The sequence below is a fragment of the Ammodytes marinus genome, assembly GCF_949987685.1.
Source record: "Ammodytes marinus genome assembly, chromosome: 7".
Classification (NCBI taxonomy): domain Eukaryota; kingdom Metazoa; phylum Chordata; class Actinopteri; order Uranoscopiformes; family Ammodytidae; genus Ammodytes; species Ammodytes marinus.
Window position 1 is genome coordinate 8454615 of NC_137211.1, and position 213146 is coordinate 8667760.

Sequence of the window (213146 nt, forward strand, 5' to 3'; positions counted from 1 at the left end):
CTGTGCTGTAATATGGTAGGTTTAAATAGGTATTTGGACTGGAAAAGATGTGATAAGACAGGCAATGGAAAACATTGGCTAATGTGAATGTGCCATCTCTGCTTACAGTTATGACACCAGCTTTCATACCCAACTCCTTCTGTATGAAGGATATTGAAGGTGGTTTCAATTTAGCCTGCCATGCTTAACGATATTCTAATTTAATTTATTTGAATCACAGTTTTTTAGAAGGCATTTCTCTCAAAGTGAAACAAGAAAGGAGGAAGATGTATTTATAAGATATATCTAGCAGCGGCAAAAAAAACATTGACAGTAAGATGACTGAGTCGAAAAAAAGTGATTTTGAGAAATAATCACACTATGCAAAAAGATTCCATATACGTTGAGACTAATGTAAGTAATGGGGAACCAATGGGACTAACACTAAATATATCTGCCATGTGAACTTGTATACAATCTATTTTTAGTAATAAAATACTATTTATATTGGTTATTTTCAATTATGTTATTTCATTTTTCCAATTCCTCTGATATTTTTTTGCCAAATAAGTAAAACAAAAATGCAAATGACCATAATTAAATATGATAATAAAAACCTACTAGCTAGCTGTAGATAATTATAAATTCTTTTTGTGAATGTTTGCGCTTAAAATAAATGCATGTTTGACTTATCTTATCCCTATGACAAAGGTTGTTAGATAGTTTTGCCACCAAACAGCTGTTGATGTGCCCTTGAGCATGGCGCTTCTAATCAGGAGCCATCGCAGAAAAACACTTCTGGTCTTCAAGGTAAAGACACTATGTCGGAAATGTGCATTTGAGGGCAGCACATTACTTTGAAGGGAAAGCAACTTTGTTAACTTGTTTAGGTAAACAAGCAGGTAGGTATAGTGATGCTGTGGTGAAACGTTGGCCCTTGTGACATGGGACTGCTGTATAATGACACACAGACATGAGGCAGACAGACAGAGCAGACTTTGGCAGTGACATCCAGGAAGAGGAGGAGGAGGAGAAGGAGGAGGAGAAGGAGGGGGTGACTGGTGGGAATACACAACCCTTACTTCTCTTTCACCTTTCCCTGCCTGCTTGGCCCAGACGTTTTGGGCCATGATGGCGGTCCCTGGCCTGCCCTGTCTCCCAAGAACCCTTTGCTCTGGGCGCATCTAATTGAAAGCGATCTCGGGGCTGAGAGAGTTCCGTTTCTTCTCTAATCCCTCCACTGGGGGAGGCTCACATGGTCTCAATTACCCCCCCCACCCCACCCCAGAACACTGGTCTCTCCCTCTCCCTCTTCGTCTCTCTCCCGCTATCCTTCCCTCTCTCTCTCTAGCCGTCTCACCGGCCTGCTCCTCTGCCAATGCACCGGCCCGGGACCTCTTTTTCAGCAGTTTATGTTATTAAGCACACACTGCAGAGTTCCTGTCCTTCACAGGGGCCTGGAGATGTTATCTTCCCCTGCCGCCGTATACAGTTACCTCCAAAATATTCCATAAATTAGATTGGGATTGGCAAATTCAGGAATCCAGAGGTGGAAGCTGAGGTGATCAGGGATTGGCTGGTGGGATGGTAGCGTGTAGAGGATCAGGGAAGCGTGCTGTAAGTAATAGCACAGGAGGATCTCCTTGTGTTTACACTGGATGGAGAACCACGGGGGAGGTATGTCACTGGCAAAGTGAAGGTGAACAGAGGATAAGTGCAGAGAGAGAGAGAGAGAGAGAGAGAGAGAGAGTGCTTAAGGGGCTTTGGGATAAGGAGGAGAGGAGACCCAAAAATCCAGTTCCTATTTGGATAGAGATTGTTTTGGAGGTGGGGTTGAATATCTAGTCTGAAAAGAGTTAGACTGGGCATTTACTGGGCTTGGGGTGGGGTGGGGTGGGGGGGTTGTGTGTGGTGATATGCATGCATCCCCCTCCTGTAATTAAACAAGGCTGTATTTGGACAAGTGACTGTTCAAGCCCCAAACAGCTCTGTCAATCCCCAGAGCATGGAGAAAGGTCCTGAGCCAGGACATCCGTGGCCAATTAGATTAGGAGGAACCTGTGAGGTCTCCAAACAATGGGCTCTCAGAGGATCTGCAATAACACAAACATGGCCCCTGACACACAGCCCCAGCACTTCAAAAGTAACCATTACGGCTCTAAGCTGAGGCAGTTAAAGACACATATTAACAATCACAAATGAATTACACTGGCGCCCCTAACTGCAAAGGTTCAAGGCCACTTTGACCCCAGAAATTAATTGTAGATTTTTTAAGGCGACATGAAGGGAATTCAAAATCATTGGTTTATTGTAAAAGGCATACCAGGTAACTATGGAGAATGTTTGTTGACAAATCGCTTTTCGTCAAAATCAGTGAATATCTCCTGGCAAAATGCTACCTGTCCGTTTTTTCAACATACAAATATGGTGTTAATACCGAGCCTATGCTCTGTAAACTGATATGTAAACAAAGGGAATGTAAACAAAGGGCCCAGTCCCTTTAATTACATAACAGTTTACAGAGCCTAGGCTGTGTATTAGCACAGAATTTTATTTCAGTGCACACAGAGTACAGACAGGTAGCAGATTGTGAGGGGATATTCACTGATTTGGACAAAAAGTGATTTGTCAAACAAACATTGTAGGTTTTGAGAAAGAGAACAACAAAACGAGACATTGTTAGGTCCCTGTTCAGATGGGTATATGCAGGCAGGCTTTGAGTTAAGCCGAATATGGTATGAGCAAGCAAAAGAAGGAAGAGGGAAATGGGGGGCACTGGGGTCTAGGTCAAGGGTTCAGCCCTAACCTTAGGGGCTGAATTACCTCAATTCTGTTACCGGTTTGACTCCTCGCATGGCTAATGTGGCACACTGTCCCTTTAATTAGGGCTGACCTCCTACAGAGCATTTTGGGCGTAGGATCTCAGGGGGTAGTGCAGTCGCCAACTGAATCGGTAGGGGGTTCGATCTACCGCCTGCTACAAGTATCGCTGAAGCCCAAACTGTCGTCGTATAAATGGGTATATGAATGTGTGTGTGAATGGGTGAATGAGCGCTATATAAATGCTGTCCGTATTTCAAGATAAGAGCCCCTGATGATCTGAGAAGAAGAGTGCGGAAACAAAATGAAGTCCTGCCAGCGTGCTAGTTATCACAGTGCATATTCAGTAAGAGCTCAGTGAGGGACTTGTTAAACTTTATAGGACGAGGGGAAGAATGGAAACACAACGCTGAACAACAGAGGTGAATCAGCAGCTCCAGCCTGCAAATCAGTTTTATGAAGGAAAAAAACCCTCCACAACTGACAAGTTTCCCAATCCTTTAGACAGCCACCGTAACGCAAACACAGTAGCTCTGGTAACAATTTTCCACCTAAAAGATGCAAAGACGAAAAAAAAAACCTCTCCCCCTTTGCTTGAAACTACAATTCACTGCAATTCAGGATTCAAGACATTTATTTGCCATAATGCACAACAGTTACAGTTGAAATGTTCAATGATTTTAGTAACGCTAACTTAACTCTCTTTAGGTAGTGTCTTAAAAGGTGTAAGGGTTCATCCTGGAGTGAATTCGGTATGCCCGGAAATAAATAATCCTTTGGAATCAATTTGGAACTGTCCTCCTCACCTCTTTGCTGTAAAGCATATAGTCAAATGTTTTGGCCCAGAAATTTAAAAAAGGCCTAAGAGTTGTTTTTTATGTTGTCTCATTGGTGGCTCACGCTAATGGTGTCCTTGACGCAGTAGGTTAATCCACGTGTTTTTTGTCATGTTCTGGAAGTATCTGTGAAACATGGGCCATTGGCAAAGAGACGCATTTTCATGTTCAACATCATTTCGGTAGTTAGAATCAAAAGGTCTGGTCAGTTTGACCTGAAGTGTGTCAAAGCCAAATGTGTTCCTTTGTTCTCATCCCTCAGTCGCCAGTATCAATCATCCAACATTTTTAGGGACAATCTGTTCCTGATTTGGGTTTTTTCCTGATACATATAAAATGCACGATGTTGAACGGGCGTGTTGCACTGGAGTCAAAAAGGAGCCCCTGAGCCCCTGATGATAGGGCACCAGCTCCTGCTGCAGAGGCTGCCTGCCTGTGTGTGTCTGTCCTCCACTCATGAACATGTGGTTTTAGTTACAGAATGTTTTACAGCTCAACAATGTTTCTGCCTTGGAGCTCGGCACACTGCATAAAGACTACTTTGTCCCCTGATGCCCACACGGGAAGAGTCTGCCTCATTGTACACACACACACACACACACACACACACACACACACACACATACACACAGGGTGATGATGACATCAGCAAGGTCATTGAGCCCACGTCGATAAAGGCAGCATTTCCCCCCCTAGACCTGAATAGTGCATTGCACCACTGTAACCCTTCATAAGCAGCAAAACTAAAAGTCAAAACTAATATTTTCACTACTGTCCATTTCCAAGGTTCTGATATTAAAGTATGATTCTGCCTGCCCGCTTATCCACTGCATCACCAATTCATGCTAACACTACATATGGCAACCACCACATCCCAGGACTACGACAGATGGATCACTGGATAAAAGCAAAAACAGACATGCAGCCATGCCTTGCGCACAGCGCTGAAACTAATAAAGTTCAGATATGGCCGTGCATTTAATAAAAAATAACAGTGAAACAAGAGCCCGGAAAAAGTGGAATTACACATGTGCATATGAAAGCAAATAAAACTTCAATATTGAACTGTAAATTACCGAATTGAAACAATGGCAAATCATCAGGCCATAATCCTGTTTGGAAAAGTTTACAAAGTTAAGGGGGCTGACAAGTGAACACAGTTCATGTCACTGACACGACATCACACCTGCAGCTCCTTTCATTCACAGTGTTCCTTTCACAACAAGAACATGTGATTGTGATCTCATGGCTCTATTCAGAGGTGGTGATAAGCACACCCAGGAGTGCAAAGAGTGGAAGGCAATGGGCGAGTCGGAGGATGTCTGGCATGAAGTCGCTGCGGTTGTCACTTGGCACACTTAAACCATGTCCTTCAGAACCAAAGTGGTGCTAAACAATGGTCATATGCATTGACAGAGTTGGTGCAGAGGGGCCACTTAACAGCTTGTGCCCTGTACTGTGCTATGTTTAAACTCCATTTCCCAGCAGCAAAACCTAACCCTGGCCAACAAGTCCTGACTAATACAGTGGTGGTGGCATAGACTAATAAGAGTCTTTTTCCTTTTTCATTGCTGAACTGAGATGTCGGCCGTCGCTTTATTTTAGAAACTGTTATTACCTGAGGAATTAATGGATCAATTCAAATATATAAGCGATTTTTAAATTGTAGTTGTAAAGAGTGCAGGCTATATAATATGAAATGACTGCATCAGGTACATACTGAACTACAAAAGCTCAAGTATAGGCCTATAGCGTCTATACCCTCGCACTACATCCCAGCAGCTAGCTTTCACCCAAAGTATTTTTGGCCAACACCCTGAGGCAAACAACATGTGAAGCGTTCAGTGGCCTTTCAACCCCTGGACATGGTAGCAGATGGGCGAGGGTCAAAGCTGAGTCAGAGAGAGCCCAATCCAGAGAGTCAAAAACATCTCATCGCTGTACACCAGAGAGGCTGAGAGGTTTTTGTTTTGTTCAACATTACTGCTTGTTGGGTTCAGTGCATGGACTGGAAACATCACACCTGCCCATGGTTGAGGCTCAGCCAGCCAATGATGCCACACAAGGCCTTTCATGTAAAAAGACAATCTATTCAACAATGACGCCAAATTTTTTTGCATTTGCGTTGAAAAAAAAATATATTGATTTGGGTGAATCTTAAATGAATATCTGACCCTTAATCTGACAACATATGACTTAAAAGCATGTCACAAAAAAATATGTGTGAAACCAGAGCGGAGGAGTCTTCAAATCCAGCCATACTAAACTGTTACAAATTAAAACCACAACCGATTTTAGATTCAAGTCCTGACATTATTTATATAAATAAGAAAAAAAATAAGAAAAAAGCCTCAGTGGCATTTTCACACAGTACTACCAACAATGAATCCCTAGCTTAAGAGAGTCATTTTGGTTAAAAGAAAATATTCTACATTTTCTACCTGCTAGATAATTCTACTGTAAAATATGCTGTGTGTGGCTCATTGACTGTGTTTTCACTTTACCTTAAAGTTGTTAGGTAAACTATATAAGAGCTGAGAAGATTCTCTTCATTAATGCAAATAATGCCTTTTAAAGGGTAACATGGGTACAATAATTTTAAGTAATACGCAGTGGTGCACAATATACAGAATACATTGTTACTCATTGTGTTTTGTGTCAATGTGGTCCAGTTTCTAACACACAGGTCAATTGTATGAAGTACCTCCTTTTTGGACGAGGGCTCCAAAACAGTGATCTGTCGCCATCTTGTGGCAAGAGAAAACCATCTTCAAACACCAAAAATATACCATTGAACCATTTTTCAGTAAAACGGCTCATTTGTAATGTTCCTTATTTAAAAAGGAAAGAAACTTAAATATGTACTGAATAATATGCCAAATAAATCATATATACATTTTATTATATTAAATGTCAACAACAAGCAAGTGTTAGGCCTACCTGTAGAACTCCCATTTGCACCTGCCCAGCGGAGAGAAGTGTTCCTTCATAGAAATCCCCTCAGTGTAACCTGGAAATAACATGAAAGCAGATGTTTAACTTTAATCTGAAGCTCTTTATATTATTTTTTATTATAAGTCATTTGCTTTCTGTGATTTAAATGTGGCATTGCCTTTAATATAAAAGTCCACTGTGCAGACTTTTCTCTCTCTGAGATGATCAAAAATTTAATGTAGAACATTTACATTTTTTTCTCCAAAATATACTCCCGGCTCCTTTTTTAAAAATATTGTCCCATAGTTGCCATAATACACCATCTCAATAAATAGCTCTCCATGACAAATCAATTTAAAAAAAATTAAAAGCACCAACAGCATTTTGGGAAACATGGTATGCCTGGAACGTGGTTAGTTATGTTAGGCTTTTTATGACCCATCTCTCATTCATTTTTAACTGCAAAAAATCACCATGTAGATAACATTATACTAATGTTATATTAATATGTCTCCCTTCCATCACCACATCTGTAACGGAGAAATTGATTTATACTGTGACTGACATATCTATTTTACTATTCAGATCCTGCCGAAAAGAATACTGTCACTTAAATAACAACATCTATTCTATTACAATAGAGGTTGTGGGCAAAGAGTGTACAACCAAGGTGAATTCTTAGAAGAAGAAAAAAACACAATAATGTCATCTGAAAACTTCATAGGAATGGTGGAGTTAAAAATGGTGAGGAGGATTAAGTTCCTTTTTCTCCTGCCATGACTTGTGTTCCTGCGTTGCTAATGATAATTAACATGCAAATGAGCCCTGGGAGCAAAATAGGAGGTTCATAATTACTCTTTCAATAATTACTGTGGAACATCATGGTGATAAATGAGATCTTTCCACCTACGAGACAGGACAGTAATTGGGGTTGTGTGACTAAAGCACCTGTTACATAGAAAGATAATATAAGAAAGTGGGTATGATAATGGTTTCTGTTCATTTCATGTGTGCCCGGGGTGGTCCATATTAGGTATATATGATTTGATCATAATTATAAATATAAGAGGATGCTAAAAGATTCAGCTCAGAACAGTATAGGCTACTGCAGGCTTTTGTGTGTAAGTTATTGAAAAGGAAAACAATCAAAATGCAGCTAGTGCGTTTTACTTTGAACTATATTTTCACTAATATAGTGTAGGCTAAGCAACATCTAATGTGTTACATTGTATACTAAGGTGTATTTTATCGTATGCAATATAAAAAAAAACATATGAGTTGGGGATTGATTGTTACGCACTTTGGCCTAATGTAGGCTATTGCGTAAAGACGTGTGCTCGTTATTATGGTGGCCTACAGTAGACTAGCCATGAATGCAAAATATTCGAAACAAAGTGTTATTATGACACAGTAAAATTGATTACGACGTTGTTCAAAACTAATCACCTTACAATAGAAATTTTAAAAAAAACGTGTAGAAAACGTCTGAATACAGAAGCTATCACACCACGAAAATGAACAACTATTTCCACCAATCATGCACTGGTCAAAAACTGATTAAGCTGTGAAGTGGAATCATTAGAGACGGTTGGATCCCAAGTGGTCATTTGAAACAGGTGAGAATGGCTCTGACCCACTCATTCTTAATTTGGTGGGACATTTTGCTTTTTAAGACACGTTGGCAAAAGATGAAACCTACAAAGCAGGTAAAAAGTGAAATTATAAAACTTTTTTTTTGGGGGGGGGGGGGGGAAGCAGGCTTATAGCTGAGATGCCTTTTTGATAGCTTGCATTCATGGTGCCAGTATTTAGGCTAACTAGTTTAACCTGAGTAGTTGCTATATAAAAAAAGCGATGCACTGAAAAGACATTGGCCTATTTGGCGATAGCAAAGTTGCTTACAATAAATAAAGGAACGTACCAAACTTTTACAAGACATTGCCTCAAAGCCAGGTGTGTAAACAGATTCCTCTGGTGGAGGTGGAGCACAGCCACAGCCGCAGGTGAACTACATATATTTCAAGATGGCCACTGACTTCTTCTTCACTCGCCATCCGACCTCCGACAGAAGAGCTATCCCTGACCTGCGACAGGTTGTGCGCCAATTTTTGCATAGTGGACAAAGTCAAAATTACAAGTCGTATTTATCCCACTAACTGTTCCTCTCAGAGCCCTACTACAATGATGTGTAAAAGAAACAGAAAACAAAATAAGATCATTTTATGAGTGTCTAAAATTCAGAAATAATAATTTGTGTTTAGACAACATTTGTGTGAAAATAGCTTACAATGATAATTGGGACGTAATGTATGGCACGCAAGTTGCATAAAAGTGAAAAATTTCAAAGTTATGTCCGTGTTTTATTTATTGATCAGATGCAAAACAAATACAGGCGCAATCGTTGCCATGAAATTCTTATGTAGGTCTAGGCTATATCCAGCTCCCACCAACAATGCAGTGTACAAAATACAATAGCAGAAAAATGTCAGGGGGGACAGGAGGCTTTCCCCCTGCTATGATGGACAAATTTAGGGATAACTGGACTTACATAAGTCAACAATATAAGCATGACATATGTGTGAGCTTGCTTTCATATGGAACCCAGGGGGGATGGTATGAAATATTGGCAACTATCAAAATGTGTTCCCCCTGCTATAAATGACTAATTTAAAAAATGTATATACTGATATTAAGAAATAACAGAAGACAGAATACACTGCATAAGCCACTACATTCTTTATTTGATGTTCAGGTTCAACAACAAACAATGACTCAACCAATCCAAATCTTAGTTGCTGATCATGGCCTGGAAAAGAAAGAAAGCATAGAGAGGACATATAAAAAATAATCCACTAGAGGGTAGTAGATCACATGTGCTTCTTTATCACAACATTGCCACTCAACCTCTCTAAGCTTTACTTTGTAGGTCACATTTAAACTGAGATGACGATAACTGTGATTTTCATCATTTTTATAATTCATGTATTATTGACACTATGTATATGGTTTTCTACCTTTTTGAATACAATTTTCAGTCTTAGTTATACACAAACAAATGGCTACCAATTAGTAGTTTTTATGTCATTCTGTGTCTTGACTGATGAGAGAGTGGCAGAGAGGAAAAAATGTTTTTACTACTGTCTGGTACTGTCTGGTTGAGCCAAAAAAAAAAAGTGTATCATGAAATACTTCAGTAAATATATTTGACCATCCAATCTTTTTATTTTTGTTCACTTACGTTGTTGATCCAGGAGCTGTAGGCACTGACCCTGGTGAAGACAGAGGGCTTCTTGCGGTAGTTGCAGCCCATGCTGGAGCCGAAGCTCACCACACCGTGCACCTCCCAGGAGCCATCAGGGTTCTGACAGTTCAGGGGGCCGCCAGAGTCTCCCTACAGGGCAACACAGTCAAATGTCATATTCAGTTTAAAGGTGCACTATGTCATTTTTGGATGTGTCAGAGAAGTGAACATTTGCTAAGGTATATTTTCATAATTAAATAAACAAACTTTCATCCGAGGAAAATTGGATCCTTGGAACACTGTTTGAAGTTAGAAAGCTATACCTGAAAATGTGCTGTTGCATTGTTGTTGCAGCAGCAGGGCCCACAGTTTTGTTTACACACATATTCCCAGTCTTACTTTTGGTTCTAGGTGCCTCTAAATAATTTAGTTTTGATTGATGATGATATAATTATTTAATACATAGAAATGTCATTCCGAGAAAACTTTTTTTTTTGTAAACTAACTGCAAGCTCTTCACATGTAAACAAACCCCCCTCCCTTGAAACTGCACAGTGCACCTTTAAAAAACTTAAACAAAAAAACGTGACAGGATATTATTTCAATTTGGTCAGACTTACGTTGCAGCTAGCCAGCTGTCCGTCTCCTCCAGCACAGACCATGCTGCGGGTGACCAGGCTTCCCCACCAGTCACTCTTGGAGCAGGTGTTGTGGTCGACCACGGGCAGGAGAGCCTGCTGCAGGATGTCAGCAATGGGACCTCCGGCTTTACAAGAGAACAGGGTGTTAAGATTTAGGAGGACTGCCGTCAAGACCTGATTCAAGTGCAAGTTCATTCAAAACTAGTTTCCATTCAAAGCTCTCTCAAAGATCAAAAAGGTTTTGTAAAAATTAACCAATACAGTATTATCTGTTTATATGAGCTTATTTAGACTGTATACTTAAGAAGCACGTCAAATAAGGACTTCTGAATGCAAAATGTTACCCTTTCAGATCCAGATTATGATTTAGGTTCATAGGGGAAAAAGTCAACATATACATTTGGCTGAGACCAGACAAGTTGTAGATCAGAGGCAAAACCAAGAAATTATTCAAAATTAGACTCAAACCCATCGTAGCCACTGATGATAAATAATTGTTAGAGTCCCGATGTGTATAACATTTAAGCTATAACAACAGGACATTGATGTTGGGCAGAGATGGTTTATTTTTTCCCCTCTTTTTTTCTTTTCTTTAGCTGATAGAACTTACTCCAGAGACGGCCCCATCCGGTGACGTAGCAGGGAGCGCCATTGGCCAGGATGTCGTCAGCGTTGGGCATACAGGCGGGCATGATGGCATCGGAGAAGGTGACGGGTTTGGACAGCTTGATCAGGGCGATGTCGTTGCTGCAGAATCATATTTCAAAATGCCACGCGTAGAAACACAATGTTAATGAGTTAATCAAGTCAAACACACATGTTGTCTTAACTCTACAACATGATAGGGATAATGAAGAAGACTTGAACCCCACCGGATTCTGCGGGAGTCCCAGTCCTCGTGGACAATGATCTTGGCGGGGCTGAGGGCGACGGAATCAGCCTCGTCGTTCTTCAGATTGTGTTTGCCCAGGAGCACTTGGTAGGTGCGGCTGCTGCTCAGACACAACAACAACAAAAACACAGAGACAAGGTTTGGAGTTGTTTGGATGATCGGGGATATTTTGAAGAACACTTTATTAGAACACCCAACGTTGTTATAACAGGAACACATAACATAAACAGAAACTAAAGGACCACTTGCTGGTAATGTAGAGTGTTCATACTGTAGTTTCACTGCCAGCGTGAACAAAAGTGGGATAACCAGTTAGTTTTATTCTGATCTCTAGAAAATGGATACATTAATTCATTACATCTAACAATCAGTGACCACAGCTCATAATGGTGAATTCTTCAGTTTATATATTAAGCTGCATTGTTATGCCAACTCTGTGCTTTCCAGTATATAAGAATAGGTTCTAATAAAGGCTACATTTTTAAACGAAACAATTCAAACTTGTTTATACTCCTCCCGTACTGTCTATCACCCAGCTTGAAAAGTAGGCGCTACACTTTCTAGTTCTACCATACCATTTCTACCATTTTGATTTTCAGATTTTTCAGAAAATAGTGTATAGCCAAACCTGATGCAGTGAGCAGCAGTGAGGACCCACTGGCTGGCGATCAGGGTGGCGCCACAGGTGTGGTAGAACTTGCTGCCACTCTTGTACTGCAGGGACGCCTGAGAAAGAACAAACGGTGATGGAACGTAAACGTTTTATGAGTTGAGGAATTTGACAGAAGACAGAAAGAATAGGTCATATAGAAGTCGTCTCAAAGTGGCACATACCTGCCAGGGCCAGCTGTTCTCACGGACATCATCTCCTCCAACCACCCTGGTGATGACGGGAGGGAAGGTGGGCAGACCGCACCCGTAGGCTAAGAAACAACAGCACAGAGTATGGAGATGTATGATGCTGCAGTAGCTATCGTAAAATTACATCCTTCAACTATTGAAAAAAATAATTCAATGCACTTTGTAGAATAACGATCAAATGTGAACCTGTTAAACCCAATCAACTCAAAGCTCTAATACAATATGTAAAGCACTTCATGTCAAATCAATGTTAACAGTTGTATATAGCAACTCCTTTATACGGTAAGAATAGAGAGAGAGAGAGCTTACCACCAGCAACAAACAAAGCTAGGATCACAAACTTCATTATGACTTGTCTTCATGCAGTCGTGCTCCTGCATTATATACTGTAAATGTGTGTGTGTGTGTGTGTGTGTGTGTGTGTGTGTGTGTGTGTGTGTGTGTGTGTGTGTGTGTGTGTGTGTGTGTGTGTGTGTGTGTGTGTGTGTGTGTGTGTGTGTGTGTGTGTGTGTGTGTGTGTGTGTGTGTGTGTGTGTGTGTGTGTGTGTGATGTGCTTCAAAAGCAGACAGGTAGAGTTGGTGTGGAAAATAAATCAACCTTGGAGATAAGTAACTATAGATATCCCCAAATACACCTTATCTCCCCAACTCAACCTGTGTGAACCAGACAGATGTCTTACAGTGACCTAACATGGTCTGTGTTTTGTTGTCCTGTTTTGTTTTTTACATTTTAAATAAGAGATTATGTTTGCATTCTGTAGCTATACACTCATTGGAACTGGTCACTGGTTACAATTGGAATATATACAACAAAGACAATTCATTTGAATAGTCCAACATAGTGTTTGTATGTGATTATACAGTATGTAGTTTAGGCACCTTAAAAAACAGATGATGAATCAGGATTGTACTGCAGATGTTTTTACTAGAATTACATCTATTTTATTGAAAAATAATTGTAAGCACGGATAAAACATGATATACACAAATTGTGCAATAATATGTTAGCTGTAATATTTCATGAACATGTATAACAGTATTTGTGGAGCATACATCATCTTGGTTTTTGAGGCAGCTGTGTTTGAACTGATACCACAAGAACTGTCTATGTTGTACATTTTGCACCGTTCCAACTTAATAATAAATAAATCAAGTTGTGTCATTGATGTAAACATGTATAGTAAAGTAAATATATGAGAAGAGCGAGAGGTAATGGATCAGTGCAGAGGGATTAATGTTTTCACCACTGTCTTTAAGAGCGAAACTGCAATCAAAACTCATGAACAAACCTATTGCCCTTTGTGTCAACTCCAGCTCTTAACGATCACAGCTAAACATCCTTAATTCTACTGACTTGTTCAACAAAAAAGCTGAAGATTATACATAACTCAGGGACACTGGCCTTGGCCTAGTATTCCTGGTCATTTTTGTCTGTTTTGACTTTCACTTAGCTCCACCCCTTTGATAAGGTTTGTCGAATGGAACATTTCAAATAATCTGAGGTCGTTTGTGTGGGTTGCGTAACATCGTGAATGGTATAAATATGTCAGATGTTTGCCTTATAACTGTAGAGATACAGACATGATGAAGTTTGTGGTTTTCGCTCTCTTTGTCGCTGGTGGTAAGGATCTTTCACACACACACACACACACACACACCACTGTTACAGTCATCCGTCATCCCCACACATTTCAGCTTTATCTGCAGACTGAATGCAAATGAACAGCTTTGTACACCTATTTACATAGGTCTGTCTCTGTCTGTCTCCACAGCCTACGGGTGTGGCCTGCCCACCTACTCCCCTGTGGTGAGCAGGGTGGTTGGAGGAGAGGATGTCAGACCTCACAGCTGGCCCTGGCAGGTAAAACATGCTGAGTGAGGCCTTTTACTCAGGAAACAAGAGATCCACTCTCTAAAAAAAGACGTATTCTAAGACTGCAGACTTCAAGAGGGTAAAGTTAATTATAGGCCTATAGATAAGATATTCAGTGCCGTTACAAGTACACCAGAAATTTTAACTTTTGCCAAATTTAGCAACGGGAGTATAGCTGGATGAACTCCCATCTGGACATAAACACTGCAAACAGCATAAAAAAACAGCATCCATACAAAGCTAGGCCGGTGAAAGAAAAAAAGAGTGGAAAAAGAAAACTTATAAATGCCGATTGTGTCCATATGTGTTTTTTTTAGATTTCCCTGCAGTACAACAGGGAGGGTGAGTGGAGACACACATGTGGAGGTACTCTGATCTCTAACCAGTGGGTCCTCACTGCTGCTCACTGCATCAGGTGTGTGTAACAATTCATGATAGGATATCAATGCAGCAAACATTACAACACATATCAATATTAGCAATCAGTGACATGGGCTGTGATAAATGGAATTACCCATTGAGTAATAAATGCGAGGAAGTTTTCTTTCCCATAAATGATTACTTTAATTGGATACATTGCCAATACCAGGTGAATAGAAGGTACAGTAGATTCAGTGCATGTCAGTAAGACCATATTTACATATAGAATCCACAAAACATAGTGAAAAGGAGCTCTGAGCTAATTCATCACAGCCTCAATGGTATTCTCTATGTCAACTACTCACAGCACTGGCAAGGAGTACAGAGTGGCCATGGGAAAGCACAACCTGAAAGAGACCGAGGAGGGCGTTGTGTTCATGAGCCCCGCCGACATCCTTGTGCATGAGAAGTGGAGCTCCGTTTTCATCCGGTAAACTTCTAAAAAAGTACACAATAGACCTGGCTATGTCTAAAAAATCATCAAATAAATAAAATAAAATTGCAGGTCTATAGTGATACTCATGAATATTTGCGTATTCTCTCCAGTAACGACATTGCCCTGATCAAGCTGGAGTCTGCGGTCACCTTCTCTGACACCATCATGGCAGCTTGTCTCCCTGACGCGGGCTCACTCCTGCCCCATAACGAGTCCTGCTACGTCACTGGATGGGGTCGCCTCTTCAGTGAGTGTCCAGTCCCCCTCCTTCTCTCTGATGCAAAATATGTGTTATTTAATTGGTCACTTATCACATAATATAATAGTTCCAAAGTGGTGTGCACAAATCCTGTGTGAAACCTAATGTTATTGCTGCAGTCCCAATAAGAAGGCATTCTTTACTGCAGTTTAAATGAAATATGTCTTAATATTTAGGTAAGTATACAGTCTTATCTCGGTATTTGAGCTTTTATTTTGTATTCTACAGCTCTTAAGGTGTTTGTAATTGACTAAAAAGGTAAATATAAATAAATAAATATTCCTAATGTGCAGCCATTCCAGCCTAGTTTACTATGCAGCATGAGTGTAATAATGTCATTTGTCATTTAATGTCAGATTGCTTAATGAGCTTTTTTTGACAGTTAAGTTAATTGACTGTTTTTTTTCTCACTGCAGTGTGGGCTTTTATTCTGAAAAAAATTGGTGCTATTGCACTTTGTAACTTTTGTCAATAAGTGTAACAGGATGGGGAGATATTTTTATTTTATTTTTTTAAGATATGTTTTTGGCATTTTTATGCTTTTATTGATAGAGTAGAGACAGAGTTGAAATGGGGCAGAGGGGAGTGACATGCAGAGATCGACCGCGGGCTGGAATCAAACCTGGGTCCGCTGCTGGCCGAGGCCCATGGGGGGGACGCCCTACCAACTGAGCTAAGGGCGCCCCCTTTGGAGACAGTATTTGTTAGGATAATCCTTGAAACTAGACAGTTTCCCTCAAAGCTTCAGTTTTTTCTCACAGTTTATTTTGACCACACATCTCCTCTCTCCTCCCCACAGCCGGAGGTCCCATTGCTGACAACCTGCAGCAGGCTCTCCTGCCCGTGGTGGACCATGCTACCTGCACCAAGTCAGACTGGTGGGGTCCTATGGTGAGGCCCACCATGGTCTGTGCTGGTGGAGATGGAGTCGTGTCTGGCTGCAATGTGAGTCTAAAATAATGAATTATTAATCATTACATATTACTGCATATTGCACATATTGTAAATAATGTTCCTCATATTACACATTTCAATTTATTTACTCCAACTTATCTTATGTTATAAACATAATTTCGATTCCTCTGTATGTCGCGACTTTGACATTGACATGAGGAATTTGGAAGTTTGCACGCTGCTCATGTTTTCTCTGGTGTGGTGACTCAGGGAGACTCAGGCGGCCCTCTGAACTGTCAGAACACTGCTGGTGCCTGGGAGGTTCACGGCATTGTCAGCTTCGGCCTGGGGCTCAGCTGCAACTACCCCAAGAAGCCCACCGTGTTTACCCAAGTCAGCTCCTACAGCGACTGGATCAGCTCCGTAAGGCTCCTTAAACCTCTTCACTAACCACTTGTTAAAGTCATTCCAAATATCAGTGTTTTATTTAATTTGTTTCATAAAGATTTTACAATCTGGATCTATACAAATATTGCTGAAAACATGATACCGCATCAAATCTCTAACGTGTTTTTTTCGTCATCTCTTCCACAGAAAATGGTGGCCTATTGAGTGGACCCGTTTTTGGAATCAAAATCACTTTTAGCACATATACGATCAATAAAATGTGAAGACTTGTGTTATTTCTTGTGTTGTACTATTTCTGTCTCTATTATCGTGTACATAGTCTCCCAAGAATATGAAAAGTACTAAAGAACTGAATCTTCAGAATAATGAGCCAGTCTGAAAGAATTGATCATCCCTTTAAGTTCCATGTTACTTAAATAGCTTAAAGAAAAGGATCCAATATCCCCCCGTGGGGAGTAGTGATGTGAAAAACCTATCACCAACCACATGTTGTATCCTCAGCCTCAAGCACTTGTTTGACTTTCAGCATGTGTCAGCCAAGTTTCCCAAAATAGTCCATACGCTGGTTAGAAGTTGCCATCAAACAGTATAAATACAAGCCTGTTCTTAACCCGAAATCTACATTCTACAGACTTTACAGTCATGAGGAGCCTGGTGGTTCTCACTTTAGTGGTAGCTACCGGTAAGACAGTTTCAATCTTCTCGCATAAATTACTTCAGACTCATTCATTGTAGTACAATCTAAATGAATAGTCCCTTATCAGTCTTGTAAAGTGTATACTGATAATGATGATGATTGAATGATGATTTTAATTGATGTTGTAAATAATGCTTAGATGTTCGTTCACCTTAAGAGAAAATGCCAAAGTTAAATCATTCCCTATAGTGTTATGTCTAGTCTGCTGTGAAAATCTCACTATACTTCATTAACGTTGTCCCAGCCTATGGATGCGGCCTTCCCACTTTCCCTCCTGTGCTGAGCAGGGTGGTGGCAGGAGACGACGCCACGCCTCACAGCTGGCCCTGGCAGGTAAGCTCTGCTATTTAAACCAGTCAAAACATTGTCACTCTGACAACCACTACACTACATTTTCATTTTTACCATTAAAGATAAAAATAAAATAAAAATCACATTCACTCTCTTCTATATTCTTAGTAATGTTGAACGTTTTGATTATGAATTATCCTACAGAGTTGATGTAAAGGGGTGAGAGATTAAATGTGTAGTAAACACAGTGTCCCCTCTGCTCAGATCTCGCTCCAGTCGGACAGCAGTGGGAGCTGGAGGCACGTCTGTGGAGGCAGCCTCATCTCTGCTGACTGGGTCCTCACTGCTGCACACTGCATCAAGTTTGTCTCACTCAACTCAAGGCTAAGGCTGTCAATATATTTAAAATGACAACACAGTATGCTCTTTAAAACTGTAACAACATCCCTAAATTATTTGGTAAATATAGTTTATGGATACAAGTTTCTTCCACTAAAGGAGCAAACCTTTGCTAATGTTCATCATTGATTTATATTCAATAATGATTCAATATTCCCAGCATTTATGAAAGCATTTATGAAAGCATTCATATTCGTGTTGCCAAGGGGAAAGGTCTGTGCCAGGAAAAAGAGCTCCACTGTTCAACTGAAATGACGCATTTTGCTTTTCTGCGACTGTAAGAGCTGTTTTGGAAGGATAGTACGTCAGGCCCAAATGGCTGGCATGCCTGAACAGTGAGAGAAAGAACTGGCATGTAGACAACTCGTAGACAAAAATGAAGAAAAAAAAACACAGTTTACTAAAAAGTGGGCGATCTCAAAAGAATACTAGTTAAAAATTGTTTGGTCACCCAAACAACCATTCATTGCCTAAACAGGACTACCAAGCATTTGCAATCCACAACCAGCTTAAACACAGTTTTGTACACACATAAAAGAAAAGTTAACACTAAGTTTCCTTCTCCCCCACGGAAACACCATGTCATCTGCTATCCCACAGTGACCGCTACAACTACAGGGTGGAGCTGGGTAAACACAGCCTGAAGACGAGTGAGGAGGGCGCGACAGCTCGGAGGGCAACCACAATCATTACCCATGAGGACTACAACACTTTGCTCAGCCGGTAACAGCCCACACAGCTCATTATCACCTCATGAGCCCAAGTGAAGATAATCAGCAGGTCACCACGTGTAAGCAGAGTATCAGGGATCACTTAACTATAGAAATAAGGAAGTCGATTCAGCAACACATTAAAGCTATAGTGCGTAACTTCTGTTACCCCCCCATGAGGAATTCTGAGTAATGACAACAACACTGTCGTCGCATCTGCGCGAGGTAAAGCCTTCTGTGATCGCGCATGGATTTGTATAACTTCTGCTGTACGTCATGGTTTTTTCTTAGCAGTAGAAATCAACAACTGTAACATTACTTGGGATTCTTCTGAGTTCCTGCGCCAGTGTCGGAGAGGCTGACACCAGTTTGTAAAGGCTGCCATGCTGAGAAATACAGAGAAGGTTTTGTGGAGCTGATAGGCTTAAATCAACTTTGTGTCAACTTGTTTGGCAAAAGCTTGAATGTAGACAGCATTCGTTTATATGAAAAAGTTACGCGCTGTGGCTTTAAGACAACATAAACCAGGTCTTGTAAGTAATTTTTTTCCATCTGTTTGTTTGCAGTAACGACATTGCCCTGATCAAGCTGTCATCCCCTGTCATCTTCTCTGACACAATCATGGCCGCCTGCATCCCAGACCGGAGCGTGGTCCTGCCCCATGGCGCTCCCTGCTACGTCACCGGATGGGGTCGACTCTCCAGTGAGTGAAGCACACCTTCAGCAGAATGAATCACTGTCAATATAAATGTCCACCTTGGACTTTGACTTCCTGATTAATGGTGTCTAGACAGTGTCCCTCCATTCAGCAGTCCAGGATGAATCCTGTTTTGTTTTTTTTATTAGGTTTAGACGTTAGGTTTGACTTCATTGAAAATTAACAGATGCAGTAAAATATGATAGAAAGCGTGGTTTTGCAAGGCTCTTATCAGTCACATGGGTCACTGTTGTGTGAGCTTCCGGTATTTTACTAGAATTTGAGAGCCTACAATTACAAAGGAGTTGCACAATTGCACTATGTTAAGCTCAGTTGCAAAAGAGTTTGTTGGCACTAAAGCTATCTGTGAAATTGTGCAATACACAATTGTAAATGGTAGATAGGATATAACATTTTTGAAGGATTCGTGTTGAAAAACAGTTAAATCCAGTCAAATCAATGCAACTTAAAGGCGCATTGTGTAAAAGGAATTGTTTTTTTTTCAGAACAGACTCAGTAGATTTGGAATATAATATTCTTAAAGTGTAACTGCACCCTTTTACTTGTTTTTTGAGATATAAGCTGAATTAAATCACTATGTTGGTAAGGAACACATATATGCTGGTGTTAATATTGAAAAAAAATTCGATATGTTAAATATCGGCAATTCAAGAAATGTTTTGTATTGTAAATCATTTTAGAACTTTATTAAGATTTGAAAAAAACTTTTTCCTTCGGATTCGAAAAATGACGTACATGGGACTTTTTTGACCCCATGTACGTCATCACGTCGCCGCAAAGCCAGGCACGCTCTTCACAGGTCCATGGCTGGTCCATGAGCTACTACTGTTATACTGTCCCTCCAAGGATGTTATTTCGGGGGTTAACACCCTTCACTTCTACCGACAGTGTGTCTGCACTATCTCGCTTGCGCGAACACACACACAGACACACACAGACCCGGACTCGTTCATTGTTTCACTTTATTGACACACGCTACCGCTCGCTCTCCTCGCTCACCTCGCTCACACACACACACACACACACACACACACTGCCGCTCGTTCACTTGCGCTACTCGGTCTACGATAGAAACACCCGCCAACAATTTAGAATAAGAAAAGTCCTCCACCTCAGACGACCTATCTGTGTGGCATATGAGCTCACTGTGTAGCGATAGTGCCGTTAGACTTTGTGTCACTCGATATTTCAATGAAGTTATGTCATTCAGATCTTCCTGAGTGATAGATAGCCCCCTCCTTCACAGACACCGCGCCCCCCCCCCTTCCCGAAAGTCGGCCGGCTGATGTCGGAATGTTTAAAAACAATGGTTCTCAAACGGAATTCAGAATCCATGGTCTGAAAGCATTTTTCAAAATCGTGCAGCAGCTCAAACAGGGGGTGCAGTTACCCTTTAAGTATGTTCTTATTAGTGTATAATCTTTTATAACCCTAGAATGACCGTTTCACTGTGACAAACGAGCCGCCATGTTTCACCGCCATCTTCTTACAGTAGCACAGAACGGAAAAACTTACAGCGGCCTTACACAATTTATTAGTTAGTTATAGTTGGTGTCTGTCAACCGGAAATGCACCCGCTGGAATAGTACTGCAGAATAAATCCCTAACCAAACACATCTTCACCTCATCACTTGATATTGTGGAAGGGATATTACCTGAGCTAAGTGCATTTCTTCCCCACAGCCAGTGGTCCTGCGGCTGACATCCTGCAGCAGGTTTTACTCCCAGTGGTCGGCCGTGAGACCTGCACACTGCCCGACTGGTGGAGCGTCCTAGCCACAGACAAGATGGTCTGTGCTGGAGGTGATGGCATCACCGCCGGATGTAATGTAAGTACATGCAAGGAAGAGCAACAGTCATTTATTGGTCAGTTTGCATCAATCAGTTATGGCATTTGTAAAAGTTCCCTTTTAAGGTATAGATTTAAATACTGTGCAGCTTTAAAAGAAGATTAAAGCAATAGTGCGTAACATTTCCATAACAATGAATTTCGTGAATTTCAAGCCATCGCCAAACAAGCTGCCACAAAGTTGATTAAGCCCATCAGCTCCACAAAACTATCTCTGTATTTCACATTATGGCAGAGTTTAAAAACTGGCTACAGAAGTTACGCACTATAGCTTTAAGCAGGACACCTAGTAAGTTACATTGGCTGCTAGCCAACAGTGTTTGTGCTGCTGACCTACAGGGAGACTCTGGCGGCCCTCTGAATTGTCAGAACCCTGATGGCTCTTGGGATGTCCACGGTGTGGTGAGCTTCGGTTCCGGTCAGGGCTGCAATGTCTTCCAGAAGCCCACTGTCTTCACTAAAGTCAACTCCTACGTGGACTGGATGAACAAAGTGAGGAACACTCTCATTCTGTTAAAAGCCTTGCCAGCATAAACAGCCATGACCTCACGCAAACAAAAGCCTCAGCTCCCAAAAACAGGAAGTGTAATATAATAGTGCTTTCTGTCTTTTGCTTTGCAGGTTATGACCATCTACTGAAGGGGATATTCAACTGCTTTTGTCAACAATAAGAACAACCTTGATTTGTTATGTGTCGTCTTGTTTTTTTTATTAACTTAAAAGTGAAATTAAGGTAGATGCCATTTATCAGAGGGAACAAGTGGAATGCAGAGCCATTGTATGTTAATGTAAAGCTAAAGTGCTGCAAATTTCCTGAACGCTTACAAACAAAAATCCCATTCTAAACTTAGCCATTAACAAGCAGAGAACTTCCATATGTTTCTGCTACTTTCGAGCTTTCAATACAGAAGGTGCACACGGACAAAGCATTTGTGAAAAGCAACACATTTAGAAAGAATGTGCATTCGGCGGATTAATCGCAGCTAAATACACTTTTACACAACATGAGGTTATTAACAAATACTTATTTTTATTTCTCATCCAAAGCTCATGGAGATACAAATGTTTTTCATTCCTTAGAAAAAAAAATATTAATAATTTTCCACATACAAATTAGAGTCATTATTGAAAACCCTATTTTCACAGTACATATTAAAGAAATATAGATTTATAATACAAATAAAACACTTATAAATGACACTACAAACAGCATTTGTTTTCCAGGCACTTGTCCAAGTGAAACAGAAGGCGACTGCTAATCAAAATACTTAAATGTTTCATCGGTGTAAAACATTTTGACTAGAGTAATACAAATCAAGTAGTTAACTGGTCCTTTGGAAAGTGAGGTACAATGACTGTGTCGGCAGTACTGAACATGACAAAAAAAATGTATTAATGAATACACTGTGTGGTAAGATCCAACTTGCTTAAAGAACTCAATGACCTTTTTGCCTTTAGCTTCAGAAATAGAAAATACAGCCAGCTGAGATTTACTCCAAAACTGTGCACAAGTGGGTGTTGAATTAACAAAATGAAAAGATGAATTTTGTCCAAAGAAACACATCGTAAAATGTGCAACAAGATTCGTAGCCTTTCACAGAATGTCTGATAAATCTTTCCATTGCATTTCCCAGGACACAGTTTTGAGCAGTCTTTTTTTTCTCTTCTCATTCTCTGCATATTTCTGAGTGAGAGTCAAAGTCAAGCGCTCTGGTTGGACGAATGGTGATGAGCAAGCCAGTGAGCAACGGTCTTGGCTATTACGGCGCAGCTGCACAGTCAAAGGAGCTTTCTGTTAGTCATTTGGAAGTGAGGACAAAAACAAACCCAGAGAGAAGTCTAGTCTACACTGCTGCATTCACAGCTCTACAGTGTTCACCATGGCTACAGGGCAGAGGCTGTTGAACTATTCACACGCTCCCTCCATCACGTCTCCTACTCTACCCGGCCCGCTAAGCAACAAGGGCGTCAATAGAGATCAGATTCAGTCATATACTGTCATGTTGTTTGAAATGTTTTCAGTTTTCAGTGTTCTGACAACACAAAGGCACTTAACTTTACTAAACTGTACTGTTCAGTAAAGTTAGCTTCAGTCAGTTAGCATTAGCACTCCTTATAGACCCCAATACACGAGGCATTCAACTATCTGGAAAATGGTTCCTTCTTCGAGAAAGTAATTTCTCTTGAAAAGTGACCCAGTGATTGCCTTAAAGGTCACCATTGGTGTGTCATCAGTATGTGTGTACATATTAATTCCAGTCATTGTTCTCTATTAGACGGTTTGGGGCCGAGTCTCATAAGACACATGCTGCTGCCCCCCCCCCCCCCCCCAAGCACAAAGCATACAGCCGGAGAAAACACAACTGCAATGGCATGCTCATCTTAATCTGCACTGTAGCTGCCCGCTGTGGCTAAACATCTGTTTGCTAACTCATGTGAAATGAACAAGCTAATGACATGTGAGGGATGTGTTTCTGAGAGTCTGTTTGGGCGACTCTGTAGCCTCTGAAACAATGGAAACTCAATGCCGATTTTTGGAGCTTGTCTTGCTATTATCATGTAGGCTACTGCAACTCACAGGCTTTCTCTTCCCTGTCGTTCTGAAGAGCAACATAAAACACAGCTGTTTCTCTCACAGTATAAATATCCTGCTGTTGTGGATGGTAACATTCAAGTGCCTTGATATTTTAACCAAGACTAAACAAGTGAGACTTTTTTAGCGTTGTTTACTACATTTCCCATAAAGCTCTGGTAAAGTGCTTATGACCAAGAGTCATGGGAGATGTAGCCTATAAAAGCAAACAAAGCTTGGATTTATTTCGGTTGGAAATAGATCATTCTTAAATGGTTATTTCCAGGAGATAGTTACCCCATCTCAAAATATGTAGAGAAACTCACAGCACCATGTTTTAGCTCTTTTAAAAAGGAGAAGGAAAAGGAAAAACCCCCTGATTTCAGAACAGATGCTTGCACAGAAGTGGGGAGGAACATGGTGTCTGCTGTGTTCTATACATAGCAACATACACCAGTTGTGTCTCATTTGCTGCAAAGCTCTGAAAAGGACCAGTAGAGACAATCTGGTTGACAATGAAGGAAAGTTTCTGTGCAGCACAGGTCAAGCCAGTTGAGAAGATACTCAGCATACACTCAATCACTAACCGTGGAGATTACCGTGTGGTAAACTGCTGGCAGGATTGATCTTTCCATCTTTCACAAAATGACTGCCCTGCATATCTATTTAAGTGTGCACGCAAGTTGCTAATTGACGTCCTGGTATCTTCTTACGTCAACTCACATATACAGTCAGTGCACGTGGGTTACATAAATAAAAAACAGATTTGTCATGAGTAAAAAAACAACATTTGGAGTGTGCTTTTGAGCCAATACGTCACAGTGTGACAGAGTCCATCACAGCAAAGAAGGATCCAGCAACTATGGCAACGACGTGTGTATCCGTATCAGAGATCCACTGAGATGAAAATAAAATAAAAATAGAAAAACTGTTTCAATGTTCAGCACATCGGAGTGACTTGATATTAACGATGAAGTTGAACAGACAATGTATTTTGCAAACAAGTGCCACAGACTTAAAAAAAGTCAGATCCAGATCCACGTACAAAGGCGACCGTGGAAGATTCCATGAGTTTCAGTAGATTGTTTTGTTTTTTTTAAACGCGTCTGGCTCGATCTTAAAGCGGCGGCACTTTATCCTCGTACTGCGGCGGTGGGGTGAGCGGTTCTATACTGAATCCACTCGCCGGCTGAGAGTTATCAAGGTTTTTCATGTGCAGCTTCTCCGATTTAATCCTGCGGATCTTGATGGGGAGGAGCTTGCGGGTATTTTTCCCCGCTTTACGATTGGATGTGGAAGCGGCAGCAGCAGCAGCGGCAGCGGCAGCAGCAGGGGCAGAGGAAGGCGGTGCATGCTGGGAGCCGCTAGTCGTGACCTCTGACCCTTCGTTTTCATACTGCACACCATCAACCTGCACCAGATCATCGTAGGAAGGCAGGGAGGCGCTCGGCCGAAGGTTGCTCTGGCTGACAGGGTACTGGCCACTGCATACTGCTTCTTCATAGGAGGGGACAGCGTAACGTTGGGCCTGCTCCTCAGCACTGCAGACATGTATAGAAAAAACATACACATCAATCATTATGTGTACACCCTGGTCCTCTACTAGAAATAATAAGTTGTTCGGAAATATGCAATCAATACATTATTCTGAAGTGTCACAAGTGTTGCAAGTGTATTGCATGTTTCATCACATATCGTTTTCTGCAATTACCGTCAAATATGCACTAGGTAGAGTAGTTGGAAATATTCAAGAGCATGGATTTGAATATATAAGCTATTTCGATTAAGGAGGTTGCTGTTTGGCAGCCAAGGTGTTCAAATAAGTATATGACCTTTCAAATCAATCTGCTGCATTCAACTGTTTTACCCAGACGGCGTCAGTGCCGTAACTTTGACAATGGACATGGTTTTCAGTATCATGGACAATCTCTCTAATCAAAACATAATTTGATGTTATTTTGTCCTTCATTGACCCATAAAATACAAAGAAACTGGGGGGAACTTAATAAAACATTAATAAAAGAAATCCGCCAGCACTGTTTATCTTAAATGCAAAAGATTGGCATTTTAAGCTGTCAAATCAATTTCCTGGGAGGATTACATATAGGGTCAAAATGTTGTTTTCATGTAGCCCAAAAAAATCATTCATTGCACTATACTCACGTTTCTCTCTGCTCCTGCTCGCTGGCTGCTGCTCCTCCCTGGTTCTGGGCCTGCTGAAGACGGAAGAGTGTCTCCCGCTGTTTGTTCCTCATGCCCAGACAGAGAGACAGCAGCAGCATGGCCACCCCAGACCCCACCAGGATGAAGGCCACGGAAGACGCTTTGTTTTTCCTGCCGTCCGTATCGCCACCGGGTCCCCCTGTGTTACTGCTGCTGTTATTACCCCCCACGTCTGCAGGTACCACGCTCCACACGATCATCACAATGCCCAGGGCAACCAGCCCCACCCCTAGAGCACACAATGCATACTGGGAACCGGAGTTTCCACTGTTTGCATTGCTAATGTTGTTGTTGTTATTATTGCTGCTGCTGCCGGTGCCTCCTCTGCCAAGGACGCTTGGTGGTCCGTCCACACTAGAACGCATCCTGTCCGTCTGGGCCCCTAGACTTCAGTCAGACCAGCTCCAGTCAGCTCAGAAACTGTGGAGGAAAAAGAGGGAGAGGTTTGGACTGAGAACCCCACGTGACATATCAAAACAGTGTAGAAACAAAACAATAGATAAAGCAAAAACAACAAAAATTGGAATATTCAACATAGTCGGTCCATGAAGTTATTACTTACTACCGCTTAAAAGTTATTTACGAGAGTCAGAGCCCATTTTTCAGGGAAAGCACCAGATCATAAAGTTGGCTGACGTAAAAATACCTTGTATGGGTGTGTGCAGCAGGGTCAAGGTTTACAGCAGACTTGCCCTTCAAAGTCACAAGTTAGCCATTGTCAACACAATCCATAGATAAAAACAGCTATGGCTATTGGCTACTGTAAAACAACGAGGACCCCCCCTGTATATTAGTTTCCCTGGAATGCAATAAGCATGACCGGCATGAGTGTGAACTAGGCCTAACTGTCCTTAGAACATGTCATCAATCACAAGGCAACCCTGCAGTAAAACATTTTTTTGGCATTGGTTAGATCAGTAGGCTGTTGGGAACTATGAATAACTTAACATGTCCAACAAATGAACTATTTTACCAGAGCCTGAGATGTTTCCTTAAATAACTTAACCAAGGTATGTTATCAGTGTGTAGCCTTACTACATGCCTCGACCTGTGGGGACTGAGGGGGATAGTGTTAACCCAGGAAAACACACTCCCTAAATAATGCATGGCATGGCACTGAATTATCCTCCCCCATGACAGCTGGACACATACAAACTGGCCTATATACACATACACACACACACACACACGCGCGCGCGCACACGCACACACGTATAACAGTTGATGTCCCTCTATGTTGATGTCACATATTATGGACTTGTGTTGGGGCTGTTACAGTTCAGCCTATAAAGGTAATATTTGACCACGGGACAGGTTTTATAGTAACGTCTGTAATACATTGACATTCCTGCGCAAATTAAACACATCATATCACAAAGCTCTGTGCAACATGCTAGTGTGCGTGTGTGTGTGTGTGTGTGTGTGTGAAGTGGAATTTCACCTCAATCGGAAATAGTTCTAGCATCCGCAGCCAGCTGTTTTACAAACGCCTCTAGAATGTCTCTTTTAACTCTTTGTGTAGCTTTGGTCAAATGCTGGTCTTCTTGACAGAGACAGAAAGACGATACGTGGGTGTGTAAGTGCAATGAGTTAGTTCTGGTAGTTTTTCCGTTGTTTTTCCGAGCACATACCGTTTTAGTAAAACCACAGCAGGGCGGGCTTCTCGAGTTGGCCGTAGGCAGGAGAAAAACCTAGTAGGCTACCGAGCGACAACACTTTCCTTGGCTTGAACCTTTTCAAAACTTCGGCTATTAAGTCACTTTTTGTAAGCATTTCGCGATACGAATGACTGGCCTATAGTTCAGCGAGCGAGTAGCCACGTCGGGGTTGTGTAGCCTACTCACCTTGGCATCGTTTGACAATAAAACACTCTTCAGTCGTTCTCTTCAGACACAGAGCAGCTAGGAGGCGTGTTCTTTTGTTTTCAGACCGTGCCGTGTCGTCACTGACTGCAGCTAATGTTGCACAATTTGATGACAAATAGTGTTTTAATGGTCACTAAACTTTCTTCTTGAGACACGGATGGGCCCAGACACAGAAAGGGAGGGAGAGAGAAGAGAAGGAGGAAGGGAGGGAGGGAGGGGGCTCAGTGCGCCACTTCCACTTTCATTAACCCCTTCACTCTAGCCTATAGACAGGCGGAGCGAAAGAATGTGCTGGAAATATTTTTGGTATTTTTGCCTCCAGATTTCCCCCCTCCTCTCAGCATATGTGGACGGTAACACAAGTGTGTGCTAATCTGCAACCATGCTAGATGACTTGCAGGGTGTTGAACTTTCTTCAACTGGTCCCTTTGTTTGTAAACTGCCAGACATGTTATTCTAACAGTCAAGATTTGCAACATCTTATTAGGCCTGTCTGATGGGTGACCAATAGACAATTACCTAAACATATCCCAAATAACTCTCTTGGAGAGAAAAACATTTGATGTAAGTTGGCACTAATTATGTGTCTATCAGACTGTGTTTAGTAAACTTTGCAAACATAAATAATCCATAAAAAAGCAGGTCAGCTGGCCATTCAATCTGTATCAATGTATTTAATGAACAACGTGAAGTAAAATGATTTAAATTATAAATGATCACTATGTATTTATATTTTCTTGAGAAGAAAATGAAGGTGGGCCTACAACACGGTCTGTCCACACCACCATAGTTCACACATTCAAGTCATTATAACAGGGATGTGTAACTGGTCAAATTAACAATCTACTCTGTACTCTGTACTTTTCAAGCACCATACCAGCTGCCATTCATTTTTATTATATTTATCTTATTAAATGTTTTCAAAAGTCTTCTGTGAGTGTGAACAGGGTCTATTGTGAGTCATGGTGTAAACGCAACAAAGATGATTAAATGGTATGCAGTTGGGAGACTTTTCTATTAGTTCCATAACGTTCTGTCAAAATCAATTGGTGTGTAATTACCTACTATCTATGGTAATTACTAGAGAGTTGTTGACACATGATTCAGTCATCAAAGAACTGGAGGATCAGCTTTGGTGATTGGATTTGTATATGGTCATGAATCATGAATAGAGTTATGTAATAAATTGGACTGAAAATCCCAGAGTGGAATATATATTGTTGATGTGCACTAAAATATTGAAGGAATATATATATATATTTTTAAATTTGTTGCCAGACTTCATTCTCCCTGACAGCATCCCTGTTTATCCAAAACTGACCCATGCAGGACACACTGTCAAGCCAATCATGATTATAGTGTGCCTTCTTATCTGATGTCATGAATTACTTCCCCTTTGTAAATTTACCACCTTCTGACTCACTGGTTTCGAGGCCTTTGCACAGAACCAACCTACTTCCTTGTCCCAGTGTCCTCTTATGTATAGACCAACTTAAAATGAGGACTAGATTTTTTTTTTACAATAATGACAAAACCTGGCCACTCACTGTTTTGTTGCCTTAGTAGAGAGGTGATACTATTGTTCCGGACTCTGGGGAGGTGTCTTACTCCTAAACTTTTTGTTTAGTTCCTCTGTTTTACCACACACACACACACACACGCACACACACACACACACACACACACACACACACACACACACACACACACACACACACACACACACACACACACACACACACACACACACACACACACACACACACACACACACACACACACACACACACACACACACACACACACACACACACACACACACACACACACACACACACACACACACACACACACACACACACACACACACACACACACACACACACACACACACACACACACACACACACAGGGCTAGTCTAGCACTCCATGGGTTTAAGGTATTCAACTTGAAGAAGTGCTAAGTTCCACAGTCATTCTGTGATGTTGATAAGAGAGTTAGATGGCATCTACAACCACAGCTTGTAACCCAGCAGAGCTAAAAGTGTATTTAAAGCAATTGGGACTGGTCTCACCGAGTCGAATCGATTACTTCCTGGGTCACTTCACTGTGTCGAGAGTCCGGTGGAGGTCAGAGAACAGATGGGGGGGGGGGGGGGTTAGGGGGGGGGTCAGTGTTAGAGGTCAGGGGTCAAACCAAAGCAGAACATTATTGACACCATGTGCTGACACATACGTATGAGTTCTGTTCCAGTGACCTGACATGGCTTCCTTTCCCCTTCTCTCTTATTTTCTGATTTAAAAAATGACCCATATCAAAAGAAGAAGAGGGAAGAAATGCTTTTCAGAGTGGATGAGGTAAAGATAGACAGAGAATCACAGTAAACGAGGAGCCATGATTACATCTGAGAGTCTGGCTTTTACTCGTATCACTGTCAGCCTGTAATCAAGTCAGGGAATATACATCAGCAGCTACAAAGGAAAAATATGGATACACTTCCAAGTCCTCGTAGCTTTAAGTGTAGCAAATTAACTAAGGGTACAAATATGATTTGGGGCATTATATTCTCTGTCAATTTTCTGTGCCTTTCACCACAAATAAAACTATACGCCATAACCCCAATAAAATGACTGCCTTGAATTGTTTTTTTTTCCAAAATCAAATTTGCAAACTCATTCCCACATCATCCACTGACGTGTAATCTATTGATCTTTGTTATACGGCTGCTACAGGAGCATGACTGAATGTTTCCCCCCCCCCCCCAACAAGTATAGCTCAACCCTCCCTGACACACCTCTGTTAATCTCAAAGTTCAGCGGGGTATCACTCACATGAGGAATTGCACGTTTTATTTTTCCCGGCACGGGTGGTAGCGTATGGTGCCGTGGGGCATGTTGTCTCATTGGGTGCTGTGTCATCCTCTGCTTGCCACAATGAGCGGACCACTGTTATGAGTAAGAGGAGGAAGTTGCCCCACGTTGCCTGGAGGCCTGAACACACGCTTGAGTGAACACGTTCAACCAGGAGAATTTGGAGTCACTCATTAATATGCTGTTGATCAATCACTCACATGCACTTGAGTCAGTGTCAGCACTCAGCACACAATTGTAATCAATGAGTTTTTGGTGTGGACTTTTTATGCATTACAATGGACCCAACACATGCAAACTAGTTCAATAAGAATAGGGGAGAGAAACAAAGCCCAAAACAACCACGCAGACACAGAACCCTTACAAAATGATTACCTATTTAAAATTGCTATGGCTGACATGCAAGTAAATTGTTTCCTATTCAAACATCCAGCTGGGACATGCTTGTCATTTGGTGCTGGACAGGTAGCCCACAGGTTTACTGACTCCAAAGTCTTTTCTGAAAACAGGGGTCTTGAGAACTGTTGCACTAAACAGTAGAGTCAATTTGTATCCATAAAACCAAAGCGACAAAGTGTTGCACAGCCCTTTTGATCCATGTCATCATCACTGTCATCATTTCAAGTTATCTTTGCACATTCAGTTTCGGGAGGTTACATCAACCAACTGCACTGTCCTCACTGTGATGGCTGTATATATATATATATATATATATATATATATATATATATATATATATATATATATATATATATATATATATATATATATATAAACCTTACTCAGTGGTTATCTCAGTTTGTAATGAATACTCAATTGATTCTTTTGAAATTATATTTTTATTGAACTTTCCCCTGAAGATTGATGCAACAGGACTGTGAAATTTGAGATATAATTTTTTTCCTTCTTTTTACTCTTTCATTTAAACATATGTCCATCTTCACACCTTTTAGCCCTAAGGCTTCCATGGGCATACTGTACAGCTCTGCAGTAGTCATCTTTCGTTAGCATATTTCAAGATATTTTTAGTATTAGTAAACTGCACGGTATAAAACATCAGAGGAGGATGCTACATTTCTTTAGACACACCTTTGTAAATGTGCAAGATGAAAAATGACAATCAAACATAAACTCTACAGTTAGAAATTCATCAAAAGTGTTTTCTTTTCTTTGTCTTCTTTTCATCCGTTGTTAGCTACATTGACAAGGCGTCAACAAACAGCAGAATTGAATGAAATACAGAACAATTTACACTGATATGAAACACTTTTAATTTTCTCATCCAGTACCCTGTATTTGACTCTCAGTTTCTCTTTTTTATTAAAAAATCTCATTCCCCCTCAGGGACAGAGACTGTCTGTCCACGGCAACTCGTTAACTGAAGCAAATTGCCAATTCACATCCGGGGTTCACAAAGAACCATTTACACACAAACAAATAGAAAAATAATCATTTAGTCCTTCATCTCTTCATTCTGGTATTGGGTAGCCTATTCTTTTGATTAAAAAACATCAAAACACCACCTGCCCAAGAAAAGTCATATAAAGTTTGAATCAGGAAAGTTGTTCAATAGAATCCCGCTCCATTTTAAAAAGTGCAATCTGTCCTGTAAAGGCTCATCTTAAGAAAAAAAAAAAAATCCATATCCAGGTGCACATGGAAGATCAAATGTCCATGGTGTGGATGTAGCTGGGATGATGCTGCTGTGTGGTGTCTGTGGCGCACAATGATGACCTCACACGTTGGTGACCTCGATGCTGGTGTAAGCGCGGATGGGGCTTCCCTCACCTCTGGGCGGAGTCTGCTCTCCAGTCTCCCGAGGCAGGGAGCCATAGCTGCCGTGGCAACTCAAGTCCCTCCCACTGCGTGCTTTAGGGCTGAACCCTGATGGAGGCTGGAACAGGGAGCACACATTTAATACAAATACACAACATTACGTAACATTAGTCTTATGTCTTGTAATGTCTATGCACTAAGCTCCCCTATTTTCTATGCATAGTAAGAGAGGTGGAGCCTGATTTGGATCCTTCAGATCAATACCTAAAAAGCTCCTTATTTACATTTTACACTAATTCATTCATATAGCCCCTTCACTGTTACAAAGGACAAATAAAGCAGAACCCATTTAAAGTAAGAAGATAGGCAAAAAGAGTTTAGCACAGAAACATTAGAATATCATAAGAAAGAACAAAGATAAAACAGATATAAAAACAGAATTAATAAAAGCACTGAAACAGTCAATATAAAAAAATAAGATCAGGAGAAAACATAGGTTAAAGACGGAGGAAATATAACCACAAGTCAAAAGCTTTCACACACACACAAAAAAAAAAGTTTTAAGAAACAATTTTAAAAGGTAGATTCTGTATTGGCTGATGTCCCACCTTGACAGCCCTCCTTCTAAGCGAGCCTTCATCATCAGTGTGTCGGCCACTAGAGCTGGGAGGTCTGCCCAGGGAGTTGTTGTGGTGACGCAGCGTCGGGGGCGTTCCCAGGCCAAGACGCTCGTAGTCCTGCTTGGCATCCGTCCTGCAATGGAACATGGGAACAGGCGGAGTGTTGGGGAACAGCTGCAAAAAGCATTTCAAAAGAAACTAGACTACACACTTTTGTTCAAGATTTACAGGCAAAGACTACAGCATGTGTGCACAGAGATTCAGTCCCATTCAGGTTAAGTCATAGCGAATCTAGTCTATTTAAAGGTGCACTACGCAGTTTCAGAATAGGGGGATCTGTTTACATTTGCAGAGCCTGCAGTTACTTTACAACACATATTTTCTCTACATGTAATTCTTAGTATTGAATAATTCTAATATCATAAATCAAAACTTATTAAAATTGAATTATAAATTATTTTGAGGCACCTGGAACCAAACATAAGGCTAGAATATGTTTGTAAACCAAACTGTGGGCCCTGCCGCTGTAAACAACAACAACAGTGAAACCTTTCATGAAGCTTCCTTACTTCAAACAGTGTTCCAGGGATCCAATTTTACTATGAGGAACGTTTTCTTTAATTAGTTGTGAGAATAAACCTTTCAAAAATATTCACTTCTCTGACACACCCAAAAGTTACATATAGTGCACCTTTAAGTGATAGCGAATCTAGTCTACAGTATTTAAGTGGAATTTCGGTGCGTCCTTGTTCTCTGTGTCTCCCTGGGAAATGTCTCCCTCTCTCACCTGGCCGGGCCAATCAGGGTTTTCATCTCCTCGACAAGGTGGCGGCGGACCATGTGCTTGCTGCTAGGGATCCCCAGCGCTGTGGCCATGGCGTCAGTGTTAAAGGTGGGATCGAGCACCATGACGGCGCCGTGCACTCCGCTGTTTAGAAGACCTTCAGCAAACTCCTGCACAGGTGGGATGGAGACAGACGGCCAAAAGGAGTGACTGACTTCCTTCATTCGTAACATCAACTTTAAGAATAAATCTCATGTAACAATGTGGACACACACACACACACAATTAATGATGCCAAATTTGTGCCCCAGACAAAGAGCACACTGATTCGTTTTACGACGTTAGTATTAAAATCCACAGTCCCCGAGGATATGAACAGGATGTCAGCCCCATGCAGACGGCCCTTATCTATGCACACCCTGAACGTGGTCATGCCTCATATTGGAAACATGTTGTCCAGTGCCAAGACAGGAGGCACTGTTTACTGGGGATAATTTAATACTGCATCATGGAGGCTGTAATGTGAAAGGTTTTGTAATCAACCAGTAGCAGTTTGGCAGGACAATAACAAAGGCCCTCTATTGCTCTGTTCAGATAGGGCGGGTTGAATAAACACAAGTATAATACAACTTGATACAATACATCAGTATCACTTGAATATTAATATGTAATCAAAATATTTTATTTTGTAGCAATGGTACTGTACGGCAGTAGGTAAACGTTAGCTTGACAATTTGTCAGCTTCGGTTTTTGTTTGAAGATTTAATTTATAAAAAAGGAAATATATATTGTTTACATAGAAGTAAGATCTTAATAAGTGTGGTCAGCCTTAAATGTGTATTCTCTCTCTCTTTCTCTCTGTTCCCACCTTCAGATCAATATCTCTGATCCATTTGACGATCCGATGAGAGGTCCACACTAGCGGATCCGTGTTCTGGTGCTCACACTGTATCCTACGGGCCTGCAGTGCCTGAACAAAAAAAGAACACCTTTTATTTAACTGACAGCTTGGATTTCCACCTGCCTCTAGACAGAGCACAACCAGGTACATTGGCCTGCAGTCCTCCTGCTTGGGGGAACGTGGTGCGGATTCTTACTTACCTCCTTGTCGAAATTGAGTAAGTGCAGCAGTTCAATGCCCAGCAGCAAGCTGACCTGGTGGAACTTCTTGGTGATGTTGAGGTGACGCTCAAGGTCACGACGGGTCAGGGAGTTCAGCATGCGTCCGTCTACCAAGTGTGTGTGGAAGGCCTGGGAGTACTGAGGCAGGCCCACGTCGCTTAACCACGCCTTGGCCACCCAGTGGTGGTCCATATCTGCAGCCTTAGACAGCCTACAGACAAACAGTGCATTAAAGGGTCACTTCAAATACTTCACACAAAAAATTGTTTTCCAGTGGTGGGGCATAATTATTGCAAACGCAAAATATTCACTGGCTCCAGCCTATTGAACAGAGATGTTATTGTTGTTATTTTGTTATCTAAAAAACTGATATAGATCATTTTGAATTTGGGAATAGTTGGTCGGACAAAATAACTATGTTTATAATACACATTCATATTTCAACATGAATTATGAGAGGAATTGTTCACATTTCTCGATGAATCGATGAATGGATAGAAAGAGAGTCATAACTGGTAGTTGCAGCCCTTAAATATTCCATCTGAGAAATAACCTATTCACTCGAAATAATTTGACATGTTAAGTTATATTACATTACATTTGTTTTAACCATCATCATCTTCTCAGCCAAAGCGCCATCAGAAGGGTTGTGTTAGCTCACATATACATTTAGTATAGAAGACTGGGGATATTAACACCATACATCACCAACAGATGGCCCTCTTTCACCACATAAAGTACAGTCAATACAAGAAATCACTGTTTCCCTTTCTCACCCTCTACCGTTCTCAGCATCTCTGTAATCCTCAACGGCCAGGCGGAGTTTCCGGCGATGCATTAAGCTGCTCACACCTAAACCAAGCTCCAGGTCTTCATCTGTAAGCCCCAGTAAAACCTGCAAAATGTCAAAGTAACCTGAGATACAGTTTACTGGTACACAATCCACTCAGACTTAAGTGCCCCCTTAAACAAAAGCCAGGTGGGTTTAAAATAGTGGATTACCACAAAGCAGCTGGGAAATCTACAATCCTTTTGCAACTGTGCACAATAATGTATGTAAAATTCTAAATGGTGCCATGTATGCAACGTATGTATCCTACCTTTCCACTCTTGACATTTTCCGAGCAGGTGCGGATGTACATGGGCATGGCCATGACCACCTCCAGCCAGGCCTGCACAGTGCCCGCCCTCCACTGGGACATGGGTGTGCTCCTGGCCAGCTCCACCTGCTGCAAGCGGTCCAGCTGGTCCTCCGAGCCGTCTGATAGGCTGAGGCTGAGGCGTGTGGGGCTGGAGAGGCTGTCTGAGTCTGGGTGGGTGAGTGAGGGGACATAATGGGTGATGTGGTTTGAGGAGGGTGTGAGTGTATAGCAGTGAGTGGGTATATAGTGAGCAATGAGAAAACAAATGTTAATTCCAACATACTGCGACCAATTCAAATTAGTTTAACATCAAATCAGCCCAGTGGGGGGTGGGATGATAAGAAGACTGAGAGTCATTTCTTCAAAGCAAACAACAAGCTTGTTAACGACATCCATAGGTTTTGGCTGCGCGACAACAAGCACAAGTGTTTTGCCAGTGATGCTGTAAACAAGGCTGCAGCGTTTTAAACCTAAGCCCCCTCACTTAAGAAGTCCATTAAATGGACAGCTGTATGGACTGTTGAATTAGCATGGCTCATCCGTATAAATTAGCCTGCGGCAACAGTTTGATTGGAGTAAAAAGCATGCAATTTGTAAAAATGTTATATGATATCGATGCATTAAAATGACATGAAATCAGCTTCACATTATCATTATCTACTGTTGGTTAACTCTCATTGATCCTTAAAATGCTGCTTAATTTATTCCCTTCAGCCGTGTATTTCTTACCTGTGAGGTTAATAGGTTGGGCCAAATGTTTCATGTTTACATTTCTCTCAAGGCTTTTATACCTGGAGGAATCGGGCCAAGAAAATAATGGCCAACAACGCAGTTTGTTTCACTTAGAACCAATTCACTGCGTTCACCAGCGGGTGGCAACTTGGTACCACTTTTGGGCCCAGCAGATGGTATCACATCATATATTGCTTTTTGATATTTAACAAATGATCACAGTTCTGATCTCAACACTTCCCACCTTAGACAGAGGATCCTCAACTTTTAAGAAGGGAATTGTTGTTGTTGTGGCAGACAGACATAATGCCCAAACTACAAACAATGCCTGTGCAGCTACAACCTTTCTATTGAATAATGAAAATGATTTCAATTTCGTCAAAGTCACCTGCTACTACTCTAGTCGCTTTCAGAAAAATCTTTACATAAGCACAAATACTGCACCTATCTCAGTGCAGTCCTCAGAATATAGCAGTACTATGGCTCAGCTAGTGACTGTACATGGGCCACATATAGTAAGGACTCCTTGGAAGGTAATGAGCCTTGGACAAAAGCATCCACCCGTTGAGTTCAGTCATGAAGGACGGCCACAGAACCTTTATCATACGTTTGGAACCTTCACACTCGCCAAGACATCCATTTTGTTGCCTGGGGCTGCCATCCTTTTTTACGCAGGCCAAAAAATAAATCCACATGTTCCCTGGTTCTCTTTGTGGTTGTGTCTCTCTGTGTCTTCTTGTTCTCCAGCAAAGATAGCAAATGGAAACCCTGTGTTTTGGCAGGCTTTATTATACCACTGTGTGTTTACTCAGAAAAGAGATTGCTGATGGAATGAATGTAGGGTTCCAAACAAACAGACCGTTATTAAACTCAACTTCAGCAAGTAATCTCAAGCCGGATGTTTTTATGTGCCTAAAGAGCAATGCATAAACCCAAGGTGCACCTGAGTGCAATTCAATACATACATTTGTATACCTTTGTACAGGAATGCACTTCTATTAAAAACACAAGGTCTGGTTTTTACCACGCAGAGAGGCATGTCACATTGAACTCTGCTTCACTGACTATCTGACATCCAGTCCAAGGCCAGACCGCTGGGACACTGGACTCTCTGTGACCTGAGAGTTGGGTCCTCCAGTAGTGGGGCTGACCCTCTTATGCCTCTTTAAAACACACTGAAAGCAGATCGGGTCAGACCAACATCCAACGGCTATGTGGTCGAATTACTGTGAAGAGTTTTCTGTCCTTCTATCCAACACAGAGGGTACGAGTGTTAAGTTTGTTTTGTAAACACGGGCAGATTGTTAACCCTTTTGTTCAGAGAGAATAGCAGTGTGTACACTTCACGTATGGGAGACTGTTTTGTTTAAGCAATCAATCCTTAAAAGTGACCTTAGGTGATGTGATGGATTTTACTGCTACAGCGCGGCAGTGTTTCTGATGAGATCTCACGCTCAAGATGGACAACGGAGAAGCAGGTAGTGTTGTTGACCCAGATGCAAACAATACATTTGTTATAAGAGATCAATTGTTGCAGCAACTGTGGCTAACCAGTGCTGTAGCTAGCGCACCGCACCTAGTATGCACTTATTAGCGTCCTTGAAGGGAGTTAAGATGAGAAGACTGATGCCACTACAGCCAGTCTGTTTCCAGCAAATGTTTCCTAATATGTAAAACTGTTCCTTTAACTGCTGAATTCAAGTGTTCATTGTTGTCCAGATATACAGACATATAAAGTGTGAGAATCTGAAGTCTGAACTGAGCTAATATTAGTATTTTATAGACAGTTCCAGACTTCAGATATTTTGTAGGACACGCACGCACGCACACACACACACACACACACACACACACACACACACACACACACACACACACACACACACACACACACACACACACACACACACACACACACACACACACACACACACACACACACACACACACACACACACACAGGGCTAGTCTAGCACTCCATGGGTTTAAGATGTTTCACAATTGTATTCAACTTGAAGAAGTGCTAAGTTCCATAGTCATTCTGTGATGTTGATAAGAGAGTTAGATGGCATCTACAACCACAGCTTGTAACCCAGCAGAGCTAAAAGTGTATTTAAAGCAATTGGGACTGGTCTCACCGAGTCGAATCGATTACTTCCTGGGTCACTTCACTGTGTTGAGAGTCCGATGGAAGTCAGAGAACAGGTGGGAGGGTGAGGGGTGGGGGGTCAGTGTTAGAGGTCAGGGGTCAAACCAAAGCAGAACATTATTGACACCATGTGCTGACACATACGTATGAGTTCTGTTCCAGCGACCTGACATGGCTTCCTTTCCCCTTCTCTCTTATTTTCTGATTTAAAAAATGTCCCATATCAAAAGAAGAAGAGGGAAGAAATGCTTTTCAGAGTGAAACAATAAATTGGTATAGAGAGGAAAGGAGGCCATTTGGAAGCTTTAGGGATGCAGTCCTATCACAGATGGACTTGCAGGGCTGAGAGAGGCTAACACATATGTTAAAAATGGCAGCCCCCCCGCCGCCCCACATCATAATGGGAGCAATTAGGATTAGAGCCATACCAATAAGAAATGAACACATACACACACAAACGTTAACACAGGGAAAGAGAGGACAGCCACGAGGCAATTCAAACGGTATTTATTTTATTTTAAAATAATCTTACTTTTCTCATTTAGATCTTTTGAGCGTAATTGTGTTGCCATGCCTTTGAAAAGGTTTGCTACTGCCCACTTCTAAACATCTCAGGACCTCACAATAGAAGTCCTCCACCAAGGCCTACATCTTTCACCTTAAATAAAACTCTTTAATAATAATATTATTTTTTCCATTTCTGCAATGTTATCTCATTTACAAAAAGTAAGTTATTTGTGGGGGAAAAAAAACAAGCAGACCGTGGTGGCTCAAAAAATAAAAAGCACACAATGTTTTTCTTTTGATATGTTTTTGCCCTATCAGCAGAGGGTCATAAAGGTTGGTTCAAATGAAATCATAAAAAATAGCCTAGATTTTCATACATTTCATTACTTGTTTAATGAAATAAACTGGTTGAGCTGTTCTTCTTCTTCTTACACATACATTTTAATACATGATGACTTATCTTTGAATAAGATAACCTTATCTGATTAAGCTCTTAAAATCAAATATCTACGAATCCATGTGTATGTAGGCTGAGCTAAGGGTTACACGGTAATCCCCCTTCACTGTTTACAAGTGCGTTCTTTTGACAAGCACACGTGGGTTAAATACAGGCGGCCCAATGTAATCTGTGACTCTACAGTGTTTCAGATGAGACGGACAAATACCCAGTGTGTTAGTCTTAATATCAGGGAGAGAGAAAAGATTTCCTGGGAATGGCAGTGCAGACTCCGGCTTCCAGTGAAAGGATGAAAATAATCCAATGTCAGTAGTCATTCTTTTGCTTGAAGAAATGCTATTAACCTTTGGCACAAAGTTAATTGCTTTCTTCAGCCATGGGCCTGAAATCTGCATCTGGGATATTTTTTTTCGTGGTGAGTTCAAGGGGGTCATAGGGGAAGGTGTGCATTTGCTTCAGTTAGATTAGCCTGCTCAAATCACCTGGCACTTGTTCTTGTTATAACAGTTCATTGAATGCTCAGGCCTCCAAATTTACGCTATGATATTCTCGTTAAAATGACCATCAGTCTAATATCTACTGTTACTACAATTGATGTTTATGCTATCACTTTATTTTGTGATAATAGCTTCTTTTTTTTAAGACTAACTTTTCCCAAAATAATTCTACTGCAAGCTTTTCTAAGCATTAACGAACTGATAGCTAAGATCCTACAGCAAGGAAATAGTACAAAGCCTCATGAATATGTAGAATATTCTTTCATTATTCTAGCGCTGTTTTTTCATTGTGACTGTTGACTTTTCTGACCTTTAATATTTCAAATGTAGTTTAGCATAAGTAGGTGCAGATTAAAACGTTTGAGTGTGTTTGAGATGTTAAGCTTTTGAACAATAATCAGAATATCTGAAAATCTCTGAATAATAAAATGTAAAAACTTCATTTGAAATGGAGGAAATCATGAGTAGACATCATGAAATCAGTAACTGACCTCTCTCTTGTTTTGCTCTTTCAAACAGACACCTCCTTGTCAAAATAAGACATTTCTGTTAAATAGGGTTTTTGTTCAACATGCATTTAAGGGGACTGGGACTTATGTGCATGCATGTCACACACATGTACCTTCTATCTCGACAGATAGAAAACACATTTCTTGCATTTCCTGTTTGGCTTCATGTGGCCGTGGAACAAACTGTTCTGCATAGAAAAGCTCATTCCTCGTTTAGCACAGTCTTTGAAGTCTCATACGTGCAAACAGCAAAGGAGTGCACAGTTATTTTCTGAGGGACACGTCGTACAACCAATTCAGAGGTGGATTTGAGGAGTCTGCATGTTGCCGACAGGAAACTGTTCTCGTCATGGCAGTGGGGGGTGGTGGGGGGGGGGGGGGGTGTTGGACCAAGCAGGACAATAAACAAGTAGGAGTTAAAGGGGAGTGAGGGGAGGGGGGGGGGGGTACATGTCAAAAACAACAAAAGGCATTCGGGACAAGGAGACATTTACACGCACAAAGTGCACATCAACTGTTGTTATTTACAAGTACAGCAGTCCTTCAAGTTTCCAGTTGAGTGAAAACAAAAAGTCAAAATTCAAAGAACAATTAAAAGATCCAATAACACAGCCGTTTTTTGGAGGGGCAGATACAATAGAACATATCCACTTGGGTCGCCTTGGTGTCACACTGTCCACTCTATTTACAGGACTGTACATACATACAGGTGCAATTTGCCCGTTAAGGTTTACACTTCAGCCAAGCAAGACGCCACTCCGACTTCCGACATTGGCCTCTGACCGTGGATGGCACACACACACTCTCACACACACACATACACACCTGAGTATGCGTGCACGTGAGACCGCACAGGGCACACACTTTACCATATCTGTACACACTCACGTCAAACACACACACACCAATCCTTCTCGCACACGCGCCTCAACACAGTGCTGTCCTCTGATACATTTGCTATAAAGGATCTCCAGGTGGTTTTTCGTTTTGGGAGATGTGTGCTTTACCAGTCTGCGTCTTCCTCTATGTAATAATCAGGTGTTGAAGTACCATCAAACAAACCGGGGTCGAGGGATTTGCGCTGCTTTCCGCGGGCGAAGACGCGCGACAGAGAGCCCAGCCCCATCTTCTCTTTCTTCTTCTTACGCTTCGCCTCCTCCAGATCTTCTAGGGACTGAAGAGAGAGAGAGAGAGAGAGAGAGAGAGAGAGAGAGAGAGAGAGAGAAAGAGAGAGAGAAAGAGAGGAAGAGAGGGAAGAACAGGATGATGAAAAGATGGGCAAAGGAGCAGAGAGACGCAATAGAGTGCATATAGCTGGCGATAGGGACAGGGAATGGGGTAAAGATCACAACACAGAGCGGCAGTGGGACTCGGCATGCTGCCAGACGTGCACTTATTAGACAACCACAACTGCTCGAAACTAATATACAAGTCACAGCTGCAGAGTGAGAGTACACTATAGACTGTGCAAGGCAAACATGAACTCAGCCAGAATGATGGCGGAAAGGAAACGATAGCGACCAGGAACAATCTGCATTTACTACGAGGGTGGTTGGCGGTGATGACTGCTTGGGGAGGAGGGTGCTGTGGCTCTTACATTGCAGAGGGAGTGAGTCCGATGGCGTGGTGAGTTGATGTCACTGGGTGTGGATGAGCGGTCTCCCTCCAAGGCTGAGGCGTCGGAGATGATGGAGGGCTGACGCGAGTGGCACGGGCTCACCCGCACAGCAGCCACTAAACAGGAACCAGGGGGGAAAAGAGAAGAGGCTTGTTTTTCTTAAGGGGGGTGTGTGTTTGTGTGAGTGTGTGTGTGTCTTTGGACCTAATGTGTGAACAGGGACAGTTGGATTGTTATCAGCACGACACCCTTAAATAAACAATATTCAAAAAAGTCCCTGTCCAGAAAGCCTGAAACTATTTGCAATCATCTGCAGTTGCTAAGCAACAGTGAAAACAGCTTCAAAGAGGTTTAGAGTGTGTGTGTGTGTGTGTGTGTGTGTGTGTGTGTTTCAGTGAGACTTATACAGTACAACCAATTGCATAGCAATTTGGGGGTCCGTGACTGTTCACACGTCTTCCTGTCTTTTTTCTTGTCCTTGTCTGCCTCTTCCTCCTGATGTCCCCAATTAGGCAGCAACCCGTTTGAACCTACAGCTGCCCTTTAAAACAAGCTCTGGGAGGATTGAGAGTGGACTCCTGCCCTGGTGGAAGTGAGGCTATTTAGAGTGGGAACTTTTTACTTAAATAATAAATAAAAGAAACTGGCTGTTTTAAGTCAGCAGGAGCCATTGCTGCATTGCAACACAAGAAAAAGAAAGGCCTAAGGGGTAACAAAAGTCAAAAGCGGCTGAGCTTGGCAAGGGAAAGCTGCACATTAAATTCAGCCGCCAATGTCTGCCTGTAGGGCGAGCTGTCACATACTGTATGTAGTTTCAGATAAAGCTGTTTCCTCTTCCACGGCGTATGTCTGCACAAGTGAGTTAATGTTAGTGTTGTGAAACAGTACTGATTCTCAGGTTCCACCATTCTCGACTACAGTGGAAACATTTCTAAGCAGCGGAAGGCAAATGGAAGCTGTAAAAAGCAAAACATTTGGTTCACTCAAACTGCTACACGAAGCGCATGAAATGTCACGATCGGAGCATCATCAGCGGCCGACGGTGGTGGTCGCACGGAGCCGACGGGGACAGTGAAGGTGGGCATGCAAAGGGTGGATGACGGTTAAAAAAAAGACTTTGTGTGCGTCCATAAGTTCATGTATGGGATGAGGGGGGGATGCTCATGAGGGCCTACCCTGTCTGTCGGTGGGATGTCCCGTGTGCACATAGAGGGTCTGCTGACTCTGTCTGATGGCAGCAGTCAAGGGAAGGTCGGCATGCATCACCCACTCCTGGTTGTTGCCGTTGACGAGCGTTTCCGCGGGCATGGCCAGAGAGTGACGCTTGGGCACGTCCTTGGTCAGCGTGGAGAGTGACTGTTTGGCCTGATGAGGGTTAAAAACACACCAAGGCAGTTAGACAGAAAGCAAACTTACAACAATGAATAATCCTGGGGGAAAGTTTTTGAATTTTTTGTTTGTGTGTTTTATGATTTGTATTTGTGTGTTTTTCTTCCATTGCGCTTTGTATTTCTGCACACACCACATGTATGCGCACATGTTCAGCTATTCTCCAGGATCCCATTTGAGTGAATGCCGACATTTGAGTTTTTTTCCCCCCTGAGCTCCTCATGTGGTTGTTGCCTCATGAAAAATGCAGCTGTATTCATGTTCGTCTTTTGTTGTGTGAATTCTCTTATTACCACTCCGGAGAGTGTGGAGAAAGAGGGAGAGAGAGAAAGAGAGCGGGAGAGAGAGAGAGAGAAAGAGAGTGAGAGAGAGAGAGAATCTTTATTCATTGTTTGCTTCCTTTTCTGCGGGTGGAAGTTGGGGAAATTGGTTGAGTGTAAAAATGGAGAAACTGAAAATAATGACTCTTTTCTATAAGTTTGCTGAACACATTTGCTCTGTAGAGAGCCTTGTCACAAAAAGCACAATTCCCCACCTTTTAGCAGGAACAACAATGAGCTGCTGGAGCCTGGGGGAATGCGTTTGTGTGTGTGTGTGTGTGTGTGTGTGTGTGTGTTTTTTCTGTCCGTCAAAAGTTTGTGTGCCTGTTTTCCTGACATGTGGGTGTTTTACAAATGCTTATAAATCTTTGTGATGGTGCCAATCTTATCATCATCATGCCAAGCGGCGGCAGGCTGCAAATCAACAGGGGCACACAATCAACCTCATTGCAATCATGTACTAACTACCAGCGGTCAAACCATTAGAAATCACAGTCTTTGACATGCAAAAACACAACACAATCACAAAACCTCTGGTGTAATCATTAGTTGTCAGAAAAATTGATGTATCCCCCCCCCCCACCCAAGCATTTTTCCCCCGCTCAATTAGACCGAAAACACATTCATTGTCAATCACAGTGGGAGGGGGAACCCATGGTATATTGCTGATGTTAGGATCACTGGGATCAGTCAGGGGTCGGCTGAAGAGGTTAGTGAGAAACGTGCAGCTGAGGGAGGGAGGGGCTTTTCCCAAAACCATAATTAGGTCACCACAAGTATAGGAGACATTTTTTCGAGGGGAGCGTGAGGGAGAAAAGAGGTCAAGACTTTTTTTAAAGCTGGGGCCTCAATCTTACCGCTGTGACCCTAGAAGAAGAGAGGTCCCTTTCCGGAACCCGCTCAAACACCCGGAACTCCATTCTCTGATTGACACAGTTACTCATCTGGGGAGTTGGGGGAGACAATGGCTATACTGTACATTAAAAAAAAATAGTTTGTGGATTGATTTATGCAGTATAACCCAAAATAGTGTAAAGTGACAGACAGAAGTGATTTAGTCATTTTTTTCTTTTGCTATTTTTCCTATATGCCAGTAGTTTTAATACATTTGGTGAGCTGACTTTTCGGGTTTTTTTCAGGCCACTTCATAATACACCAGAATTGCACATTAAACATGGAGAAAAGGAAATACATTGCAATAGCAAAAGAAAGAGATGAAAAATGTATTTATAGCATGGGAGATTCTGTGTCTCTTGGCCTGCCAGTCTGTCAGTTCTAGTCTGTGTCTGTCTGTCTGTCTGTCTGTCTCTGTCTGTCTGTCTCTCCGTCTGTCTTTACCATGGCCAGCTCAGCCTCCAGCTCCTTGATGCGGTTGTCCTTGAGGTCTAGCTGTGAGCGCAGCATGCCCGTGTGCTCCGTGGCCTCCTTGGTCTGCCGCCGCAGGTCCCACTTCTCTCTCTCCAGCAGGTCCTTCTCTTTGGCCAGGGCCTTCACCGCATCCTCGCTCTCCTGGTGGACACACACACATCCTGATGGATTGGTTCACATAGCAACAGTCCTGGAGCAAAATCTTCATGCTTTTTATGAACACACACACACATCAAAACACACTGAAAAAAGGAATACAAAAATAAGATAGAAAGTAAAATAAACAACAAACATGGCGTACCCAACTATACAGGTTTCTATGTCAAATGTCAAACTGAAAATAAAAGTTATTTGAGAGCTGTCAAGTAGGTCCCTTCAGTACTATGATATAGCCAATGAAAAGCTGGCAAATTTGTTTAAACTTCTTTGCTTTCCCTGAAATCTCATATAGAATCTCCATGTATAACTCCATGCATGCATTTTGTGTGTAACTGTTCTATGGTCTGTGCACCCGGCCGGGCTTCATACTTTTCTGTGCTGCTCATAGTTGCGTATGAAGTCGCGGAGCTGCTCCTCCCGGCTCTCCAGGGTGGCGTAAAGCTGCTGCATCTGGTTGACCAGGTCGGCTTTCTCTGCCTTCAGACGCTTTCGGTCCGACTTCATGGCTGAGGGAGAGACAGAGAGAGAGACAGAGAGAGATTGAGAGAGAGAGAAAGAGAGAGGTGTCATTAAGTTAGCATCAGATACCCAGCAACATAAGGTTTTGCAGTGAAGCGACTGTGTGCATGTAATGCCGGCAACAGTGGTGTGCTGAAAAAACATCTTTACACGTAAAGGAGAAAATGACAATGGCTTACGTGACTTATTGTTGCTGGTGGTCACCTTGTAAGAATAGTACCATTGTGTTTAGAGCAGAGTTTTTAACAGCACAATATAGAGAAAGATAAACATGTTTTGTGTGTCTGTTCCCACTGAGCCAATAAAGCACAATGATAAATGCAGCCGCCCACAGGTTATTAAGGGGGTGGTTTTAGTGTGAGAAATTAATTCATGACAATGGCTGAGCCTTTACCTTAAAACAATGTTTTTTTCCCAAAGCTGTCGCATAAAGACATATTTACTGCACGGAATGTAAAGACAAGGGGTAATTGGTATACAGAACTAGTGTTGGCCTAATACTGTGATGTGATTCATGTGCAGCAGCATTGCTTTTTTTTTTAAAGTCAGTATGTGTTGTCCACAAGCCCATGTAGTCACAGTTTCTTCATGAGGATGCGCTTTTTTTTTAATTAAGCGCTTTCAGATACGAAACGCTTTAAGTAAGAACATTAAACAAACCTGCTGCTGCTCTAATGTGGTGTGTGTATGTGTTGATAAAGGGGTTAACCCTCCCTGTCACTCTCCTCTTTGCTGCTGATTTGGTGAAGGGCTGGCTCTCTCTCTCTCTTTTTTCCATCTATCTCCCCACCACACACTCTCTCTAATCCCCTGGCACCTCACCCACACATCGCGATAAACCGTAGTTCAGCGTAGTTATTCACAGAAGCTCTAATTTTCTCAAAGACAACATATTTTTTTTCTCCTCTGCATCTGCCTACTCTCTTGCTTTCTTTTGATTTTCACTCTCTTTCTCTCTCTCCCTCTCTCTTCAAGCAAAGCTGTCTTCCAAACATATGCTTGCTTAAAGCAGAGTTTCCCTCCAGCTATCTCTCCAAACTGCATAAACATATGCTTTATTTACATGTTATGTATTCTCGCTGTGTCTCTCCTCCACCTTTGTCACTCTGACATATATTGCTTTGAAGCACAGCGACTATGCTATAACTGTTGGATATAGAAAAGCTATAGTGCGTAACTTCTGTTGCCCCATAAGGAATTCTGAATAATTACAACAACACTATCGGCGCATCAACATGAGGTAAGCCTTTCGATGATCGTGCATGGATTTTTTTAACCTTCTACTGTACATTTCTTTGGAATTATTCAGAGCTCCTGCGCCAGTGTCCGGGGGTGACACTAGTAGTTTGTAAATGCTGCAATACTGAAAATACAAATAGAGTTTGTGGAGCTGTGATACACTTCATCAAGTTCGTGTTAACCCGTTTGTCGTTGGCTTCAATGCAATTCATTCATATGAAAAAGTTACGCACTCTAGCTTTAATACTATCTCTAACAGTTTCCCGTCTTGAAGCGTATTATCATCACATGTTCACCTTTCTTTCTCTCCCCTCATTCTTCCCCCTCTGAGCCAGCTGTGTGTCATTAATTAACTTATATCCGAGCCTGGTTAATTGCTTGACATTCACAAGTTGCGTCTGGGGTGCATTGCTCAGGCAAGCGGAATGGAAGTGAAGTTTACAAGGACAGACCCTCTTCTCCCCCCCTCTACTCCTCTCGTTTCCTCTTCTTCATTTTTCTCCTGTCACCCTTTCATACGTCTCCCTTTCAGCCATTATTTAGCGGTGGAATCCCAGAGCGCAAAAAAGAAGAAAAAAATGGATACTCAAGCCAAACTAGCCAGCGAACGAAAGAACAAGAAAGGTCCCTCATTGGCTAAGAGAAACAGGAAACCTCCCAGCACCTGCCTGGGTAAGGGAAATCAAAGCCGTCTTTGAGATGAGCCAAAGAAATGCTTCTGCTGCCTGCTGCCGCTGCCTCACATCCTGCACCTGTGAGCGTTTGGCAACATCAACCCTCCTGGTGTCTGATACAAGAAAGAACTCACTGTGACTCAGTAAAAAAGAAAAAAAGGAAAGGGGGCTATTTACATTTACAAATCTTTTTAAGCGCTGTTACTTAGCATTTCTAACCTCTGTATGAACAGTTTTAATGAAGAAAGATGTCTCTCCTTCTCATTTTTCCTCTCTCTCTCTTTCCGCTGTTATCTTGGGTGAGATGTGGAAGCACTAGAATGTCTCCATCTGCTGAAAGCCATTTTAAATGACTAGTATAATACTGTACTTTGTGGTTATGCCCAAGCCCCCAAAGAAATATTACCGGATGAAACAAGAGCGAAGCACCTGGGAAGCATACAGAGATGAAGCTAATGTGTGTTGAAGTGGAGGAGGAGAAAGAGAAAGACATGGTGAGGAGGCAATTCAAGAGGCGCCGGTTTAATAGTTTTTTCATTGAGGGATGAAATCTTTCGAAATATCTTTTTTTTTCTTACTGTGCATTGTGGGAATATATTAGGCCTATGTGTAGTTGTTTCCTTTTCCCATTATATCTAGTTTTGCTCGGTGTGTCTAAAAGAGGAATGAGTGGTGGTAGTCCTTGTGCTTAATGGTATGTGCCCTTTATGCAAATTCAGATACTAAAAGCTGCTTCGTGTCAACAGAAAAAAGAGAGGGTCAGGACTCACGTTAAACAAACATTCACCATCCAAAGTCCAGCCACTGATCCTACCAAATGTTGAAAAACACAAGAACACCTGCCTTTTGGTAGGCTCTGCTTTGCCAAAGCCCTTGTGCTTTTAAGGAGCTTAATCTGAACATCTATACTTCTGTACTACCCAAAGTAGTCTGCTGGCTATGATGCTTTGCCAACTGGAGAGCTTAGAATGCCCGGGATGAGCGCGCCAACTCTTTAACTATACTGAACAGGAACACTACTCTTTTATGAAATAAGTTAGTAGTAGGAGGAATAGCTTGACATTTTGGAATATATGTTAATCTGCTCTCTTTTCCGAGAGCCAGATGAAAAGCTTGATACCACACTGTCATGTCTGTATGATAAATATGAAGCTGGAGAAAGACAGCATAGCTTGTTTAGTTTAGTTTGGTAGAGAACATTGGAAGCACTCTTAACACATTTATTGGCTGGCTACCTCACAGTAACATCATAACTCCTGGAAGTGACTGTAGCCGATTCTTGTGCATAATCACTGTAAAAAAAAAGCAAGACGTGCTGTAAACTAGTGATCTTTAGAGCTGGTGGTGGTAGGCAGATGTTTTTTTATAACTTCATACACAGCAAGATATAGCTTTTTCTCTCCACTTTCCCTGCTTGCAGTGCTATGCTATCGGTTGCTAGCTCCAGATTCCTATTTAGTATACAGATATTAGAAACGTACCAATAGGATGGGAAGAGATTGGCAACGAGGGAAGATGGTGAGCTGCTTACCATTATGAGCAGATGTATACTTTAATTCATTTTTTTTAATAAGTCATATTTATGTTGAATATTTGTCTGATTTTTGTATTATTTGTTGTTCCGTTTCCTCTTTAGTCACTGTAAGTGGTGAGGAATGAGGATATGTTCCAGTCACTGTTTTGCGGTTGTGCCCTCTCTGCTCCCTGAACATGTGTGGAAAGCAGAGGAGTGGATTAAACTGCAGGAGGAGAAATTCCTTCTCTAACATCTTGATACCTTTTTCTGTTTACTTCTGTGAAAACATGTCACCACGGGAATCTCTTTTTAAAGCAACAGGGAATTCAAGCTGACCAGAGCTGTTGTTGTTGTTGTTGTTATTTGTGAAAAAGCACACTACAAAACTTTGTACAGCGACCTTTAAAGCCTACAGGGGGATCACAGCTGGATACTCAAAGGACAGATTTTTGGCAAACACGATGTGAATAATATATAGCCATAGCCTATAACATGAGACCAAAAGACTCGTAATTGCGTAATTGTCAGACGTCTTTCAGCTCCATGATGATCCTTTGTTGTAAAGAAAGAAAATCAACCTCTGCAAATCTCGCTATCTACCGATCACCACTGTGGTTACGCGCTTTATTACAACCCACTCGCTGCTATTCTCTGGTTAAATAACAACCCTTATTATCTGGAGTGTTCCAATCTATGATGGTACAAAAAAATATAACAAGATCCCAACCATGATTTCAGCTAAATAACATGGATTTCTACATGGCTGAATAAAGAGACAAGAGACAATGGCAACGAGGCAGTGGGCTTTGAAGAAGTATGGTCTGGGGCATATTCAAATTCAAGGCATTTCAATTAATTTAATAAAAGACCATATCCATATGCAAGTTCATTTTACCTGCCTGGCACGCCGGACAACAGAATCACGAGGATGGACTTGCTTATCAACACCCCCCTCACAAAATGATGCTCTCCACATTAATGAATGGAACCACTCCACACTGACACCACTCCACGTATAACTTCGGAGCTGAAGAGGAGGGACGGGCTTTCAGTCGACTCTTATCATAATTATTCGGCGAGAGAGAACAAAAGAGACATCGGCTCATTGGACTGAGTCCAGTGTTCACGGTGTGGGATTGTTAAATCTGCCAGCTGTATAATGAAGTAGGAGCCTTCAGAGCCAGTGGAGTGAGTGAGCTGCACCTCCTCACTTCCACAGTAAAAAACTAACTCATTGGTTTAAGTATGAGGTTGATATAGAGATGCTGTGCTACTATTTAGCAGTCCTCACTGTAGAGCAGGTCATTTCTGTTTCGGAATTCTCTTTTCGTCCTAATGGTATTCAAACACGTTCATTAGAAGTTAATTTATTTTTTATCATGAATCTACGGGGATCAGATTTGACATTTGACTCTTTTGACACCCCATGAGCCATTAAAAATAGATCAAACATGGCCCACTAATAGGTGATCTGAGGGTGTGTGTGTGTGCGTGTGTGTGCGCCTGTGACCACACTCTCTCACACACACACACACACACACACACGCACACGCACACACACACACACACAACCCTGTACACGCTATTTAAACAGCAGATCTGACACATCAGGGAATCAAGGGGAGAATCATGCTTTGATCCCATAACAGCACCTCATTACTCACCTCTGTGTCTTAACTACATCAAAGCGTAATTAACCGGCGCTGTAAAAGGCTGAGCCTAATTGCTGGAGTTCAAGCCGTGTCACACCACTGTAAAGGGCGAGTGCAAAGAGTAAATCAGCTGCGACGACGTAGACGCTGATAAAAGTGGTGGAATATCCTTCTGTCTAACTGAGGTACATTTGCTTGCCACTAGGGGCCACTGTGATCCAAACACATGTGCTCACTGGAGACCATACAAGAGAGGGCCACATTTAATAGAAAATCATCATCCTCATTAACTGTTATGAAGAAGCTGCTGCCAGTGTTGAGGGTGAAAAATCTTGCAAACACACCAGGCAATGATTATCCCTGATTTCTTGGTTTGTTTCTGTTTTAAAGCCTTATTTTCCTTTAAAAAAAAATCCCCTAAAGCTGCAGCAATTACTTTAATGTTATTAGTTTATTAGCCTTACAAGATTTAGAAGCACCAATGTGTGTGTGTGTGTGTGTGTGTGTGTGTGTGTGTGTGTGTGTGTGTGTGTGTGTGTTTGTTTTCAACACCTAGTGAAGGAAGAGGCCTTGCAGTCAAGGACAGGACTGCTTTCTGAGCAGGGTGTTGTGTTAAATGACACTAAGCAGAGCAGGCAGACTGTGCTTTGATGATACGTAGCCGTCTGTTGCTTTTTATTTGAGCTGTGGATTGACTGGGAGTCTCTCAGTGACAGTAATTAGCCAAAGCGCAAATAGCTCATTAAAAAAACAGCGGAGAGAGGGCCAGTTATACTTTGAAAATTCATTAAACACAACCTTGATGAGAAGAAAGTATCAACATAAATTGGCTAAACTAAAAAAAAAACACACTGAACGTTCCAAATGTGTTGTGGTTTATTTCTCTCCCTTTACCTTCGCTTTAGGGTTTGGACATCGCTAACTTCACTTCATTGTGATTTGTGGGAAAAAATGACTCAAAGCAGCAAAGCAGAGAGCATATAGCGTCATAAGAAAAACATGCAATCGTTAGAGGTCGGCAATTACCCACGATTACAATTATACAGCTCTCTGGCTAATGCCTGGCATACAGTGGGAGTGAGCTGAGGCCTTAACATTGAAACGGTGAGGGCATCACACCGAACAAAGGCAGTGGGGGAGACACAGGAGGAGACTATAGTTGGGTGAAATAATGAATAACTCGTTATGCTGCTATGCTAAAACTGCCTGGTGAGAAACTCATGTCTAAGGTTTATAGCCAACCCAAAACTTTGTGCATCTCCCTGTACTACGTGAACAGCGCGACCTAGACATACCTGGGTGAGTGCAATCGTATACCTATTCAAGGTGGGTGTTTGGTTGACTCAATGCTCATAGGGAAAAAGAGAAAAAAAGATTGAAAGGTAGTTTCCTCCTCTGCGTTCTCCACTTGGTATTCATTGGCAGCAAGAGAAAATCTGCATGTAATTTAGCCACAACCCTGTCTGAACCGAGTCAAGAGCGGCAACGCGGTTTCTGTGAACCCTTCCCCAAAGTAAACAGGTATTATCTAGAGTGGCAGAGAGCAAAGGAGGGGATGATTCATACGGTTCAACTTCACACACACAATACTTCATCACTCCTGCCTTTTTCTTCTTTTTGTTTGCCTTTACACCTAAAAGCAGAACCGCGGGAAAATAAATAAGACAGGAACAACAACACAGAAAGCCACTCTGCTTCACAATAATGCTTGGTAGCACTTTAATGGAAAAAAAAAGAATGAAAAAAGAAGAAGAAAACGGGCGCTTAAGTTCTCCAAACATTGCTCTCATTCCTCTAGGAAAATACTTTGCCCATAGCATCTGGAGAGACGTTCACAATATGCCAGCTCTGTGTAAACTGTGGGAAATCAAATAGAGTCAACATCCCTCCTTCAGTCAACTGGCAGCATACGGAAATTGCGGTAGTTAATGAGGTATTCGCAAGAACATTTGGCCCATGCTTTTGTTTTGTTTTCTTCCATCATGAGCCACGATCAAAGCAAACAAGCTGCAACTCCAACAAGTAATGAGTATATTAAATGTATTAGAAACCCTTGAAGCACAATAGGTAACCAAACTAAGGATATTAAAGGTGAAGTGAGCGATACATTTATGTTAATATACGTGTTAAATCGTTCTATATTCATTCAGTGATCACTTATATAGTGTGCGCGTTTCATACCTCCGATCTCTCAGTCAACCGCTCTGCATGTAATCGGCAAATTACATTTTTCGGAGATCCCGAAAGTGGTATCCAATAAGATGAGAGAACGCTACAAACCGGCACCCGTCTCACTGCCGGTGCACCCGCAGAGCGACAGATGAGTGAATGTTTATGCACCTACTATGGCGGAGCAGGTAAAAATCCTTCCCAATGTCTGTTTTGATTGTTTTTATCATGTTGTTTTATCACACTTATGGATCTGAGATGATGCTAGATAACTCGCTGCTTGAAGACCTCAGTGCATTAATGTGGTGACGTAGGGACGAGGAAGGGGACTGCTAACTGCACTCACTGACAGGAAGTTAGCTAAAAGAACCATTCTTCTTACAGCACCTTTAAGGGCTTTAGAAATATACATCACCATGTACAGTATATGATTCTTTAGAACTGATCTAGAATATGAACACACATTGGAATTCAATTGGGTAAGGAAAGACACCTGATGTGGTCCTGATGTGAACAAGCCCACCATTAAAAAAATCGACATTCAACCTTACCTTATACTACGAATACAACCCTGTCTGTGGATGGAATCTAAGGCTATGCAATATAGATATGCTACCACAATGTAATGCAAAACATTTGAAAACACAGTGAATTTTATAATATATAATATTGCAATATGCAATTGCGGCGGAACAATTTATTTGATAAACAAATCAAAATAACTAGTAAATAAGATATAAAAGTTGTTGGTTTTAATGCCGGTTGAAAAATGATAAACAGCAGTGCTTCCTTTACTTGTGTACAACTGCAGTCAGTACCATAAAAGCCATAGAGGAAAGTGAAAGTGTGTGCTGTAATCCCCATTTGTACAATTCATTCTGCCTCGCCTCCCAGTAAGACAGCAGGCTTTTCGCCCTTCCCTCCAGAGTGGCCATCTGTAACAGGTACAAACACTTCTAACCTTTAGATGTGGGCGGATGTGGGAAGTCTGGGGGATGTTTACCGCCATTTATCAGTCACAGTTATGACGTGTTCTATCCCAGAAACATGCTGAAAACTGTTTGAACTGTCTTTATGTATCTGGCTCACATTGAATCATAACAGCTTGTTAGTATTTCATATGTTCTGCTCCCTTACATTTACCTTAAATGTCTTTAATTGCTGATTGTTTGCTTTGCATGAAACATTTGGTTATTGCCTAATTATCTATTTCATTTTCTCTTCATTGTCACTCGTGGCTGGCTTGCCTGTGAAAGCTCATCAACATATTAATAATATAGGGGAAGGTGGGGTGATTTGTGCATTTTGGAAGTTGCAAAACCCCTTGTTTCTAGAAAACCGTGGAAGAAATTGGAAATGTGACCACATATTTAAGAAGAGCCATCCATTTGACTCATCCTGTAAAGAAGGGAGACACAAGGAATAAGATATAAGCACATTTAAGCTCAAAAAACTGTGTTTTGCCTTTCAAAGTAAAATTTCCATGATCAAGGTTTTTTGATTATTGTGTCTGAACAATTATAGACACGTTTGAAAACATTTGACACATGTTTTAGTGCTTTGGTATGCTATACTTTGAGTCTATATAGTTAGCACAATGTCAACCCTAAATTGCTGCATCATGCCTATTATCCAAAATTCTGGGGATGGGGTGATTTGTGCGCAAGGGCCTGGGTGAGTTATAAGTAAGTAAGTAAGTAAAATGTATTTATAAAAGCACATTTATGACAGTTTGCACTGTCCAAAGTGCTGTACATAGTGCATTCAGTAGGTAAACAATGAAGGTAAAATAACAATAACCAAAATAAAAGACGTAAAGCCCATACATCCACATAAACACAGATAGTAGTGCAGAGGTAAGTAAGTAGTGCAGAGGTTAATGGGGAGGAAACACCAGGGTGTACATATGGGTTTTGAGCCTTGATTTAAAGGCAGAAATGTAGGGGGAATCACATTTGTCAGGTGGCAGTTGGTTCCACAAGCACGGAGCAACTAGTGCAAAGTACATTTCTGAGAGTTGTGCCAGTGGCATGGCTGTATACGCTGGTCACCAAAAGAAAGTGATTGTCTACAGTAGCTCAGAAGAGGGTGACATCTCAATTCCACTTAACGACACCACTGATGAGAGTTCAGATGGCCAGAAAGATGATGATGGTGACTTTGTCATTGTGACACAATGACGCACAAATCACCCCACTACGTGGGGTGATTTGTGCGACAAGACAACTTTTTTTCCGAAAGCTATATTTCTTAAACAGTTTATTCCAGATCCAAAGTTTTTATTGCCAGGGATGCACAACATCCTGAAATATATGTACATATTTGAGTTGGAGACATAACTGTCAAGGCCTGACTTTAAAATCACTTTGAGTAAAAAGTTGCACAAATCACCCCACCTTCCCCTACACAAAATAATTGTCTCTTGTTTTTTTTGTTTATTTTACTTTAACGCTGTCTGAATATCAATCCGCATGCTGTCATAGAAATAAATAATAAATTACACTCTGTAATTATCCCCAGTACTGTCCAGTTCCATGGCCATGGTCTGCATCACAGCACATAATGCTTGCTGATGGAAGCAGCTGGAGAAGCCACACAAACAAGACAATTACACAAAATGGAATGACACTTTCTGCTTGTAAATCACTGTAAATATTTCTGGGGACAAAGCCAGAATTCACTGGCTGCCGCATGCCAACGAGCAAAGTACGAGCTTACACTGTTGTTGGCCTTTCATAGCGGTCTTCAAAAAGAGTTTATTTGGAGTCCAAGCAGGCCCCACTAGTGCAGAGTGAATGAAGAAGGATTGTGGCAACACCGGACTGAAAAATAGCTGGGAACTGCCAACTCTTGCGCAGACCAGGTCATGTGGAAAATAAGAATAGAAAATATAAATAATTCAGATATCTTGCAGCGTTCACCACTGAATGCAAATATGTGCTTTTTTTTCACGGGTCACTCTCTGGCCAAACGGTCTACTTTAACCTCAAGGTCTGCTCTATTGCTCATATAAAACGGGTCAAATATAGTGAAAACAATTACAAGTAGCAACAGGAATGTCTCCCGAACTCGAGACCACGGCCGCTTCAATCCACCTCTCTGAAGGCAACCAACAGAACCAATCTCTGATACGACAACAGCCAATTTCCTGTTGTCCTCCCACACACCCCAGTTTTTAATTGCGGACCAGATCCACCCTGCTTAGGGTTTCTGGACACCGTAAGCCAACCAAAGTCTCCCTTTATAAAGCTTTCATGAGCCACTGATTGCTGTCAGTGCCTGCTGGGCTTGTAGGCTTTGGCCTTCATTAACAGGCCTGAGTCATACAAATGAATGTGTGTGTGTGTGTGTGTGTGTGTGTGTGTGTGTGTGTGTGTGTGTGTGTGTGTGTGTGTGTGTGTGTGTGTGTGTGTGTGTGTGTGTTTGTGTGTGTGTGTGTGTGTGTGTGTGTGTGCAGCCTGTTCAGACAGCCAATCATCCAGCTGAAGACGAGATAAGTATTTATTTGAAGCTCTGTTGTACACAGACCCGGTCCGTTCTGTATATATTTTTTTCTCTAAAAGAGTGCAGCCTGCGAGTGTCTGTCAAGTGACATGTCGCAGCAAAAAAAAAAATCCTGTTGACACCACACCATGCGTTTGTCTCATACCAAATGGTGCTTTTGTGCTTTGCGTCAATCCACTGCCGATAATTCTTGGATGAGTCACTGCCACGCTGATGTCATCCCCGCTTGACACCCTGCAATCCTCGACTACGCAATTACTAGCAGAACTTATTCATGACTTTCAGTGGTACTTTGTCAGTTCTCAAAGGATAAGTGTTTAATGTTACTGCACTCTCAAAGGTCCACTCTTTTGCTAATGCAATTCTTGTGGTAACCCGTAGCCAGAGGGTTAACGTTGATATTATTACATTCAACCTGTATTTATCAAAACAATATCCAAGAGCAGCTAAGACTGTAACTATATCTGTGCCAAAATAATACAACATCCATATTTCACACTAATCCACACTGCAGGCAGCAAAGCAAAGTACCTACTAAATCACTGCGCTGTCTTTTAAATTCTATTGGGGCAAGTACAGGTCAAGACTTAAACCGTTAGAGATCAAGCTCTGGTGATTTATAAGAGGAGCTTTTAGGGTTAGAAACTTCAATTGAAATTCTGATAGTCCTAAAAACGTTTTTTTTAGGGATAAATTGTAAAATGACTGCATTTCTACAGCGGGTTTATACAAGGTTTGGATTGAACCACCAACCCTGCGATCAGTGGACAGCTGCTTTACTTGCTTGGGAAACAAATAAAAATATGTGTATATCATTTTTCTTCTTTCATATTTAAATTGAGGATCACAGTGCATGGTGCAGCTGTTTGTACATCACCAGGCTATGTGGGTGGTGTTGAGTGGGAACAGAGTGCTGTAATTTGCCAACAGACTGTAAAAAGACAGAGCACCAGAGTCCTCTCTCCCCCCCCCAAGATACCACTCCATCTGAAGAGTGGAACACGTGTTAATGGACTATAATGCAGCTAATGGGCAGCAACACGAACCACAGTGTTACAGACACTCATGTTAACATTATTGTGAAACGAAAATAAATGCACAGGGTTCAAGGCCCTACAGGGGAAAATGGAGTTTTTTCTTTCATCATGAGTGCAGAGTGGAAAACAGAAAAACCTAAAGCCTCTGGGAGCAAAATGATGTCAGAATGTTTTGAGCAGGAAGTGACAACTGCTGAAAGTGCACTCTGCTTGGCAAATTTCCGAATTTAACATTTTAACAAGGTAAACTCACCTACACCTGCTTGTGTTGTGTTCATTAATCGATCAAATGAGGGGCTTTCTTCATTTAAAAGACCAGTTTAAATGTACAGTAGGGAGATATCAATTGTCCTTGCTCATTGCTAGTTGTAGCAAACTCCTACGTGATTTGCTAACAAATTGCTTCTTGGTGTGTGTGTGTGTGTGTGTGTGTGTGTGTGTGTGTGTGTGTGTGTGTGTGTGTGTGTGTGTGTGTGTGTGTGTACTAAAGTATCTTGTGCATGTTTGTCAATAAGCTCATTTGCACCTGCATGCTACTTTTTTTGCAAAGTACTGACAAGTAAAACTGTCATTATGATCAGCTAACATATATCCCTTGCAGCAAAATCTTCCATATTTCCTAATAATAATGATTTTCGTGTTTTATTTTAACACACACACACACAGCGTCTTGTGTAGTACATGGTAAAATGGACTCCACTTATATAGCACTTTTCCCTGGTTTTTCACACACCCAAAGCGCTTTACTTTGTTTTGTACACATTCACCCATTCCCACGCACATTCATATACTGATAGCAGCAGCTACCACTCAGGGTGTAAGCTATCTATCGGAAGCAATTTAGGGTCCAGTGTCTTGCCCAGGGACACTACAACATGTGGCGGGGAGACGGGGGATCGAACCACCGACCCTGCAACCCAGTGGACGACCGCCCTACCCACTTCGCCACATCCGCCCTTGGTGGGAAGTTGCTCACCTTGGAGGGCCTCCTTGGCTCGGTCCAGGTCCTGTTCCTTCTGGGCCAGCTGCACACGGAGCTCTGTGGCAGAGAGCAGGTCAGCAGAGCAGCCGCCCTGGGTCTCCTCCAGGTCTTTACTCAACATGTCCTTCATCTGACGCAGCAACTGCACCTCCTCCTGGAGCTGGGCCACCTCCTCACGCAGGAGCACTACAGCAGAGAGAGAGAGAGAGAGAGAGAAGGGAGAGAGAGAGAGAGAGAGAGAGAGAGAAGGGAGAGTTAGTGATCTGATACCAAACCACATGGCCCAATATATCCTTAGTAGGAATGTACCGTGTGTGGTTTTGATTTAGCCAAACAGCGACAAAGTCTGTCAGCCAAATTTAAAACTCTGAATCATTTTCTCAATGATTTTGTTTGTGTTCATTTTTGCGTTCCGGTAAATTAAGAAGAGCAAATAAAAAGACCTGAAAATAAAATATTAATACATACACATATATACAAACAACTGAATTCTATATGCATACAGGAATCAGACCCAATAGACCTAGGTTAGCTTTAGAATCTCTCCACGACTGCACGAATGCTCTTGTCGGAAATGCAAAAAAAAAAAAACTATTTAACATCACCGTTGGAGGTTATGATTTCATTTGTAATTGAGGTGAGTGCAGCGCCATATAACTTGTTGGTAATAAGCATCACAGGGGTAGGTGGGGTCCTGTAAATGAGTAAAGCCAAGGAAGGCATTGATATTATTATAATGACATTTGTCTTTGCAGCTGCCTGTTAAACCTCCTCTGTGTGGGCAGGAACTAGGAGGAAATATCCATTTAATATTCAGTGGCTGGTGCTCTTCCCCCGCTTCCCCCGGCGTTGTTACAAAGAAGCAAACAATAAAATGAGAACAGCAGCAGAGAAAGAAACAAATGACTTTTCCCCACAATTTGACTCACTGAAAATGTTTCAAAGTGCTTTCAAAGTTTCAGTGGTGTAGAGAGAGAGAGAGAGAGAGAGAGAGAGAGAGAGAGAGAGAGAGAGAGAGAGAGAGAGAGAGCACGTTTGTTATTATTTGTAATATATGTGATGCTTTGGAAATAGAGTTTTCCCGCAATAGTCATGCCAATAAAGCTTTCTGAATTGAATTGAATTGAGACAGAGAGAGAGAGAGATTCAGAGTGAGAGTGAGAGAGAGAGGACTTAATTCGCTTTTATAAAACAAGCCACAACAGACAAAATGTCAAATTAAAATTTTCTGACATCAAACCGCAAAAGAAAGAAAGAAGTAATCTAAAAAATATGACTTCTCTGCACACTTGATGTGCGTGTCTAGGTGGAGCATACAGTATGGAGAGTCATTTATATAAGGATGTGTGGAGCCCGTTCTGCTCAATTTCATGTATCCCCTGGGCAAGGGTGGTGGAGAGGGGTGTTGGGAGAATCTGCGTGGCTCTTTCTCTCTCTCACACATCATGGCTCCGCGATCGAGTGCCTCGCATAAATCACACTTCATACTCTCATATTCCAGCCACAGATATTACTTTCTAAAAAATATCATCAATCAGAGATGAATAGGAGAAGTGAGAATAAGAGGACTGAATATGACAGTCAAAGAAAATCATTTTCTTTGATGAAGTATACTTCATGAAAGCAAAGTATACTTCAGCGTTTGAAAAGGGTTGGATGACTATTTTGAAGTGTAAAAAAAAATGTTAAGTTAGGATCAATTTTTTTTTAAGTGAATTGTTAGCCAATTCAGCAAAACAGCGAATAATATTGTGTAATATTACACAATAAGTGTGCTCATATTGTAAACTTTGGTGTCATTCACCAATAGCTAACAGCCGATAGCTTCAGTTAGATGATGAAATCTAAACAGTAGTAGGCTATACATTTTGGACAGGTGCCACAGCAGGACACAAGCTATTCACAGTAACTGAACAGTAATTCAAAAAGCTGTTTCTGCCCATTCATTATTTTTCTTTGTAAAATAATCAATCCTCTTTTGTGAAAACTAGTGAGTTTTTCAGTCAAACGGATTATTGTAGGTCATCCACAAGAAAGGTAACAGCTGTTTGTTATTCAGACCAGACACTTTCAAGTACAGAATATTCCCCAAAATAAACTGCTCCCCGCTGACAACTACACCACAAACAAGGACTTAAGACGTCCCCATAACACTGGTAACACAGCATCTGAAATGAACCGGATAAGCTTCACAAAGGCAGTGTTTTGTTGCAGGGATATTGCACTTGAATTCAATATGGTGTACAGTACGTGTTTTCATGTTGTTCTGTCTATTCCCTGATTGTGTGTCACCAGTGACCCATTCATTGTGCTTGTAGATTTTTTTAGCTGACACCTGCAGTTCTGCCATGACAGATATTGGCCGCGTTTCCCAGATGCGATCGTTCTTTGGGGCCAAAGAAGGGTCGAAAGAAGGGTTCGCCAAAGAAAGAAGGGTTCGCCAAAGAAGGAGCGTTAAGATACGGGTGTTTCCCAGATGGCTTCTTAAGTCCCTTCTTTGGAGAGCCGTAAGATGAAGCGAAAGAAGCATCGAAAGAAGTACTTTGGTGGGAGCTGTCCACCGCGGTCGTGCTGAAACTGAATAAATCGATGCCAGGCGAATCGATCACCCACCTCTTTATCAGCGCATAAGTCACACACAGCGCCCCGTGGTCTCCCCCACACAGGTGGAATTAGGCTACGCATGTAGGCTAACGTGTTTGTGGGTGCGGGTGTGTGTGGCAACAAGTGTATCAAAGTAGTAATCAAGCCCATTAGCGCATATATACCCCGTGGATATAGGCACACACATGTGATGTGAGAATGGAAGAAAGCGGCAGCAAAATAAACAAGCGGGCACCGTCGTTTACCGCGGAGGAGTTGGGCGTCTTAGTGGACGAGGTCTGGCAGCACCGGGCAGTTTTATTCGGGGGAACAAGGGGCAAAAAGAACATCACGGTGAAGAACCGTGTTAGGCAGGCCATAGCCGAAAATATGTCCCCCTCCAGCCCATGTGGCCTGCGTGACAGGCGTGCTGTGAGGAAGAAGTGGCAGGAGTTCCAGAACCAAACAAAAAGGAAGAGTGAGAAGGTTTCACTAATCAATCTCCCTTCGTTGCAGGTGATGCAGACGCAGTAAAGACAGCGCGGAGTAACCCCTCCCCCATATGGTTTCAATAAACTATTTTGGTTTCTTTTCAACCATGTATTGTGTGGATCATTTTGCATTGAAATGAGGGTGTCAAACCTAGCAACAAAAAGTCCCAGGCAATTTGTAATGTATCTAAGCGTAGGTTAATGACGTGTGCGTATTGTGCAACAGCAACAGCATTCCAGTGCCAGACTTTCAGGTAAAGCACCGGACAGTGCAGCAATAATCATAGTGTGCAGGACGTTACATGTAGCCTACATCTGCTGGTTCTGTTTATTTATTCCAGCCTTCAGGCCTGAGAGTTGATATGGGTGATGTGTGGTGGTTGTGGGTTTATGGTTTAGTGCTTGGTGACTGGTGGTGAAGAGGTAGGGGCTGCGGGTTGTTGGACCGGGCTGAAGGCAAAATTGCAGCGGGTTGCTCTGGATGTGTGGAGACACCAGAGAGATCAGCCGTTGGATCTCCGCACGGGGCAGCCGGTACTTTGCCTGGACGGCCCGGTCTGATAGCACGTCCAGTGGGGAGAAGTGCCGACGCACGTATGCATTTATGTAAACCGTCTGGCTTCGCGCACGGCGAGGCTGTTGGTTCGCAGCGAGAAGGTGTTGTATTGCAGCCATGGTTTCTCACACGCGCGGACTTTGGCAACGCCTTTAGCAGGTGGAGCCGCTCTGAATGAGGTTCAGCTGAGTTCAATTAAATCTGTTTCTTTGATATCTGTGAAATGCTGTTGTTGAAGGGTTGTTGATGATTTTTTTGTATGTGTAGTAGTACTATAAACTCACATGTGTGTGGAAAACGTAAACGTCTGATTCATTAAAACATTTTTTTTCTCTACTATTAGTCTATGTTTCTTGCGCCAGTGGTCCGCATTGAGCATTGTTTTATTATTTCGAAAAGTGGAGGAAATAAATTTCCCTGACGCGGCATGATCACTGACGATTTGGTCGCTAAGAAAGGTTGAAAGAGTGGGTCAGCTCCGTCTTTCAGTTCCATCTTAGTGAAAGTACTACTTTCGCTAAGAAGGAATCTGGGAAACGCATTCTTCTTTCACAGCGTTCTTAAGTGCGCTCCAAAGAAGAACTCTGCCCAAAGAGGCTCTTTGGGATTCTGGGAAACGCGGCCATTGACAGTTCATTCCTAACTTCTCTTACAGTAGACCTGTTTTTTTTGTATTTTTACTCAAGATCTTCCGCTCCTGCACCCACAGCCTTGATTGATAGGTCACAAAAGAAGACAAACTAGTGACGGCTCAATGTTACGACAGGCGATAATGGAGGATATGTGGCATATATTCAGCCTTGCTCTGGTACATTTTAGCACCACATGGATCACAATAGCTCTCGCCGCTTCCTACCCCTGAAACTGAAAAATGTATAATTATTTGCTTTGTACAACGTGCACCTGCTCTCCCTGTGCTTTCGAGCCCTTTTCATTAGTGTTCACTGACTACATGTAAGTGGATGAGGGCTGCATGCCGGCCGCTAAATAACCAAAATAAAATGTAAAAGAGCTTTATTAGGAGAAGGGTCAAGAGGAAAAACGTCTGGGAAAGAGGAGTGTCATTAAAGGAGAGGTAGACCTAATGGGCCCGATAATAGAAGCACATTTTATGAAGCAACTCAAGCAGCAAAACACTGATTGGTAAAAACCAAAGAGCTGGGCAACCCCTTCTGGGAACAACCGACAACCTAAAAGAAACACTTCATTGGTGTTTAAAAATCCTATAGTGGTCACAGACTTGATTACATACTACATTTGCATATAGGGATTGTGCAAAGGCAGCAAATAGGGGGTCATTGTACTAAGATGCATATAAATATAAATCTTTGAATGTGAAATATAGAGATGTTGATTTAAAAGTAATTAAAAGTGCAACACCGAGATATGCTTCCTGTTGGCTTTGATGTAATGGAGTTTTAATGTATAGCTTATCCGCATCGTTGCCTCTGTTGTTGGTTATAATAACCACAACTTGTACACAAATTGATGTCACAGCTGGAAACAAAAAGGGGAAAACTTCACTTGTTATTGGTGTAATTTTGCACCTCCTGCTGTTTATCACAGTGCTACATCGCAAAAACTATAAATAAATGCCATTTCACGGAGACAACAGATGGGGAATGCAAAACGGTACTTTGGTGGAATGGTAAATTGACTGCCTGGTGATAGCTGTCTGTTAACTTTTCACAGTCCAAACTAAAAATAGATACATATTACTTTCACAGCACATCACACTGGCAGGTTTGTCAGACCCTTGTTCAAAGTGACTGCGTTTGACCTGCAATTATGGAAAAAAAGACCTATGCTCTGTCAAATCCGTATACCTTCAAACTGTGCTTACCATGTGTGTGAGTGCGTGCGTGCGAGCGTGCATGCGTCTGTAATGTAGAGAATATTGCATATAATATTTGCAGACATATCTACTAATGCTCACCCCTTCTCAAAGATTCATGACGAACATGCTTCAAGATTAAAAAAAAAGAAAAAGAAAAGAAATGCTGAATACATGTTTGATATCACATCCTTGTACTGTTGCTCTCCTGATATAAACGAAACACTCTGTGACTCGGCTATGTGTCATGACAGTAAATTAAACCGCCAAGTGGTCCACATTCGAAAAAACTGTTCGCAGCGATGAAATTCCTGCACTCTGCCGCAGTCAAGAGGACCCCATCAACATCTGTGATAGGAAAATGCAAGATTAACTGTCCCAACTATGCCACAGTAGTTATTGTGTGTGTGAGAGGTGGTGGCAACAGATATGTTATTGTCTTCTCCGGCTTTTCTGCAGTGGAGAGCGCAGTGCTGGAGCAGTCAAGATAAGGCAGTGAGGGGCAGAGAGGAGGGGTGGAGGGAGAGTGAAGACAGCCACCTATTTTTCAATGTCCGCATCGTCCCTGGGTTTTGGCAAGAAGCGTGTGCGCCGTGGCTCTGCATTACAAATGGCAGTCGGAGTGGGAGCGCTCTGATAAGTGCAATCTCTCCTGCTCATCCCCCCCCAGGACTCCAGGTGCATGCTCATTCCCATGGAGGGCCGGTCCTCCCGTCTTATTTTTTTTTTACTATCATTTGTGTGTCAGGGAAAAGTGTGGCGCTTGTATTTTACGCATGCCAATGTATATGCAAATTAAAATCATTTTTTGTTACTTTCCAATTTTTTCAACTTTTTTCATTGTGTTGTGTTTTTTTTAACAAGGTGCAAAAAAAACACATTCATTCTAATTGTATATGATACACTTTTGCCCACAGCATCCATCAACTGACACTAATTTTCTTCCATAACATGATTTGTGCAACAGATATGGGGGAGAGGAGCCTTTGGAAAACATTTCAAAATGCGCACGTATGAAGGTTTTTATTGGTGGCTACCGGACAGGTGTAGAAGAATAAAGTACCTTAACAACTTAATCGCAAAAGCCATCACAGAAGCATACAATATGACAGTAGCCAAACAGTTTGTATTGGCAAAATAAATGGCTGGTATTCATATCTCACCTTAATTGCTTCTCTTGCATATATTTCATTAAAGATCGGTCAGTGTATAAGGACTACGAGCACACAGAAAGATTAGGGTTGTGGGTTTCAGTTTGCAGTGGGTGTAAGTCTGTTGCCATCACAACCTGAGTACCATTGGAGATGAGAGGATGTATCAGGGTCGGATGTTTGCTGCCTCTCTGCTGTTAGCTCAGCCTTCAACACCACCTGTTCCTCACTGGATCATACAGGCAGAAGATTTTTTTCTTCTACATGACACCTACTGTATAAGTAAAGCAGACAGTATAAATTATAGCATAAAGTTAAAAATGTACCTTAGACGATACATTCGGTTATTACAGCTTGGAATATATTTTTGGAAGGGTTTAATTTCGTAGTTTCGGCCATCATTTTTGATAATGTACTGAACAAATCAATAGCTGGGTAGTTGTGCAGTTGTTATTCTGGGCACTTATTGGATTTCTTCCCTTTAACTCTGTTTTTTGTCTTTATATATGGCTCTTAAGCTGCTAAATGTGCAACTATGTTCACCAGCTACTCGCTTACTCATGTCTGTCTGTCGTTTTGTGCTTTGGAAGTGTTTTCTTTGAAGCTTTCACACTGAAAACATGTTTTTGCTGGGACACGACATGACAATATGAGAGAGGTGAGAGTAAAACATAACAGTGAAGTTGTGAGCCAGACACTTAAACACCACAGACTGGATAAAACACAAGCTGAACATCCACTAGAAAGATCTGGAAGGCTGAGTGGAGCTGCAGATTTGGGTAAAAATTATCTGTATAATTATCACAGCAAGAATGGCCTGCTAGAACGAAGCTTACAGTTGGCTTTTTTGAATCTGGATGGACTGCTTGCATTTCTTGCTCCTTCTGACTTCTCTTGACCCAAGCTAAAGATCTCCAACACCTCAACAATTAACTTTATCAGTTTGATACTATCACATAACTGTACCAACAGGAATGATAGCTAGATCGACAAAAATGAGTTGTAAGTTGTGTTAACTCAGAATCAGATTGACAAAACTCACCAGATCCGCACTGACAAACAACCAACAAATACTATTACTGTAATATTTACTAAAAATCTAAAAAATTGAAGTCCAAATTATCTAATGGCTGAAGCATTGGCAGTATTTTTTTGTGAAAGCATTAGTTTGGTGTTTTAATTTTATGTTTCTAATACCCATAAATACAAAAAACTTGTGAACAGGGATTTCTCTAAATAGAACACGCTTAATGTGTTTCTCAACAGTGAAGTACCATTGGGATTAAACTGAGGCTAATGACGGCTAATCCTAGTCACTGACTCGACCGGCGAAGAAATATGTGCATTCATTGACCCTCCCTCCAGTCTGTTCAAATTCCCCTAACGGGTTTCGCTTCTGGTTATTATGATTCATCGAAACAGTAAATAAAATCTCCATCCTGGACCATTGATGTAAATGACTGGCTAAACGTGTGCATTTGCATCACATCGGCCATGCATCAGCTGACGTGCACTTGGTACCAGTGAGTTATGAATCTGATCAGTGTCATTTTACTATTCACGTGATTTAAGCAAAACGGCTCAAACTGCCTCTGTGAATAATCCTGCAGGAAACCAGTCATGAAATGGCTCCAAAATGCCAGCACTTCTATGGGGACATTAAAACTGTCATCATCTCTCCTGGATTTAATGGTACAAAAAGAAAAAAGATGAAACCTTTGAGTGGAAAAGCTTACTGTTCTTTTTTTTTAAATGACAAAGTCATCTTCCTACTGTGTGTGAACACGATATATTACTGGTTGTCAGAAGATCTGCGTTTTTTTCTTCTGTTTCCACAAAGACTATTCAGCTTTGTTATTAGCAGGCCTCATTCCATTAAAAAAAATCTCTATTCCTTTTGAAGATTATTTGTCGATATGAAGGCCTCGCTCTCTCTATCTCTACTCACTCTGTGTCTCTCACAAACTCTCTTGTCCTGAGTTGTTACCTCCCTCTTCCTCCTTTCCAGCAATCGACAAAAACAAAAAAGCAGGTTCTCAGAGAGCATATATCGCTTCAAAAAAGGTCCAGGCAATCTATCAGGGAGTCCAGTGGCCAAGAGGCAGCTGAAATTGGACTTGGCCGGAACGGGATAGGAGGTCGAAAATTGATAGGGAATGACAGTTAAGTGTCTAGAGGGGGAGGGGAGACAATTTTAGATTGGTTCTCTACCTCTTGACTGGCCGGAAAAAAACTGTTACTGGAGACAAAATCAATTAACGAGCCTTTTGTTCCTACTGAATTCTCATTCCGCCCGCTTGCAGAGTGAGGGACATACACATGCCACAGTATAGAGCAGATGACAGTATGGGAGCCTTTCTCTACCATACATTCTATATAGTGGGTGCACATGTATGAATAATGGAGCAGGCACACCAACTTCAGAAAACCTTGATCAAATATTTCATTCACATAACAACTTGTACACAATATGTGTACGCACCGCTTCGGTAACCGCATTATAATATCCCATCTTACAAAATCAACACATGGTGAGACGGCATGCCGACCGAGTCCAGCTACGGCGCTACATAATCGATTCCTTCCAAACAACACAGCGTTATAAACAGGACTAGTTCAGCTCCAACATCATTTCTCCAGCAAAGATGAATGTCTTTATATCTACACATTCTGAATGCGGATCATGTTGTACCACAGTCGTGCAGGACAAAGAAACAATCCAAATCGGGAATGTGTTAAAGAACAAATAAAAAAAAACGGGAAATGAAAAAGTATTTGGGATCAGGAATGTGAGCAGCAAGTGCATTCATGACGGGAGGCTACAGCCCACATCCTCTTATTTGTTTTGGACTTGGCAAACTCAGCCGTCGCTCTGCTTGAATAATTACATTCAAACAGATTCTCTCAAAAAGCCATTCAGAGATGCCATGCTGGCTTGGAAGCGGAACCCTTCGCAACAACACTCCTTTGATTGCAACAATATAAATATTCTTTATTATTATTAATTAAAGAACACTTGTGCTAATTTCATTAAGATTGTTCCGCTGATTTTTTTCTATATAATTCTGCTGACAAAAAACAGACAATGACAAAAGCTTCCTTGTAAGTTACAGCAATGTGCCCAACGAGAGGGGAGCAGTAGACTTCCATCTCCTGCTAAATTCAAAACTTGAACAATGTCTCCTATTTCTAATGCCTCATTCAAGTGCTGAGATTAGAGAATGAATGATATACATATAAGATCTATAATCATTGTTGTAATCTAGATAATAATAAATGAACTGATAATTAATCACAAGTGTATTTGTGTGCAAAGGAATATTCTGTTTTTCCCAGCATGCCATGCTTATCTTTGACACATCTCACAGTGTGTCCATAGGATCAGTCAACACTTTTCCTCCCGTAAAATCCATGAGCAAAGTAAAGTCATTCCATAGCAAAGAGAGAGCCTTGAGGCTAAGGCACTGCCTGTGACTTGGTTCCATTTCCCTATAATGGTTTTTATCCCAGGAAACACACACTTTTTCATGGATTTTTTCTATCCACAATTTAAGGTGTCAGAAAATCGACACAGAGTGATATTGAAAATGTATGAACGCAACAATGTTACTGTATAGATGCCTTTATAGAAATACAATATATTTCTAGAGAATCAATAACTGTTATTTAAACTCACAAGACATTTTCATAATAGGAGGACATTTTCAGCCATGTGTATCATTCTCCCACGCACACACACACACACACACACACACACACACACACACACACACACACACACACACACACACACACACACACACACACACACACACACACACACACACACACACACACACACACACACACACACACACACACACACACACACACACACACACACACACACACACACACAATTAATGCATTAGCGGATACTGATTAATGTTTGCCCTTTGCAGGCAAATGCTATATGTATATGTATGTAACAGCAGCCATCACCTGACCTTTCGTTCCTAAGGGAATCTGTATGTGTCCTCAGGACAAAAGAAAACCCACTGGACAAACTGCATTATGTTTTATTTAAACTTTTGTAGGATGTTAGGATGTATAGTATACTTTACATCCTAACAGACTTTCTTTTTAAAGTTCTCACTGATTTACATGCATTGCAGCTGTAGTGTGAAAAACCATTAGCGTGCTCTCTAAACTTGCTTGAGTTCTGTAATCCATCATGGAGGACTTCGAAACTGCTCTCATTCTTGTCTAAATTATTCAAAGGCAATGCACAGTGAGCAAAGGCAGTACGGACTACTTCACATTCAATCAGCACTTAAAACTGCGTTAGCACACTACTGTTACTCTGGCAGAGAGAAATGCAGCGTTGATGCTATCTGTGATGAAATGTACAGCTCAAGCAAGTTTCAAGTTTCTTCTGCTGAATGAATATTGTACAGAAATAAATATATATGACCAATAGATATTGAACTTATGCACGCACACACACACACACACACACACACACACACACACACACACACACACACACACACACACACACACACACACACACACACACACACACACACACACACACACACACACACACACACACTCTTTTGAAGTTGGTTGCCAGGGATTTGTGATATGTACTATATTTATAATTATTATTATCGCTATTATTATTAGAGAGAGAGAGAGAGAGAGAGAGAGACACAGACACAGACACAGACAGACAGACTGAGAGAAATTGTAGATAAGCATAGCTTAAAATTTGGGGAGCCATGGTGAAATGCTTTCACTTGCAGATCCTTGTGAAAGTGAAAGCACAATTGCCCAAAGATCCTGCCAACGTCATCTAGGGCACAGGGCAGGCTGCAAGACTATTTTTGATAGAGCCTCAGCCTTTCATCTCAAATGAGACGCTGAAGTCATTAATAAAAGTCAGTGTGTGTGTGTCTGTCTGTCTGACTGTCTGTCACTGGACACACTCATCTTTATGGACCACTGATAGCAATTTCATCAGTGGCTCATGAAGGCAGTAAGTTACGCCTTAGCTCTGAGTGATGGAGGCAGCCTGCTGCAGTGTCTCTGTCTGGGAGTGCTTTGCTCTGGATTAGCTAGTCAATTCTCATGAGCAGAACAATCTCCCTGAGTCGCCTGAGGAGATGACAGGGTCGCGCATGATGGAAATAGGGGGTGGGGAAGAAAAATGATAATACACACCTTGCCTTGGGGCACTTCAACATATAAATATCAGGCTTTCTTTCTCTTTATTAATGGAGACAATGATCAAGAAAGATTGTTATTCAGGATTCCATACAGGAATGGATTGGTATTTATTGATGAGCACACCAGTGTGAAAAGGCAAGCCGCAAGTCCCCATGGTCTTAAGCCTCATATAAACTCATGACGGCTCTGAAATTGTAGGATTGTAAAAATACTATGAAGAGGTCACTGAACTTCATAGCATACCAGCGAATGTGTGTGGGATCATTCAGTCCGTGAAATGTCAGCAAATCGTTTTAATGATTTCCACGAACTAAAATAAAAACTCAATTAAGGATCCAACAAAACAGAAAGAGCAGTAAAAAGGTTCTCATTTGGAAAACCTCGGAACCAGCAAGGTTTTCTTTCCCAAAGATATGAGTAAATGAATCAATTTATCATTTCAACCTTAATCACCCCCGCCTTGCAATGATTTGATGCTTCCATTATAAAAACTACAACCTGAATTCAACAGAACCTGAGGCCGTCACCGTTAATTCCCAATCAAAAAGCCACTTAAATGGCAACGTCACTCGCTGCATGACTCCCTCCCTCCCCATCACAGTCTGCCAGTGTCCATCAAATAGACTATGCTTTAACATCAGAGGATCTGACATCCTCCACATGCTGGCAAGCCTATTTCATGCTTCAGGTCCTTGCAGTAATGGGGGCTGAACTCGTGCGAGAGTGGGGTTAGAACGCAGCATAGACAGTGAGCGAATAACTGATCGAGAGAGAGAGATAGGCAGTAATCTCTGCCGCATTCCACCACGATCTGCTCCGTCCATCGGCTTAAAACCCTCTCGCAGACCTGCGGATAGCATCAGCCGCCACTCGCCAGAACTTGCATCGCTGTTCAGATAAAAACACAAACATGAAACTAAACTCACTCTAAAGAAAAAGAAAGCTGAACAGATTGAGCATTTTTCTTCCTACTTCAAATAGTACCTTTTTTAATTTGGTGGAGTGAACACGAGAGACTTCAAACCATCTTCCATTTTTTTCACAGAGTTACCTAAGCAGCCGTCTCTTCCACTTTCACAGTTTGCACTTGTGCCACACTGACGCTAATCCGTCAAAACAATGTGTTTGTCTCTAAATTTCTGTGGTTCCCATGGCGGCAGATGGGCCGATATATTGCACAGCTTTTTGTAAAAATGTCCTCACCATGGAGCTTATAGAGACAGACTTTTTCCCATGAAACTGGAAGAGGGGCTTGTTCAGGTCATGAGGGACAAACGGGTCGGATGGAATGAAAGATGAGATTGCTGGTAGATACAGGAAAGGAAGGATGGATGGATGGATGGATGGATGGATGGAGCCATTCAAATACAACTGGGGAAAGTCAGATACTGAAAATGAGCCTTCCAAAGAAGTGTATGCTGGATTTTCTTATTAGCTGCATTCTATTTATCATCCTGCAGTATTTTGCTTTATTCGTAGGCTAGGCATTCAGGTGACAAGTACATATCTAAAATACACACAGAGACAATTCTAGGATATAGTCATTAGAGAAATATGCACCAGTTGCTTATTTTGGTTCAAAGCTAATTATGTGTGCATTTGTCTGCGAGTTGCTGCGCTAATAAATATGTAACCTGCAAAGGTGCTTCCTCCAGAAAAAATAAACTACTGATGGTGGCTTTATTATGGACAGCTTCAACCAAACATGATAAGCATGTTAACTGGCTGCACTGGAGCAAGAAAATAATTGCTGCTGCTATGGTTATGCTTGATGAGCTGTGCTGGTATTATAATGTGAATGATATCATTCGTTCAGTTAAGACATGAAGCGGCATGTGGATACACAAGCTATATCAGCAGTAAGCTTGTTTTGTATCATCTATTCTTACTGGCTTTTCCATCTGGTTCCATCATACTGTTACATTGTGCTATCATATTTACCTTGTTTTTTTCCCGACGTTGCCGTTAAGCATATTGTACAGTCGACAAACAAACAGTTATTTTCAGAGAATAGAATGTTTGCTTTGCACGAGTGAGAATCAAGTAGATAATGAAGCAACGATTTCTGATGCAATGGGAGCAATTCAAATCCTGTGTTGGAGTGAGATTTCCGTTAAAAATCCATTCTTTCATTTGGCTTTTAAACAGATTAGCTAAAATGGGTAGCTAAGAGGTGTTTGGATGTGTCCCCATGCCTGTTTGATAGAGCAGGTGCATATGCATGTATCAGTGGGTATTGAGAAATGACCTTTGGATGCCGAAGGCTAAAAGTGCTGTTATTTATAGTCCGGTATGGTCTGAATGGAAGGCCCGACTCTCTGTCACCATGGATATTTCATCAAACTGTGAATAAGTCCACACACATGAGCTCACAGGTGCACACACATACACAGAGACTGATGGTACCTGTGTAAGGTGGATCTTACCACTGTGACGTCACCCTGTGATCCTTCCAATCAACCAAACATACACATCATAAAACATGCTCTGTTGCGACTGGAAAATGAAGAAAAAAAAGTCAAGCCGAGAAGGCAATTATATTATTGCAGAAAGAAAAATTAGACCGTAGGTTTAGAAACAATCCGGGTTGCCTCTTGAGGTGCTCAATAAGACTCTGTGACTAGAATATGTGCTTTAATGGTTGTTGGGTTACATTTGTTCCCAGTTTTAAAAATGAGCAGGAGCGCCTGCTGACAACTTCACTACATAATGCTGCAAGACTGAGAAGTCTGTCGCTTTCACCTGTCAGTTACTTTTTCAACCACCTACAGTGAACAAGTTCTGTTATTAAGCCGTGTATATTTGACGAGCAGAGGAGAATACGTCGGCAGTATCTGGCAACATCAACCCACGTCGGGGTGAATGTGATTTGTATAAGCAGCCAAATTAATCTGAGATCTTTCCTAGGTAATTGTGATTAGGCACCGAGGTGTTCAAACGGAGAGAGATAGATTGAACATGATTAAGGCTCCAATCAGTACATCCTAAATGAAATATAGAATTATTCTATGTTCTCTCAGGGAAACAATGGCAAATCTGACGTGTCCTGGCACCGGGATTATTACAGTTGCTTTATCATTATGGATGACCTTATCCCGACAGGGCGGCTGATTACATTTAACTCCTTTCAAATTGTCTTCTGTGTCTGCCACGACAGGAAGAAACTAGCTAGCACCCTGAGGGAGCTGCTTGCTGCATTCACCTGCAGTATATACACCGTCAGTGAAAGAAGGCAATTACACAGCTGGGACGAAACTCAGCTGCTCCCGCAATTATGCTGTCAAAGAGAGTTGAGCTGGGGGAAAAAAACGTACACAGAAACAGCACACAGGCATGCCCTGCGTTGACTGACGTATATGCACAGGTGGACACATGCATGCATAATATACATCCAGAGACCCACAGCGGGAGGCCTGACCTGATCCTGAGTCAGTGTCAGTGTCAGATCAGTCACACTGTCCAGTCCAAACCAACAACAGCTCCTGTTTTGTGACCTGGTTAATCCACAGGGTTAAGCTCTCTCTCTCTCTCTCTCTGACACACTGCTATCTCCGTGAGTGATTGCTGTGAGACATAAAGGAGCAACGTAATCTGAAATGATTTGGGCTGTCTTCACTTGACTGGCAGGCCGAGCAGAGCTGAGGCACCGGGATCTGATAGAAACCGTAGAAACAGATCAAATGGAGGTCATTTCTCTGTTATTCTGCTCACAAATCACCAACAGCGGATCATCTATATACTGTATATAATCTGCTGCAATATGTCCCCTGCATGACGAATGTTGTCCAATTTCAGTGTGCAAAGAAAAGACCATTATTACAGAGGCTGCAGTTACAGAAATGTGGGATGGAAAGGTGAGCATAACTGAACACAATTGCAAATACATAACCACAATTGGGGATAGCAAGGGTTAGGCAAAGGCAGCCTTCCATAGCCTCCGGGGGCTTGTTTTTCTTTGAAAGTATTAATCGTGTCACAACCACACCTTGGAGGTTAAGCTTGAAAGATTTAAATTACGTGCTTAAAAAAAACATATAAATCAGTTTAGACCAGTTTTATGCCCCCATTTTCTAGGTTGCTCACTAACAGTGTCTCTACAGTGCCTAACAGGCAGAGAACATTAGGTGTATTTGTCTTGTCATATGAACTTTGACCTCTGTGTTTGGGCTATGTAAGTCCAAGGTTGAAGGGCGGGTCAACTACCAGTATACAGCAGCTAAAATGCAGGTATTTGGAGGCAAAACAGCAGAGAGGATCACCTGTGGTTGTTCTCACAAGCATAAGAACTCTCAGCTGTTGTAACTGAATACTTTTCAGTTAAAATGATTTGAAAAGAAAAACTTTGCTGACGCAGCAAAAATCCCTGTGTGAATGTAAAACGCACGATCAGGCTTAAAATCTGCAGCCAACAACCTCAGACCACAGTGTTTACAATAGAAACAGAACACAATATCTTCTTTAGATGACCATAGAAACACTGCTATTTGGACACAAACTTTCCAGTAAAAAACCCTGAGACTGGGCTCTAGTCATTGACGGGTAGCACAACCTACTCAAAACAAAATACTACACTTCACTTTAATAACTTTGCCGTCAAACAGCTAATAAAAGTGGGAATTGTGACGATGGTTTTCAGGTATTAAAAGGTCAAAGGTTGGATCCCCACGTGGACAGCCATATATTGGCAAATGCAAGGAAAGCGATTTGAATCAGGTCTTCTTGAATCAGTGAGTTGGGAAAAGACTCTTGGCTCAAACCAACATTTAAAACATCTGACTGCAGAATTATCTCTTGCCGTTGTGTTCAGACAATAACAACTGCTCTGAGGTCAGTGCAGGTTAAAGTCTCCTAACGGCTCTGCAACGCAACAGGTGACTGACTGACTGACTGAGTGACTCACTCACTAATAAGCAGACGCAACTCCCTCCTAGATTAATATTAAGTCAAGGCAGACTCTGACCAAGCACACTCGCCTTTTCACTGTAAACCCCTTTCATAGTGCAGCACTGACAATCACGTCCTATTATTGTCTAGTAACTCACGGCAGCTGCTGCACTGGTTGCTTCCACTCACTCACCAGACTTCCCCGGCTCCCCGTCTGACTTCATCCCCTCCTCCGAGGGGAGATTTCCTGAGGATTCCAGGATCTGTCAGGTGTGCGCAGGACACTTACTTTCAGGACAGACACAAAAATCTAAAATCCCACAAAAAATCCTCCTCCAACGACAACCTTTCTTTTCTTTCTTTTTATCCTTTCCACCACTAACATAAGGCTGAGTTGACACCAGGAAATAGATCCAGCCTGCTGTGTCTTTTCCCTCTCCCGAGTGTACCTGTTCAAAGCGACTCCCACCAGTTCCATGATACAGTACGTTGGGCCCCTCCCCCCCTCTCTCCACTCAAATGGTTTACTAGGTTAAGGAGGAGGTGGAGCTCAGCCCGGGCTGTCATACAGGATCTTCCCACATTATTCAAACATGCATAAGAGACATACGTACACACACAGAGCACACACACAGAGCACACACATCATCCAGTTAAGAGGGGAGGGGCCCGGCAAAGGCGTGGGGGCTTGCAAGGCAGGTGAGCAGGCAGTTTGTGTGTAGTAGCCTACCACCGTATAGTGAAGAAACAGGGCTGCCAGCTGTTGACTTGCCTGAAGGTCTCTGTAACCTAATACTATTTTAAAATAACACCTTTTGTGTCATCAACACCGTCAGAGCCATGGAAATGAGTGGGAAACACTTGTCAAAGAAAAACACTGTGATGGCTGCTCCTCATTTTGGTCTGCAGTGGTGTCCAGTCAGTAAAAAACATCCACTTTGAGACGATTTTTTTTTACTTTCAAAGCCATTGGTCCACATCTTTTGTAAAACTTGAACAAACTACAGTAATAAGATCATGCACAGTAAACCTAAAGCATCAAAAACAAATGATCATTTAGAACTACAACCACAAGATACATAGCCTAAGCCTATGGATGCCATTGTGAAATAATTCAATTCATGTCACTGCTTTTAAAAATTGCATTAAACCGGATATGGTTCAATTTTATTGCAAAAAGTACATGTTCTACATTTTAGTTTAATTACATCTTTGGATTTTCTCTGGTTGGCATTGAAAGAGAGCAAACAGACAAGAGACAAGCTTTTTGTTCACTGTATGCTGTACGCTTGTTTAAAACACCCAACAGTTGCAGTGGCATATAGTCCAAAGCAGGCAGTTGGATAAAGGATTGATTATGAACAAGTAGACAGAAGAGGCCCTGATTTTAGACAAAGATGAGAAGCCTATGAATCATTATCCATCTTCCTGCAAGAACAAAGAAATGTAAATCTCTACTGTTAAGGTGCACATAGAATTAGTCATTCAAAGACAAAACGGCAGTACAAAAGACTTGACTATCTTGATGATGTTTCCTTTTCATCCTTGTGATATTTCAGAAAAAAGCCCAGTATCCCGCGGAGCCATTGAATATCATTAGTCAGTATTATCATAAACGATTCATATTGTATTAGGTGATTATGTCATGTTCAAATGGAGCAATCATTAATTGTAATTTATAATTTTTTTATTCCAAATGAGAATTCTTCTATTTTACATTCAATATGTGGTGGGCCACACACGCTGAAAGAATAAGATGAAGAATCTACCCACACTTTACAGTAGTAACAGGGGCCTTCACTGGTCTCCTGGTGGCCTGTGCTGAGTCCAAATTATTCTATTAAAGCAGCTCCGATTAACATTTAAATATCTTTTAAACAGCCTCATGTTTCCTCACATAATCATAAATTACATTTAACAGCAAAGGAGACCATCAGTGCAAAGAAAGACGTTTTTATATAGTTTTTATTACTGCGTTTGGTCTGGTCGCACACCCAGTCCGATTTGCGGTTCACGCGTGCATGCTCTATGGTCACATATCCGTATTGGTCGCAGATTTCAGTATGGCGCAACAACGCGATTTGAGAAGCCTATCCCTCCAGGTGAGGGAAGGGGAGCGGGAGCCTTGTTTGAGACAGTTATTTGTCGTCATAATGACTGATATCGGGGCTGAACCATCAAAGAAAAAAAATAAAATGCAATGAAGAAAAGCTAAAAGGGAGAGTGATAGGCGGGCGGGAGGGCGTTGCCAAGCAACGTATACACAATTTCACGGTAGCGAACTAGACTACAGTGTTTACTCCTAAATGAATGAGCGGTAGCCTACTAAAACAAAGTTTACTTTGCCTCACCAGCATCATCAGATGACCATTATTCATCTGAAATAGTCATCATTTACAACAACATAAACACAATACCTCATCGTGATCCATACTAACTGCCGTCTCTCGTTCATTCGCTTTGTGTGAGGACACGCAATCTTTCAGCTCCGTGAGAGAGAGTAGTTAGGTGACACTGCTGCATCAACTCATTGCAATCAGGTGTGTGTAGCACTGACTGGCATTAGTTGATGCTGTGTCACTAACCACTCTCACGGAGCCGAAAAGAGTCCGGTGCCCTCGCACTTTCAACACACGGACATGCACTATATTGCTTCCTGATCATTTGAATCTCGCACGCCCGGCACGAGCTAGAAAACAGCTTCACGACAGCTGGCGTCGTAAAAATACTACCGCTTTTGTCCAAAGGGGCCGCCAACGTGCCATGTTACTAGTAGTGGCTTTAATCAACAAGGCCACTTTACACTCAACCTTATACAAGTATTATTTTAGTACCTGCTGCTCACATAGCAGCGTGGCATAACAGCACAAGCTGTGAAATTGGATTTTAATTAAAACTCTTTATTTCGTTTCAGTGTATCTGTTAATTAATCATCAATAATTAACTATACTGAACTATGTTTTAAATTACAAACCTCCATAACTCCCCACTAACAAAAGGAGCATGTGTAATGCATCCAGGCAAAACAATGGCAAAGCATAAAAACTGTACAGAAGTGTCATTTGAATTATTTATATTCTAAGTTTCTATTGTTTTGTATCTAGCAGATGTTGGTATAAAAAAACTTGTGTACAATACAAAAGCAACCACAATCACAATGTGATATATTGGGACATTTGACAAACATTCAATGTAACAACAAATATAGAGAAAAGTATCTCTTGTTTGTCTATTGTGTCCATGCAAAAATGGACAAAGTTAGGAAAATAAATACTGCCTAGTAGTCAGTGGGCTGTTTAGATTCAAAGCTGAAGGCGCAGGCAGCTCCTTGTTGGTGAGGCCAGGTGACATTTCGAGGTCCTGTGTTGTGAACATGTGTTTCCACGTGAATAAATGATGACTTCACTTCATGATAACACACAAAGGATGTGTTCAGCAGATTGCAGAAAGAGCGCCGCGGAGCTATTTTTGTGCTACAAAAAATTGGTATTCCAGCATTGATTTTTTTTGTTGGACCTTATTTTCCTCCAAGGCCACTTCATGAAATGGCAACAAACACCTTTTAATACTAGTGCAGAGGAAGGGTGCTGTAGTTATTGGCTATAAAGAGCATCGAGTGCCTCTGCTCACCCAGTGGTTTAAGATTACAAATACAAGAATGAGAGATGACTCAGCAATAACCCCGTACTGGAGGGTAAAAGAAGAGTATCTGAGAAATGAAAATATCGGATTATTTATCGTGTGAAGCTGTGGGTTGTAAACTTATTTAAAGAATCCTGCACGGAGCGCATTAGGAATGACTGCAGGGCGAATACCTGAATGCTGGCTGACCCATAAAGAAAGGTAATGTTATGGCACAGGGGGGTTTTATCATCGAAAACGAGGTCATGCTGGCAGGATCATTACTATCATTCTGGGCTACCACTTGTGCATAAGAAGAAGAAGCCTTGCATATTTAACAAATACAGTTACCCACACCGTATTAACAAGAAGACCATCTCTGTTTGCTCAGTAGATGTCAGACCACAACATATTAATTACGGGACATGCTAGCTGGTGTGTAAGGTAGCTAGGAAAGTGGTCCAGCGGTAGCTAAGGCCCAGGCACTTATTAAGATAAAGTGCTAATCAGCAGCCCTGTTGGGTCTCCTAATTAAATGAATGTACTTGGCAAGCGCTGGCTATTTACACTACATCAAGACAGCATCAAATCACACTACAGGGACAGGGGAACAATGGCAAATAAGCCTTCTGATACACGCATGGCTTGGAATGCACGGTGGTATTGTTGAAAGAAAAAATGTACTTAAGCCGTTTAGGTGGAATTGCTGATGCTCACCTTGCACATGAGGAGTTCTGAGTGCCTTTACAAAGTTAGAGCTCTATCCCTTAAATGAAAATCAATGGAAGCTCTCTCTCTCTCTCTCCCTCTCTCTCTCTCTCTCTCTCTCTCTCTCTCTCTCTCACAATAGATAAAAGGACAACAGCAGCAACTCACACTGCCAGGAAGATATCAACATTTCATTGTTTATGTGAGAAAGAGTAGAGAGAGAGAGAGCATTTTATGCTGCTTTACTCTTGTACTTCACTGCACTTCATTAGGATATTGTACTGTTTACTGCGCTACATTTCTTTTTATAATAGTTTAGCATTGCTTGTTATAGAACATTGTAGATCAATGTATAAGATGCTACAGCAGACCCAGTTTGTTTCTGGTCAACCCTGTGTTTGTTTGCCAGAGCCCTCTTAGTCCGGGGACGCCCCCTGCAATGGAGCAGTAGTCTCACTGAACTGACAAAGGAGTGTTGTTTTGTCGCAGTGCTGTTTGTTGATCTGAACACAGCAATTTCAATAACAAAACTTCAGCGTCAGCCGACTACTGTAATTGCATTTCTTTTTACCTAAGTCAGTCACCCTGGGGTAACTTTAGGGGTTCTCAGTAGGAATGTTGAGGTCCCATATTCATTATGACCTTTAATAGGATGTAATTTCCTCTCTTGTAACCTCTTTCACACCCCCACCCTTTTCACCCTTTTACCTCAGGCAAAGCACATTTTTATGCGGAGGGGTGGGCCACTGTTAAAATGTCAACTTGAAGTCTCTTTTTTTTAAATGAGACCTAAGGGTGTGCAACCTCATCATGTTGATCTTAAATGTATTGTCTTACTGCACTTATCTTACGCTGAATTTCTCACTCTTCTAGTTACTACTAACATTAAAGCAACATTGGGTCCCTTAATAGCTATATAAATTCAAGTTATTAATATTATTAATGCAGTACATCCTGTAATTATACCTTTCCATGCACTCAACCAGACAGGCTCCTTTGACCTGCGTCTCCATCAGCTGTGCTATTCTCCTCCCTCTTCTGCCACAGTCTAGGGCTGTGTTCGAAAAGCCGTACTAACGTCCTACTCATACTCATTTTGAGTATGTTGTGGTTGGGATATGGATTGACAGGTTACTTTTCCTACTCAACCGCCCCACAATGCATTGCGTCTTTTCATACGACACGGAAAGTTTCTTTAAATTCTTGATTGCAAACAAAACAAGGGAAATCACAAACAATAAACAGTTTTTTTAAATTAGAAACGTAAAAATAATGTTTTATTTACGAGACCGGCTCGGTAAGTTGTCAACTGTGACATGATTCATGTCAGCTGAGATGCTTCTGTATACGTCAGTGTAAACGGTCTGACGCACCTCGCATACACAATCGATCGTTAAGTAGACAGTATGTAGTATAAACATGTTGAGTATGTACAGTAGGAGGGAGGACGTAAGTATGGCTTTTCGAACACAGTCCAAGCCTCATGTTCAGTAATCAGTCGGAAAGAAACCGCCAGCCATCAGGTGAACACTCAGCTCTCCTCAAAACCTGCCAGCTCTGGCAAACCACCGTCCCCTCTCTACCATCACCTGCGCTGCCAATTCACGCCAGCTCCGATTAGCTGCCTGTGGGCCTTTTTAACAGCCATTTGAAGGGCAATGCAGAAGGTATTACAACCGCGGTGACCATTTGTACCAGTTGGCTGTTCCCCCCTCGTTTCTCCAAGGACTCCAAGGTGGAATTCAGAAATAGAAAAATACACCTCCTCCTGTACAGCTCCTTGCTGCTGTGCTCCACCTAGGTGTGAGGCAAAATCTTAACCAGGTGTTATGTGGGGAATCTTGGAATGGTTTCTTAAGAGGGCAAAACAAAAAACTCAGGGGGAGCCAGACACAACAGACAGGGAATATGGAGAAGAGTTCCATCCCAATGCTGTCATTTCTGTAATGTACTTACATGTCTTAATGTGCTATATGAATGAAGTTGATTATATATTACTGTAAAACAGGGGTTGTTTCTGCATTGTTGACCATATATGAGGGTTGTAAGGAAGAGGAACAAAAAAGTTTAGACCCAACTTTAGGCTCACTTCCTTCTTCACTAGAGCAGTCTGGTAGAACACCCACATCTCAGCAGCAGCCACACATATCCGCCTGTTGATCTCATGATCCATCTTTGCACCTCCATGGCCCTTGGATATATAAATGCTGATTCCCCCATGCTGCTTTGCATTCAGCTGCACACAGACCCAATGCTTACCCAAAGTAACGGCCCAGTGAAGCCAGAATAACTTCTTCATTGGCAAGAAGAAGAAATGCAAACCTTGGCAAAGCCCACGGACACAGCTCTCCTTCCAGCCATACAAGGACAGGGTTTGTGATATTAATGGTCAAAGCACAACCACAAACACCCAGTGGGACATGCTGAATAAACCCGCTCCTAAGACTTCAAAACTAGACGAACAAATCCCTGAAAGACTAAAGGCTGTTCCGCATTTCATAAAACAAAATGGACTTGGCGTGGAACGAAGCCTGAAAAATCCCCCTGGCTCATAATAGCTTCCATAACCACTGGGTCTAACAGTAACTTCTAGGCGTTTGGTCACATCAGTTAAGGTGGAGTCGGCGATAGCGGAGATTGCTTGTAGTCAAAATCACTTTGTCAAATCAGTGAATATCTCCTCCCAATCCGCTACCTGTCCGCACATAAGAATGTCCGCACGTAAGTGGGCCCCCTTAGTTTACATGCCTAGGCTATGTATCTACACTTTCTTTCTTTCAGCGCACACACAGAACGGGCAGGTAGCGGATTATGAGGGGATCTTCACTGATTTTTGACAACAAGGGTTCTCCAGAATATCTGACTCCACGACTGATTCTGATGGAACATATTAAAGACTAAGAACCTAATGTAACTCAGACTGCTATGCTTGAACTATACAGAATATACCAAGTATGTGTGCTAGTACACTCACATGGTATTACAAAAACATGCATTTATTTCTACCCATGTATTATTACTTGCTTTTACTTGTCTGAAATCCATTGTGTGCCTCAAAATACATTTGGTCTGACATGGGAATACCATTACCAGCCGAATGAAGGCTTGCTGAGCGAACAAAGGTCACTAAATGCACATTTTCCGTTTCTGGTCCATTTGCTAGAGAGAAAGCAATGCGCTAACAACAGGAGTTTCAGACAGGCTGAAACCTGGCAATTTTGGATGAATTGATAGGACACTTTACAAAACATCAAACCTTGCAGCGGGCACACTGCCTAGCAACCGTAACTGCAATACAATGAATGAAGACACGCAGTGTTTGCTGGACTGACGTGTTTTCAGACATGTTTTTAGTCCTGCTTGTCCAGTATGAAAGTTGTGTATATAAAAGAGCTGTGATTGATTACATTTAGACCAGTGGTGGGGATATTTAAATGGAACACTTTGCCATTTTCTCTATATAACTTGGTGGTGCAAGAAGAATACAGCGAGAGCAAATACTGTTTCCTTTTCATGACCACTCAAATGTAGTTTTCTTAATATGGAGTCCCCTTGAAATTTAACTTCTTGTCTTTCCGACGTTTGTGCCGCTCTCAGCAGCTCTCTCAAATGAAGCAGGAAGGGAGAAACAAAGGCCGCGGATAATCAGACTGCTGCTCTGCTCCCTTTGAGATTTTCAACCTCTTAGCAGCCTTTAATGTACAGGCCGGACAGCAGAGGAATACAGCCAGGCAAACAGAAAGCCCCTTTTGTCTATGAATATTGCAGCACAATTTTTTTTAGATCTGATGGGATCACATGGCAGTGGATCCACAGTCCCATGTTACCTTTTTGTCTCTGTATGCTTTCCTTTGGTAGTATGAGCGGCCGGGCAGGATCGCAATCACATTTGCTTTCAAACAATTTCCAGTTATTGCATTTCAGCATAACTTAGTGATAGATAAAAAATAAATAAAAAGTCGAACTACAGCCGGTAGTAAAATGTCGGTGCATTTTGGAGTAGCCATTTCTGATGTGTGTAAACTACATTGGAGAGGCCCGGATATTGGTTCTGGAGGCAATTTAAGTGCCACTCTCTCCCGATGGCTATACGAGGGCTTTGTGGGGGTGCAGGGGTTTTTCGGAAAGTGTCAGCACAGCATGAGGAAAATGGAAGTGCTCAGCAAAGACCACTCCACACATGCACTCACACCCAGGCATACACCCTCACACCCTCCCTTTTTTAATGTTCATCTTCTTCTTTTTTTCATTTTTCTCTCTCTATCCCCCCCTCAGGTAACACTATCTCATTATGCAATGTTTCACCTTGTCCTCCTCCTCCTCACTGTGCTTTCACCTGTTCTTTCCACCTACTTTCCCTCTCTCCTTCCCTCAGCCTATTTTTTCCCCTGGACGCCCTCTTTGACCTCTTCTGCACTGACCATCCTATTTAAACCGGCCCACATGCCCAGCTTCACCCCTATAGCTACATCACTGCCAGTTAATGTGCAGAAGCAGCACCTGTCTCCGTAATGATACAGTGCTCACTGCTTATGTGTGTTTCCCTCTCTCCTTTCCTGTCTCTCTCTCTCCTTCCCTCTCTCTCTCTCTTTCTCTCTCTTACTGCGGACCTGCATGAGATTAAATTGCTGATAACAGAGCCGCTCAGTTGCCTGTTCTCATTCTGATGAAACTTTTGGTGACATACGCGGCCTGGGACACAGCAGGGGTTGTCAGTGTGTGTGTGTGTGTGTGTGTGTGTGTGTGTGTGTGTGTGTGTGTGTGTGTGTGTGTGTGTGTGTGTGTGTCAGTGTGCGTTCATATCTTTCCTGAGTCGGCATATTTACAGCACCCACGAAACGACCACAGAGCTAATGCACCAGCTGCTTCGTGCTGACCCCATGCACATACAAATGTGTTGATTCATAAGTGTGTCCATAAATAAACCTCATCAAGTACAGTATCCTCTTTTTGACTTCCAAATGACTATCAAAAATACAAATACACACCTGTAGGAAAACGGTTCTGAGATTGCGCACTTAAGTATATTGAAAATGGTTAAATTTAAAATGTTATAGTTGTCATTTGTAGGTCTACATTATTGGAATATTATGGCTTCATGTACAGTACATGTCATTTTAACAAAACTATACACTGTTGGGTAGTATATATAATTTATATCGGATATGTGTCCAAATGATTATGGAATGGCAACACAAGTCAAGGAAAAGTACTTATAAAGTAAAAATGATACTTGAGTGCAGAACTTGAGTAAATGTACATTCTTCAGAATCAAGTATAGTAACAGGTTTGTACTAGACCACCATAGTAACCAAAAAGCCTTCAACACCATTTCTTTATTTTTTATTCTAGGAATGACTTGTGAGCTCTCTCTCTGTAACATAACGACATCGACACATGCTAATAGGAGCGAGGAGAGAACTGGCTGCCAAATAGACCCCCGTAAGCAGGACACTCTAATGAGGAAAGGGCCCCTGAGGGCTCCTGGGTGACACTCCAGATCCATACTGGTAGTTGGCAGCCTTACATGATCCACAGTCCTAGAGATGTGTTTATACTGGTGCCATGGATAGCTACTTTGATTCTCTGTACGAGACTCTCAACTCCTTGAAAGAGGCGTCATGATAGGGCCGGATGATGGAAACAGACTACAGATAAACTACTGTAACTGAAGAGAGGAGGACGCTGACATGAAACCCGTCGGACCACCCACCTAGATAAGAGTCTGGGGATAAATAAAGACTTCAAGGTTCACAGAGAGTGGAGGTTCACTGTGTCAGAAGGGACTGAACTGAGCAGCAGAATGAGTCCAAGCACAGAGAAGCTACTCCTGTAGCTTCATTTACAGGAGCACTGGAAGGTCTTAATGCAATTCAAGGTGGAGTCAGGTTTCTTTGAGAATGCTTGTTCTCAAGATCACTTTGTCAAAATGATTGAATATCTCCTCACGATCCGCTGTGAGTCCATGTTGTGTGTGCGCTGAAAAAATTCAGTGTTAATACACAGACTAGGCTCTGTAAACGGGCATGTTGCTAGCTACAGTGGCCCCCGTTGTTTACATACCATTTGTTTACCAGTTTACAGAGCTTAGGCTGTGTATTAACACTTGATTTTTTTTTCAGCGCACGCACACACAGTATGGGCAGGTCGCGCAGATCGTGAGGAGATATTGACTGATGCTGGAATGTGAATTGACTGATTTTGACAAAAAGTGAATTTCACAACAAGCGTTCTCCAGAATCGCTGACTCCACCTTTAATGTAAAAGCAATAACAATTAAGATTGTTCTCACAAGAACAATGTTAGTTTCTCCACTAGCTGCAAGCCATGACATATTTAAAAAGGCAACTACTGACTCAGCTTACTGAACTGAAAATTTGGATTTCACAATTACAATATTGTATATAACCAGCAATGATTACTACAATAACCTGTGAAATGGGATGCTGAATTCTCCGCTAATATGCAGCCAGCAAATGATGAGAGGGGAGAGGTACTGATGACTGCGGAGGTGCCACTCTTAGTCGCTCCTGCTCTTCACCATATTATTAAATCTTGGTTCCCCCACTTGGTGAATGCACTTTATCTCAAAGTCAAGCTCTTGTGAATGAACTCTGGAGCAACATGAACTACCCAGAAGCATGTAGTGTGCATGTGTCTATACTGTACAGTGCACTTGCATGAGCACTCTTGGACACACACGTACGCCCATGTCATCCAGCTTTGGTTCACAACAGAAGTGATCAGGTCTTACCTTTGTCCAGCGACGCATCCGGAGAGTTGAAGTCCATCAGACTGCTGATCTCGGTCTTGTAGCAGAGGTCTGTGGCTGGGGGCTTCTGCCTCGGCTGGGAAGAGGGATCTGGGAGAAAAAAAACAAAAGACAGACAAGGTTAACTTAACTGACGACGTATGAAAGGATTTAGAACGATAACAAAGAAAGAAGGAAAAGTGACATTCATCTGTGTCCTCGGAAATACGATTTGACCACAAGCTCGTGTAGCAAGATTTTCTGCGTTTGGATAATGTTTGTTAAAGCACGTATGGAGCAGAATTAGAAGATCATCTGGAGCTGTTACTGTATTTCTAACAGTTTTTTTTATTTACAATGGAGACAGTGAATGCAAGTATCATCCAAGTGTATTCTCTTTGCAGAGAATGCAGGAGGACATTTGGGAAACCAGGTGATTAATGCAGCACACAACACCATCCCTCTGAATACACACATAATGAATGATTAATCCTCACTCACCACACACACTATACTAACTCCACAGTAGATGTCATCAACACACTTACTGCCTTTGGGGAGAGCCTGTAGCAAAGGCATACAAGTTTAAAAGCATAATGGTGCACAAAAACAGCCATACTTTGACAGACTATTGCATATATTAACATTTGTACGACCAGAGTGGGATTGGACTTGTGGTGAGGTTCAGGGGTTTCCAATACAAAATGTTGGATAGCCTCACCAGTGGTACATAGTGAATGCATACTGAATGCATTGCTGCAGGTCAGCTCACATAAAAGTGAAGCTCAAATGTCTTTGTCGCTTCATGTGCAGTCCACTTCTGCCACACCTCCCAATCCAGCGCCCTGAGAGTTTTATTCCGAAGCAAAATATCGCAAAAGGTTATAAAAGTCTTACCACTCGTTTTTTTAAAGAACAAAAGTATTTGGTTGGGGACAGAAATTGAAAAAAAATGTGGACGAATTTTAGAATGTGCTTTGCTCATGCAGTTAAATTCACATTCCTGCAAGCTTCAACTCGGCCCCTTCATACTACAACCGCTGCTTCTCCTTGGCCACCTGCTCCTCTTCCCATTCCTCTTCCCATCAGTACACCAGCCATGCTGTTGCTGGTCAAATTGTTTTGCAGTAATTGAGATCAGATATGTCTGGCTGAAGAGCTCCAGGTCTAGGGCTGGAGCGGTCATTATGGCCCGATTAGTCATCACACTTGTCGAGATATACTATCGGGTACAAATAACAGTCTGACAGCCTGTCGCCACTGAAGGGGATTGGTGAGAGCGCAGGGGGCTATTTAAAAAAAATTACTTTGTGTAACACTTTGCAATACCCAACTCTTTGCAAATGTATGATTTTTCAAACTTGCCAAGAGTGCAGTCTTTTTTCACAGGACACACACACACACACACACACACACACACACACACACACACACACACACACACACACACACACACACACACACACACACACACACACACACACACACACACACACACACACACACACACACACACACACACACACACACACACACACAGTTGTCAGTTTTTTTAATAAGTATGCATGGATACTTATCAGCTATAGCTTCAAACCGTTGTTGCCCAGTAGCCTCATGAAAACGATTCATCTTCCCCGGCATCGTGCCCTTGACAATACCCTTCCAAACGTTTCAAAAAGATTACCAAGGGAAGAGTATGGTGGATGCAATATGGAGGAGAGCAGGGGAATGTGCAATAGAGTGAACTCAGGTGTAACATGAGATTTCGTTATCCGTATATGAAGTTAGGGTTGAAAGTAAAATATTAAGCCAAAAAAACAATCCCTGACTGTGGGGAACTTGACTTGATTTATTACTAAACTCTGCATTGTCTTCAAGAGTATAGAGGTCATTTTAGATTACATCGAGGTTTGGCATTTTTCGCAAGTTCTACCTCGCAATTTTTCTTCCCCCGTCACATCAAGTACATTTTCAAAGTTTCCTTATGAAATGTTTATACTGCCACAAAAAATGCATCAGAAATATAAACTGCAATTGTAATGTCTACTAAACCCATAATAGACATTAACATAAATGTGACATTGCACCTGATACAATAACTCATTTGTAAGCAATAAGGCCTAATATATGTACATTTTGGCTGATCAAATTGACAACAATTTTGCTTGTGACTGTGATTCTTGTGAGAGACATTTCCCATTAATGAAGGCACCATAGACACTTATGGAGAGATTGAATGTTTTTTTTTTGCTGAGGCCCTAATATGTTGTTTATTTTTAAGGGTAAGAATTAAGGAGAGATAACAGACGGGTAGATTATTTTTCCTAATTGCAGACCTTGTGGCAATGTGTGTAGGCCTAGTCATGTGTGTTTGTCTTCTTTTTTTTATAACTATATTGAGTTATCAAGCAGGTAATTGTAATGTTGTTCTGGGTCACAGTCCATGCCTCTGAATCAATGTCCTTGCCAACACACTGAATATTTTGGTCTGTTAAGGTCTGAGTGGCTCACATTGATCTTTAAGTCTTTATCTCAGTTCAGTAGAGTCAAAGTAACACTACATACAGCCACATACACAGACAGACAGACAGACAGACAGACAGACAGACAGACAGACAGACAGACAGACAGACAGACAGACAGACAGACAGTTGGTGGGTGGGTAATGGGGTAGGGGAGCAATAATATAAAAGAGTCATAGAAACAATCTAAAAAATAATCTGTTTTGTTGCTCTGGCTCCTTGAATTTGTCCGCTGCACCTTGAATGAGAGTGAAGCTTCCCATAACGCCTGTTGTATAAATCACATTTGGGAGGTTGATCTATTAAGGATTAGAGATAAGAGAGCATCATTTCCTCTCACCGCTTCGATCTCCTTTCTGTTCCTTACCTCATTTCCTCACAAGCCCGGCAAGAATATCACCAGACAATGAAGAGACAAGCTCACCTAACATCTTACTGCAATCGTGGATGTTGACGATAGGGAAGTCTGACAATACAGCAGGTTGGTTTGATAATAATGTCCATCCAAAAAACGACGATGTTTATGCACATCCATGTTGTTGCTGTTGCTGAACAAAAACGAGTCTTCAAAGTAAGTAGGTGAGTAAAGTCCGCACCACAGCTTAGTGCTCCGAAAATATTGTTCATCCATTCATTTAATAGAAACTCCTGAGAAAAGAACTCAAGTAAATTACATCGTTTCTGTTTCTGTCAAAAGCTTTATGTTCACACAGTAGCAGTGAAGAGATTATGCATTATATACTTAAAGCCTTCATGACAAGAAATAAATAAACTGCACTGCAGAGATCGAAATGTGTCACACTTAAGGTCTTTGTTCCCATTATCCTCACCTTTAAACTTTCCAAATTGGTTTGATCAATTATAAGTGGTTTAACCAGACAAGCACACAACTCGGGGGGGACTCAGCTGTAATTAAATAAATAATGATTTGGCCGGCAAGTGTTGTACAACACAAAGTCAGACACTTGCTCTACACTTCAAACAGCTCCTCCCAGTATTATATATGACTGTAGTTAGCATATATATTTAATGTGTGTAACTTTCAGACACAGCCAATCTGACTATCAAGCTCACTGAGAGGCAGAGTTTGAACTTCTACCTCAACCCTTTCCATCTTCACACAACTACTCCCATGATCCTTTGAGTGTGCAACCAAGTGCAACACCATGTACGCCTTTGAGGAGAGATGAAAGTGTTATTGCTGCTACATCCCTATCCCGCATAGTTTCAAAGAGTATGTGAAAGAACGTTATATTCGAGATGTTCAATGGAATATCCTGCTTAGTATGTATCCAGCCTCAAGTTATTAAAGAGAAAAGAAAAAAGATACGTTTGTTTGTTTTTGGTATGTGTCTACGTAAAAAGAAAAAAAAAAGATCCAGTACTGGTTATATAGCAACTCCTAAAACAGTGCACTCAACTATGAATTCTTCCATATAATACAATATTTGCTTAACTTAAGACAAAAAAAAACTATTTAACAAAAACATTGATAAAAAGTTTGAAACATTGTATGTGCTAGTACTTGAAATAATTGTATTTAGTTGTGTTTTAAGGAAATGATCAGCAAGTTTAACAATGACTAAATGAAGTGTTCTGTAGTTCTGTCATGCTTGAAGCCTGTTGGACACTTGTTGGCCTTTTTCCCTTCTCGTTAACACACTGTTTTCCCTCACCATGAAAACTAAACATATTATTTTAAATGACAAGACACAATAGATGTTTGTTTCTGTGTCCCTATACCCAGCAGTCTGATGCTAACCTTTACAATGATGCAGTAAAACCTCAAATGGAACACTCGCTTTGTCAACGAGAACCCCCTGTTGTTTTTCTGCCCAGCGGGGATGAAACACAAAATCCTTGTCAGAGAGAGGGATGCATCACCCAAAATAAACTATAGCATTTAAAGTAGGTGGCATCAAGGCCTCCTATGCCTCACTGAGTCTGAGATTTAGTTCAAACGACAGACTTCATTGCACATTTTTTAAAGGCGTCAGAGCCTTGCTTGTGGGTATCAACATATTTAGAAGCGGGTCAAAAGATAATCCGTAGATGTGAGGGAATCATTCAGGCACAGGCGGCCTAAGTTTGACTTCTTAGTTGGGTTGTTTGTCATTGCTGTAACTGTGAGTGCCACTGGAAATAGATCTCATTTCATATTGCCGGTCCCCAAAGCACATTATGATTAACCGCTGCTTCATTTGACTTGCACAGAGCTGTGTGAAGTATTAGCATGTATTTACTCAGGCCCACATGTCGGACTCTACAGGATGATCTGAGGGCAGTTTTTATGTCGCAGAGTATATTTTTTTGGTAATCGACCCTTGAATGCTTTAATGGTCTCTGGTGTAGCTGTTAGATCAAGGCAAGTGAGCTGTTGTGGTTCTCAGCTGTTGGGCACAAACACATGCAAAAACATATATTTTTTCTCTCTCTCTCTGAAAGGCTCTGACAAGTACCACCACTGAAGATGACTTGGAGCACATTAGCCAGACACAAGCGCTCTGCATTCACACAAGTTCACAAGTTTGCTGAGATAATGGTGTGGAGGTAATTCAAGCAGCTAGCCACTGCTGTTTTATGATATACACTTCCCATATTATAATAATCTTTTTGAAAGATTGTTCAAGTAGTCCAAAAGGCAAGCTCGAGAGGAATTACTAGTCTTCATGGTTGGACAGTTCTCTCACCACAGCTCTCCCTTGAGTCTTCTCTTATTCCTTAGCTGACTGACACCTCCACCACTCCAGCATCACCTCTGTGTTTTCTTCCTTCCTCATTTCCTATCCTATTCTATGTCAACGTTTAATGGGGTTCCCCGAGCTCTTCTCTCTTCCGAGCCTAGCCATATATTATCTGCTGGCACAGTGCAGGAAAAGTCGGCTGGTGGAACAAAAGAAGGCCCTAATGAGTAGAGGAGGTGATTAAGGAATGAATAGACGCCGCTGCCGGAACCTTCACCAACACTGCCCCATGTTCCACGGCTTGGTCTGCAATCTGCAGATATGCACTCTCTCTCTTTTCTTCCACCTGCCGCCCGCCTTTAATTGCACTGACATTCTCTGCTCCCGGGGCTGCCGGACTCGTGATAAAGCTGGCGTATTCATGCATTAATCACCAGAAGCCAGGGCAGACCACCTCCACCCCCCCGCATCACCTGCCCTCAAGACCCCTATTCAAGGTGCCCTATACGTAAATATCCCGAGGATGAATTGAACTAATGCACCTGGGGTATGATTGTTGGGAGCTAGCGCTTTTCGTTTAGCCGCCCACGCTAACCATCCCAGATCTCAAGACAACCTGTTGTAAATTCATCTTGTAATGAAAGGCTGCTGAATGTACTAGACAGTCCATTCGAAGGAAATATGCAGGCCACGGATGTTATTAGTTGATGTAAAGAGGAAAGGACTTGATGCCTGAGAGGCTAAAACGTCAACATCACTGTATGCAGAGTGTAAAATGGCCCATTTTCTGAGCTGCATGAAAGGCGAGGGACAGGTGCCCACAAGTACTACAGCTTTGAAATGCCCAGAGCACGGCCACTTCAGCAGCATCTTTGTCCCTGGAATCAGAGCACTCAGGGAGATGGAGAGTTGTGTGACAGCTCCTATAGAAAAGGGAATGGTGATGAAACTCTCGCCCTCTGACAACACGCTGCATTTAGATCTCAGTTGATAGGGTAATCATAAGTGGATATGTTGATGACATGCAACTCACACTATTAGAAGTAGAGATAGCCGTTACAGACCTAGTCTATGTGTGAAGAGCCACTGTGTGGACCCAGTTTAAAATCAAGGACCCAACAGAGCTTAGTTTGACTTTGATCAAGGTTCATTTATACTGCGAACTAACAACCTTACAGAATCCCAGAGACAACCTTATGCAGACAGCGGACTGTAGCCTATTTAATAACATTACGTTTTTATAAAGAAAACTACTCAAATATGTATTCTTGTGTGTATAAATCCAAGCGCTTTCAACGACAGATACAGAATATATTTATAGCAATTTTCAAAGAACACTCAAGGACTTAATTTGACTCCTCAGACTCACAAAGTTTGAAGGATTTCAGGGACCTGCGGGAACCCTAAACACTACATGAATGAAATTCTGACAAAACATAGTCTTATTAGCAAATTGCACCCTGGGACTTGGCATTATACCCCATTACTTTAACTAAACATGTTATAATAGAAAACAAAGAAATTGTGGATACTTAAAAAACGAATTTAAAATTGGCCTCAAGATCTTATATGAGGATTTTTGAATAATTATCCCGATGTAATTATGCAAAAAACCTAGAGGGTAAAACTGAACATAAATCTTCTTCAGCGCCCTGACATTTGTTCTGAAACAATTGAATACATACCATCTATATCAAATGTGTTTTATGAGCAGCTTTAAACACAAATGATAACTCAAAGGCTGTGAATCAAATTATACACGTGTAGTATTCTCTGAAGGACCTTGGGAGGCTGTTGATTTTCTTTCATATTCCCTAGCATTGGCAAAGCACAGTAACCTGCGGTGATATGTGCATTGTGAGCAGCTTATCTTTTAGTGCTGCTTAGTGTAATATTGTATAACATGATCAACTGTGAGCAATTCACAACTTTTCATCCCGTAAATACCACAGTGTTTGGGAGCAAGGGAAGTTGTATTGTACTTTTATCACTGTAATGGGGTTTGTTATTGCGTTGGGAGGCAGGCCTGACAGGAGAGGTTAAGTAAAAAAAAAACTATTGAATTATTCCAAAATTCCATTATCAATTATGGTCCATGATCAAGTACAGATGAAACGGCAGGTTTTTGACTCTTTCAAAGGTTTTTTTATTAAATCACAAAGTACTATCATGCAGCTGCAATACAATGGATTACAAAGGTTTTTGACTAAGGATGAAAAGATGTTGTGGATGTCCAGTTGGGTTGGACGTCAGCCTAATATCACAGGACCACCTTCCTTGTAGGACTAGTCTTTATCATTCTGTGGATTTCATAACAGAATATTGGCCTTGTCTACACCATTGGCACAGAACAGGTCAGAGTTACTCTGAAAAGAAAACAATGCAATGAATGCATGACTGAATTCTGCCTGAAATCAGCCTGTTGACATTATTATTATTTTTTCTTAATTTACATAGGGTGTGAAATACTTAAAACTGATCAAAACAGGTACAATCTCTTAATCACATAATCATTCATCACTAATGACTACAAAAAGCTACAAAAAAACTACAACTGCAAATCCTTAGTTGATAACAGCTAACAACAAGCAACATTTGCAACAAAGAAGACGGTGCAAGGTTACTGAATTATAAATTGCAGGTAATCAGGTTTTCCAAAATGGCTCACATAAATACTCCGTCCATTCATGCTATCGCAAACCCCTTTTAAAGTGTTAAGGGGACATTATGGAAACCTTCTTTTTTTGAGTGCTTGTGCACCTAGGGTATCGAGCACTTACCAACCCACAAACGCTTAAATAATAAAACCCAGTCAGTTGGACTGACTGGGTTTTTAGGTTAGAAAATATGCAATTTAGACAGCAGATACGATTGTTTGCTTGTTTTGAACGTAACAAATAGGCGCTCACAAGAATAATACCGCTGCCCCGGGGATTCACTGTCGACAGTTGCCATGGTAGCCAAAGCCATACTGGCGTTGACTAAAAAAGAGAGGGAAAGAGAGGTGTGACTGATCCTCATCTTAATCCAGTTACATAAGTAGAGTAGTAGTTTGGCTAGAGGAAGGTTGTTGTGGTGATATGTGTGGTACAAGTGAAGCTAAATGCGGTTACTTTTGGAGCTAATGCGCATGACACTGTTGATGTTTGGAGCAGAGTTGTGGGAGCTGACCAATCGATTCAGAATGGGGTTAAACGGAGCGTTTCAGACAGAGGGTGAAACGGGTGAAGAATGTTCCAAGGGCTTGCTATATGCATGCAAATCCCCATATGTTGTTGAACTGGTTGAGAAAAGTTGTTGGAGTTGGCCAAGAAATAAAATCATTATTTATTTTCTAGCTTTAGCAAACAATACACCTAACTAAAACATTATTTTGACATCACATTCTCCATGTGCAAAACTGTTCAACAAGAAACAGACTTTCACCCACTGCAAGGCTTGTCATCTTTATTCATGTTCAAACAATAACGGTTATCCTTAACATACAGTACAGACACTATACATACACATACAGACAGAAGGAAGTGAGCAAGAGAGAGAGATTAAATGAGACAAGACATGTCAAGTGAGAGCGTGAGAGATGGGAAAAGGATGAGGCGACGGAGACACAGGGCGTAATGACCAAATAGGACAAAAGGTTAAGAGGGAGGGACAGCAATATATGATGAAGTTTCCATTTGAGGAATAGTGTAATTATAGAGTGGGTGGGAATGATGAGGGCTCAGCTGCAGAAATGGACAGAATTAAATCAAAGTAAAAAGAGACAAATTTCAAACCAATCAGTGTCACATCATGTGCAGTGATGTGACAGTGGGGGGGCGAGTGTGTTACCATTTCTATGTGTGAACTGTACTGTACTATACTGTATGTGAGCTGATGCAGGGAAAACATGTTAATTACTAGCAAAAAAATTTTTTTTATTCTGCCAGCTCAGCAGCAGTTTCTCCTATTATGACCAAAAGCACCCATCCCTCCTTCCACCAGCTCATTTCAGACAGTAACTACTCTGATATCAGCTGAGGCTCTTCTCCCATTCCACTCTGAAACTCACTAACACTTGACAAATGCCCATCTCTGTTTCCTCATTTTCTCTTTCATCCGCTGACTGTAGCATAGATCATCACCTCACGGCACTTCCCCTGATTCCAAAAAGGACACCTACCCCCCCCCCCCCACACACACACACACACACACAAACACACTTCCAAATCTGGGCAAATTCTCTGTCTAGGCTTTTCTCTCAACCTTCTGCACATTCAGCCCTTTCCTGACTCCATCTCCCTTCCTTCCTGATCCATCATTATATCGCTTTCATTCTCGTTTTGTCGCCCTGTCTGTCTGACCCTCTTTTCTGTCATCCTTACTGCTTGCTCTCTGGATTCGTCTCCCTTTAAAATGGGATTTTTGGATGGAACCGATTGCCCTAAAATTTTGTACCTCTGTCTTCTCTGACACACAAACACGCATGACACACGCGCGCGCACGCATGCACACACACACGTGTGTGTGCGTGTGTGTGTGTGTGTGTTCTATGGCTCGTGACACTGTTGCTACTGACAACCACATCTGTGTTTCCTCTGCTCCGTATTGGTTTACATGTACAACCAGCAATGAAAACAACAGTTTAAGTTTTGTGCGGTCGGTCTTCTGATGTGGCTCGTTTGGCCGGAGGATCTGATGCCATATTGAAGACATTAAAACTGCCTGCTGTCTAATTTCCCCTCAAAGTGGGGAGTCCAGGCAAAGCTTGCATGCAGCGCGACATTTCAAACTGGTCTTGTCCTATTCAAACTGGGCTTAACATTGCCATTTGTTTTAATGACCGTTCACCATTTACTTATTTTATTATTGTTATTTTGACTCACACCGGGCAATTGTTGTTATAATGTATGTTTTTGTTACAGAATGATTCGTTTCATAATGTTAAAGAAGTGCACAGATGTATTGAGCTTACTACGATCAGCGTCATACTCTGGTTCGGTGCTCTGTTGATCCTTAAAAGGTCAGGGATTTTTTTTAATTTCTTTATTAAGGACAAATGCATTAAAAACATTGTTTCATATTATAAAAACATAAAACAGATGCCACGCATACAGGTGTTAGTCGAAACTAATTTGCAACCCCTGTCCCTGATTAGGCATCTCCTAAAAAATTCACATGTCAACTGGCAGTGAGAGTTGGTAATGGTTTACTGCTGTTATAATTCCATTCGGTTTGATAATAGTTATCTGCTCAAGGCCCTGCAGAGGGAAAAGAGTAAAAAAATAATAATAATACAACTGCAATCAAAAACTGAGGCGTCAAAGAACTCAGACAAGAAAAAGCCTTGGCTCAGAATGAAAAATGATCAAGAAGGATTTGGCTGAATAATCCTTGCTATGAGTGATGCATTTTGTCAATACACAGAACAGCGGAATGCACTCTTGAATTTTATATTTCTTCCCAATTAAGGCTGTTGAAGGCAACACAGTGGTATGTCCATTGTGGGATTGCTTTTATACTTAAGCTTACATGTGTCTGGAGGTGTGATAGATTGAAGTGTTACCTGGAAAGCAGGTACAAATGTGTCCAATTATAAAACGACGTGTGAAAACTGACAAGGAACGGATGATGAAAAGAACCACAGAGCAAAGCCAGAGTGAAGTATGCAGGGCAAGACCTATGTGCTTGTGTGCGTTTGTACTGTACTGTACATCCATAGGGGTTCTACTTTAATGAATGCTTTTTCTTAGGTGTTATATTAAAGCTATGTGTATTATTTTGTTTCATCAGAGAAGCCATGCTGTGATTTATACTGCGTGTGGTACTGTGAAGTTATTGGTGTAGGTGGGCTTAATCAAATGGATGTAGCCTTACCCCACTCAACAGCTTGAAATGGGTCGCAGCAAGCAGAGTGTTTACGCATGCCTGTGTATCCAAAAAAGGGTGAATAAGAGAGGCTTGTTCCTTATCTGTGCCAGTGATTAAAGAGTAAAGAGTTGATGTGAAGTCACAGAAACGTCTATAGACAGTATGCTCTGCTGACCACTCTGGCTACTGTTGAGAAAAAGTATGACAGCTTCAGGCAGACTTAAAAATAAAGAATTAATGTTGTGCCTTGGAAAACCTTATTAAAGCATGGCAAGGTAAAGCGGGACACTAAATGTTTGTGAATGCTTTATTCACTGTGTGACACTATTCTGTTTATACCCAGCAGCCATGCAAAATTACAACCTTGGCCTGCTTAAACGGATTAATTGGACTTGCAATGTTTTGTTGGTTTTAACAAGTTAGATTTTTAAATTGATGGCTATTGAAAAGTGAACACAGCATTTCTGTTTTTATTTCACATAACTAGGATAGGATCTAGCCACTGGAGGGTTTTTTAAACCATCACATTCCAGCATTGTATTCTCCACATTGCATAGCACTAACAGTCTAAATCTCATCCTTGGGGATTGTCGACTGCTTTGAAATGTATCTTGGGTAAATAGATGGATCCTGTGTCACTCAGAACGCACATTAAATTGGTCTCAGAATGAAGGAGGCACACTCCTACAGCAAGAGGAACGCTGTGAAGAAACAGGTTGCCAATGTTCAATGAGGCTTGTTGCGCATGATGGTGCCCGCACTATAGTATTCAATATCTCAGACAGCAAAACAAATCAGCATCGCTTACCCTCTACTTCAAGGCCAACCAGCTGTCAGACATAAACATCGGTCGGGCTCTGACACGTGTAACACATCCAGGAAAGTCCTTCCATAACTCAGCACTTCAGTAACTGACTGGGGAAAATCCAGCATCATGAATACAGAATGATGGTGGTATTCCCTCGGAGTTCTGAAGGACATGAGATATACGGATATTGTTGGAACAACCCGTATACTCTCCGTCTCATGCTATAAATCTTTCATACAGTGTAATGTGTATAAAAGGGGGCAGCCAACTTTTCCAAAGTGGTGTGTATATGTTATGATAATTGATTTGGCCTGTTAAAAGGCAAACAAACCTAGCAGTAATTCACAACAAACTAAATGTTCAAGAGGACCAGAGTAAAACACATTAACATCCATTAATGTATGTGTTCAACATGAGGCTTGCTCATTCATAAATCATTTTCTTATTTATTAGTTTATACATTTTAGCAGCAAATAAAATGTTAAGCTTTTTGATCATTGGCAATTCTACAGTATATCTCCCACTCTACTATACAAGTCTCACTGTATGCTACTGTATTGTAAGTGTTGCATAGGAGGAGTCCAAGTTGTGCTGAAAATGCACAAACAAGACTTCTACCCACACTACCTGACTGCCATTAAAACATCTAATGAGAAGAAAAGAAGAAAACACAGACACAGTTAACATGTCACTTTGCTTTGGCTTTGCTGAGGTGTGAGATTCCAAACAGTGAGATGAAATATATCAGGAAACATAGGAAGACCAGCGCCCGGCCCACATTGTGGCAGATGAGACGGGAGAGGGTGGAGAGGTTCAGACCACTTTGGGAAATGTGGGTTAGGGGAGGAATGTCAAACGAGTTCCTCCTCCATCCACAGTCGGCCACAGCTGAGGTTGTGCTCAACAAGGCGCTTAACCCCGCGCTGCTCCAGTGGAGTGGTTGAACAGCCCAATCACAGATAGCTGAGGAAGTACTGGACAGCTCCCAGATGCTTGTTGAGGTATGTAAGTGTATATATAGGAAGCAGGGCGAGGCTAGGAACACACAAGTGCGCATACCAACTTCATCAGGTTAGAAGAAAAAGCATAGTCAAGTCACCTGTATGAAAAATAAGTATTGGCGTCAACATATTGAAAGCTATATACAATGTTTTATTAAATAATTGCTTATTAATTTTACTGTTATTTTTCTTTTTTCTTTTATTTAAATGTATATAATTTTATAGTAAAATAAAAAATTGTCAATTAAATTATTACATATTTTCCATGACCACGTATCAGTTGGGGGAACAAACACATTGAACAGTGTTTACACAGAAACCTTACATTTCCGTCAACAAGCGAGCAGACTTACAGACTCAAAAGATTAATATGTTCCCCAGGCCCGTGCTCATCACATGCGGCCTAACAACTCGACATAAAACATTAGAGACGGATGAATATTATGACTAATTTGGGTCATTTGGTATAAAACTGTCATATTGGATTTAAACAATGACTAATTTGGCTGCCTCATTATTTTTCTTATCTTCTGACTCAATTACACACATGTACACACACACACACACACACACACACACACACACACACACACACACACACACACACACACACACAGAAATAATGACTCCAATAACCTGCGTAAAAGTTTGGCCATAACCATACAGTATCTCCAGACGCTTGTGGTACGGTCGTTAGGTTCTATACAGCCTAACAAACCCTCTTCATCACTCCACAAAGGCACTCAGCGGGGGCAGCAGTGAGGCAGAGAGCATTCAGGTGTGCCTTGGAGCTTAATCGATTGGCTAATGGGGAAAGGAGTGGGCTGTCTATATGGAAAACTCAGCATGGTGGCAGAGGGCTGGGACGGGTAACAGTCAGCACCTGTCAACATCTGAGCTTCAGCAGCGTGCATGATGGATCCATCAACACAGGATTTCTTGCCAACGCATCGGGTATATAGTTTTTATAAATCTGTAATATATTTACTTATACTTTTCCTAACAACTGCATTTTTTTTTTGTTGGACAGAAAAAAGTATTTCTGACTATTAGTTATTTCAAACATCACTCCCTAACTGGCAAATGATCAAAACAGATATTCCCTGTTGATCTACATCAATTGTCACATGATTCATTGCTTTACGATCAACTGTCACCTAAAGCAGAGTTTTACTGTCTAAAAAAGGCAGTTAGTGGGGAAAAAAGAAATGTGTAACTTTTTTCAGCGTTCAGGGGAACAGGCGAGGGCGTGTGGGTCACTGCGGGTCCGTTGCTAACAAGCTCCTAAGAGACATATTGGTTGGGGGGTTGGCACTGGAGCGATCACATTAGTCAATGTGCCATGAGAGAACAGAGTAGAAAACTCAGTGGCTGTAAAACCTTTCCTTCTAGCAAGACGAATTTACAACAAGGACGGATATTAACCCTTTAAACTTGGACACATCCACCATCCCCATATGACCCCTTGAACAGCGCTATGCAAATATCTTTGTAATGTCGTTGAAAGAGTGATGGCATCCGGAGGGGAAATATGTACATTTATACAGCAGCCTATTATACATGCATTCCTCCTGGCTTATCTTTGTAGGAGTTAATGGTGGCTGGAGCACTGGGGCCTTTAGTCGAATATATCCCAATTGCAGAACGAGAGAAATAGCTGACATTTTCATCTCTTTATTTTGATCTGCATCTCTGGTTTTAAAAGGCAAACAGTGATTCGTGCCACAATCCACAAAGCAGATCCTCATTTTCAGAGGTCACTCATCGACATCACCAGTTTAAATGGCACATTTGCACTAACAGTCTGTATGAATAAAAGGGATTGCCACTTCTGTTTCATCACAGTGCAAACACTTGATATTTATATTTTGTGTCCCTACAGTCCGTAGCTATTGAATTAATCAGAAAGCTCAAATCCCTTTCTGTGTATAGACACACATTAGAAAAAAAATGCACAGGATTGTAGTAGATAGTTTGGCTGGAAATAGAGTCAGTATTGACGCTTGTCAGCATTCAGTACTGGTACAGATGTTTTCATGTTATCGATTTGTAATATGAACTAAAACACATTATTATTCAAGCTTCATAGTCAGTCAGTGCAGATCTTGTTTTTACATGTGTGATACAAGAACTTTCGACCATTCTGTGTTCGACCATGAGTCACACTAAACGTGCTATTTAAACAAGTCTATTCTGTATAACAACTGTCACGGCGATCCAATAGCAGATTTTATTGGAAATTCTCCACACTGAAATGCGTCCACGTATCAGTGAATAGCAGCAAGTGCAAATAGGAGGCTTGATAGCATCTGCGGGTCTCTTTGTGCCTACAAACTGTGAGGGTGCGAATGTTAAATTGCCATATCTAATATAGTAACATTTCTCATCATTCATGCCACCCGGGATACATGGAACGGGCAGGAAAAGAAAATGGATCGTTTACTCTGCAATCTAAACCAGAACACTCTTGTTTGTAAAATGTAAAAAAAATATAACTGTGTAAAATTAGATTGCCAAAACAGTACATTCCCACCACTTAATGCATATTATTTTCCTTGTGTACACTATGTTGTGATGGTAGCATGTATAATGAAATGGAGCTGCAGGGGCATTATGAATAATAATTAGGCTCCCTGTTGTCCCACTAATGTAATAAATTACAGAGCTCCATTCCTGTAATAAATTCATGTCTCTGAAGACATTCGTTACCAATGAAGAAGTCATTAAGAATGAGCGATGCCATTTACAAGAGTCGAAGACCATGAAATTATGCTGCCTGGAAGTGAGGAAATTAGACTGTTAGCTGAATAGCATGAGGGCATACATCCCATAGCATCCAGAGATTAATAATCACACGCATCAGCACCTGGTCAGCTTGAACATCAGAGTAGTTCATTAGGACTAGGCTAGTGCACCTGTAGCCATCGCACACCCGCACTAAGTCAAAAATAAAGGTCAGAGAGACAAAGGAGATGGACACAACTTAAGAGGAACCATTTACTTACAAGAATTCAGGAGAAGTGGAGGGAGTTCCAAAGTGCAAGAACAGCAGGAGATAGATAGGCAGAGGTTGGTGCCCTCTCAACCATGGCACTACCAGGTTTGGCCAAGTAACTCTATTGCTATAATTGCCACCATGCTATTCTACAACTGTCCTTTTCAAGCTCCGGCTTGGTCTTGACAATTGTTTGTCTAATTTCCACGTCAGCTGGCATAACCGCTCAGGCCTTATGTGTTTCACTCTGAATGAAATGTAAGATAGTCAATAATGAGTCTAGAATGAGGGTTGATCAGTACTGACACACTTAGTCAATGAATCAATTGGCTGATCCACAATAAATTATCTTCAATCGGTCATGTCATTAACTACATTATCACTCAATCAGAGAAATAATGTACAGGTGAATTATTTTACAATGATGATAAGTATGTTGTTCCATGAAGGATTTACTGATTGTTGGAAAATATTCATTTGAGACAGCAAGCCTTGCTTTTTCACTGACTGGAATATGACCTTGAATTTAAAATAAGCTAAAATTCTACTTTTAGTATTACATTCATGTGAAGTTGTGCTCGAAAGTATTCTTTTGGCTTGTGGGAATGAGAGCAGTAAAACCTCAGCACAGCATGACAGACTTATCCTTTGAAATTGTAAATATGCACAAAAAACATACAAGCAAATTCCTCTCAGCAATTTAGAGAACACAACAAATCCCTCGTTTATTTTTTCAGCAGACATGCATTTACAACAGATAAGGCCATCAACTGTCTGCGGAATTTGAGGTATGAGGTCAGGGGGCTAAATAGTAATATGCTATATTCAAAATAGCACAGAGGAGAAGCCCATCTAGCAGTTTGGTCACAGGTCACCCACGGTAGTAGCTCGAGCTATATTAAGGGGCCGTCTCAGTTAAAAACAGCTTCTTGTAATGGATACTTCACTGAAGCATTACCACTGGGGTCAGTGTCATTTACTCACAGACTATGTGGTGGAGTGTGTGGTCGGTATTTGCTTGCACTTTTTTATAAAGAAGCCACTCGCATAGAGTACAGCATGCTCAAGCAGTCCATGTGGTTATATCTTTTAATGGAAATCAACCTTTTAGAAAGGTCCCCTGATCCAAAGGTGAATAGATTAGAGTAGTGTTGTAAAGCTGGTACTATGTAATGGAAAAGCAGCTTTAGAGACTGAAGAGTTCCCTCGCCTTGAAGCTCTGGGTGACACGTTTTTGCAAGGTTAAATAACAGGAAAATCATTCTCTCTTTGCTCTCAAGCGCTATGGCCCTCAATTAGAAACATAACTCTGTTTCTAGCTAAACCTGTGTCCTAGTTGGTAGCTCTAAATATGTCCAGTGGATAAGCCCAATATAGGGCCAGATTGCATCAAGAGCCACAGTAGGACCAAATCAACTTTTTTCTCCATCCTTCATGTTCATTTTTGAACTCATGGTACATTCCCATACACCTGTGTTTATATGCATCAGACATTTGGCCAACATTTTAATGGAAACTAAACTTTTTCCAACCCTTACCGTGTGAACAAAACACTCCCTCGCCTCCTCAGCTTGGTCTCTACTGTTGCATTGTGAATACTGTAGCTGCAGAGATTAGTTTGCGTCTTCCATCGTGGCAAAAGAAGCCATAGAACGAGAAAACAGCTGTATATCTTTTTAAACAAGGTTAGGGTCTGACCTGGCACCATTAATCCACCGGCAGTAGGTTTGCAGGGCCTGCCCCACAAACTCTCTCTGTTTTAAGGTCTGTCAATGCTCCGCTACTGTGTCACTTTGCCTCTCTGCCTCTTCAGATGTCTCGTTCTCTTTCACTGTGTATCTGGCTGTAGCTCCACCCATTTAGTTTAAGATCTCCCCCCCCCCCCCCCCCATGAATCGTCACTCCGGGCTCTCCTTCACTTCAAGGACACTCATCCAACAAGTCAACATTTTGTGGCAGGTAAGAGTTGTTGTGTATTTTGGGTTCCTGTCAGTTTAACTAGCCAGCATAGTAGCTGTCATTTGCTGTCACTTTAATCTTGCTTGCATGTTCTCAGCACTTCAGCGCAGAAGGAGATGGAGTTCAGGTCAATTTCGATTGACATTAAATTGTATTTGTAGTATTTACATAAGGTTTGTGACAAGTTGTGACATACTGAAACACAGAGAGATAATTTGTGGAGCTGGTAGGCTTAATCAGCTTTGTGTCATCTCATGTGGCGATGGCTTGAATGTATAACCGACATTCAATTATATGAAAAGGATACGCACTATAGCTTTAATTTCATTCAAAGATTGATTGCGGTTTAGTTAGCGGTACACTCATCTGTATTTCATTAATTAGTCATCAAGTCATTTGAGCCATTCCCAAAAATGTACCTTGAAAAAGACTATTACCTTGAAATCAATATCCTCCATTTTGAATGGAGTAATGGAGCAATGGATATGTTCAATAGGTTCCATTCCTTAGAGGCAAGACAGCAGCTTTCACTTTAGCGTTGTGGATTAATGAAGAGTCGTGATACCACTTTAATGAGTAATTCAGAGCTGACATAGCTCAGATTCCCTTTTCTTCTACACACACACCAAATTACTACCTTGTGAGCACAGCCATTGTGCCGCCTTCATGCTGTACTTTAGGAACGTTTTACCCCTGGTGCTAATCTTACACTGTGACATTTAATCAATCCCAAGATCATCAGGGCACTCCTTAAGGTATTTTTGTAATGACTTTTTTTGGTTAACCCATTAATAAAATGAAAGCCACGGAAATGACCAAATGTGAGTTTGTCCAGTCAAAACATAAATCAACAACACTGTATATATTTACTACTACATTCAGTGGACATGTTGCTATTTCTATTTCAGTGATGGATTTCTTCCTATATGATGTCTGTAATTGACTAATTTGTTTCATTTGTCATTTTGAGTGTGTGTGTGTGTGTGTGTGTGTGTGTGTGTGTGTGTGTGTGTGTGTGTGTGTGTGTGTGTGTATTTGACCAGAATATGCAAATAACAAAACAGACCCAGAACAGCAAAGTGCATTACCCATAGACACCCATGCAAGCTGTAGTATCAACTTGTTTGGGGTGTGTTCCATTCAACACTTTTGCACTATTAATTTATATTCTCTTTTTTTATCTCTCCATTCGACTTTGATCTTAAGCTCTCCTCATATCTCTTCTGCTTCTCTTACTTGATGTTTTGATTGAATGTCCCCTCTCCCTTCTGTCCATCCACTTTTTCCTCAGTCTCTAAACCGGAGTAGGCTGCTCTCATCCAGCCTGTGCACATTCGTGTCCAATAGGTTTCCATTCAAATTACAGAGTGATAGCTTGTCCTCTGCCTCTCACCACTCACCACTCAAAGCCATTGCAAAAGCAGCAATTAGCTCAAATCAAATGGAGAGCCAAACGAAAAAAAAAATCTCAGCACTCTACTTCCACAGTTAGACTGCCAAAAGGATGACAGTGAGCATTAACAACACTTAAATCACTGATCTGTACTGACACATCCCTCTGCCAGCTAATGATTCCCCCTACAAACACTGTCAATAACACATTGAATTCATAAAAGATAAGTGTGGGAGATTTTCCAGACAAAACTCCTTAACCTTACCATCTTATCATGTGGACGAATGTGTGACAGATTACACCAATTGTAAAGAATTAAAGACTTAAAATAAGAGCACCACTGAGCTTGTCAAGGGTCATTCTGTCGCCCTGTTTGTAGATTCTAATTACGATTAGATTATTATTATTTTTTTTTTGGCATTTTTATGCTTTATTGATAGTGTAGAGACAGAGTTGAAATGGGGCAGAGAGGGGAGTGACATGCAGAGAACAACCGCGGGCTGGAATCAAACCCAATCCGCTGCTGGCCGAGGCCCATGGGGGGGACGCCCTACCAACTGAGCTAAGGGTGCCCCACGATTAGATTCTATTACAAACAACATTAAGAGCAGCAATGCTACCAAGGGGATAGTTTGGCACAGCGCTTTGAGCTTTGAGCTGAATACTCTGCATGCCACATTCTGATGTTTAGCAGGCATACTATTCACCATGTTCACCACCATTTTAGCATGTTAACATTTGCTAATTAAATATAAAACACTCAGAAGAGCAGAGGGGGATTGGAATATAATGTGTTTTCAGAATGTATTTAATAAACTAAAGTTACTAATGAAATGAAACCCTTTGAGATATTTCAGCAGATACACGCAAATTTGTGATTTCTTAAGAGTATTACTTTTTTTGTTGTTTGCTAATTTCTCAGAGCGGATCAAGTACCAGTAAAACCAGCAGCGTTGGAGATTAAAGCAAACAAATCTGTCCACACTGTTACGGTGTGCGAGACATTTTAGCAAAAGAAAAATGTATTAATCTCAAAAAAGGCAAAATAAAATGCCAACAGGCAAAAAGGAAAAAGGAAAAAAGTCCAGGAGCAGGAGCACAAGAAAACACAAGCAACGCAGGGAACACAAAGGACAAGGACTCACCGACACTGACACGAAAAACCATAATGCACAGACAAGGAACAAAGGAACACAAGGAGTATATATACAAGACACAACGAGACACATGTCTAACACATTAGGGGAGGGAGCAGTAATCAAACAGGAGGGAAACTTGACAGGACATGGGGAGGAACAAGACAGACATACCAAAATAAGACAGACCATGACACACACACTATTACATTCCCAATTTTCATCCATGACTTTCACCAACGGTACAGGAAAATGTTCAAAAAAGTTGTTAATTTAGCCTGCCATTGGAGATGGACAAAAATGCTACAAGTTGTGCATCCCTGTCTCAGTGCACTACTACAGTTTGAAACAACATGACATGCCTGTTGCCAGGTGGATAAAAAGGCTATGCAAGATTTTGAAGAATTTGGAGACGGAACTAGCTTCTCAATTTTAAAAGAACATGATAACATTATAAGTTCATATGCCAGCACAAGGCACTTATAAACATATACAGTAGGTAAACACTTTTTTTTGCACGGCAATACACATTCACACTCTCTCTTCACAGTCCAAAACTTACTGCTGAATTGATTTGGCCAACCAAGCATCAGCAGGTAACCAGGATATCTGGAGTCTGTGAGTTCACTGCCCAGATTTGTTGTGACAGCCCGCCATTTTAGTCAATCACTTATCAGAGCATGACTAAAGGCTAAGGCTCTGAGGTGAAATCAAGCTGGCTCAGCCCGAGCGAGTGTGCCATTTTTCGGGATAAGAGGCAAAGAGCAGTGGAGGTCAAAGCTCCATGGCTGACCTGGAATAATCTTGTCATCGCCTCAGCGGCTACCAAATATGGCAGAGTCTGGGTGAGGGCAAGTTTGGGGATAGAATGAGAAAGAAGAAACTGTCTCAAACTGTCGTGCCCTGGTATGACTCCAAATTATAATAAACTCTGCCGCCACACTACAGACAAACCACAGGACTTTGTTAGCTCAACTCATTTGAATACAGGGCGCACAGAAGCATGTCTGAAATAGAAGAGAGAAGGGAAATACACCCGCCACACTGACTAACTTTTAAACAAATCACGGAGGGGGAAAAAATAGTCTGGAACAGCATAGCTAAAAACAAGCTGAAGAGTGAGGAGCAACTACACAGACAGGAATTTTAACTAAGAGAATGCAGGAAAACACAACAGCACAATGCAGAAAAGAAATACCAAACGTTGACATTTGGAGAGAAGGAACAAGAGAATGAAAAACACATTCATATCAGACAGAAATCCCTAAGGGGAGAGGAAGGGAGGGAGGGAGGATGAGGCAGAAAAGAATAATTAGATGAAGGACAGAATAGAAAAAAGTCACAGCAAACCCTGTTTTTTTTAGATAGAAAGAGAAGCTGAATCGTCTTCCATAACATCCCTGGCAATTGACAGTAAGCCGGGACAAAAATTGACCTGAGGAGCAGAACTACAGATTGTCTTCTACATATAAAACCATTAAAGCTTACCAGACAGAGGGGATGGAAGTGACTGCAAAATGTTGAGTTGCTTAAGATTTCTGAAAAAACACCCAACAGGACCCAGGGGGTTTCATAAAAGAAACAACATAAAAACAATACAGTCAAAGAGAAGGCTATAATGTCTTGACTTTGCCAAAGCAGCTCAATAAAAGGCCAACTTCCATAATCAAATAAAAAAAAACCTCCTCCATGCACTGAGGTTAGAATGACTTACAAAGCCTTTGGACTCTATATAAATTCTCTCCTTTGGGACAACGTTGTATTGCTGACTCATTGGTATTAATCACATTATCAAATGTTCCAAAGCAAAACAAAGTTTATATTTCCTCTGTAACCCAGGAACCAAAAATAGAATTCACTCAAACCCAAAAGCTTGCTCTAACTACATATTTGATCTGCTGCATATCCGCAAATTTGTTCTTCCCAGAGAGATAACATTCTGGTAATCAAACAGCAATTTGTAACATTACTCGGCCCGTTCGTATTTCATTTCCAAATTCATCAAGGCAGCAAATATGTTCGACAAATTGCATTTGGCAATATCAAGAAAGACTGTGCCTCGGAATTACACCTTCAATACTGACGGACATAGACGCAACACAATTTCAGTCTAGGTGTCTTAAATTATTTTTCAGAATTCAGATCTGACTGCTGGCATGAATATTAACACAACAGTTAACTTAAGGCTGCCTTGGTTCGCTGCAATTAGCTCATTGAAAGAATGGCGGTGTAGACAGTGTGAAAGCAAAGTGAGGTAGTTTGTGGCCTATACATGCACGTATAACACGCCAGTTCTGCAAAGACAGCACATTGGCTTCCCATTACTAGCTGTCTATTTAATTGGGTCCTTAAATTATAATAATGCTTTACCCATTCACTGCCAACAATGTAAAACACATTAGTAGTACATCAATACCAGCGAGGTCAAGCCAAGCATAAAACATACACAGGTCTGATAAGTCCGTGGAGTAGGAAACGCATGTGACCAACTTCGGCAATATGAATCCACGCTTAGCATGAGTTTTGCACTGAGGATCAATATTTAAGCAGTCACCATGACAATACACATAGGCTGTATGATGTATATGACAGTGGACTCATGGTGTTCTAGGTCAACATCCTGCAGCTCGGACAAATGCAGCCTCTCTGTTCCTTCAGCACCAAGTATTCGAGGCCGTATTGACAGCTGTAGCCATTTAAGCCTGTTATAATGATGTGATGGGCTGCAAGAATAAGAGAGTAGCAATGCTTTACGGGGATACATTATGCACAATTATATTACTGTAAAACGAAAACCGTTAATAGTTTGTCTACTACTGGCACATTACATACTGTATAGGTCAAAAAATGACTTTATTGTCACTTGAGAATACAGTCCACCTCTGACTATAACAGATAAAGTTTTGTTTTCTTATGTTTTATGGGTAATATTCTTCTAGATACTGTACATTCACATATCAATTCATGTGCTAACGAGACAACGGAGAAGAAAGAAAAAGAGATAAAATGGTGCAGAACAAAACAAGTCAAACTTCAAAATTGTACATCGTGGATCATCATAAAATGGTAAATGACAGCTTATGCTATTATATATTTACCACGTGTCCATGTCACATTTAGATGCATGGCTTCCCCCTCTAACTACACTTTACAGCTGTTAATATGAAGAGTCATCTATTTCAATAAGGCAGCCAGACAGCAGTCTCCCGTGGTGTGGGTGAGATAATGTTTGGAGAGAAGAAGACCCAGCTGCAGTCCAAATCAGAGCCATTGATTTGCCCCCTCAGCTTCACGGGACAGTTAGGCTCCCAGAGGAGATAGCACAGGGGCAATGGCAGGATAGTCTCAGCTGGCCCCTTGGCCCCTCTGCATTTATAATCATTCCAATTAGAAACTAAATGTGCAGATGCTCATCTGGTTAGATAATGTGTCTACCCTGCTGCTTGTGCCCCAAAGACTAAATTGACTGACAGGCAGCTGGATTTTCGGACGCTGTATATTCAGAGGATGCAATTTGGGTAGTTTTACTGTAATGGTAATCATTTTTCATTCTTATGGATTGACATGTATCAATTCAGCACTTCCATCAGCCAGTTTGCTTGAGGATAAATAATCTGATGACCTGCTGTCTCCCAAACGGTTTCTGATATTAGGTAGGAAGCAAAAGGACAAAAGTTCCTCCTAGTTTTACTCTCACAAAAGTCTTGAAAACATTGTACTATTTTACGGTGAGCAGCACAGCCAGATCTCAGAGAATGTGAAATGTTCATGACCCGTGCCTGCAGAAGGTAAAGTCCCCTTCTGACTTCAGACGCATCTTTTGAAGTTGTTTTTCCTTTTGTGTTTTGTGAGGCCCTTTCATTACCCAGCAGAGAAGGTGTCAGCGTATTTTCCATTTTCCATACATCTTTTCTTTTCTTTTGTGCCTTCTCCTGACAGGATACCACATCAAAAAACACAGTGAACAACAAAATGATATTGCATTGCACTGCAGAGTGCCTGAACAAAACAGCAGGATAACTTATCTGTCCGGCAGCATTTTAAGTTAGTGAATTTTATGCAAGAGTATCAGTGTTTCCGGTGTATTTTCTCATTACTTTCCATGCATGACTCAGCTTAATATCCAGGGAGCAAGTACAGAGGGAAGGCCAGAGATTACTGTGAACATGACGGAGTGTAATCTTCATCTGTTCACTATATTGTGCGACCTACTGGTACATCCTCTTAAGTATAGCACCATATTGTTTGACTTCAGCTCTTGGCCTCCACACAACAGAGGACATTAATATGCCATGGTCCATCTGTACCGTCATCACTCAGGAAGAAAGATCCCCGCCTATAATCATCCTGTGCAGCAAAACTGAAAGCCAGACAGACTTTGCAACAATTGTGTTTTGTAACTTTCAAAACACAATTCTATCAATTACTAAAATAGACATTCACTTAGGCGATTTTTGTGTTTTTGTAAACGTAATTATCTTTAACTTTTGAACTACCTGGTAATACAATACAAGCAATGTGAAGATGCCAACTTTAGACAAAATGATTCATCTATGAATCAAAAACAGAAATATATGTTATTTCTCAGCACTCTCACCTTTGCGATACACAATATGTTGATATGAATCTGTAAAAATCTACCAACATGATCTGTTGCACTCTGCTGCAGCCAATGACTGCATGTCTGCACCAGTTTCAGCTGCTCTCTGTGTTATGGTATGGGCTGCTTTGGTTGACATGATTTGGGTTTTTGATAGCAGTGAATGTGCGGCTGGATTTCTCCAGCCTGATCCCAGTATTAGCCCTGCAGTCGTCTGATGTCTGCATCCTTCTCCATGTAAGCTCTGATTAAGCCATTCGTTACACCCGGGCCTTCATTTCCCTCAAGTGCAATTTGCGCCTACTTTTTAAAAAGTGAAACATGAAGGATAGATCAAAAACAGTTGTTTAGTGAAGGGAAAGATGCGGCCAGAAATATCAGTTTGTCTTTGATGTGAGGTGTTTGTTTCCTTTTCACATTAAAAAAACATTGAAACTGCACTTGGGGCCAAGTTTATGCTCAATAAATGTCGTCCTGTGCATTTTCCCCTTTGAGACTTTACGATGATGAAAGGCCTGTTTTCATCAGTGGCAGCTGATCTCCCCTCGGCCGCTCTGGTGATGTGTATTATCTTGTTGAAGACAGGCAGCTGGAGGATCAGATAGGCCGTCTGTCATCCGATATGCAGATTGTGTGCTCTCTTACAAATTCCAAAGGCTTGTCTGACTGATTAACAAGTCACCTCTCTGCCTTACTACAGAAACAAAATAAAAGGGATATTTTCACACGTACAAATAAATCATAATTTTTGATAGCAAGATAGTTAAACACTACTATAGGGGCGCTTAAATACCAGATACAAAGTCCAATGACTGGACTGGTAGGGTAACTTGGCCACCTGACTGTTCTTATGCGTACAGTCACTATTCATACCTCAGTGTTCCTAACTCAATTTGAGTTCAAAACTAAATATAATGTGACTTGACTTTCCTCAGCTTAAAAAATCCACATCGAGGCCAATGATAATTACAGTTTCTTTGAAAACACAATCAAATGTAATTAGCTTCTATTCCACACTGCTTTACAAAGAAACTGTATTAAAAAGAACAAATTATTTAAAAAATAGGCCAATTCAGACAGAGTATTTGGCTTTCTTACAATCTCAACAGCTCTCTTCCTTCATGTGTGGCAGCAATTCATGTGAAGTGCTGTATCATTAGACAGCTTGTGCGCGCACTCCAATCACTTGGCGAGGCGTTGTGAAAAACAGCCCTCTTCTCAGTATTTAACATATTTTAGTGGAAGATACCGCAGGGACCAAAAGAATAGTACAGGGAGCACCATTGGGACATCCCTCGTGAGTGGCATCATTAATGCTTGGCTGGTGCACTGGCAGCTGGGCATTTTGATGGTCCATTTCAGCATGAGACTGAGGACCTTAGGGTGAAAAGGACACAGAGGATGAGGCGGCTGTTTGGTGGCGTTAATGTGATTCAAACACGCCCCTTTTTTATAATAGAGGCCTGTCCCTGTGCCAAGGCAAAGCGGGTGGCATAAACTAGTGGGCGATTGTGTTAAACAAATCACTGGCTCATTAACTAGACCCCCAGAAGTGTTGCGTGTATATATGCAAACAAAAGACACACACACACACACACACACACACACACACACACAAACATAAACACAGACTTCCCCTATGATTTCTTTTTTCTTCACACACAAACACACACACACACCACATTCAGACATTTGCACCGACATGGGCATTAGGTTTGGCTTTGTGCACAGAAAAGGGCAGCGCACAAAAGCAATACTCAGGAGGGTACAAGCTCCATCCAACAGACTAATTAACATCTCCCAATTACACCAGCAGCCAGCATTCCATGGTGCTCCAGTTAGCTTTGGATGATACTACACAATACAACAGAATGTGTCACAATGGAAGTACATGCCCAAACAACATCTGAGCCGTTCCCCTCAAGCCAAGCTAATGACGGCAATTAGCTTCATTAGATTCCAAGCTCAGGCCTCAGCTGCTGTAAAGTCGGATAGACATTTCACGGTTTTAGCAACATAGCTCCATGTATGAAAACTAGGGACAAATGATTTAGCTTGTTGTTTATGGGGCAGTATAATGAGAGTTATTATATATTACATGACCTGATTAACCTCAACCACCTACCCCATTCTATCCCAGAGTAATGTAGTGTCCAGCATAACTGAAACAATGAATCAAATCGTTGCAATCTAAATATATTTTGTTGACAGGCTAATCAGCTAGTCAGTTTAAAACCTACTCTGTAGATGAAATGACCTGTTGAACAACATTACCTTCATCTTTATACTGTATATACAGTACGTAGGGTTTTGAGATGGGAGCACGATTAGCTCACAGCAACTAAATCTAAACTATAGGTATTACCCTGACATTTAATGTCCCTATATAAAGCAACATTTTACCATAGAGATAAAATGCAGCAGGCTTTTAAAGGATGTCTCCGAACTGCTTTGTTGTCCTGGTCTGGCTCGTCTGAGTTTATGTTTTTATTTTTTTGGTGAATGATGGGTACTTCCGACACTCAGAGCAAAGAAATAAGCCCGGCAAACTGTTGGTGGCAGAGAGCTTTCAGACTTCAGCCCTTGGGAGTCCACATTAACTACTGGGAGGATACGCAGAGAAACCACAGTGAGCTCACCTACTGGAGGGGGATGAACATCACTGATCTTATTCAGAGAAAAGGGAGGTGATTTGAGGGTCAAGGAGGGTATAGCCTCTAGCCCACTGGGACACTGGTCTCAGTACAAGCACTCCAGCATCTGCCACCTGACCATTAGCTAAATAATGCATGGTGCTTGTGTGAGGCCTGTCACAACCGGGCCTCATACTCATTACAGTGTCCAAGTGGTGTGTGAAAAGTCAAGTCAGCCAGATGCACTGGAGCAGGAGAAAAACCAGACAAAGCCAGCCAACGTGCACAAAACCACGCACGCACACGCACACACACACACACACACACACACACACACACACACACACACACACACACACACACACACACACACACACACACACACACACACACACACACACACACACACACACACACACACACAGTCACATCCCATGGATTTATGGTGAAAGCTTGCAGACATCCACAGATTAAAGGAGGTTCTTGACATAATGTGGAAAGTGTGGGCAGATTAGGCCCCCTATCGAGAATGTGACCAAAGTTAAGGGCATGAGCTCTTACTCTGTCAACCTCCATCGCAAAAGGCAAGATTAAACAGCGTGGGTATCAAAAGGAGAGTGTGAGTGTGCATGTTTGTGTATTGATGTATGTGTCCATCTGTTTGAAACTGACAGCTACAGCAGGACCATTGAAAATTGAAACAGCAGGATGGAAATGCAGTATATCGGCATCTCTGCATGCCCAGAAAGTCACAGTGACCCCAGGCTTTCTATCTCTCTCTCTCTCCCTCTTCCCCTTTAGACACATTTCCCACCAGAAGCCTGTTACACCGCAAAGGCCATTTTACTCCCAGAATAGCACATCTGGGGAAACGTAATCTTTGAAGCCTCTGCTAAAATAGCCTGACAAAGCCATTTCCTGGCACGTCAACAGAAGAAAGAACTTTTACATTATTGGTTTTGGTTTGACATGAAATATATATGACTGAAATATTGGTTGACCAAAAGCAAGAAGGTCTGTAGCAAACTTTCCGAGTCATGAAAGCAGTTGGTTTGATAAGACAAGGGCACCAACATCAATTTTGTTAATAGCTAGTTTGAAAGCCAGTGTCATTATTAAGTGACTCGATTGATATGTTTTACTATTGAAAGGTTCAGAGTTTCATCAAAAAAAATTCAAGGAGTGCTAAAGATGCCCCAACACTGGTTCCCAAAACCCAAGGTATTCAATTAATATTTTCTACAACACAGAAAAAAGCAGTAGATATTTTAAAAGCTGGGATGTGAGAGTGCACATAACCGCAACTGTAACAGAGCACTCTACCGCAGGACACTTTCAAAAATGCCTCTATCCCCCTGCCACTCATCCCATTGCTTTCATCAACTCCCCCCATGCTCTGGATAATTAACAATTGGGTAAGGCCTAATCGTGTGGACATGGGAATTTAATTGATTTAACCTTGGTTTAAGGGGGAGAACCTCCGGGGACACTGGCAGCAGATTTGCACATTGGACATCAATGGTAAAGAAACTGACAGACAAGCAGCGGGAATTTGATCGCCGCTACAAGCCGCTCTGCCGATCTGGCAAGATGCATACATGTGATCACTCAGCAGCACTTCAGTCAGACACATAACTAAATCCAAACTAAACTCTGGATGAACAAAACTAACATAAACGCTACCTACAAGAAAACATCTTGCAAAAACATTTTGCTCAGAAAGAAGTTCAAAAGGTGGCTAAGACTTCCCAAGCGTCTTGCATAATAGACTGTGTACACACACTGTGTCTTCATACAACAGGGGGAGCAGCAGACAAAGGCCTTTTCTGGAACCCATACAATTGTTGTGGTTTTTTTTTATGGATACCGGACATGAAAAGGAACAAATGCAGAGAGGCAGACAAAACAATCTCTTTACATGTCAAAAGTTACTTTTAACAATAAAAGCTGTCTCCAGACGCTCGAGTCAATATTCTTTTTGAGGCATCTTCTTTCTTTCTTTCTTTCTTTCTTTCTGAGCAGATAGTCTTTGGAGAATAGATTGTAATTTTTTTTCGGCCATGAAGTGATGTTTTTGCACAGCATTGTTCAGTGACAACAAGTCCGTCCTAGAAATGTCAATGTGCCAAAATTATACGACAGCATCACAGTAATCTCTTGGTAATTCCTAAAGCCTGTAACGACTGCAGAGAAAAGTAGGTTTCAGTTTGAGTAAATAGAGTTGGGGCAAAACAAAATGGGTCCAGAAGATGACAACCTCTGGAAGCCTTGAGACAAAAGTGGATTCTAGATTGTCACAATTCAATCTGCTAATTGAATGACCTATCAATTGCACCTTCCTGTGTGAATAGATAATGGGACAGGCCAATGTGTCTGACACTGTTGGATACACTTTGGTTGAATAAATATGTCCTCCATATCTTTCAGAAATGCACACATTTCCTTATAGGTTCATTATTTTCATGAGAAAAACAACCAAAAAATGCATTCCAGTACCTACTACTCCACAATTTAACTCCACAATTTAAGATCAATCTTGGCACCAAGCAGCAACCCAGCCAATTAGGTTATGGCCATTTCAGCAATTACTGTATTTCCCCTTTATCAGGACAAAGTCGTGGAGGATTAATGTGGCAGATCACTGTTATCTATCCTAATGACACAGGTTTCAATGGTTCATAAACGGACTATCAGCGTCAGCCCATCTGGCCTCATAATGTGCCGTACAACCAGGGTGCATGTCCCGGCGTAATACCTCTGCTTGTTTCATCTAAAACATGACTCGCTTGAACCGCGGTGCAACATCTGGAGCACTGAAAACCACGTCACTCCAAACAAGTGTGTTTAATCTTGTGACGTAAAAGGGATTTCTCTGGGAGCAAAATCTTCCTCTAATTTCCACTCCCCCTCCATCTCTCTCTCTCTCCCTCTCTCTAGTATCCTTTGTTTGATAAGAGAAGAAGAAGAAAAGACAGAACGAGTGAAACGGCTTCCAGACTGTTGAGGGGGAAACTATTTAAAAAAACAAAAAACAAAAACGGGATTTCCCAGAATTCCCAAACATGTCTTTCTTCAAGGGCAAAGTGAAGTAGTTTGCCCCATACTCTTCCCATTGCAGTGTCCCCCAGGAAAACAACATATTGGCAGCCGAGTCTAGTACATTTGGTGTGTCTGTTATTACCTCCACCGGTCCCCATTCTCCCAGGTTCAGGGCTGACGCATATCCAACGTGGCAGCCGGTCGCCAGCACTGCGCCGGGATGAATAGTTGGTCATCCCTGCTTCCCTCTCTCCCCTCTGCTCTCTGCCTCTTGCCAGAGCTGTTTGCTCAGCTGTTCCCCTCTCTGACCGCATTTATCCCAGATGAGCGGCGCAGCTTACCCTGTTAATCTGTGTGTGAGTGTGGCTGTGTGCCTGAAGGTGTATGTGTGTGTGTGCGTCTCCATTGCAGGCATCCTCTCATTGGCCCTCTGATCACCATCGAAAGACACGCCCTGATCAACGGACACAGACACACACACACACACACCGCCACACAGGAGACAAACCCAGCACTCACGGGACAGGCATTGTGTGCATAGTGGAGGTCATATGGAGCATAGCTAAGACTCATGAAATGTCCATAGAGCTGCCACTGCACATGAATGATGTCACCTCCACCCATGCCATCCATTAACTTCAGTAAGGCTTTAATAATAGTCCCTGAACAGTGATAAAAGGAGGGAATGTGTATATGTGTGTTGATGTTTGATTTAAGCGTAGATCCTAACCCTAATCCCCCTGACATCGGTGTAATATTAATGTCATAATTTATATCCCAATCTATTCCTCCTCCATAATACAATTTAGGATAATTGAGAAGCTCTCAGCCGCTCCACACACCCATTCGTCAAATGAGTGTTTGTTTTAAATGGATAAATAATGCTGACTGACAAGAATTAGCATGGTAAACAAGGAAAAGAATGTGCCCTGTGTGCCCAGCTAATGATATTTGGAGAATGTTGGTTCAACCAAGTTGGACAGTTCTATAGTATCTGAAGGGGAGGAGCTAAATGTGGCCTTCTGTCCATCAGGTTACATAGAGGATGGAGAGAGAACATTTCTATTTATTTTTTTCAATAAGAAAATAATCTGTTTTAATGGACAAACAGAAACAATATTCAATTGACGCACTTTAGTTTGATTTTTTTGTTGTCAAACATACATACATATTTCTGTGTGGAAATGTTTACACTACATTGTGTGTTATTCCATGGTACATCCTGTAACTGTATACACTCACAACTGACTGTGAAAATATACCATTCAGAGCCCTCAAGTCCGCATTGTGTAATGAACAAGTACTCTTTTTGTGTGTTCAGGGCAAACACTGCACATGCTTTCATACTCTGCAAATAAACTGTCTTCCAATCAACAGACTGCATGGCTGGCTGCGTCTAACACGGCAGTAGCCAGACACGAGCAGCTGTTGTTGTGGTTGAACCAATCCCCAGCTACCTATTTATCTGACACTGTGTGTGTGTGTGTGTGTTTCATTTGTGCTCAGAAACAGAAATAATGACATGCGCTGACTGATTCAGCAAAAGTTTTGAAATCACACAACTCTACCATTGTACAACAGGACAGAATTACCATTCATCCTTTCAAAATGTTTCCACAAATGTAGACCTCGACTTTGCAGACGACTTGGCACTGGCTTCCCACACAAACCACCACCATATGCAGGAACAAAAACATTATCTGGACAACAAATAGGACTGACAATTAGCCTGAAGTATGACCTTAAACACACAAAATCCCACACCTTTACAAATAAAACAAACCTACCCGACAAAAGTGTTTAGAAATCTCCGAAGCATTGTTAAGAACAAAGATATGAAAAGTCCACTCAACAAGGCCAGAAACAGAGTACTGAACAATGTGTGGAATTCCCCCCAGTACAGCATCAACACCAAAACAGACAGGAGTGGACATCCTTTGTTGCTGCCCTACATGCCAGTAGGCATAAGTAAGTAAAGTAAGTTTCAAAATATTTCTAAGCTTAAGCTGTACACCTACTGTATAAGCCTTTTAGTCTAGTGTGTGTACACAAAGGAATATTATGGTACAGCACTATGATACATACAGTATGCATATCTGTTGAGTACCTTTCTCCTGTCCCTACACCTTTCCAAATATAAGGTTAAATGTCCAGCACTGCACCTCCAACAGAGGTAAAGTAAAACAAATAACCCCTCTCAACCCTCCTACATGAAGCTCCCTGTATGCCTTGACTGAGATTTATGCCACGGACGACAGAGAAGACCAGTGGGCAGCTTAGAAGTTTAAATGCTAGCTTTGGTTTTGCTGTTTTGCCATCCATCATGTTTGCGAGGCAGAGGTGTGAATGGGCTGCCTCTGCGACTCGGCCAACTCACTCTCTGTCAGGTGTTGCTGTAAGGTGTTAAGTTTCATTCATTGTAATATGATATGATGCTCTACAGAAAAGGAACTGCACAGATATAATATAATTACATTTATAGATGTCAGCGATGAGATGAGACGGAACAACTTGTCAAAGTGCAAATTAAAAAATTAAATTAACAAAAAGGATTAAAAGCTATTTAAAGTACAGACCTGCGTCGCCATGAGCCAATGTTTCTGTTAGCTCTACTTAAAGGAGAAGTAAGCGAAATGGTTCGTTTGGCTAACTTACTGTCAGTGACTGCAGTTAGCAGTCCCCTCCCTCGTCCCTACGTCACCACATTAAAACACAGTGGTCTTCAAGCAGCGAGTTATCTAGCATCATCTGAGATCCATAAGTGCGATAAAACATGATAAAAAAAACATAAAAACAGACATTCGCAAAGAATTTTACCTGCTCCGCCATTGTATGCACATAAACATTCGCACCTCTGTCGCTCGGGCAGAGAGACGTACCAGTTTGTAGCATTCTCTCTTCTGATAGGATAAACGGTTGTGGGATACCAGAAAAGTTTCTCGTTGATTACGTGCAGAGCGGAGTGACTGAGAGACCTGTGTTATGAAGCGTGCACACTATATAAGTGATCACTGTATGAATATAGAGCGATTGAACACATATATTAACATAAATATATCGCTTACTTCTGCTTTAAATCATAAAGCTTTATTCTTAGCCTACAAACATAGAGATGTAACAAGATATTTCAGCAAACAGAAAGAAGACTTTGGCATGGCTCAAATCCTCCTAGTGTCACAGTGATAAACACGACATAATGAAAATGCTGTTAGAAACAGCAGTGGAACTGGATAGATATGGTTCACCAACCTGTTTCCAATATGGCACTGACTCCCTCGTAGTGATTTTTCTTTTCTCGCACAGCACCCCACCACCACCACCACCCGCTGGTACTTTGTCTCAACATGTCTCTCGGGCTTACTCTGGACCATGCTGCATTTAATAGCTTTTCCCTGCCTGCAGATAGCGCATTCACAGTCAATCTCTTTCAAATTGTACCATATACTATGCCCACAATTGTGTTGGTTTGTGTTATACTTTGACATTGCAGCTCCAACCCCTGAGTGTAACAAGGGAATTCACACATAAGTACGGGGCCTCAAGAAACAGTCAAATAAATAAAATAAAATAAAAAGGCTGTCAAATAGAAAAGCATTCATCATCTGTCTATGACGAGACAGAGGAAAAAAAGAAAGAAGATTGTCCTGTATGACTAACGGACGTGCATTTGTTGGGATGATGTGTGGGCTGTATGTGTGAGTCGGGGGGTTGTTCAAATATTTTGGGATATAACAAAGACAGTGTGACTGTAGTGAAAATGAGTGATCTGCTAGGCGTGGATAGTATCTTTCATTCTGAGAGGCTTATTTTGCATGTGTAAATGATAGTGACAGGGCAAAATGTTGTGCCACTGAGGGATCTTGATACATTTCCTTTACAGAATAATATGTAAACGTCTGACAACAACGGTTCTCTAAATCAGTTTGTGGGAACAGACAATGTGTCTCACCGGAGTTCCAGTATCGACAGCTGCCAGTTGTTTAGTCACAATCCGCTCATCAGTCCAACTAAACGCTCACATTTATCATAGTTGACAGCCATTCAAAAAGTGTACAGTAGAGTAGCTGTTCATTTTTGTTAGCATGGCACTGAGGCTTCCTTGTCTGCTTTAGTATGCAGAGCGCTCCATCTTTCCAGAGAAACCCTGTTGCTAATAAATGATATATTGAGATGCGATGGCCAGCTCTCAGTTTTAATGGTGACTGATGGAGTGCGCAGAGGCATTACTGCTGGCCGTTCATCAAGTTAACTTTGCACATTAGGAAGTCCAATGAGTTTCCAGGAGATTCTCTCAGTGGTAATTACAGGATCGGCTTGAGAGTGGGGAAAGATTTCGAGCAGGTTAACCCTATTGTCCTGACTGGGGTGTCCAAAGCTGGCGGTTTTGTGCCCCCAACGAAGCCTACAAGGCAGCGCTGCCTGCAAGGCACCGTTGGGGGCACAACAGTTAGGATAAGGGTTAGGGTTAGGGACTTCCAGGCACATGAATACATTGCACTGTGAATGTCATATGGCATTTATTTCTGTGTATTTCACTCCCCTTCTGTACATGTCTGCCTTCAATCTTCCCACTGAATGTTTGTCACTTTCTGTTGTCGGCCCCTCTCTCAGCCTGCCATCTCCCCCATTTCTCTTTTCCAATTTCCAGTTTCATGGTCTCTTCTCTCCTCCCTTTAGCTGCACTGCAGATTACAGTCAAGCCAGAAAATCCTCATCATCACACAGTGCAAACACCATTGGTATTGACTTTGCCCTCAGTCCAAATGAAGGCCCTGTAGCATTCAGGGTCAGGCTCTCACACAAATTATACACGGCATTGCAGGGCAGAGTGTCAAGTACCTGCAAGCTTACAAGCTTCACATGTTGCTTAATGCTCCAGTTCTACAGCTTGTGCACTATGTGTGAATATAGATGTTGTTGAATCTCACAACACGGATCCAAAATTGGTCTTGGCATAGCCTTTTGGAGAAAAAACAAACAAACAAACAATTAACATTTGGTCTGACATTTACAGAATGGATTCCAAAATGCTTGCCATTAATGAATCCCTATCGACATCTCTATACTTTTGAGAATTTTGAACATTATAAACACAAGTCATAGACTTTTGAGTCTATTCTGTTCATGAAAAAACTTGATATAATTTAAAATAATTTCACAAAAGTATAAAGCGTACACGTTTCTCTTTGATTAAACATTGCATCGATTTTGGTTTTGAAGACGGATTTCATGGGTACAAATTTAAATGAATGTGACTTAATTGAACAGGCTTGTGGATGTGTACAGGTTTTAGAGTGGTGGGTAATAGTGACTTGCTTGTTTCTGTTTAGTTCCCTGGTTAAGTCAATACTATAGTGTAAATATACTGGTGGCAGCTAAGCCAAAATGTTTTCATTATTCCAAGACACAGCCTCGAACACCACGGGTTCCGTAAATGACCTATAAGGTTTTTACACTTAGCTCATTGTGCAAGGGAGGCAGTCTTGACGACGAAATGTGTCAAAACCACCCGTCTGTGATTTGTGTGTGGGCAGGTGCCTCTGTAGGTAATTAGCCGACTAGTAATGACTTGTGACTGCAGCGGCAAGAGCGCGGTAGCAAGAGATTGAGTGACTCACAGCTCAAAGGCAAAAATAAACGGCATAGCTGTTTTGTTCCCTCGTCTAGAATTAAGAACATTAATAATTCAATTTAACAATGAATAGAGGCGGCCCGAGGGATGCAAAGAAGAGAAAACAGCAGGCGGCAGGAGCACAAAGAGGACATTTAACAACAAAATACAGCGCCATATAATATGACTAAATAGGAACCTTACACAGCTACATCCAATGAAGGAACACACAAACAAGTTCACATTAAATATGCTTTGGCTGTTCATTGCAATTCATCTGTGCCTTGGAAAGAAAAGGGGATCTTAAAAGGTTCATTTTGGGACAAGGCAAATAATAAAATACAAGGATGGCGAGTTAGAGGTTTGCATTTGAGAGAAAAAAACAAAGTGAGTTGGGTGGTCTAGTTTGTCTAATGAAAAGGTTCTGGATGAATTGGATGACAAGAAAAAGAAAACAAGCTCCCCACAGCATCCTTTAAAAGGCTGCCGTGTGTCTTTGTGGTCGCAGACGCTCAAACAAACCCAGAGGAGCGTTGACCTTGGCATTGTTTACTCAAGCTGGCGCCCTCAAAGAGACACCAGGCGTAGGCAGTTGCCAGAAACTTTTACCTCAGTCACCATGGAGACGCTGTACTTTTGACCGGGAACTTTTACAGGCTCATTACCAGATGAGGTAGTGGTGGGTTCTACCTCGCCGCCTCGCTCTATTTGCTTCCGTTCGACTCACGGATCCGTAGAAAAACACGACAGGAGAGAGAAACAAATAGAGAGAAATGAGCTAAAAGAGGGGGGGGGGGGGCGAAGAAAGAAGGACGGAGACGGGTGGTAAAAGAGATAGGGAGGCGGCGCCCTTAGCTCTGTTGGTAGGTCGTCGTCGTCGTCCCTCGGGCCGGGCCCAGCAGCAGACCCGGGTACGATTTCCGGCCGATTTCAAATGTGCGTCTCATCAGACGAAAGGCCGAGGAGCGAGAGACTTTGAAAAACAGAAGTAGGAAGGTGAAGACAAGAGGACGAACGGCCACTCTGGGCCACTGACACAGAAGTGAGCCAGACTAATGAAGCAGAAAATAGAGGAATCATGAGCCTCTTATCGCCCTACTAATCACAATCAGAACAGCACAAGGAGATAGCAGGGGAAGGAAAGAGATGGAGTGAAATAAAAAGGGGGAGCAGAGAAATCCTTAAGGGTTTTTCATAATCTTCATCCTTTACCCCTTCTTACTGTTATCAGCATTCGTTTAATACATTCTCATCATTAGCAAGCTAGCTCGCTGGCTACTGCTATCATTCTCCGGGGCGCATCTTAATCTGCAATCCAGTCCGACAGCTCCATTTAGCGTGTCCAGCCTTAGAGGGCCAACATTCCATCTCTTCCTGTGCCCACCGGTACACTCTGGACTCCAGTTTGGTTTTGATCTATTTCTGGCCCTATACTACGCTGCCTCTCCTCTCATCAGTTCTTCTCATCTCAGCCTCGCTCCGCGGCCACTGCAGAATCCTAATGAGCAGAGTAAACTCCCAATTCTTCTCGCATTGCCCTCAGCAAGCACGGCTGCCATGCGCTCCTATCTTACATCTACTGTCAATGAACTTCCAAATAAGTGGCAGCATCAGGCACACCGACAGCGAGGGGACACAAAGAAGAATTTGCAAGGATTTTGGGCCGCTTATTTTGCGGAGCTGTTAAGATCTTTAAAGGGCTGGCACGTAGTCATGCCGGTACTTTGGCAAGAGCTTTGATAGTGTGATCCTGTGGCTGTGATAGCTGTGTTGCTGGATCTAAGACAAACGCTTAGAAAGTGACTTGAATCCTTACGCAAGGCTTTGATCTGGGGCAGCAAGTCGAAGCCCTCAACAGCCTAATGACAGTATTAAAGCTCTGTGTAAATAGTTAAGGGAGTCTACAAGGTCAGGCCAGTATGGGGTTATTTTTTTGTGGCAATCTGGCCTGTTGCGTGATGCTTACAATCAGAACGAACCTTAAATTATCTTTTTCTAGGTAAAGGCTGTGACTTCACAGGTCTTGCAGGTTTTAGACACATAATTTCATTAATATTTCCCCCACAAATACAGAAATATTTATACTGTCTGCATTTTTAACAGATGGTGGTGATGTAGTGGTTAGAGATTCATCCTGTAAAACTTACTACTGAGATTTGGTTCCTTACAATAGTTTAGCGGTCTATTAATATGCTTTGATACAAGTTGAAGATGTCAGTCTCAAGACACGTGGCAGATGAAATGCATTACAGGATGCACTCTTAGTCTGCTTTAACCTCTTACCATTACTCAAGGCAAGAAGAAAGAGGGGCTTATACATCACTGGAGCAATACTTCAGCTTGCAGATTTGTGTGATATATCCACATTCCATATCAATAACTAAAGGAAACATAACTTAAAGGGAATTTCAATGGTGTATATATTATCTATAACAAATCACCAAAACGTCGGAGAAAAAAAACAACAGTTATTTTCATTACTTGGCTGCCTGGCCAGTGAAAATATACAAGGGGCCAGTAAAACTATGATGTACTGTCCAAGAGAGCGCGCCGGGAAAAAATGTTACGTTAAACCCTGGCATTGGCAATGACACTCTGTAGCAACAGATGTACCAGGTGGCAAGAAAAATAGGCAGAACATCAATAAATCAATGATGCTCCTTGGCATCATGCTGTGCAGCATAAGCCTAGGAACAGTTCTCTGACACCCTGAGCACCAGAGCAATATCTGAGCGCTAAGCCCCAATGTAAGTCAATGTTGTGGAGGGAGACAGACACTGCACAGGCTGGCATGTCACTCCTGACAAATTGATTGATTGTCTATGAGGCAATGGAATCCATTCCTCCTCACGAGCCGCTTTACCTGCCACAAAGAGCTGCCTATCCATCTATCCGCTCAAGACAGATTTGCAGAGGGAAAACATTGATTGCATTACAAGCTGCAGAATTATAGCACATTAAAAGGTTGAGGGCCTTGGCAATCCATCAGTGAATTGTTGAGCATTCAAATAAAGTTTGTGTGAGTGGTCTGATTATGGATTATGGAAGGATAGCCAAGATGCTGCTGGGTGATCTAAAGGATTTATAATGTAATATAAGCAGCTTATTGCTTTGGATCCAGATACACACAGACATCAATCTCTGGGATATTCTTACCGTAACAAGACTTTATGAAACCAGACATAAATACAGGCACATGGCCTCAGCATGACATTTGCAGTCTTAAGCTACTCTCTGGTACATCATTACTGGTTAATTATACAGTGATAACGAATGTGATGGCAGTTACGAGAAAATAATATCCACGATACAATTCGACACGATTACGATACAATATGATATTAAGTTATCGTCAGAGCAAGTCTGATATTTGTTTTGCATACCTGAAGCTCAATTTGCTTATCACAGAAAAGACAATAGAGACTAAAGAAGAAAAGCATTAAGATATCAAGAGAGGACCCAAAAATATATATATTCAACGTAACATTACAATAACATACTGGTGCACAAAGAGTGCTTGAAGTGTTGTTTGCTATCCTAAGTATGTTTTTATGGTAGGCTGATTCGTACAGTTTCTGAAAAGGTTGACCTTCTTTAAAAGTTATTTGTTTTCCTACATCCATTACATTATCCATGCAGCTATTGAACAGTGGGATCAACCCTCTTTCAGGGTAATGGCCTGGGCTCTGACAGTGAAAAGCTGTAGCATTGTGCTTTATGGCTTGTACCAGAAATCGATTCTGTCTACACAGCCAGCCACATCAATTGATGGCCACATAGGATGCCAACACGTAGATCATCTGCATGCATTCAAGCAACAAGTAGCCTTGCCAAATGCCTCAAGCAAATAGGTCCATGTTAACCTCTTCAAGGTTGATCTATCATGATGAACTATAAACACCTCATCACACAGGATTTCATTGGCCACGTGGATTGCACAGCAGTTCTTAACAATCTGCATATTTGATGAGTAAAAAGTGTTTCCCTGTGGCCACTGAGTCAGAGGTTCTAGATATTTTCTGAAAGATGACCTCCATTACAGCAAACTTCTTTCAAACCAGAGGCTGCTGCTAGAAAGTATTATCATCCAGACATCTGCAACGTACCAGCTGTCAACCCAAACACTTCTCTTCTTGCCAGAAGAGCAAAACCTAAAAGGTTGGGAGTAACTGACATAAGGGGGAAGCAAAAATATTGCTTTCCCTCTCAACTTTCCTTTGAACTCTGCCTGAACTCGCCTTGTTTGGATGAGGGATGCGAGACAAAGCTGCCTCGCTCCAGAGAGATGAAGTGGCATGACTACTTCTAGACTGACAGAGTAGCTGGCACTACCTGTCCCTTTGTTGTTCCACAGATAAGAGACAGCTTCTAAAATACAAATAGGACATGCCACAACATTTAAGAGGCGATGTCTGTGCTAAAATAGATTTTAATGGCTTGATGTTAAATTTAGAAATGTACAGCTTTTCGAATGTCTATCTGAAACCAAAGTAATGCAACATTAACGGGTCAAGTTAGGGATAGAAAATATTCGTACAACAAAACGGGCAAGCTAGCAAATTACAGTGGGAATACAACACAGACATTTTCTGAGGGTGAAATATTACTATGCAAGATCAAAAATTTAACCATGAGCTTATTTGGTTTGAGAACAAAAGGGGTTACAATCCCATTCACACACTTGTAGCACTATCTTCCTTAGAAGTTGGAAATGCATCAATGTAAGGGTTTGTTTACAAGGGTATGGCCCGGAATGTGCAATTCTAAATGCCAGCAATCTCAGCAACGAGGAAAGTAATCATTCGATATCATTGTTTATAAAGAACCCGACATACCCCCGCAGTTTCACAGTATCATGATCCAATGATACTGCTTGTAGAAAACACCACAACAATCCCAAATATATAATAAATGACTAAGAACATTAATAAATGTGAAAAAAGAGTGAAACTTGTTACCAATGGCTCAACAAAATGAGAAGGTCAGGGACTTGCTTTGGGTGGCTGCTTTTTTAAAGAAACATTTGGTACAAGTGTTTCTCCTGATCCTTTAGCCCTGGTTATTGATCAGGCTTCTGCCGCGCTTGTTGCTGATAAAGATTCAAAGGGCTTTGAAATGGTGCAGTGACGCATTGAACACTTTTTGAATTAAGAATGTACATCCTCAGTTTGGAGGACATGTAGTTCACTGTTAAGGGCCATGTGGGCTCATTGAGGAGTAGCCCACATGGCTGTGCTTGTTGGCTCTTAAAGGCCATTCACATAGCCTCCATTGAGATACTCTGGCCTGCAACAGCAGTTGAATTCAATTAAAAATACATAACGAGTGAAAATTGCTCTTAACCTAACATCTAACAATCAATACAATAAAAGAGGATGAGAGAGGACAGATTCCTGAAGCGGTATAAAGAGAAATACAGATCTCCCACTGCCAACAAGGTTTTAGAGACCCTGCCTGTGCTATGTTTTTGTTCAGACAGTAAATTATTTTTTATAAACAAATCCCTCGCATGAGAAAGAATTAAAAGGTCAGTCTTTGCAACTCAGGAGAAACATTACAGGTGATCCCCACTTTTCTGAGGTGAATTCTGTAACCGCTTATGTTAAGTGTTAATGTTCTAATTTTGCCTCAGCTTGATTATGAAGGTCCAGGCAAAGTACAGATTAGTAAATGGTCACTGTAACCTACGTTGATCTAAAAACACATGAAGCAAAACAATAACCAAACGGAGAGATTCAAATTGTATCTAAATATGTAATAACTGATAAGATGTATAGACCCCTTATCTGTTTATCAACACGGCGGATGCGCGCACTGCATAGTTGCAGAAAGAAAAATTGTTTGGCTGGTTGCCATGGTTACCCGTTTGGTTATATTGCAGTTGCGGTGTTTCTTTATAGGTCCATGGTGCTAAATAGCGATGTTGTCAGCTTACTAAAAACTGTTTATCAGCGAGTGCTAACATTGGTTATGCGGAAACATTAACACTATTGAACGAGATACGTCTTAATGACCCATACGCGTTGCCGGCAGTTGAGTAGATAAATGATGAGAAGAAATGGCCCCGACGACTTCAGTGGCCGGACTGCTGTTGGAGAGTGACAGTAAAGACCGGCAGACAGATAGACAGAGAGAGGCAGAGATGCCTTTATTTCATAATTTAGCTTTTTGATTTAAAAGTGATCATAACTAGTCTATAGTGTCTGTTTTTAGACTGACTCCTGCTTTCGGGGCCGTTGGGCTCACGAGCCGACCAGCTTATCAGACCAGCTGTTTGAGACGGAGATGAAAAGGAAAGTGAAACTTATGGTGGAGCAGTTAAATAGTTAAATGAATAAATATTATAACCAAACACAATAATGTGTTGTGTTATCTGCTTTAGTAGCCTACAGTAGGCTAGCACATGTCGACCCCACTCGGTTTTCGTTTATTGATTTTTCCTAAATGGTATGATTTAGCCTACTTACCGGCTACACGTGTACACGTGCAAACCCCTACTGCCTAGTCAAACCATAGAGTCAAACACAAGGGAAGAGGACGGAGATGTATAACGTGGGTCATTGTAAATAAGCCTCCATTGCTTTCCATTGCTATAGCCTCGTCTCCGGTCACTGTCCTTATTGTAAACATTTCACAACTCATTTATGTAATTATACAGTGGTGCATTTGGGCATTTACTAGCTTTATCACCATTCAAACTAAAAATAAACGGTTTGTGCATCCAACAGCACAACAAGACATGATTGTGGCTCGTGTCGCTCTTGTCTCTTTCTGCAACGGACATGCGCAGTAGAGAGGGGAGTGACGCTGTGTGGCGTAGACTGATAAGAGGTCTATATAGCGCTTTTCTAGACACTCAAATACGCTTCTATTAGGAGTATCTAATTTAGTAGGAAGGCACTGACGTTGTATTGGAAGTATGTATGTTATGTGTTTGCATGTCAGCATGACATGTATTGACCTGCATTAAGTCAGTGTTGCCAATATGTGTATTAACAAGCATGTCTCTAAGTGCTTGCTAAAAAGCTTCTCCACGGATTTCTACTTACTGCTATGGTCTGTTATGCTGATGCTAACAGTGCAGCTGACCTGACACTCCTAGTCTGTGTGCATTTTCAAAACACAAATGCATCACCAAAGGACATTTGTCTTTCAAGTCTTAGAAGCAGAGCGGCAGAAATTTGCTTTATGACACGTGAAAATGAAAATAACTAATGAGGTAGAGGATGAAAAGTATCCCTAGACAGACGTACGTGTGAAAATGGCACCATAGGCGGAATTGTTTTAACCTTGCTAAAGAAGGACAGGTTCTCTTTTTCTCATACACACACACACACACACCCACTGTACAGAGACATCACATATGGCCCTATGCATATTAGAATCTGTCTGCTTACGTATGTCCATTAAGGTAAGTCTCTCCTTCAGTGTGACGCCAGGCTTGTGATGACACAAACATCTGCTGTCTGCCGCCCCCACCCCGTGCCCACTCCACCCACTGTGCCAGTCCTCTTCATATGTCAGCCTCACACTGACACTGCCCTTCCCATCCACTGGAGGCTTTATCCAATTTGTCAGGGTTGGCATGCACATGGCTCAAGATGCCTCCCCTCTCCCTGCTCCGCCACACATGCTCCTTCCCCTACCACATGGGGCTGCTCTGATATGGCTCCGTCTGTGCCAGTAGGCATCACTACTACCTGACGGTGGGACCCACCTGCCACCAACACTGTGACATCCAGGTTTGGCCAATCTGCCTCTTCAAGCCAGCGGGCACCAGCTGGCCGAACAGCCTGCATGCTGATAGATGGGCGATTGTAGGCTGGATGATCACTCATATCCACATCAGACAGACAGGCCTTACAAACTGACTGGAACAAACACAGAAACAGCATTGTGTCTGTGTATGCTGATTGTTGTGTGAACCGGTGGCTTTGTCACTGTATAGTTGTTTTAGTTTCTTTCAAACACAAGACGAGTGCACTCCTGCCATCTCCAAATAAAAATTTCTAAAACTTTGATTTTTTCATAAGGAAAATGATTAGAGACTGCATTTACTTTTTTATTGAAAGACATGCAGAGTCATTTGAAAACATCCATACTTCAATTCCTTACCCTTTTCATCAAAAGAAAATTTTCTTTTCTGCTATTATTTTTAACAAAAGATACCGTTACACTAACATAGCCATCGGATGCTTCCTAGTTTGGGTTTCAGTTATTTATAAGTTATCAAACCTCATCTTAAATAGCAGTAAGAAAGATGATGTAATGTGTCTGCACCCACTGAACTCTGGCTCCCTGTCACCAGTGACACTCACAGCTGCACAATGTGATGAAACCAAATAAAATGTGACACCTACACAATACTTCAAAATCTGGTCGAAAGGATAGACAAGAGAGTACTAGCAGACAACTAAAATCTCTCCTAAAATCTCTAATACTGACAGGATTAAAAGCCAAAGCCATACTAAAGCCAACACTTAAATGACATTACAGAAAAGGCATGAACAGAAGAAGATAACTGTTATTGGTATACCTCAATAGTGAAACGTATCTACTCATCAACAAGAATTAAGGGCATCATTCCAAACAGCATGTCATGTACTATAAGGGGGAGATGGAGAGTAGTGTTCAATACATAAATAGCAACGTTAGTGTCTGCTGTGCACAAGCACCTCCACACTCCAAATGATCCTTATCTGTAAACATTAAACGTCCCTGGTTTAGGCAGAGAACATAACATCCTGTGCCCTTCTTAAAAGAGCAATGCAGCAATTGCAAGAAATTTCTAACAAAAAACTTTCCTTCACACCTCCACAGGTCCCTTGACTGGTCCCTGTGAGCCGGTGAATGCCATTTGATTCATGAGTAGGGGCTTTACAGAACCACTGATCCGAGATCAAACTGCATTTGGCAGGTCCTAATCGGTTACAGTGGGACGTGTGCATGGAGAAATCAGACCCAGGACCAGTACACGTGTCTGAAAATGCTGTGAGGCAAGGCAATGCCTCTGCAGAGCTATGCGGTAATTCTATTCGTCTACCTACGCCCAAAATATCCTTATCGTCTTGGGTTGCACGCACCATGTACCCCCCAGCTAAGATCCAAAATTATCACCCTTGTACAAAAGTGGGACCTGAAGAAGATGAACAGTGCTCTGTCAAAATCAGTGAAAATCTCCTCATAATCGGCTTGTGTGTGCGCTGAAAAAAGCTGTTGTTAATACACAGCCTGCGCGTTGTAAACTGGTATCTAAGGGTATGTAAACAATTGGGGCTCACCGTTGCTGGGCATATGCCCATTTACAGAGCCTCAGCTGTACATTAACACCAGCCGTTTAAATTCTTTTTTCAGTACACGTAAGTAGGTAACGGGATCATTCACTGATTTTGACAGAAAGTGATTTTGAAAACAAGCACTCTCCAGAATTGCTGACTCCACCTTTAATGGTTAGTAACGTGTCTTTGGATGAAACCTGATATTGAGCCTAAAAATCTAATTAAGGTATTTTTTTTTTAAACATAAAACAATTTCTTCAACAAACTTTACTGCGAGACCGGCAGAGATATCAAGGTTGCCATTAAGACTCACAACGTACTATCCACAGAGTGCTGCTTGCACTTTGTCGTGGTCAAACACATGTGCTACACAGCATCAGTCTCACAGAAATGGGACAGGAGACAAAATAGGCAAAACTCACTTGCTTTGATTCTAACACTTCCAGAAATGCTAGATGAACAAAGGAAGTGTCATTACATCACTGCTGCTGCTCTAACCGATCGTCTGACTGCACCTCGTTGTGAATAATTGCTGACAACATCTTGAGACGCCCCACAGTGGACCCCCTCCTCAAGAGTCCACTCCTCTTCCCCCGGTCCACATCACATCATTCATATTCCAATCGGAGGGGGCGGGGGGGCGGGCTCTGTGCCTGACAAGAACACACTTTCCTCATCTCTTATCTCAGCCTATTAGGGAGCCTTTCTCTCTGGGGCAACAGAGAAGACCTATCAGATTCCAATGAGCAGATTTCAACACCAGAGTCCCATCCGATTTAATTGCCGTAAACCCTTGCATAGATGCAGCTGCTCTAATTTCCCCCATATTATTTCCTTTTGTGATCAGTGGCTATGATACAGATAGGAATAATTCTCCCAACAAATTTGTTTTAATAGTTCCAAGTTGGGCCCTGTGGCAAACATATGAAAAAGGAAAAAGAAGCCCATCTAGAGAGTAATGGGGGATGCGGTAAAAAAACAATGATGCCCACCACCCACCATCACCAGCTAATGAAGCCTTCCATCAAATTAATGAGAGTGTTAATCATTGTTCATAGTAGTCTACCCACATGGGGCACTATCCATTATACTCGCCTGTGTAACCTTCATGGACTAGCAGAATATTCCAAGTCCTCTCTCAAATGTCTTTCTGTAGGAAGAATGACATTTACATTTTACTGTACTAAAGCAAGTCCCCCCCCCCCTCTTTTTCTACTTCCACAGTTTTGCATGACACAGCTCAGAGTTCACACTTCATGGCATTGTGAATGTGTGCAATGTCACCGATTACCGAACACACTCGTTCATGCCATCTGCTGCCGTGCGTGATAGTGCTGTAAGCATCAGTTTTCAGGAAAGGCAGGCGGAAGGACAGAGGGCAACATTTATTTACATACCCGAGAGCCATTCAAACTCATTATGCATACAACAGTCACCAACCCAAAACATCAAGATACACGACAGACCCGACCTACCTAAATTCAATGAAGGGCATCAAATTGTCTCTTTAGGTAAAGAATAAATACTATGTGTGTGTGTGGGGGGGGGGGGGGGAGGGGGGGTAGGGTAGTGGTGGTGCAAGTGAATTAAGTACTTAAGTTGCAATGTCAAATAAAGCCACTGTTGGTATGTCAAGTCCTGTTGGTAGCTGATGGTGGTCTGGAAAACACTTAACTTATGACAAGGCCAAAGAGGTAGGGGCGTGTGTGTGTGTGTGTGTGTGTGTGTGTGTGTGTGTGTGTGTGTGTGTGTGTGTGTGTGTGTGTGTGTGTGTGTGTGTGTGTGTGTGCATGCACGTGTGTGTGTGTGCGGGCGTGGACGGTACAACAAATCCAAAATATGGTGCAAACACACATATAGCACAACATATATTTTCACTGTATACTACTGTGTAATCAATCTTTTCTCAAGGTTCTCTCACTCAGTTGATGACTACGTGTTTATGTAAATCAATGACCTTTAAGCATATGGCTGCAGACTAACATCCCTCATCATTTTTCAATGGCACGTTCAGGTTTTAAGCCTTACTAATTAAACTGGCATCTGCATTATCTGTTGCTCCATTTGAAAAACAACCTTCAGCCGGTGGTGATTTAGTCTGAACTTGGGATTCGGAAAGTGACTTCAGTCCATGCCAAGAGAAGGAGCTTAATGAAGTTTGCCAATGGCAATTGTGGCTTTTCCTATTTTTGTTGCACTTTTTTAGGGACTGCCTTGATGATTCACCATCTGTTGGCTTACGTTGTCAAATAAACGTCCATAAAACGCACCATAAACAGGAAACCTGAGGAGGGCTATAATTTTTCCTCACACAAGTCGTTAAGTTTCTCATTGCCATAGACAGACAGGGATTCAAAAGCCATCTCCAGCGACAAAAAAACACTAATGAGATTTGGTGCCATTTTCACAGTTTGAGTTAATACATTGCTGCTCTTTTATGACCGCATTAGCCTGTTATATCTTTCCTGTGTTATTGTCTCTTTGTCTTTCAGTCACATTCTAAACCAAATGCTTCCAGGGTGACAGAGGGTTTACACCTATACCTCTTCATCAAATCATAATAGGGAGTGTGAAGGGGTACATACGTAGGTAATGGCAGGTTGCAAAATGTCAGGTTTCCAGACATTGACTGAGCAGACAAAAGTCAGCAGGAAATGCAATTTATGCAAAAAAACAAACACTAGAGCTAGTTTGAATGACCATGCTGGGATTTTGACAGGTCCACTTCACAATATAAAGACAATGAAACGACTTGTTTTGGTCCTCAGGGCCTGATGCAGCAAAAGCAGTGATCAAATGTTAAAGGCCTACTTCACCGGTTTGAATATGAAGGTGTATTGAATTCTGAGATCCTATGTAGTATAAATGTGCAAAAAAAATTAAAATCGGTTCATCCTAGCCTGAGAAAAGGCAGAAAGAGTGTTTTTTTAACCCTATATTTCTCTTTCTCGTGACATCACAGAAAGAGAAATATAGGGTTAAAAAAAAACGTACTTTGTAAATATTACTGTGATGTCACAGTAAAAGACAGTAGGCCTTTAAGTGCTTGGTCATTTAGTAATGGGTTGCTTCCCCACAAGCTGGTTTCCCAACAAATAATTCTTTGTTTCTTCTATAGCAAATTTGATAAATAACTGAAATAATGCCAATGTATTTGACACAATATTTTGGGCTCCTGCTCTATGTTCATAAACGTCGATGCAGTATAATGTAACTAATCAAGTATTCAAAACGTAGTCTTAAAAAGAAAGCAGTGACATTTGAATCAACTCTGGAGATATTATTTCCATCAGCCATTTTTGCATTCATTACTGTAATGGAAGAGGGTAGAACGCAATGTGAAAGCTTGTTGACATTTTCCAAATAGCTGTGCTATAAAAGTGTTTTTCCGAACTATGCAAATCCTTTCTTCATTCCATATTTTTCAGTTCGGAAACTGTAAATCTTCTGTTATAAAGCCGTTGTGCCACAGAGGAGAGATGATCTGCATTTTTTTCATTTACTGACTTGGAAAGTAAATGTTTAGAAGACAGATTGTGTTGAAATGACTTTCTCAAAATGTTTAAGAAATTAAATGTAGAACAAAATTGATCACAACATATTTCATGGACTGTACAGGGTTGGAAATGACAACATTACATTTACTCTCGCTACTAAAACAAGGCAATAGAATAAAGAACTTTCGTTAAAAAAACAGTAATGAGGCAAATGTTTACTGGATGTAAGTATTGCTGTAGTTCAACATAAAGTAAGTTCAATCCAACCACCCAAATCAAACACACCCAGGTGATTTTACTTGTCCTTGAGTAAGACTTCTACGGTATTTTTACTTGAGTAAAATATTCTATTACCATTTTCATCCCCGGCACTGTATATATTTGACACTGGGAATTAGGAATTCATGTCACACGTGTCAGTGTATGCATGTGTGCATGACGTCCACTGGAGGAATACAAAGCTCTTCTCAATTTGAATGAAGCATTTACTATGTGAGTGATGTCTCTCTAATATACTGACAATTGAATGTAACGCTGTGCACAGAATAACTGGAGCCCTACTGAGCGGAGAGGATCTGCACTAACGCATAGAAAAAAATTGCAAATCATAGATCAACAATGTTTCACTGAAATGCCACATACACAATGTGTAAGCCTGAGGTTTCATACCAGGTAAGAGAGAGGCTGGAATCTGCTGCCCTTCTCCCCACTGTCGGATGCCAATGGGTTCTGCCACACAGCTGGTGGAGAAAAGCTTAGCCTCTTGCTTCCTTTATTGATGAATGGTCAGCCATCACAATAACGCATCGATTTCTTAAGACTGCATGCAGGGCCAGTCTGAGAGAGGTGTGGGTGGGCTGTCTCACTTGCTTCAAGGTGCGTGTGAAATAGAGGTCAAATCCAAATAAAAAATACCAAATACTAAATCTTGTGTTTTATGCCACACTGGAGTTTTGGCCCATTTTCATTCCAAGTTAAGCCCTGGCTAATAGTATTAAAAACATAAGTAGTCCTGACGTGTCTCCGTTGCTCTTCTCTTCACCTCTTTCTTAACTGAAGCAAATGCCTTTAACGCAAGTAGCCTCCCGATATTCTTAACCCTGTTTAATATCTAATGTCAATGACCAAAGAGGCTTTTCGTGAAGATAATTACAAAAACACACCACCCAACTGTTGTCTCCCTAGCATTTTAACATTCAGAGCTTGTCTGCTCATTATTGATGTATATAGACAGGAAATCAACCATGCTAAATTATATAACAGGCCTAAGTCATTCTTGATCTTCTGAATAACTCCTCTCTGAAGATTAATGTATTTTTCGAATTTTTAATAATCATGAGGATAAAGTATGAGTATAAATCAAACATCCTGATATTGTGTTAAACTTTTTGATGATCTTCAGACAGTAAAGCATGCCCTCTGCTTTGAAGCACTAAATGTGCTATAATCCTGTGAGTGCTTGACCAACCAAGCTTGTCTCAAATATTCTCACCCTCAACTAAAGAGTGAAACATTATCCCTGACGAGATGTGGTTATAATTCAATCAATCAGTCTCAGTAAAATAGCCAACGTTTTTCTGCAATTATCAGCAGATCTTAACACTCAAGACCCAAAGTGCGTTCTTAAGAAGTCAGTGACAATCAACAAGTATCAAAGAGCCAAAACATTAGCAAATAATCTACAACTGTTTTCTGTATCAGGGAAACTGATTGGGCAAAAAAGGAGAGGCTGTGCATTATCACTCAAGACACATCATTCAAACTACAAAATGAAGATGATTTAGGAGCAAGCTAGCTGTGCTGACTGACTAACATTTATGAGCTGGCTCGCAAAGATACTATAGATTGCTATTACTGTTCTAATGAATCTGAAAATATTCCATGTGTCAGGATAACATGCATAAATATGGCTTTGACCAATATAGTATAACTATCGTTATTATGTCAAGTGGTGACAACTGGGCCATCTCCATGACAACAGAGCAAAATGTCCTATGCTGATTAACATTGCGAGATGCAGCTGAAAGAGGTCTTTGTCAAACTGCTGGTAACCGTGTCAAAGTGATTACATTCAAGTGTAAAATAATGTTAACATATCAAATCAATAGTCTTAGGAATGTGTGTACCTAATTCATGTAAGAACAAATTCCTGTTGCCAGTCGCACTGCTGTGGATTATTTTTATTTTTTTAAAGATTAGTCTCTGCAGAAAGTTGTTCACTGTAGCCACAGTTTTCTATTGCAAGCATCGTGGGAATGACACCACCGACACAACATCTCCAATCTGCTCATTTGCACAGACTTACTTTGCAAAAGCTCTGTTAATGGCCACAGTGGAACTAGTTTAAGTAATTGTGGTTTGACTATGCATGTCGCACAGAAACTGGAGACTGCAGATAGAACAGTTTCTTTGCACCTGTATAAATCTCTACTGTAAGAGGGCTGTAAGAATCATTGTATTGTAAATCTGATGCCATTAGAATCAAGAGCTTCTTGTTCGCTACAACCATTACTGGAAACGTTATAGTAAAATAAGTCAAATTAAAGACAATTCAAAAATATCTCTTGCTAAAGGTAACCACAAACAAATACATGGTACTGGAGATAAACAGTACTGGAGCACTGGAATGGGTTTCTCAGTCGCCATAACTATTTCCAGGATTGAACTGGATGTGACATTTTCATCCACAAAGACAAAATGAGAACGGCACAAATTGGGGCCACGGGGCAGACGTTTTGAGCCAGTTTCATGGCTGCTCAGCATTTTTCTCTGTATAAGCAGCCCCCTTGGTGCCACAACCAAAGCTGAATGTAGTCCATTTAGGTCCACAGGGGGAAGCCCAGGACCTAGCACATGGGGATACCAGTGAGCTCAAAAGGATAGGAAAGGTGTAAGATGTAAAGAGAGAGAAAGACACATTGGAGGTTGGATCTTGTGTGTGTTTTTTTAGTTTCCGAAACTATTGGGAACATTTACCTCTCCACAGTCTTTTCAGAAACTTTTTAGCAAATGCCGGGATGAATGTTACAAAAGCAAATGCAAAACCCAGAGGCAGTAGAAATGCAATTAAGGTAAACTGGCCTGCTAGCAAGGTTAGTTCTGCTGGTATAGTAAAAAAAATGCCAGGTAGCATCCACGACACAGCTTCCCCTCAGGACTACCACTGTGCCGGCTGCAGGATGAACCAGCGACCCCCTTAGCAAAAAAAAAAAAAAAAACACCTCCCTTCCCAACACAGCCACTGGTGATAAATTACCTAATCCGCCTATCCCCAACTGTTTCTATTGTACAGCCAGGCTTGTAAAGAGCAGCCAGAAGGAGAGAACGGGGGATGGAGAACCACCAGCGAGAGGTGGGTGTGAAAGGGAGAGAAAAAAAAGACTTATTGACAGAGACACAATGACAGCGGGAAGATATACAGGCCAACACAAAGAAAAGGCAGGAATCAGGGAGAAACCAGCATCTTCAGTATCGAAAGGACATGTGCTTGTGTCATTTTGATGGTGAAAACAAGGGGCACTCATAACCACTCAGCACTGAATATCTAGACACTTATGTCAGACAAAATCCATCTAGAGAGAGAGAGAGAGAGAGAGAGAGAGAGAGTATTACTTTAGACAGGTTGCGAGCATATTAAGAAATGGACCAGTCAGAAAGTCTTCTCCTGCAGACTCTGTGATGATAACATGCATGTCAGTGTGAGTTGTGTTGAATCTACTGGACAGACAATGGTGAACATGCACATCCAGGGCATCATTCCAGCTGAGCAGAGAAGCAGCTTCAAGGGACAATGACATCAGTGCTCAAACCCTCCCAGAGGAATGCTTGTCGTCACTCACACTGGCGCACACACACACACACACACACTGCTATGGAAACAGCAGGAGTGTGAGCGCGCATCAGGGTTAAAGGGATACCGCGAGGCGCGCACACACACACACAAGCAGAAAGAAATAACTGAAAAACAAAGCGACATGGGTAGTCCATTGACAACAATGCTGACACATGACCCAACTGTTCCTGACCAGCTGTGGAGTATACCCTGCGTTAACATTTTCCCCTTTAAAAAAGCACAGCAGTTGTTAAGTGAAGACCAAATGACCCCCTGTCATTGTCAAGGAAAAGTTAGCCAACAGTGGAGAGAGGAAATCCAGCAGACCATTTAGTGAACTTGACCTCCAAAGTATCTGGGAGATATGTGGTTTCAAAAGCAAAGTGCTGCCAGAACCAAGATGGAACGTATCCTATCAGCCAGCTCATTGTACCAGCTGACTGGAAACGGAAAGTGTGTGTGTGTGTGTGTGTGTGTGTGTGTGTGTGTGTGTGTGTGTGTGTGTGTGTGTGTGTGTGTGTGTGTGTGTGTGTGTGTGTGTGTGTGTGTGTGTGTGTGTGTGTGTGTGTGTGTGTGTGTGTGTGTGTGTGTGTGTGCCAGAATTTGACAGACGTGACAACCCATGGGCACATAGACAGGACCTGCACATGCTGGCACCATGTTTATACATGAACGCCTATCTTTATGTCAAACTGTGCAAAAAAAAGTTGGAAAGTGGCAAACAGAGCAGCAGCAGCTGCTGCAGCACACACACACACACACACACACACACACACACACACACACACACACACACACACACACACACACACACACACACACACACACACACACACACACACACACACACACACACACACACACACACAGGAAAGCATTCTACAGACTGGGCAGCCATTCAAACAGCTCTCGGTAACAGTAACCCACGGCAACCCTAAAACCAGCCCCCTTTCCCTTCGTCCTCAAGAGACACAGATCCATTGCCCAGTTAAGGGAAAACCGAATGAACTAGACAGAGTGCCCGGGGAAGAAAAGAGCTTGTAACTTTACCCACTCTGCCCCTCCTAAAGTGCAGCCTCCCCCCCTTTGAAAGGGTTCAGGAGGTTAATCATTCAACATTAGAGGAGACTTGCGGGAGAACTGAGGGTGGACACAAACTAACAGAAACCCCTCACCTCTTTTGTTAAACTCCTCCACTCAGTCGCCAACTTCCAAACACTCACTTATTCCCATGGAGAGAGGCATGAGCGGAGAGGCTTTTTCAACTCACTCTTGGTCAGAAAAACAACATGTGCACAGAGATGGACATACATAGCAAGATTATACACAGCGGCATAAGAGGTTCACTCACTCTCCCACACACGGTTAGTATAACTCTTAGTATATAACTTAAGTCTTTTCCTACCGTTGTGGTTGTGCTGCAGGCTCTCTAGCGTGCTGGCCGAGTCGGTTGCCCCCAGCTCGGCCAGTCTGCGGCTGGTGGCGCTGAGCTCTGAGCGCAGGTTGGTCACCTCCTGGCTGGCCGACTGAATGGCCCCGTCTATGCGCTGGGCCAGCTGCTTGTTGTCATCCATCATTTTCAGGATTTTTGCCTGAGGAGGAGAGGGGAATCCAGACAAGGGGTCATGCTGACAAGTTGACCATTGCCCTGCGCGGGGGAAGGTGTCTCCCAATTAAAAATCCCTTCCTTTTTCTGTCTGTCCTCCTCGCTCCCCTCTTATAAGAAGAGCCAAGTTTAAATCCTCAAAGCAGTTTGTCCTTTTCCCTGAAAGAGAGGCATCCGGCTCAGGGGGAAATGTGTACGCTTAGGAAGTGTGTGTATGTGTGGTGAGAGCGTGTGTCAGTGTGCGAGCATGCCTGTGTGCATGTGCCTGAGAGTTCCGTAGCAACATGAGAGCGTGTGTGTGTGTTTCTGTGTGTATGTGTGTGTGTGTATGTGTATGTGTGTCAGAGAGCCAGCACTGCCCCTGTGAAATGTGCTCCCTGCAGCTGAGTGTTGAAAGGACACAGAGCATTGAGAGATGACAAGCACCCTTTTAAATGGACTGTACCATTCACAGAGAACATTGAGGGGGGGGGGGGGGGGGCTAGAGTGAGCTGAACCATATGAGCACATGGTTGTCAAAGGTTCTCAGCACAGCTGTCTTCAAGAGATATTGCTGCGAGGTTCTGGGATTGTGTGTTTGACTGAACTGACACGCAAGTATTTTCCTGTGAAAACGGACCCCATGTAAACACAACAGCTTTTCCTCTTTCTCTCTGTGAGTATACTGACTTGCGGACAAAGGGAAGGAATTCATTAGATTGACAAAGAAGCAATTGTAGGGAGAAAACAATAATAGTTTTGGTAGGAAAGCTTTCATAACAGTATCACAGCGAGGTATTCATCCTTAACAAAAAAAATAATTTTTATTTTATTTTTTATCTCTGCTTTAAAAAGGTGCTACAAGGAACTTTTTAATGTTTCTGAAACATTAAATATTATATAGTTTATTTATATAGTCTTTGTCATGGGTACTCTCACCCAGGAACAACAGCTGATGAGTAAAACCACAACTGCTTTTGTCCAAAGAGGGTGCAAGGATGAACAAAAATGGAAAGTTCCTCCGAGCACCTTTAATGCCCGAGAAAAGTTAAACATAAATACATACAAGCAAGGTCGATACTTGTGCATGCATACAAGTGGGGACTGGGATTGAGGCGTTTCCATTCATATATTGAGTATTGCATGCAAGGACCATAAACCACACTAATGTCGAGTGTGATTGGTTGTTAAATCACTAAGTAAATATACAGAAAATCATGCCTTTAGGTCATGGGCAGATTAAACAGGCTATTAAGATTAACAGATTCAAATGAAAGCCTAAGCAGAAGTAAAATGGAAGCTAATGACCAAAACCAAAAGGATGCTCCTAGTCATAATAAGAATGCTTTGGGGTAGTTAGATTTAGATTTATCATTTGTTTTCTTTTTTACCTTGAAATTATCAGGAGAATATAAAAATTAAAAAATAAATATATAAATGTATCCATAAATGGAAAACAAGTGAAGGTTGCTCACCATTTTTTTCGTTACCGAACTTTTCATTCCGGCTGGTGCATCAAACAGTTTTTTTTTTTTTTCAAACATCAGAATGATTGCCACACCTCAAAAAAGACCTGAACTATGTCTGATCAACGATGTAACAAATGCATCTCACGGAATATCTTAAATCTAATCTAAGTTCTGCTCTGCTTTTACCTGCCCTTTTGTCCTCTCTTTATTGACGAGTAAAAGCCGGCAAGTGCGAAGACATAGTGACTGCCAGCTGTTTACAGATAAGACTAATCAATCAACACGCATGCTTCTTTCTCCTCTCTGCAGCCCCACAGAGGGGTATTGTTGAACGTATCAGCAGTCAGGGTGTGAAAACTGATGCTTTGATTGTAGGCGAAGGATCGCAGGCCAACAAAGTCAAATGTACCCCGGAAATCAAAAAAGAGAGAGAGAAAAAAAAAATTAAAAGTTGCTCTGTACTGAGACTGCGGAGCTGCTGGAGAACATATTGGTCAATAGGCAGGTCGAAAAAGATTTAAATTGCGATTGTTTTTCCTGTGACTAGATATGTATATATGTAATATTTTCCAAACAATAGAAAAAAAACATGACTTGACTGAGGGCTAGCAGGAAACAAAAGTTGTACAAGAACTTTCACATAAAGAAACAACCTCTGTTCATTATCTAATCTCGCAAGGAACACTTTAGCTGTACAGACTCTAATTATTGGTTGCAAGATATGGGCACTTCCAATTAACTGATCTGCATACAGTAGCTGTCTATAGGCGCAGAGCTAAGGAGCACCAGTTCCCGTCCAACACCCCCTACACAAATCCTGCATTTTTCAGCTATAATCTGACATTCGACAGTCGAGGCATGCCCACTCACTCTGAAGTGCAGCTGTGTTGTTATTGTTTCCCATGCTTATTTGAACTAAGACCCTAACACATCATGCATGCGTTACGCACAGATCAGCCACCACACTGCACAAGCCGTGGTAGCCAGTGACTGCTGTGAACTCCCAGAAAAATGTGACTGTCGCCTCAGGCAATCTGTATGTGTGTGCGTACGTGTGTCTGAGCCAAATGAAAATGGTCAACAGTGTTGTTTCAAGTAAAACGGATTGCCACCTACTGTATGCAAGCAGGGGAATAGGAAACACACACACACATATACACACACAGGGCTGGACTGGCCATCGGGCGTACCGGGCAATGCCCGGTGGGCCGGCAGGCATTTTGGGCCGGGCCGGGTCCATAAAAAAAAAAAAAAAAAAAAATTAAAAATCTTTTTTTTTTTTTTTTGGACCCTGGGCTGTGTGACTCGGCCCGGCCCGGCCAAGTCACACAGCCGAGGGCCGAGGTCCCTTTCCTCTCGGGAGTGCCATGGACATAAACATGTGCGTGCAGGCTGTCAACTTCACCTGAAAGTTAAATAAAACTTTGTCCCAGCACTCCCAGGCCATTATGGGTGGTTCTAGGCTGGGCCTGGCCCTATCACACACACAGCAGAGGGCCGCCCATTCAGAGGCTGCATTGAATTGGTCAGTTACGTTCAGGGCCGTCGGACTGCGGACAGGCTTGGGGGGCCCAAGGCAGAGGGGGGCTGCACCCAAAAAAATTAAAACGTATTTTTTTTTTTTATACTGGCTCAATATAGGCCCCGGATCTTTGAAGGCCCAGAAAAAATGTATTTAGGGGAAAAAAACAGATATCAGGGGCCTTTCATTCGTCAGTACATTTTTGTTATTTTTTAAATAACATTGTTCGGGGCTACGAAGATCAAATGCCTATATTGGGCCATTAAAAAATACAAACAAAGGGAAAAAATTCCCGAAGCTGACTGGATTTTTTAAACATGTACATTTCTTCTTTCTGCTTTTTGGTCATTCTGTGTCTATAAATTATTCCAGAAAATAGTACTAAATAGCTTAAATAGGAAACAGTTGATTTAGCCTTAGTTTTCTCCTCAAAGTGCACCAGATTGATGAATTTTACTTTAACATTTAAAAAAAAATCTTCCGGGGGAGCATTCCCCCGGACCCCCCTAGAAGGTTCAGGGTCCACGACACAGTCTCCCAAATTCCTGTGAGAAACACTGTGTGTGTGCATGGTTCTTAAGAGTCATTAGACCAGGGGTTGTGTTCAAGTACGCGTACTGATTTGGTCATTCATCAATAGAAACATTGTGTTGTTATCTGGCTTGGAGAGGGACCAGTCACTCATACGTTTTGGACTATAGACAAACAGCTTTTACATGTTTGTATTGTAAGACCCCTATACAGAAAGACTTTCTGTATAGGGGCCCAGAATTTGGTGCAACGCCCCTGCCTCCGCATATCGTATAAATAATCATGGTGGGCTGCCATGGCCAAAAATGCCAGGGCCGATTTTTTGTCCCAGTCCAGCCCTGTACACACACAAACTCCACCCGCTCTTCCATCTGCCCAGACACAAGTCACCCCTCCCTCAGTAAATGAACATCATGTTGTTATTTATAGATGACCCCCACTGCCGCATATGATACATTAGTCACAGGCGAGGGCAGGCACAGACACACACACACACACACACACACACACACACACACACATGCATACATTGGGTTTAATAATCCCAAAGTAATTTGATGTTTATGAAATGTTACTCCTTTCTTGTATCATAAAGGTATATTTGGACCCTTGTGGGAAATTCAGACGTTTCGGTGTTAATATAGTAACTTTAATATTAGTTTAGTTAATTAGTAATTACTTTTTAAATTGTTGAATGTGTAAGTTTATATATATATAATACAATATCCAACCCCTTCCACCATTTTACTTTACTGCCAAACTCTCCTGTTGTATCCTGTCATTAAAGCTGCATCTACTGTATCTTCATGTCCATTTAACTAAGTAGATGTGATCCCAATTCAGCTTGCATTTTGTCAATTGAACTTTTGCACTTTGTTTCCCGCTGTGTCACTGTACACAGAGCAATGCAAGAGCAACACAATGGCAGGTTGCCAACTTGACAAACCGTCTCAAAATGAATTCACCACAGAACAAACTGTGATGGACGCAGAGAAGGGTGATGGAAAGCACCACTATAGTCTGTTGGCTCTCAAATACACTGAAGTCTGTTAAACAACTTTAGAACCAGACGCTGCAACACTGCGTGGTGCCCTGCCTATCCCCCTACAGTACATTCATTTTTTCTTAGTCCATTCTGTGTGGTTTAGAAACACATGAAATGACCCATCGCTCAAGTCTCTCTCTCTTTGGTGTCCCAAATGTGTCTGCTGGCCAGTGGAGGGAATCCGGAACCCAGTGGCTGACTGAGGATCAGTAATTAGTGGGTGTGCTGGGGGTTTGGATTAGCATATGAATAGAGAGAGTGGGGAGTGGGTTCAGTGTTCTGCAAACATTTGTCATTGTGCTGCTGCTGAGTATCCTTCCACACAGCAGGCCTTTTGCAGCCAAATCATTGGATTCCACTGATGCAAAAAAAAAAGTTGCACCCCGCACTGAGGTCTGTATACAGTAGGGTTAATCCTCTCTGATTAAATGTTTTACTCACTGGGGAGGAATATTGTTACCAAGCAATAAGTCAAGACTCACAAGTCCACACTGGGATGGTATTTGTTGCCTGGCAACAATAGAAACTGAATTTAGTTGGGGTGACAATATTCACTCTCAAACTTGCTCGAGCCAGATTTTGATTTTGTTGTCTAATCCAAAAGCATTATATAAAAAAATACAATACTCTGAAAATACTGAACGATTGTAAGTGTCTCTCAAATAGGAGGAATTGTGTTATCTTACCACAATTTAAATTAGCTGTAACATTTAGGAAGTCAATTTATAGTGTTCACTTGTCTTTTTTTTTTAAAGAACCCTACCCTGACCTTATAAGAACAGAAAAACCAGTACTTCCTAATCAAATCATTTTCTAGATCAGTTTCTTAACAGTTGAAGTTGTTTATAATGAGCTATTTTTGAATGGTGTAGTGAAGTGAACAAATGCAAGGCTAACATGAACAAAATGAGTGTTTATCTACAGAAAAGGATTGCTACTGAAGAGAGAATTTATCATACTAATAGTATACTTCACAGTCAGGGTTCTGCCTCTAGGTCTTTAAATACAATGTAAAGACACCTACACCCCAAACAGTATTTAGTGATTCAGACTATGCCTCTGCAATGCAGAACTTATGGGCTGCACCAAAATCACCTGCTCATTGATAGCATCTGGAAAGGCCAGCCAATGAGGTGGAAAGGATGCTTGAAAGCGGGGCCGTGCCTATGTGAATTCCTAGGTTGCATGATTTTTTTCTCTCTTTTTTGGGCAAAAGGAAATGGTTTAATGTCCCTGGAGGGGTACGGAAATGTTTTTGTTTTTTTTGTAGCAGAACGGTATCTGGATCTCTTATCAAGATCATCTTATCCTATGGGAGCCTCAGCCAGAAAAAAACTCTTTCTCTGCAGAGTGAGAACACACAGTGCACACAACAACAACAAACACTCACGGTGTTGGGGGGGGATAGAGAGATGGAGAGAGGAAGAGACTCGGAGTATGGTAGATGTTCCCCAATGAGATCATTACATTTACCCGGTTTGTGTCGTTCATGACCACTGGTGTGCAGAAAGCCTGCCGTCTTGTTACTTGTGGGTAGAGGCTGCAGACAGCACCCGAAGAACAATAACCTGGCATGACTTCAGGCTCTCTCTACAAATACACAGCTGACATTGGTGAAAAAGATTCTGCGTGACAGGATAAGAAAGATGAGAAAACTATTCTGTTCTCCCTCCTTGTAAGTCACTACTATAACTAACTGACCCAGTATTTCCAAGGAAGTGTTTACCAAAGTTTCTGTAATTCAGGATCTTGTCAGCGCACGCCAGTAGAGAGACATTTTTTATTTGCTCTTATCTCGTTGTGACTTTGTGGATCGGCATTGTTTCTATTTGACAAAATGGCCATACTGGATTTAAGGGAAAACCTTAGAAAATGACAATGCATTGTACCTAACGCTTGTTTAAAGTTCTAAGGACGCAACTCAGTTTTGCGATAGATCGTTCTTTAGCCAGCTGCTTACTCATGTAATTAGTGAACTCATCTTAGCACTGCTAAATAGACAGAAGTGAGTTTGTCTGGTACTGAAGAGACAGCCTATGTTGACAATGAGGTGGAATCAACAGGCTTGACTAATACAACAAGACACACCCATAAGACGTGAGTGCAAAGTGATGGCATACTGCTTTGTACCACATTGCAAAAAAAAATCAAATAAGTAGTTTTCCATTACGATAGGAGAGTGCTGCAAAACTATTTACTGTGTGACACAAGAAGAGTTACGAGCTCATTCCACTGGGGTTGGGTCAAACCCAGATGGGAACAGACACACACAAGCCTTATGAAAACACAGAATTATATTCACCGCGCTGATCTGTTTATTCTCACCCCTCCTCTTCCTCCACTGTTTAAACTATCTGTGAAATGGATAACACTGAGCAACTGGACGACAGGAGAGAGACAGCACTGAGCAGTGGCAACTGTCTACCTAAGCCCAAGGGATTAACAGACAGTTGTTTAACTAAAAGGTCACTAGTTTGACACCAAGAGTTGCTCCAAACCATCTGAATTCCCACAGTGTTAGTAAAGGAGACTTCCCTAAGTTTCCCTGATCTCCGAAGATAAACAAAGTTAGGAACTAGCTGGTCTTTATAGTGGAGCTTTTAGCAGGTAAAGAGCCATGTCTGTTTCTCAGGAGTTGGGAGACCAAAACAGAGCTAAAAGAGAGGGGATATTGTGCTACAAATGAATGCTAATGTAACTGTGTGTCTGCTGGATTATTTATTAGATGATAATATCTCTTTGTGGTTGTTTAAGTATGTTGTACTGCCCCGTTTGGCCAACACAGTTTGAAGGTTGGTGTTTAATACGTTTGCTTTTTGTCAAATCTGTATCTGGATATGGATCTGATGGTCAATCCTGAATCCTTTCATATGTACAGAAACTGGTTAGGTCTTTGCTTTAAGCGTGTTCATAACTAACTCTTCTAACTTACTTTTGCACACCTATCTCAAGCTTCTTTCTCTCAGTACCGAATTATCAAAGCTTAAATTGTTGATTGTTGCACTAGGATCAGCCCTTACAATAGTTGAGTAATGTTTCTTACTAACCAAAATAATTCAAATTAGATACGCAATTCACATACATTTTCTACAGATGACATTGATTTTAGAGCACATTAAGTGCCAATAAGGAAATGGAAAATATTTTCAGGTTTATAAACCTGTTTTATGTAAATAAGATCTCGTTTTTCTGCATACGAAAAAATCTAAATATTTCAAATATCATGCTTTCCTTTGTTTTTCACTCGTATTGTTCTTGAATTTCTTTCTCATCTCATGGTCCATCATAATCTTTCTATCCTAAAGACTGTCGGTAATTGTAATCTCTGCTGTCCTTCCCACTGTCAACACTTTGTGTACCGCCAGCTAGGAAATAAAGTACACCAGTGCAGCCGGGTAAACACAGTTTGTTGACACACACAGATACGTTTTCCATTCTGTCTGACAAGGGTGGGGGAGGTCAGAGGTGCAGAAGTGTGTTATTTTAAAAATATCTTGTATCCTCATCCCAACTCTTCCAATTTTTCTTATCTCTTGTTCAATTGGTGCTAAACTCTTTCTCACATCCTCCTGCTTTCACATTGGCCACTGTCAGATCCAGACAGCGATGGAAAATGGACCCTGGCTCCATGGTAAAGGCTCAAGGCTAATCTCAGACACAAACAGGTTTGTGGGCTTTGATGTAAATTAAGATACATGCTCCTTTGAAGTGAGACAAGCAGGGAACCAATATCTCACACAGGTGTAAGGGCAAAAGAGAAAAAATGCTTTTATGTCAGTTTGAACTTGGCTGTGTGATATCATTAATCTCCTTCCACTGAAGGTGGTGAAAATTGTGTTAGTGTTAGAGAGTAAGGGAGTGGATTGTATACACAAGCAGACATTCTAACCTTTAAACAGAAAATCCACCAATAAAAAACCTTCAAAGTGAATACACAAGGCATTCAACAAAATTTCGAAATACATTTTAAAAAGTGGTATTAGAACCTAGGGTGGCCTTGGCAGGGCTGTTCAGGACATTTCTGATCTGATTCAAGTACAAGTTGCAGGATGATTTTATGTTTTTATTTTATTTTATTTTTTTAAGATATTTTTGGCATTTTTCAAGCTTTATTGATATAGTGTTTAAGAGGCAGAGGTGAAATGGGGCAGAGAGGGGAGTGACATGCAGAGAACGACCGCGGGCGGGAAATCAAACCTGGGTCTGCTGCTGGGCCCGGCCCGGGGGGGGGACGCCCTACCAACTGAGCTAAGGGCGCCCCGTTTTTATGTTTAAAATGATCAAACTTTTCATTGTCGAAATCCAAGAAATGTATTACACAATAAATCAGGATTCACATTTAACCTAGTTAATCTTGAATTAGTTTTGATAAATTAAGCCTCCAGTATTTGGACCAAGTAACTATATTGGGGCATACCTACTCAGTTAACTCAAGGACACTTTCATTTAAATATTCTTTCAAACCAAGCACATTTGTTGAAACAAGAGGGTTGCTGTCAATATTCAAACTAATAAAACACAATTAAATTATTAACATTAAATTAAATCAAGTTATTGTCTGTGCCACCTGGTCAAAGATGCCTGTATAGTTCAGTCTACTGCATCTGAGAAATGAGTGTTTAGTGTTTAGTTCCATCAAAGTGGCTCTTTCTTTTCAAAATCCACAGACAGATGTTTTAGAACAAAATTCAAAATGCAGATCCAGCCTGCCGTTGAAATGAGTCCTAAACATTGTCATTAGCTGGTGGCCTGAAGAGCTCACAGATGGTCCATATTTTACTGCTGAAAGCGTGTGTGTGTGTGGTTTGCACGGTTGATGATGTTAGTTTTCAGTGAACTAAAATCCCTGCGTAGGTGTGTGCTGTTTCAGTAAATGTAGTTAATTGCATGTGAGTGTATGCTTATGTCTGCCTTTGTGAGTTAAAGAGAGAGAGAGAGAGAGAGAGAGAGAGAGAGAGAGTGAGAGAGAGAGAGAGAGGGAAAGAGAGAGAGAGAGAGAGAGCGAGAGAGAGAGAAAATAATTATGTGTTTCAGGTTAGGGGGCAGCTTGTGTCTCTCCTGCTCTGTATTCAGCAGCTGTGGTCTGTGTGCGGAGGATTGAGAGAAGCTCTGTTTGGGTGCTGTAGGGGGAGTAGATGCTGGCTGGCTTGATGCATCCTTTCAAAACCACTTTCCTTCAAAAGGCACAGCACACATGAATATCAAGCTTTCCTACACTTCAACAACAAAAGGTGGTGAAAGGAGGATACCAAAAAGATATGATTTTCTTTGTACCAACAGAGGAAGAGATATGAGAGAGAGAGATGTATACTCCTGAAAATGTATTTCTAAGATGCATTTAGAGGCATCCAAATGTATAGTAGCAATTTAAAGTTAAAGTTGTAGCGCGTATCTTTTTGATATAAATGAATGTCGGTTACATTCAAGCCATTGCCAAATGAGCTGACACAAAGTTGACTAAGCCTATAAGCTCCACAAAACTCTCTCTGTATGTGTAAGTATGGAAGCGTTTATAAACTGGTGTCACCTCCTGAAACTGGCACAAAAACTCAAAAAGTGTCCCCGAAATGTTTCAGTTGTTGATTCCACTGCTACGAAAAAAAACTTGGACGTACAGCTGAAGAAATAAAATCCATGCGCAATCACAAAAAGGCTCACGAGATGCACTGACAGTGTTGTTGTCGTTATTACTCAGACATAAGTTACGCACTATAGCTTTAACAAAAAATGTAATACATTTTTGTTAAGATTTTAAGTTGTACATTAGTGTTTTTTTTTACTTGATCGTAATTAATTGATCTAACTTGTAATTACCAAAAGGAATCTCATAAAAAAAAGCATCAGTTCAATATCTGTAGAGTCGAGGAATAAAAATTATAAAAATCGAATAACAGGCACTTAATCAACTAGTGGGCCAAATACGTAATCCGTTGCTTTGCATCACCTGTGATTTATTCAGATATGCATATGTTACTGTGTGACAGTAGTTCTTGCTGTGAGTTTTATCAGTTGACACTTTCTTTATTTTTAGGTTAAGCATGTGTTTCCTCTTTTGGCTCATCTTTTTGTTTGACAGTAATTTTTCTCAAAGTCTAAAATTGATGTGTGCATGCATTTTGGTAGACTGCCGCCTGTCCATGAGCCAGGGAACAAGTCAAAATGATGGGTGTGTTACACCGTTGGATAGTGTAAAATGAAAAATTTATTATAACAGCAAAACTGATAAACATGATGCGATTTACTCAGAATCTTATATTTAAAAAAAAAACACTCAAAACCACCCCTCCAACTTATGATTGGTGCAATATGCAAACTCCAACGAAAAATGTATTAGTAAATAATCACAAAATGTGTTGGGTTAACAGTTAATGTCCCTCTTAAATTCATATCAGGATTCAGCTCCGTGCCTGTGACTTGATGCAGAGGGGACTACATTTTGTAAATAATTGCAATTCATATTAATACCTAATTATGTTTACACTTGATTAATTTGCAGCAGAATTAAGTAGCATCCCATTGTCATTATGATTACAGACAGAGAACACCTTTTGGGAAAGGGGAGAGAAGCCTCTGACACTTGTGGCCTTTTGCTTTGTACTTCTGCTGAAAATATGCATATCTTTGCAAATGACCTCATTACCCCCCAGTATTAAATTAGCGTAGAGTGCCTGTCTACAGCACAAGTGCTGATTATGGGAACAATGGGACTTGGACACCTATGGGTGCTTTTTGATTACAGCCTGAGCTGAAGAGGCTAGAGACAAGCCAAAATCAGCACCGGTATTGTACAAGGTGAAGTGTTTATGCATGGTTCTATGAGAGGGTTAATTCATTCCTAAAATGAATATACCTTATGTCACAGATCCTTGAGGTGACTGTGTGTCTGCTCCACTGTGTGCCTGATCATAATCTTTGACCATTAACAAACTGTGGACACACAAAATGACGATCCTTCTAAATTTGGAAAAACCACAAACTTTCTTGTTTTTCAAGAATACGTGGGTCTGCATAATAGTCATTTTCTTTCTGCAAAACATTTATAGGGGAGAGGAGGAACATTAGGACACAATTATCAAATTCCTATGTGTCCTGAATATCAACAATCAGACCACATTAAGAGCAATGGTTCATTGTTCACATCGCTAAGAAGTGAATTGTCAATAGTGTAGAAACTTAGGTGCATATGCTCAACACATTTTATTCTGTCATGTTTTTTTCAACCAGTTTCCGTTTGAGTTGTGTGGTGTTGGAAGGTGATAATGTCTTTTATGATTTGTCTTTAACTGAGGAAAATGAGAATACATCTTATGGACGGAATCTGTGCTGCATGGACTTGTGTTAATTCAAATGTCATAATAGCAGCCGTTTCTTGAATAGTAACACAAACACAATAGTGAAGTGTATTGTTGTCATATACCTGGGACTGTTGGAGGAGTCTTTTTTGTCCTTAGGAGTTAAATTCAAGGGGTCTCAAGGAGTCAACAACTAGAATGGTAGTTGAAAGTAACTGATCCACCTGCACTTTGTTTGAAAATAGTTAAATGTTCTCTGAGTTCTCTTTTGAGAGTCAAAAAGACTAAACCTTATTTATCCAATTGACGTTATACCCTAACCCTTTCCTAGTCCAGCATCCCCCTGCACTCTACAGCCGGGTTTGGAAAGCAAATAAATGAAAAGGCTGCAGTCATGAGGTAGTGAAAAATGAGCTCAACAGTCTGATTCATACAAATAAATAAAAATGTAAGTCTTGCAGAGACAAATATTTTTTGCCATTTGATATACAGTAAAGCACAAGGATTTGTGGATGCCTTGCAGCTGTTACCGGTTCAGTCCAGAGTTCTGCATATTTGGGGATAGTCTGCTGGCTATGCATCCAAATATGAGACAGCACATGAGGCACTACTGCAAATGAGCTTCCTTGCAGCATTGATGACTTAGTGTCTCTATTTAACTCATCTTGCTCTAACATTTTAGATTCTATTGCTCCCCTTAAACTCAGACATCCCAAACCTAAGTCACAACCCTGGCTTGATGACACAACCCGCTCTCTCAGGCAGGCTTGTCGTAGAGCTGAGCGGAAATGGAACAAGGATAGACTTACCATCTCTCTTGACATTTTCAGAAATTCATTAGCAGCCTTCCAGACAGCGGCTAAGAAAGCCAGAGCCAAACATTTCTCAGATATTATTAACAAACACTCCAACAGACCGAAAATCCTTTTTAGTACCATCAACTCAATTATTAACCCCAAAGTCTCCCCAGAGGTCGAGTGATCCACAGGCATTTGTGAAACTTTTTAAAAGTTTTTTATTGATAAAATAAAAAACATAAAACTGTCTTTTACCCCCTCTGCTTCCAGCACTTCACCGTGTCCCCCAGCTGTTACAGCTATATTTGAAAAATGTTCACCAGTGACCCTTGATGATCTGAGAGATATTATCAAGCACATGAAACCCTCTACATCCCCCAATGATGCTATCCCCTCTCAGATCATCAAAGACGCCATTGAAACCATCGGTTCAAGCATTCTGATCATTATAAACACATGCCTTGTCTCTGCTACTGTTCCCTCATGTTTCAAGCACGCGGTTGTCCAGCCGTTGCTTAAAAAACATAACCTGGATGTTAATTGCCCAAATAACTTCCGTCCAATATCGAAACTACCATTCATTTAAAAAATTCTGGAAAAAGCAGTCCTCTCTCAAGTATTGCCATTTCTCAACTCTGCCAATGTCTTGGAGCCCTTTCAGTCTGGCTTTAAGGCACGCCACAGCACTGAAACGGCTTTGCTAAAAGTGTCTAATGACTTACTCCTCACGCTAGACACAGGTGAGAACGCCATCTTAGTCTTATTAGACCTTAGTGCTGCCTTCGATACAGTCGACCACCCCACTCTTCTAGCCCGTCTCCATCAGTGGGTTGGTATAAGGGGCTCAGCTCTGCAGTGGTTCTCCTCCTACCTCTCCCACAGATCATTTTCAGTGTCCATAGGTCAGCACTCCTCCTCTGCTCCTCTGTCTTGTGGGGTCCCCCAGGGGTCCATCCTGGGTCCAATCCTGTTTTGTTTATATATGCTCCCACTGGGGAATATAATCCGAAAATATAACCTGTCATTCCACTTCTATGCCGACGACTCACAATTATATCTCCCTCTGAGATCCGGGGACTGCCTTCATACGCTCCAAGAGTGTCTCAAGGAGATAAATGACTGGATGGGGGATAATTTCCTCCAGCTTAACAACAGCAAAACAGAAGTCATTATCTTTAGCCCCTCCAAATTAAAAAAACCCATCGTCACTGACCTAGGTAGTCTAACCCCATTCATCAAACCATCTGCTAGAAATCTGGGCGTCATTTTTGATTCCGAGTTATGCTTTAAAAAACAAATTTCATCCGTAGTGAAGAACAGCTTCTACCAGCTCAGAACCATCTTTAAAATAAAGCACTCCCTATCATATCACAACCTTGAAATAATTATCCATGCTTTCATTACTTCACGGCTGGATTACTGTAACTCCCTCTACCTTGGTCTCCCTCAGTCCCTCATATCACGCCTCCAAATAGTCCAGAATGCAGCAGCAAGACTGTTGACTGGCTCAAAAAAGTGGGAACACATCACACCCGTTCTTGCTTCCCTTCACTGGCTGCCTGTACAACATAGGATCATTTTCGAGACAGTTCTCATGGTTTTCAAAGCCCTCAATGGTCAGGCCCCATCTTATATAGCGGACCTTGTACACCCTCACGCAGCCCCTAGGACCCTAAGATCCTCCAATAAGGGTCTTCTCCACATCCCCCGATCCAGACTAAAACAAAAAGGTGACCGGGCCTTTCCAGTAGCTGCCCCACGCTTGTGGAACCAACTGCCACCTGACATACGTGATGCCCCCTCCATTACTGCCTTTAAATCAAGGCTCAAAACCCATCTGTACACCCTGGCTTTCCCTCCCCATTAGCTATCTGACTTCTACACTACTATATATGTTTGTGTGTGGAAGTCCGGGTTATATGTATTTTGTATTTTTATCTTTATTTTTTCTATTGTTGTTGTTGTTATTTTACCTTCATGTTGGCATACTGAATGCACTATGTACAGCACTTTGGTCAGTAAAAACTGTTATAAATGTGCTTTTATAAATACATTTTACTTACTTACTTACTTACTTACTAAACCAGCCTGCAGCTACAAATACAGTTATGTTTCTTATCGATATTTGCTAGACATACAAATAATCCTTTTAAGTAAAGTAATGGGCTTTAAATTGGGTTAAAACTACAGCCAAGCCTTCACTGCCTGAGGTATGCCACTAAAATAATTATGGATTCTTTTTTATTGTGTTTTTTTTTGTTATTATCAATTAATACATTAATGAATAAAAAGTATTAAAAAATGTATTAATTATATGCATTTTTTTAACTAGGTAAGACAGTAAAGGAATGTGCCTTCAATAGTTATATTTACTTAAACTGACAAATGTATACTTTCATTTCAAAATGGCGTCTCAAGATTAATTAAAAAAAAATTATTTTATGTCATGCCTTTACACATCCTCTATGAAGCAGAATTACAAGAAAAGGAGGCTATTGTGCAAATGATTCCCTTATTTCTACTTAATATAGGCGGGAGAAGACTTACAAGTGGACCTCAAAGGAGCACGCGTGATCAATCAGGATGAGAGGTCTGGAGGAAGAATTACCATGATTTATGGCCTTTCACACTGTTATTTACTACTCGTGTCACAAGCAGCCCACATATAAGGTAACTCACGGGAGCATCCCAATGAGGGCAGCAGAAATCAAAGATAGCTAAAGTGTAATTATCTGAGGGAGAGCGAGGAAAAGGAAAAGTATTGAAATCCAATCCTTGCATGCATTTAAGTGTGTACACAGCCAAACATAAGGGTTCAATACACTGTCTTAGGCAGGACATTCAAAATCCTGCAGCCTTGCAAATTATAAAGTGTGGGAACAAAACACAAATAAGAAAGAAGCAAAACACGTATGATGTCACTTTTTTTAAATTAAGTCAGAAAAAAAGATAGGGAAGTGTTCTCTGCAGAGCTTAGTCAAGCAAATGATCAATATTCAAAAACACTGTTTCTGTGATGAGTCATTCAACTAACGACACAGCCCGGATCAACGGTCTGCTGCTGGAAAAATTCAAGCTATTTTAAATGAATATTTCATGACAATGACACACCCTCTGACATCAGAGCTTTCCCTTTCCTCTCCGTTGATATTTGGGGAATTTGTCAACATAATTTATGGTGCTGCTGAGCTAGAATCTCATAGCACATAAGGTGAATGATGAGGGCAAAAAGGAAATAATAAATCATGTTAATGCCAAAAGCATAACCATCAGTAAGGACAGTGTCTCCAATCACGGAAACTGTCAAATCAATATGCAGGAAAATGTTTTAGTTGGGAATATTACTAGAGGAAGACAAAAGAGCAGTGAGGGTAAATAAATGCCTTTTTTAATTGAAATCCTATGTAGCCTAAACGTTTAGAGAAACGTCTCAACAGTCAATAACCACCTTAGAATCTGCTGTGTGTGTAAAGCATACAAAGAGATACGGCTTCTTTCATATTAGCTGTGCAAACAGAGACACATCACTGCAATCACAGGCAGGAAGTCAGACGTAGAAGCTCTGACCTTTTCTCTAATGTGGCAGGAGCTCAGTCCGATAGTGAAGTTATCAGACCTTTCCATCAAAATCAATCACAATCCACATCAATCAAAAATCGGCGTTTTTTTTCACCCTCCTGGAGGTGGGGGAATCGACCCATGCAGAACCTCCAATAGTTAATGCCAATTCCACATCAGGGTCATTGCCATTTATTCTTGTTAATTAATGCAGCACACAAAGTTTAAATTCATCTTGCAGTATTTATTAAAAATTGACAATCATTTTCACCAGCTCATAGTTTGCATATAATATAATTTCTTATATTAGGGACTGGAATTGAAATGTAAATTACTGCAAGCCATTAATATGCCTATGCAAACTATGCGAGACCCTTAGCTCACCATTATTTGATAATGAATGGAGTTGTCTTCACAGTGAGGCCATGCACAGATAAATAAATGAAGACAAATTCTGCAGTGCTGTGCAATGTTACCCGGGTTTCCTCCAGGTGAGAAATCTCACTGCAGGTTTTTAATGCTAAAATATTACACTCATTACACAATATATAAATTAGCATACTAAAATAAACAGCAATTGTACTTATACTGAATCTTGATCAAAACAGGAAAAGTCCTCTACACTAGAATGTTCATTTAGATTGGTAAATGCCTTGCAAAAATTACCCATATGAGTGCTTTACCATGTCAGACCCAATTTCAAGACAACATTGGTTTGACACTGTCAAAAAGGCAATTGTGTGGTGTCCTTTTAAAACAGGCACATATTGATTTGGGTCTAGGTTCAGTAACCTACCAACGGTCAACACCGGTTTCCACTGCCTTAATCCACAAAACCTGGACTATCATGAATGCAAGCTGTTTCCTTTTTTTTCCTTTAGATTTGCATGGGTGCCCAAAGCACAAAATCAAATCCCAGATCAAAGCAAGTGTTTTCTGCACTATAAGCCTAACATCACTCATCCTTCCAGATGCCATGCTTAAGAGACCATGAGTTAAAAGAATTGGACTTTCCTCCTACAGTGGAGGGCAAAATATATGTACTGACAGAGGCATTCATATCAGTGAGTTCCATGTGTCTTTCTGTGATGTTTTTTTTTAGCTGTAATTCCACAGACACGATGCCTAAACTGTAACATGACAGGCATATCCACCCATACTGTTCTGAAACCAAAGAGGCTTTTAGGATAGTACAGTGGTGGAGCACATACTACACTGTATATATGTTTGTTGGGCTGAGATCGATACAAATTACATTTTATATTTACCCATAACCATGGGGTGGATTAATGCAACAGCGGTGTGTGTGTGTGTGTGTGTGTGTGTGTGTGTGTGTGTGTGTGTGTGTGTGTGTGTGTGTGTGTGTATGTGTGTGTGTGTGTGTGTGTGTGTGTGCTTATACAGTTGCATCCATACTGCACAGGGATTGTAATACATAATGTTGAGTAAGAAAATTTAAATTCATAATTAAGAAAAACTTAAGAAAGTTTGCTCGGTAAGGATTCAGAAAAATAAATAAATAGACCAACAACATGATGAATATATAGGCCAGCAGACAGATGAATATATCATTATGACAGAGACTGATTTAAGAGCAGGGACAGCAGTACTTGCTTCAGGATATTGCTCCGACTGCTCCATGCTGAGGTCTTCCTGCTGTTGCTGCCACATAGAGACATATGAGCCATCTGCAGCAGCTTTCACCATGGCAGCACGTCACTATCACACTAAACATCTAATAGCTTGTGCCGGATAGTAAGATGCTACACAATATTACCGTCATCCAAAAGTGTTCCCTCGGGAGTGACACCCAATCGAACTCACTTGTCTGTTGCCATCCAAATCATGTAACACACTGAAACAGGCTTACAGGATTACAAGCATCTCTGGAACCAAGAATCAGTGTGAAAAACAAACATGAGAAGTATTTACAAGAATGTTATTTCAGTATACTGTATATACAGACACATATAATGTAAAATTCGAAGCATTCCAGCAAACTAGCTTTCAAACTTTCATTTGAAAAGCTAATCAAAAATACTTCACATTAACAAGGAATGTTCGTTAGTGTAGATTTAATGACAGAAATGTGGTGCATTACATAATTTGTGGGTCCCCTTTGAATACACAGAGCCGGTTTTCCAGGGAAGGCAGCTAAATGGTTCCTATCGATAACGCAAAGGGGGTTCATTTAGCAGTGAAAATGTGCTGGTGTGCATTTTGTTTTTTTCTATTTTCTAATTAAAGATAGCGGCAGTGCTTTTTTTAGCTGATGCTAAAAGCCGCAGGGGAAGAGGACACAATTGCCTGCTGACAAAATGGTAGTCATTTGTTCTAATTTAATATTTATCTATTGGAGGCTGAGTTATCAGAAGAAGCTAAATTGAAAGACGCCCAAGCGTGCCCAGACATAGTCAGCAAAAAATACAGGAAAAAACGCCAGCTCTGATGACCCTCAAACAGAAACTGAGCAAATGGTATGGGTGGAAGACAGGGACATTTTATCTGTGTGTATGTGAGGGATTTTGAGGGAGCAAGAGAAAGATGCAGACTTTGCACATATGGATTAAAGTACATTACAGCAGGGCTCAACCACTTTGTTCCCTTCATGACTATACATTCGCATATTGGATTCGCATATCCATGGTTGGATTTGGCTTTATTCAAAATAATTTGTTTCTTCACTCTAAACTCCAAAGAAATACTATTGCACAAGTTGTTCTGACATGACAAAGTTATAAGCTTCTTTGAGCACTGGGAAAAGCACAAAATAAATTTGATCTATTATTATTATTATTATTATTATTATTATTATTATTATTATTATTATTATTATGGGATTTTGGCTCTGGAGGAGGAAGGTAGCGTCCCAATTCTTAATACCACCTTCAAAGCTCTGATTGGCTGCTTTTTTCATACCAGGAAAACCAAGTCAAAACGCAATACACCACACCCACTTTTTTTTTTTAACCTTTATTTATACAGGTAAATCCCATTGAGACCGAAGACTCTTTTGCAAGGGAGACCTGTTTTCCTTTCCCACGTTACCATTCACACACATTCATACACCGATAGCAGGCTAACTATCGACATTCACACAAGGCAAGGTGGGTTAAGTGTCTTGCCCAAGGACACAACAACTGTGACACAGGTGGCGGGGTGGGGATCGAACCTCCAACCCTTTGATCATCAGCCGACCCACTCTACCAACTGAGCCACAGTCGCCCCCACTGTATATGAATAGAAGAACAATCTGACTATGAATAGCTCTGACCCTTCAAATGTTTTATGTGTGGAACCAGTATACGATTATAGCATATTTGAAATAATTGTGATGACATAAGTTTTTGCTTATGAAAACAATCCTGTGGAAAACATGGTGTAGTCTAGCATCCCCTGTTCTGATCTGTACAGGAAGTAGAGGTGTTGTCATGACATGCATTTCAGCCTGCTATGGTGAGCTTCTTTATACCACCAGTAAAGTATTGTAAACATAATGGCTATAATGTGGGTTAACTTGGATCTACAAGCTCTGGGTTTTGCCTTGGTCATAATAACATACGGCCAACGAGACTTGGCTTCATGGGCGCACTGGCAATCTGGCAGTTCGGGAAATTGCCAGAAGGGCTGCTGAACTTTTGGGCCAATTTGGGGTGATCAGGAGCTGTCCCTCCTCAAGTCTATTGGCCCAGACAGAACAATGGTTATGAACTGCATTGCTCACAATTAAATATCAAGCATATATTTAAAAAAAAAAAGTTTTTAAAGAACTTTCATTTTGTTTGGTTCTGAAACAACAAACCAAAACAAATCACGGAACTAACTGAGCGTACTGTATGAACCATGCCGAATACATGTACAATTTCACACTTAGAAGGTCGTAAGGACTTGCTCAGAACCTATACAAAGCTTTTTTTATTTCATGCCATAGTCACAGTAAATATAGAAGGAACTAAAAATACTGCCATGGTGTTTTAAGACATAATTCCAATTCTGCAAAGGCCATTGCATGTCCTTACCCTCAATGTGCCAAATTCATCAAATACAAGTTGATATCCTATTTATGCATGAAACTAGCTTTAAGGTCTGAGTCAACACTACCTGAACTGAACAGGATACTGCTAGATATGGTTAGGCAATCTGTGTGTAGTTTTCCTGTAGTACAGACGTCCGCCTTTACTTAACCGTTCAGATAAAATATGTGAATTCATTGTTCCATCAAAAGGTTTCAGAAATCATTTTCAGCCATGGTGGCAAGTATAATTTTATGCAAATCCGGTCTACTGTCCAGGTTGGTCCTTTGAAAAGGCTTCATTGAAATAAGAAAGAGTTATACATGGGCACACATTGGCACTATGAGCAAATGAAAAGTGCTTGGATCATTTAGTCGGTTCATCCTGAGTTTGTCGGCTTAGTAGGAAGACTCAAAAGAACTCATGGGAATTGGAAAAATAATCCCATTTACTCTGGTATTTAACCACGAGGGGAGAGTTATCCTGTCCGCTTCTTTAGTCTGCAATCGCTGCCCAAGATCAAAGACGAGACTCATATCACTCTATGTTAGTTGTAATATTGACAGAGTTTTTCCTGAGCAAAGCAAAAAAGACAGAAGATGGCAGAAAGTTACCAGAGACAAATTATTTTTTTCATAAGGGGACCATTTGACTATTTGGAGTGTAGAGATTTAGGTAAGCTTTTTTGCAGTTTTTTTTTTATATTGTTGTGTCATATTTAGATGCGAGAGGCTTGAAGGACAAATATGGCCAAGGGAGTAGCCAGATACTGTTAAATATTTCAAAGAGTACTAGGATTATAATGTTGCATCAGGGTTGTGTTGTGGAGCAGTGTTGCTATAATAAAAAAAAACTTGAAATTAATTATTAGAGAAATCTGTGTTTGCAGTAAGATTTGACCCGCAGTTGTTTCATGTAATTTTATTATTTTGGATGGATGATTGATTTGCCACGAGAATAATACAACCATTTAGTGTGTTGCCCTGCACCTTGGATTCTCGCAACTGAGAAGAATCAACATGAACAAGATACATGACCCGTACAAATCTGAGTATGATTGGATGGCCATAAAAGCAGCACAAAGAGTCATTCAATTAGATTGCTCCAGCTTCTATAAATATGATTTCTGTGATTTTGTATTGATGGGTGTATTGTGAAGAAGGAAATTGAAGTCCTGCCAGCCTTCAACAGATGTCCACTGATGTATCAAAAGACAGGTTTTGCATTGAACCCATAGTATAAGCGTTGCACTAGATATTGTTATCTCAAGGCTTCCACAAGACCCAGTAAGCTTTTCCCACTGCTGTACTACAGAGATAAATTCTTCGAAGCTATGGAAATTGAAGCGGCTGGCAATTCATGCTTGAGCAGAACACGTTAATGATTCCAAAGATGATATAACCCTCAATTATTATTTCACTAGGCCACAAAGAAAGTGATTATTCCAAAACTAAACATTGCTGAGCCGTGTATTGTTAAAGTCGCTCCCTATTTATTGATTGCTTTGAAGCTCATTCAGGAGAGAATAATACAAAGTAACGAGAGTGCTTCGATGATAGCTCCAGTGCTTTTGAAATCATGGATTAGGCCACCATTAATTGCTCTATTAGCCATCGAACGCTGACTCGTCTAGCTGTGACGACTAGAGTGATAAGTGTTGGCAGAGTTTTTACTCGATACATGTTTTAAACAAATGCTTAATTGCATGGCACCACATTACTTTTTTTTAAAAATGTTTTTAAGATATTTTTGGGCATTTTATGCTTTAATGATAGTGCAGAGAGACAGAGGTGAAATGGGGCAGAGAGGGGAGTGACATGCAGAGAACGACCGCGGGCGGGAATCGAACCCGGGTCTGCTGCTGTGCCACATTACTGCATGCATGCCAAAATGTTGGTGTGAAGACATCCATCAAAGTAATGAGTGACAACTGTTGTGTCATAGGCGCTTTAAAAAAAACACTCGACAATGTTGCTTAATCTAGCTACAGTCACCAAGTTGGCAACATAGGCCGAAACTGACTCTGAATGAGGAATTAAGGGATAGATGAATTCCGGGGAGCACAAAATAAACAGACATTAAGCAAAGACATTGCATTAGGTGAACAACAACTGGAAGATAGTTATGGTAATTTGGCCCGCGTTGGCCTACTTATCAACACGGTCAGCAGCTGCAGCAGAGGCTGTGACAGCCAACTCATTGAGGCACTTAAAAACGCTTTAAAACACTAAGTGCCTGTATGAGCTGCATGAAAATTATTTATTATTATTGTTATTACCTCTTCAGTCTTTACTCAGTCAAATCTGAAAACACAGACATGATCATATAGATCTACTGCGACTGTGTATCTAAATCATTGAAAAGGGGAATGTTTGGGTCATGAGTGTACCTCCACTAAACAGTGTAGCTATTGATTGATTGATTAACAGCAGCCACTTGCATCAGAAAAGGCCAATATAGCTCTGAAACCCATTCCAAAGTTGAGGGCAAAGCCTCTGAGGAGGAAACAGGGAGCAAAAAGACAGATCAAGGGGGGACTACCATGAACACAAATTTTGGTTATTAACTCTCCAACATTACAGTACTTCCTGTTTTTACGATGAGAATAATCTCCTGAAAGCGTGTGTCAATAGAAATGTGCCTCAGTTGCTCATGTGTGCACGCCAATGCACACCTGAGGCAGCAATCCTGTCAACTGACGTCCAACTTTACTGCATGAATGTAAGAGCAAGTTAACTTAGGGCAGTGTTGAACCTGATGTGGCCCTGCCTGGCTGTGGTAGAAACTACCATCCACATGAAGAGGAAGATCACTTTCCCATCACCAGCAGGCTACTAACTAAATCATCCTGCAATTGGCATACTTCTCTTGGCTTGCGATCCTCTAACTTTAACTATGGCATATTGGAAGTGTCTACAGGTGAGCCCGCACAGGGCAAATAATCTAAAAAAATAATAATGGATTGCATGAAATTAATATTTATGCAATGGCCGATAAAATAACAAAGCTGATGGAAAGACATAACATAGATTCAACCACGAACATGACTGCCTGTTCCTGTCAGACAAGCCAGGTTGCCTAGCAACTTAGGTATGACTTGGCCAGCTATTCAAATATTTCTACTCAACAAAGAAAAGCAACAGTAATTGAACTGATGAACTTCCCCTGAGTGCTAGTCTGGGTTAGAATGCACACAAGTAAATGCATTGTTAAAAAGTCTTATAGTCTTAAGGTGTTATATCAAAAAGATTCCATTCTTATAATGAAATAGAAAGGATGTGTCTGTCTGTTAATGATGAATCTTCATCAAAAGGTAATGGGTTTTCTGTAGTATTTCTCCAGTGCACAAGGTCATCTACGAGACACCTAAGATCTACTGTCTCATGATGAAGTAGATCTGGTTATTATCTTTACTCATCATGTTCCCCTTTTATCTGTAACAACTTACAGCTTCAGAAGACCTTGTATCTCCTTACAGACAATGCCATATGGGATTCACAACCATTTGATCCGGACAGATCAAGCCACTCAATACCAAAATCAAACACAACGGATTCCGCAAGGACAAGTCCAGTGTTTCAAGCCGCTGCCTAATGTGAAATCTGAAAATAGTTTGTTTTTCTGGTTTAATGTCTTTACTTAGCTGTTTGCGCGTGTCTGACCTCGAGCTTGGGTTTCACCTTGATAGACACGCATTTATCTTTCCCAATCCCAGGAGGCCAGAAAGGACACTTAGTCATTGCACCAGCTGTGTTTTGTGAGCAGCTTCAGAGGGCTGGTCATCACACAACCTCTGAAGTATTGCATGCTGGATCAATGCAGACTATTAACCATGTGTAGTGTTGCTATTCCCATAGCTTGTGTTTGTCATTGTTAGAGCCAGACCTTGACTTCTCATGTAAAGGGTTAAACCTTGTTAAGAGAAGGGCATGGGAACTATGTGGTGTGATGAAGGCTTGCACAGTTATCAACTCTCTCCCATGCTCTGTTAAGGGCCTGCCCCCAATCAATAGACTACTCATTATTTTATTTTGACAAGGAGTTCATAAAAGTTGATTTTATTGTATTTTTTTTTTTACAGTTTTTTTTGCAAGTAAGCGGCCAATGACCTTTCTGGTCGACAAACACTTGGTGGGCTTTAAGGGGGCAGCCCTAATAATATTGATTTATGTGTTATACAGTTTTACTTTATCAGAGTTCAAGTTGAAATTGGGAACACAGTTCCTCACAATATGTTATTTCCAACTGACTGAAATGACAGTTCCCATACCGTTACTGTTTTACTATGATAGAGTGCTCTTTTTTCCTGCAGGCAACATTCAGAACTGTATTCCCATAATGAAATGGTTTTTCAATTTATTTCTTACAAGATAAGCCGTCATTTTCAATCAGCTCAACTTACGAGTCTAACCGATAAAGGAGTAATATCATGCATCTCGCACTGACAATTCAATTTTTGTGTGGCCCAAAAAAAAGAGTATTGCAAGTAACTGATAAAGAGTATAAAAAAATATATAATTGTTTTCTATATTCCTTCTGGGTACTATCCACTCAATGAATGAGATATCCCTGGGAATTTCATTAAGTCCAATTCTCTTGACCGCAGCAGCATTACGAATGACAAGGGTTTGACCTTGTCTGCATAAGTACCGTCAGTAGGAAATAACATTTAACAGATATAGGGCAATTATAACTTTGAGGAAAGGCAAGAAGCAAAGGGAATAGTAATTGAAAATGTGAAAATGACAGAGCCTTCTAAACAGATGACCTGAAGTTCAAGCTTGCTGCCTTTGATGTCAATTACATATATTCACACTTTACTTAGTATTACCATGTAATCACCTGGTCAATGATCAAATTCCTCCGTGATTTTCTCTACTTATGACATCTATTGCAGCATGTCCGTCCTGGGAGAGGGATCCCTTACTCTGTCGACTCTCCCTGAGATTTCTTACATTTTTTTTATTCCCGGTAAAGGGTTTTTACTGGGAGTTTTTTCTCAGCCGAGCTAAGGGTGTAAGGGCAGGGTGTCATATTGTATCATATTGTATCATATATCATATTGTATGAAATGTAAAGCCCACTGAGACAAATGTATTTGTGATTTTGGGCTATACAAATAAAACTGATTTGATTTGAATTAAATCGTAATTTTTAAATTCAAACAACACCGAAAATGGAGTCTCGGTCGAGGCAATCCTAGTATGTTTAAAGTGCTGTGAGTTGTTTTGACAGTAGGGTTAAACCCGGGAAACACGGCAACTCTCTCAGACAGTAGATTAAGACAAAAAGCCTCTTTATGCCAAATGATCAAATTTCCATTCTTATTTGTCACACTCTGGGATTGAGCTGGCCCATGAAAAAAGCCATCACCGTGGTACTTGGCAGCATGTCTGGCTGGCCCTCATTGGAGCAGGGCCTATTAGCACAGGCCTGGAGGAGGCAGAGGAAGGGGTTGAGAGGGCAGATGGGACCAAGGTGATGTATTATGCATGGGTAAGAACCATGCTCTGGAGGGCCAGCTGAGGCCCCAGTCGGAGAGGTTGAGACTGACCCAACCAGAGCCATCACACACTGGCTTCCTCTAAGGCACTCTCCCCCCCCCCCCCCCCCCTCTCCAAGCCCCTCTGAGACTGACGGCAGCCTGCGCTCTACCATGACCCTGGGCACAGGTCCATCACTATTAGCTAATATATGTGGAAGTCAGTACGTTGTGTTGAAATATTAATTTGGACACTTCCAGGATAGTCATTTGATTTGACAGCACCAACTTAGGTTTCCAGTCTGCACAAAATATAGATGGGGGGGTTATATCCTTACCATATGCTGCAATTTAAGCAGTATACATTGCTTTTTTGGTCATCTAGGGGGAGGAGCAGTATAAAAAGTAGAAAACACAACTTTGACATTTTTAAGTTATGTGTGCATGCTTTTACATTGTACACACCCAGCAGACATAAGGAAATAGGAAATTAAGCCTATAAGAGCAGTGATACTGAACCAAAGATAAGGGCAAATTTAAGACAGAATTACCATCCATTCACTCCCATAAAACACAAATGTTTCGGGAATTTTAAAAATACTGTATCAATGTCACTGAGTTCAGAAAAAGAAAAGACTTCCTAAATATATAGAGTACCTTTTGGCGAAGTAGTCTCACAGTCGTACTATATTGATTCTCTAAGAATAGCAGGCAATGATAGCAATATGGATCAGTTCTGAATACATATTACAAAGGGCTCACATATTACTGGCTTTTTGTGAAAAATTCCTTGCATGAAATATTGATCCAATATATTTCTATAATTAATGTTTTAAGCACTAAAATGTTCTGAAACTGTGTACTAAAGGATGGCTGTGCGTATGAATCTGCTTAACTTTTTCTGAGTGACGGACGTGCCTGCCGCTCTCCACTGGTGATTAGAGCAGAGTGGAGGTCAGCGCGAGTCGGATGGATCTTATTTATCAGTGTCTCCACTCAGTCACTGTCAAAGTCACCTTTCCTGGCCTCCAAAATGCATCCACTTTCCCCTTGGGCTGGGCTGGGCTGACTCCCCCCCTTCCCCGACCCCCCCCCCCCCCCCAACCCATTTTCCTCCACTGATGAATGACAGCTCAGCTAATGTGGTCACAGCCGGGTACAGCATGGGGATGGGCAAATAGAGGGAGGGTCAGTGGCAAAAGCTCAGCAGCCAGTCTCCTCCCAGCTTGACTGAGGATACACACCAGATGGGCCTTTGGAGGAAAAGAAAGATCTCCATGACGGAGCTGCCTCTTGCAGGACAATATTATTGCTTTGTTTAAATCTCCATGTTCTAATGATATGGCATGAAAAGGTTGAAAGAGTTGAAGGTAGGTTTGTGAACCTTAAGTATTTTTTTAGAGTTTTGTGGTCAAGTGCCTTATTATGTCATTGAGTTTATGTGGCCCTCTCAGTCACTGCAGAACTAAAGGGGACCAGTCAAGGCAAAAAAAAACAAAAAAACATCAGTAACTAATTGAATTTGATAAAGACCACATACACGTTACCATACTATTGCACATGTTGTTATTTAATACATCATTTTAATCTGCCATTTAAAAACACATTAAACTTGTGTTTCATATTTGGTTATCGTTTGGAGATTTTAATAATCAAAAAACTTGTCATTTGGTGTGGCTTAAGATGTGATTTTTTCAGGTTTGTGAGATTTTCCAGGTTTCCAATAGCCATAGAAACCCTCAAATAACTGTAATACTTGTTTATCTAATATGTTGGATGGAAATGTGTTCTGTTCTTTCATCACCGCCTTTTACATACTACAGGTTGGACATGACAAATTACATATACAAAAATATTACGTATATATATATTTATTCTATACTATCCCAAACGTCTTTTGAGTTTCCAGAACAGCGCTATATAAATACACGATGTATAAAAATAGGCCAGGTTGTACTGCATACAGCTTCTTGTTCTGGTGAAACAAAAATGGGAAACAGCAATCCTTACTGATTGACGGCCTGCCTCATGACTGTTCACTAAAAATGAACAGAGAGCAGTTCAAGAGAGTGCTGACAATATCAGAAGGACCTGGATTGCGAGTAAATTAACAGACAGATATGCTGCGCTTGTTGAAAAATTGATTTTAGAGGGAGAATGAAAGACAAAGTGATAGCTTGCACGTTATGTGTCAGTCAGCAATCACTCAGTAGTCTTCAAGTCTCCTGTCCTCGTGGACTTTGAGCATTAAACACACCTTTTCAGCCTCAGATAGAAATAGACAATGAGAGACTGAAATTATCAAAAAGACAAATATGCTAAGTAGATACTCTTTATCCCTCTCTGTACTCACTTATTTTAGTGTTTTATTAATGATGATGTATAATAATGGCCAGACAGGGAGGCAATCAGCAAGCCCTTAAAACCTTGTTTTAGATTAGAGTTCATGACCATTTTTCATTGGACACCAAGTGTTACATTGCATCTCGCGCCAGTAATATATTTGTATTTGTGTGAGGGGAATACAAATTACACTGTGACAAAAAAAAACACACTCAATCACACTCTTGACATCGCCACTTCAGCTGGCTGCATCCTCCCTCTACTAATTGGAGCTTCCAGCCTCTCCACTCCTCCTCTTCCCTCACAAATGTTGCATGAAATCATCGGAGGGAAATTGAGCCAAAGAATGGGCGAAAAGAGAGAGAGGGGGAATAGCCCATAGAGGGGGTAGCCCATAATGTCATGTCCCCATCGTCTCTATTTGACGCAATAACAATGGGTCAGCAAATTCATTTACTAACAAAAAGTGCCACGCTAGCAGTCTACAAGCATCAATCCTCGAACCTTCTCACAGCTGCTTACTATCCCGGAAAATTCATTTTTTGAGGACACTGGGGTCAAGAAAAAAAAAGGAATGAACTGTTAGAATACGTTCCGACTCTACGTTCGATTTAGTAGATCTAGTATTGTAACAAGGGAATTGAAGTGCCAATTGACTCCTATGGGGGAAATGTAACCTTGTTGGTGTACCCCTATTACACACAGTCAAATATTTTCATTTCATTGGAGGCCTTTTGCAGGAGTAGCACAGAAATGGAATAACGTGTCTTCACGAACAATTGCACTGGTACAAAATGAAGTATGAAGTCTATTCCTACTACACTACAAGTCTGCCAGGTATCGGCACTAACTAGGTTTTTTCTGTGTTGTGATTTCACAAATGAAAGTGTCCTTTTTGAACATTGTTCTCCAAGATCGCATTAACTGTATGAGGTGGATCGTTGTTGTATCATTGCTGGATAATCCCACTACATCGCACATACGTCTACAAGTAAAGGTTATTATCCAAGTCCTTCTACTTACCATTCCCCAAGGTGAAGTCATCCAATGACTCGGTTTGACCAAAAGCCCAAAATACAAAATCATTTACACTTATACTTACAATTCACAGTGATGTTAAGCTTCAATTTACTTGAATGAGTTCTCTTTGATCTCACTTGTTGTTCACTATTTTTGGACTTTAAAGGATCAACGTCAAGGCAACTTCAGAAATCTTGTTAACGCGATAAGGTGCAATGGCATCAGCACTCATTTGTACAGCACAGTTCACCAAAGTTGAACTCCTTACAATAGCACTGCAGTCATTTACCACATGGATTGTGTTGTTGCTGAAATCAATACATGTTGGTGGAAATACCACCACAACACCAACTGTGATAATAACAGCAGATAAGGACAGAATGGAAAGAGAGGTCCATTGTCATTACGATTTAAAACTAAAGGTAGCAACTGCTTGGTCAGAGAAGAGTCTCTATTTCTTCTATACCCGGCTGGCGTTCTTGTCAGTTCATGAATGTATGAGTTTTTCTTGTACCTGTGCATCCACGAGAAGGTGCCTCATCATGGTCATGGACTTGTGCATGGACGGCTCCTTGTCAGGTGGACAGAATGGGTGCTGCTCCTCCGGCTCCTGGGGCTTGGGTCCAGTCACCATGATGCTTGCAATCTGGTCATTCAGGCTGTTCAGAGACTGCGCAGCTAGACAAGAGAGATACAAAAAGAAATGTCATCACAAACAAGCCGTTAAGAAACAGGGCATCTGTTGTATTTGGAACTTTGACGTGGTGATTAACATTATCCGACATTAATATTAATGATTTTGACTTTTACCGCGCTCCTTTTGATCATCCAGGGGAAATCGTGGTGTTACAAAAGGCAATTTAAAAAGTGTTTTAAACGTCCTTCTTATGGGAGTTGCAGGCAGGCTAAAGGGGGGGATCATGAAGTGTTGTTAATACCAGTGTGAACACACACACTTACGGTAGGAAAAACAAAGATAACACAGTGTGGAAGAACATGATTTCCGAACTGTCACACTGTCAAAGAGTTTCTCTGTCGACGCCCTTTCTGGTCAAGAATGTTCCATGTCGGCCTGAGAGTCATCCTGTTTTTGTTTCCTTGTTCTTGCTTTTGTGAGTCCCTGGCAAAGCTCTCCTTTCAGGTTTCCTCTCCCACATTAAACAACTAGCCCGTCCTACTGTATTTCCTCCCACACACACACACCACACACACACACACACACACACACACACACACACACACACACACACACACACACAAACTTCCTCAAACCCTCTTCCATTTACCATTAATCCCCCTCAGTCTTTGAAAGGTCAGCACAACTATTTCCGAGGCCACCCATGTGGTGGAAATGTTGGATGAATGAAAGAGTTAGAGAATTAATTTCCATATTTCTGTGCCTTTTTTAGCTTAAGTATCTTCTGTATTTTTCATGTGCTGCAACACTAACCCCTAATGTCTCGTTATCACTCTCCCAGTCAATGTTATATCTTTGCTAAAACCTCCCAGTCAAAAGGGAGACAGCAGTGCAGCTATCAAGGGTTGACCTTCTGACCTAGAGGTCATGTGATACATACCCACAGTCAAATCATAGATTTCTAGTGTACTGCTGGAATCATGCACTGGCTCCATCTCGGCCAAATTAAGCAATCCAACCTGCTAAAGGTGGAGTGAGCAATTCTGTAGCTTGTTCTTTGCTGAAGAAAAAGTCCAGTATAAATACAGCCTAGGGCTCTGTAAATGGACTTGCACTGCTATGGTGGCCCCCTTTGTTTACATATCCTTTGTTTACATACCAGAGTCTAGGCTGTGTATTAACAACGGATCACACAGTACGAACAGGTAACGGATGGTGAGGAGATATTCACAGATTTTGACAAAAAGTGATTTTGACAACAAGCCTTCTCCAGAATCCCTGACTCCGCCTTTTAATCCATATAGAGAAGGGATGACTTTAAGCCAAGAATCTAGATTGGCTCTTTTCAGGATGAACATCTAAAGCTTCTTTCACACCAGAAAGCCCACGCAAAAGAGAGAGAGAGAGAGAGAGAGAGAGAGAGAGAAGCCCCTTTTACACAGCCAGTGAAACAGATTAATGTGTTACATAACCAAAACATTATTTCCCCGTGGCTGACATTTCCAAGCAAACAAGCTTTGAGTAGGAAAATTTGACAAGTGGCCACTGAAGGCAGCAGCACAGATAAGAAGGGGAAAGGAGGGGGCTGAAGAGGAAGACTGTGTCCCCTTGAGGTGAGAGTTGAGCAGACGTCAGATGTCTGGATACGTGTTCACAGACAGTTAACACATTAAGTAGATGGTTTACAGTACAGCTGGTCAGTACAGTAAGACACCGTTTGCTCAATGCTATTTTCATCATATTTTTTCAAGAGTGGATACCATACATTAGCAATAACATGTAAAGCCTGTTCTCTCCTTCAGTCGATGCTTTGGCAGACATGGTTCCAGCTGCTTACTCTTAGTGCCCTCTACTGGTCAATTAATGCACATGCAGGCAACTTGTGAATTGAAATGATTAATATAAATAATGATGATAATTTTCCTGTTTATATCCTGAGAACAAAAAAAGTGAATAGGTTTTTTTTTAACACTATAACCTTCATGAAAGTAAGATTTATTGCATGATATATTGGACCGCATTGATTGAGCTAGATGTGCCTGAGTTTGCATTATAAACATACTGTATAAGTTAATGAATGCCTCTTTTAAAGTCTCAATGAAAAAAAAAATATTATGAAGATGATGGCTGACTGCATTTGATTGTACAGGTTCCATTAACAAAGTGGCCAATGATAAGTGTGTGTCATATATTGAAATATAACAGTGTGAACATGTTCACTTACATGGGAAATGAAAAGGTCTTCATGCGGTATGAATGATGGCGACATTTTAGACCTGAAGGGAACAGACAAATTGCCACTGTAGAGTGAACCTAACTGATACAATTTCGATCATAGCCATTGATCTTAAAAGCTACAGTACACAAAAAAAATCAATACAGACACTTTGCTACAGTACGATAAGTCACAGACACACACACACACACACACACACACACACACACACACAGTCACCTTTACCCTGTACATTCAACACCAAACATTGATCGGCAACTACTGCGATCATAAAGCAACGAGGTACAACTAAATGGTATGGAAGCATCGTGCATTACTCCATGGACAAACTACTTATCGGTTATAATGAAGCAGCACAAAATCAATACTTTAAAGGAGTTAAGGACACAACAGCATTTTTGATAGTAGATCTGATTTCATCACACTATAAATAATACAGTATGCTTGTTATACATATATCTTTTATCAATACTAATAGAAGTTGGTGCTTTGGTCCTCAGGTCAGGTAACGTTAGAGCATAGTAAAACAATTGTACAGACATAAAACATTAAAGTTGTGAACTTGTTACTTTCCATCACATATTCCGTGTTTCCAAAGTAACACTGTGACAGACAGGTAATGCAGTGACATTGCTGCCAAGGATAACGATGCAAAAACACACCAAACTACAGGGACTGTCACTCTGTGTCTTTGTCTGCAAAAAATAGATTTCACCTACAGCTTGCCTTCAGCTAAGGTGACAGCTGATGAAAGACATGCGAAAGTGTGGAGGTGTGAAGAAAAAAAAAAGGAAATGTGAAAATTGCAGCAGTTAGGTAACAATGGATGCAAGGAAAGTAAAAGTGTAATTATGGCTCAGCCCCTTGCGCTTTTCCCGTCTCCTTTCCTCTTTTCTGTTGTCAGGCCAACTTACGCAAATCTCAAAGTGCCTTACATGTCGTCTTATAGAGACGAGAGCACAGCAAATAATGAGAAGAGGTTACAGCATCGCCCTCTCCGGTTTGTTAGGAGGGAGAGCTCTGTGTGCCGGGGAGAAATAGGATCACTGATGAAAAGTGTTTGAAAAGAATGAATTAAGCAAACCTTAAAGAAGAAGGTGCAGTAAGGATCAAGGAGAGATAAAAGAGGCTCATTTCATGGGAATTGTTCGCAATACAGGTGAAATCTCTGAGAAAATGTTGAGAAACAGTTCTGAGGGGTTTTCTGATTTCACACTAACATGTGCTGATGTGTGTAGAGAGTTGTAACAAGGTCAAACTCACTCGAGTTCTTCATAGTGGTGTAACACAGTAACTTATTTAAACACTCTTATAGTGAAGTTTAAGTTAAAACTTTAAATATGTTCATTGTGTTATTGAACTAAAAATACATTTTGGAAGAAGGGAGATTTTACCCTCTGTGTTAGAAAGTATTGTACGTTTCGGTTGTGAATGACACTATCAAATAATAACTACTATAATGGGGAAGGACAGTCTTAACGTAGGCTATCAAAGCTTTTCAATAGTCAATACTACAAGTGTTATTGGAGCTTTGCTACTTCTTGTGTTCTGTCTGAAGTTAGTGGTGGCGGTGATTAAAAAGATAGTTGATGAATAAATGGTTGGGCTCCAACCTCAATACCTGCATCACTGAGGCACCCATCAATTGACATTCAACACTGGTCAGATTCTTATTATTGTTTAGTTATTCTTTGATGAGATATTTTCCCCATTCAAATTTGGTATTTTAGTGTGGTTTTCAGTTAAGTTATATAAAACGGCTTTGTTTTAAGCAATATCATACGCTGATGAATTTGAATATTTTGGTTTAGTTTGGAAAATGGTGTTGGAGAAAATCACTCGCATATTCCACAATGCAAAAAGTAATGCTTTGTTATTGTTAGTGCTGAAACTCTGCTTTTGTAAGAACTTGTATTGAAATCTTTGCACAACATGCAATGCATACCTACAGTATTATATCTCTCCAAGATGATAGTGTGTGCTGTATATTAATGAATAGCTTCATTTGTCCTTTGATTGATTATTCATTAGTTGGATCCAAGACGCCTGTTTCCTCTTGATGTCTAAGTCATTTGAGACAATCTTGTGAAGAAAAGCTGCAATAAATAAATCAACTATAGGTTCATTCCCCAGGCATCAATGAGAGCTGACAACAATTTCACACACTGATAAGCAGTGTGAAATGAAAAATGTAACTTTTAGTCTCCAGACAGAGCTCATCGCTCCCTTTTGGATTTGTCATACAATGCTTCAATTTGAAAAGAAATTGCCCCGAATCGAATAAAAAGAAAAGAAAACGTTTTATTTGGCATGTTATTTTTTCCAAAGTTGCGTCAAATTATCAAATTGCCACATAATGGGGGACAGTTTGAGCCAGGGAAAACTCCTTCTTGTGTTCATATTAGTTAAACTTAATTCCTTTGGTGTTTAACCACCATGTGTTTAAGTGTGAGCACAATTAAGCACTTAAACATCTGGCAAATGGAGCAGATGGACAGTAAGAGCTCTAAAGATAAAACCAATTCAAGTGGTGGCATCGTTAACATAAGTATATAAGAGTTATTTTATACAATGGTAAACTCTTGATAGGCTCTGAGAAGCAGTCAAAGATGTGCTCTCAAGGTTTGTAGAGGATTTATTGATTTAAACATGTAAAACGTGAAAAGAAAATATATTCGGCAGAGGGTGTACGACGGTCCAGCTTGTGACTTTGAGGGTAGATTGACTGAATAAATTGGGAGAGATTTTGAAAAGTCTAAACATTGGGAAATGCTGTGGCATAGATTTTAAATGAGATGCATCATTTAAATGCATATCAATATTTTGCAATCCAACACTGCCCCCTAATGATACCTATAAAACACTACACAAAGTATTGGCCTATTGCTAATCTTGATGCCTGTACACCAGTCATTTAATGTACAGCACTCCCATTTAATTGAATTATACTGGGAAATAAATGCAAATCAATAGAATCACTGGGGTGAGAAACATTCCCTGTATATGTGTAAATCCGATATCATTCATTTTCTGACAAAACAAGACGTTGCCTTGGGAAAAGGCATTTGTTTTCTTTTCTTCATTTGTTGGACTTAGATTAAGCTGAATAACAAACATAATCATTATTTGCAGCTTTATAATGGATGCAATCTCACAATAATAATAAAAGATTGGACAGAACTGTAAGTGAATGTCATGAATAAATGTTGTACTTCAGTAGTACAACATGATACAGGAGTAAGTACAACATGTATTCATGATGATACACAACAAGAAGAATGCACATAGTACAAGCAGACTTCCCACCTGCCAGTATACATGGTCTTGATAAGAGAGACAGAGATAGAACATCATTGGTTTTGGTTTAGCTGAACCCCGGGGGTTCTGTAGCTGTGAAGCAGAGAACAGCAGGCACAAGCCGCATCTCTGCAGAGCTCATTAAACTCCTCTAATCGTATCTGTTACCGAGGTAATGGGCAGAATAAAGGGAGAAGCAGAAATGGGATGGGGTTCCTGAAGGTGGTTAGCTGCACTTAGAAAAGGGTGTTTGTGTCTCTCTGTGTGTGTGTGTGTGTGTGTGTGTGTGTGTGTGTGTGTGTGTGTGTGTGTGTGTGTGTGTGTGTGTGTGTGTATCATTTGCCCATGACAGAAAAATCCAGAGCTGCCTCCCCACCATATCTGCCTGTTTCCCCCTCAAGCAGAGACAGCATCCCCCTTGATTTTTTCCTTCTATTTCTGAAGCTCTCGTCTTCTCTCTGCCTTAGTTCGTGGGTTTTTTTCAGCTGATGTTGTATCAGCATCTTCAATAGCTGAATGGATTACAGACCCGCCCGCTTGAGCTTGTACTCCATTTCAGCATGAGATGAGTTAGAATAATATATTTATTTTTGAAGTATCTGATGTGTGGGCACAAAGGGATAGAAGCTGTAAGGTCATTGGACAAATGCTGTTTGTGCATTAACTTCATCTCCATAATGCCTCATAAACAGACTTAGGGCTCTCAAGTTAAAAAGGAAAAGTCTCCTCCTGTCTAATCCTTTGTAGCCTCTGGTTGGTCCCAGCCAAGAACAAAGCTCTGCGCTAACAGGAAGGTTTCAATAAACAAATCTACAAATCCCCACTGCCAACATCTAGATGAGACAAAAGTGTTATGTCAACTCAGAGCTGTCTGGCTTTGATGCCTTGAGAGCGTTATGCGGAGTCTTTTCATAGCTACCGGGTGGTCTGAGAGTGTGCTATTCCACAACGCATCTCCCAACTATGAAAACCATCTTCGTAAGTACTGTCAAAGTTTGGATCTAGGTCAGGTATCTAGAGGCTGACGAGGATTAGGCTGTGTTTGGTGTGAAAACTGATTTTCATTTGTTTATTGAATCTGCCCCGCATACGATGAATAAAATGTGGATCCCGGAAAAAAAACATATCAAAAGTTCAAAGTTGAACTTCTTAGCGCTCCGCCATGCAGTATGTCTTTCTACACATGGCAAACGTTTTTGAGTGTGGCACTCTAAACGTTTCTCTGCAACGCTGAGTGAATTTTAAATACCAAAAATGCTCTCGCTGTGAAATTACTTTGAATGCTCCTCTACAGGATTATGTCATTTTTTCAAACTCACGGATGAACAGTTAACGGCTGATGCCGAGTGCATTAGCAAAACATTATGGAAAATTAGAGGAAAGTACATTTAAATCTGATAAGAGAAACAGCCCTTAATATCTTTATGTTTTCAGATAAAAACTGACAAGGTAGTGTGGCGTCCCTAAAAGAGGATCTGCATTTGGTCAGTCTCCCTTCTCATACAGAGCATTTAAAGAATGCAACAGTATCCCCAATGAGTTAAAGGGTTTATGCAGATTTCTTCTTGTTTTCACACTGGATCAAGAACTGGATTGTAAATAACCCATCATGTTTACATTATTATGGTTTTAGTATTTTTCAATTTTTATTGATTTTCTTTTTATTTGAATGATTTTAATCCTTAAAAAAGGTTATTTCATGTGACGCATGTGTGTGTTGTGATATGAAATGTATATATTTTTTTATTGTATCGTATGTGTTGACCCGCACAGGGACTGCAGATGGAAATGAGCAAACTGCTATTATCTGGTACAAAGCATATTTTCTCTGTGAGATAATGTTATCTTTGTACATGGTCCCTGACAAATGAACTAACAAACTAAACTAAAAAAAACTACAACCTACTCCCACACAGCCTCTACAATCTTCCCCATCTTGATGTTTGAAATGGGACTATTCATGGCTTGTGAGGTGTTGGTCAGTGTGGGAATGATGCTGTGAATAGGATGGCATGGCAGTCTGTAATGTGAGTAGACATATCTGCTGTGCCACAGCTTCTCAAACTAAACTTGAGAAGTCACCAGGAGAGAAGGAGGAGGGGGAGGGAGGGGGTGGGGACATTAATCACACCTGACAAGACCATTTCCTTTCACTGTCATCCCTGCTGATTTGGCTGTGGGGCCTGGAAGCTGCTGTCAAAACACAAACAACAGGGATTACATGTATAATGACAGTCGTCTATCAGGGTTCCGTGGTTAAGGCAAAACCGCAGTTGCGTGTCTTCAGGGAACTTCCGTTTAATTACATGGCTTCTGAGGAACCTGTGTCTTATCGAATAAGATCGAAATGATGTTAGAGCACTAACAACTCAAGGAATGCTCATGATGTGTTATCTTGCTATTTCTTGCATGGTGATCTACATGCATGTTTTCCTTGTGTTTTTTTTTTGTTTTTTTTTACATCACTGGGTTGGTTAAACCAAATGACAAAATTGCCTATTGTCATACTTCCCTCTAGCTGTATCTATTTGTAGGTTGGGTTTTATTGGCCACGGTGTGGAAATTGATTTGTCATGGTGATTTATCTGGTTTATGGCTGGTTTATGACATCATCCATGACATTGAGTGGGCAGAGACTAATTCATCAGTAGAAAGTCCCTGAATTAAATAAAAATAACAATAAAGTAATTTTTCAATGATTCAAGGTTCAAGGTTCAAGGTTTTTATTAAATGTCCCACGAGGGCACATTTATTAAATGTCCTCACTAGACTCGTCTCTATTGTATTGGTTTGGCAGGGTAAAGTGGCGCTTCAAAGGAAAATATGATATGGTATGCTTCAGATTGTGAATGTTAACACAAGATGTGTCAATGTGTTGTTCTTTACACTACAGGACTTTGTTACCTTTGACCAGAGCCAGGCTAAGGCTTTCCCTATGTTTCCAATTGTTATGCTATGCTAAGTTAGCCGACTGCTTCTTGAAAAACTTGCAGACATAGAGAGATGTAGACATTTATTTTTTCAGAAGAAGCATATTTCCTTAGCCTGGAAATCCAGACCCTGATATCTTGAACGATAGAGGGTCTGGCCACGATCAATAGTAATTTCCAACTCAAGGGGCGGCTCCTACTCGTGCATTTCAACATGCAGTTGGATAGCACTACAACCAATCAGAGCGATGCACAAGGTGACGTAAGCCCCGTTCGTTTAGCGAACAGCTGTTAAACTGTTAAATTAAACATTTGCCGTGGTCGGTCAGCAAAACAGAACATTCCACTTACTTGCTAATGAAAGATTTGAGTGCCGTCTTCCAAATCGTAAAGGGTCGAGGCCAAAGCAGTCTCAAACTCACACAACATATCCGCAGCCATCTTTGATGTTTACTATCACAGCTTCGACGCATGGCTTCGAAGTCGCATGCACGTCACTGTCGTCATCCGGTTACGTCCGCCCCAGAGCACCATACAAAGGGCTCTGGGCCGCTCATATTAGATAGAACCAATTGAAACGTGAGCCCAGATTTCTGGTCTTTTTGAAAAAGCTTCAACGGAGAGTGTCCAGACCTACGGTGGCGCTGAGCATTCACCAAATAAAAAAAAGTTTCCTAGCTAATGTAGCCGTTAGCACACTCAGGATCTTGTACGAGATCTTTATCTCGTAATTACGAGATAAGGATCTCGTAATTACGAGATAAAGATCTCGTAATTACGAGATAAGGATCGCCCCTCTCATTCATCAATAACGATGGCTGCAGGACGGCAACAACTCTGTCCGACCTTATCGTCTTTTATTCCTGCCCTAAAAGCACACTTTACTCTATTTTTACACACAATCCATGACCAGGATATCAAGTAGGCCTATGAGAATAATGGCCTAAATGTTGATTTAGCAATTGAGTGGTTGCGGTTCCGGTGTCGTGCCAAACTTATAGTGTGTGTCTGTGTCTGTGTGTGTGTGTACAGGTCCTTCTCATATAATTAGCATATTGTGATAAAGTTCAATATTTTCTGTAATGTACTGATAAACATTAGACTTTCATATATTTTAGATTCATTACACACAACTGAAGTAGTTCAAGCCTTTTATTGTTTTAATATTGATGATTTTGGCAAAAAAGTAAAGAAAAACCAAAAATCCCTATCTCAAAAAATTAGCATATTTCATCCGACCAATAAAAGAAAAGTGTTTTTAATACAAAAAAGTCAACCTTCAAATAATTATGTTCAGTTATGCACTCAATACTTAGTCGGGAATACTTTCGCAGAAATGACTGCTTCAATGTGGCGTGGCATGGAGGCAATCAGCCTGTGGCACTGCTGAGGTGTTATGGAGGCCCAGGATGCTTCGATAGCGGCCTTAAGCTCATCCACAGTGTTGGGTCTGGTGTCTCTCAACTTCCTCTTCACAATATCCCACAGATTCTCTATGGGGTTCAGGTCAGGAGAGTTGGCAGGCCAATTGAGCACAGTAATACCATGGTCAGTAAACCATTTACCAGTGGTTTTGGCACTGTGAGCAGGTGCCAGGTCTTGTTGAAAAATGAAATCTTCATCTCCATAAAGCTTTTCAGCAGATGGAAGCATGAAGTGCTCCAAAATCTCCTGATAGCTAGCTGCATTGACCCTGCCTTTGATAAAACACAGTGGACCAACACCAGCAGCTGACATGGCACCCCATACCATCACTGACTGTGGGTACTTGACACTGGACTTCAGGCATTTTGGCATTTCCTTCTCCCCAGTCTTCCTCCAGACTCTGGCACCTTGATTTCCGAATGACATGCAAAATTTGCTTTCATCTGAAAAAAGTACTTTGGACCACTGAGCAACAGTCCAGTGCTGCTTCTCTGTAGCCCAGGTCAGGCGCTTCTGCCGCTGTTTCTGGTTCAAAAGTGGCTTGACCTGGGGAATGCGGCACCTGTAGCCCATTTCCTGCACACGCCTGTGCACGGTGGCTCTGGATGTTTCTACTCCAGACTCAGTCCACTGCTTCCGCAGGTCCCCCAAGGTCTGGAATCGGCCCTTCTCCACAATCCTCCTCAGGGTCCGGTCACCTCTTCTGGTTGTGCAGCGTTTTCTGCCACACTTTTTCCTTCCCACAGACTTCCCACTGAGGTGCCTTGATACAGCACTCTGGGAACAGCCTATTCGCTCAGAAATGTATTTCTGTGTCTTACCCTCTTGCTTGAGGGTGTCAATGATGGCCTTCTGGACAGCAGTCAGGTTGGCAGTCTTACCCATGATTGCGGTTTTGAGTAATGAACATGCATTTAATCAAAGCATTCAATAAAACTGCGCTCCGATACAGAAACAAACAGGAGGTAAAAGTGAACTAGCCCACCGGGCATTCAGATTGGATGAGGCAACACAGTACGGTGGCTCCGGTGGCTCATAATGAACAAACTGCATATAATTTAACCAAATGCTAAGTAGCCGTTAGCACACTCAGGATCTCGTAATTACGAGATCCTTATCTCGTAATTACGAGATACTTATCTTGTAATTACGAGATCTTTTCTCGTAATTACGAGATACTGAGTGTGCTAACGGCTACATTAGCTGTGAAACTTTTTTTTATTTGGTGAATGCTCAGCGCCACCGTACAGACCAACAGGCGCAGCAAATTTAATTTGCCAGCGCCTAGTGGCAGGTCTGGGAATGCCAGGCTAATATTTCCCCAAAATGTTGAACTACGGTACTCCTTAAGATCAGTTACTTTAAATCTATCCAAATATTACATCTCCACACTTCGAGTAATACAATGTCTTACATGTTGTTGCGTAAGGTTTCTTATGAATGTTGTCATGGGGTTCAACACTGACCACTTCACTGTTCAGACCTTTGGGGTCAGCTCAGTCAAACGGCTCTGTGTGTGGTTTTGTAGCCTGCTGTGCTGTGCCATCCTAACACCTCAGCTGGAGTGAGATTACTCCCTCAGGCAGTGGGGCTTCTGATCATTACAGTGGACGGTGAGATTTCAAGCCTCTCAACACATCCACAGAGATGAAACACACTCCTCTAGCTCTGGTTAGATGATGTTGTTTAACGTTATTATTATGTCCTTATCTTATAACCTGCCATGGATTCAAATGATTCAAAGCATCTGCTTGAGTATTGAGCTTTTCATTAACGAGTCACATTTAATTAGAGCGTAATTTCACCATCCATACCGCTGCTTTCATTAATCAATGGATTGGGAATAGCAACATATCAGAAAAAAACTAAGACCTGTCTGCAGTCATTTTGTTGAGTGTCATCTTCATTTTTCCATTAGTGTCACTCATGAGTGAGGCCTCATTGTTACTAGTTATCAACAAAGGGGGGCCACTGCAGCTTGCATCATACCAGTTTACAGAGCCTAGACTATGTATTAAAAGTGATCTCAAAGTGGCAGCACAGCAGCCAGCCAGGCACTGTGGCTTGTCTTTAAATGTCCCACACTTGTTGTTGTCCTTTAATCCTGTATAGTGTTTAGGATTAAAGTCTTATCGTTTATCGCTCATCAATGATCTGTGTTCTCACAGTGGAGAGCCTGTAGAGATGGATTGTTTAGATGGCGTAGAAGCAGGAGAGTGAGCGGGATTAGAGACCAGAGGATTGGTGTAATTGGCAGAAAAATCGCATGCTGCTGCTGCTGCTGACGCATCATCCACCTGCCGCTGCGGATAAATGCAGCCAACAGAAAAGACAAAAAAAAACAACAAGGGAAAGGAAAGACGTGTCTTCGGAATATCAAAGAATAGAGAGAGCGCGCCGCCGAGTGAAACAATCACAACTGCAAACATAATCAACTTCCAGTGTTTAGTGAGGATTACTGTTGCCTTGCAGAGGAGCCAGAAGAGAAAATATTTGTCCTGAAACATGGCACGACTCCACACGATCCCTCAAATAGAGTTAAACTGACACTTTGAAGAGGTTTAATCTGAATCCCATAATTCTACTGTAAACAGGATGAGAAAATCTGATGTAAAACACTCCCCAATGCACTCTGTCTGCCTTCTCTTTACCCTTGCACATTCTGCTAAAACGGTGCCAGTCTCATTCAAATGTGTAACCACCAAAAACATTTTTTTACTTTAGATGCGGAATTATTGCACATCTTTTACTAACCAGAGGGTGCTATTTACAGGATAGGTTACATCTGTGCATTTCCTGCTCTAACAAGTCAAAGTGTCTCCTGTGAAGAAGACTCTGGTTCAGTTTTGACACTGAATATCGCCACCTATGATTAGTTCATCATGTACTGTATAAGAGTTAAAACTACTGCTGCTGCTGCTGCTGCCTGGCTATTGGTCATTGGCTATCATCCAGCCCTGCTTGCTTGTGGCCAGCCTGTGGTGCTGCTGTACATCACTGCCAGCTAATATGATTATCAGTACCTGAACCACTGAGAGCCAACTGGTAGCTTGTGCACCAGTTGTCTAACAAAAACCGAGTCTCACTAAGCTGCAGAGAATCTCACCATGGGGATCTTATAGATGGCTTATCTGTTGGCTCCACCTGTGCAGTTATACTGTTGTGGAGTAGGCCTATTAGCCTGACCACTCCTCTTATATCCATCTGTGTATTCTACCTTTGACTAAAAGTAATTTTACAAAATTAGGAAATGGGAATTGTTTAGTTTCCCTGCAAGTAAAACTTGTCAAAAGAAATCACATCGACAATGGTAATCACACCCAGCTGTTGAATAGAGATGACAATTCATTTACCATCAACAGAGAGCCTACACAGGTCAAGTCATGTGGTTTGCCAAAACAAAAACAAAAAAATACAGCTGGATTTTGTTACATAGGCAGAGCTTATGCAAGCAATTTGTGTGCATCTATCGCTTCATCAGTCTAATTCAAATCAGCTGCGGGGGGACTTCAAAGGCCCTGTACTCACACCTGTGAATCCTTCACCACACATATGTGGATGAAAATGTTGTACTGTAGTCGCCATCTAAAAATGTATCATTCTGCTGCCTCGACTGGCACTGAAAGACACGTCACGAACTGGCAGTCAGTCGCTCACATATAGGCCTAGTATTAGCACAAACTGTTGCACTGTTACTTAAACCAACAATAAACATTAGCTTCGACACTTGGTTGCAGAGCGAAGCTGTCTTACCTGAAAGCAGGTGTTTGTTGTCTTGTTTTCCTCTGTCACGAAGCATTCATCAGCTGAGGTCTGTTGTTTTACACTCCTCTTGGTATTATTATTATTTAATTATTTAGACTGCGAATCCAAACTTGGAAAATGGCGCATGGCCTCTATATTCACTGACAGTTAGCTGGAGTCAGATACGTTGGTAGCAGGGCCTGGGCTAGTAGTTAGCATAAAAAGGTCACAGTAATTCGGTTTCCATCCCCCAGGGTTGTCCTCAGAACGTTGTGCTTTCACCGTCCTCCTCTGTTATTGTTGTTTTCGATGCCTATTTTTAAACTTGATGAATGTTTGTTTAGTAGGCTATGTTTTACGAAAAAGGTGTCAATTGACTAGCTTGTTTTCTACAAACTTTAGTTTAGCTCGCCATCTCAAATTTGTCTTAACTAACGAGGGCTCTTTGGTCATTAATCATTGTGTGCAACAGTGCCACCGTGTGGCGGCGCACGTTTGACCGTGTAGTAGGCTCATCCACAATACCAAAAAAAATGAAATGAAATGTGTTGAACTTGAAAGGGTTGAGTTGTTAAGTTGCTCAAGTTATGAAATATACACAACTGAGATTTCTGCAGATACTAGGATAATGGAATTTGAGGTTATCATGTCACACACAAAAAAAACAGTTTTATTAAAAATTTAGCAGAAACATCTATCTATAAAAAATACATATACTGTATTTTCCCTGTAATCCACAGACAACGATGTCAATATTTTTGTGAGGGGACTTTCTGTTTACACTAAGGTCTTCTGTCAATTGGTTACTGACTACAGGCCATCCATTAGGCTTCGCCACGTCTTTAAATAAAAAAAGGCCTAGGCCTATAGCCATTGCACTTTTTTTCTGACAATATTCCTTCTGTCACTAACACTGTTCAGTTGTCTATTTTGCATTGTAATGAATGGTACAAAATACTTTACTGCAGTCCTTTATCTTGCTGACACCAAGATAAAGGACAAAATACAGTATATATAACCAAAACAAATAACATTCATGTGGGCTATGAAGATGACCAAAACTGGGAGCATAGCAGTGAATAGTGGGTATTGTAAGACCTTTTGTAAGCTAATGTTATTACAATTGACCTTTGGCCATAAAACCACTAATTATAATGGCAAAATGTTTCTTTATTAAATAACATATTAACCAAGAGAATTCAAATAGCATCAGATGCAGCGAATATGGGGCATGCTTGCCTATTGATTTTCTTTCGAAAAATGCATGCAAACATCATGCAGTATTGAGTGGAACAGCAAGCAGGGAACTGTAAACTTCATGAATAGTGACATCTGTTGAGAGGCTGTACTGTCTATTGTAATGTCCTCAATGGGAGGCTACGTTACATTTTTACTATAGCACAGAATGTCCACACTCTTTGCAGCTCCACATATTTCCAGTATCGAACATGCTATCTTTTATTGGTTTTCATTGCACTGTAGATAAAATCAGTATTCTGAAGTGTTTTTTCTTTCTACCCAGCTCTCTGGTGCTATGTCTCTAGCACATGCTCCTGAGAAGAATGACACGGAAATTGCCACATCTATTTTATAGCACACGTGTTTCGTAGAAGGTATAACGCCTATGTGTGGCGGGATGTGCTAACACACAAAGTGTGTATTAATAAGGTGGTTCGGTAGAGGATACAAGAGGCAGAGGAGATGCAGAGACGGCCCGCTGACCCTAATTCTGTTTCCACTCAGGCTCCTCTGTGCATTGTACATTTCTCCACAGTGTGCCAGATGGCTTATGGTCCGCCGCTTAAACCCAAACGAGTGCCTCGACAGCAGTTTTCCTCTGTGAAGAATCTTGAATAATAAACTTGGAAGGTGTCTGCGATAAAAAGCGACTCCCAGAGCCTCTCCACACAAAGTGTTTTGCTGCCACCGAGGAAATCTTTGAGGAGTTTCAAGCTCCTGTCATCGACATACAAGCAATTCCAAAATACCATTAGCAAAGTTCATAAGTCTTCTGCATGGGTGGCAGGGGGAACACAGTTATATATTTTTTCACATGTGATTCAGATTGCACTGGGATTTAGCTTCAGAGATGGCAAGACCATGGCTTTCAAACTCATGTGAGAAAGACTAGGCCTATTGGTCCAGACGGATGACTTGCATTCATCGGTGATTGACCTGTTCATAACAGGTCTAGACATGAAGTCCATCAGAGATGTTACATCATTTAAATCTCTTTATTTTTCTGTGAGATGGATAGACATTTTTTTTAGTTTGTTTGGGGTCATACATTTACAGTAATTCCAGACTTTTTCAAACCAGCTGAGGGAAAAGTGGGTTCCTAAGACAAATTCCTACTGAAGCTACATTACTGAAGAGATGCAATCGTGAAAGAGATGCAACATTGTATATGCTTTTCTACATTTTGCACTTGGTATTCAATATTGACAAAGATACATGCTGAAAAATGATACAGGGCTCATGATGGTGGTGTCTCACATTAGTTATTTTATGTCTCTTAGGACATTTCTTCCTCACAGACTGAGACTAGGACTTCATTTTAAATCAGGCTGTGTGATAATGTAGCTCCCGTGGCTTCACGTCTTCCATTAAGCGACATGGATTTATTTCAGTGCACATCAGAAGGACAGCAGATGCCCACATCTTGAAGAGTCACAGTACGTGTGACAATTTTATTTTTACCGATCAACACTTTCCATAAAGAGCTATACCCAGGACTCTCACACCTATGCTGTAACCAATGCGTCAAGGCATTGGGGGGTGTCTCTCATTAATAATTTTTCTAGTGTCTTAAGACATTTCTTCCTCACTGACTGAGACTGTGAGACTTCATTTTGAATCAGGCTGAGTGACAATGTAGCTCCCGTGGCTTCACGTCTTCCATTAAGCGACATAAATGTATTTCAGTGCACATCAGAAGGACAGCAGATGCACACATCTTGAAGAGTCACAATTTTATTTTCACCGAAATAAAGAGCTATCATCAACATTATAAAAAGAAAAGAAAAAAAAAAAAAAAGAGGGAATGAGAATTTCAAAAACAGCCAAAATCCATGACTCACCATGTGAAGAAAAAAAGGGGGAAAATGATATTTAACTTCACCGAGTGCACACACTGACTGTACAGGCAAACCTCATGCAACGTGACTCCTTTTACATGATTAGCAACGCCAGGAGCATGAAGCTAATCTCTCACTGCAGGAAAGCCCACTGGCAATAGAAGGAGGTGCGAGAGGAATCTGTGAGCGAGCTGGAATCATAGCACAAGTGGAAGGAGGAGAGGAATTAATCACTTCAAAGAAGACCAAAATATGTTCTACACCTGCAGTGGTCACGTATTAAAACTTCAAATCACGTTCACCTCTCCCGAGCAGGGATTTACTGACGGTTTATTGAGGTATTAAAAGGATATTCAAGGGTAAAGTGATAGGTATGAAAGAAGACAGCAAACAACTTTGACTGCTGAACTGAAAATACGTAGCCTATACTCTCCTACAGTCGATAAGTTATCTCAGTAGGCCTTAGTCAATTCACAGCCATTATTGAATTGGCACAAAGTGATCATCAACATCTATCAGTGATAATACATTCATCCTAATTTTAGGGTTGTCAGGTCCTGTTTTGGAATTAGTCTTAACATAAATGAAAATGCAGCTCTATTTTAAATCTTATCTTATTTGTTTGATGCTCTTGTTCGTTAACTTTAAACAGCCATTCTCGTGTTGGGAAGTCTTTGGGCCTCAAGACGAACAAGATGATTTTATTTCCATTTAAGGATAAAGATTCCAAAATGTAGGACCAATTCTTAAACCATATGAGTGATTGGTAAATTATGATCTACCTGAAATGGACTAACCTTTAAAAAGTCACTCACAATGGAAACTTAACTCTCCACCAATACTTAACTAATCCAAAGCCAGGGAACTAAGTTGTCTTGCTTCTCCAATAAACTGGAGCATCGGCTTGCTCAGGGATTTTTTTGACAACACATCACAACTCTGAACACAGAACAGATCACACCAGCGGTGGGGAGTAAGAGAATCGTAGCAGGATTATGCACCTTGCAAAGCCACGTGAATGGGAATCGTAGGAGAGAGAGAAAAAATTCTGTCAAGTGTTTATTCTGCCACCAGAAGGTTGTTAATATTCAAGTCTTTGGGCATGTGCAACACTCATGTAATGGATTTTCTCTTCGCGATTCAGCCAGGCCTTTGCATATAGCAGAGGGACTTGTGATCCAATGATGGGTGACAGCCAAAGATAACAAAAAGAAAAATCCCCTTTATAATTACTGTTCAGTTATTGCAAGCCGCCGCTTCTGTGGATTAGTCTTCCAGCAGCTGTGTAACAGTATGTAAGGTTGTTGCTAAAAATAGACAAAAAAAACACCCATCTCTTATTCACACAGTTTGCAGCTTGCTCACTTTCTTACACCCCCCCCCCCCCCCCATCTTCCCCCATCTTCCCCCATCTCCCCATTCCCTTCGCTTCCCTCTCTCGCGCATCCGAAATCGCAGACATGCAGCACTGGCTTCAAAGAGCATAGATAACTTGGGGAAAGCAGGACTGACTGTATAAGTCACCACAACACATGCAATAATAATGTCATTTTCACAACCCGGAGAGTGGTACTTGTGTTTAATTTACCCAGGACTCTCACCTACTGTATGCTGTAACCAATGTGTCAAGGCATTGGAGGGGGGTCGTTGAGAACCAAACACCACAACTTGACTTCAAGTTGTTGTTTAGTTTTTATTTAATGGGGGAAAGCAATAGAGGAGGAACACAAACACAACCATTTGTGCATAATGTAATATAAAGTGCAGCAATGACTGAATAATATTCAGTAGGCCTGTGTGATTTCACATACACAAAATTGCACAAACAAAGCTTGACGTGTGTCCAAATATTTTCAAAGTAATTTTTCTCACTGATGTTTCCGCTGCGTTACACCGCCTGCTGCGTTCTCCACTCTGCCAGGCTGTGAAGCGAGTAATCATTTTAATCTTTCAAATCAGGACAACTATCCAATCTAAGCCATGTTGATTACACCTGCAGACTCCAGCAAACAACAGCATCCCTCAGCCTACAAGCAGAGCAAATCACAGAGCAGGCAGTTCTATGAAAGAAGGCATTCAAAAAGGTGTTGTTGGTTCACTGAGAGGAAGCTGTTCTACTGACGGGGAAGGCCAGGGTAAGGTCAATGTTTTGCTGTTGCAAAACAGCAGTCTAAAAGCACACTATTATTTATTGATGAATAACAAAATCAAATCAGGACATTGCGCAACACAAAGTCAATACTAAATAGAAAAGCTCAAGGTATTGCCCCTATGGCAATTGAGCTGAAAAAAACATTATATGAAAATCCATTTATTTTATATACAACAGTGTAAGAATATGCCCAGCAGATACCACCATATGTATACTCACAATCATCTACACCTCGAACTAACGGCCTGCCAGTGCCAAAGGGTGCCATTCCCTGTTTTTGTAATTACGTTACACTTTGTGACAATATACCTGAGGCAGATTCTGTCATTCTGTTAAGTTTTGATCCAGAAAAAAGCACACACACAATAATAGAAGCCACAAAGAATACACAGCGTTCATGCATACACACTGACACATGTCAAATATGCAAATGACGCATGTATGCGCCTACATAAGCAAAAGTGGGGCTGTGATTGTCTGTCACCTGTACTGCATTGAATAATTTTAAACATTGATAAAAAAGAGTTCCCATAAAATACATACGCATAATTATGAGCAAACATCATCTATTATTCATTGTCATTGCACACAGTATAGCCATGTAGGGTTGGTGCAGCATTCAGTCCAGAAGCATGTATTCAACTTAAGTTTAATCAGGCTGAATATAATAAATATGCTAATTCTCTGTTCATGAGAATCAACCTTGGATTTTGTCTACCTGGTGGACAAACAATATGCACTGTATAAACAATCTCGACAAAAATCCAACATTATGAACTTCACTCAGGCATTCATTGCATCGACTATTGCATTAGACTAGATATATTTTGAGCCAACCCTTGTATACCTGTCATTTTGGACTTTATTGATTGATTATATATTTTCCTCTTTAGACCTGTGGCATGTTCGGTCAGACAGCGATCAATGGTTTGCACTTTTGCAAGCATCCACACACACACACACACACACACACGCACGCACGCACACACACACACACACACACACACACACACACACACACACACACACACACACACACACACACACACACACACACACACACACACACACACACACACACACACACACACACACCTGAGATCTCTCTTGTATGCGAACATATATGAGCATCACACAGTCTAGTAACACGTCACTGTGTCAAGTTGCATTAAACTGGAACTTATTCAATATTGACAGATGACACAATGTGTTATGTTCATTTTTGGGTGATAAAAACCCATACATTTGATCAATCCATAATGCATGTGAGTGATATGAAATATATATAAATGGTGTTCACATGGCTTTCAGAAAATGGACAAAATACATCCGTAGCCCTTACAAAGGATAAAAGGGTTGGTTGTTTTTTCAATATTTTTTTAATTTTCAACTGTTTTTTGGTGAAACTAATACACTCATCTTTAACTGTTGCCACCCTAAACACATTCATTAAGCTTATCAATGCTGCTGCATGGAAAATGTCTGTTATTATCAGAACAGTTCACTTTAACAACATTTGTGATGGCATGCTCACTATCTATGTTAGGCATTGAATACACATCACACACAACAGTGGGTGAAACGCTGCATGCAATCACTTCAAACTTAACGTGGCTCATGCGAGGTAAATAAAACTTTTAGACGGCTGTAAACACTCACTGGCTTGCATGAGCTGCCCCTGACGCCCAAACACCTGGGAGAAAGGACTGCGGCTGCAGGTGAGCATCTCCTCCATGGTTGAACTCCTTCGTCTTCGCAGAGGGAAAGTGCACCGAGGGTCAGACTGCGAAGAGTGTGGAGAAGAGCTGCTGTTGCCAGAAAATCCTCTCCTCTCCTCTCTAACTCACTCACTCACTCTCTCAGCTGACTGGCTTATTTGCCACCTCACAACCACTCCCACTACGCCTTTCCCAGTGCTGTCATTTGCTTTGCTTTGCTTTACAGGTGCCTCCCCGCTGACTGCAGATCAGTGCTGTGTCTCGTCGCCACCGATGTCGATAAAAGTTGTTGCTGCTGCTCCTCGGCTCACGGGAGAGCTCTGTGTTGTGTTGGGGTTGCTTGCTCTCTGCCTGCTCATTAGTGCTCCAGTCTGCTTCTTCAGACCGAGAGCTCGGCATGAACAAAGCAACAAAAAGAGAGAGAGAGAGAGAGAGAGAAAGAGGGAGAGGGAGAGGGAGAGTGAAGCGATGAGAAGGAGAATGCTGCTGCAGAGAGAAAACAGACTCTCTCTCCCCCTGATGGAACAGAGGATAGAGGGATGACAGTGTGTGTGTGTGTGTGTGTGTGTGTGTGTGTGTGTGTGTGTGTGTGTGTGTGTGTGTGTGTGTGTGTGTGTGTGTGTGTGTATGTGTATGTGTGAGAGTGTGTCTACTGCTAGTTATAACATCATACTGTAGTGCCTGCTGCTTGTACTTTCTGGCTCCTCTTTCATTTTTGTCCCTCTCGTTTTAATCCAATCTGAATCCTCTATGCTGAGTTGAGAGGCATATACGTTGGGTTATGGATAAGATACTCAACATATAAGACTGAAACAATTTTTTTGAGACTTCTGTCAAACACCAGCATACTCTCTCAACGTTGCCACAGGTCTGTTCATTCAGTGGCATCCATATTATATGGCAGCTTGGAAATGATGGAAAGGGAGAACAGGACTCTGTTCAAGAGCTAAACATAGACAAAAACATAAAATGAATTGGTGCAAGCAATCATGGTTCAGAGAGAGGTCGACTGGGATTGATGAACAAGAGAATTTGGACGGAGTTCATTTTGCCAGCCAGCACACACACACAGACACACAGACACACAGACACACACACACACACACACACACACACACACACACACACACACTGTGACTATCGAAGCCAGAAGCAGATCTCACACCCTGTCATTGTTTTTTTTGATTTGGTGTACACCATCTCTATCCTGTGATCTACTGAGTTATTAACGCCTGGCTCCAAAACAACTTTGCTTCAGGATCATAAAGTTATTCCTTCCTTTCTTACTCCCACTTTGTCCCCCTGATTCTTACCCTACTGCAGTACTATCTTCCACAGATAGACAATGACTGATTTCTATCTCTCACTCACACAAACACACACAGTCAGGTGTGTGTCTGCAGGTTTTATCCAGTGATTTGCTTGTGCAGGCAAAACAATTATATTAAAATAAATTGTCCCCCTCAAAGAAAAACACAGATAGCGAACAGAAAACTCAAACAAGGACACAAAAAAAATCTTTTTAAACTAAAGGGGGTCAGCGGATCATTAAATATGAATCGGCATCCTTTATTAATGTCCTCATTACCATCTCTGTTCTGCTCCCGCATGAAAAGCGTATAGAAAGGGAAGAAGAGACATTATCCCAGTGCCCTGTTTGTGTTATTACTTGGTTGGTTACTTATATTATGACGTCTTTTTCTTTGAACTCAGTGAACTCTTACAGATGTTGTCGGAGGTAGTTAGTTAAGTAAATAGTTCATTCAACATAGTGAGATCCAGATAATTTATCCTCAAATACAGCCTGGTATATATGGCCAGAGCTGGCGTGACTCAGCTCCCTCAAATGTCTTCCTTTGTCACACAGGGGTCCTTACATCATTTCACCTGTCTGCCCCAAACTGAATGGTCACTTCCAGGGGACACACTGCTCCATTCAACTAAACATACTCGTGCCTTTTGACTTTCCACAAGCCAGGTACAGGACAATCCACAGAGGAGGAGGAGGAACGAACAAATAAAAATCCATTATATCTCTTACTATGTCACTGGTTTTCGTTGCAGCCTCAATATTGTTTGTCAAACTTCCTGGTAAGGATATGATGAAATGAACAAGGAGGGGATTAAAAGATTTCTCCTCAGACTACTGGGACCAATGTGTTTTGTTTTCAATCATTTCTGATCGTGTGTCCTCACTTGTCGTCTGAACTTCCTTTGAGAATGCAATGCGGCCCTGGGCTAAAATCCAGAGCTGTGTTGAGCATACATATTGCAGCATCGCAGTTTGAAGTTATTGCTGAGCGAGTGAGCTCTGGGAGATCCTGTAACCTTAGGCATGTGCTTTGACGTTACTAGTATGCACTGACACAACTCTAAACTGAACATCCTCTGCCTAAAACATACTTATTTAACCACACGAAGGCCAATCCCTTATTCCAATGGACTGTAATTGGACTTTGTTTTTTATATATATAATAAATCTTAATTTTTCTTGAGGATATCAGGGGTCATAACTATCTCTTTATACCCACTCTACAATAAATAATAAGAGATATACTGTATGCTATCTGACCGCTTCTCAATTCAGTGACAAAGTAGCATTACGACATGTATTCTTATTATCGCTGGAACTTTGAACTCCAAGAGAGAGAAAAACACAATATTCAAACCACTTGTGTTGATTTGTATGAAAAGCCCAGATGTATTCTGCAGGGTAAAATTCGAAGCAGGAATTCACCAGTAGGAGATCAAGCCTTAACATAATGGCACACTGCAGACACAGCACTATAGGGCACCGTGAAACATGCTCAGTCCACCTGCTGCCACTGAGTCGTTTGCATCTGAGTTTTATTACTGTCGGCTTTAGCCACGACACAGAGGTATGGGGGGGAATTATATTGATATGTCAAAGTCAGAGACTAATGTAGCGCACAGCTAGTTTTTCCAATGCTTCCGCCTACTATTAAACACTAATAAAAACGGATCTGTTCCCTGGACCCTTATATTTTATGCCTGTAGCAAATTAAAGAGGCCACATAACTGCCAAAAATCAAATTAAATCCTTGCCCACTGCGCTGCATGTTGATGAACAATTCAATTCAGACAGAGATAACTCTCTGAGAATTCTAGCAAGTAAACATTCATGTCAAGTTTGTTTTACATTTTAGGTTCTGGTTTAACAGGCAACATACATTGTGTTATGTGTATTCAAGTCCTTTTATAAGTTTAAGGCATGTTTTTTCACTTAATGCTTAGTTAGCTAAAGCTACTAAAATATTATTATTAATCAGCAACTTCACAACTTACCTATGTGAATGCCTCTGTCACCACTTTGCTGTTTTGTTGTTGTTTTTAAAGGCTAGCAATATATATATACTGTATATATATATATACATATATATATATATATATGTATATATATATATTTTTTTTTATATATATATATTTTTTTTTTTCAAACTGAGGTTGGACTCCATCATGAATTATCATTACACTACGGTCCCAGAACATCTGTTTTTCCGGAAAGATGCATTGATTAAACCCACAAAGTAATTTAACAACACTTAGCCCTGTTTTGAAAGCAGTTCCAGGATCCCTTATGGATATTCCCATCTGGATTGAAAAATATTCAGTCCGCTGTCAGAAAGGAAAGGGCGATTGTAAGAGTTACAGTATTGCATCTCCGACTCTTAGCCACACTGTAAAACCTAACAGTACATTTTAATAAAAGAAGTAAGTTAACATAACTTAATCTTGGTAAAAAGTTAGCGTCACTCACTCCAACTTATCTCATGTAACTCAAAAATTAATTATTGTTGTAATAACTCAGTCCTTTTGAGTGCACTTAATTTTTTGGAGAATTTTAAGTAGTGGTGATGTGAATCCGGTTCATTCCATTAACTCAGTTCCTTAAAGTTGAAAAAATGTTGATGGGTTATGATGCTGCATGGCTTAAGATTGTTCAATGTTTGTTTTTATTTCAGTTTATAAATGATCAGCAGGGTACCCAAGTAAACCAAAGAATGCATTGAAATAATTTAATTTTTTTTTATTGCCATTATTTTATCTCTCTGATTTCTCATAGGCCTGTGTGAGAATGTTTTTATTTTCCTTGTAGGCCTAAGTAAATCAAATATTTTGGTAGGAAAAAACGGCATCTGATATGTAATTAAAAAGTCAGATTTATCGGAAGTAGTCTTAATCTGCCCTTTATTCACTCTCCATTTGGATAACCCAGTGTGTTGCATTGTGCCCGGCCAGAATGTTGACAGTAAACCTGCCTTTCACCTCACCGTGAACGCAGCACCGTGGCCGTTACTATTTCAAATATTGCGCTCAGCGCTCAGCACTCAGTTTGCACTCAGCATAATTGTCGACGGATAAAAGGACTTTTTATCCACTCAGGACACAGATACGGGGCCGTCTTCCTCAGAAGGTAACTTTGCTGTCTTTATTTTATTACTGCTTACACGTTTGTGATTCAGTTTGAATTGTAATTAGAGTACATTGTGTGAAGCTGAAATGTGCTAGCTTACTGAGTTGTGCAAACTAACTATAGCTTGCAAGCACCACAATTCCTGCTTCATTGGTTAGAAACCGGACTGTTTTATAACGTTAATTTTATTTGATAATTGCTGTCAAGTTGGCTTCTGACTGAGTTTTTTTTTTCTGGTTAGCTTCCTAAGTTCTTCTCAAGAGCTCCTAGCTAGTTTCCTTTTTCTTTTTTTGCCCGGTTAGCTAAGTGAGTAAAGAAAAATATACAAAGTAAATTAATTTGAAAGCACACAATGAGGGAGCAACCCTAAAAAAGACGTACACAGCATGTCCGTGAAAATATGTAAGCTAAGGCTAGCTTGAATGCTACTTAGCCTTCACTCGACAACGTGATTTCAGACACGTGGTCCATTCCATAGGAAACCCCTATTCGTTCAGTTATGTGGAAATGTAAATTGTGTGGCCTTTCTACTGCTTTGAAAATACTGTTATTAAGATATTACAGACTCTATCATGGCCAATATTCCACTGTTTCGCCGTTACCTTGCCTGTATAACAACTGCATGTGTACATTTAGTACTTTTAATTCGCTGAAGATACATTTGTCAAGAATACATTCTGAGCAAAGAGTGGTTGGTGGGGACAGTCATGATTTGACTACGAATCGTGGATTTCATTGCCCTGTGTGTGTGATTTTAAACAACCATTTGTTGAGGGGGACATGCATGTTCATCTAAGGGGGCATTTAAGACATGTCACCAAGATTTTTCAAGCCACCGGTACAGACTTCAAAAGTGGAGTCTGTCTTTGTTGATTCACTGCCAACTGATACACATGCATTAATATTGAGCATCACAGACAACAGCAGTGTATATAGCACAACACAGGTAACCATCCAAGGCACAAGCTTTGGAATTGGCCTGTTTGTTTGCACTGGGGTGCATTCTGCCTTGCCTGAGTTTAAAGAGATCCGACACATATTACTTATCGGAAATTACATCTTCTTTCTACTGAAAGACTATGAGGCCATGTATATTGAGCATTTGCGTCATATGAGCTCACAGATAATCAAAGCAAGAGTCATACCATGAAAGCTGTCTCTCACTTAACTGACCAAATGCCACAGTTTGCCTAATAATAATAATGGATTGGATTTATATAGCGCTTTTCAAGGCACTCAAAGACGCTCTACAAAGTTTCAAGTGGGCTAATTCTAACGACTAAATATTTCATTCCAGTGTTCGAGGAAAAGAACAACACAACACCAAGCTGACATCATCAAGCCTTTTTTTCCAGTGACCTGAGGGAGGCTAAAGATCAGTCTGGACCTTTCTAGGAACACTAGTGATCACCTCCCTCCCTGGGCACACTGCACAACATATTGAAAAGGTAATGTACATGTTCTACTACAACCCATGTGTTATAGGTGCATGTTCTGTGTGTGTTCTAAGAAAGCAAGAAAAATACATGCTGCATGCTACATGTATGCTGAACTGTAGCTGCACACCAGTAAGAGGGAACAATTACATACTGCCCTGTACAGTTTAATTTGATAAGGGAACAGTTGATATACTGATACATGTTATGCCACTAGTGAAAAGGACAGCATCTGTAATAGCTTTTTTTCTTTTCTTTTTTATGTCACAGGTGTACCGAGCTATTATAAATGGAAGTGACTGTTCTGAAGCTAAGAGTCATCCTTGATGATGTCAACGCTCAGAGACTTATTCTGCCGTCTCGTCCAGAGACTGTGAATGCCCTCATATTTGAGGTGAAAAATAAGCTGATCCTGGACTATGACTTTCGGCTTCAGTTTCAAGACCCAGAGTTTGACAATGCCCTATGCAATTTAGTTGACATAGAGGACCTACCATCTAAGGCAACCATTAAGATACTTAGACTGGTTGATTTAGATCAGAGTTCAATCAGCACAGATGACACAGTGTTGTTGTCTGATAACACAGATTCACCAGAGCGTCCTTGCCGATGGCCAGAGATCTTTGCTGTTCCAACATTCTCGCTTGAGGTGGAGTATGCTCTAAGAGAGGGCAACTCTTCATTTGTGAGAGAGGGGGAAACACTTTGGGTAACCAGGGATCAAAAACACAACATCCTGGATGTAATGGCTGCGGAAATATATAAGCATAAAGAATATCCTAGTTTCAAACAGATTGGCAAAGCTGCAAAGGCTCTGGTGAGAAAACACCCCTGTCTAAAAGAAAACGGTTCCAAAACAGGGAGTCAGGGTTGGCAGAACAGCCTGTTCTTCAAGATGTGCAACTACAGGATCAAACTGAGCAGGGCTGAAACACTGGAGACCCAGAGACTTGAGATGGTGGAGCAGTTCAGGAGTACATCAACAGAAAGAGACATGATTCTCATTGATCAACATATGCAGCGCACCTTCGCACTCAGGCGTGAAGAGATGGTGAATTCAGCTCCTCCCATTGTCGAACTCAAAGACAGATGGCCTGCACTCTTTTGTGAAGCACAGGTGAATAAAATCTTAAAACAGGCAACTAAAAAGTTACACACACTGTCCGTCATCGTTGTAGGAGTGCTTGGTCTGGAAAAAGAGCTCATAATTGCTAAGTTTTATTGGCAGTGTGTATATTTGTATAAAAAAATCCAGTTTGTAATCTTGCATTTTCTTCCCACCATGCAGCTCTACAGCAAATTCCACAGGATCACCAATCAAAATCTACAATTTTCCTTCTTTTCTGCACTTGACCAATACACACCTAAGCTGCTGACGCTCTACAAAAAGATGAAGACTGGAAGATTTGGGGAGAAGATGGAAGAACTTTTGATGGCATATGAGGAACAGGTGAACATTTTATTTAAAAAAATGTTATGCATTAGATTGATTTTGAATGTAAACAGCGGACCCCAACATCCTATGCATAACTATTTTGTGTGTTCAACAGGATAAGAACAACATCAATGCAGCTCGAACAGCAGCCTTGGCCGGCCTACCGCTGTACTTAAAGGAGGATTCATCAGAGCTCTTCAAAACATGCAAGGTATATTTATTTTCATGTTCTCTTTCTCCTATATATACCTTAATCTATGTTGCTAAGGAAAATCCCTAATTTGTCTTATTCCTCCTACTGTGTGAGTTGTTGGCTCCCTTTTTAGAGCAGTTCTCTACACTACCTCCGTTTGGGCATCACATTATCTAGGCTTGAAAAGCTGTTTCCCCTTGGTCAACTAAATGTTGAATGATATAACATTGCATTAATTGCTAGACTGGTGTTGAGATGATGCCTGTTTCATTCTAAAGTGACCTTGAGTAAATTATTAGGCTGAGATGGGACAAAGGAACTAATACATGAGTAAGAGGTTTGTTTCGTGATAAAGCCTTTGGAAGATTTTTTTATTTTTTTTTAATGTACCATTGATCTGTTTTCAGCACATACACGCATGTAGTGGATCGTGAGTAGATAGTCACTGATTTTGACATTTGAGTGAGGTTCAAGTTAGAAATGTTTTAAAAATCCGTTCTCGTCACGCACATAGACTTATTTTTTATATTTATTTTTAATGCTCACACAACTCAAAAATAGCTGAGCATCATATACTACCTGTATGTATATTTTGTTTGTGCTCTTCTAAACTTACAAGGCTTCTACAATAAATCCAGATCATCACATATACTGAACATGCCTTCCCCTTTCAGGATGAGTTTGAGGCAACCAACCAGGGAGCAGTGGCTTTGGTGGCAGTGGTCAATGAAGAGGAGGTGCCTGCAGGAGCTCCTTTTGAAACACATCACGTGTCAATCGTCCTCCAAGATCAGGTTGTAATGTCTCACACATCTTGGCCAGATTCACTTGTGATTTTGTTTGGACTGATCTATGCTCTCCATCTGAGCTACCCTGAGAAGTTAGGGGGCTTCTTCGACTTCATCCAGGTTGTCCTCTTAAACCTTGATGATGGGAGAAAACAACTCAAACCTAAGTTGCTGGCCTTAAGAAATGAGCTGGAGTAAAGTTGTGACCATAGTAATTGATATTGTTTGTCATGTCAAAACATAATTTGGCTTGCATGCCAAACTGTTTTCTGTTCTGATTCCCTAGTGTTTATGACAAGAGTTGCAAGTGTGATGCAATAGTTTTTCTGTGGTGTTGTCCACTTAATGCACACCAGATTAAAAAACAACAACGTTCATGTTATTACTTGTTCAGGTGAAGACACAAAAGACATTTTTTCTTGTGTGCTTTGAAGGTGCTGGTTGGCACAGGTTTCTACTCGACACAGCCAGACGAGCTGTATCCAGTAACTATGCTAGGCTAAGCTGCTGGCTTCCAAATTCATATAACGGCTACAAGAGTGGTATATATTTTACTTATAGGTTGTTTGTCTTTTTGATCTCTAAATAATGCCTTAAAAAATAAGCTGTTAAAAGTGTAATTTCACCATATTTTGGTTTTCTGTTTTTGTAAACAAAAAGGACACATTGCTAGAAAGAGAGACAATAACAGGAAATGTAAGATTTAGACAGACAAAGAAAGTGTTTATATGTAATACTATGCAGATAGATGGAAGTAAACATCAGGGAGGGAAACTAAAATGCGTCAATGGACATTGCAGTAAAGAGGTGGAGTTATGGAAAATGTGGTGCTTAGTACCGGCTTTGTGCAGAGGTTAAAGATAGTATGTTTCAGCAGAGCACTGTTAACCCATCTAGAACATTTTTTATTTTATTTTTTATTTTTTTTATTATCATACATTTATTTTTATTGTTTAACTTTGGGTGTTTATTTTCTTTTCCCTGAAGATTTAAAGACAAAAACGTATTTGTAAAGGAAGAAATGACATCTGAAAAAAATGTGAACACTGAAATGCTTTGTGTTGTGTTGTAAGTGCTCCTCATTCAACTTAATAAATGATTTAAGTTGTATCAGACATGTGTGTTTTATACTGAGTTAACCCAACTAGAACGGTTCAAGGCAATCGGTTTCCTCGAATGAATTAAGTTGCTAAAAGTTGTCACAACTAGAATCTAGTAATTTGCTTTAATGGAAGAAAACTGAGTTAATGAAACTCAAGTAGGAACATTTGAGGAAAGAATCCCATTCAAGTTAGTCTAACTTATTCAGATACATTATACAAACACATTTGTGATGAGTTCAGATAAATGCAATATTTAAGTGTAAAATACGTTTTAGTTTAAGTTCAGTTAACTTAGTGGAATTAGTACTATTAACTTAATTTACCTAACTTACCTTGACAATAAATAATTGAGTTACCTATACTCAAATCAAAGAATTGTCTATGCTTAAATAGTATAAGTTAATAAACTCAAATGATTCAAGGCAATCGGTTTCCTCAAACCGTTTGAGTTGAACTAACTCGTCAGGTTTTACAGTGCAACGAACGACTGCTTATATGTGACTATTGTCCTTGTTCTGCTGCTAGACTAAAACACTTTGTACACATGCTCTATTTTTAAACTGTTGCATTTTCCCAATTTGAATACTACTGTTATTTGCTGCTATTTTCTCCATTTCTATTTTCTCACCTCATCCTTCACCCACAGTTAACTTTGCTTATTAAAATATTCTCCACAGAAATGGGCTATAGCACAGAGACAGTTCATAAAGATGCCCCTGCTGTTGTTTTATTTTTTTTCCAAGGCTGTGTTGGTTCGATGGAGATGTGAGCTGCCTGAAATGTACCGGAGCTCTTTCAAGTGCTTATATTTAGCCACTTCTAGCATGTCATATATTCTCAACACATGAACTTTTCAGTTGATTTTGTATGTAAATGTCTTTGTTTAGCCCCAAAGCCTTGGTGCATAACATGAGAGCAACACGCTGGACATTGGTTTAATTTTAAGTACAGTCATATGAAAAAGTTTGGGAACCCCTCTCAGCCGGCATTATAATTGACTCTGCTTTCACACAAAAAAGATAAAAGTGGTATGTCTTTCATTTACCAGGAACAGCTAAGTACTGGGATGTTTTCCAAACAAAGATTGTAACTCCTTTCGATACACGGCAACACAGGAACGGTTCCTTTTTGTCAAACGGGCGTTTATTGATGCCTTTCTTCTTGCTGTACACACCATCCACGCCGTGAGAACTTAAACACAGTACAATACAGTACGTCAGATAATAGTTCGCATCAATAAACACTAATAAAGAAATGAAATCACAAAAATACAATACCTCGTTGGCTGCTTGTAACGAAAAGAGGTTCTAACAGAGATTTGTTTGAATTTACTTATAATACAATGCATATAACTTGGAAATCATACGATGAGCTAAAAACAACGTGTTTACTGCTCCAACTTCCTTGTATGTTCTATCATCTCATCAGTCCGTAGGGGGGTAACGTTACAACAATTGTTCCGCCTTGCAACAAAATTGACAGAATACACATTCTCACCAGGGGGTTTAATCACACATTTGTAATAATATTGTATAACCTTGCTCATCATGAACTTATTTATTGATATTTATTTACCCTATTTAAAGTACCCTTTCAGCAACAGCTACACTCCCACCAAATCACTCATTGACCTGAAATGCGGGATTTCCCTTTTTTTTTTTTTACTAGTTTCAAGTATCTGTATGCATGTGTGCATGACTGTGTGTATGTGTGCGTCTTAAACGGCTTCTACTAATGTTACTATTTTATGAATAGGTCTTTCTAAATGAATCAGTCTTGTGTGAGGTTTGCCCTTGTCGACAGAAGTCTCGCTGAGCACCAGCTTCAGCTTGCGCACTTTGCCATCTCTTCCAGGCTGAGCTTCGATTACTCTTGCGAGCTTCCATTCATTTCTTGGAGCGCACTCGTCCTTGAGGATAACAATGTCGTTCACTTGTGAGTTCCTTGATGGTCCGTGCCATTTCTGACGTTGTTGTTGGTTCAGCAGATATTCCCGTTTCCATCTTTGCCAGAATTCATTTGTCAAGAACTGCACCTTTCTCCATCTCTTGTGCAGATACAGATCCTCTTTACAGAACTGTCCAGGCGGTGGCAGTATGACTGCAGATTTCATGGTGAGAATATGGTTTGGCGTAAGAGGCTCTGGAGCCGTCGGGTCGTGAAGATGTTCAACACTCAAAGGTCGGCTGTTGATAATGGCCATTGTTTCGTACATGAGCGTCTTTAAGCTTGTGGTATCAAGTCTGTTTGCCCACTTGTCAAGCATGGTCGTCAGGATGCTTCTAATTGTTCGAATTTGGCGCTCCCAGACTCCACCCATATGACTTGCTGATGGGATGTTCACAATGAATTCACAACCGATTTCCCTTTGGCGCTCTTGATCCATGCTCTTGAGTAGCTCTGCAAACTCTCTTCTAGCACCCATAAAATTCGTCCCCCGATCACACCTCAGTTGTCGCACGGGGCCTCTGATGGCTATGAATGTTCTGAGAGCGTTAATGAACGCATCAGTGGTCATGTCATCTAGGGTCTCTATATGCACTGCTCTAGAGCATAAGCAGGTAAAGATCAACCCATATCGTTTAAGTTCTTTTCTTCCTTCTTTCACAAGGAATGGGCCGAAGCAGTCGAGTCCACAGTAGGTAAATGGAGGACTTGTCAGAGTTCTCTCTTCTGGGAGATCTGCCATTTGTTGAACTTCTGTGGTTCTCCTATACTTTCTGCATGGGACGCACTTGTAGATGTGAGAGGAGACGACACTTCCGCATCCAAGAATCCATATTCCATTTGCGCGTATCTCATTCATTGTCATCCCTCTTCCTTGGTGGTGTACACGTTCGTGGTGATACTTGACAATCAGGTCTGACACGTGTGCTTTCCGTGGCAGTATTGCTGGGTGCTTCACATCGTGATGCAGAGCTGACTGAGACAACCGTCCTCCCACCCTGAGGATATCATTCACATCGAGGTAAGCATTCAGTCGGTAGAGCTTGTTGCGCTTGCAGAGTTTTTCAGCTCCATTGCATTTGATTTTCTTTAGTTCATCAGCAAAGGCTTCCTCTTGTGTAAGCTTGATGATGAACAGCTCTGCTTCGCGTCTCTCTTCCAGGTTTGTAGTTTTGCCGGTCCCTACTTGACCTCCACTACGTTTCCTGACGTATTTCTTTAGTCTGGCGACAGCCTTCACAGCTCTTGACCAATCTGAGAACTTACTTAGACGGCTGAGCAATGGGTTTTTGATTTCGACTTTGACAGTATGAACACAGGCTTTCCGCAGTTCTGGGTCAGCGTCATCCATTTCTACTATTGGTTCTTTGATTGACAGATTTGGTTGCCAAAGGAAGTCTGGTCCCTTCAACCAACAAGAGTCCTTCAATTGGGCTGCACTGGCTCCTCTAGACGCCAGGTCTGCTGGGTTGTCTTCGGAGCGGACATGGTGCCATTGTGCAGAGTCGGTACTTGATTTGATTCGCTGTATGCGGTTCGCAACGAATGTATGGAATCTCTTGGCATCATTATTCACATAGCCTAGCACTACCTTTGAGTCGGTCCAGTAGTACTCTGGCAGAGCTTCTATTTCCAGCTCTCCTCTGATGAAGTCACCACTGCGCACAGAGGTTACTGCAGATGATAGTTCGAGTCTTGGGATTGTGGTCAGTTTCGTGGGGGCGACCCTCGACTTTCCCATGATGAGTGAACAGCTGACCTGCCCGGTTTCACTTGTGACTCGAAGGTACGAACAGGCACCGTAGCCTATGCAACTTGCGTCTGAAAAGTTGTGTAGTTCATATTTTGAAGTCTTCCCGGATTCATCAGGTGAGTAACTTCTTGGGATTTTCAAAGATGCCAGCTCAGGTAAGTCTCTCAGCCATGACTCCCACCGTGGGCGGACGTGTTCTGGAAGCGCTTCGTCCCAGGTTACCTTCTCGCTGCACAGTGTTTGAAGAATCTGCTTACCGAGCAGTATGAATGGCGCCACAAAGCCAAGTGGGTCGAAGACAGAGGCGACAGTTGAGAGCACTCCTCTTCTAGTAAGTGGTTTGTCCTTCACGAGGATCCTGAATTGAAACTCGTCTGCTTCAACACACCACTGGACACCAAGGGCTCGTTCGATGTGTTCTCCTAGTGCCATGTCTTGATCCTTGACTTGGGTACATTCTGTTGGTGGCACTGAGTTGATAACATCCTTACTGTTTGACACAAACTTGTGTAGTCTCAAGTTTCCCGTTCTGCATAGGGCTCTTGACTCTTTGATCAGGCTAATTGCCTCTGTGGTTGTAGAAACACTTGTTAAGCCATCGTCGACGTAAAAACTTCTTTGGATGAACCTTATTGTCTCTTCTTTGTAGTGTCCGCGGCCTTGTGCGGCAAGGTGCTTGAGGGCAAAGTTGGAGCAGCCGGGTGATGAAGCTGCCCCAAACAAGTGCACGCGCATCTTGTACACCGAGGGTTTAGAGTTCATATCACCTTTATCCCACCAGAGGAACCTCAAGTAGTCCTGGTGTTCCCTTGCCACGTGGAATTGGTGAAACATCTTCTCAATGTCACACATTATGGCGATTGGGCCCTTCCTGAATCGGATCAGCACACCAACCAAAGCGTTCGTCAGGTCTGGTCCAGTTAAGAGGTGATCATTGAGCGATGTATCTTGAAAACGTGCAGAACAGTCGAAGACTACTCGTATCTTCCCTGGTTTGTGAGGGTGGTAGACTCCGTGGTGCGGAATATACCATGCTGGTTGCTTGTGGAGTTCAGACTCTGGGACCTTGACAGCGTCTCCACGAGCAATGATGTCATTCATGAATAGAACATAGTCATTGTAGTACTGTTCGTTCTTTCTTAGTCGTCTCTCCAGTGCTGCTAATCTGTTAGCTGCACATCTTTCGTTATTTGGCAGACTGGGTTTCTCCTTCTTGAACGGAAGTGGTAGTTCATAGTGCCCATCGTCTTTCTGTCTTATCCCCTCTTTCACTCTTGACATGAAGAGAAGATCCTCTTGAGAGACTGGATTGTCGTCTGTTGAATGCTCTGCAAAATCCATTTCAAGTGCTTTGATGATTTCCGACGGATTCAGCTCTTTGACCTGATTTCTGCAGACAAAGTGTACTTCTTCCTTGAGTCGACTTAGAGGTTGTGCGGCAGGAGTCACTTGTCGTACAATGACCCTATGGCTCACACCTATTGCATCTTCATACTCAGTAGCTGGCTTGGAACAGCCTACAATGCTCCATCCAAGGTCGGTCCGTTGACCATATGGATGGCCTTCTTCTCCGCAAAGGATTTCTCTGGGAAGAAGAGCTTGATGGCAGTTGTAACCTATCAGTAGGCCGACTTGGCAGTCCAATGGTGGAGGAATCTTGTCGACCAATGGTTCAAGATGAGGCCATTTTTGAGCTGTCTCTGAGGTGGGAATGTGCGACCTCTCAGCAGGAATGAACTCGCGTGAAAAGAGAGGTGGTAGTGAAATCACTTTGTCCATGTTGTAGCCTCTCACTTGAAGGTTGTACAGTTTTTGACAGGGTATGACTGTAGAAACTGAAGACATTGTGGAAAGTCGCAGACAGGCATTCTCTTTCTTCGTGTTGAGCTCTTGAGCAACTTGGTTAAGGACGAATGTCGTGTCACTCTGCGTATCCAGCAATGCATATGTTAAGATCTCATGGTCAGGCTGTTTTGTGGAGGAGACCCAGACTGGTACTATTGAGGATGTGTGTGAGCCTTGATTGCCTTGGGCAACTCTATTGGTGGTTGCAGTGGCAGTTGCAGGGGTTTGCTCTGTTCCTCTGGCCTTATTTGAGTCGCGCTCCACTTTCTTTGCTTGAGAACTCCTTTGGAAGTTGTCGTCATGCAAGCATGTTGGATGTCTTCGTCTGCATGTATCACACTTGCTCTTATCCTCACAATTTCTGGAGTGGTGACCGGTCTTTAGACAGCCGAAGCAGAGTTTTTCTTCTTGTACGAATTTGATGCGATCTGGGACTGTCTTTTCCACAAACTTAAAACACTTCTCCAGCCGATGTCCAGACTTCTTGCAGAAGACACAAGAGACAGTGTTCTGTGTTGTATTTGTTGACAATGTTTTTGCCTTTATGGATTCAGTCCTTGTCTGCCTTGGTTTCTCATTCTGTGTATTCTTGAGTGCTTGGACAGAGGATATTGGGTCACACGCCAGGTCTGCTTCCTTTGATAAGAAGTTCACCAACTCTTTGAAAGAAGGATATTCAGCCTTTGCTTGTCTTGCTTCCATGGCTTTACGATTCCATCTCGACACAAGCCAGTCTGGGAGCTTTGACAAGATCTTCTGACTTTCAGTGCAGTCGTTGAGAATCTCTAGCGTCTTAATATGAGGTATTGCAGCCTCACAGCTCTGGAGGAAATCTGCAAGTTCTCTGAGTTCGCATCCGTCTTTAGAGTTTACCTTTGGCCACGCATGGAGCTTGTCTCTGAAGGACTTCCCGATTACGAAAGGGTCTCCAAAGCGCTTCTCTAGCAGCTCCCATGCAGTGTCGTACGCTGCCTCTGTGCCGATCAGGAAGAGTCCTTCAACAGCTTTCTTCGCAGCACCGCTTAGATACTTTCTCAAGTAGTAGAGTTTCTCATTTTTTGGAATGCCTTTTCGGTCAATTAGTATTTGAAATGACAATTTCCAGTCGTTGTACTTTATGGGATCTCCCATGTATACTGTAGGTTCAGGTATTGGGAGACGATTAGCACTCATGGCTTCAGCGAGAGCAGTTGCTAAATCAGGACCATGTGCCTGCACCTTTGGTGGAACTTGTGCGACTGATTGAACGTCGGGGCGATAATGACTTTGTACTTGAGTTTGTTGAAGAATGAATGCAGGGCTTGATGCTTTGAGGGTTTGTGAATGATATGGTAGTTTGACATAATGTGGTAGGCTACCTACTTCGGACTTGTCACTGTGTCCATCGTACACCTTGACTCGGGCTGTGGCTGCGTTCAGCCTTTTTACTTCTTCTAGGCGTTCAAGCTTTCGGAGTTGATTTTTCATTGCCTGTTGTCTAGCTAGCAATTCAGCTTCAAATTGTGCAGTGCGTAGCTTCTCTTCAGCCTCAAACTGTGCAGCGCGTAGCTTTTCTTCAGCTTCTAATCTTTGAAGTTCAGCGACTTCCTTGTCCTGCTCCTCTAGCACTGACAAAACTTCTTTGGCAGCAGCTGCTTCAGCTACAGCCTCAACTCTCTTGACTGAATGATTACTCAACTGAGTGTTGTGTTCTGAGCGGAGGTATAGGGACTTTAATGATGGACTTGATGAATTGAAAATGGAGCCGACGTCTGGCCATTGCTCCTCATTCACTGCAGCATCGCCGTCAACAAGTTGTTGTGCTCTTTTAATCATGAACTCAGACATCGCTACACATGCATCCACTTTACGTCGCACGTCTGCATCAGGAGCTTGTATTTGACGGAGTTCTTCATATGTTGTCTTAACGTCAGTGCATGTGGCCTGCAGATTATCAATCAAGTTGTTTAATTCTTCCTCTGAGATTTCATCACTCATCAACTCTTTAGTTACCTTTGCGTTACACTTCCATTTCTCATAAGCAATCCTGTATCTGCGATGAATGCCTTTTGATTTTTCTTCTTGAAGCTCTTTCCCTTTTTCCGTCAAGGTTCGAGTTCTTTTGCTTCTTCGCACAGTGTCTTCTCCTTCTACAGCTTGGGCATCAACCTCGGGCTGAGCTAGTTTGTCTGTATGTTGTTCGGTAATGTGTGAGCTTGTGTTTGAATCTGACATATTGAAATAATGAGGCTTGTCAATTGACAATGTGTTGAGAAGATTAATTAAACTAATTTGGTAGTAGTTTTAAATTATTTGAAATACCTAGTCCTTTAAGTTAGGCCTATTTAGCCTAGGCTATTTTTGACTTGAATAGCCTACTGTTTACTTGCTAATACTGCAAATGCTTCCTACAGGCTTGTGCAGAAAGTTGTTACTAAGAGGAAGTTACTTGGGCCTATTTTGATAATCACTTAATTTTGGATTTATATGTACATTGAATCTCCCATAGACTTATAAATTCAACTTAAAATGCCTTTTGCTTAATAAACAGAAAATGTACAAGTCTTGACCAAACTCAAAAATGCCTTATAAATCTGGCTTAATAAACAGAAATATGCAAATATTTCTTTAACTTAAGAATGCCTTTTACACCTGGCACAATAAATCGAAATTACACAATCTTCCTTTTGAATTATGCTGTTGCACCGTTTGAAACTAAAGCCTTCTTAGTCTGCAGTTGGACTAGTTTGCAGTTAAACACATACAGTTCGACAATATCAGCAAATGAACATAATACTAGTTTGAAACCTTCATACAAAGCACCGTTTGCAAAGCGATAACCTGAGTCCTTGTAAATTCCAGGAACTTCTTCTCCCACCACTCGGCTTTGGCGAGGCTTCTTTGTCCTGGAAATCGACTTGATTGACAGGCAGGCTAACCTACGTCTTCGAGATGCGCTAGCATGAATGGAAACTTAGCTATCAATGTTCGTTGATCTTGCTTCTGTCGTCTTCTTCCACCGTATGGTCCCGTGTCTCTCCTACCCGCGAAGGCAGACGAGTTCTCACTGTAACTCCTTTCGATACACGGCAACACAGGAACGGTTCCTTTTTGTCAAACGGGCGTTTATTGATGCCTTTCTTCTTGCTGTACACACCATCCACGCCGTGAGAACTTAAACACAGTACAATACAGTACGTCAGATAATAGTTCGCATCAATAAACACTAATAAAGAAATGAAATCACAAAAATACAATACCTCGTTGGCTGCTTGTAACGAAAAGAGGTTCTAACAGAGATTTGTTTGAATTTACTTATAATACAATGCATATAACTTGGAAATCATACGATGAGCTAAAAACAACGTGTTTACTGCTCCAACTTCCTTGTATGTTCTATCATCTCATCAGTCCGTAGGGGGGTAACGTTACAACAATTGTTCCGCCTTGCAACAAAATTGACAGAATACACATTCTCACCAGGGGGTTTAATCACACATTTGTAATAATATTGTATAACCTTGCTCATCATGAACTTATTTATTGATATTTATTTACCCTATTTAAAGTACCCTTTCAGCAACAGCTACAAAGATTTTTTGAAAAGAAGTAGGGGAAGGTGGGGTGATTTGTGCAACTTTTTACTCAAAGTGATTTTAAAGTGAGGCCTTGACAGTTAAGTCTCCAACTCAAATATGTACATATATTTCAGGATGTTGTGCATCCCTGGCAATAAAAACTTTGGATCTGGAATAAACTGTTTAAGAAATATAGCTTTCGGAAAAAAAGTTGTCTTGTCGCACAAATCACCCCACGTAGTGGGGTGATTTGTGCGTCATTGTGTCACAATGACAAAGTCACCATCATCATCTTTCTGGCCATCTGAACTCTCATCAGTGGTGTCGTTAAGTGGAATTGAGATGTCACTCTCTTCTGAGCTACTGTAGACAATCACTTTCTTTTGGTGACCAGCGTATACAGCCATGCCACTGGCACAACTCTCAGAAATGTACTTTGCACTAGTTGCTCCGTGCTTGTGGAACCAACTGCCACCTGACAAATGTGATTCCCCCTACATTACTGCCTTTAAATCAAGGCTCAAAACCCATATGTACACCCTGGTGTTTCCTCCCCATTAACCTCTGCACTACTTACTTACCTCTGCACTACTATCTGTGTTTATGTGGATGTATGGGCTTTACGTCTTTTATTTTGGTTATTGTTATTTTACCTTCATTGTTTACCTACTGAATGCACTATGTACAGCACTTTGGACAGTGCAAACTGTCATAAATGTGCTTTTATAAATACATTTTACTTACTTACTTACTTATAACTCACCCAGGCCCTTGCGCACAAATCACCCCATCCCCAGAATTTTGGATAATAGGCATGATGCAGCAATTTAGGGTTGACATTGTGCTAACTATATAGACTCAAAGTGTAGCATACCAAAGCACTAAAACATGTGTCAAATGTTTTCAAACGTGTCTATAATTGTTCAGACACAATAATCAAAAAACCTTGATCATGGAAATTTTACTTTGAAAGGCAAAACACAGTTTTTTGAGCTTAAATGTGCTTATATCTTATTCCTTGTGTCTCCCTTCTTTACAGGATGAGTCAAATGGATGGCTCTTCTTAAATATGTGGTCACATTTCCAATTTCTTCCACGGTTTTCTAGAAACAAGGGGTTTTGCAACTTCCAAAATGCACAAATCACCCCACCTTCCCCTATTTAGTTTTATGAAATTAAATAAAATGTGAAAAACTGGCTGTGCAAAAATATGGGAACCCTTGTGGTCTTGCTGATTTTAATGTAACAGCATGTAAAACTGAGGACTTTGAACACAACATTGGTTGGATTATGTTGTTAAGCCTTGAACCTCATATAAAGGTCTGTTTAATCATGATAAAAGGTATTTTAGGTGCCTAAATGCAAGTTCCACTTCTCTTTGACTCTCTGCAGAAGTGAGACAAAATGCGATCATCAAAACAGCTCCCAAAAGATCTTAAAAACAAAGATTATTCATTGTCATGGTTTAGAGGAAGGCTACAAGAAGCTTTCCCAAAGGTTTCAATTGTCAATTTCTACTGTAAGGAACGTTGTCAGGGAATGGAAGGACACAGGCACAGTTGCAGTTAAACCCAGGTCTAGCAGACCAAGAAAAGTACAAGAGCGGCATATGCGGCGGATTGTGAGAATGGTTGCACACAACCCACAGATCACCTCCAAAGACCTGCAAGAACATCTGGCTGCAGATTGTGTATCTGTACATGGTTCTACAATTCAGTGCAATTTGCACCAAAACATCTGTATGGCCGGGTGATGAGAAGGAAGCCCTTTCTGCGCCCACACCACAGATACAGTTGCATGGAGTATGCAAAAGCTCATTTAGACAAGCCAGATTCATATTGGAAGAAAATGCTTTGGACTGATGAGACAAAAATTAAGTTATTTGGTCTTTATAAAAAGCAGATGTTTTGGTGCAAATTGCGCTGAATTGTTGAACGATGTACAGATACACAATCTGCAGCCACAATTCTTGCAGGTATTTGGAGGTGATCTGTGGGTTGTGTGCAACCATTCTCACAATCCTCCACCTATGCCGCTCCTATTTTTTTCTTGGTCTGCCATGCCTGGGTTTAACTGCTACTATGCCTGTGTCCTTCCATTTCCTGACAACGTTCCCTACAGTCGAAATTGACAATTGAAACCTTTGGGAAAGCTTCTTGTAGCCTTCCCCTAAACCATGACAATGAACAATCTTTGTTTTTCAGATCTTTTGGGAGCTGTTTTGATGATCCCATTCTGTCTCACTTCAGCAGAGAGTCAAAGAGAAGTGCAACTTGCATTTAGGCACCTAAAATACATTTTCTCATGATTAAACAGACATTTCTATGAGGTTCAAGGCTTAACAACATAATCCAAACAACTTTGTGTTTAAAGTCATCAGTTTTACATGCTGTTACAGGCATTAAAATCAACAAAACCACAAGGGTTCCTATATTTTTGCACAGCCAGTTTTTCACATTTTATTTTATTTCATACAACCAAATACTGCTTTTCAAAAAATCTTTGTTTGGAAAACATCCCAGTACTTAGCTGTTCCTGGTAAATTAAAGACATACCACTTTTATATTTTTTTTGTGAAAGCAGTCAATTATAATGCCGGCTGAGAGGGGTTCCCAAACTTTTTCATATGACTGTATATTTTTTAAAGCAATGAAATATCACATTTAAACCCAATTACTCTACCTAGTATGACTTGAAGCGTAAGTAAGAGTCTGTGTTTTCATTTACGCTGCAGTTAATTAGGAGAAGGAAAGTCTATATAAAGTAAAGTAATTGGAGGCTGTATACTGGATATCACTGCTCAACTAGCTGACTGATACTTCTTTTAATTTGTTGCTTGTTTGTTAGCCGAGTAACATTACTCATACCATACACAGATCGAGTGCAGTAAAATATGGACTGTCACACATAATTTTTATTGCACATTCAGACATTTGGATTTGTTTCACAGTTATATGAATGACTCTGTCTACCATTTGTTGTAGATGCTTAAATGCAGGACAAAACTGGGCTGTTAATAGCAA

The 213146-nt window shown here is 41.2% G+C and overlaps 5 protein-coding genes across 8 annotated transcripts; 2 read left to right on the forward strand and 3 right to left on the reverse strand.

Moving 5' to 3' along the window:
* Positions 1-9357: 9357 nt before the first annotated feature.
* Positions 9358-12550, reverse strand: LOC307253595 (chymotrypsin-like elastase family member 2A; the record flags this gene model as incomplete). Its single annotated transcript, XM_080031704.1, has 8 exons — positions 9358-9375; positions 9808-9960; positions 10431-10576; positions 11062-11198; positions 11324-11443; positions 11972-12069; positions 12178-12266; positions 12514-12550. The coding sequence occupies 8 exons, from the start codon at positions 12548-12550 to the stop codon at positions 9358-9360; spliced, it is 798 nt and encodes a 265-aa protein (XP_079887830.1).
* Positions 12551-13785: 1235 nt separating this feature from the next.
* Positions 13786-16698, forward strand: LOC307252618 (chymotrypsin-C-like; the record flags this gene model as incomplete). The annotated part of the gene is made up of 8 exons (XM_080030333.1): positions 13786-13825; positions 13977-14065; positions 14395-14492; positions 14805-14927; positions 15044-15180; positions 15992-16137; positions 16357-16509; positions 16681-16698. 8 exons carry the CDS (start codon positions 13786-13788, stop codon positions 16696-16698), a joined length of 804 nt encoding a protein of 267 aa, XP_079886459.1.
* A 438-nt stretch (positions 16699-17136) lies between these two features.
* Positions 17137-21797, forward strand: LOC307253597 (chymotrypsin-like elastase family member 2A; the record flags this gene model as incomplete). The annotated part of the gene is made up of 8 exons (XM_080031710.1): positions 17137-17176; positions 17436-17524; positions 17747-17844; positions 18482-18604; positions 19158-19294; positions 20993-21138; positions 21498-21650; positions 21780-21797. The coding sequence occupies 8 exons, from the start codon at positions 17137-17139 to the stop codon at positions 21795-21797; spliced, it is 804 nt and encodes a 267-aa protein (XP_079887836.1).
* Positions 21798-21968: 171 nt separating this feature from the next.
* On the reverse strand, positions 21969-27945 carry tmem51a (transmembrane protein 51a). Of its 4 annotated transcripts, none has more exons than XM_080030442.1 (3): positions 27798-27945; positions 25894-26373; positions 21969-25271 (listed from the first exon to the last, which is right to left on the reverse strand). In XM_080030442.1, exons 2-3 carry the CDS (start codon positions 26316-26318, stop codon positions 24848-24850), a joined length of 849 nt encoding a protein of 282 aa, XP_079886568.1. In that variant the 5' UTR covers positions 26319-26373; positions 27798-27945; the 3' UTR covers positions 21969-24847. The 4 variants fall into 4 exon arrangements, with proteins under 4 accessions (XP_079886568.1, XP_079886569.1, XP_079886571.1 ...); XM_080030443.1 differs by lacking the exon at positions 27798-27945 and adding an exon at positions 27585-27774; XM_080030445.1 differs by lacking the exon at positions 27798-27945 and adding an exon at positions 27395-27425.
* Positions 27946-32424: 4479 nt separating this feature from the next.
* kazna (kazrin, periplakin interacting protein a) lies at positions 32425-191648 on the reverse strand (the record flags this gene model as incomplete). The annotated part of the gene is made up of 17 exons (XM_080030636.1): positions 32425-32583; positions 33074-33218; positions 33873-34039; positions 34738-34839; positions 34971-35202; positions 35768-35886; positions 36092-36300; positions 42035-42158; positions 42582-42718; positions 43778-43967; positions 45650-45820; positions 46208-46344; positions 59125-59316; positions 86924-87031; positions 141134-141350; positions 170930-171093; positions 191573-191648. The coding sequence occupies 17 exons, from the start codon at positions 191646-191648 to the stop codon at positions 32425-32427; spliced, it is 2649 nt and encodes an 882-aa protein (XP_079886762.1).
* Positions 191649-213146: the final 21498 nt, after the last annotated feature.

Excerpts from the sequence above, each read along its gene's own strand:
- tmem51a (XM_080030442.1), bottom strand. The coding sequence starts at position 26,318 with ATGCGTTCTAGTGTGGACGGACCACCAAGCGTCCTTGGCAGAGGAGGC. Across the intron at positions 25,272-25,893 it reads GAGCAGGAGCAGAGAGAAAC|TGCTGAGGAGCAGGCCCAAC; the intron begins GTGAGTATAGTG and ends ACATGTCTGCAG.